General features: G+C 40.4%; 1 protein-coding gene, 1 long non-coding RNA gene and 1 pseudogene across 3 annotated transcripts; all 3 read right to left on the bottom strand.

Moving 5' to 3' along the window:
• Positions 1 to 38,262: 38,262 nt before the first annotated feature.
• Positions 38,263 to 49,050, bottom strand: LOC141292455 (olfactory receptor 8G17-like). 2 transcript variants are annotated; one of them, XM_073824471.1, is made up of 3 exons: positions 48,836 to 49,050; positions 40,487 to 41,204; positions 38,263 to 38,280 (listed from the first exon to the last, which is right to left on the bottom strand). In XM_073824471.1, exons 1-3 carry the CDS (start codon positions 49,048 to 49,050, stop codon positions 38,263 to 38,265), a joined length of 951 nt encoding a protein of 316 aa, XP_073680572.1. The 2 variants fall into 2 exon arrangements, with proteins under 2 accessions (XP_073680572.1, XP_073680573.1); XM_073824472.1 differs by lacking the exon at positions 38,263 to 38,280 and having other exon boundaries at positions 40,472 to 41,204.
• A 38,901-nt stretch (positions 49,051 to 87,951) lies between these two features.
• LOC141292307 (olfactory receptor 8G17-like) lies at positions 87,952 to 247,159 on the bottom strand (annotated as a pseudogene).
• Positions 168,609 to 170,168, bottom strand: LOC141292308 (uncharacterized). Its single transcript, XR_012340487.1, has 3 exons — positions 169,183 to 170,168; positions 169,056 to 169,099; positions 168,609 to 168,838 (listed from the first exon to the last, which is right to left on the bottom strand). It is a non-coding gene; the product is annotated as an uncharacterized lncRNA (long non-coding RNA).
• Positions 247,160 to 250,609: the final 3,450 nt, after the last annotated feature.

The raw sequence follows: 250,609 nt of genomic DNA, 5'->3' as shown, positions 1-250,609 counted from the left end.
ATGAATACTTTTTTTAGCTTAATATTAATTAACATTAATAAATACTATTTAATTATTGTTCATGTTAACTAATATAGTTAATGTTAACAAATGAAACTGGTTGGCAATTTTATATATTGTGTGTATGTGTCTGTGTGTTGATTTTAAAGTCTAATCCTTTCATTTCAGTAAACTTTAAATCCAAACTGGCTGAGGGTTACTGTGAATGCATGTGCCAACTGGGCACCGTTTTCCTAATTGATTCTTAGTTATGTAGCGCTTAAAAGTGATGTCTTATAGCAGGAGTCACCAGCAAAGCAATATCCAAACACAAATTGTACAGATAGGTAACGATAACATTTAAGCAGAAATGGTGGACGTAATGCAAGCAATAATAACATTTTGTTATCATCATGAATTACATGTTCTTATCATCATCAGAATATAGGGAAAATGTAGCATATTGGTTCACAGTTGGCATTATCTGAAGTCCTTTCAGGGGGTTAGGTTTATAGCAAACTCCTCCTAGAGATTTAATGATATCAACATTATATTTGGTCAGTCTGATCCAGAGGCCTTAGAGATGTTAAATTGCGAAGATCTTGAGTTTTCGTTAAAGGGCGTGTTACACTTTAAAATTAACACACAGACACACACACACACACACACACACACAATATACACACAATATATAAAATGTTGCCATCCAGTTTCATTTGTTAAAGGTTGTATCAGCGATTTCTAGCCTGAAACATAAAGTGTCAATTTCAGCTGACCTTTCATCACGATCCGCTCGCTGCCTGCCCCATAACTTGTCTGTGAAAAAACCGCGTCTCTCTGGTCAGCCTAGGGTCCGAGATATGCCAAAAAAACAATCGGCACTACCAACCTTTCCACACATAGACAAACAGTGTTCCAACCAATCAGCGTCAGGGGTTTGGTGTTGTGGACTTTCGCTCCGCCTCCCTCACATCCCAGCACCAGTAGGAAAGTCCACAACACCAAACCCCTGACGCTGATTGGTTGGAACACTGTTTGTTTATCTGTGGAATAGTTAACAGCGTTGATTGTTTTTTTTTGGCATATCTCGGACCCTAGGCTGACCAGAAAGACGCGGTTTTTTCACAGACAATTTATGGGGCAGGCAGCGAGCGGATCGTGAAGAAAGGTTAGCTGAAATTGACACTTTATGTTTTAGGCAAGAAATCGCTGATACAACCTTTAATATTAACTATATTAGTTAACACATTTTATGGCTGAGTTATAACAACTTCTATGTCAATGGCGAAACAACAAACTTTGTCACACTGCCACAGACACGCCCTATGTTTCGTATGAAACCCTAGTTCCTCTAGGGAACGAGACGTCACTAAGCTTTGGGAACCCCCCAGCGTGCCCACGCTCTGAATCATGTGTGTAATCAGTCCAATAGAGAAGCGCGTGTGACGTCACGGACGGGGTGACGTCAGGAACCAGGAAGCTATAAAGCACATGCGGTGAATGCAGCCGGCAGCTTCTGCCACCAGGAGCGCTGCACGGATGCCAGAATTGTGGTAGGCGATGCAGCGTCTCGTTCCCTAGAGGAACTAGGGTTTCATACGAAACCCGAGGCGTTCCCCTTCGGGAACGTCGAGCTGCGTCACTACGCTTTGGGAACGAAATGCCCACGCCGCCAGAATTCCAAGCCCTGCTGTGTGTGGAGCAGGCGGAAAGAAATGGGCGAAAGTAGCCCGAGTGAAACGAGCGGCCTCAGCCCACTCGTAGACGGGTGAAAGTAGCCCGGAGTAATTGCTGCTGTAAAGCATGAAAGTGCGGCCTCAGCCATCTTAAAAGTTGGGCGAAAGTAGCCCGAGTGAAATGAGCGGCCTCAGCCCACTCGTAAAAGGGCGAAAGTAGCCCGGAATAATTGCTGCTATTAAGCATGAAGGTGCGGCCTCAGCCATCTTATAGAAAGGCGAAAGTAGCCCATGGTGATTGCTCCAGCCGTCTTAAGAGAAGGGCGAAAGTAGCCCGAGTGAAACGAGCGGCCTCAGCCTTACTCGTGAAAGGGCGAAAGTAGCCCAGAGTAATTACTGCTATTAAGCATGAGAATGCGGCCTCGGCCGTCTTATAAGCAGGGCGAAAGTAGCCCTAGTAAAACGAGCGGCCTCAGCCCACTCGTGAAAGGGTGAAAGTAGCCCAGGGTAATTGCTGCTATTAAGCATGACAGTGCAGTCTCAACCGTCTTAAAATCAGGGCGAAAGTAGCCCGAGTGAAACGAGCGGCCTCAGCCCACTCGTAGAAGGGCGAAAGTAGCCTGGAGTAATTGCTGCTGTAAAGCATGAAAGTGCGGCCTCAGCTGTCTTAAAAGTAGGGCGAAAGTATCCCGAGTGAAACGAGCGGCCTCAGCCCACTCGTGAAAGGGCGAAAGTAGCCCAGAGTGATTGCTGCTATTAAAGCAGGAAAACACGGCCTCAGCCGTTACATAGAAAGGGCGAACGTAGCCCAACATCAGTTGTAAGGCGAAAGTAGCCTCAAACAAAGGGCCTTGGCCCAGTCATAAAGCAGACAACAGAAGTCTGAGTCATCAAAAAGCTGGAGCAACAAAGGAGCAACCTTAGTTGACTCATAAAGGCGACAGTACCCTGGGTAAAGGAGCGGCCTCACCGCCCAAGTTAGGTAGCCCTACTAGTGGTAGGAGCATCTGAGAGAAAGGCAAAGGAGCCCGGAGTATTGGGGAGATCAAACTCATAAAATCTGACAAATGTGAGCGGCGTAGACCATCCCGCAGCATTACAGAAATCTTGCAGGGAAACCCCTGAAATAAAAGCTTTAGACGCCGCAACTTTGCGGGTCGAATGCGCCTTGGTTTCCATCGGAGAGGGAAGACAAGAGGACTTATAGGAAATGGAAATGGCATCCGAAATCCACCGACTTAACGTTAGCTTAGAAGCTGGAAGACCTCTATTACGAGGACCAAAACACACAAATAACTGGTCCGTCTTCCTCCACAGGGCAACTCTGTGGACGTATGTGTCCAGTGCTCGCACTGGACACATACACTTAAGCTTCTGCTGTTCTGGTCCCGAAAAGGGGGGAGGACAGAAGGCCTGGAGCACTACAGGCCGTGGTACTACTGACGGCACCTTGGGTAAGTAACCCGGTTTCGGGTGCAAAAATGCTTTGACCATCCCAGGGGCAAAGTCCAGATATGAAGGGGCCACTGAGAGGGCCTGTAAATCACCAACTCTCTTGAGAGAGGAAACAGCCAGCAGAAAGGCAGTCTTAAAGGACAAAAGTCTGTCCGAGATCTCGTCAATAGGCTCAAACGGGGGATTACATAGAGCCTCTAATACCATGGCCAGGTCCCACGTGGGGACGCGTGAGCGCACCGGGGGCCTCAGCCTCAGTGCACCGCGGAGAAAACGTGACACCAGGGGAAGTCTCCCAAGGGAGATAGTATCGAAGGGAGCATGGAAAGCATCTATGGCCACCACGTAGCCCTTCAGTGTAGAGTGTGCGTTACCGGCTGTAAGGCGGGCTTGCAAAAAGTCCAGCACTGAACCTACTGGGCAGTGAACTGGGTCAATTTGGTGCTGATTGCACCATAGGAAAAACATATTCCACTTCCCGGTGTACATTTTTCTCGTGGAGGGAGCTCTGGATTGCAGAATGGTCTCAACAACCTCGGTTGAGAGACCGGAAGCTAGGAGTTGTGCCCCCTCAGGGGCCACACCCATAACTTCCACAACTCCGGGCGGGGGTGCAGGATCGCACCTCCTGCCTGTGAGAGGAGGTCTCTCCTGACCGGAATTTCCCATGGAGGGCCGTCTAGGAGAGAAGTCAGGTCTGAGAACCACACTCGACCCGGCCAGAACGGAGCCACTAAGAGGAGGCGAATACCGTCCTGGCGCACTCTTTCAAGAACTCCAGGGAGCAGAGCGATCGGGGGAAAGGCGTACAGACGAAGCCTCGGCCACGTCTGTACCATAGCATCCAGTCCCAGGGGAGCTGGATGACTCAGAGAGAACCAAAGGGGACAATGTGTTGTCTCCTGGTTCACAAAAAGATCCACTTGGGCCTTCCCAAACTTGTTCCAGATGACTTCCACCACATCTGGGTGGAGTCTCCATTCCCCGGGCCTCAGCCCCTGCCTCGACAGGAAGTCTGCTCCCACACTGAGATGTCCAGGAATGTAAACTGCTCTCAGCGAGAGGAGTTTTCCCTGGGACCACAGGAGGATCTGGTGCGCCAGCTTGTTCAAGGGGCACGAACACAGACCCCCTTGATGGTTGATGTAAGCAACTACGGATGTGTTGTCGGTGCGAACCAACACATGGTGATCCTTCAGGTCTGGTAGAAAGTGTTTTAGGGCTAAAAACACAGCACGCATTTCCAGGCAATTGATGTGCCAATTGAGATGGTGCCCGGTCCACAGACCTTGGGCTGAGCGGCCACTCATGACCGCTCCCCATCCGGTGAGGGAAGCGTCTGTCGTTAGTGTCACACGACGACATGGAGCTCCCAATACCGGGCCTTGGGACAGAAACCAAGATTTCTTCCAAATGTCCAGGGCACGAAGGCAGCGCCGCGTGACCCTGATCAAACGGAATGGAGCGCCTACGGGACCCCTGATGTTGTCTCTGGGGAGGGGTCCGCGTAGCAACGCTCCGTTTCTGCTCGTCGCGGTATGAGGAGCGGGTACTCGGGTGGGGCTGCTCCCGTCCAGCAGCCCCAGAGCTAGAACGGCGAGGAAGAAACCTCTGGAATGCCGCCACTTGTTGACGCGCCTGCTGAAACCTGTCGACGACGGAGGGAACCGCGTCGCCCATGGGCTCGGGCCCTAATAAACAGAGCAATTCCAATAGGGTCCTCGCACTGCAGTGCTCGGGCCCTAATTAAAACTGCAAGCAACGATGAACGGGCCCTTGCCATCTGCACAGTCGCCATCGCGGTAGCATCAGGAAAACGGTGGCCAGTGGGCACATGCATTCACAGTAACCTTTAAACCACTCTCCCCTTTCCCTCCTTCTCACTCTCTCTGTCTCTCCCTCTCATCCCCTCCCCCTCCCCCTGCACTCACTCTAACACACACACACACACACACACATGCACACATGTTGGGTTTACACACACACACACACACACACACACACACATAAAAATAAAGGCAGAGTGAAAAAAGATGTCTGATAGTTTTTAAATTTTCTTTTATTCAGAGAGTTATGAAAATGAACTGTTTCCTTGACTAGTTCTCTGTATGAAACAAGTTTTAAAGGGTTTGGATGCTGCACTTTAAATATATAAAATTACTGAAAATGGAAAATGAAATTCAAAGTATGTTATCTGCCTCAAAAACACAGAAACAAATATTTTAATGTATATTTTTTAAATGTGCCATGGCAATAGTATTTGATGCATCAGGGACACCTTTACAGACTCTCATCGGCCGGGTTTTGACATTATTCTGATGAAGTTTGAAGAAAACCGAGTAAAAATATATTGTTTATTGTTCGTTCATGTTTGTTAATGCATTAACTAATGTTAACAAAAGAGATCCTATTTTAAATAGTTACCAACATGTTTTATGATCTACAACCATTTTTAAATATTATTTTAATGATCTATAAGCATCTGTGAAATAATTATAAACAAATATATAAAAAATAAATACATATTAACTTACATTTACATTTACATTTACATTTATTCATTTAGCCGACGCTTTTATCCAAAGCGACTTACAATTGGGAATACAACAAGTGATTCATCCTAAGGAGGCAGATCAACATAGGAAGTGTTCAAAAATACCATATATCAGGCGTTGTTAGAAGAGTGCAGGCTAGAAGGAGAAGATCAAGAAAGAGAGGAAAAACAGGCTAGAAGGGAGGATTTTTTTTTTTTTTTTTTTTATTGAGTCAGATAGTGTCGAAAAAGATGGGTTTTCAGCAGTCGTTTGAAAGCTGTTAAGGAGTCTGCATTCCGGATAGGGGTGGGAAGATCATTCCACCAGGCAGGGACATTGAACGAGAATGTTCTGGACAGTGATTTAATACCTCTCTGTGGTGGTACAATGAGGCGTCTTTCACTAGAGGATCTCAGTCTTCTGGAAGGAGTGTAGATGTGTAGTAGTGAATGGAGGTAGGCAGGTGATGATCCGGTGGCTGTCCTATATGCCAGCATCAGTGTCTTGAATTTGATGCGTGCTGTAACCGGTAGCCAGTGCAGAGATATGAAGAGAGGTGTGACATGGGCCTTTTTGGGCTCGTTGAAGACCAGGCGTGCTGCTGCATTCTGAATCATTTGTAGAGGCTTGATTGTACATGCTGGAAGACCAGCTAAAAGAGCATTGCAGTAGTCCAGCCTGGAAATGACCAGGGCCTGGACGAGGAGTTGTGTAGCATGCTCTGTTAGGAAGGGCCTGAACTTAATTGATGTATTTGTTTCTCGTTCTAATTAAGTGAACTGAGCAGTATAGTGTCATACAATTTTTTTATCCTATCAGTGAGAGTGTATATATGTATATAAATCAAATAATTTTTCCTTTAAAGATTAAAAAAGATTTTATGCTCTTTAAGCATTTATACAAAATAATTATGTAAAAGTACACTGACCGTACAGTACATATCAACTGATTCTATGCATCATTGTCATTCTTATACACTGAGAATGAGCTAAATAGCATTAGAGGTCAAACGATTCCTTATCTTATGAGGACCTCTAGTGTTCATCCCTGGTATTAGAGCTTTAATCTGACAAACATATATGACACTTTTAATGTTTTTGGGGCCTCTGAGCATGATAACATTTTGAAACTACACGTATTTCCTAAGAATTTCTTGTTCTTTATATGTAAAAAGTTTTGATGAGTTAGAATAATGCAATTTAAAGATATATGGAAATAACTCTTCATCTTTTTTACTGTTACTTTCATAAATCACCACATCAACACCGTTCAAGATATCCCAAAGCCATTCACAATTTAGCATCTTCAGTATCTTGGCATTACGTTGGCAAAGTTTGGTGTGAACTGTCTGATTCTGCTATGAGTGATATGAATTTATTCACAGCTATATTTTTTTTTAAATCCACATTCAAATCTAAATAGCCGATTTCCTATTGGTTGTAGCTAATGGGTGTAAATTAGAAAGTTGTCCAGCTTGATGAGACCAATATACCGACCGAGTTTGATGTCTGTAGCTACAACTAACCCTCCAACTTTTGTCAAAAGGTGGCGCTATAGAGTGCTTCCTCCACACCCATTTATGAGCTTTTGCCAGTGTCTAACTATCATTAATATTGATGTGTGTGTTGAGTTTCATGAAATTCTAAGCATGTTATCTGCCTCAAAAACACAGGAAACAAATGTTAAAGTTTGACATGTTGCTACGGCATCAGCATTCGATCTATCAAGGACCCCTTAACAGATTCCCATCGGCCGTGTTTTGATATTATTCTAATGAAGTTTGAAGCAAATTGATTAAAATTAAGAGGCTGATTTAAAAGCGTTTTGCAAACAACACACTTCCTGCTGCCAGTTGGTGGCACTATAACTTTGACTCATAATAGTCACATCTCTGTGATCCGCATCAGACGACGAACAAACTGCTGAAGTTTGGTCAAAATCAGACAAAGTATGTCAAAGTTATTAGACACTTCCTGTTTCTCATTTCTTCCCATAACTTTGTCGCCTTGCCACGGCCAAACCGTTCGAGATATCAAAAATCTGCTTGCAATTTTGCATCCCCAATGTCTTGAGATCATGCTGACCGAGTTTGGTGACAATCCCATGGAAATCCTGGGAGGAGTATTTCAAATTCCAGAGCATACACTTTTTAGACTACCCTAAATATCTCACTTCCTGTTGGGTGGAGCCCATGACATAGAGTACAAAAGTTGTTTGGCTCAGTGAGATCTATATGTGTACTGAGTTTCATATGAATACGTGCAAGTATGTGTGCGCATTACATCAAGATTTCTGACTGTGTTCCATGGAGCGCTGTAGAGGCTCTCAACCACGCCCAGGTCCCAGCCTCTGTGGCGTCCGGATGACGGCAGATTCCAACGTGTGTGCAATTTTTCAAGAGTTTTTGAATATGTCAAGGCCCCCATAAGTGCCCGGAAGGTTGAAAAAAATAAGAAGAACCCTTATAAGAACAATAGTCAACAATAACAATAATAAACGGAGCAGATCCAAGAGGGTCCTTGCACCATCGGTAGTCAACAATAACAATAATAAACGGAGCAGATCCAAGAGGGTCCTTGCACCATCGGTGCTCAGGCCCTAATAATAATAAACGGAGCAGATCCAAGAGGGTCCTCGCACCATCTGTGCTCGGGCCCTAATAATAAATGGAGCAGATCCAAGAGGGTCCTCGCACCATCGGTGCTCGGGCCCTAATAAACGGAGCAGAAACAAGAGGGTCCTTGCACCATCGGTGCTTGGGCCCTAATAATCATTAGAAGAACAATAGGGCCTTCGCCCATTCTGGGCTTGGGCCCTAAAAAACATGACTTTACCCTATATGACCAAGTTGTCAAAGCTGGTAAGTGTGCTTGCCACAAAAACAGACTTGGGATCAACGAGCAGGTAACATTTCATAATGCAGCGTTTATGGAAAGCTGGTTCAAAGAAGCAGCGCTGCAAGCAGGAAAGTAAAATAATGCCATATACTTTTTGCCCAGGGCTTACGAATTCTGCAGCAGACTCAAGCCTTAAAGGATTAGTTCACTTCCAGAAAAAAATAAAAAATTACAGATAATATACTAACCCCCTTGTGATCCAACATGATCACGTCTTTCTTTCTTCAGTCGTAAAGAAATTATGTTTTATGAGGAAAACATTTCAGGATTTCTATTCATATAATGGATATGTATGGTGCCCCCGAGTTTGAACTTCCAAAATGCAGTTTAAAGTGCTCCTATTATGCTAGTTTAAAGATTGTTAATATTGTTCCCCAGCGGGAACTCAAGCTTCGTCTGAAAACGCTATGGGAACGTCTTTAGCGTGACACGCTCTGCAACACGTGTGTAATCCAACCAATGGGAAAGCAGAATGTCACAGGCGGGTGATGTCAGACCAGGAAGCTTATAAAAGCACATGGGCACAAGTGATCTGCAGCTTATGTCTTTCAGCAGCGCTATATGTGTGTCTTTGTCTCTCTGTTTTTTGGTGCTAGTTCGCACAACTTTATTTTGAGAGAGACATGTCTTCCAAGGGGGAAAAAAGTTTGAGCTGCGATAAGCAGCAGTACATGTTGTGTGTGCCTCCCTGCCTTTGTATCATCATGGGTGGGGACTGCGGTTTCTTCCCCCCGGGGAGAAGGCTCTGCGCTTCATCTCTCTCCCCCCCCCCCCCCCCCCCCACAGAGCCCGCAACCCCTAAGAGGGTCCTTCTAAAGGCTGGTACGGTCCGCCCCTGCCGGTCATCCGCTTCAGGGCACCGTTCCAGCCACTCCAGTAACACCGGAGGTCAGTCTCGAGAGACTGATTCCCTTAGTAGACTATCTAGCAGCGTGTCAGCTTCTGCCAGGGGTCTCAAAGTGGGTTCTGCGTACTGTAGAAAAAGGCTAGAACATCCAGTTTGGTGCTGTACCACCCCAATTTTGTGGGGTCCTTCCCACCGTGGTGGGGACCGAGCAGGCTCCGGTACTAGAACAAGAAGTAAAAGCTCTCTTGAGGAAGGAGGCCATCATGGTGGTCCCTCCTCTCGACAGGAAGTCAGGGTTCTACAGCCGGGACTTCATTGTTCCCAAAATAGATGGAGGGTTGCGTCCCATTTTAGATCTAAGAATATTGAACCACCCTGTCATGCGCCTAGGGTTCAAAATGTTGACCCTAAAACAGGTCACACAACAAATCAGGTCCTTAGGACTGGTTTGTCGCCATAGATCTGAAAGATGGATACTTTCACATCTCCATCCTTCCACAGCACAGCAAGTTCCTGAGGTTCACTTTCGGGGGCGAAGCTTACCAATATCGGGTTCTTCCTTTCGGTCTGGCTCTCTTACCTCGCACTTTCACCAAGTGTATGGATGCCGCTCTTTCGAAGCTGAGGCTTCACGACATACGCATACTCAACTACATTGTCGATTGATTGATTTTGGCTCAATCCGAGCTGGTGGCTGATCGAGATGCTGTGCTAGCTCACATGAAAGAGTTGGGGTTACGGCTGAACACCAAGAAGAGTGTGCTGTCTCAAGTTCAGAGAACCACCTATCTAGGCGTAGTTTGGGATTCGACCACGATGCAGGCACGTATGTCTCGTGCTCGTATTGAGTCGATCCTCACAGTCAGGAGAGTCAGAGAAGGCAGGACACTCACTGTCAAGCAGTTTCAAATACTGTTGGGTCTGATGCCAGCTGCATCCAATGTAATACCTCTTGGCCTGCTGTACATGAGACCCTTGCAGTGGTGGCTCAAGACCAAGGGGTTCTACCTGAGGGGAAATCCGTTCCGCATGATCAAGGTCACATGGCGATGCCTTCGTGCCTTAGACATGTGGAGGAAACCTTTCCTGTCTCAAGGCCCAGTGCTGGGTGCTCCTTGTCGCCGCATAACGCTAGTGACGGATGCATCCCTCACAGGGTGGGGGGCGGTCATGAGTGGCTGCTCAGCCGGCGGGCTGTGGAGTGGTCACTATCTCACATGGCACATCAATTGCCTGGAGATGATGGCCATGTTTCAGACTCTGAAGCACTTTCTCCCAGATGTGAGAGATCGCCATGTGCTAGTGCACCGACAGTACAGCGGTGGTTTCTTACATCAACCACCAGGGAGGTCTGCGTTCACGCCCCTTATACAAGCTGGCACGCCTGATACTTGTGTGGTCCCAGGGGAAACTTCTCTCGCTGAGAGCAGTTCATATTCCTGGGTATCTCAATGTGGGAGCAGACGTCCTGTCGAAGCAGGGGCTGAGGTGCGGGGAATGGAGACTCCACCCAGTGGTGGTGGAGCTCATATGGACCAAGTTTGGGCAAGCCCAAGTGGATCTTTTTGCGATGCAGGAGACGACGCAATGTCCCCTTTGGTTCTCTCTGAGTCATCCAGCTCCCCTGGGGCTGGATGCCATGGTACAGACTTGGCCAAGGCTTCGTCTGTACGCATTTCCCCTGATTGCTCTGCTCCCTGGAGTTCTGGAAACAGTACGCTGGGATGAGATGCGCCTCTTATTGGTAGCCCCATTCTGGCCGGCCCGAACATGGTTCTTGGACCTGCTCACTCTCCTAGACAGCTCTCCATGGGAGATTCCAGTCAGGAGGGACCTTCTCTCTCAAGCGGGAGGTACAATCCTTTACCCCCGTCTGGAGTTGTGAAGGCTGCGGGTGTGGCCTGAGGGGGCACAACTCATAGCTTCAGGTCTCTCAAGTGAGGTTGTGGAGACCATCCTCCAAACCAGAGCTCCTTCTACGAGGAAACTCTATGCCTTGAAGTGGAGACTTTTCTCTTCTTGGTGCAGTAAATAACAGCTCGACCCAGTTCACTGCCCAGTTGGTCCAGTGCTGGGGTTTTTACAGGAGCGGTTGACAGCCAATCAGAAGCTGCCCATGTGCTTTTATAAGCTTCCTGGTCTGACGTCACCCGCCTGTGAACTTCTGCTTTCCCGTTGGTTGGATTACACATGTGTTCCAGAGCGTGTCATGCTAAAGACATTCCCATAGCTTTTTCGGATGCAGCTCTCATTCCCTAGGGGAACTAGGGTTACATTAATCTCCTAAAACGGGTTTACATGTATGCAAGGTCAAAAACAATTTAATATTTTCTATCATTAATTTAGTATTTACCTAATTTCTAAATGATTCGTAAATGACTTGTGCGAAGCAGTTCGAAGAATCAGTCTCTCTAAACCCCTCCTTGCCGCGAGCCCTCACTGCTGCGATTGGTCAGACGGCGCAGTCCTTTATGATTGGTTGACAATACATATAAAAGATGGTATCGATTGTACCTTACCGATTCGAGCCGGAGTCTGATGATGAAATGGTTTAAATTGCTGTTCAACAAGAACTGACACTACACTGACACTAGACTGGACACGAGCGGCGTGGCGCGACAAAATACAATAAAACCTATGATGCTGTCTACACTGGATGCGGCGCAGCACAACACTGCAAATCCTTGACAGTAAACTGCTGCCGCGTTCTATTTATAACGTGCTCACACAACGTTCAAATGATTTGCAACGGTTGCTTTGTTGCAAATCTTCAGTAAAATAACGGGAAAACAAGACTGTAATTGTACTGCTGAGGTGTTGTTAAAAAAATGTGTTGTTAACCACTGAATCTTTGTAGATTCATCTTTTGGAAGTGATTATAAAACAACTTTACGCTCACAGCATAGAATACAGTGTCTTATCAACATGATGTTTACCACATGGAAGTGTTACTGTGTATGGGCAGGCATGTTGTCATTACTTCTTGACGTGCAGCCATAACCGAAAAATATTTGAATTCCTGACGACTCATTTAAGCAATAGTGAACCGACTCTTTTTTTTTTTTTTTGATAGACAATAACTTCATTTATCCTACACTTTCAGCTTCACAACTTTGCAGGTAGTTTATGTTCACTTAGAGCTACATGACACACTGCACTTTAAATGCAGCTTCATGGGGTCTTGGAGACTTCTTTTGTTGGTGGGTTTTAACTCCCTTGTATGTGGCACCTTGTACTGTTGTTCGCTTGTTTGTTGTTTCATTGTTATTGAGTTACCTTTTAATTAACCTACGCTTGAGCAAACCCAGAGGGAAGTGAAATTGTTTGTTTCATTTATGCCGAAGACTTCTATTTTATTTTATTTTATTTTATTTAGTTTTCAGTTAGTTTAGAGGGTTGGGTTCAGTTAGCGTGTGTTTGGTTTTGTTATTTTCTTTGGTTTTGCACCGCTTGTGTTCCTTCCCTTCTGTGGTTTGTTTCATTTCATTATTTTATATACATTGTGTATGTATATCATAGACTGTAAAAAAGATGGACAACGCGTTTCCGCTTCTTTCCACTATAGAAAAGTGAAGCCAAAACAGCTCAATATGGCCGCTACCATCTTGGGGGAAGTTACGTCATTTGGAGCCAGAGCATGCGCAGTAGAGGTTCGTTTGGAGCCAGAGCATGCGCAGTAGTGTCGTGAGGCGGAGCCGCGGTGTCAAAGTCCCGCCCAAACTCCCGCAGACCCAATCGCACGATCACAATCATGACACCACACCCCGTTTTTATAGCATCAAATAACTACTTAAAAGCAAACTTATTAGAAAAACGAACACCTGAGCATGAATCAGCATTATAAGAACTACCTCACACGATGGAAATCACCTTTGGGAAAAAATTATTTGCCGTGTAATTCGATTATTTAGTTTGGCTCACGTCCCATTAGATTACATGGAGAGGGCGGGGTTCATGACCTATACTGCAGCCAGCCACCGGGGGGCGATCAAAAACTTTTGGCTTCACTTTTCAGGACACCTACGGCACGCTTGATGTATATATATATATATATATATATATATATATATATTCTTTTGGTGATTGGTTGTTTTCATTTACCCCCAACTGCAATTAAAGCGAACCACGTTTGCAACTTCAGTCATTGTCCCTGTGTTGTCCCAGCAATTGGTCCCAGGGAATTAAATCACTTAAGTTATTAAGTTATGTTATTTTAGTATTTTTGCTCCTTTTCATACTCTGAACCACTAGGGGGCTTAACATGATGGGGGCTCATCCGGGATCTTTCTTAGCATTCAGCTTGAGGAAGTTCCAATTGTGAGGATAGTTCTTTTCTTATCCCTGAGCCGACACAGGTGAGTTTAAATTGATATTCTGCGAGGTTTAAAGTATGTTTGTGTCACACCCTCTGCATGTTCCCTCAGCCCCAATCACCACGATCCTCCACCAACCAGCCAATCACCACCACAGCACACCCGTGAACCATCACCAGAATTCTAATCACCGTCACCTGCACCAGCAATCACCACACCCTTTATATACTTACCTCTGTCACTTACTCACCGGCTGGTATCGAAGTTGCATGGATGTCTCTCTGTGGATCTTCTCCCCTTCCTGTTGTCTCTCCTGTGCTCCTCGTGGATTGCTCCGATGTTCTCCTGTGAAACACGTTAAGTGCTCCTCGTGGATTGCTCCGACGTTCTCCTGTGAAACACGTTAAACGTGTTAGAGGGAAGTGACTGTTGCTCACGCTACGATGCTTATGAACTTGAACTTACCTGTTGTGTTGTGTTTGAAGATTTGACCACTGAGACCCTTATTCACCTGTTTGCACGTGTGTTGAACTGTGCACGTTTGTTAATAAATATCTTGAAAGATACTCACCTTCCTCCTTTGTGTGTGGTCGTGACAGGATACCAGCCCGAAAGTAATATCTCACCACATCACTCATGGAGGCGAGCGCCGCTATCACCGAAGACACCCCCGATCCATTTTCGGATATGGTAAACGTCCTTCGTCAATCTCTACCTGCTACTCCAACGACGATTTCCAACACGCCCCTCTCTCGCCCCATGAGTTATTCCGGAGACCCGGGTGGTTGTAATGGTTTCCTCCTGCAAAGCTCCCTCTATATCGAAGCCAACGCACACCATTTTCCAAATGAAATTTCTAAAATATCCTTTATGATTTCCCTCCTCACTGGGCAGGCACTTCAATGGGCGGACGCACTCTGGAATTCACGGAGCGATGCATTAATCTCCTATAATGCTTTCGTTACCCACTTCAAGGACGTGTTTGGAGCTGCTCTCACTCCCCTTTCCGTGCATGATGAACTGATTACTCTGAGTCAAGGTACGTCCAATATTCATGAGTACACCTTGCGCTTCCGCTCCCTAGCGGCCACCAGTGGTTGGAACCAAGTCGCTCTCCTGGCAGCCTACCGTAAGGGGCTTAAACCCCAGATCCGCAAGCATATGGTCATCTACGATGACAATGTACCGCTGGAGACTTTTATTAAGAAAGCAGTAGGCATTTCACAACATCTCTCAGCATGTCCCTCTACAAAGTCTGTACCCAGTTTCCCTCCACTCCGAACACCGTCACCCCAACGAGATGCGGAAGAGCCCATGATTACCGACTCCTATCGCCTGGACCCTGCGGAGAGGAAACGACAAATTAATAATCGCCTGTGCCTGTATTGTGGAGAAGCCTCACACTTCATCAGTGCCTGTCCTGTCCGCCCGCCTCGTCCAATGGTGAGTACCGTATCTATTACTCCAGCCATGTCTCTCTTACCCCATATTACCGCTGAACTAATAGTAAACTCTCGTACTCTCCCCATCTATGTGCTCGTGGATTCCGGAGCGGCTGGCAATTTTATCTCATCACATTTCATTGCTAAACATCGAATTCCCACCGTTCTAAATGAGGTTACATACCAAATCACCACTATCCAAAACTCACCATTGGGCGATGGTAAGATATCTCGCCGGACCAAGAAAGTGACCCTCGTCTCCCAACACAACCACCGTGAACATCTGACCCTCCTAGTACTCCCTCGAGCCAACGTGGATGTTATCTTGGGCAGACCATGGCTCATTAAACACCAACCCCGCGTTGATTGGAGCACAGGAGAGGTCCTGGAGTGGGGAAAAATATGTGAGGACCACGGCTACCATCCTCCCTTGTCGGATCCAGAGCCTCCATACCGTCCTATCCCTCTTCACGCCACCACCATAGAGAGTCCTACCACTCAATCCTCCATCGCCATTCCCCCCGTCTATCAGTCTTTCGCCGATGTCTTCAGTAAGGAACGGGCCACACAACTACCACCGCACCGGCCCTGGGATTGTAGTATCGACCTGCTGCCAGGCGCCAAACTACCTCACGGGAAGATCTACCCCCTCTCACGTCCTGAGCAGGAGGCCATGGAGAATTACATCCAGGAGGCTCTCCAACAGGGGTTCATCAGACCTTCCACGTCCCCAGCAGCATCCAGTTTCTTCTTCGTCCCCAAGAAGGATGGTGGACTCAGACCCTGCATTGATTACCGGGTACTTAACGACGCCACGGTGAAATTCGCCTATCCACTTCCTCTAGTGCCAGCTGCCTTGGAGGAACTACGGGAAGCCCGCATGTTCACCAAACTCGACCTCCGCAGTGCTTACAACCTGATCCGTATCCGAGAAGGAGATGAGTGGAAAACCGCCTTCATCACCCCGACCGGTCACTACGAATATCAGGTGATGCCCTATGGCCTGGCCAACAGTCCGTCCATATTTCAGAATTTCATAAAACGAAATCTTCCGCGACTACCTCCATCGTTTCGTAATCATCTACATTGATGATATCCTCATCTATTCACGTAATCTAAGGGAACATCAAGACCACGTCCGCCAGGTTCTCCAACGCCTCCGTGAGTACCAACTCTATCTGAAGTTAGAAAAATGTGAATTCCATCAACCCTCCATCTCCTTCCTCGGATACGTGATCACTGCGGAGGGAGTTCGCATGGAAACCGGAAAGGTGGACGCAGTGGCCAAGTGGGCGGAACCAAGGACGGTGAAGGAACTTCAGCGTTTCTTAGGGTTCGCTAACTTCTACCGACGTTTTATAAAAAACTATAGCCTCCTATCGGCTCCACTCACTTCCCTCTTAAAGGGAGGACGCCGGGTACTACAGTGGACTCCAGAAGCCCAGCAAGCCTTCGACCGTCTCAAGCTGATGTTCACCACCGCTCCCATCCTCAAGCATCCCGACCCTTCAAGGCCCTTCGTGGTGGAAGTGGACGCGGCGGACGTAGGCGTAGGAGCTGTGCTGTCCCAATGGTCTGGTGAACCCCGATCCCTCCATCCGTGTGCGTACTATTCCAAGAAACTCACCCCAGCTGAGCAGAACTATGGGATTGGAGACCGCGAACTACTGGCAATGAAGCTCGCCCTCGAAGAGTGGCGGCACTGGTTGGAAGGAGCCCAGTTCCCCTTCACCGTAATAACCGACCACAAAAACCTCCAGTACATTCAACACGCCAAGAGATTAAATGCCCGCCAAGCTCGCTGGTCACTATTCTTTGCCCGATTCAATTTCAACATTACTTACCAACCCGGCCACAAAAACACCAAAGCAGACGCCCTATCTCGTATGTACTCACCCGAACCTACCACTGACGTTCCTGATCCTATTCTACCTCCATCTGTCTTCCTCGCACCCATACTGTGGCAACTCGACGAGGATATACGGGCCGCCACCTTCGAGGAACCTGCACCACCGGAGCTTCCCCCGGGTCGTGTCTATGTCCCAAGCCGTCTTCGACCCCTTCTGCTGGATAGTACGCACACGTCCCCCGGCTCAGGACATCCTGGCAGTAGGCGAACCCTCTTGCTCCTCCAACAGAAATATTGGTGGCCCAACATGAGCAGGGAAGTGGAACGGTACGTCCAAGGATGTTCGGTCTGCGCCGTCAACACAACCCCACGCCGCTTACCCGAAGGTAAACTACAACCATTACCTATCCCCCGCCGACCCTGGACACACTTAGGTATAGACTTCGCCACAGACCTACCTCCCTCTCAGGGCTACACCACAATTTTAGTGGTAGTTGACCGATTCTCAAAAGCTTGCAAACTAATACCTCTCAAAGGTCTCCCCACAGCGCTAGAAACCGCAGAGGCACTGTTCCACAATGTATTCCGGAACTTCGGACTTCCAGAAGATATCGTGTCCGATCGAGGACCTCAATTCGTTTCCAGGGTCTGGCGGGCCTTCTTCAAACTCCTGGGTACCACAGTCAGCCTGTCATCCGGATATCACCCTCAAACTAACGGGCAGACCGAACGGAAAATACAGGAAATCTCCCGCTACCTTCGGACGTACTGTTCCCAACATCAGAACACCTGGAGCCAGTATCTACCGTGGGCTGAGTATGCGCAGAATTCCCTCCGTCAAACCTCTACTGGTCTAACCCCCTTCCAATGTATTCTAGGCTATCAACCAGCTCTGTTTCCATGGACAGGAGAGTCCTCCGAGGTGCCCGCGGTAGATCACTGGTTCCGAGAGAGCGAGAGGGTGTGGGACTCAGCGCACGTCCATCTCCAACGGGCAGTACGGAGGCATACGGAGCACGCCAACCGCCGTAGGTTACCCAACCCAGTTTACCTCCCCGGAGACCAGGTATGGCTTTCCACCCGAGACATACGCCTCCGGCTGCCCAGTAAGAAGCTGAGTCCCCGCTACATAGGGCCCTTCACCATTCACTCACAAATCAACCCCGTCACCTACCGTCTTAACCTACCTCCACATTACAGGATCGCTCCCTCGTTTCACGTTTCCCTGCTCAAACGCCACACTGAACCCCTATTCCCTTCCTCCACAGAGTCGGAGCCACCTCCTCCTCCCGACCCGCCAGAGATCCTTGGAGATAACATCTACCAAGTCCAAGAAATCCTAGACTCCCGGCGGCGGAACGGCCAGCTCCAGTACCTCGTGGACTGGGAGGGGTTTGGACCCTAGGAGAGATCGTGGATACCCCGTGACGACATCCTGGATCCGACTCTCCTCGAGGAATTCCACCGCCAACATCCCGAACGCCCAGCTCCCAGAGGTCGTGGTCGTCCCCGTCGCCGCTCTTGGGTGCCAGGAGTCACCCGTGGAGGAGGGGGTGATGTCACACCCTCTGCATGTTCCCTCAGCCCCAATCACCACCACAGCACACCCGTGAACCATCACCAGAATTCTAATCACCGTCACCTGCACCAGCAATCACCACACCCTTTATATACTTACCTCTGTCACTTACTCACCGGCTGGTATCGAAGTTGCATGGATGTCTCTCTGTGGATCTTCTCCCCTTCCTGTTGTCTCTCCTGTGCTCCTCGTGGATTGCTCCGATGTTCTCCTGTGAAACACGTTAAGTGCTCCTCGTGGATTGCTCCGACGTTCTCCTGTGAAACACGTTAAACGTGTTAGAGGGAAGTGACTGTTGCTCACGCTACGATGCTTATGAACTTGAACTTACCTGTTGTGTTGTGTTTGAAGATTTGACCACTGAGACCCTTATTCACCTGTTTGCACGTGTGTTGAACTGTGCACGTTTGTTAATAAATATCTTGAAAGATACTCACCTTCCTCCTTTGTGTGTGGTCGTGACAGTTTGGCCTTTGAATGTGCTTAAGTTTATTGAAAATCCATCATTGTACCTTAGTGAGAAATGTCTTAGAGACAACCCTGTAGTAATAGCGGATCACTTTCAAATCTCTGTTAAGCAACAATTATTTAAAAAGTGAAATTAAAACTGTTGCTTTAAATGGGCTTGTGGAACAGAAAGTTTTAAGTTTGGCTGTTTTAGATAGAGAAGCAGATCAAAGCAGTGAGGACACAATCAGTAAAAGTGCGGTGCGAAGGCCGATGATGAGGTAAAGGCTTGTGGAAGCGGACACAGAGGCTGAAGTTAAAACAGGCCTGCCCCCATTTGAGCCCTTTTTCCGGCAACACCAGGTATTAAAGAGGACAAGCATTTAAAGCTTTGCCTTTGTAGCTAATTAGCTCAAAAGGGAAATGTATATAAATAATTACAATTAATTATGATTATTTATATCAGCCGCCACTATTAACTGTAGCTATAATTTGTAACTGTAATTTATATTTTGTTGGCCACAGAAAATAGCTTTCTTAAAGCACTATTGCATTAGAGCATGTAGCTTGAATCAGAAATCATAAAGGGACATTAATTTGCAAGGCAGAATCAGAAACTCACAAGAGTTTTATTAACCAAAGACTAACACGTAACTAATCTAAACATACAAACATACAGTCATTCATACATGGGAAAAGGGCAAGTGAGAAGCCATTAGAGAAACAGGAAAAATGAGGCTATGAAAAGAGTCAGTTAACCACCTGAATGATGCAGTTTTGGATAAAAGTCTTGATGGTTTCAAGGTTTTGGACTTTGAGCTTTGGGGAATGAAAAGACAAGGCCGCAAGGCCTTAACTCTCCTGGGAGTACACACACTCAAAAGTGTGAAAGTGTTAAAATCAGAGTGTTAAATTAACACTGAAGTAAAGTTAAATTTAATGAGTGAGGATTGACCATTATTGAAGACACCTGATGTTAACGAGCAAAATCGCCAAATACGAAAATCAAAATTTTATAACATTATAACATTATAGTGGTCAGCATTTGAGTTATAACTTAGTTATAACAGGCAGACAAGCAAAGGTGAAAAAAATGGATCATGTAGTATTGGTTTTGTTTTTTTACGAAATGATCATTAGACCTGTATCACTGAACTCAATTAGAGCCTAAACCTAAAATAGTTCGATTTTCCTTGTTGATTATAACAGCCCTGTGATTCTAAAGTATTCACTAATTAAAATAATTTCTTGAAATGAGTTTTTTTTAATTCTTCTTTGAGGCACACACATTCATCAAGAATCAGTGTAGGAATCTTAACAACTGTGACAAACAATGCAAACATTTGCACCACAGGTCATTGCTTCCTGTGGCTTTTCTCACAGTGTGTGTTTGGACAATGGGGACATGCTTGAGCCAGATGAAGACATTTTAAGGGACACTTTTGACTTCCAAAGTCCTTGTGACCTGAGGCACGTGAAACCATTCCACCGCTTTCTTTTGCAAGATCAGGAGGTCCTTGCGCCCGCTTCTGAAGCACCCCCCGGCACTTCTTGAGAACGGGCGGAGGGCACTTTATCTCTTGCCTCTGCAGTGATCGAGAGCGCCGCCTCAGAGTGCTCCTCTTGCAATGATAAAGCGCATGAGGACTTACTCAAGGTAGGTTCCTCCCGAAGTTCACTATCATCTGTACAGTTTTTAGCGACATTAGTGCCACAGGTGAACGTGGAACGGGGATGATAGTGGAGCGTTTGAAGCAGGCAGGGACTCCTGCAACTTTCCAAAACTCCAGAGACCTGTTGAAGATCTGTAAAAAAGATGAGGGCCAGCTCGTCAGTGCAGGTTTTCAGACACGATGGTGTCATATCGTCTGGCCTGATGCTTTTCGTCTTCAGTTCTTTCTGAAGACCTGGCGCACATAATCTTCATTGATTTGAAATGCAGGAGAGGGGGAGAGGGGGATTGCTGGAGGTGTTAATGGTTGTAAAAAGAGATTGAAACTCATTTTAGCAATCTTCAGCAAGTCGTTGATTCACCTCAGTGCTTGGGGATAGCGTCTTGTAGTTTGTGATGGCTTTCAGACCATTGCACACTGAAGTTGGATCATTCGAAGTGAACTGATCTTCTAACCTTTTTTGCATAGGTCCTTTTAGCCACTTTCTTTATTCAGTGTGTTCCTGGTTTGATTGTACAAGACTTTATCCCCTTTTCTGTAGGCATCCTCTTGGCCTGATGAAAGTTTTGCTGTAAACCATGGCTTATCATTGGTGTATGTTAAATAAGTTCTGGTGGGAATGCATATATTCTCACAGAAACAGATATATGAAGTTACAGTCTCTGTGAGCTCGTCCAGATCAGTGGCAACAGCTTTAAAAACACTCCAATCAATCAAATAGAAACAGGCTTGTAAGTAGGGATGTCCCGATCAGGTTTTTTTGCCCTCGAGTCCGAGTCCGAGTCATTTGATTTTGAGTATCTGCCGATACCGAGTCCCGATCCGATACTTCTATAATACATAAAAAAAGAATAAAGAAGAACGAAGAAACAGATCCAGGATGTTCCTTATTTTTTATTTAATTCACCTAATTTTAACATTCAACATCTCTGTTAACAAACAGAGCACTTCTTTGAGGTAGCTTGAATCAAGTAATAAATTGCATAAATTCTTCACTACTGGACTTTAGTGCAACAGTAAATATAAAAAAAGTCTAATATAAAAACAAATAGCACCTGAACTTAAAATACCCAGCAGGCATGTAAACAAATAAAAAATAAAAGTGCCACAGTGTTTCTGTGTGGAGTCAAGAGGTCTAACTCTGTGCCACCGCATAACGTCTAGGTTACGTAGGTAACCCTCGTTCCCTGAAGGAGGGAACGGAGACGTTACATGGGAACTCGCCTGAGAGTCCAATCACCTCTGAGCCTTATACAACAGGCCAATGAAAATTGGCGAGTGGAATTTGCATGCCAAGCCACTCCCCCGTACATACGGGTATATAAGATGGCGGCTGCAACACACTCATCAGGTTTTTGTTGAAGAGCCGGATCGAGCCTGCGTCAGCGCGACGCCGGGGCTATGGCAGGGGATGTAACGTCTCCGTTCCCTCCTTCAGGGAACGAGGGTTACCTACGTAACCTAGACTTTCCCCCTCAGTCGAGTCACTCTGACGTTACATGGGAACAGACCCTCTGGAACAGGCCACGGCCCTGACAGCATTCCCTTTCTGCTGACCTCCGAAGCAGACAAAGAGTTGCTCAGTGCGTCTGAAGTGCCGAGTGCGGTCTACGTAGATATGCAAGGCATGGACTGGACACAGCAGAGCAGAAGCTGGGTCTGCCTCCTCCACAGGCAGAGCTCGCAGGTTCACCACCTGATCGCGGAAAGGCGTGGTGGGAATCTCGGCGGGATGGTAGACTCGCGGCGGGGCAGGATGTGCTTAATCGCCTCCGTCTGCTTCTGGACTGCCGAGAACTGCTGGGCAAAATCCTCGACAGTGTCACCAGATGGGAGCGTCGAGAAAGCGAGCTTTGTCGGCGTCTGCCATCTGGGCCAGAGTAAGCCACAGGTGTCGCTCCTGGCCCACAGCCGTGGACATCACCCGCCCAAGGGAATGCGCCGTGACCTTCGTGGCCCGGAGGGCGAAGTCAGTGGCGGCGCGGAGTTCTTCCATAACCCCCTGGTCAGAACCACCCTCGTGCAGTTGTTTTAGCACCTGGGCCTGGTAAATTTGAAGGGTGGCCATGGCGTGCAAGGCGGTAGCAGCCTGTCCAGCAGCGTCATAAACGCGGCCCGCAAGCGCGGACGAGCGTTCACACGCCCTGGACGGGAGATGCGGACGATCCCGCCAGGTCGCAGCGCCGCGTGGGCAAAGATGCACCGCCACAGCGCTCAACCTGGGGAATCGCCACATACCCCCTGCCTGCCCCGCCATCGAGGGTGGCGAGGGGAGAGGAGCTGGGGCGGGTCCGAGATGAAAAAGGGGCCCGCCAGGTTTTAGTCAGCTCCTCGTGCACCTCCGGGAAAAAGGGCACCGGGGGGGGGGACCGCGGCGGGGCCGCGGGAGCCCTCCCCTGGAACCAATCATCAAGCCTAGAAGGATCGGCCGAAGGTGCGGGAGGCACCTCCAGACCGATCCCCCTGGCGACCCGGAGGAGCATAGCCGAGAGCTCAACGTCCGCGTCAGACGGAGCGACCACCTCGAGAGGGGGTCGCGCCGCCGAGGCGTCCGCCTCGCCCTCCGACTCTCCCTCTGATGCTGTGGTCGACATCTCATCGTCTGCAGGAGCACCGAAGGAGACGTTCAGCCTGCTAGGCGGGGAAGCGTACTGCTGCGGGAACTCGACGGGGTCACGCTGTGATGCAGAAGACCGCAGGGCTTTCTCAGGCGGTGGTGCGTTCTGCACGGTAACTCTCACTCATCTCACCGCAGTGGCCGAAAAGCATTGGCGGCTTAACGACTCACCGCGGGAGGAAGGCGGGGGGAGCCGGCTCGCGAACGAGCGGCGGGACCTCAGCGTGGCCATGGTCATGCGCTCGCAGTGCGGGCATGAACCATCCATGAGCGCTGCCTCAGCATGCTCAAACCCTAGACACGTGAGGCAGAGCTCATGTCGGTCCGCAGAGGAGAGGAAACTACTGCATCCTGAAGCGCACGGCCGAAAAGGCATTCTGAAAAGAACGTCTGAATCGGCCGTGAGAAATTGACTCTTTTAGCTCCCGGTCTGCCCAGGGAGAAGCCGCGGGTGGCTGTGCACTCGACGGGGCTCACTCGCTGGATTGCAGGCGGCTTGATGCCGTTAGAACGGCAGCCCGTGGGAGGATCGCTGGTGGCTGCCAAACAGTCTCTTATAGTGCTCTTTTAGTGATTTGGCAGCGCACCAGCAGAGAGAGAGTGAACTCAGAAGAACTTTTCTTCCTATTTCTGTGTAAAACAACAGAGAGCGGCTCGATGTGAGAGGCTCTAAAGCATAAAATCTGATGAGTGTGTTGCAGCCGCCATCTTATATACCCGTATGTACGGGGGAGTGGCTTGGCATGCAAATTCCACTCGCCAATTTTCATTGGCCTGTTGTATAAGGCTCAGAGGTGATCGGACTCAGGCGAGTTCCCATGTAACGTCGGAGTGACTCGACTGAGGGGGAACTATAGTGGTGTTAAAAAAATTATGAGAATATATATACCAGAGGTTGCGTTAGACTGTTACATTGCTCATCATTTTGACTGACAGGGTCATAAAAATTCTGTTATAATTCATTATTACCCGTCATTTTAATTTTCATATTTGAATTATAACACATTTAATTGTATTTATTTTTGTTTTCACATTTTAATTTTTAATATGTTGAAGAGAACAGATGAGACTGCTTTACTTTTCATGTTCAACACCACAGCCCTGCCGTGACATCGATTTTAATATATTCTCATTTTAATGAGCAATATTGATCAGTAAATCCCAGTCGATCTTTTGGTCTATGCTGTTTTCAGTCAATGACTAACAAGTCATTGTTAGTAGGGGTGTAACAGTACGCTAAAATCGTATTCGGTTCGGTACAGTGTCTTGGAGAGCTCGGTTCGGTTCATTTTCGGTACAAAAAAATAAGAACTTACAAAATCTTTATTTTGAAAAGCTGCCAATACACAAAAGAATTCTTGCATAAAATAAATAAAAGCGACACATTTGGGTGATATTTTACATATATTTTTTTTAAGGCTCTGAAATGAAGCGGTTGCAATAAATGTTGTTATTATTATACAAATTAGAGTGTTTATGAATGGTTATCGCGATTCATGTTACATTTGCATATTGTATTTTATGAATGAAAGTAAAACTGGCGAGGTGAATCTCTGTCTTGTTTTATTTAATGTTATCACAGGATAGTTAAATATAGGCTGTGTGTGGGGGAAAAAAGTGCGTGAAATAAGACCACAAAAATCTGTTAATGTGTTAACGGTCTAAACATATACATTTGGACTATATATTTTTTTATATACATACGTTTATATGTATTTTTTATGTATTTAAATTTGAAAGTAAAATAAATTACAATATTTATTTATGTTAAATCATAATCTGCGTGACCCTGACGTTAATTTGCTTTGATAACGTTCCAGGGCATTCCAAATGAGCGATTATTGTCAGCGAAGTCCACTTCAACGGATATACCGTGCTAAGGAAGTAGGAAGCAGTGAACACTGCGTAGGGACCCTGTCGATCGGAACGCACCTTAACCAAAGTCCTTTTAAGACATTTCTATAGTCTTTGCCTTAACCAAAGCCTTAACTGTGCGTGTGTTACTGTGCGTCACTCAATAGCGTCCATGCGGAAACTCGCCTAGGAACATTGTTCCGCTGCACTTAATATCACGCTAATAATAAAGTTATATTATTTAATGAAAAAAAAAATACCGAAACGGTACGCAAGTGGACCGAACCGAACAGGCCGTACCGAAACGGTTCAATACATCCCCGTGAACCGTTACACCCCTAATTGTTAGTCATTGACTGAAAATGACTCCCATCCAATAAATCGCAATGAAACAAAGTCTCAAATTTCAAATTCAATTTCATTACGGAATTCAAGCAATAAATACCGTTTTGGCGCTCTTTAATGTGGCATGATAGATCGTTGTTGCTTCTTAGTACTACTGCGCCTGTGCGTAATCTAACGCATAGCAAAAGATTAGTAACAGTTTCTTTTTAGTTCTGGAGCAAGTGCTCTGTTGCCACACTGGTGCGCACTCGCCACCAACTGGACAGGGGTGGGAATTACAGCTAATAATTACACTAGATCACCCTCTGTGTAATCTGTCAAAGTAACAGACGGCCTTCAGATTTTTCCGTCATTGCAACAAAAATTCCGTCAATGACGGACAATTTTCGGTTAAGGCGACCTATGATATATACATATATATCCAAGTCCTGATCGGGTGGTAGCGTCCGATTCCGATCAAGTCTGAAACCACGTGATCGGGCCCGATTTCCGATCACGTAATCGGATCGGGACATCCCTACTTGTAAGACCTGTTCTGTTTTGTTGGTTTCTGTTCTCTTTACAGTCTTAACTACAGGTTCATCAGATTTAAATTTTTGCCTGTAGGTTGGTATAAGATTAACCAGACAGTGATCAGAGAGCCCCAAAGCTGCCTGTGGGACAGAGTGATATGCTTCTTTAACCCTTGTATGGTGTTCGGGTCTGTGAGACCCGTTTTCAGTTTTTTTCAAAAGAAAAATTAAACAATTAATTATTTTTTCAACCTGAAATTCATTGGCTTTGGCTCATTTTCTGTGAAGAACATAAATCCGAACAAATTTTCAATGACCGCATACTGTACCTCTCCCCACGCATTTACATTGCATACAAGGTGTTCGGGTCCACTGGACCCAGGTCTAATAAAAGTGGTGAAAGTGTAGGTCCAGTGTTCCTACACTCTGTCTTTATCCTTTCTGGTGATGCTGTTTTCTTCCCCTCCCCTTCCTGCTCCCGCACAAAGTTGCAAAATTGGTGAAAATTCAACTATCAATACTGTCTGCTCTTACATTCCCGCACATTTTATCCTCTCTCTTGCGGGAACCAAGCTTTATTTTCTCATACCCTGTTCCACCTGCAAATTAGGGGCATAATACTATAAATAAGACTTTGCCAGTATGGTTCCTTATCACAACTGATCAAGATGGCCAAAAGATTATCTGCTGCGAGGGCCTTGCAATTGATTTTGGAAGAGAGAGGAGCTTCTGATGATGATGTCGAGGAAGAGGTTTCAGAATATGAGGATCACATTTCTGAAAATTCATAGTCTGACAGTGACTTTGAAGAAGAGGATGAGGTTGAGCACCATTTATTAACAAAACGAAGACGAGTACCCCACCAGCAGCCAGCTCCAGGACCAGAGCAAGCCCACCAGACAGCAAGTGAATAAATATGGATTTCAAAAAATGTAAAAAAAAAAAACGAGAAGCACATTAATTCATCAATGTGATCTAACAAAGGTAAAGGGGAAAAATTAACCATGTTTGCTGTTCATATGGCTTGTAATTGGGATGAAGTAAACATTTATTGAGTAATTTAACATAAAATTGTTTGATAGTGTTAATTTGGAAAGCCAAAACTCTAGCGGGTCCACCAGACCCATGAACACTGGCTGAGTAACAAAAATACAAACACCACACAAGGGTTAATTGTTGTGTAACAGTGATCCAATATATTACTGTTTCTGGTGGGACATGTAACATTCTGTCTGTATTTTGCCAGTTCACGTGAGAGATTTGCTTTATTAAGGTCCCCAAGAATGAATAAAACAGAGTTTGGGTGTTTTTGTTCAGTGTCTGGGATCTGATTAGCGAATTTTTGTAGCGCCAGGCTCATGAGCGATTGCGGTGGAATGTAGACGCTCATGAGAATGAATGAGCAAAACTCTCGTGGCGAACAGAATGGCTTACAGTTAATGAAAAGCGCTTCTAGATCAGAACAGCACATCTTCTTTAACCCTCTAGGGTCCGAGGGTGTTTTGGGGCCCTTAAGAAGTTTTGACATGCCCTGACATTTGTGTTTTTTTCAATATCTTAAAAACACATAAATGGCTGAAGTTTGATTACATTGGGCTACAATACTAAGCAACATGAATGTACATGTTTGTGTTTTTGAGAAAACAACATTTATGCGTGGTTAGTGAAAAACAAAATTTTTGAAGTCACATACAGAACATTTGTTCACAAGACTTTTGAAAATTGGATGTGGTAGGCTAGAATCTTTCAACCAAATGATGTGGAAATCAACTCGTTCACTTGTTCAGAGAAAAAGAAAAAGAAAAGTATAGTTAAACATCTGAAGTTTGTACAGTGCTCTCAGATGAAAAACAGTTTGAAGAGACTCAAGTGAAAGACAGCAGTATTCATCTGTTGAGCAGGATTCAGATCACTAAAAAAAAAACATAAGCAAAACATCTGTGAGCATGTTAATGTCAAGAGCATCTGTTTTATATATATATATATATATATATATATATATATATATACGTATTTGTACTAACGTAAAAAGGACATTTGGTAACACTTTCTATGAAGCCCGCATTTATAATACATTATGAGGGTATTCCTTAAGGCATTATAATGAATACATAATGCATTATAAAAAACCTTATAATATGTTATATCATCTCATTAGTATTCGTAAGAACAGTTTTAATGTATTATAATTTTTACTTATTTGTGGTTATAGCTTTTAAGAGTATGATTACCTTCTCATAGTTATAACGTATTATAAGTCTCATATCTTGCCATGTTACTCATGTCACTTTACTTAAAGCATACAAAGACCACTTATAAGTAATTATAATAATATTTCCCAAAGAACCCTAAGATCAGGCATCAGTTCAGATGAATGTGTAAGATGTATGCTAAATATATGTTAACACTAAATGTGTCAGGGGTGTGTGTAGGACTAGATGAGACGAAAGACAAGAGTAACAATTAACACAATATTTAATATAATAATTCAAGAGGATCAATGCAGGAACAGGCAGGACACACATCACATAACGTTAAAGACCGACAAAAGACTAAACTCTGAACTCTAAACTCTAAAGACAGACTTATAAAGGCAAACTAATTATCAAACACAGGTGACACAGATGACTAATAAGTACAAGGACAGGTGCTAGGAATAATGAGGGCTAAACCAAATGATAACAAAATGACAGGGGGAAGACAAATGGGAAAAACCAATGACAAAACAGACAGAACTGTGACAAAATGTTGACGTTTCCCCCAAAGACAAACTATTTTATTATATTATATTATAAGTAACTTTGCAAGTACGTGAACCTTCTACCTAGCCTAACCTTAACCTAAGTCTACTAATACTCTAAGGAGTGTTAGTTGACATGCAGTTGGAAAGTTTAAGCTTATAGTAAACAGACTAAGTGGACCATCAAAATGAAACGTAATATAATGTAAAAAAGTAAATGTAATATGATATAGTCCATTATAACTGAAGCAGATTTAATATGGCATCCATGGTGTGTTATAAATAATCTTAAAAGTTATAACCTCAAATACTCAAGTATTATAATATATTATAATTGTTGTTATGATTATTCATGAGATGATATAACATATTATAAGGTTTTTTATAATGCATTGTGCATTTATTATAATGCCTTAGAAATACCCTTATAATGTATTATAAATAGGGGCTTCATAGAAAGTGTTACCGGACATTTTATATCTGAGAAACTAATAACAATTGGTTATTATTCGAGACATACATTTATACATTTATTCGAGAACATAGTATTATTAATAAATATGGTCTAAACATACACTCAGTGTAAACACTCATATTGCATCCTATTGTTATAAGTGTAAGATTGTAATAGGGATTAATTACATAATAATTTATAATTTAGCTCAAAGGGAATCGAATATGATTCAATAGGGAATTTGAACAGAATCGCTGTTTTACGGCTGTTCAGAGTCGACGCGCGATTCATTCACAAGCCGTCTAACAGAAACTCTGCAATGGATATTACTATCCAGAATATAGTGAAAACACTATATATAAGCACAGTAGCAAAATCAGCAGTTTAAGACATTAACTTGTAAGCACAAAACACAAGATACTTATCTTTTCTAATACAAATATGATTTTAATGGATAAACCTAACACATACAAACTAAACTAACATAAACACACGCATTCACACAGGTTGCAGAAAGAGAAAGTGAGGAAAGAATGAGTTTAAAGGAATGAAAATATGAAGTCCCAAGTTATAGCAATGTGCATTTGCTTAGACCTGAACAACCATCAATCACTTAATTAACCCTCGTATTGAGTCTCTCAAAGAGGTTATTAAACTTTATATCAAAATGCACCAGTTCAGTAAGATTCTGGAGGTTACTTGCGCGTTGCCTTTGGGAATTCCTTTAGTTGCGTCGCTTCAGAAAGGGGGCTTTCCCGAGGTTGCTGATTGGTTGGTTCTGTGGTCCTTTGTGTGCTTGGGCGTTGGCTGGATATGAGAGTTGCGTGCTGTTGAAGTTGAGGTCAGCGAAGACGTTTAGGTCGGTCGCGGCTTGCACAAACTTAACTAGAAACGAAACTCTCAACGGAAAGAAATAAAAAGGATTAAAGAAAAAGATAGAGGTGTGGTGATCTCCTCATGTTTCCTTGAGGTGAGGAGGCTGGCATGCAGGCCAGGCGGCGTCGAGACGCGGCGGCGCGAAGCACGTGAAGAGCGTTGCAAGGAGTAAGAAAAGTTGCAAGAGATAAGAGAGAGATTTTAGGGCGTCCTGGGTATTTAAGCTCAGCTTTTGGACACATCCCAAAATGGTGTCTTGACCAATTAGAACAATGTCCGAAGTCCGGTGGACTGCTGGTTCCTCCTACCAACCATAAATCACAATGTTATCTTATTAGTCTCGTGATCCCAAATTCCCGCTCTTTGCAGAGATAAATTTGGACATGATTTCTATAACAAGACTATAATACATTTCGCAAAGAATTGAAATACAGGAACATTTTGAGAATGCGATTTCCAACTCAGACATATCAAACATCAATATAAACCATTAAACTATTCAATAGTTATCAAAAAGGACATACACAATGAGTGATTAAAACATAATAGGCAAATGTATGGGTTACATATATGATAGGAAGTTATACATAGAAATGAGGAGTTGCTCCTTAGTTCTTTAGCACATTTTAGGCGCATATGTACATCAATAGACAGTTTTCTGTGCCCTTCTGTGAGGGTCTGTTCTCTAAGCTGGGAGGTCAAAAGTTTAGGGAAGGAATTTCCGTTGTGTCCTGTGTGTGGGGGAAAACCAACCATATCGCTAATGACTTTAATCATGTGATGTTCAAAATGTGCATCTCTTTGACCATTAATCTTGGTTACTTGCTCCAAATTTGACAATCTCCTTATTCGAAGGATTTGATTATGAAGAAGTGTCTTTGTGTTAATTTTGCGAGTTCTTGGTTAGTTAGGTCTGCTTCAGGCTGGCGTTCTGGCGCCAGGCTATCAAACGTCAGATTTATGACGGGCCTCTTGTGGAATGTACGTCTGTAGAAGTGTTCTAACTTCTAATAGACTCTCTTAAATTGTCTGATTCGCGCTGAAATCCTACATAAGATACATTAATAACTAAATAAATAATATGATCTTATAGTCATAAATATAAGCATGCTTCGTATGTTATATAATACAAAGAAACTAGGCTATATTATTACTGTTAAGCGTAAATGTGAACACTATTACCTTTATATCGCATTGTTCTTTATTGTATAGACATCCTGGCATCATGAGGCATTTAGATGCAATAAAATGAATCGAACTTAATGTAACATAATGTTTCACTTGCTGTAGTCAGGAATTATAGTTTGCAAAAAGTCTTAACTGGTAAAAATGTGTACACTTTCTGTCACAGTAACAACTAACAAGTAGGCAAATGAAAGAAAGACTTACTCATGTAAATATCTCCTCTGCTGGATCGCGCTGCATCTCACATTATGTTCCTCCTCTGAAGTAAGTTATTCCTGACAGTGCATCTTCTTCCAGAAAGGACAAGTAGCCCAGATGAACTTGGAAGAAAAGTCTTGCTTCTTTGTTTACCATGATGTGGGCGTCTACATTTGGCGCACCTACAAGCAATTTCCCCGTTGATTCGGTGTAGTGTGCTGTCCGGTATAGCCTTGTTCACCCAGGTTTCTGTGAAAGACAGAGCAACAGAATGTGAGAAATCCTTATTTGTCTGGGAGAGCAGGAGGAGTTTGTCCATTTTGTTGGGTAGAGAGCGGAGATTTGCCAGATGTATGCTAGGCAGCGGCGTTCTGAATCCACGCTGATGAAGCTTCACAAGAGCACCAGCTCGCTTTCCCCACCTGCACATCCTCAACTACATGTGTACATCATGTTCAGCCAAACATCTGAATAATCAAAAACCGGAAGGCAATTTTGTGGTGTGTTCTGTCGAATGTTCAGCAGTTCATCCCTGAAAGACTCCAGTATGTGCCCTTCAGATTTATGTCTATCGCACAAGCCAGTGGCGTAAGTCGGAACAACTTTTCATATGCTATGGGGGCTGCTGCCACTAGAAAAAGTATGTCACACTGGGTGAGGGATGCTATTGCCCTAGCCTATGAGGTGAGCGGTCAAGCTTCACCTCTAGGAGTTAGAGCCCATTTAACCAGAGGGGTTGTATCCTTCATGGCCATAGCAAGAAGTGTGTTGCAGCAGGTGTGTGATGCAGCAGGGTGGTCCTCTTCGCACACATTTGTCAGATTCTATATGGATGTCCATGCTACTCTGGGCTTAAAATACTGCTTTTTGTACATATGGTTTGTCTAATGTAATTGTGATGTCCATGACATGGACATCATGGACATCACTTAAAAGGGCAAAAACGGCCTTTGTTTTGATTCTAGAGAAGGAGAATACTTTTATGTATATGCTAATAGGAACAAGAATACCAATACCACTGCACAAGTGTCTGAACCCCTCAAGGTTGTGTGTGTACAAACATTGGAGAGGTCTCAGACATGACCTTGGCATGTCGATTTAAAGACATGCGAGTCCAGAGTACCATGGATATTCAAACTATAAATCCTGATGACTATGTGCAGGGAGGACCAGCCTGCCACATCACACACTTGCTGCAAGGGGAAACCTTATGATGGGTGGAACCCCCTGGTTGAATAGGCCTTAGGCTCGCTGCCTGCCCCATAAATTGGCTGTAAAAAAAAAACGCGTCTCAGCCTAGGGTCCGAGATATGCCAAAAAAAACAATCGTTGCTACCAATGATTCCACAGCAAAACAAACAGTGTTCCAACCAATCACCGTCAGGGGGTTGGTGTTGTGGACTTTCGCTCTGCCTCCCTCACATCCCTGCACCAGTACGAAAGTCCACAACACCGACCCCCAACACTGATACCTGAAACACTTTCCATGGTTGGGGTGCGTTGGCTTCTTAAGTGGCTTCTTTCTTCCATGTGATAGTCATGTGTCTTTGCATTCATAATAATTAATCAACATTGAGGTCACAAAGACATGGGAAGAATATATCCTACTTCATGACTGAATTATTTTATCATGGAGATCAGCAAAGAAGGGGAGAGATTCTCACTGAGGTCTCTTCTCTTGGCCACCTGACAGGAACCTGTCATCTAGTTTAGAGCACTAGTTTAGGAGCGCTCAGAGGTGGTGCTCTTTATTTCTATTAAATCAAAAGCAAGAGATGAGGTGTCCTCTGAAGAAACGCCACTTCAGGAGCAGGCATTAGGACCTCCTGATCTGACAAGAGCATGAGAGAAAGGGAATGCACAAACCCTATAACCTTAATCCCAGATCCCCCACAATCTCTCCTCCTCAAAGAAAGCAAGATTGAAGTGGAGCATCAGTTTCATGTCTATTTGTAGCCTCTCACGAGCATGCATTTTAACAATGTCAGGTTCAAAGCCAGTGCCCGGTTGCATAAAGCCCCTTAAGTGTAATTTTCTCTTAAGATCACCCTTAAATTTCCCTTACACTTAAGGGTGTTGCATAAAATATCCCTTAAATGTTATTTGAGGGTTTCTTTAGGTGAAACGCCATAAACCCTTAGAGTTTCCCTTAAGTATCCCATAAAACACATTAAGTGTTGCATAAAACCCCTCATCTGTCATTTCCCTAAGTATAACATAAGGTATGGAAAATGTCACCTTAAGTCAGCGGTTCTCAATTCCAGTCCTCGCGCCCCACCGCTCTGCGTATTTTGCATGTCTCTCTTAGTTAACACACCTGATTCAAATAACCAGCTCGTTAGAAGTGAACTCTGTGCAGGAACTGTGTTCCGATTGACATGGTCCCTGCACAGTGTTCATTGCTCCCTACTCCCTGAGCGGGGTAAATCTGCTTACTACACTTCGAAACATTCATTCACATATTTGCGCTATGCCACCGCATGCAGTGTCTTCACACACAGATGAAACTTACTAGAGAAGTATGACATAAATGCATCTGTAAATAAATACATTTTAAATTTACGTCTCGAACGCTTTAATGACCTTCAAATGGAACATATACACTCGCTTCGAACTAATGAATAATGGCGGAATATCCTGTGATGTCCACTTCGAAGGGCAGTAACGATGGAATAGAACAAATGTCTGAAGCGATACGTGAAACACAAAATATGCAGAGTGGTGGGGCGCGAGGACTGGAATTGAGAACCGCTGCCTTAAGTGTTACACAGCAAGCAGATTCAATCCAAAAGTATTATATCAGACACGATCGGCAGCTTTATATGTTAAACAGATTTTAATTTAGGCATTTATTCACAAACTAATTCATCAAATTACATACATAGCTCAAATTTACAAATGTATATTCTTCTATAATATTTTATTCCTGTATTTCCGGTATATTACCTGGAGATTAGTGATGCGTGGGTCGTCTCATAATGGGTTGGGGCAGGTAAAGAAATTGTCACTTTATTTGCGGGGCGGGTTGGGGCAGGTCATTAAAAACAAAATAAAATAAAAAAATCTATGTATGTTGCGTGCAATTCCCTATAGCCTATATTTAATATTTGGGAATATCTATTTTCATATTTTATTAAGTTCTTTAATAAGGTTATCAACACGTCACGACACGCAAGTGCTAAGCAGCTCCCGCTGGCAGCCATGAGCGCTTCAAGCGAGCGCACATTCAGCTCTGCTGGCCTGGTGCTGGAGTCGAGGCGAAATAGATTAAACCCCGGTACAGTGGATGCCATTATTTTTTTGCGCAGCGAACGTAAAAACGCTAAATGAACGCTAAATGAATCTGTTAAATAAAACAAAAGTTTAGTGGTTATTTAGCGTAGGCTGTAAACCTATACACATTTGAAAAAAAAAAAAATGTTTAGCCTAGACGAATACAAACGCTGCTTTGTAAATGTTGAAAATGTTTATCGTAGTGGAGGGTATATGCAGGTATATGGCTTATACCCACTTTATCAGGCGGCTATGCGTATACCTATTTTTAAATCTTCTCTGATGGCTTGCTTTGAAATGTATTTGATGATTAAGCCTGATGCGCCTGCGCCCGAAACAGTACATAATAACGAAAACAATACCTTACAAATAAAAAGAAGCAAATTTTTACGATCAAAAATTCCTTAAACCAGCGAACCCCTGTAAACTTTTCAGTCCAAGGATCCAGTAAACGAATGCGTTCAAATAGAAAGTTCAAAACGAAATTCATAAATGAAGCATAGGATCACTACTGGAGATGACTTGAAAAACACACATAAACCATATATTGTCACAATCGTGTGTTTATTGTGTTTACGTTTCAGCTATGCTGCAGCGATTCATGCTATATTCCATCACAGATACTTCTATGAGTCCGGATTGGACTTTTAGCGCAAGAGCACCCTCCGACTTCGAGTATGAATGAAACATACAAATAACTAGGTGTTTAGCGATACATAAAACGTCATGTCATGCATACGAATATCTTGTCTCTTTGCATTTAAATATAGACGTATTAATATTAGTCCCTTAAAAACTCTACATGGACAGAAGTGATGAGAGATCTTTATTTGTTGTCCAAAAATGAATGAAAGTCTTATGAGTTTGGAAGGAAACAAGGGTGAGTGTAACGACAGGCCAGCAGAGGGAGCCCTTTCTCACACTGACTGTTGCTGCTCCCTCTGATGCCTCTATGGTTACTTCCTGTTTGGCAGCCATTTAAGGAGGGCCATGCCAAACAGGAGGCTGCAAAGTATTGTTTTGCTGTGCGGACTCTACTAAGCGTTTCTCCTGTTTCATTGCCTTGTTTTTGCCACGGTTTTGTTTCATTGTCATAGTCTGTTTTTGCCATTGCCATAGTTTTACCTTGTGTCATTGTTTATTTGTTACTTTTGGACTGCCCTCTCTGGTTTTTGGCCTGTTTTTGTGGATTATGCTATTGTTTGGCCTCTGTCATACTGTTTGCTGGTGTTTGACCCTGCCTGTCTTGACCACGATCTGTAATAAAGCTCGCATTTGGATTTTCCCACGCTGTCGTCGAGTCCTGTGTTACAGAAATACTTCGCCTACCAAAGATCCAGCGGCTTTTCCACTACAGATCGCCATGGATCAAGCAGCTTCTCGCCTCTTCAACCTATGCCAAGGTAACTGGGCTATAGAGGAATATGTGGAGGACTTCTGTAAACTGTGCCACTTGGAAGGGTTTAATGATGTTGCCCTCAAGGACATTTTTCGTTTTGGACTCACTGCAAAAATGTCATGTTTAATGCCGCACCATACTCCTCATTGGACTCTGGAGAAGTATATTGATTATGCACTCCGGTTGGCTGGTTCCCCTTTTACTGTGGGAGTTGTGGATGAGGAGCCCCACAATCCCATAGTACCAACACCACCAGAAAATGTTCACATTCCCACTGTCATGTCTGGTATTGTTCATGTCATGCCTGCCAAGCAACAGCCTACTCACGTCATGTCTGCCAAGCTAAAGCCTGCTCAAGTCACATTTACCAAGCCAAAGCTTTCTCACGTCACATCTGCTAAGCCTGCTACCAAGCCACAGCCTGCTTACGTCACATCTACCAAACCACAACCTACTCATCATGTCTGTCAAGCCACAGCCTCCTCACGCCATGCCTGCTGCTCCAGGGCCTGCTCACACCATGCCTAAGCCAGTTCACAAGATGGCCGCCCTTCCAGAGCCTCTGTACAAGATGGCCGCCTTTCCAGAACCAAGGCAAGGCAAGTTTATTTATATAGCACATTTCATACACAATGGTAATTCAAAGTGCTGTACATAAGAGGAGTTAAAATCACAATAGCATAAAAATCATAGTCATAAAAATTTAAAATAACTTAAAATAACCACTGCACAAGATGGCCGCCACGTCTGAGCCTGTCGCCAAGATTGCCGCCATCCCAAACCCTGTTCATCAGATGGCCGCCGTCCCAAAGTCTGTTCACAAGATGGCCACCATTCCACAGTCTGTTCACAAGATGGCCACCATGCCAGAGCCTGTCGCCAAGATGGCCGCCACCCCAAAGCCTTTTCACAAGATGGCCGCTGACCCAAAGCCTGTTCACCAGATGGCTGCCAGCCCAGAGCATGCACCCAAAACGGCCACTACATCAGCACTTCATCATGTCAACTCTGTTCCAAGGTGGTTGGTGTCTAGCGTGGAGGACCCATTGCTGCTATCGGCTCGAGCAGCTGGTCTCCCTAAACTCACGTCAGCCAAGCCAGCACCTGCTTATGCCACTTCAGTCAAGCTACAGCCTGTTCACGTCATGTCTCCTGCTTCAGAGTCTGCATCTAACATGTCTGCCCTTCCAGATGAGGTTCCTCAGTCAAGTCACGTTACAGCTACTGTTCCTGTCAAGTCAAGTCATGTTACAGCTGCTTTTCCTGCCAAGCCAAGTCACGTTACAGCTGCTGTCCCTGTCTGGTCAAGTCACGTTACAGCTACAGTTCCTGCCAAGTCAAGTCACGTTACAGCTGCTGTTCCTGCAAAGTCAAGCCAAGCTGCAGCTGCTCTAGCAAAGTCAAGCCAAGACGCAGTTGCTCAAGCAAAGTCAAGCCACGTCGCAGCTGTTCCCTCAAAGCCAAGTCCAGTCATAGCTGTTCCCTCAGAGTCAAGCAAAGTCACAGCTGTGCCCCACAAATCAAGCCAAGTCACAGCTGTGCCCCATGAGTCAAGCCAAGTCGCAGCTGTTGTTCCTGAATCAAGTCAAGTTACAGCTGGGTTGTCTATGTTAAGCCAAGCCACAGTTGATCTTCATGAGCCAAGCCAAGTTGCTGCTTCTTGTCCAGAGCCAAGTCACATCTCGCCCGAGTGTCCAGAGCCATGCCATGTCTCGTCTGATCTGCCAGAGCCACGCCCTCTCTTGATTGCCAGTGTAATGGACCCTCCTCTAATGTCAGTGCGGGCTGCAGACATACCAATAGAGCCGACGCTCCCAAGCCAAGCAAGCCACGCAGAGCCGACGCTCCCAAGCCAAGCAAGCCACACAGAGCTGACGCTCCCAAGCCTCACGCCTGCACACTGGGCTGCACACTGCATTCCTCGTCTGTCCATGAGTCTCTTCATGAGTCTCTTCATGAGTCTGCTCCAGAGGCCTTGTCTGTCCACGGGTCTGCTCTGGAGGCCTCATCTGTTCACGTGTCCGATGCGCCAATGCCTCTTATGGAGGCGGCGTCCACGGCGGAACCCCCTGAGGAGGCAGCTCCCACTGCAGATCCTCAAAAGGGGGTTCCATCCTCTTATGAACTCACTATCTGCTCAAACATTGTCAATGTTCCTGTTCTGCCTGCTCCGCCAAGGTCTCCCTGCTCTGCCTGCACCGCCAAGACTCACTGCTCTGCCTGCTCCGCCATGGCTTCCTGCTCTGCCTGCACCGCCAAGGATCCCTGCTCTGCCTGCACCGCCAAGGATCCCTGCTCTGCCTGTTCCGCCATGGCTTCCTGCTCTGCCTACACCGCATAGGCTTCCTGCTCTACCGGCCCCACCATGTACCTTCACGGTCCAGGCCCACCTTTGCTTCATGATCCAGTTCTGCTATTGCTCCATGGCCCAGGTCCTCCAGAGCTTCACTGTCTGCCATCACTCCACGGTCCAGGTCCTCCAGTGTTCCACTGTCTGCCACTGCTTCACGGACCAGGTCCTCCAAGTTTCCACTGTCTGCCACAGCTCCATGGTCCAGGCCCATCTCTGCTTCATGATCTAGGTCTGCCATTGCTCCATGGCCCAGGTCCTCCAGAGCTTCACTGTCTGCCATTGCTCCACGGTCCAGGACCTCCATTGTCTCACTGTCTGCCACTACTCAACGGCCCAGGACTTCCACTGTCTCACCATCTGCCACTGCTTGAATCTGTAACGCCAGGCCAGCAGAGGGAGCCCTTATTCACACTGACTGTTGCTGCTCCCTTTGCTACCTCCATGGTTACTTCCTGTTTGGCAGCCATGTAAGGAGGACCATGCCAAACAGGAGGTTGCGAAGTATTGTTTTGCTGTGCGGACTCTACTAAGCGTTTCTCCTGTTTCATTGCTTTGTTTTTGCCATGGTTTTGTTTTTATTGTCATAGTCTGTTTTTGCCATTGCCATAGTTTTACCTTGTGTCATTGTTTATTTGTTACTTTTGGACTGCCCTCCTGTTTTTGTGGATTACGCTATTGTTTTGCCTTCGTCATACTGTTTGCTGATGTTTGACCCTGCCTGTCTTGACCACGATCTGTAATAAAGCTCGCATTTGGATCTTCCCACGCTGTCATCGAGACCTGTGTTACAGAGAGTAAATAATCGATTTAAGTTTACGTCTCGTCTGGTCCTTCTCTTTCTTATTTGGCTTTCTTTTTAGTTTTCCTTATCCATGTTATTGTTTTCTGTGAAAACTTACACTGCTATCTGCATTAACAAATAATGTGTGCATGGCAACAGTAGATTTTTTTTATGGAAAACTTGCAAAAGCTTTGGTGGAAGAGTGGGGTAACATCTTACAACAACAACTGGCAAATCTGGTGTATTCTATGAGGATGAGATTCACTGTAGTACTTAAAAGCAGCTGGTGGCCACACTAGATACTGACTTCTACTTTTAAAATGGACCCCTTGACTTCCATTTCTGTTTGTGATATGTGAAAATGTTTCAGTTAATGTCTCCTTGTTTCTGAACAATTTATGTAAATATGCAAATATTTACACATCTAAAGAAACCACACACTGTTATTACTGTTCTCTAACTAATTATTTACAGACTCAACCCATTATTCACTTGCTGTATGAGTCTGCTTTAACTCAAGTTACATGATTATGCAGCAACATTTAAAATTTTACTATTATAATTTTTTTTTAAATAAATAATCATGCGGTACCAATGTACAATTAGAATGATGCAAAAGCTAAGCCAATAGAGATGTTCAGGGAAAACACAGTCCATGAAACAGTTTTAGAGGTGTTTAACAGCAGCAGATATTAATAACTTGCTGTGAGGAGAAAAACATGGGGATAACTGAAAAAAGAGACCTAGCATGATCTGGTTTTCTGTGTTTGGTGCAAGTGTAGTGTGTGAGGCTTTTCTTTTAGAACTAATAAGTGGGTAGATAAATATATAAACACATATATACTGATCTGCCAGGGGAATTATGTACCATTTGCTTTAAGCTAAATCATGGAATGTACAAATACAGTCAAAATAGACAATAATATATATTTGTATACATCATTTGAATTAAATGTACAAGTTTACATGTAGTACATCATTGGAATTCAATTGGCTAAATGTCAAAAGATATCAATATATTATAACTAAATTATGTGTAAATGTCATAACAGAAGATTATGATTATTTTGTCAAGAAACGTATGGACTAAATAATTCTCACAGTAGCACTATTGATATTTATATTTTTATAAAGAGAAAATATTAAAATTTATAATACCCTCCCCCATATTTTAGACATTCCTTATAATGAATTCACTTTAGATTAACTTTATTTCTGTACCAAAGTCTTATAAACTTTTGTCTTATTTCTTTGGTTTGTAAACCATACACTAAAGGATTTAGTCCTGGTGGTACTATATGAAACATAATACTAGCTAGTTTTCTGCTTTCAGAGTATTTAGGAAAACGATGGAGAAAAACCATGGTGGCACAGGAAACAAACATGATTATATAAACAGCTATATGGGTGCTACATGTTTTTATGGCTTTGCTGTTGAGTGCTTTGTTTTTGCTGGTTATGCATACACTAGCGATCTTGGTATATGTAATAAATACAGACCCAAGTGAGAAAGTAAAAACAATCACAGTATAAATAATTCCAAACACATTATTAATGACCACACTTTCACAAGAGAGTTTAAACAGTGAGGCATTGTCACAGAAAGGGTTTTCGATTTTAGATCTGCAGCGAGACAGTCGTATAGTGAGACCTAACATAATAGACACTATGAATGCTGACAGCCCCCAGGCTGTTACTGATAGTTTCACTACCATTTTATTGGTCATTATGGCTGTGTATCGCAGCGGATTACATATAGCCACATATCTGTCAAAGGCCATGATCATCAGCACATAGTGGCTTGCTGCTGCAAATATGTGTACAAAATATGCTTGAACAACACACTCCACATATGTCATGTAACGCTCTGAAGCTTCCCTTAAAATGTCTTGTAGTATATGTGGCAACATGACAGTTGTCCCTACACTGTAAACCCCGATAAGTTAAGATAACTCAAAAGTTTTGAGGTAATAAGTTTCCTCAAATTTTTTAAGTTGATAAAATTAATTGTTTTAAGTCAGTTACACTTAAATTCATAGAACAGATTAACTCAAAATTATTTATTTGAATACACTTTTTGTATGTATTTTATAACTCAAAACCTTTAAGTTGATATAATTAATTGTTTTAAGTCAGTTACACTTAAATTCATAGAACAGATTAACTCAAAATTATTTATTTGAATACACTTTTTGTATGTATTTTATAACTCAAAACTTTTAAGTTGGTAAAATTAATTGTTTTAAGTCAGTTACACTTAAATCCACAAAACAGATTAACTCAATTATTGATTTGAAACTTTTCTTCTCTTTTATAACTCAATTTTTATTGATCACAAATTAAAAATACTAAATTTTTGTTATACATTTAAAAATAAATAAAATACTTAATTTGCAATTTTCAAAGAAATTTGACCTCTAAATTAACATTAGCAAAATATTATTCCTTAAACATTAGAAAGGAAGACAATTTCAAACTCCATATATGAACGTTTTATTTTGCAAAAGGCATTTTTTGCAGCATTATAACAGACCTCTGTATACATTAGAATGTAACTGTATGAGACACAACAAATGTAAAGGACAGAGGTGTAGAAAACTAGTGCATCCAGAGATACAGGAAAAACTCTCTAACAAGTAATTTTTTTTTTAAAACTGCAATCTGGGTGCTAGTGGCATTCAGTAACGCAATCCCAGTATTTACTAAGTGAACACAAAATCTGTGTTCTGCAAAATTTCTAAATTTGAGATAATTATAACAACAGACTGTAACAATATTAAAGTCACAACAAGTGAAATAAAAGACAATAAACAGTCTCTTGTGCATCCAGAAAATTTAGACAGCAATCTGGGTGCTAGTGGCTTTCAGTAACGCAATCACAGTAAATACTAACTGAACACAAAATCTGTGTTCTGGAAAATTTCTAAATTTGAGATAAGTATAACAACAGACTGTAACAATATTAGTCACAACAAGTGAAATAAAAGACAATAAACAGTCTCTTGGTCATCCAGAACATTTAGACAGCAATCTGGGTGCTAGTGGCTTTCAGTAACGCAATCCAAGTAAATACTTCAATGAAAATGCAATTCCCCACTTCACTGGGAAATTTAAAATCTTGAGCTCAGTGTTTAATAGGGCAAATACAGTAGTCACAACAACTGAAAAGAACAGAAAATAAATTGTATCGCGCTCGTACATCCATTGCTCTTACTCCTTAATCAGTAGCTCATTTTTTAGACTCAGCAATCTGGGTGTTAGTGGCTTTGAGTCATCCAAACCCAGTAAGACTTTTTGGATGAAGTTAAAGGTGTGGGTCAGCTCTTTGGGGTAGTTGAGATGTAATGCATATATCAAACCAAAAATCAAAAGAAAAGCATCAGCCAACCTGGAAATGTCCCTTAGAACAATGTCACCTTCCAGCACAATAGCAATCCCAGCCGGGTCAAACTGAACAGTGGAACTCGAGTCTCCATTCACCATGCTGACAAGAGCTACAGCTGAATCTGCAATGTCTGGCTCATCCACCTTTTCAGTCTGAAAAGCATTAGAGAACTTCATAAGCATAATCAGATAAATAACATTAAAATTCAAATGATATGTATAACAACCTACATTCCACATCTTGAAAAACACAGAGTCATCTTCGCGCAAGTAGACAGGGAGGGCTCGAAGTGCAGCTGTACGTCTGTTGTTAATATCGCAGTGATCCTGAAAAAAAAAAAAACAGAACTGTCTTAGTGATGCAAGAGAAAAGAATAAAATAAAGATAAAAGTACCGATGAAAGAAGGGAAGAAATTTAAAGCAAAAAAAGTTCAAAGCCAGGTTTAAACAATTACCAGATAGCAGTAAAATACTTGTGCACATTAACCAATTAACTTGTACTATAAATGTAATTAACAAAATTCACCGTAAGATCATAGGCACTACAGATGCTTCTCAGTGCTTCTGCTGCCTTGCCTGTACGGGCAGCCTTCTGCCTGTAAACAGCAATCAGTCGAGGAGTATGGTTGTCCAGCTCTGCATAGAACTTGTTTTTCAAGCTGATATTAGTAATTCTGTGGAATTCTGCAGCAATCTGAAAGCAAGCATTCAAAAACTTAACTTAAAAAAAGTTAAATAAGAAAACAAAAGTAACAGACACACATAAACACACAAAAAATGGAATCTAATAGAACACAACTGAGAAAATTACCTGAGATTCCAAACGAAGTGCAGGCCACTTTTCCAAAAAGTCCTTCACTGGTTGTGATGGGTTATCTACAACGATCTGTTTGCGACGCAGAGCAAATGTACTTTGCATGAGTCTCTCTATCAGCCCAAGACTTCTTTCTGTCTTAGACACTTCCTCAACTATTTGCAATCTTTGTTGTTCCAAGCTTTCAGCACTCTCTCCTTTTGGAAAATTTGGTAGGTAGTTTACCTCAGCTCGACGAGCTCTTTTGATGTTGGAGTGGGGAGACTCACTCTCCGGATTATTTTGGCTTCTCTTCCCCGAGTTAACAGCCACCTCTTCACAGCCAGATCTGCTGAGTTTTGTGCGAAAGTTGCCCATTTTAAACTTTAAACTTGTCTTCCAGCCATACCATCCACATTGACTTCCTGGTTCTGTGAGGCAGGGGTGCTTCGAAATAAGAGCCTCAGCTGCTTTAGCTACTTCTTTGTCACTGGGGTAAGCCTTAAAGCTGTGCATTGCCTTGGCCATATTTTCTAGAATGTCGTGTTTTTGGCCTTTAGTTAATTTTAAGAACTTTCCACTGTTTTGATAGGCCATATTTCCACCATTTAGGCTGTGCTCGACATCATAAGAAAATTGAGGAACTGGGAAGACATCAGGCCAACTCTGCAAGCGTCCTGGGGCATAAGGGAGTATTTCTGTGTGTGAAGTTGCAGTTGACCCGGCATCAGTCTCAGATCTGTGTACTTTCAATACAGCCTTCTCTGGCAGTTCTGAAATGTCTGTTAGAAAGCAGAGTTGCCCCCCAAAGTCTGGGTCTTCATATTGGAGGTTGAAATCAAAATCAAGACGAGGTCTGAATTTCTCTTTAATCACTGTAGTCAACTCTTCTACTGTACTTGGGCGTGTAGAAAGGGTCATCTTGTGGGCGATGTCAGGAGCAATGTAAACTCTCAGTAAAAGTTTCTGGGATTCCGCCATCTAGGAGACAAAAACAACAAGGTAAAAAACAAGTTAAAAATATAGTTTCGAACAAGATGGACTGGACATGAATTTCCAAATAATGTAGAAATCTTACCTTATTGTAAAGGTAGAAATCGCTTTGGCGTCAACAGCAACTTGCCCTCTATGCTGTAGGCAGTAAGGGGGGATGTGTCACTCAAATCTGTTATTGTTTTAACAGATATTTCACCTAAACACAGATTAAAAGCTCTTAGGTGTTCAATATAATGGGACTTGTGCTCCCTGCATAGGAAGGCCACATGATCGTTCACAAGGAGGATTGACTCAGTTTTACAAAACTGAGGTAACCCTGCTTCAAAACCAGCAGGAAAATATTCCCCAGTAGAAATATTTGTCCCATCAATGGTGATTTGAGATGCACAGTATATAGTGTTACTATCAGTCTTCTGTTTAATATACTGTATTGCCACTTCAGGTAGTGTTGAAACTAAAACAGATGTCACAGTTGATGCCTGCAAATGTGGTTTGAAGAACGCTGGCGCACTTAGATGGTAAGCCATCATATGCTGGTGTCTGCTTGCCAGTGTCTTCAGCACATTTTTAAAGTTCTGTGTATCGTGCACAACCCGTTTGAAGAAGCGGTGTTTGCCTTCAAAACGCATGGTCCATAAATGAACAAGAGGTCCAAAACATCTGATCAGCTCTGGATAATGTTCGACGTAGTGATGCTTTGGCCTAAGCTTAAAATCTGGAAATACTTCAAGAAGAATTTGCCTGTGGTCCCTTATTTTACTCTGTAAATACTGAATCATCTCTTCAGTAAATGTTGGAGACAGCACTAACTCCACAATGTCTTTCAATTCCATTAACACTGCCCATGCACTATCTCCCTCTGGTACAACATTGCCAACCATGAATGGAAGTAGCCGAAGTAATGCAGCATTTTCATGACCATTACCACCTATTGTCATTTTTGTGGTATAAGTTTTGGAAATTGGCTTGGGTCTATCAACCTTATCTGTATGCTTATATGGGAATGATTCAATTTTACTGTTCAAATAATCAAGTGTGAAGTGTTTCAGACGAATCATTTTTTGAATGCATAAAGCCAACTCTACTGGCACAATACCTTCAAGGAGGTCATGGAGAATATCAGGGGGGAAACCAGTGATTGGATGAAAATACTGCAGCTTTTGTTTTAAGACACAGTCCCCTTTCACACCACAGTTACTTTCCCCATTTCTACTGGAGACATTCTGGACATGCAGATCATGAGTTACCTTAGTTCTCAGACTGAATTCACCCTCAGCAACGTCATGCGATTGAAACTGGTCTTGAGTTGCCAGACAGAATCTGCACACATACTCTGAACGGAATGACTGTACAAAGCCTGCCAATCCGTGAGCTGCAAGATTATCTGCTGCAACAAAAAGAACAGTGCCTTTAACAGATTGACCAAGAGACTCAATGAACACACCATCTTGTTCTAATGTACATATGTCTTGCATTAAAGGGCCAAGCACACTCTCATAGCCACATTTCTGGACATCAGGAACTTTACACAGCAAAGCTAGCTGTATCACATGCAGAGCTGATCGGTATTTGCTAGGTAAATCAGCAAGTACCCAGTACACCGAACAGAGTTTATGTATTTTCCTCGAAGTACCTAATGGATTTGCAACTTCTATCTCATCGATGTAAATCAGCAGTGGCAATTTAAACTCCTCTGATGCTGATAACAGCTCATTTTCTTGAAAATACAAACCATCTCGATGATTTGTGTATTGACCGGATTGTGAAGAATGTGATTCTTTAATTCTGTCAAGTACATCAGTATGTTTAAACAACAACTGAATCATAGGCAGTATAGGGACATAAACAGCCGTGCGCCCAGGGGCTACAACATACTGAAACGGCATAACCATTGGGTAATTTCTCTCAATAAAGGTTTTTCGTCGCTTATTTGAGGACAATTCTGCTCCTTTAGCAGTTGCACTGACAAAAACATTACTGTCTATAACAACACTAACAATTTCATCAAGAGCAGCTTCACTCACAGTATAGCAATGTCTCTGTAATACGTCATTAACTGCTTCTCTCAGCAGCGGCCTTGACAAAGAAAACAGCTGACACAAATGTTCTACTATTTCCTGTGCAGCTATATCTGACACATGAAGTATAGCCTGCATCTTCAAAAACAGAGAGGCTAAATTGAGTTGTAGTTGCGCTTGTAATTGGCCTGTGTCACACTGTATATCAACAATATCCAAAATGTCTGCATTCTCAGACTGAGTAGGATCCTCAAATGGAGGCTCCGCAGCTGCAGAACAGCCATCATCTTCAGCAACTACATCTTCAAAAAGGTCCAAGCAAGCTGAACTAACATCTACTCCATGGGCCCTGGTTTTGTGAGAATTAAATGAGGAGTAAACATTTGTGGTATACCTGCAGTTTTTATATGGACATGTTACCATTTCATGACTTCTCAAATGCCCTCTTAAATGACCAAAAATATTTTTTTCTGAAAAAGGTTGCTTGAACCCACATAAAGGACATGTGTACACCACCTGGATTTCTTGACATGCGTGCCTCTTATCCTTCTCATTGTGAAATCGTGATACATGAATTTTTAGTGCATTGAATGAAACAAATGTGCAAATGCACGAGTCATAGAGACACGGTAAAGGGCTAACCTTTGAAAAATGGCTATGTTGCAAACCATAATGCCCAAGTAACTGTGCTCGGGTAAGTGAGGAGGAATCACATAACCTGCATTTCCAATCCATCATGAAAAATCATGACAATGAGCCAACCCTGAGCTATGCCAACCTCTAAAATCAGTTGTTATCAGTTTTTAAATGCTGCATACTTTTAGTCTTTACATATGTATTTTCACCCCCAAATTCCAAATTGTTATTTTACTCACATATGCTCTGGTCTCAAAAGTTTTAACCTGTAGAGAAAATAAAAACACAAATTAATAGTGAGGCAGAGACATGTCAAAGTCATACAACAATTTCAGAATTAAAGAACATTGGGCTTCCATTGCAGCTAATTTACTTTTAAGCATTGGATAAAAAAACAAGTAAGATTGAATGAAAGTGGTTTTAATCTTTTTTTTTCTGTTTCAATTTAGGTTCTGTAACCGAAAAGCTTCAATACAAGCAACTGCGATAACCAGCAGTAGGCCTACCACAAATTAATATCCGTGCAATGCGATTGCGAGCATACATCAACTATGTCCTTAAATGGTTAAAATTTAGATCAATCACTCCACAAATAACATCAGGCATAAAGTGTGCCTGATCATTTTAGGTCGTCTATTAGCTTAACGCAAAAATAGTTTCAGTTTGATGACTATATTGTCACATTCTGATGCAGATTACTAGAATAACTTTTTAAAAAGTTTTAAGAAGTACTTACCAGATTATAGCCGCTAAACAAACCGCAGCAAACACAGAAACGATGACGATGATGAACGATATTTCTACAGAACCACGTTGAGGCAACGACTCCTGCATGACATGGCGGGCTTCCAAGTTCAAATCCGAGCGCTCAATTTCAAATGGGAATTATTTTTACTCCGTTGTTATTTTTTACAGTCGTTTGAGTAAAACATGAAATAAACGGACATGGAATGATATGTTGACTCTTTGTTGCGTTTTGTATAGTTTTACCTGGTATGTTATGTTTTTAAAAACAAGCAAATAAAGTGCACCGAGTAGACTCTTCTTTTTCGTTGGCAGATTGGAACGCGATAAAGCTCATTACTGCCACCAAGAGGCAAAAATGAGGCTTTGGTAATTCGTTTTACTTCGTTGTCATTTTTACAGTCATGAAATACATGATATGTCCGTATGTAAACATGAAATAAACGGACATATCATGATGGTCATGTTGACTAGTCTGTTTTGGAGAGTTTTACCTACTATGTTTTAAAAATAGCAAATAAATTGCACTGAGTACACTACAATTTAGATTTATGCATTTCAATTAATAGTAAAATTCCATCAAATTGAATTAAATAACCCATATTTTAATTGAATAACTAAACAATCCCTAATCAATTATTCAATTAAAACATGTAAAGGATCATTAAATTCAATTTGATAGAATTTTACTATTGAAATTTGTATATCTATTAAAAAGGCTTTAGAATGTTTTTGAGTGTAGAGACTCTTCTTTGTTGAATTGGCAGTTTGGAACGCAATAAAGCTTATTACCGCCACCAAGAGGCAAAAATAAGGCTATGGTAATAAGACGACGTCATGTTTTACTTATTTTATTTAAGTTCCTGGAAGTTAAAACGCCCAAATCGTTGAACAAACTTAAAAGTTTTAAGTTGAATGAACTGTTTCACAGTTTTAAGTACAGTTCACTTATTTTTTATAAGTAGGTTATACTGTTCGGGAATACAGTGGAATGTCATTCACTGGCAAGTTGCAAAACAGAAAATGCATAGGATGATGCAGATTTTTGTCTTTTGAGATCAGTATTATAAGTCCAATGTTACATCCCATTGCAAATACATAAACCAACAGAAGCAGAATGAAAATGGGATAAGCAGACTGAGGTGTAACTTTTAGTCCTTCCACGAGGAGAATGTTGTTTGTGAATGTCAGGTTGTCCATTAGTTGCTCTACACAAAACCTGTAAACAGTATCAAGTAGACTTGTCAAATTAATCAATAGCATAGCTTAATAATACATTATATTACTGTATATTAAAACTGTATAATATGATTATACAAAAAAAGTGAAACGTTGTAAGCAGAAAAATCTACAAAAAAAGTGAAACGTTGTAAGCAGAAAAATCTAACTATAACATCATATTTGATAGCATATTCTGTGCTTAATTTTCTTTTAAAGTCTTTAAAAGTGTAAGTAAACTGAAGTCTGTATTTTTTTTGTAAATTACAAGCATTGATTGTGTTCATTTTTCAGTCTGTATTAATTGTATTAAATGTATTATCCACAATGGGGATTTGTTTTCTTCTTTCTTTCTTTCCTGATGTATTTGGCAAAGGTGAGGAAGCTCCTGTGGTGCTGGCTGAAGTAGAAGTACTAGGCTCAGCAATCTACTAGGAGAACAAGGCAATTACAATCCAGAAATGGTTGATAAATTATGGATTACATGATAAGCATTATATTTAAAACATTACCATGAAGATTGCTGAAAAGCAGTGTAGAATAAAGCTAAAACAAGCATAACCAAGCCTTCGAAAATAGCCAGTAGACCACCCCTTCAACAAAACATTGTGTTTTGGTGGCAGGAAAATTTTAAAGGATGTTCAGACTGCAGGCAAATCAATTTTTTGCTCAAATCAGATCTTTTCAGACAGACTATTATTTCCGCACTATTATTTGAAAGTGATTAAATCCAATTTGTGCATCCAGACATAACCATTATCTGCATTGTTTGTTTTGGTAACAACATATGCATACCCACATATGAAACAAGGCTTTCAAAACCAATGGAACAAGAATACAAACACCACTGCACTGGAAAGTGTCTGAACCCCTCAAGGTTGTGTGTGCGCACAAACATTGAAGAGGTCTCAGACATGACCTTGGCATGTCGATTTAAGGATATGCAAGCCCAGAGTACCATGGACATTCAAACTATAATACCTGATTAATGTGTGTGGGGAGGACCAGCCTGCTGCATCACACACTTGCTGCAAGGGGACACCTTATGGTGAACCCCCCCTGGTTGAATAGGCCCTGACTCATAGAGGTGGACCCAGGGGAGTTGGAGGAGCTACTTGAAGAAGTATGCACCAGTTGTGAAGATGACCTCTCCAGATCCCTTGGGCTGGATGGCCATCTAAGACCGCACCCCAGCCCTGAGGGAAGTGTCAGTCGTTAGCATCTTGCAATGACAACAACGCATAGAGTGGGACCCAAGGTAAGAAACTGGAGTCTGAGCCACATAGAAAGAGTACAAAGGCCACCATGGTTGGGGTGCGTTAGCTTCTTAAGTGATGATGCACTTCCAGGAGAGAGATGGCCTTTGTGCGTCTCTTCCATCTGAGGCATCATTATAAAGCCATGTGTCTTTGCATTCATAACAATTGAATTAATCAACGTTGAGGTCACAAAGACATGGGAAGAATATATCCTACTTGGTCCAAGATGGCGCAGCGGATGGCAGCCTCTGTGCTTAGCTCTCCAGTTGTTTTAGTGTTTTTGTTCGTTTTTCCTGTTTTTTGTTTTGCAAACACGATCAGTTTTACAAGGGATGAACTGCTAAACATTAGGCAGAATATACCACAAAATCTCCTACCGGTTTTTGATTATTCGGACGTTTTGCTCAACATCATAGTTGGCGGAGCGGCGGCGCTTACCAAAGGCTTCAGGACGCGCTCGTGAAGCTTCGTCAGCGTGGATTCAGGATGACACTGCCAGGCATACATTTGGCGAATCTCCGGTCTCTACCAAACAAAACGGACGAACTCCTTCTGCTCTCCCGGACAAATAAGGACTTCTCACACTCTGCTGCTCTGTGTTTCACGGAAACCTGGCTGAACGCGGCTATACCGGACAGCGCGATTCATCTCCCGGGATATCAGCTGTTCAGAGGAGACCGCGAAGCAGAATCGACGGGGAAATTGCGCGGCGGCGGGACGTGCTTTTACATCAATGAGAGGTGGTGTACAGATGTAACAGTGTTAAAGAAAATATGCTGTTCTGATGTTGAAGCGCTTTTCATAAACTGTAAGCCGTTCTATTCGCCGCGAGAGTTTTGCTCTTTCATTCTCGTGAGTGTGTACATTCCACCGCAAGCGCACGTGAGCCTGGCGTTACAGAAACTCGCTGATCACATCACAGAGACAGAACAACAACACCCGGACTCTGTTTTAATCATTCTTGGGGATTTTAATAGAGCAAATCTCTCCCGTGAACTTCCAAAATACAGACAGCACGTCACATGTCCGACCAGAGATAGAAATATATTGGACCACTGTTACACCACAATATGGAATGCATATCACTCTGTCTCACGGGCAGCTTTGGGACTCTCTGATCACTGCCTGGTTCATCTTATACCAACCTACAGGCAACAACTTAAATCTGCTAAACCTGTAGCAAAGTCTGTAAAGAGATGGACCAACGAAACAGAGCGGGCTTTACAAGCCTGTTTCGAATGTACTGATTGGAGTGTTTTTGAAGCTGCTGCTACTGATCTGGACGAGCTTACAGAGACTGTTACTTCATATATCAGTTTCTGTGAGGATTTATGCATTCCTACCAGGACTCACTTAACTTACAACAACGACAAACCATGGTTCACTGCAAAACTCAGACAGCTTCGTCATGTCAAAGATGATGCTTATAGGAAAGGGGACAAAGTCTTGTATAAAGAGGCCAAATACACACTGGAAAAGGAGATCAAAGTGGCAAAGAGAAATTATTCCGAAAAGATAAGGAACCAATTTCATTCCAGTGACTCTTCATCAGTGTGGAAAGGTCTAAAACACATCACCAATTACAAGACATCATCCCCCAGCACTTTGCAGAATCAGCAACTGGCAGACGATCTGAACGAGTTCTATTGTCGGTTTGAAAAGACACCATTTACACCTCCAACATCACCCCTCTCCCCCACTCCTGCAACTCCCATTCAAATCAGTGAAGATGAGGTGCGCAAGGTCTTCAAAAAGAACAAAAGAAGAAAGGCACCAGGCCCTGACGGTGTGACACCAGCCTGTCTGAAAACCTGTGCTGACCAGCTGGCCCCCATTTTCTCACAGATCTTCAATAGGTCTTTGGAGTTGTGTGAAGTCCCCGCCTCTCTGAAACGCTCGGAAATCATCTCCATTCCAAAGAAACCCAAAATAACAGGACTTAACGACTACAGACCTGTGGCGCTAACATCTGTCGTCATGAAGTCGTTTGAAAAACTGGTTCTGGCTTATCTGAAGGACATCACCAGACCCTCACTGGACCCCCTGCAGTTTGCTTATCGAGCAAACAGGTCTGTAGATGATGCAGTGAACATGAGTCTACATTTCATACTGCAGCATCTGGACAAATCAGGGACTTACGTGAGGATCCTGTTTGTGGACTTCAGTTCAGCCTTCAACACTATCATCCCAAACCTCCTCCTTCCCAAACTATCTCAGCTCTCCGTGCCCACCGCTCTCTGTCAGTGGATCAACAGCTTCCTGACAGACAGGCAGCAGCTAGTGAGGCTGGGAAAATTCTCATCCAGCACCCGTACTATCAGCACTGGCGCCCCTCAGGGTTGTGTCCTCTCCCCACTGCTCTTCTCCCTGTATACTAATGACTGTACCTCCAAAGACCCCTCTGTCAAGCTCCTGAAGTTTGCAGACGACACCACACTTATCGGCCTCATTCAGGACGGTGACGAGTCTGCTTACAGAGAGGAGGTAAAAGAGCTGGCTGTCTGGTGCAGTCATAACAACCTGGAGCTCAACACGCTCAAAACTGTGGAGATGATCATAGACTTCAGGAAAACCCCCCCTGCTCTCCCCCCACTCACCATCATGAACAGCACTGTAAACACAGTGGAGTCATTCAGGTTCCTTGGAAATACCATCTCTCAGGACCTGAAGTGGGACATTCACATAGACTCCATTGTGAAAAAGGCCCTGCAGAGGCTGTACTTCCTCCGCCAGCTGAGGAAGCTCAACCTGCCACAGGAACTGCTGAAACAGTTTTACTCTGCCATCATTGAATCCGTCCTCTGCACTTCAATTACCATCTGGTTCAGCTCAGCTACCAATTCTGATCTCAGAAGACTACGTCGGATAGTCCGGACTGCTGAACGAATCATTGGTACAACCCTCCCTACCCTTCAAGATCTCTTCTTATCCAGAGTACGAAAAAGGGCTGCCAAAATTACTCTGGACCCCTCACATCCAGCACACTCACTTTTTGAACTGTTACCATCCGGTCGGCGCTACAGAGCACTGAGCACTAGAACGACCAGACACCGAAACAGTTTCTTTCCTCAGGCAATCCATCTCATGAACACTTGATCGTGGAACATACAACACTATACATTCTTTATTCATTTTTCCGTTATTTATTTAAAGCACATACTTACTTCCATTCAAATGTCTTTGCTATTTTTGCACATTGTCTGTCTTGTATACTTGTATATTGTTCTTTTTATAATATGTATCGTCTTGTCACTGTCATTCTGTAGCACTGTGGAGCTCTGTCACAAAAACAAATTCCTAGTATGTGCAAACATACCTGGCAATAAAGCTCATTCTGATTCTGATTCTGATTCTGATTCTACTTCATGACTGAGTTATCTTATCATGGAGATCAGAAAAGAAGGGGAGAGATTCTCACTGAGGTCTCCTCTCTTGGCCACCTGACAGAAACCATGTAGTTTAGAGCACTTGGGGGTCTTTATCATTGCTAGAGGAGTGCTCAGAGGTGGTGCTCTCTATTTCTATATTTCTATCTTATACTCTCTAAACCCTCAATACTACGACTGAGGTGAGTCCCTTGAGCAAGGCACCGATCCCCCAACTGCTCCCCGGGCGCTGCAGCAATGACTGCCCACTGCTCCTGGTGTGTGTTCACGGTGTGTGTGTGTTCACTACTGTGTGTGCACTTGGATGGGTTAAATGCAGAGCACAAATTCCTAGTATGGGTCACCATACTTGGCCTCACGTTACCTCCTTTCCTTTCCTTTCCTTTCCTTCCCTTTCCTTTCCTTTCCTTTCCTTTCCTTTCCTTTCCTTTCTATTACATCAGAAGCAAGTGATGAGGTGTCCTCTGAAGAAACGGAACTTCAGGAGCAGGCATGAGGACCTCCTGATCTGACAAGAACACGAGAGAAATGGAATGGTCCACCTATCGCCCCTCAGCCAGATCAATGCACAAATCCTACAGCCTTAATCCTAGATCCCCCATAATCACTCCTCCTCCTTAAAGAAAGCAAGATTGGAGTGGAGCACTTTAATGAAAAGCACATCAATCGTACTCAGTTACTAACGTAACTTCAGTTCCCTGAGATACAGGAACGAGTACTGCGTCTGTCTTTAAGACGCTATGGGGAAAAATGTCTCAGTTTCTGTATGTAGCCATGGTTCCCTTAAGGGAACGAGATGCTGCATCGAAATGCTAGGGGAACACCTTCAGCGTGAGCACGCTCTGAATCATGTGTGTAATCAGTCCAATGGAACGGCGAGGCGTCACAGGCATGGTGATGTCAGCGACCAGGAAGCTTCGGATTGAGGCAAGCGCTGCAGGGATGCCTGAAGTATGGCCTCGAGATGCAGCGTCTTGTTCCCTTTAGGGAACCATGGTTACCCGAGACGTTCCCTTCCAGGAACTTTGAGCTGCGTTGAAACGCTAGGGGAACGATAATGCCCATGCCACCATACTGACAAGTCCCTCGCACCGGACACATACAGTTAAGCTTCTTATGGTTAGGGAAAAGGATAGAAGGCCTGAAGTACGATGGGCCGTGGTACCATGGTGGGGACTTTGGGAAGGTATACCGCACAGGAATACAAGAAAGCTTCGGCCATACTAGGCGCAAAGTCAAGAAAAGAAGGGGCCACTGAGAGGGCCTGAGAGATATGTGATCACCAACAAAAAGGCTTTAACGGAGGCTTGCAGAGAGCCTCTAGCACCACAGCCAGAGCGAGGGACACGAGAGCACTGGAGGCCTCAGCCTCAGCGTATGTGTAACATGTAACAAGCGGGTGTCTGCCCACTGACTGGCCTCCGAGAGGGGTGTGGTAGGCCGCAATGGCCTCCACGTAAACCTTCAGGGTGGAGTGGGTCAACCCTATGGAGAGACGGGCCTGCTGGATCTCCAGCACTGTACCAACTGGGCAGTTAACTGGGTCAAGCTGGAGGTCTCCTCACCAAAAAGTGAACAGTCTCCAATTCAAGGTGTACAATTTCCTCGTGGAAGGAGCTCTGGATTGGAGGATGGATTCTGAGACCTGAAGCTATGAGCTTCCACAGCTCTGGGCGAAGAGGAAGGATGGAGCCCCCCACCTGTGAGAGGCTGATATAGCTGCTACATAGACCTTGAGCGAGTAGAGAGGGAGCGACTCTTCTCCAACAGCTCTTGCAGGAAGGACAATATCAAAAATGTGTCATAGGAAATCGGGTCTGCGCCACGGGCAGTACACCAGGCCTGAGAGGTAGTATTCAATACATTCTCGGGGAGGTTTACAGGCTCCCATCGAGAGGCCATAGGTGCAGAGCCCACAACTTGGGTTGGTGGTGCCATAACGCCCTGTTCGCCTGAGAAAGGAGGTCCTGTTTCAGGGGAATGGGCCATGGGACTGCTGAGAGCGGCCGCGACAGATCTGCAAACCAGTGCTGGTTCCTTCAGAACAGGGCCACTAGCATGACTTTGTGTTTCTGATCCCTGATTTGCCTGATTACCTCTGGGATCAGGGCGTTCGGGGGAAACCCCAGATAGCAAGGTGACATTGATTCAATGTTGAAATTCCATCAGAATCATCATTTTGGTTGAGGTTGAAAAATCAGTGCTAAATAATATTGGATCAATGTTGATAATTCAATGCTTTTCTGTGTTGAAATAAAAAATATTGAATCAATGTTGATTTTTGGTCAGCATTTCACTAGTGGAACTTAGACTGTCAATCCCTCATTCAACACTTAAATATGACACATTTTCATGAAAAGTAGTGAGCACATGCTCATCAAACAATAAATTCTGTTAATGAAATCAATACTAGCAGCACCAATAAGTAAACAAATTAAACTGTTTGCTGAGTGTGTAGATTAACAAAGAACTGTGACCATTAGATAGAACTCAGATAAACCATCAGGATATTATTAGCAGCAGTAATAGTAGTAGTAGTAACAAAAATATAAAAAACCTATAACAAAAAAAAAAAAAAAAAAAAACTTAAGCGGAGTATGTGAAATCCCAAAGGTTTTACAACACAAGAACGTATTGAATGAACAACACATTTTTAGTTTTAAATGCTAGAAAGAAATGTATGACATGCGAAACTAGAGCCATGCACAGACCTTTTGAGGGGCATGTGCTGAAACTGAAAAAAGCCACCCCCCCCCATGAACCCCTCCACCAACAAAAAAAAAACCCACACACAATAATACAATAAGATTCTTATGCCCCTGGTGAAAAAAACAGCTAAGACCAGCCTAGGCTGGTTGGCTGGTTTTAGCTGGTCAACCAGTCTGGTTTTAGCTGGTCATAGCTGGGTGGCAGGCTGGTTTTGGCCATTTTTCTTAGCTAAAACCAGCCTGACCAGCCTGGCCAGAATGGGAGACCATCTTAAACCAGCTACTTCCAGCTTAAACCAGCTAAGACCAGCCAACCAGCCTAGGCTGGTTTTTAGCTGGTTTTAATTAGTATTAATAATTTTTATACAGATAATATATACATGCATCAGCACATTCAGCAGTTAGTCATAAATCAAAATAAAATTTCTTATAATATATTTTACCTAGCTGACAAGGATCACTCAGTTGCTTCGTGTCAAACTCAAATGCAGTTACACCGCGGGTTTCTGACCAGCGAATGTGTGCATCATTAAAATGACGACATCACATTACGTCAACATCACACCGGTGTGGTGAAAGACAAACAGATGTAAAGGGTTACCAATAGCATTGATTTATAAAAAATAAAAAATAAAAAAGGGCACTTCTGAGTGTAATTACAAAAAGGGCATGTGCTCTGCACAGGTTGAGCCCTACCTGTGCATGTGCCTGTGCAAAAACATAAAGGTTCAACAAGCACAATGTGTTTTTCACACCCACAGTATAATTAAAATAATTTACACACATACCTTATTCTTGAACTGCATTTGTAAATGGTTATACACCGTTTTACAATGGGTACAGTAGTATTTTTGGCAGCACTATACATCTCTGGATAGACAGCAGGGATCCTGTCCTTGCAAAAGTATTGTCTGATGCATCTGTGCAAGTTAAACAAATACTGAAATTAAATAAATAAATAAACTATGACTAAATAAAAACACTACACATGCTAAAATGTACCATGGGGATGGGATAATGCTAGTAGGCTACTTATTAGCTATTGATAGTTACGCCAATAACTCCCGATTAATGTTTTAGGGGGTCAGAACATAACAATAACATTAATATTCATGTCGAGACAGTGATAAATGTAAGATTTAGATTTTACATACACATCTCAAAGTTCAGTTTATCTTTAAAGTACAGTTCAGATTTCTTACCGTGCATACAGGTTGTACATTAGTTCAAACTTTTTTTTTTTTTTTTTTTTAACTGTATAACAAGAACATTAATACAACATACATCCAAAGAGGATCACAATATTTTCAAATATTATCAAATACATTCCTAATAGCATTAAAGGAATAAACAAACAAACAAAACAAAAACACATAAAAAAGCAGCAACACAGGGGATAATTCACAATACATTTTTATAAGAAAAGGATTCAAAAATTCTATACAGCCTTCTTGCTTTTCTATTTTTAAGATCTTTTAAATCTTCAACGTGACGCTTTATTTCAATTTTGAATAATAAGATGTCAGGTTTGTTATTAGACCATTTTTGTTTATTTATATGATATTTTCCATACATAATTATTAAATTAATCACCAAATTTTGCTCCAGACTCATATTCTTATAAATCAAAAATATATCTCTATCAGAGAATCAAATCTTAAATTTAAAAATTTTCAATATTAGATATTCAATATCAATCCAAAACATCTTGGTATATATACAATCATAAAATATATGTTTAAAGGATTCTTCCTCTATGTTGCAAAAGATACATGTAGTATCCATATCTCTAAAGAATTTTGCTACTACTTGTTTCACTGGATAAATAAGATGAATAATTTTATATGTAACTTCTTTAATTTGATTAGTAATACAGTATTTATTAGGTAATTTCCAAACCTCCTTCCAATCAGTCTGACTATATAATGAATTCCAAAAACGTTTACATTTAGGCAATAATTTGGGCCTACATAATTTTTTAATATAAAAGTTATTAAATTTATTATCTATAATTTTAACATCATTAATGCTTAACTGGTTAGTATAAAATGGGACAGATTCTGAACATATATTGCCTTTAAAAAGTTGAATAAGGCCATTAGGAATGGCATCAAACACCACAGCTAATTCTTTAGCAGTTATAGGGATCCTATAGTAATTAAGGAATTCAACATAATTGAAAAGATGTCCATTATTCTTAAATAATTGTCTGACCAAGATTATACCATTATTGTACCAGTTTCTGTAAAATAAAGACTTTTTCTTAAATGTAATATATTTGTTGTTCAATATCACATAGGTATGGGGAGAAAAGTTATGTTTAAAGATGAGCATCCATGATAAACAAACCTGTTTATGAAAAGAAGAAAGCTTTACTGGAACCTTCACTGTAAAAAATTATGGTGTGTTCCAGGCAACCCGTAACCTGTGTTTTTCCAAAAAATATTCGGTATATATTACTGGTGTTCTAGCACCACAAAGTGCGCATGCGTCAACGTTCAGGAGGGAATCACAGGATTACTCGTATTCTGATAAGAATACAAATATTAAAAGATAAGATAAAATAAAGATAAGAGCAACAGAAATATTTTGTACTGGCTCGATTCTGTGTTATGTTGTCGTCGCCACAGCCGTCATGAAAGACTGACTGTTAGAATTTGTGGTTGGTCAATCTAGCTTTGAAAACTGAGAACATTGTCCAAAAATGGCACCTGTAAATGTGAGTAAAAATCTATATTTGTGATTCAAATATGTTACCTGTCATTATAGTTTTATATATATATTTGGCTAAAATGAGCAAACAGCTTTAATGAATCTGCTGCGCGCATGTGGTTAAGCGAGTGAGAGAGAATGGCGAATATATTCTTTGAGTATATTTGAGTACGTCTTCGTATGTCAGCGTGATGTGTTTCATTCATGATGCAAATCGAAGTTGTAAACAAAACCGTACTGTACACTAACTATACTGTCTCTCGGTGAATAATGTGTTATGTACACTTGGTGTTATAGCTCACGTTACAGGTAACGTTAAGTCCCCAAGCTAATGGTTAGCATGAAAGTGCGGTTAGCGTGTGCCGTTGTGAAACCGACAAAAACGAAAGATAGATTTATGTAGGCTTAATACATTTTATATTCCTTATGTGGTCTTATGTTCATCCTATGTTATCTTGAGTTTGATATATTTTGTGTCAATTCACTTTGAGTAATGTGTTAGAGTGATCTTGAGGTTGCAGATACATCTCTTTATAGTTCCAGAGTATTATGGAAAAAGGACAGTGTATGTTGCCTCGTTGAGTATCCTGGGGAAGACCAAGAAGAGCTCTTTCAAGATTGTCAGGTATGTTATTACATGATTAATCAACTCCAGGCATCCAAACAGATACACAAAATGTTGCCCAGATACCATTGTTTTATATCTAATATCAATATACAGCAGTACATTTTAGGGATAATTCACCCAAAAGTGAAAATTTACTTAATGTCATGTTGTTCCAAACCCGTTGTAATGAGGAGATAGGATCCAATTGCGAGAAAGATTGAGAGTTTATTGTGAGAGCAAAAATAAATAGGTCTCGTAAAACAGGAACACAGGTAGCTTGCAGGTTATGCGGAAAAATCCAATAAATAGTCTCGTAAAACAGGAACACAGGTAGCTTGCAGGTTATGCAGAAAAATCCTTAGATAGGAAAAACAGGATGAACTCAGAAGAAGCACCCCCCTTTAGCGGGTCAGCAGTTCTCTCGTAACTCTCGTTCGTGACTGGGGAGCAGCAGAAGATCCGGGAGACCGGCCAGTAGACTTCAGCGCTCTCGTCTCCACGTACAGAGCGGCAACAATGCGTAACACGGCTCCGGGCGTTCGAAGACAGCAGGAGGACTGGACACAGTGTAGGAGAGCAGATTAATAGACAGTGGAAAGTTATAGCTGACCTGACCCAGACGATTTGACAGGACTGGAACATGACAAGACAAGGTTGACAAAGCAGGGTTTGTAAATTACCACCAGCATCTGACTCTAACAAAATAATCCAGAAAATGGCAAGGAAACAGAGGACATTAAATAGCAAACGGGCTAGAGGAAGGAACAGGTGAAACGAATCAGCGAGATAACATCTAAAGAGAATCAGCTGAAGAGGGAAGGAGGGAAAGAGAGAGGTAGGCTGTGTCCAAATTCAGGGTCTGCATCCTCCTTAGGATCCTTCCTACCAGGTTGAAGGAGGAGGGGTCCTCCAAAGACCGCAAAACCTGGAAGTAGGTGTCAGTGAATTTGGACAGCCTACACTTCTTTCAGTTCCCTCCCTTCCCCTTTGTTCATATCGTGTCGCCTAGCAACCGTGACAGCGCTAAGCAAGAAGTAAGGTTATCTGTACTGCACAAAACAAAATAACTACTCTTTCATCCCTAAAAGCGTTAAAAACATCTTCAGTCACTAACAAGAAATTAGCTGTGTGTAAGGGGATATTCAGACAGGCAGTAAGAAAGAAGCTAGTTTATGAAAGTGATGTTTTTTTTTAACATATATACATACAAATGTAAAAAAAATAAGCTTAACGCTAAAACCAAAGGCCTAACTAGACAACCGCTGTAAAAAAAAATATTTTTTGAAACGCCAGTTTTTTTTAAACTTCCATCATTACTACCGCTTGCTTCGTCCGCCATTATTTGAAAATTCTGGAAGCGCTCTGCCGAAAGGAATTGTGGGATAGGTAGGACGGGAAAGGATCCACCAGACCCATCCTTCAAATTCGGGGAAAAGGAGGACGTATTTGTGGGCCGCATTTGAAGGATCCTATGAATTTGGACAGCCTTCGTCGCGGCGCTGTGACGTAACATCCTTCAAATGAGTCCTCCGAAGGATGTAGACCCTGAATTTGGACACAGCCGTAGTGACCAGCAGATGGGGGACAAGGAAAGGGAAAGCCTGAGAGAAGAATCAGAACCAGACTCATAACACCCGTAATATTTTAGTTAGTCTTTAATACACAAATAAATATATATTTTGTATGAATACTGATTCATTCCTGTCCATCAAATACTGATTCATTTCTGTCCATCAAATGAAAGTCTACTCATCCAAATCTCTTCATGCTTCAAGAAGTTCATGAAAAGATCATTAAAAAGAAATACTTTGATCAGATTAATCCAAGTCTTCTAAAGAGACACAATCATTTTAAGTGATGAACAAATTTAATTTAGGCTTTTATTTATACATTTAGATTCATCAGCCGACATAACAGAAGCTCAGCCCTACTTGCTTGATGCATGAGAACAAACCTCATTGGTTTTTGCAGAAGCTCGAACATGCTGTGTGATGTGAGAATGAACCTCAATGGTTCACATTTGTCAGGCAAACAAGTTTGAGCTGCCATTCACAATTAGATCATATCAATATATCAAGTTCATCATATAAATTCATCAGGTCTCTTTATGAGACTTGGATTAAACCACTCAATTCACAGATTTATTTTACAATCACTTTATGAACTTTTAAAGTCTCAGTTATGGGTGAATAGAATTTCAGTGGAGGGACAGAAATCTCTCAGATTTTATTTATTATATATAAATATAATAATATAGAAATATTATATGTAACTATTGCCATTTGTGTTTTGAAGATGAACAAAAGTCATAATTTGCAAAACAACATGGGTTAATGGTTGAGTAAAATTTTCTTTACGAATTACATGTGTGAGAATTAATTATCCTTGACATTAAATTTTGGGGTATTAATCCAGTTTTTTTATTTTTTTTTTATTGGAGCATATTATGGCCCACTTTTATGAAAAAGACACCTCAACAAAACTTTAGAATGGCATCATGCTAGCAATGCAGAATCACAAAGAAAACAACTTTACTGGAACATTTTAATATGCTTAAACTAACGTTAATAATAAATAAATTATATGCTTCTTGTTTTTCTTTCTAACAAGAGGATGAACTTGAGGGACACACAAATCAAATGATGAAGATGTTGGTGATGCATAATCCAGGAGGACCCAGCCTCTCATTTCAAGTGTTGTAGCCATTGTTTTCACAAATTACATCAAGTCAGTTTTTATATAGTTTGAAATGACAAAATGTGGGACAGCATTTAAGATTATTGTTTTTAGCACATATTCTGATTGTCAGGATTCTTGTGTAGTCTGTCATGTTTTCTCAGTGTTTTTCCCCCTCTGTTTCTAGTCCTTATGGTTTAGTCCTTGTCTCCCCCTTTGGGTTTAGTCTTAGTTGGTTTTGTCTTGCCCATATTTGTATTTCCCCCTCGTCATCTTGTTATCTCATTTGTTACCACACCCCCGTTTCTCTGTATTTAAGTCTGTGTCTCCTCACTCCTGTTTGTCCGTCGATAATGTTACATGTGCTCGTTTCTTGCTCCTGGTTTTTGTTTGTAATCATTTTCAGTGTTTTGTTTAATAAACTTTGTTTATTCATTTACTCCGGTTCTCCTCCATCTCCACTCCTCAACCTGCATATAGTGTGACAGATTGACAGACCAGAAAAAGATGAACCGGGCTGAGAACCAACTCTGGAACCTGCAGCAAGGAGAGTGTTCGCTGGAGGAGTATGTGGCGGAGTTTTTGAGCATTTACCATCTGGTGAGATGGAGCGACAAGACAATCAATGCATGTTTCCAGATGGGACTAAAGGATGATAGTTTGTTTAATTTGATTTCTCCTGGTGATTGCTACCGTCCCGTAGCAGATTTCGTAAATTTTGTTCTTGACTTATGTGGTTCCTCGTTCCAAGTCATGGTGGAGGATGGTAATTCTCCTCCCATCTGGAAAAATGCAGCAGTCACCCCATCTCACCAAAAGCCAAAACCCTCCGCATATCACTCCAGCGACCTCACTCCCTCCTTGCCTCCCACGTGTCCCCAAGTCCTCAAGCCCCACGATGGTCCTCAGTCCAGTACCTCAGGCTTCCTCTCCGCGTTCAAGCCCATCTGCCGCCAAGCCAGCGTCAGCTCACAAGATGGCCGCCACGGCTTCAAGCAAGATGGCTGCCATGCCAGAGTCTGCAAGCAAGATGGCTGCCATGCCAGAGTCTGCAAGCAAGATAGCTGCCATGCCAGAGTCTGCAAGCAAGATGGCTGCCATGCCAGAGTCTGCAAGATAGTTACCATGACAGAGGCTGCGTTCGAAACCGCATACTCAATGAGTAGGTACTTAATTTCAATAAGTACTTACTTAACGAGCGCTAAAAGAGTACGTACTCTACAGCCAAATCTCGTTGAGTATGGATGTGATCTGCACGTCTTCCGCCATGTTGACGTTATCATGTGACCAACGACGTTATAACAAGTGCAACAACTTAACATATAGCGACAGGTTTAATTCATCTTTCTATAAATATTTTGATATTGATGAAATTTGTTCATTTTGTGGTCATGTTGAAGAAACAGCTGTTCTTTTATTGTGATTGTAGTATAACAAACAGGTTCATTTAGGTTTTTGTATTTAATTCTTAAAGAAATATTTTTTTGTCAGGAAAACCCAAATTCTTTATTTTTTGAATAAGTTATTTCTTTTGTTTTGTATTCAAAATTGTTTATCCACACGCAAAGCTAGCTTAAATTCTTGTTGAATTTCTCTTTTCATCCCTGAGGCTTATCAATAACAAAAACAAATCCAATTTTTGATAAACGATGATGTGAATATTTTGATTATTCAGAGATATTTAATCATATTTCCCCGTGTATATAATTGCATACTATGATGTAAGCAAGCCTAATAGTTATGTTTTCAGTTTTTCTCATTATGATTGTTCATTGTTAAAGATAAATACCATCTTTCCCTGAGCCTGTAATTGTAAGTTAGGTAGTATTAGTAATAAAATGAAAATAAGCACAACAGGTGCTCAAACACCTCATAGCATCAGTAACACAACGACCCTACCTAGTACATCTTCCTCCATGTTTGCAATATCTGCACAAAGGAGATGTGGATCAGCTGCTTGAAGATCTTGTGTTTGGAGGTGTTTTTTGAGGATTTTACACTCAAAAAATGTAAGTATTACTACTTAGAAATTAAGATTGCCTCAGAATGCACTGATCAATAATAATGATAAATGCTGACCTATAATTAATTATATTTTTTAGTAAAACAAGCATGTTTTTTTATCAAGTAATTAATTAATGCATATGTTAATGAAACTTATATTTTATTTCCTGATAACAACATGAGTAAAATAATAAAGTAACCATGAACATTAATAAAGACACATGGAACAAAGCTTTATTCAGACATATTGGTATTTTAGTCTTTCTCTAGATGCTCTCACTCTTTGGTCTCTGAGGATGAAGAGGCCACAGCAACATCTGGTCCAGATGAGACAAAGGGCAGGTGGAGTGATGGAGGGTCTCATCCATGGCACTTGACCATTTCCAGGATGCTGCTGTGGATTTCTCTTTTCTCGATGCACACACCAGTCTGCAGACATTTCAGATCATACAAAGATGCGCAAATACAATACAAAAGTTGTCATTTTAACAGCACAATTACATTAGATCTCTGTATTAGAAGTAACAAAATTACCAAACTTTATATTAAGTTACAGATTTAACTTTTTTCCCCACAAATGCTGCTGTCACCTTTCCTTTCAGGTCCTGCTCCACCGCAAAATATCTGCAACAAAGGCACAGAAATCTAGAATCAGAAAAGTGCTTAAAGTTTTTTTTTTATTATTAATAAACTGCAACTTAAGGTTTAAATAGATGTCTGTAGTGTGCTCACTCAAAGCCTTTGATGGCAGCACTGCTTCATCAATCACTCTTCACCAGACAAGCATACTTGTCTCATCTGTCCCTGTAACATCCACACAAGATTCAGTTCCCTCTGATTCATGTGCTCAATACTACATTTATGGGGTAGCTGTTGTGTTAATTGGCTTTTTATCCAATACAAATGCTCTTGAATTTATCAACAGTACTATTAGACAAATGAAATAGATAACTCATGTTTAGTTACTATATGAACATTGTTTATTTACATTACATTAATCTAAAGCAGTGTTGACAACAGAGAATTCTACATAAACTGACATAACGTCCATCACTCGTTTAGATGTCTGTTTGGTGTTGTCATTTAATTCTCTCAGAACATGTTCCTGTCAGTTGTTAAACATTTAGTAATCATCTTTAAGATGCTATGGTCGCTATACGTAATAAAACGTGTTTTACAGCGAAATCACAAATATACTTTAACGTTACACGTATTGACACCTAATGCAAATCAGCAGTTTACTATACAGTAGCTCAACAAATACGATTTTAAGACAGGGAACCGTGTTTTGGTTTGTAATACTCACATTTGTAAACACTCTCGTTGCGGTTCCCAATCACGTTCGATGATGACGTTTTGGCCTCCTGTGGCCTCCTGGGATTGAACAGTGTGCATCGGATGAACACTTCAGAATCTGGGCTGAAGCAGTAGGACATCCGGGGATTTCTTGCCTACTCTTTTATGAATACTGAGGTTTCGAACGTACTTCTTTCTTCACGTACTCTTTTTTTCCTACTATATAGTAGGTAAGTAGGCATATTCGAACGCACTTTAAGTATACGTTCGTCCGAATCTCGTGAGAATTAGTGCACTCGCCTACTAATTCTCGCCTACTCTTTTATGAATACTGAACATTCAAACATACTTTTTTGCTCGCCTACTGCTTTTTGTCTACTATATAGTATGGAAGTATGCGGTTTCGAACGCAGCCAGAGTCTGTTTGCAAGATGGCTGCCACGCCAGAGTCTGCACACAAGATGGCCTCCGTTCCTGAGTTCCCGGTCAAGATGGCCGCCATTCCTGAGTTCCCGGCCAAGTTGGCCGCCAAGCCTGAATCCCTGGCCAAGATGGCCGCCGTTCCTGCGTTCCCGGCCAAGATGGCCGCCAAGCCTGAGTCCCCGGCCAAGAGGGCCAACGTTCCTGAGTTCCCGGCCAAGATGGCCACCAAGCCTGAATCCCTGGCCAAGATGGCCGCCGTTCCTGAGTTCCTGGCCAAGATGGCGCCGTTCCTGAGTTCCCGGCCAAGATGGCCGCCAAGCCTGAATCCCTGGCCAAGATGGCTGCCGTTCCTGAGTTCCCGGCCAAGATGGCCGCCAAGCCTGAATCCCTGGCCAAGATGGCCGCCGTTCCTGCGTTCCCGGCCAAGATGGCCGCCAAGCCTGAATCCCTGGCCAAGATGGCTGTTGTTCCTGAGTCCCTGGCCAAGATGGCCGCCAAGCCTGAATCCCTGGCCAAGATGGCCGTTGTTCCTGAGTTCCTGGCCAAGATGGCCGCCAAGCCTGAATCTGCACCCAAGATGGCTACTGCCAAGTCAGATAATAATGTCAGGATTCTTGTGTAGTCTGTCATGTTTTTTCCCCCTCTGTTCCTAGTCCTTATGGTTTAGTCCTCGTCTCCCCCTTTTGGTTTAGTCTTAGTTGGTTTTGTCTTGCCCATATTTGTATTTCCCCCTCGTCATCTTGTTATCTCGTTTGTTACCACGCCCCCGTTTCTCTGTATTTAAGTCTGTGTCTCCTCACTCCCGTTTGTCCGTCGATAATGTTACATGTGCTCGTTTCTTGCTCCCGGTTTTTGTTTGTAATCATTTTCAGTGTTTTGTTTAAACTTTATTTATTCATTTACTCCTGTTCTCCTCCATCTCCACTCCTCAACCTGCATATAGTGTGACACTGACATGCATGAAGACATTGATTTTTTTTTTAATAGGAAGCGTTTAAGAGATTTTATGTAACATCGGTGATATAAAGTTGTATTTCACTTAAATTGATTGTAAGAGGATTATTTGTACTTGCATTAATTTGTTTAAAGAAGAAATGTTTGTTATTTGGTTAATAAAAAGTAAAATGCAATATCATGTGTCTGACTTTTTTTTTTTTTTTTTTGGTAAACTCAACCTTTCCTGAATAAATGTGGTATTATTATTGGTTAATTAGTATAAATAATAATTTAGTAGATTAACTGTTGCCTACTAAAAGAGTTAATATTACTCAATTTTTATAGCTAATTAGTATTCAAAAATATTACTTAGACTTTACTACTTTGTTTTAGTGAGTCATAGCTGTTAAATGTAGGTATTTTTTACTCAAATATATAGGATAGAATCTACCCAATCAAACTGAGTGCAAATTGTTACCTCAATTTTATTGAGTAGATTCTATAGGTTATTTTTTACAGTGTTAATATCAAAATTACATTTAAAAAAAAAATTCTAACCCTCCCAATTTGTCAAATTAACTCCAATTTTTTTTTTTTAATATTCAGGTAATTCTTAATCCAGTTGTTCTTAAATACACAGAAGTATTAAAGTCTAACACATTAAGACCACCATCTTCAATCGGATTACACAAAACTATCTTTTTTAAATAATGCGGTCTGTTCTTCCATATAAAATTAAACAAAAAAGTATCCACCTCTTTTATGACTGATTGCGGAACATCTAGTACAAGAGCCGTATACACTAAACGTGACAACCCTTCAGTTTTGGATAATAATATTCTTCCTTTTAGTGACAGATCTCTCATTAACCATGAATTTAATTTTTGTAAAAAATTTTTTAACAATTGGTGTAAAATTCTAATTATTTATTTCCTTCTGATTTTTACATATCGTAATACCTAAATAATCTACAGTTTCTTTTATAGGAATACCAAGTATGTTTCTATAATTACATATTTTCAAAGGAAATAACACACATTTTTTTATATTTAAGCGCAATCCAGATAGAGATGAAAAAATATTAAGGCAATCAATAGCTTTTTTAATTTCAAATTCATTTTTTTTTTTAAATGGCTGTGTCGTCCGCTAATTGAGAGCATTTTAACTCTTTCCCTAAAATTGTAATACCACAGAAATTATCTCTTTTAATATGTATGGCCACCGTTTGTGTTACCAGTAAAAAAAGAAAAGGTGAAATGGGGCAACCCTGTCGTATACCTCTATTGATTTTAAACCTTGATGTTGTTCCATGTGATAATTTAACTGAGCTGTTACAATCACTGTACAGTGTCTTCATAGCTTTTTTAAAATATTCTCCAAAACCAAAAAAAATGTAAAGTATCCAACATAAATTTATGATCAACAGTGTCAAATGCCTTAAAAAGTCAACAAATAAAATAAAACTTTTATCTGTTATAAGTTCGTTATAGTCAATTAAGTCTAAGATGAGCCTAATTATTATTGGAAATATGTTGGCCTTTCATAAATCCCGATTGACACTCATCAATTACAGAATTAAGACACTTCTTCAATCTTTCTGCAAATACAGATGCAAAAATCTTTGCATCATTATTAATCAGTGTAATCAGATGCCTATTTTCTAAAAAAATATATATCCTTATTGGGCTTTGGTAGTAAAGTTATTAGACCTTGTCTGAGTGAATTGGGTAAATAACCTTGCTGTATAGCTTCTCTAAATACAGCCAGGGGCACCGCTTGCAATTTTGGGCCCTATGACAAAATATGAGGTTGGGCCCCCCCTACCACACAAAAGCAGATCTCTGGGGGCCCCTAAAGTGCGTGGGCACTTAGAATTGTCCTAAGTTTCCCCCCTTAGCGGCGCCCCTGAATACAGCTAACAGAAAAAAAAAAAAAATTCCTCTTGAAAAAATTTATAAAATTCACTAATTAAACCATCATTTCCAGGGGACTTATTGTCTTTGAGTTTGTTAATTGAATGAGATATTTCATGTACAGATATATCCTGGTCACACATTTTAATAGAGGATTCGTCTATCTTTTGAATATCGTCTTTAATAGAGTCTAAGAATGATTGCGCATTTATCACTTTGTTATTATCAGAATATAAATTCTCATAAAATTCTGCCACATATTTTGATATTTCTTTAATGTTTTCTGTTACCTGTCCATTAATATTCAGTTTGACCATAGATGTAAGTTCTACATTTCTTTTTTACATATTAAAAACATATTTAGTACTTTTTTCTCCTTCTTCTAGCCATTTCTTTCTTGATCTTATGAAAGCACCCTTTGCTTTATATTAATATATTCTATCTAATTCCAATTGTAATTCCAGTATTTTTTTTCTTCATTTATATTACAATCTCCAGAAAGACTTATAATTTCATGTATGATTTTTTTCTTCTTTTTCTCTTTTATATTTTGCTATTGCTTTTCTTCTATTTATGGCTAACATTCTAATTTTATACTTCATCAATTCCCAATTAACACCAAAAGTATTATTTACATTAGCCTCATTCCAGCAATCTGTAATAATCTTTTTTGCTTCATCTTTAAACTGCACATCTGTCAATATATGTTGGTTCATCTTCCAATATGTAATTTTTTTTCCATCTATGTCTACTGTTGAATGTAATGATAAAAAAATGGCTTTGTGGTCTTGCTCTATGGAGACTTTATTAACATAGTTCGATAAATTCCTTGAAATTAACCAATAGTCTATACGTGACTGTTGAGAAAGATTTTTTCTATACCATGTAAAATCAATTTTTTCTGTATTTCTTTCTATTACCAAAATCACCCAATGACCTGAATCATGAATTTTAGAGTGAATTATTTTCCCTTTAAATCTACCTTTCAAGATTGCAACACCGGCTGCATGATTACTCCCACATGACATCCATAAATCATTCCCCCATTGACTTTTCCAAAAATTATAATTATAATCTGACAAAGTTGCGTGCGTTTCTTGGATGTAATAAAAGTCACATTTAAATTTCTTCAAAAAAAAAAAAAAAAAAAGCTTTCCCTTTCAACATATCGCGGATTCCCCTGACATTTAAAGATAGAATTGACAACGATACCAATGTGCTATATTAACAATATAGACTTACCAAACTATACCGAACATGTTTCCAACACTTCAAGAATACAACAACAACCAAGATCGACCTTATTCATAGTGAACTTTTTCCTTATACTATATGCTACTTTGCAACATACTTATATTACATTTAACAAATGAATATCAATATTATCCATTAACTTTTTTCCTTATTAAATGTATATAAACCAAATGACGAAAACATTTGTCATATTCATAGAACACTGATTGTGTTCACACTCAGTTCTTCAATAAGATAAGGACGTATAGTATAATCATCATGTGTCTTTAAGGAGGTATTTCCTTTCCGTCCACAAAGGCTCGTACGCCGACAAAGTAAGTCTTCTTCCCTACCTGCCGAGCAGCCTCCACCTTTGGCCAAAGTTGCTTACGAATAGCTTTGTCCATAGATGTTAAATCCTCTCCAAATCGCAGCTCTCTTGACTTCAAGTATGCACTGGATTGTGCCACTTTCCAAAGCATATCTCTTAAGGATCTGGACACAAACTGGATGATGACGGTTCTCCCTCTTGTCGCATTTCCTTCAGTTTTCCTTCCAAGCAGTGTACGATATCTACCTCTTGTTGTATTTTGCTTGTGTACTCTGGAAGAGCTTTACAACAGATATCCACGATCTCTGCCTTTATGTCTTCACCTGCTCGTTCTGCCAACCCGTACAATCTCAAATTCCATCTTCTTTTGTATCTTTCTATCTCATTGAGCCTTAAATCGATCTCCGACACTTTCTTTCCATGTATGTCACTGATCTCATGGATCATCTTCAAGTCGTTTTTCACATTTTTCATGTCGTCTTTGACATCTTTTACTTCATTAAAGAGGAATTCTGTCGTTTTCTTCAACGATTCAATGCTCACAGTATTTGCTCTTAAGAGTTCTTCCAATCCGTTGACTCTTTCATTTATGCATCGTACAATGTTGTCTTGAATCTCAGAGAGAGACGGTTTCGCGTTAGCTTTTCTTTGGATCAGGAGTACTTGGGGTAGAATGCGGTAGAGGGATTAATTCACCTTGAACTACATATGAGTGCACTACTTGCATGTCAGTGCCGCTAATACTGTATGCAGTTCATCATCCTTGGTTTTCGTCTTTGATAGAGGTTTTGCCATTTTGTCTTTCAATTTAAATTCTCACTCTTTCCGTTTTCCCGCCATTCGGTGCTATCTCGCTGAAGTTCAAAGATACGGTCGAAGTTAATTATTAGATCAATAATAAAAGATCTCACATTTAAATGTCTGACTGATCAACTTTTTAAGACAAAAAGAACGAATGGAAGTGAAGGAAACTATTTTTCTCCTCAGCTTCTCACAACTCTACATTAGTTCGAACTGACGCTACCTGCATCTGGACCTATGACGTATCAAACCCCGCCCACTAGATCCAGGTCCACCTCGCTAGAGCTCTAGCTCCTCCTATTTGGCTCTGCAGCGAGCACCCTCTCCGCGGCATTACAGTTCCCATCCGAGGGAACTTTCACCGCGTCCCCTAGGGGTCGCTATTGGGGAAGGCCACAGCGTGACTCGTGTCTGAAAAATGCATATGTGACCCTGGACCACAAAACCAGTCATAAGGTTAAATTTTACAAAACTGAGATGTATACATCATATGAAAGCTCAATAAATAAGCTTTCTATTGATGTATGGTTTGTTAGGATAGGATAATATTTAGCCGAGATACGTCTATTTGAAAATCTGGAATCTGAGGGTGCAAAAAAATCAAAATACTGAGAAAATCACCTTTAAAGTTCTCCAAATTGAGTTCTTAACAATGCATTTTACTAATCAAAAATTACATTTTGATATATTTACAGTAGGAATTTTACAAAAAATCTTCATGGAACATGATCTTTACTTAATTTCCTAATGATTTTTGGCATAAAAGAAAAATCAAAAATTTTGAACCATGCAATGTATTTTTGGCTATTGCTACAAATATACCCCAGCGACTTAAGACTGGTTTTGTGGTCCAAGGTCACATATAGAAAAACTACATGAAATGGCCGGCGACAGCGTATGACGTCACCGCGGCGCGCTCGTCGCCGCTGGTGCGTCACTACCGGGCGACACAGTATAAAGAGCCACCGGTGTAAACACATAACCTCTTCGCCGTCTTCAGCTTCTCTTTGTCTGAACGTGCATTCAGGCAAGATTTGTTTTATCTTTCCTATACTATGGCGAGCACTAGCAAGACGTTTAAGAGGTGTGCTGATCCTTGTCCGCGTTATTTAACGCCTGACGACACACACAATCTTTGCGTCTTCTGTTTGGGTGAAGAGCACGCACGCGATGTCCTCAAGGGGGCAACGTGTGTACATTGTGAGCGTTTTTCGATGAAAAAGCTCCGTTCTCGTCTGTCTCTCTTTTCGAGAAAAGATGAGCGTCCAGCTGTTCCCCACGGCTCAGGGCCTGCTGCTGCCGAGGCACGGAGGAGACTGATTTCGTGGGGTTCCTAGCTGGATCTGGCCGTTGAGCTACAAAAAGGGCTTTCTTTTTCACGCTCATCAGCCAGAGATGCGAACAAGCTCCTTGATCTTGATGACGCTATTTCTTTGACGTCGTCAGATCCAGGAGCTAGTGCTCTTTTGGGTTCCACCCAAGATGAGCAGGAAATGCTTTTTGAAGACGAAGAAGCTGAGGCTGAGTCTTCCTCTATTTCCTGCCCTGCGTATGAAGAGCTTTTGGAGGTCATGGATCGGGCCACGGCAAGACTTGACTTGCCTTGGAAGCGTACCAGAAAGGAGGCCCCGCGGGGCCGACTGGATGAACGCTACCTGTCTGACCATCGCCTCCAGGCTCCGGTAAGCCTTCCATTCCTTCCCGACCTCCATTCAGAGATCGAAAAGGTATGGAAAAAGCCGTTTTTCTTCCCGCATTTTTAGATTCCCTCTTGCTAATTATGCAAATATTGAAGGAATGCGGGAACACGGCTATGAGAAGATGCCCCCTGTTGATGAGACGTTAGCCAACTATCTCTCAACAGGCGAGACATCTTCTCTTAAGGCTCCCTCTTTGCCATCAGCTCCCCTTCAGGTTACATCTAGCTTGAATGGCAAAGCATACGCAGCAGCAGGTCAGGCGGTGGGTGCGTTGCACACGATGGCGGTGCTTCAAGCCTACCAGGCTGACCTGCTGAAGGACCTGGATAAAGGTCAGGGACTTTCCCCTGATGAGGTGGCAGAGTTGCGCCGCACCACAGATCTTGCTCTCCGTGCCACCAAGCAAGCCATCACCCACATGGGTAGAGACATCTGTGGATAAACCTGGCCGACGTCGGGAGGAAAGAAAGGGGCTTTCTCCTCAACGCGCCGGTTTCGCCCTCTGAGCTTTTCGGTGCCTCCGTTGAGACGGTGGTCGAAAAGTTTAGAGAGGCCAGGGCGCACTCAGCCGCCTTTAAAACCTTCATTCCTCGAAGGTCCAGGTCCGAACCCGAACAGACCAGGGGTCCTGATCCGTCTTGTTCCGTGGAGCACAGACGGACACAGAGGGCTAGTGTTGCAACCCGCGCCCCTCCACCACCTGCGGGTGGCTCTAGGAGACGGCGCGGACCGAGGGGAGGCAGACAGGATCTGAGGGAAGTGATTCAGACGAGACAACAGTCTCGGATGAATCAGAGCAAAAAATAAGATCTTTTTGCTCCCTTCCTCGATCCCTCTGCCCCTCACTCGGTAATTCCCCTGTAAAAAATTTTTTTACGTCAGCTGGGAAGCTGCCCGGGCCTATGATGTTTTCGGCTGGTTTCTGAGTTTTCAGAACCACCATTACTGATGGTCTGGAACTAAAAACAGTGCCTTTGAGTACTGTCTTAATATAAATAAGTGCTTTTGCACTTATGGGTGAGTACGATTGAGTTTCTTTAAATAAGGAAACTTTATACTGTCTCAATCTGTTGTGTTTGTACTTTCAGGGAAAGTATCAAGAGTCTGCGGCGGATGCTCCCCTCTGATCCTATGGGTTATGGTCATGGCAGTGTTCGTCTCCTCCACACCACAGGTCGTGCGGTAAAACCACCCTCACAGACATATGTTAGACACAGGACCTTTTGTCATCATCAAGGTAAGCTCTCTGAGTTGCTTTGCAAAACCTGGAATGTTTAACTATGTCCCTTTCAGGCCATTAAAAAAAAAAAAAAAAAAAAAAAAACAGAGCCGAAAGGGCGGGCTTATCAGCTAAAGTGATCAGCACCGCATGAGTTCTTGTCTCCGTGGAGCAATTTCTCAAGTATTATGTCCTGTTGAGACAGGAACATATTTTCTGTGGTGCTCTATCAATCCGATTCAATAAATAGTACTCCCTTTCCCGTGGGAAAGGTTATATTCAGAGTACCGCTCTCGCTGACATAGAAGCCTGTCCTCTTTGTTCAGGTTGATTCTCACTCTTCAGGCCTCACGCACGAGCCAGGCTCTCCCCTTTCCGAGGAAAGGGTTCGTAATGAGCGCCCCTCGTCTGGATGGGCGTTCCTCCCTGGCCTTCAGGGTTAGGAGTCTGTCCTCATGACTAGCCAGAAGCTAAGCTCCTCTCAGGACCTTTGGATAACTTTAGTAGCTCCCCTTTCCGCGGGAAGGGTCCTCTTAGAGCTCTTCAACGACAGCTACTCACCTTTAATCAAGGCTCGTCAGTAGCACCACTGTCATAGGGACAGATTCCCCTATGGTTGGGTAGAATCTGTCATCAGGTTTCCTGAGTCAAGTATGATGGCTCCCCTTTGAGAAGGGTTCCACCTGAGAGCGCTGCCCCTGACAGGAGGAGTAAGCCCCCCTTCTAAGAAGGGTGAAATCTGAGCGCTGCCTCCAGGCAGGCGGGTTTTCCTCTCTGTTATCAGGGTTAGGAGCCGGTCTGCGTCCTGACTTCCGGGTCGAGTGTCACCTCCCCTTCAGGCTTTCATGACTAACTAGGAGCTCTCCCTTTTCAGGACCTTGAATGACTTTGGTTGCTCCCCTTTCTGCGGAAAGGGTCCTACTAGAGCACCGCCTTCTGGCGGGTGTAGGCATTTCTCCCTGTTCTCAGGGTTTTGTGTAGCCTACCCTTAACACTATCTTTCTCAAGGTCCTGATTTGAGCACGTTCGCTCCCCTTCGCGAAGGGTCCCGTTTTAGAGCACGGCTCCTAATGGGATGAGTATGCTCCCCCTTCTATGAAGGGTAATTCCTGAGTACCACCTTCTCCTAGTAAGCATCCATGTGGACTGGCTTTAGTATGCTCCCCTTCACACTAAGGGTCCCTTCAGAGTATAGCCTTTTCAAGGACGGATGTTCTTCCCTGCAAGTCAGGGTTAGGGGTCTGTCCGCTGTCTGCATCCACTATCATGATGGTCAGTAGCTCCATGATTTCATCAGTTGACTAACAGTTCGAGGACTGTCTGTCCTGAATAGGGTGTAGCATTGCTCCCCTCTCTAATACAGGGAGGGTCCTCCCCTATTTTAATTCTTGTCATCTTATGACAAATCTGGAGCTTTAACAATGAAACCCCCAAAATGGGGGAAAACACAGTCTCCAAATCCCATTTTACTAGGGTAGTGTCCCACGCTAAACCCTGGGTACTTTCTGAAATCCACAATAGTGGTAAGTGCGCACAGAATCCTTGTGCACTTCCTAAAATCCACGTAAGTGGTAAGTTCCCACCAAGCTTTTGGGTTCTTTTCTAAAATCCTATACGGTATGGGTTACGCGATCCTCGTTCCCATTTTTTGAGTTGGTTTAAAACCCCGGTCTCCCTGGGCCCAACTTCACTCGATATCACCTTAGATATCTCCTGACCCTTATCCAGGGTGCGTTATCTGATGATAACCCCTGCTAGAACGGTCTCTGTCTTGGGACAGGCCTGTTAGTCGCTATTTCTGAGTCAGTTCACTGAGGGAACTAGACTCAGTAGTACTGGCAGTTCCTGTTCTAGTTAAGTCTAAGTATAAACTTAGCCGTTCCTCCGAAGGAATCTCCTATTCCAACCTGAGCTGTGCTCTGGGTCCTTTGACCCATTCAGGTAAGTGAGTAACAGTTCAGGCTTTGGCCGGGGAGGTTACGTTTTGACAGCTGTCACCTCGTCCTATAGGGATAATTCTTCATAGAATTTTCACTTAGTGCTCGCTTCGATGCACTCCCTCAGCATGCAGACGTGGGTATAACCGTTCCCCAATAGCGACCCCTAGGGGACGCGGTGAGAGTTCCCTCGGAAGGGAACGTCTCTAGGTTACGTATGTAACCATGGTTCCCTGAGAAGGGAATGAGACACAGCGTCCCCTACGCTTTTTTTCCATGCTTCGGACGAGAAGCTTCAGACGATGAAGCGGTTATGTGTTTACACCGGTGGCTCTTTATACTGTGTCGCCCGGTAGTGACGCACCAGCGGCGACGTCATACGCTGTCGCCGGCCATTTCATGTAGTTTTTCTATATGCATTCTTCAGACACGAGTCACGCTGCGGCGTTCCCCAATAGCGACCCCTAGGGGACGCGGTGTCTCGTTCCCTTCTCAGGGAACCATGGTTACATACGTAACCTAGAGACGATTTCAAATGCGAAACGGATGCAGACGAGGCTAAAGGACAACATCAAAGTGATGTATTAGAGGTAAGTAATAAAAGATTACTAAAATTTACATAAAATATAACGCCTAGAAATAATAATAAAATAATCTGTGTAACTTAATTTACTTCCGTTACAGAGAGTTCCCTTTATTTGACGACAGGTCACAGATGTTTATTGATTCACGTCAGAAAAAAGAAGTAAGTTAGCGTTACATGGACTTTATTTCATTTCGCATGTATTTCACTATTCATCTTCCTTACAACTTGTGTGTTTTTATCTGGACAAGTCCGAGTGATCTGCGAGTCTTCAGTGAGTCACATGAACGCGCGCCGTCCAGACCAACGAACGGCCAGGTAAGGTCGGATTTTCGTTATAACGTTATAACGGCCTCCTCCCCGCGCTCTAATCTACCGGCCTCCGCCCAGCGCTCTAGTCTGCCGGCCACCGCCCAGCGCTCAAGCCCGCCGGCTTCCTCTTTGCGCTCAAGCCCGCCGGCTTCCTCTCCGCACTCGAGCCCGTCAACCGCCAGGCCAGCGCCAGCTCACAAGATGGCTGCCACGCCAGCTCACAAGATGGCTGCAACGCCCAAATCTGCACGCAAGATGGCTGCAATGCCCGAGTCTGCACGTAAAATGGCTGCACCGCCCAAATCTGCACGCAAGATGGCCGCCGATCCTGATTTCCCGGCCGAGATGGCCTTTGTTCCTGAATTCCCGGCCAAGATGGTCGCTGTTCCTGAATTCCCGGCCAAGATGGCCGCTGTTCCTGATTTCCCGGCCAGGATGGCCGCTGTTCCAGATTTCCCGGCCAAGATGGCCGCTGTTCCTGATAACCTGGCCGAGATGGCCTTAATTCCTGAGTTCCCAGCCAAAATGATCGCCAAACCTGTGTCTCCGGGCAAGATGGAGATTATCAACATTATGGACATGGCACTCCCAATGGAGTTTACGGCCCCAATCCTCTCTACTGAACCTCCGCTGGTCCCGTCCAGCCTTCCAGAGTCTCCGCTGGTTCCGCCCAGCCTTCCAGAGTCTCCGCTGGTTCCGCCCAGCCTTCCAGAGTCTCCGCTGGTTCCGCCCAGCCCTCCAGTGACTGCGCCGCCAGAGCGCCCTCCAGTGACCGCTTGCCCAGAGCTAGCTCCCTCAGTGTCTCCGCTGGAGACGCCCAGCCCTCCTGAATCTCCGCTGGGGTCGTCCAGCCGTCCAGAGCCCGCTCCTCCAGAGCGCCGTCCAGAGCCCGCTCCTCCAGAGCGCCGTCCAAAGCCTCAGCTGGTCCTGTCCTGCCGTCCAGAGCCTCAGCTGATCCCGGCCAGCCTTCCAGAGCCTCCCCCCTATGAACTGCTGAATTTCCCAAAGAAAATTTTTGGGGGGGGGGGGGGGGGGGCTATATACCCCGAGTCCACGTGGCCTGGCCGAGGACTGAGGCCAAGGCCACGGGGGCTGCCCAGCCATGGTTCATTGAACTGTCTGCATGGCCATGGCTTCCCGACCCGCCATGGCATTATGAACTGTCTGTCCAGCCATGGCCCCCTGACCCACCTTGGCCACCTGGACTATCTGCCCGGTTGTGGCCTCCTGATCCGCCATGGCTCCCTGTTCCGCCCTCCCTCCCCGGTGTTTCCGTCACGGCGCGAGACGCGCCTACCGGGAGGGGGAGGTAATGTCATATGTAGCCTTGTTTGTGTTCTCCTTTGTGTTTGCACTATTCTGATTTGGTTTCTCCCTTTGTCTTCCCCCGTCTGTTTGTAACCATTTGGTTTAGTCCTTGTTTAGTCATTATCTGTATCACCTGTGTTTTATAATTAGTTGGACTTTATAAGTCTGTCTCAGTTTTCAGTCCTTTGTTCGGTCATTGAGTTTATTGATGTTAATGTGGATTTAGTCTCTGTGTTTGGAAGTTTTCTGTTATATGTCCGGAAGAATTATATTAAATAGCACTTTTGTTTGGAATCCCGTCTCCCGTCTCATCAACCAGCACTACAATCGTGACAATAGGGAGCTATTTTGCGGAATATTCTCATGATTGCAAATGTTACATTGATTTTAGTTCAATAAACATGTAGTTAGTCAAGTAGTTCTTAAGTTACTCACATTTTAGACACAATATATTTACTGTTTTGTCCTGTTTCACCAACGAAAATAGTTCCAAACAAGGATCACAGTAGAAGTATAGCACATTCTCCAAGCAACACTGACGAATGTTACTGAATGATTCAACATTTTTTGAAGGAATTTGTATGAAACACTTAATGCTCACTCGATTGGTGACTTACCGCCACCTACTGGTAGTTTAGTATGTTTAAAAGTATGCTTCCCCCCCAACATGTCTTATTTGTATATTCATGAATGTATTTAAAACATTAATCTCATATTTATTGCAGTTGTAGTTTTGTAGTGTAATTTGTTTATTTTAATGGTAACCGCTATATAGAATTTATCGATAAATTGTAATCAGTTGACATGAAAAGTGAAGCATATATTTAAAAAGTAAAATAAAATAGGTCCTTATAAATGTAAAAAAAAAAAAAATCAGATTTATGTAAAAGCTGATAGAACACTAAAAATATTGCTTCAGAATAAATTGTTTACACCACTAAAATCTCAGTGATGTGGTACTTTTGTGAGGATATTTTGTGTGGAATATTGTCTCCTGATATGAAAAGTTGACTGTATATTGTAGTAATAAATATCATTCATGACAGCGAGGAAATGTAGTTTTCTTTTTACATTAAACACATTAAATATTACATATATATGTTATATAATGTGTATTTACATTACAGGTTTAGGTCTTAAATTTCGTATAAGGTGGTATTAAAAAGGTCTTAAAAAGTCTTAAGTTCTTCAAATCTGCAGGAACCCTGCATTAAGTCACATTTCCAAATATTTAGGACCCACCTTCTTTCAGTTACACAAATGTTTTACAACATTGTGCTGTTTTAACATCCTGTTTGTTTTTATACTTTAGATGCAACAAGCAACAAGTGAAAGCTGAGAAAAAGGAGGCCTCAGAGATCATCTTTGCTGTGACAGTGCAACATTGGCTCCAATGTGGCCCTGTATGGCTTGGGGACATTGCCTTATGGTGGAAAGCCCTGAGTTTATCAGACTATCTGTTTAATGAGGAGACAGGACATCTTTTTTAAATAAGAAAACTAGCTTCAATCCATGAAAAACTTCAAGACCTGAACAGCAAACTGGTAATGTCTCAGTCTGTGGCATTTTAGTGTTTCTAGCTTTGATGGTGAGTTTTAATTTCCATTTACGTGCATTTGTTATATGTTGTCAGTTTTACAGGCTCTTCTCAGAATTAACTGTTCCATGTATTAAGGCCACTTTGTCATTCATGTTATCATATCCTGTATGTACATTGTATTTTAAGCTCTGTCCCCATTTCACAAGGCTAGTCACAAACTAAACTCATGTTTAAGCTCTCTTAACTGAAAATAACTTACTCTGGCAGATCTTAAAATGTCATTGCCATTGCTTTGTCTCAGATGCACACCAATAATGTGTTTTTTCCCTTGCATTTTATAAAAGCTGTTATAATAGCCTAATTTAACTAAGGTCTAGTCCTGATTTAAGCTAAGCCCTGTCTGCGAATCAGGGCCTATATTTTTTAAAGTTACCACAAAGTTTTTTGTTGTTGTTGGATTTTTTTAAATAATAATTTGTTTTACCTGAATTCAATGTTATTTTCTTGTTCAAATAGTGTGGGGCAAAAATAAACACATTTGCATGTAAACTAAAGGATGTTGTTTACTTTGAGTGACTTATTGTTTCAAAACCATATTAATTACAGTCATGCATGTTCTCTGATGGAAAAAAGTAAAAAGCATGATTGATTTGATAATGTTTCTATGTTAATTCAATGTTAAATAAGTGATTTAATTTAAGTTTAAGAAATGTTGATTTAATGACCATCTTGATCGACAACATTATTTCAGGGTGCAAAACTGACGAAAAAAAACAATGTTAAATTTCAACATTGATTCAATTATAATATGATTGATGCGCATTAGCATTGATTCAATGTTGATTCAGTGTTGGTCTGTTATCTGGGACGCGTAGAGGAAGAGGTCGGGCCAGTCATGGGCCAATGCATCCTGGTCTTTCGAGAAGTAAATTGGGCAGGGAGAGTTGTCTTCGGAGGCAAAGAGGTCAACCCTTGCCCTGCCGAAGATCTCCCATATTCTCTGAACTGTTTGAGGGTGGAGCATGCACTCCTCTGAGTAGAGAGCTCTCTGAAATCACATTAATCAACAATCAATTAATAGCAGTTTATATAGGACACCACTGTCATGCTGTCTGAGAGGACTAAGACGTGGTGACCCTTCAGGTCTGGCAAAAGGGTGTAAAGGCCCAAACATACTGCCAGCATTTCCAGGCAGTTGATGTGAAGGCGACGTTCTGCTTTTGACCAGTGGCCGAAAGCCGGTTTGCCGTCACACAGTGCTCCCCAACCTGAGTTAGAAGCATCTGTCGAGACCACCTTCCTTCTGCAGACCATGTCCAGGGGTACACCCTGTTCCATCCACTAAAGGTCCTTCCAAGGGGCAAGGGCTGCATGCAGGCCCAGTTCACCTTGATAAGAAGGGGTCCTTGACAACCGGCACGAAGGACGGAACTTTTGGCTTCAGCCAATATTGAAGGGGCAGCATGCGAAGCAGGCCCAACTAAAGTACTGGTGACATGGAGGCCATAAGGCCCAGCATCTTTTGGAAAGCCTTGAGAGGGTGAGAGTTTCCGACTTTGAATGAGGCTGCGAGCTGCTGAATGGCCAGTGCTCATTCTGGCACGACTACCGCCCTCAGTTAGGCAGAGTCAAGAACTGTTCCCAGGAAAGATATCCGCTGATGAAAGACAGCGCGCTCTTGGCAAAATTGAAGTGGCTGAGGAAGAAGGATCTGTGTGATATTAGCTCGTCCTCAGACTGGGCCAGAATGAGCCAGTCGTCGAGGTACAGTAGCTCAGGATGCGGATTCCTATCTATCTCAGGGGGAAAAGAGCTGCGTCCATGTGTAGCGTACAACGTGGTTTGCGTGTCACACTAGCTTAATGTTCAGTATGGGCCAATGACCAGAAGCAAGGACCGTCTACTAGACTCTAGAGAGATGGTATGATGCTACTCGTGAGTGAATAATCAACACAGTTTAAACTGATTTATATAGGAATTTATATTGATAGAGGTTTTTTCCGTTTTCTTTGTAGTTTCAAGTAGAGAAATGGTTCAAAGGTCCGTGGGCAGCGCGCCATTTGTGCACATGTAATTGCGTACAACACAGATGATTCCTCAGTTTCAGAAGCAAAAATCTAAACAGTTCGAAGTATCAGGATCTTTTGTGTCCAAAAGAACAAGAAAAAATTACATTTTTCTACCAGTCGATAGGATCTGCTCCAATCATACTCCTCCAATTTTCACGTCACTCTTCTCTCTTTCTTTTCGACGATAACACTACAGGCTGATGCATCGATTCTGTAAGTTCCGCTTTTAAAGTGCATTCAATCACATTTCTCGTTAGAATAATATTTAATGCAGGAAATTTCTGGAGAAACACTCCGTGCTGCAGTCTCTCATCTATCTGTCCCTGTTTGTACTGACAGCAGCGCCGTAGCAGCGCCGGCGTGACTTATGGGTGGAGCTTAATCTTTTGTCTTTCTGGAACTTTCTCTTTTTTCTCTTTTCTCAGCTTCCTTCAACTTTTCTTACATTTTGAAATATTCTTAATCTCTTTGCTAGTAGCCTGGATTACCCTAGTTACACATGCACTTCATAATGCGGGAAGCCAGGGATAGTCCAAAAGTAAGGACTGTGTACTGATATGCCACTCCACCCAAGGGAGCGGGGTTGTGAGACGAGCCCAACAGCTCTTCCGCGTCTGAAGCCACCAATGACATGCTGTCGTCTATGATGGTGCACTCACTCCCACCAAAAAAGACCAGATCACTCGCAGCCACAGAGGGACGCTGACCTGAGTGGTTGAAAAGCATGGGAGAAGCCTCTCTAGGCGGCGAGAGTGAGGCACGCGGGGGCTCAGCCGGCGTGGGCTCACTTGTCCCCGAGGGGAGAAGTCGCTTTCTGAAAAGAAAGCTATCCGAGGGCGCAGAGAGGAGAAACTCGTATCCTCGTAATAAGGACATTCTGTCTCGGTGAGTGTAGCTTCAGCGTGGGCAGCGGCCAAACATGAAACGCACTCGCCGTGACTGTCAGCGGCGTGCAGGGCAGTCCTGCACGAGCGACAGAAATGGCGCGGCATTTGAAACAAAGCCAGAAATGTGGAACAACTGGCGAATCTGGTGTATTCTATAAGAATGAGATGCACTTTAGTACTAAAAAACAGCTAGTGGCCACACTAGATACTGACTTCTACTTTTAAAATGGACCCCTGAATTTTCATTTCTCTTTGTGATATGTGAAATTTTTTCAGTTAATGTCTCCTTGTTCCTGACCAATTTATGTTCATGCAAATATTTACACATGTAAAGAAACTTGCTGGAAATGAAAGCATTTAAATGTGAAAATGTGTTTTGTTTGAAGAGTTTACATATATGCATTATATGGACATTAATTACTGAATTCTGAATTACCTAGACATGCAGACAGCATTTACTAACATTTTGAGAAAAATGTGTTGTTCTGAAGGGTTCAATAAATTCAAGAGTGGTACTGTAATAGGATGTCTCCTTTGCAATAAATCATCTTAGTTAAATTTCAATCCTGTTATATATTTCATGGTCAACCATAAATAGTATTATTGGAAAGTAGGAACAGCAGCAACCACGAAAAGTCACAGAGTAGGCCCATTACATCCAGTGTAGGAAAACTGTACACTGTTATTACTGTTCCCCACCTAACCAGGTTTACAAACTCAACCCTTTATTCACTTGCTTTATGAGTCTGCTTTAACACTCAAGTTACATGATTATGTAGAAACATTTCAAATTTTATTATTATTATTATTATTATTATTATTATTTAAATAAATAATCATGCGGTGGCAATGTACAATTAGACTTATGCAAAAGCTAAGCCAATAGAGATGTTTAGGGGAAACACAGTCTATTAAACAGTTCTAGAGGTGTCTAGAGGTGCTTAACAGCAGCAGATGTTTACAGATAACTTGCTGTGAGGAGAAAAACATGGGGATAACAAGAAAAAAAGAGACCTAAAATGATCTGGTTTTCTGTGTTTTGTGCAACACACATAGTGTAGTGAGGTTCTTCTTGTAGAACTAATAAGTGGGTAGATAAATATATAAACACATGGATACTGATCTGCAAGGGGACATATGTACCATCTGCTTTAAGCTAAATCATGGAATGTACAAATATAGTCAATATAGACAACTAGATAAAAAGTTTGTTAGCAAACTTTAAGTTGGCTTGAGAAAGCCTAGCCAGTAAGTTTTAAGTAGTTTTAAAAGCTTTTAGTTTAAATAAAGTTTAAAGGTTTTCAGTTTGAAATAGTTTTAGTTTGATTAATAAAGTTTGAAGATAGATAGGCTAGATATAAATAGGCTAGATATAAATAGTTTGAAAATAGATTGATTTATAGATATAAATAGTTAGAATATATAAATAGTTTGAATGTGAATAGATGCTAAGGTGTTGCTATGCGGTTGCTAAGGTACCCACGGTGGTTGCTAAGGTGTTGCTATGCGGTTGCTATGCGGTTGCTAGCATTATTTAAGCAAGACTAGCAAGTCGTTAACATGATTTTTAGCATGACTAGCAAGTCACTAGCATGATTCTAGCATGACTAGCAAGTCGCTAGCATGATTTTAGCAAGACTAGCAAGTCGCTAGCATTATTTAAGCAAGACTAGCAGGTCGCTAACATGATTTTTAGCATGACTAGCAAGTCGCTAGCATGATTTTACCATGACTAACAAGTCGCTAGCATGATTTTAGCATGACTAGCAAGTCGCTAGCATGATTTTAGCATGACTAGCAAGTCGCTAGCATGATTTTAGCACGACTAGCAAGTCGCTAGCATGATTTTAGCATTATTTTAACATGACTAGCAAAGTCGCTAGCATGATTATAGCATGACTAGCAAGTCGCTAGCATGATTTTAGCAAGACTAGCAAGTTGCTAGCATGATTTTAAACATGACTAGCAAGTCGCTAGCCTGATTTTAGCATGACTAGCAAGTCGCTAGCATGATTTTAGCATGACTAGCAAGTCGCTAGCATGATTTTAGCACGACTAGCAAGTCGCTAGCATGATTTTAGCATGACTAGCAAGTCGCTAGCATGATTTTAGCATTATTTTAGCATGACTAGCAAGTCGCTAACATGATTCTAGCATGACTAGCAAGTCGCTAGCATGATTTTAGCATGACTAGCAAGTCGCTAGCATGATTATAGCATGACTAGCAAGTCGCTAGCATGATTTTAGCAAGACTAGCAAGTCGCTAGCATGATTTTAAACATGACTAGCAAATCGCTAGCCTGATTTTAGCATGACTAGCAAGTCGCTAGCATGATTTTAGCATGACTAGCAAGTCGCTAGCATGATTTTACCACGACTAGCAAGTCGCTAGCATGATTTTAGCATGACTAGCAAGTCGCTAGCATGATTTTAGCATTATTTTAGCATGACTAGCAAAAGTCGCTAGCATGATTCTAGCATGACTAGCAAGTCGCTAGCATGATTTTAGCATGACTAGCAAGTCGCTAGCATGATTTTAGCAAGACTAGCAAGTCGCTAGCATGATTTTAAACATGACTAGCAAGTCGCTAGCATGATTTTAGCATGACTAGCAAGTCGCTAGCATGATTTTAACATTATTTTAACATGACTAGCAAGTCGCTAGCATGATTTTAGCACGACTAGCAAGTCTCTAGCATGATTTTAGCACGACTAGCAAGTCGCTAGCATGATTTTAGCATGACTAGCAAGTCGCTAGCATTATTTTAGCATGACCAGCAAGTCGCTAGCATTATTCTAGCATGACTAGCAAGTCGCTAGCATGATTTTAGCAAGACTAGCAAGTCGCTAGCATGATTTTAAACATGACTAGCAAGTCGCTAGCCTGATTTTAGCATGACTAGCAAGTCGTTAGCATGATTTTAACATGACTAGCAAGTCGCTAGCATGATTTTAGCATGACTAGCAAGTCGCTAGCATGATTTTAGCACGACTAGCAAGTCGCTAGCATGATTTTAGCATGACTAGCAAGTCGCTAGCATGATTTTAGCATTATTTGAGCATGACTAGCAAAGTCGCTAGCATGATTCTAGCATGACTAGCAAGTCGCTAGCATGATTGTAGCATGACTAGCAAGTCGCTAGCATGATTTTAGCAAGACTAGCAAGTCGCTAGCATAATTTTAAACATGACTAGCAAGTCGCTAGCCTGATTTTAGCATGACTAGCAAGTCGCTAGCATGATTTTAACATGACTAGCAAGTCGCTAGCATGATTTTATCATTATTTTAGCATGACTAGCAAGTCGCTAGCATGATTTTATCATTATTTTAGCATGACTAGCAAGTCGCTAGCATGATTTTAGCATTACTAGCAAGTCGCTAGCATGATTTTAGCACGACTAGCAAGTCACTAGCATGATTTTAGCATGACTAGCAAGTCGCTAGCATTATTTTAGCATGACTAGCAAGTCGCTAGCATGATTCTAGCATGACTAGCAAGTCGCTAGCATGATTTTAGCATGACTAACAAGTCGCTAGCTTGATTTTAACAAGACTAGCAAGTCGTTAGCATGATTTCAGAACGACTAGCAAGGCGCTAGCATTATTTTAGCATGACTAGCAAGTCGCTAGCATGATTTTAGCTAGACTAGCAAGTCGCTAGCATGATTTTTAACATGACTAGCAAGTCGCTAGCATGATTTTAGCATGACTAGTAAGATAGATAGATAGATAGATGAGGTTTGAAGATAGATAGATAGATAGATAGATAGATAGATAGATAGATAGATAGATAGATAGATAGATAGATAGATAGATAGATAGATAGATAGATAAGGTTTGAAGATAGATAGATAGATAGATAGATAGATAGATAGATAGATAGATAGATAGATAGATAGATAGATAGATAGATAGATAGATAGATAGATAGATAGATAGATAGTTAGATAGATAGATAAGATTTGAAGATAGATAGATAGATAGATAGATAGATAGATAGATAGATAGATAGATAGATAGATAGATAGATAGATAAGGTTTGAAGATAGATAGATAGATAGATAGATAGATAGATAGATAGATAGATAGATAGATAGATAGATAGATAGATAGATAGATAGATAGATAGATAGATAGATAGATAGTTAGATAGATAGATAAGATTTGAAGATAGATAGATAGATAGATAGATAGATAGATAGATAGATAGATAGATAGATAAAGTTTGAAGATAGATGATAGATAGATAGATAGATAGATAGATAGATAGATAGATAGATAGATAGATAGATAGATAGATAGATAGATAGATAGATAGATAGATAGATAGATAGATAGATAGTTTAAAGCTTAATTGAGTATCAATGGCTTCTAGCAGTTTACATTAAACATAGTTCAAACAGACATGGACTTTTGGTCAATGAAAGTCTATGGGACCTTTTTATGATTTTTAATATTAATTTTTAAGAAAACCATAACTCAAAACAGTCTGAAAAGATATAGCACACTAAGTCTGAACAGTATGAAGATCTGACCCGAGTTTGGAGTATGTAGCTTGAACGGTCTAGGAGGAGTAGGAGTCCAAAAATTTTCCGCTCAGAAAAAGAAGAAGAAGAAGAAGAAGAAGAAGAAGAAGAAGAAGAAGAAGAAGAAGAAGAAGAAGAAAAAGAAGAAGAAGAAGAAGAAGAAGAAGAAGAAGTTTAAATAGGATTTCAGTAAGTTGGCTTTCCCAAGCCAACTTAATAAAAGAATATATATATTTTTTGCTTATACATCTTTTGAATTAAATGTTCTTAAACAATTTTATATGTAGTACATAATTGGAATTAAATTGGCTAAATGTTGAAACATAATGTGTTGTGACTAAATTATGTATACATTTCAAAAATGTATATATAAAAAAAAAAGATTATGATTATTTTGTCAAGTATGGAATAAATCATTCCCACAGTAGCACTATTGATATTTATATTTTTATAAAGAGAAAAGATTACATTTTATAATAGTTTTCTTCCCCATTTCAGACATTCCTTATAATGAATTCACTTTAGATTAACTTTATTTCTGTACCAAAGTTTTATAAACTTTTGTCTTATTTCTTTGGTTTGTAAACCATACACTAAAGGATTTTGTCCTGGTGGTACTATATGAAACATTATACTAGCGAGTTTTCTGCTTTCAGAGTATTCAGGAAAACGATGGAGAAAAACCATGGTGGCACAGGAAACAAACATGATTATATAAACAGCTATGTGCTACATGTCTTTATGGCTTTGCTGTTTAGTGCTTTGTTTTTGCTTGTTATGCATACTCTAGCAATCTTGGCATATGTTATAAATACAGACCCAACTGAGAGAGTATAAACAATCACACTATAAACTAGATAAAAAGTTTGTTATCAAACTTTAAGTTGGCTTGAGAAAGCCTAGCCAGTAAGTTTTAAGTAGTTTTAAAAGCTTTTAGTTTAAAGAAAGTTTAAAGGTTTTCAGTTTGAAATAGTTTTAGTTTGATTAATAAAGTTTGAAGATAGATAGGCTAGATAGATATAAATAGTTTGAAAATAGATAGATAGATTTATAGAAATAAATAGTTAGAAGATATAAATAGTTTGAATGTGAATAGATGCTAAGGTGTTGCTATGCGGTTGCTAAGGTACCCAGGGTGGTTGCTAAGGTGTTGCTATGCGGTTGCTAGCATTATTTAAGCAAGACTAGCAAGTTGTTAACATGATTTTTAACATGACTAGCAAGTCGCTAGCATGATTTTAGCACCACTAGCAAGTCGCTAGCATGATTTTAGCACGACTAGCAAGTCGCTAGCAGGATTTTAGCACGACTAGCAAGTCGCTAGCATGATTTTAGCATAATTTTAGCATGACTAGCAAGTCGCTAGCATGATTTTACCATGATTAACAAGTCGCTAGCATGATTTTAGCATGACTAGCAAGTCGCTAGCATGATTTTAGCATGACTACCAATTCGCTAGCATGATTTTAGCATGACTAGCAAGTCGCTAGCATGATTTTAGCATTATTTCAGCATGACTAGCAAAGTCGCTAGCATTATTCTAGCATGACTAGCAAGTCGTTAGCATGATATTAGCATGACTAGCAAGTCACTAGCATTATTTTAGCAAGACTAGCAAGTCGCTAGCATTATTTAAGCAAGACTAGCAAGTCGCTAACATGATTTTTAGCATGACTAGCAAGTCGCTAGCATGATTTTACCATGACTAACAAGTCGCTAGCATGATTTTAGCACGACTAGCAAGTCGCTAGCATGATTTTAGCATTATTTTAGCATGACTAGCAAGTCGCTAGCATGATTTTAGCATGACTAGCAAGTCGCTAGCATGATTTTACCATTATTTTAGCACGACTAGCAAGTCGCTAGCATTATTCTAGCATGACTAGCAAGTCGCTAGCATGATTTTAGCACGACTAGCAAGTCGCTAGCATGATTTTAGCATGACTAGCAAGTCGCTAGCATGATTTTAGCATGACTAGCAAAGTCGCTAGCATGATTCTAGCATGACTAGCCAGTTGTTAGCATGATATTAGCATGACTAGCAAGTCACTAGCATTATTTTAGCAAGACTAGCAAGTCGCTAGCATTATTTAAGCAAGACTAGCAAGTCGCTAACATGATTTTTAACATGACTAGCAAGTCGCTAGCATGATTTTACCATGACTAACAAGTCGCTAGCATGATTTTAGCATGACTAGCAAGTCGCTAGCATGATTTTAGCACGACTAGCAAAGTCGCTAGCATGATTTTAACACGACTAGCAAGTCGCTAGCATGATTTTAGCACAACTAGCAAGTCGCTAGCATGATTTTAGCATTATTTTAGCATGACTAGCAAGTCGCTAACATGATTTTAGCAAGACTAGCAAGTCGCTAACATGATTTTAGCAAGACTAGCAAGTCGCTAGCATGATTTTAGCATTATTTTAGCATGACTAGCAAGTCGCTAGCATGATTTTAGCATTATTTTAACATGACTAGCAAGTCGCTAGCATGATTTTAGCATGACTAGCAAGTCGCTAACATGATTTTAGCAAGACTAGCAAGTCGCTAGCATGATTTTAGCATGACTAGCAAGTCGCTAGCATGATTTTAGCATGACTAGCAAGTCGCTAGCATGATTTTAGCACAACTAGCAAGTCGCTAGCATGATTTTAGCATTATTTTAGCATGACTAGCAAGTCGCTAGCATGATTTTAGCATTATTTTAACATGACTAGCAAGTCGCTAGCATGATTTTAGCATGACTAGCAAGTCGCTAACATGATTTTAGCAAGACTAGCAAGTCGCTAGCATGATTTTAGCATTATTTTAGCATGACTAGCAAGTCGCTAGCATGATTTTAGCATTATTTTAGCACGACTAGCAAGTCGCTAGCATTATTCTAGCATGACTAGCAAGTCGCTAGCATTATTTTAGCACGACTAGCAAGTCGCTAGCATGATTTTAGCATGACTAGCAAGTCGCTAGCATGATTTTAGCATGACTAGCAAAGTCGCTAGCATGATTCTAGCATGACTAGCAAGTTGTTAGCATGATATTAGCATGACTAGCAAGTCACTAGCATGATTTTAGCAAGACTAGCAAGTCGGTAGCATTATTTAAGCAAGACTAGCAAGTCGCTAACATGATTTTTAACATGACTAGCAAGTCGCTAGCATTATTTTACCATGACTAACAAGTCGCTAGCATGATTTTAGCATGACTAGCAAGTCGCTAGCATGATTTTAGCACGACTAGCAAGTCGCTAGCATGATTTTAACACGACTAGCAAGTCGCTAGCATGATTTTAGCACAACTAGCAAGTCGCTAGCATGATTTTAGCATTATTTTAGCATGACTAGCAAGTCGCTAACATGATTTTAGCAAGACTAGCAAGTCACTAACATGATTTTAGCAAGACTAGCAAGTCGCTAGCATGATTTTAGCATTATTTTAACATGACTAGCAAGTCGATAGCATGATTTTAGCATGACTAGCAAGTCGCTAACATGATTTTAGCAAGACTAGCAAGTCGCTAGCATGATTTTAGCATTATTTTAGCATGACTAGCAAAGTCACTAGCATGATTCTAGCATGACTAGCAAGTCGCTAGCATGATTTTAGCATGACTAGCAAGTCACTAGCATAATTTTAGCAAGACTAGCAAGTCGCTAGCATGATTTTAGCATGACTAGCAAGTCACTAGCATAATTTTAGCAAGACTAGCAAGTCGCTAGCATGATTTTAGCTAGACTAGCAAGTCGCTAGCATGATTTTTAACATGACTAGCAAGTCGCTAGCATGATTTTAGCATGACTAGTAAGATAGATAGATAGATAGATGAGGTTTGAAGATAGATAGATAGATAGATAGATAGATAGATAGATAGATAGATAGATAGATAGATAGATAGATAGATAGATAGATAGATAGATAGATAAGGTTTGAAGATAGATAGATAGATAGATAGATAGATAGATAGATAGATAGATAGATAGATAGATAGATAGATAGATAGATAGATAGATAGATAGATAGATAGATAGTTAGATAGATAGATAAGATTTGAAGATAGATAGATAGATAGATAGATAGATAGATAGATAGATAGATAGATAGATAGATAGATAGATAGATAAGGTTTGAAGATAGATAGATAGATAGATAGATAGATAGATAGATAGATAGATAGATAGATAGATAGATAGATAGATAGATAGATAGATAGATAGATAGATAGATAGTTAGATAGATAGATAAGATTTGAAGATAGATAGATAGATAGATAGATAGATAGATAGATAGATAGATAGATAGATAAAGTTTGAAGATAGATGATAGATAGATAGATAGATAGATAGATAGATAGATAGATAGATAGATAGATAGATAGATAGATAGATAGATAGATAGATAGATAGATAGATAGATAGTTTAAAGCTTAATTGAGTATCAATGGCTTCTAGCAGTTTACATTAAACATAGTTCAAACAGACATGGACTTTTGGTCAATGAAAGTCTATGGGACCTTTTTATGATTTTTAATATTAATTTTTAAGAAAACCATAACTCAAAACAGTCTGAAAAGATATAGCACACTAAGTCTGAACAGTATGAAGATCTGACCCGAGTTTGGAGTATGTAGCTTGAACGGTCTAGGAGGAGTAGGAGTCCAAAAATTTTCCGCTCAGAAAAAGAAGAAGAAGAAGAAGAAGAAGAAGAAGAAGAAGAAGAAGAAGAAGAAGAAGAAGAAGAAAAAGAAGAAGAAGAAGAAGAAGAAGAAGAAGAAGTTTAAATAGGATTTCAGTAAGTTGGCTTTCCCAAGCCAACTTAATAAAAGAATATATATATTTTTTGCTTATACATCTTTTGAATTAAATGTTCTTAAACAATTTTATATGTAGTACATAATTGGAATTAAATTGGCTAAATGTTGAAACATAATGTGTTGTGACTAAATTATGTATACATTTCAAAAATGTATATATAAAAAAAAAAGATTATGATTATTTTGTCAAGTATGGAATAAATCATTCCCACAGTAGCACTATTGATATTTATATTTTTATAAAGAGAAAAGATTACATTTTATAATAGTTTTCTTCCCCATTTCAGACATTCCTTATAATGAATTCACTTTAGATTAACTTTATTTCTGTACCAAAGTTTTATAAACTTTTGTCTTATTTCTTTGGTTTGTAAACCATACACTAAAGGATTTTGTCCTGGTGGTACTATATGAAACATTATACTAGCGAGTTTTCTGCTTTCAGAGTATTCAGGAAAACGATGGAGAAAAACCATGGTGGCACAGGAAACAAACATGATTATATAAACAGCTATGTGCTACATGTCTTTATGGCTTTGCTGTTTAGTGCTTTGTTTTTGCTTGTTATGCATACTCTAGCAATCTTGGCATATGTTATAAATACAGACCCAACTGAGAGAGTATAAACAATCACACTATAAACTAGATAAAAAGTTTGTTATCAAACTTTAAGTTGGCTTGAGAAAGCCTAGCCAGTAAGTTTTAAGTAGTTTTAAAAGCTTTTAGTTTAAAGAAAGTTTAAAGGTTTTCAGTTTGAAATAGTTTTAGTTTGATTAATAAAGTTTGAAGATAGATAGGCTAGATAGATATAAATAGTTTGAAAATAGATAGATAGATTTATAGAAATAAATAGTTAGAAGATATAAATAGTTTGAATGTGAATAGATGCTAAGGTGTTGCTATGCGGTTGCTAAGGTACCCAGGGTGGTTGCTAAGGTGTTGCTATGCGGTTGCTAGCATTATTTAAGCAAGACTAGCAAGTTGTTAACATGATTTTTAACATGACTAGCAAGTCGCTAGCATGATTTTAGCACCACTAGCAAGTCGCTAGCATGATTTTAGCACGACTAGCAAGTCGCTAGCAGGATTTTAGCACGACTAGCAAGTCGCTAGCATGATTTTAGCATAATTTTAGCATGACTAGCAAGTCGCTAGCATGATTTTACCATGATTAACAAGTCGCTAGCATGATTTTAGCATGACTAGCAAGTCGCTAGCATGATTTTAGCATGACTACCAATTCGCTAGCATGATTTTAGCATGACTAGCAAGTCGCTAGCATGATTTTAGCATTATTTCAGCATGACTAGCAAAGTCGCTAGCATTATTCTAGCATGACTAGCAAGTCGTTAGCATGATATTAGCATGACTAGCAAGTCACTAGCATTATTTTAGCAAGACTAGCAAGTCGCTAGCATTATTTAAGCAAGACTAGCAAGTCGCTAACATGATTTTTAGCATGACTAGCAAGTCGCTAGCATGATTTTACCATGACTAACAAGTCGCTAGCATGATTTTAGCACGACTAGCAAGTCGCTAGCATGATTTTAGCATTATTTTAGCATGACTAGCAAGTCGCTAGCATGATTTTAGCATGACTAGCAAGTCGCTAGCATGATTTTACCATTATTTTAGCACGACTAGCAAGTCGCTAGCATTATTCTAGCATGACTAGCAAGTCGCTAGCATGATTTTAGCACGACTAGCAAGTCGCTAGCATGATTTTAGCATGACTAGCAAGTCGCTAGCATGATTTTAGCATGACTAGCAAAGTCGCTAGCATGATTCTAGCATGACTAGCCAGTTGTTAGCATGATATTAGCATGACTAGCAAGTCACTAGCATTATTTTAGCAAGACTAGCAAGTCGCTAGCATTATTTAAGCAAGACTAGCAAGTCGCTAACATGATTTTTAACATGACTAGCAAGTCGCTAGCATGATTTTACCATGACTAACAAGTCGCTAGCATGATTTTAGCATGACTAGCAAGTCGCTAGCATGATTTTAGCACGACTAGCAAAGTCGCTAGCATGATTTTAACACGACTAGCAAGTCGCTAGCATGATTTTAGCACAACTAGCAAGTCGCTAGCATGATTTTAGCATTATTTTAGCATGACTAGCAAGTCGCTAACATGATTTTAGCAAGACTAGCAAGTCGCTAACATGATTTTAGCAAGACTAGCAAGTCGCTAGCATGATTTTAGCATTATTTTAGCATGACTAGCAAGTCGCTAGCATGATTTTAGCATTATTTTAACATGACTAGCAAGTCGCTAGCATGATTTTAGCATGACTAGCAAGTCGCTAACATGATTTTAGCAAGACTAGCAAGTCGCTAGCATGATTTTAGCATGACTAGCAAGTCGCTAGCATGATTTTAGCATGACTAGCAAGTCGCTAGCATGATTTTAGCACAACTAGCAAGTCGCTAGCATGATTTTAGCATTATTTTAGCATGACTAGCAAGTCGCTAGCATGATTTTAGCATTATTTTAACATGACTAGCAAGTCGCTAGCATGATTTTAGCATGACTAGCAAGTCGCTAACATGATTTTAGCAAGACTAGCAAGTCGCTAGCATGATTTTAGCATTATTTTAGCATGACTAGCAAGTCGCTAGCATGATTTTAGCATTATTTTAGCACGACTAGCAAGTCGCTAGCATTATTCTAGCATGACTAGCAAGTCGCTAGCATTATTTTAGCACGACTAGCAAGTCGCTAGCATGATTTTAGCATGACTAGCAAGTCGCTAGCATGATTTTAGCATGACTAGCAAAGTCGCTAGCATGATTCTAGCATGACTAGCAAGTTGTTAGCATGATATTAGCATGACTAGCAAGTCACTAGCATGATTTTAGCAAGACTAGCAAGTCGGTAGCATTATTTAAGCAAGACTAGCAAGTCGCTAACATGATTTTTAACATGACTAGCAAGTCGCTAGCATTATTTTACCATGACTAACAAGTCGCTAGCATGATTTTAGCATGACTAGCAAGTCGCTAGCATGATTTTAGCACGACTAGCAAGTCGCTAGCATGATTTTAACACGACTAGCAAGTCGCTAGCATGATTTTAGCACAACTAGCAAGTCGCTAGCATGATTTTAGCATTATTTTAGCATGACTAGCAAGTCGCTAACATGATTTTAGCAAGACTAGCAAGTCACTAACATGATTTTAGCAAGACTAGCAAGTCGCTAGCATGATTTTAGCATTATTTTAACATGACTAGCAAGTCGATAGCATGATTTTAGCATGACTAGCAAGTCGCTAACATGATTTTAGCAAGACTAGCAAGTCGCTAGCATGATTTTAGCATTATTTTAGCATGACTAGCAAAGTCACTAGCATGATTCTAGCATGACTAGCAAGTCGCTAGCATGATTTTAGCATGACTAGCAAGTCACTAGCATAATTTTAGCAAGACTAGCAAGTCGCTAGCATGATTTTAAACATGACTAGCAAGTCGCTAGCCTGATTTTAGCATGACTAGCAAGTCGCTAGCATGATTTTAGCATTACTAGCAAGTCGCTAGCATCATTTTATCATTATTTTAGCATGACTAGCAAGTCGCTAGCATGATTTTAGCATTATTTTAGCATGACTAGCAAGTCGCTAGCATGATTTTAGCATTATTTTAGCATGACTAGCAAGTCGCTAGCATGATTTTATCACGACTAGCAAGTCGCTAGCATGATTTTAGCATGACTAGCAAGTCGCTAGCATGATTTTAGCAAGACTAGCAAGTCGCTAGCATGATTTTAGCATGACTAGCAAGTCGCTAGCCTGATTTTAGCATGACTAGCAAGTCGCTAGCATGATTTTAGCATGACTAGCAAGTTGCTAGCATGATTTTAGCATTATTTTAGCATGACTAGCAAGTCGCTAGCATGATTTTAGCATGACTAGCAAGTTGCTAGCATGATTTTAGCACGACTATCAAGTCGCTAGCATGATTCTAGCATGACTAGCAAGTCGCTAGCATTACTTTAGCATGACTAGTAAGTCGCTAGCATGATTTTAGCAAGACTAGCAAGTCGCTAACATGATTTTAGCAAGACTAGCAAGTCGCTAGCATGATTTTAGCATTATTTTAGCATGACTAGCAAGTCGCTAGCATGATTTTAGCATTATTTTAACATGACTAGCAAGTCGCTAGCATGATTTTAGCATGACTAGCAAGTCGCTAACATGATTTTAGCAAGACTAGCAAGTCGCTAGCATGATTTTAGCATGACTAGCAAGTCGCTAGCATGATTTTAGCATGACTAGCAAGTCGCTAGCATGATTTTAACACGACTAGCAAGTCGCTAGCATGATTTTAACACAACTAGCAAGTCGCTAGCATGATTTTAGCATTATTTTAGCATGACTAGCAAGTCGCTAACATGATTTTAGCAAGACTAGCAAGTCGCTAACTTGATTTTAGCATTATTTTAACATGACTAGCAAGTCGCTAGCATGATTTTAGCATGACTAGCAAGTCGCTAACATGATTTTAGCAAGACTAGCAAGTCGCTAGCATGATTTTAGCATTATTTTAGCATGACTAGCAAAGTCACTAGCATGATTCTAGCATGACTAGCAAGTCGCTAGCCTGATTTTAGCATGACTAGCAAGTCGCTAGCATGATTTTAGCATTACTAGCAAGTCGCTAGCATCATTTTATCATTATTTTAGCATGACTAGCAAGTCGCTAGCATGATTTTAGCATTATTTTAGCATGACTAGCAAGTCGCTAGCATGATTTTAGCATTATTTTAGCATGACTAGCAAGTCGCTAGCATGATTTTAGCATGACTAGCAAGTCGCTAGCATGATTTTAGCATTATTTTAGCATGACTAGCAAAGTCACTAGCATGATTCTAGCATGACTAGCAAGTCGCTAGCATGATTTTAGCATGACTAGCAAGTCGCTAGCAAAATTTTAGCAAGACTAGCAAGTCGCTAGCATGATTTTAAACATGACTAGCAAGTCGCTAGCCTGATTTTAGCATGACTAGCAAGTCGCTAGCATGATTTTAGCATTACTAGCAAGTCGCTAGCATCATTTTATCATTATTTTAGCATGACTAGCAAGTCGCTAGCATGATTTTAGCATTATTTTAGCATGACTAGCAAGTCGCTAGCATGATTTTAGCATTATTTTAGCATGACTAGCAAGTCGCTAGCATGATTTTATCACGACTAGCAAGTCGCTAGCATGATTTTAGCATGACTAGCAAGTCGCTAGCATGATTTTAGCAAGACTAGCAAGTCGCTAGCATGATTTTAGCATGACTAGCAAGTCGCTAGCCTGATTTTAGCATGACTAGCAAGTCGCTAGCATGATTTTAGCATGACTAGCAAGTTGCTAGCATGATTTTAGCATTATTTTAGCATGACTAGCAAGTCGCTAGCATGATTTTAGCATGACTAGCAAGTTGCTAGCATGATTTTAGCACGACTATCAAGTCGCTAGCATGATTCTAGCATGACTAGCAAGTCGCTAGCATTACTTTACCATGACTAGTAAGTCGCTAGCATGATTTTAGCAAGACTAGCAAGTCGCTAACATGATTTTAGCGAGACTAGCAAGTCGCTAGAATGATTTTAGCATTATTTTAGCATGACTAGCAAGTCGCTAGCATGATTTTAGCATTATTTTAACATGACTAGCAAGTCGCTAGCATGATTTTAGCATGACTAGCAAGTCGCTAACATGATTTTAGCAAGACTAGCAAGTCGCTAGCATGATTTTAGCATGACTAGCAAGTCGCTAGCATGATTTTAGCATGACTAGCAAAGTCGCTAGCATGATTCTAGCATGACTAGCAAGTTGTTAGCATGATATTAGCATGACTAGCAAGTCACTAGCATTATTTTAGCAAGACTAGCAAGTCGCTAGCATTATTTAAGCAAGACTAGCAAGTCGCTAACATGATTTTTAACATGACTAGCAAGTCGCTAGCATGATTTTACCATGACTAACAAGTCGCTAGCATGATTTTAGCATGACTAGCAAAGTCGCTAGCATGATTTTAGCACGACTAGCAAAGTCGCTAGCATGATTTTAACACGACTAGCAAGTCGCTAGCATGATTTTAGCACAACTAGCAAGTCGCTAGTATGATTTTAGCATTATTTTAGCATGACTAGCAAGTCGCTAACATGATTTTAGCAAGACTAGCAAGTCGCTAACATGATTTTAGCAAGACTAGCAAGTCGCTAGCATGATTTTAGCATTATTTTAGCATGACTAGCAAGTCGCTAGCATGATTTTAGCATTATTTTAACATGACTAGCAAGTCGCTAGCATGATTTTAGCATGACTAGCAAGTCGCTAACATGATTTTAGCAAGACTAGCAAGTCGCTGGCATGATTTTAGCATGACTAGCAAGTCGCTAGCATGATTTTAGCACGACTAGCAAGTCGCTAGCATGATTTTAACATTTTTTTAGCATGACTAGCAAAGTCACTAGCATGATTCTAGCATGACTATCAAGTCGCAAGCATGATTTTAGCATGACTAGCAAGTCGCTAGCATAATTTTAGCAAGACTAGCAAGTCGCTAGCATGATTTTAGCATGACTAGCAAGTCACTAGCATGATTTTAGCATGACTACCAATTCGCTAGCATGATTTTAGCATTATTTCAGCATGACTAGCAAGTCGCTAGCATGATTTTAGCATTATTTTAACATGACTAGCAAGTCGCTAGCATGATTTTAGCATGACTAGCAAGTCGCTAACATGATTTTAGCAAGACTAGCAAGTCGCTAGCATGATTTTAGCATGACTAGCAAGTCGCTAGCATGATTTTAGCATGACTAGCAAGTCGCTAGCATGATTTTAGCACAACTAGCAAGTCGGTAGCATGATTTTAGCATTATTTTAGCATGACTAGCAAGTCGCTAACATGATTTTAGCAAGACTAGCAAGTCGCTAACATGATTTTAGCAAGACTAGCAAGTCGCTAGCATGATTTTAGCATTATTTTAGCATGACTAGCAAGTCGCTAGCATGATTTTAGCATTATTTTAACATGACTAGCAAGTCGCTAGCATGATTTTAGCATGACTAGCAAGTCGCTAACATGATTTTAGCAAGACTAGCAAGTCGCTAGCATGATTTTAGCATGACTAGCAAGTCGCTAGCATGATTTTAGCATGACTAGCAAGTCGCTAGCATGATTTTAGCATTACTAGCAAAGTCGCTAGCATGATTCTAGCATGACTAGCAAGTTGTTAGCATGATATTAGCATGACTAGCAAGTCACTAGCATTATTTTAGCAAGACTAGCAAGTCGCTAGCATTATTTAAGCAAGACTAGCAAGTCGCTAACATGATTTTAGCAAGACTAGCAAGTCGCTAGCATGATTTTAGCATTATTTTAGCATGACTAGCAAGTCGCTAGCATGATTTTAGCATTATTTTAACATGACTAGCAAGTCGCTAGCATGATTTTAGCATGACTAGCAAGTCGCTAACATGATTTTAGCAAGACTAGCAAGTCGCTAGCATGATTTTAGCATGACTAGCAAGTCGCTAGCATGATTTTAGCACGACTAGCAAGTCGCTAGCATGATTTTAACATTATTTTAGCATGACTAGCAAAGTCACTAGCATGATTCTAGCATGACTAGCAAGTCGAAAGCATGATTTTAGCATGACTAGCAAGTCGCTAGCATAATTTTAGCAAGACTAGCAAGTCGCTAGCATGATTTTAGCATGACTAGCAAGTCACTAGCATGATTTTAGCATTACTACCAATTCGCTAGCATGATTTTAGCATTATTTCAGCATGACTAGCAAAGTCGCTAGCATTATTCTAGCATGACTAGCAAGTCGTTAGCATGATATTAGCATGACTAGCAAGTCACTAGCATTATTTTAGCAAGACTAGCAAGTCGCTAGCATTATTTAAGCAAGACTAGCAAGTCGCTAACATGATTTTTTGCATGACTAGCAAGTCGCTAGCATGATTTTACCATGACTAACAAGTCGCTAGCATGATTTTAGCACGACTAGCAAGTCGCTAGTATGATTTTAGCACAACTAGCAAGTCGCTAGCATGATTTTAGCATTATTTTAGCATGACTACCAAGTCGCTAGCATGATTTTAGCATGACTAGCAAGTCGCTAGCATGATTTTACCATTATTTTAGCACGACTAGCAAGTCGCTAGCATTATTCTAGCATGACTAGCAAGTCGCTAGCATTATTTTAGCACGACTAGCAAGTCGCTAGCATGATTTTAGCATGACTAGCAAGTCGCTAGCATGATTTTAGCATGACTAGCAAAGTCGCTAGCATGATTCTAGCATGACTAGCAAGTTGTTAGCATGATATTAGCATGACTAGCAAGTCACTAGCATGATTTTAGCAAGACTAGCAAGTCGCTAGCATTATTTAAGCAAGACTATCAAGTCGCTAACATGATTTTTAACATGACTAGCAAGTCGCTAGCATGATTTTACCATGACTAACAAGTCGCTAGCATGATTTTAGCATGACTAGCAAGTCGCTAGCATGATTTTAACACGACTAGCAAGTCGCTAGCATGATTTTAGCACAACTAGCAAGTCGCTAGCATGATTTTAGCATTATTTTAGCATGACTAGCAAGTCGCTAACATGATTTTAGCAAGACTAGCAAGTCGCTAACATGATTTTAGCAAGACTAGCAAGTCGCTAGCATGATTTTAGCATTATTTTAGCATGACTAGCAAGTCGCTAGCATGATTTTAGCATTATTTTAACATGACTAGCAAGTCGCTAGCATGATTTTAGCATGACTAGCAAGTCGCTAACATGATTTTAGCAAGACTAGCAAGTCGCTAGCATGATTTTAGCATTATTTTAGCATGACTAGCAAAGTCACTAGCATGATTCTAGCATGACTAGCAAGTCGCTAGCATGATTTTAGCATGACTAGCAAGTCGCTAGCATAATTTTAGTAAGACTAGCAAGTCGCTAGCATGATTTTAAACATGACTAGCAAGTCGCTAGCCTGATTTTAGCATGACTAGCAAGTCGCTAGCATGATTTTAGCATTACTAGCAAGTCGCTAGCATCATTTTATCATTATTTTAGCATGACTAGCAAGTCGCTAGCATGATTTTAGCATTATTTTAGCATGACTAGCAAGTCGCTAGCATGATTTTAGCATTATTTTAGCATGACTAGCAAGTCGCTAGCATGATTTTATCACGACTAGCAAGTCGCTAGCATGATTTTAGCATGACTATCAAGTCGCTAGCATGATTTTAGCAAGACTAGCAAGTCGCTAGCATGATTTTAGCATGACTAGCAAGTCGCTAGCCTGATTTTAGCATGACTAGCAAGTCGCTAGCATGATTTTAGCATGACTAGCAAGTTGCTAGCATGATTTTAGCATTATTTTAGCATGACTAGCAAGTCGCTAGCATGATTTTAGCATGACTAGCAAGTCGCTAGCATGATTTTATCACGACTAGCAAGTCGCTAGCATGATTTTAGCATGACTAGCAAGTCGCTAGCATGATTTTAGCAAGACTAGCAAGTCGCTAGCATGATTTTAGCATGACTAGCAAGTCGCTAGCCTGATTTTAGCATGACTAGCAAGTCGCTAGCATGATTTTAGCATGACTAGCAAGTTGCTAGCATGATTTTAGCATTATTTTAGCATGACTAGCAAGTCGCTAGCATGATTTTAGCATGACTAGCAAGTTGCTAGCATGATTTTAGCACGACTATCAAGTCGCTAGCATGATTGTAGCATGACTAGCAAGTTCGCTAGCATTACTTTACCATGACTAGTAAGTCGCTAGCATGATTTTAGCAAGACTAGCAAGTCGCTAACATGATTTTAGCAAGACTAACAAGTCGCTAGCATGATTTTAGCATTATTTTAGCATGACTAGCAAGTCGCTAGCATGATTTTAGCATTATTTTAACATGACTAGCAAGTCGCTAGCATGATTTTAGCATGACTAGCAAGTCGCTAACATGATTTTAGCAAGACTAGCAAGTCGCTAGCATGATTTTAGCATGACTAGCAAGTCGCTAGCATGATTTTAGCATGACTAGCAAGTCGCTAGCATGATTCTAGCATGACTAGCAAGTCGCTAGCATGATTTTAGCATGACTAGCAAGTCGCTAGCATAATTTTAGCAAGACTAGCAAGTCGCTAGCATGATTTTAAACATGACTAGCAAGTCGCTAGCCTGATTTTAGCATGACTAGCAAGTCGCTAGCATGATTTTAGCATTACTAGCAAGTCGCTAGCATCATTTTATCATTATTTTAGCATGACTAGCAAGTCGCTAGCATGATTTTATCATTATTTTAGCATGACTAGCAAGTCGCTAGCATGATTTTAGCATTATTTTAGCATGACTAGCAAGTCGCTAGCATGATTTTATCACGACTAGCAAGTCGCTAGCATGATTTTAGCATGACTAGCAAGTCGCTAGCATGATTTTAGCAAGACTAGCAAGTCGCTAGCATGATTTTAGCATGACTAGCAAGTCGCTAGCCTGATTTTAGCATGACTAACAAGTCGCTAGCATGATTTTAGCATGACTAGCAAGTTGCTAGCATGATTTTAGCATTATTTTAGCATGACTAGCAAGTCGCTAGCATGATTTTAGCATGACTAGCAAGTTCGCTAGCATTACTTTACCATGACTAGTAAGTCGCTAGCATGATTTTAGCAAGACTAGCAAGTCGCTAACATGATTTTAGCAAGACTAACAAGTCGCTAGCATGATTTTAGCATTATTTTAGCATGACTAGCAAGTCGCTAGCATGATTTTAGCATTATTTTAACATGACTAGCAAGTCGCTAGCATGATTTTAGCATGACTAGCAAGTCGCTAACATGATTTTAGCAAGACTAGCAAGTCGCTAGCATGATTTTAGCATGACTAGCAAGTCGCTAGCATGATTTTAGCATGACTAGCAAGTCGCTAGCATGATTTTAGCATGACTAGCAAAGTCGCTAGCATGATTCTAGCATGACTAGCAAGTTGTTAGCATGATATTAGCATGACTAGCAAGTCACTAGCATTATTTTAGCAAGACTAGCAAGTCGCTAGCATTATTTAAGCAAGACTAGCAAGTCGCTAACATGATTTTTAACATGACTAGCAAGTCGCTAGCATGATTTTACCATGACTAACAAGTCGCTAGCATGATTTTAGCATGACTAGCAAAGTCGCTAGCATGATTTTAGCACGACTAGCAAAGTCGCTAGCATGATTTTAACACGACTAGCAAGTCGCTAGCATGATTTTAGCACAACTAGCAAGTCGCTAGCATGATTTTAGCATTATTTTAGCATGACTAGCAAGTCGCTAACATGATTTTAGCAAGACTAGCAAGTCGCTAACATGATTTTAGCAAGACTAGCAAGTCGCTAGCATGATTTTAGCATTATTTTAGCATGACTAGCAAGTCGCTAGCATGATTTTAGCATTATTTTAACATGACTAGCAAGTCGCTAGCATGATTTTAGCATGACTAGCAAGTCGCTAACATGATTTTAGCAAGACTAGCAAGTCGCTAGCATGATTTTAGCATGACTAGCAAGTCGCTAGCATGATTTTAACATTATTTTAGCATGACTAGCAAAGTCACTAGCATGATTCTAGCATGACTAGCAAGTCGCTAGCATGATTTTAGCATGACTAGCAAGTCGCTAGCATAATTTTAGCAAGACTAGCAAGTCGCTAGCATGATTTTAGCATGACTAGCAAGTCACTAGCATGATTTTAGCATGACTACCAATTCGCTAGCATGATTTTAGCATTATTTCAGCATGACTAGCAAAGTCGCTAGCATTATTCTAGCATGACTAGCAAGTCGTTAGCATGATATTAGCATGACTAGCAAGTCACTAGCATTATTTTAGCAAGACTAGCAAGTCGCTAGCATTATTTAAGCAAGACTAGCAAGTCGCTAACATGATTTTTAGCATGACTAGCAAGTCGCTAGCATGATTTTACCATGACTAACAAGTCGCTAGCATGATTTTAGCACGACTAGCAAGTCGCTAGCATGATTTTAGCACAACTAGCAAGTCGCTAGCATGATTTTAGCATTATTTTAACATGACTACCAAGTCGCTAGCATGATTTTAGCATGACTAGCAAGTCGCTAGCATGATTTTACCATTATTTTAGCACGACTAGCAAGTCGCTAGCATTATTCTAGCATGACTAGCAAGTCGCTAGCATTATTTTAGCACGACTAGCAAGTCGCTAGCATGATTTTAGCATGACTAGCAAGTCGCTAGCATGATTTTAGCATGACTAGCAAGTCGCTAGCATGATTTTAACACGACTAGCAAGTCGCTAGCATGATTTTAGCACAACTAGCAAGTCGCTAGCATGATTTTAGCATTATTTTAGCATGACTAGCAAGTCGCTAACATGATTTTAGCAAGACTAGCAAGTCGCTAACATGATTTTAGCAAGACTAGCAAGTCGCTAGCATGATTTTAGCATTATTTTAGCATGACTAGCAAGTCGCTAGCATGATTTTAGCATTATTTTAACATGACTAGCAAGTCGCTAGCATGATTTTAGCATGACTAGCAAGTCGCTAACATGATTTTAGCAAGACTAGCAAGTCGCTAGCATGATTTTAGCATTATTTTAGCATGACTAGCAAAGTCACTAGCATGATTCTAGCATGACTAGCAAGTCGCTAGCATGATTTTAGCATGACTAGCAAGTCGCTAGCATAATTTTAGCAAGACTAGCAAGTCGCTAGCATGATTTTAAACATGACTAGCAAGTCGCTAGCCTGATTTTAGCATGACTAGCAAGTCGCTAACATGATTTTAGCATGACTAGCAAGTCGCTAACATGATTTTAGCAAGACTAGCAAGTCGCTAGCATGATTTTAGCATTATTTTAGCATGACTAGCAAAGTCACTAGCATGATTCTAGCATGACTAGCAAGTCGCTAGCATGATTTTAGCATGACTAGCAAGTCGCTAGCATAATTTTAGCAAGACTAGCAAGTCGCTAGCATGATTTTAAACATGACTAGCAAGTCGCTAGCCTGATTTTAGCATGACTAGCAAGTCGCTAGCATGATTTTAGCATTACTAGCAAGTCGCTAGCATCATTTTATCATTATTTTAGCATGACTAGCAAGTCGCTAGCATGATTTTAGCATTATTTTAGCATGACTAGCAAGTCGCTAGCATGATTTTAGCATTATTTTAACATGACTAGCAAGTCGCTAACATGATTTTAGCAAGACTAGCAAGTCGGTTACATGATTTTAGCAAGACTAGCAAGTCGCTAGCATGATTTTAGCATTATTTTAGCATGACTAGCAAAGTCACTAGCATGATTCTAGCATGACTAGCAAGTCGCTAGCATTACTTTACCATGACTAGTAAGTCGCTAGCATGATTTTAGCAAGACTAGCAAGTCGCTAACATGATTTTAGCAAGACTAGCAAGTCGCTAGCATGATTTTAGCATTATTTTAGCATGACTAGCAAGTCGCTAGCATGATTTTAGCATTATTTTAACATGACTAGCAAGTCGCTAGCATGATTTTAGCATGACTAGCAAGTCGCTAACATGATTTTAGCAAGACTAGCAAGTCGCTAGCATGATTTTAGCATGACTAGCAAGTCGCTAGCATGATTTTAGCATGACTAGCAAGTCGCTAGCATGATTTTAGCATGACTAGCAAAGTCGCTAGCATGATTCTAGCATGACTAGCAAATTGTTAGCATGATATTAGCATGACTAGCAAGTCACTAGCATTATTTTAGCAAGACTAGCAAGTCGCTAGCATTATTTAAGCAAGACTAGCAAGTCGCTAACATGATTTTTAACATGACTAGCAAGTCGCTAGCATGATTTTACCTTGACTAACAAGTCGCTAGCATGATTTTAGCATGACTAGCAAGTCGCTAGCATGATTTTAGCACGACTAGCAAAGTCGCTAGCATGATTTTAACACGACTAGCAAGTCGCTAGCATGATTTTAGCACAACTAGCAAGTCGCTAGCATGATTTTAGCAAGACTAGCAAGTCGCTAACATGATTTTAGCAAGACTAGCAAGTCGCTAGCATGATTTTAGCATTATTTTAGCATGACTAGCAAGTCGCTAGCATGATTTTAGCATTATTTTAACATGACTAGCAAGTCGCTAGCATGATTTTAGCATGACTAGCAAGTCGCTAACATGATTTTAGCAAGACTAGCAAGTCGCTAGCATGATTTTAGCATGACTAGCAAGTCGCTGGCATGATTTTAGCACGACTAGCAAGTCGCTAGCATGATTTTAACATTATTTTAGCATGACTAGCAAAGTCACTAGCATGATTCTAGCATGACTAGCAAGTCGCTAGCATGATTTTAGCATGACTAGCAAGTTGCTAGCATAATTTTAGCAAGACTAGCAAGTCGCTAGCATGATTTTAGCATGACTAGCAAGTCACTAGCATGATTTTAGCATGACTACCAATTCGCTAGCATGATTTTAGCATTATTTCAGCATGACTAGCAAAGTCGCTAGCATTATTCTAGCATGACTAGCAAGTCGTTAGCATGATATTAGCATGACTAGCAAGTCACTAGCATTATTTTAGCAAGACTAGCAAGTCGCTAGCATTATTTAAGCAAGACTAGCTAGTCGCTAACATGATTTTTAGCATGACTAGCAAGTCGCTAGCATGATTTTACCATGACTAACAAGTCGCTAGCATGATTTTAGCACGACTAGCAAGTCGCTAGCATGATTTTAGCACAACTAGCAAGTCGCTAGCATGATTTTAGCATTATTTTAACATGACTACCAAGTCGCTAGCATGATTTTAGCATGACTAGCAAGTCGCTAGCATGATTTTACCATTATTTTAGCACGACTAGCAAGTCGCTAGCATTATTCTAGCATGACTAGCAAGTCGCTAGCATTATTTTAGCACGACTAGCAAGTCGCTAGCATGATTTTAGCATGACTAGCAAGTCGCTAGCATGATTTTAGCATGACTAGCAAAGTCGCTAGCATGATTCTAGCATGACTAGCAAGTTGTTAGCATGATATTAGCATGACTAGCAAGTCGCTAACATGATTTTTAACATGACTAGCAAGTCGCTAGCATGATTTTACCATGACTAGCAAGTCGCTAGCATGATTTTAGCACGACTAGCAAGTCGCTAACATGATTTTAACAAGACTAGCAAGTCGCTAACATGATTTTAGCAAGACTAGCAAGTCGCTAGCATGATTTTAGCATTATTTTAGCATGACTAGCAAGTCGCTAGCATGATTTTAGCATTATTTTAACATGACTAGCAAGTCGCTAGCATGATTTTAGCATGACTAGCAAGTCGCTAACATGATTTTAGCAAGACTAGCAAGTCGCTAACATGATTTTTAACATGACTAGCAAGTCGCTAGCATGATTTTACCATGACTAGCAAGTCGCTAGCATGATTTTAGCACGACTAGCAAGTCGCTAACATGATTTTAACAAGACTAGCAAGTCGCTAACATGATTTTAGCAAGACTAGCAAGTCGCTAGCATGATTTTAGCATTATTTTAGCATGACTAGCAAGTCGCTAGCATGATTTTAGCATTATTTTAACATGACTAGCAAGTCGCTAGCATGATTTTAGCATGACTAGCAAGTCGCTAACATGATTTTAGCAAGACTAGCAAGTCGCTAGCATGATTTTAGCATTATTTTAGCATGACTAGCAAAGTCACTAGCATGATTCTAGCATGACTAGCAAGTCGCTAGCATGATTTTAGCATGACTAGCAAGTCGCTAGCATAATTTTAGCAAGACTAGCAAGTCGCTAGCATGATTTTAAACATGACTAGCAAGTCGCTAGCCTGATTTTAGCATGACTAGCAAGTCGCTAGCATGATTTTAGCATTACTAGCAAGTCGCTAGCATCATTTTATCATTATTTTAGCATGACTAGCAAGTCGCTAGCATGATTTTAGCATGACTAGCAAGTCGCTAGCATGATTTTAGCATTATTTTAGCATGACTAGCAAGTCGCTAGCATGATTTTATCACGACTAGCAAGTCGCTAGCATGATTTTAGCATGACTAGCAAGTCGCTACCATGATTTTAGCAAGACTAGCAAGTCGCTAGCATGATTTTAGCATGACTAGCAAGTCGCTAGCCTGATTTTAGCATGACTAGCAAGTCGCTAGCATGATTTTAGCATGACTAGCAAGTTGCTAGCATGATTTTAGCATTATTTTAGCATGACTAGCAAGTCACTAGCATGATTTTAGCATGACTAGCAAGTTGCTAGCATGATTTTAGCACGACTATCAAGTCGCTAGCATGATTCTAGCATGACTAGCAAGTCGCTAGCATTACTTTACCATGACTAGTAAGTCGCTAGCATGATTTCAGAACGACTAGCAAGGCGCTAGCATTATTTTAGCATTATTTTAGCATGACTAGCAAGTCGCTAGCATGATTTTAGCTAGACTAGCAAGTCGCTAGCATGATTTTTAACATGACTAGCAAGTCGCTAGCATGATTTTAGCATTACTAGCAAGTCGCTAGCATCATTTTATCATTATTTTAGCATGACTAGCAAGTCGCTAGCATGATTTTAGCATTATTTTAGCATGACTAGCAAGTCGCTAGCATGATTTTAGCATTATTTTAGCATGACTAGCAAGTCGCTAGCATGATTTTATCACGACTAGCAAGTCGCTAGCATGATTTTAGCATGACTAGCAAGTCGCTACCATGATTTTAGCAAGACTAGCAAGTCGCTAGCATGATTTTAGCATGACTAGCAAGTCGCTAGCCTGATTTTAGCATGACTAGCAAGTCGCTAGCATGATTTTAGCATTATTTTAGCATGACTAGCAAGTCGCTAGCATGATTTTAGCATGACTAGCAAGTTGCTAGCATGATTTTAGCACGACTATCAAGTCGCTAGCATGATTCTAGCATTATTTTAGCATGACTAGCAAGTCGCTAGCATGATTTTAGCATGACTAGCAAGTTGCTAGCATGATTTTAGCACGACTATCAAGTCGCTAGCATGATTCTAGCATGACTAGCAAGTCGCTAGCATTACTTTACCATGACTAGTAAGTCGCTAGCATGATTTCAGAACGACTAGCAAGGCGCTAGCATTATTTTAGCATTATTTTAGCATGACTAGCAAGTCGCTAGCATGATTTTAGCATTATTTTAGCATGACTAGCAAGTCGCATTATTTTAGCACGACTATCAAGTCGCTAGCATGATTCTAGCATGACTAACAAGTCGCTAGCATTACTTTACCATGACTAGTAAGTCGCTAGCATGATTTCAGAACGACTAGCAAGGCGCTAGCATTATTTTAGCATTATTTTAGCATGACTAGCAAGTTGCTAGCATGATTTTAGCATTATTTTAGCATGACTAGCAAGTCGCTAGCATGATTTTAGCATGACTAGCAAGTTGCTAGCATGATTTTAGCACGACTATCAAGTCGCTAGCATGATTCTAGCATGACTAGCAAGTCGCTAGCATTGCTTTACCATGACTAGTAAGTCGCTAGCATGATTTCAGAACGACTAGCAAGGCGCTAGCATTATTTTAGCATTATTTTAGCATGACTAGCAAGTCGCTAGCATGATTTTAGCTAGACTAGCAAGTCGCTAGCATGATTTTTAACATGACTAGCAAGTCGCTATTATGATTTTAGCACGACTAGCAAGTCGCTAGCATGATTCTGGCATGACTAGATAGATAGATAGATAGATAGATAGATAGATAGATAGATAGATAGATAGATAGATAGATAGATAGATAGATAGATAGATAGATAGATAGATAGATAGATAGATAAAGTTTGAAGATAGATAGATAGATAGATAGATAAGGTTTGAAGATAGATAGATAGATAGATAGATAGATAGATAGATAGATAGATAGATAGATAGATAGATAGATAAGGTTTGAAGATAGATAGATAGATAGATAGATAGATAGATAGATAGATAGATAGATAGATAGATAGATAGATAGATAGATAGATAGATAAGGTTTGAAGATAGATAGATAGATAGATAGATAGATAGATAGATAGATATATAGATAGATAGATAGATAGATAGATAGATAGATAGATAGATAGATAGATAGATAGATAGATAGATAAGGTTTGAAGATAGATAGATAGATAGATAGATAGATAGATAGATAGATAGATAGATAGATAGATAGATAGATAGATAGATAAGGTTTGAAGATAGATAGATAGATAGATAGATAGATAGATAGATAGATAGATAGATAGATAGATAGATAGATAGATAGATAGATAGATAGATAGATAGATAGATAGCTTAAAGCTTAATTGAGTATCAATGGCTTCTAGCAGTTTACATTAAACATAGTTCAAACAGACATGGACTTTTGGTCAATGAAAGTCTATGGGACCTTTTTATGATTTTTAATATTAATTTTTAAGAAAACCATAACTCAAACCAGTCTGAAAAGATATAGCACACTAAGTCTGAACAGTATGAAGATCTGACCCGAGTTTGGAGTATGTAGCTTGAACGGTCTAGGAGGAGTAGGAGTCCAAAATTTTTTCGGCCAGAAAAATAAGAAGAAGAAGAAGAAGAAGAAGAAGAAGAAGAACTAGATAAAAAAGTTCGTCAAGACAAACTTTGAAGTTGGCTTGAGAAAGTCTGACCAGATAGTTTAAAATAGTTTTTAAAGTTTGTAAAAGTTTTAAAAGTTTGACTTTCAGTCTGAAATAGTTTGAAGTTTTCAGCAGTTTTAAAGCTTGAAGATTGAACAGATAGATAGATAGATAGATAGATAGATAGATAGATAGATAGATAGATAGATAGATAGATAGATAGATAGATAGATAGATAGATAGATAGATAGATAAAAAAAGTTTGAAAAGTTTAATAAAGTTTAAAGAAGTAAAAAAAAGGTTTAAAGTAGTTTAAAAAGTTTAAAGAAGTTTAAAGAAGTTTAAAGTTTAAAAAGTTTAAAGAAGTTTTAAAAGTTTAAAAAGTTTAAAGAAGTTTAAAACGTTTAAAAGTATAAAGTTTTGAAAGTTTAAAAGCAAGTCGCTAGTATGCTTCTAACATGTATCTAGCATGACTAGCATGTTTGCTAGAATGACTAACCAGTTGCTAAGGTACCCAGGGTGGTTGCTAGGGTGTTGCTATGCGGTTGCTAATGTACCCGGGGTTGTTGCTAGGGTGTTGCTATGCGGTTGCTAGGGTACCCATGGTGGTTGCTGAGGTGTTGCTATGCGGTTGCTAGGGTACCCATGGTGGTTGCTAAGGTGTTGCTATGCAGTTTCCATGGTAACTGGGGTGGTTGCTAAGGTGTTGCTATGTGGTTGCTAAGGTACCTAGGGTGGTTGCTAAGGTGTTGCTATGCGGTTGCTAGGGTACCTGGGGTGGTTGCTAAGGTGTTGCTATGTGGTTGCTAGGGTACCCGGAGTGGTTGCTAAGGTGTTGCTATGCAGTTGCTATGGTACCCGGGGTGGTTGCTAAGGTGTTGCTATGTGGTTGCTAAGGTACCTAGGGTGGTTGCTAAGGTGTTGCTATGTGGTTGCTAAGGTACCTAGGGTGGTTGCTAGGGTGTTGCTAAGGTACCCATGGTGGTTGCTAAGGTGTTGCTACACGGTTGCTAGGGTACCTGGGGTGGTTGCTAAGATGTTGCTATGCGGTTGCTAAGGTACCCGAGGTGGTTGCTAAGGTGTTGCTATGCGGTTGCTAGGGCACCCGGGGTGGTTGCTAAGGTGTTGCTATGCGGTTGCTAGGGTACCCAGGGTGGATGCTAAGGTGTTGCTATGCGGTTGCTAAGGTATCTGGGGTGGTTGCTAAGATGTTGCTATGCGGTTGCTAAGGTACCCGAGGTGGTTGCTAAGGTGTTGCTATGCGGTTGCTAGGGCACCCGGTTTGGTTGCTAAGGTGTTGCTATGCGGTTGCTAGGGTACCTGGGGTGGTTGCTAAGGTGTTGCTATGCGGTTGCTAAGGTATCTGGGGTGGTTGCTAAGGTGTTGCTATGCGGTTGCTAAGGTACCCGGGGTGGTTGCTAAGGTGTTGCTATGTGGTTGCTAATGTACCTAGGGTGGTTGCTAAGGTGTTGCCATGCGGTTGCTAAGGTACCCGGGGTGGTTGCTAGGGTGTTGCTATGTGGTTGCTAAGGTACCCATGGTGGTTGCTAAGGTGTTGCTATGCGGTTACTAGGGTACCCGGAGTGGTTGCTAAGGTGTCGCTATGTGGTTACTAGGGTACCCAGGGTGGTTACTAGCATGTTTCTAGCATTTTGCTGGCATGATTAGCTAGTTGCTAGCATGATTTTAGCATGACTAGCAAGTCACTAGCATGATTCTAGCATGACTAGCAAGTTACTAGCATGATTCTAGCATGACTAGCAAGTTACTAGCATGATTATAGCATGACTAGCAAGTCACTAGCATGATTATAGCATGGCTAGCAAGTTACTAGCATGATCCTAGCATGAATAGCAAGTTACTAGCATGATTTTAGCATGACCAGCAAGTCACTAGCATGATTTTAGCATGACTAGCAAGTCACTAGTATGATTTTAGCATCACTAGCAAGTCACTAGCATGATTCTAGCATGACTAGCAAGTTACTAGCATGATTTTAGGATGACTAGCATGTCACTAGCATGATTCTAGCATGACTAGCAAGTCACTAGCATGATTTTAGCATGACTAGCAAGTCACTAGTATGATTTTAGCATCACTAGCAAGTTACTAGCATGATTCTAGCATGATTCTAGTATGACTAACAAGTTACTAGCATGATTTTAGGATGACTAGCATGATTCTAGCATGACTAGCAAGTTACTAGCATGATTCTAGCATGATTCTAGCATGACTAGCAAGTTACTAGCATGATTTTAGGATGACTAGCATGATTCTAGCATGACTAGCAAGTCGCTAGCATGATTTTAGCATTACTAGCAAGTCACTAGCATGATTTTAGCATGATTAGCATACTGTTAGCATGACTTAGATAGATAGAAAGATAGATGAGTTTGAATGAGTTTGAATGAATTAGAAATATAGTTCATAGAAGGGAAGCTTGATTGAGTCTCAAAGGATTCTGGCAGTTTAAATTTGAATTTTGACAGTTGGAGTTTCCGGCAATGTAAGTCAATGGGATTTTTCCCAGTTTTCGGCATTTTTAGGAAAACCGTAAGTCGGATCAGTTAGAAAAGATATAGCACACCCGGTGAGATCAGTCTGAACATCTGGGCTGAGTTTGGAGTTTGTAGAGTTAAAGCTCTAGGAGGAGTAGCAGTCAGAAATTTAGTCTCAGAAGAAGAAGAATAATAACTAGATATGTACATTTCCTGAAGAAAATGTGAGTGGTGCTTGCAGTGGCAAAACTCGGCCCTCGGTTGCTAGGGTGATGTAATTGGTTGCTAGGGTGTGGCTATGAAGATCATAGGTCCCTACTTATAGGCCGAGTCCAAACCCACAAACCTCTATGACTTTCAGATCCAAAGATATGATCTCACAAATTGTATGGCAATATTAGTCTATCTGAGATTTTGCCCAAATTTCTCGTCTGCTTTACGATAATCGTACGCTCGATCGCTTCAAAAATTCATAGCACACCTCTCTTCAATAAGCCGGTCGATTTGAGACGTCATTCATGGGTCTATGACAAACGGTGTGGGACTAGTTACACGCCGAAGTTCATAATGGCCTGCATGAACATTCTGCCAATGAAAGTCTATGGGATATTTTTGCCTGCTTTTTCGTGCGCTTTTTGAACATCGTACCTCCAATCCCTCCGAAAAGTCATAGCACACCTCTCCTCAATAAGCCGCAACATTTGACACCTCATTCATGGGTCTACGGCAAATGGTGCCGGACAAATTACGCACCGAAGTTCCAATAGGCCTGTGTGTGTGTGTGAGAAAAGTGACAGTTGAGATTCAAATTCACAGATATTCTGCCATTGTAAATCAATGGGATTTTTTAGCCCGCTCTTTCCTCCGCTGTGTGAACACCGTAGGTCCGATCGCTTAGAAAAGTCATAGCACACCTCTCCTCAATGAGCCGGTCGATTTGACACCTCATTCATGGATCTACGACAAACGGTGCGGGAGGAGTAGCGCGCCGAAGCTTTGTCAGGGCGAACAGTAATAGTAATACTAGATATGTACATTTCCTGAAGAAAATGTGAGTGGTGCTTGCAGTGGCAAAACTCGGCCCACGGTTGCTAGGGTGATGTAATTGGTTGCTAGGGTGTGGCTATGAAGGTCACTACTTATATACTGAGTCAAAAGAGCCCACCCACAAGCCTCTATGACATTTTGATCCAAAGATTTGATATCATAAATTGTATGGCAATGTTAGTCTATTGGAGATTCTGCCAAATTTTCTCGCCCGCTTTACGATAATCGTACGCCCGATCGCTTCAAAAATTCATAGCACACCTCTCCTCAATAAGCCCGTCGATTTGAGACATCATTCATGGGTTTATGACAAACGGTTCCGGACGAGTTAGACTGCGAAGTTCCTTTGGGCCTGTTTGAACATTCTGCCAATGAAAGTCTATGGGATATTTTTGCCCGCTTTTTCGTGCGCTTTCTGAACATCGTACCTCCAATCTCTCCGAAAACTTATAGCACACTTCTCCTCAATAAGCCGCAACATTTGACACCTCATTCATGGGTCTACGGCAAACGGTGCAGGACAAATTATGCAGCGAAAGTTCCTATGGGCCTGTGTGTGTGTGAGAAAGTGACAGTTGAGATTCAAATTCACAGACATTCTGCCATTGTAAATCAATGGGATTTTTTAGCCCGCTTTTTCGTGCGCTGTTTGAACATCGTAGGACCGATTGTTAAGAAAAGTCATAGCACACCTCTCCACAATGAGCCGGTCGATTTGAGACCTCATTCATGGTTCTACGCCAAACGGGGCGGGACGAGTTACGTGCCGAAGTTTTGTCAGGGCGAACAGTAATAGTAATACTAGATATGTACATTTCCTGAAGAAAATGTGAGTGGTGCTTGCAGTGGCAAAACTCGGCCCTCGGTTGCTAGGGTGATGTAATTAGTCGCTAGGGTGTGGCTATGAAGATCATAGGTCACTACTTATAGGCCGAGTCAAAACCCACAAACCTCTATGACTTTCTTTTTTCTCTATGATCCAAAGATATGATCTCACAAATTGTATGGCAATGTTAGTCTATCAGAGATTTTGCCCAAATTTCTCGCCTGCTTTATGATAATCGTACATCCGATTTCTTCAAAAATTCAGAGCACACATCTCCTCAATAAGCCGGTCGATTTGAGACCTTATTCATGGGTCTATGACAAACGGTGTGGGACGAGTTACACGTCGAAGTACCTTTGGGCCTGAATGAACATTCTGCCAATGAAAGTCTATGGGATATTTTTGCCCACTTTTTCGTGCGCTGTTTAAACATCGTAGCTCCAATCGCTCCGAAAAGTCATAGCACACCTCTCCTCAATAAGCCGCAACATTTGACACCTCATTCATGGGTCTACGGCAAACGGTGCCGGACAAATTACGCAGCAAAGTTCCTATGGGCCTGTGTGTGTGTGTGTGAGAAAGTGACAGTTGAGATTCAAATTCACAGACATTCTGCCATTGTAAATCAATGGGATTTTTTAGCCCGCTCTTTCCTCCACTGTGTGAACACCGTAGGTCCGATCGCTTAGAAAAGTCATAGCACACCTCTCCACAATGAGCCGGTTGATTTGACACCTCATTCATGGATCTACGACAAACGGTGTGGGAGGAGTAGCACGCCGAAGCTTTGTCAGGGCGAACAGTAATAGTAATACTAGATATGTACATTTCCTGAAGAAAATGTGAGTGGTGCTTGCGGTGGCAAAACTCGGCCCTCGGTTGCTATGGTGATGTAATTGGTTGCTAGGGTGTGGCTATGAAGATCATAGATCACTACTTATAGGCCGAGTCCAAACCCACAAACCTCTATGACTTTCTGATCCAAAGATATGATATCACAAATTGTATGGCAATGTTTGTCTATCTGAGATTTTGCCCAAATTTCTCGCCCGCTTTACGTATAATCGTACGCCCGATCGCTTCAAAAATTCAAAGCACACCTCTCCTCAATAAGCCGGTCGATTTGAGATGTCATTCATGGGTCTATGACAAACGGTGCCGGACGAGTTACACGCCGAAGTTCCTATGGGCCTGCATGATCATTCTTCCAATGAAAGTCTATGGGATATTTTTGGCCACTTTTTTGTGTGCTGTTTGAATATCGTACTTTCAATCGCTCCGAAAAGTCATAGCACACCTCTCCTCAATAAGCCGCAACATTTGACACCTCATTCATGTGTCTACGGCAAACGGTGCTGGAAAAAATACGCACCGAAGGTCCTATGGGCCTGTGTGTGTGTGTGAGAAAGTGACAGTTGAGATTCAAATTCACAGACAGTCTGCCATTGTAAATCAATGGGAGTTTTTGGTCCGCTTTTTCCTCCGCTGTGTGAACATCGTAGGTCCGATCGCTTAGAAAAGTGAAAGCACACCTCTCCTCAATGAGCTGGTCGATTTGACACCTCATTCATGGGTCTATGACAAAAGGTGAGGGACGAGTTACGCTTCGAAGTTCCTATGGGCCTGCATGAACATTCTGCCAATGAAAGTCTATGGGATATTTTTGCCCACTTTTTTGTGGGCTGTTTGAACATCGTACCTCCAATTGCTCCGAAAAGTCATAGCACACCTCTCCTCAATAAGCCGCAACATTTGACACCTCATTCATGGGTCTACGGCAAACGGTTCCGGACAAATTACCCATCGAAGTTCCTATGGGCCTGTGTGTGTGTGTGTGTGTGTGAGAAAGTGACAGTTGAGATTCAAATTGACAGACATTCTGCCATTGTAAATCAATGGGATTTTTTGGCCCGCTTTTTCCTCCGCTGTATGAACATCGTAGGTCCGATCGCTTAGAAAAGTCATAGCACACCTCTCCTTAGTGAGCCGGTCGATTTGAGACCTCATTCATGGGTCTATGACAAACGGTGTGGGACGAGTTACACGTCGAAGTACCTTTGGGCCTGAATGAACATTCTGCCAATGAAAGTCAATGGGATATTTTTGCCCACTTTTTCGTGCGCTGTTTGAACATCGTAGCTCCAATCGCTCCGAAATGTCATAGCACACCTCTCCTCAATAAGCCGCAACATTTGACACCTCATTCATGGGTCTACGGCAAACGGTGCCGGACAAATTGTGCACTGAAGTTCCTATGGGCCTGTGTGTGTGAGAGAGAAAGTGACAGTTGAGATTCAAATTCACAGACATTCTGCCATTGTAAATTAATGGGATTTTTTAGCCCGCTTTTACCTCCGCTGTGTGAACATCGTAAGTCCGATCGCTTAGAAAAGTCATAGCACACCTCTCCTCAATAAGCCGGTCGATTTGAGATGTCATTCATGGGTCTACGACAAACGATGTGGGACGAGTTACACGTCGAAGTACCTTTGGGCCTGAATGAACATTCTGCCAATGAAAGTCAATGGGATATTTTTGCCCACTTTTTCGTGCGCTGTTTGAACATCGTAGCTCCAATCGCTCCGAAAAGTCATAGCACACCTCTCCTCAATAAGCCGCAACATTTGACACCTCATTCATGGGTCTACGGCAAACGGTGCCGGACAAATTGTGCACTGAAGTTGAAGGTTGGTTGCTAGGGTGTTGCTATGCAGTTGCTAGGGTACACGGGGTGGTTGCTAGGGTGCTGCTATGCGGTTGCTAGGGTACCCTGGGTGGTTGCTAAGGTGTTGCTATGCAGTTTATAAGGTACCTGGGGTGGTTGCTATGGCCATTGCTAGGGTATCTGGGGTGGTTGCTATGGTACCCGGGTGGTTGCTAGGGCCGTTGCTAGGCTACCCAGAGTGGTTGCTAAGGTGTTGCTATGCGGTTGCTAGGGTACCCGGGGTGGTTGCTAGGGTGTTGCTATGCGGTTGCTAGGGTACCTGGGGTGGTTGCTTGGGTGTTGCTATGCGGTTGCTAGGGTACCCGGGGAGGTTGCTAGGGTGTTGCTATGCGGTTGCTATGGTACCCGGGGTGGTTGCTAGGACCGTTGCTAGGGTACTCGGGGTGGTTCCTAGGGTGTTGTTATGTGGTTGCTAGGATACCTGGGGCGGTTGCTAGGGCCGTTGCTAGGGTACCCAGGGTGGTTGCTAAGGTGTTGCTATGCGGTTGCTATGGTACCCGGGGTGGTTGCTAGGGTGTTGCTATGTGGTTGCTAGGGAACCTGGGGTGGTTGCTAGGGTGTTGCTATGCGGTTGCTAGGGTACCCGGGGTGGTTGCTAGGGCCGTTGCTAGGGTACCCAGTGTGGTTGCTAAGGTGTTGCTATGTGGTTGCTAGGGTACCTGGGATGGTTGCTAGGGTGTTGCTATGTGGTTGCTAGGGTACTTGGAGTGGTTGCTGGGGCAGTTGCTAGGGTACCCAGGGTGGTTGCTAGGGTACTCGGGTGGTTACTAGGGCCGTTGCTATGCGGTTGCTAGGGTACTTGGGTGGTTGCTAGGGCCGTTGCTAAGGTAACCAGACTAGTTGCTATGGCGTTGGTATGCAGTTGCTACTTGTCAAAGATCATTACTATGGAGTGTTATAGAGGTCTTTGCCTGATTAGCCCTTAGCTAATTGCTATTAGCATGAATCCATTGAGTGCTAGCATGTGTAGCATGTTGAGAGTTTGCTAGCATGAGTCAAAAGTAGCAACTCCCATGTCTATGCGACATTTTGATACAAAAATATAGGTCTTGCTAATTGGTCGCTAGGGTACTCTGTTTGGTTGCTAGGGAGTGGCCAATAACGACACTGTAAAGTGTAGTTGCCAGTATGAGTGATTTAAACCAACCCCCATGTCTCTGTGACATTCAGGTCTGAAGATATGCCTGTGTGGCTTTGGGTTGCTAGGGTACTCTGTTTGGTTGCTAGGGAGTGTCAATGTTGATTGGTGATTGGGCGTTTGCTGCCCCGACTCAAAGAAGTCCGCCCCCATGTCTCTATGATACTCTGATCCAGAGATATGCATCTGTCCCCTTATAATGGAAGTCTATGGGATCAGTTGCTAGGGTGCCCTAAATGGTTGCTAGGGCGTGGCTTGACATCTTCATGATGATCCGTAGAGTCTGATTGGCCATCTGAGTAAAATGAGCCCGCCTCCATGTCTCTAGGCCAATGTGATGCTGAGTTATGCCCAATGCAAAATCCCTATGTAAATTACAATGGGTTTTCATGGGACGTCCCTTACCATAGAAAGTCAATGGGGCAAATTTGGAGAGCTCTTGCACCCCAGGGGTACAACTTTTACCCCATTGCGAGGAGTCTTCTCGCACAGCTTGATAGCCTCCCCAGATGTGGCGAATCACGTGTTTCTACGAAATTCTTGCTTGGCGCTACGTCCCGTCAAAATTCACCCCAGTGCGATGTCTATGGGATTTTGGGGCCGAATTATTACCCCAGGTGACATCATCGTACCCCTGATCGCTTATAAAAGTCGGGGATCTACATTCCTGTATTGTCCACACAATTTGACACCCATTTCGAGGTTCTACGACAAAAATTGCGGGACGAGGGGCGCGCCAAAATTTGAATGAAAGAGGGGCATTTGCGCCCCAGGGGTACAACTTATACCCCATTGCGAGATGTGTTCTTGCACAGCTTGACAGCCTCTCCAGTTGTAGTGAATCACGTGTTTCTACGAAATTCTGGGTCTGCGCTATGTCCCGTTAAAGTTGGCCGTAATGCATTGTCGTTGTAAATTTTGGGGTGGTTTTTTGCCCCGTATGACATCATCGTACCCCCGATCCCTTATAAAAGTCATAGCACACCGAGTCTATATAGGACGCACGATTTGACGCCCGTTTCGAGGGTCTACGACAAAAACTGCGGGACTAGTTACGCGCCGAAAAACGTACGGAAGAAGTAAGAAGAAGAAGAAGAAGAAGAAGAAGAAGAATAATAAGTATGTGAGATAGTAATAGTGATGCTTTGCCTATGGCAAGCACCACTAACTAGATATGTACATTTCCTGAAGAAAATGTGAGTGGTGCTTGCTGTGGCAAAACTCGGCACTCGGTTGCTAGGGTGATGTAATTGGTTGCTAGGGTGTGGCTATGAGGATCATAGGTCACTACTTATAGGCCGAGTCCAAACCCACAAACCTCTATGACTTTCTGATCCAAAGATATGATCTCACAAATTGTATGGCAATGTTAGTCTATTGGAGATTTTGCCCAAATTTCTCACCTGCTTTACGATAATCGTACACCCGATCGCTTCAAAAATTCATAGCACACCTCTCCTCAATAAGCCGGTCGATTTGAGACGTCATTCATGGGTCTATGACAAACGGTGCCGGACGAGTTACACGCCGAAGTTCCTATGGGCCTGGGTGAACATTCTGCCAATGAAAGTCTATGGCATATTTTTGCCCGCTTTTTCGTGCGCTGTTTGAACATCGTAGCTTTTATCGATCCGAAAAGTCATAGCACACCTCTCCTCAATAAGCCGCAACATTTGACACCTCATTCATGGGTCTACGGCAAACGGTGCCGGACAAATTACGCACTGAAGTTCCTATGGGCCTGTGTGTGTGTGTGAGAAAGTGACAGTTGAGATTCAAATTCACAGACATTCTGCCATTGTAAATCAATGAGATTTTTTGGCCCGCTTTATCGTCCGCTGTGTGAACATCGTAAGTCCGATCGCTTAGAAAAGTCATAGCACACCTCTCCTCAATGAGCCGGTCGATTTGACACATTATTCATGGGTCTGCGGCAAACGGTACGGGACGAGTTACGCGCCGAAGTTTTGTCAGGGCGAACAGTAATAGTAATACTAGATATGTACATTTCCTGAAGAAAATGTGAGTGGTGCTTGCAGTGGCAAAACTCGGCCCTCGGTTGCTAGGGTGATGTAATTGGTTGCTAGGGTGTGGCTATGAAGATCATAGGTCACTACTTATAGGCCGAGTCCCAACCCACTAACCTCTATGACTTTCTGATCCAAAGATATATCACAAATTGTATGGCAATGTTAGTCTATTGGAGACTTTGCCCAAATTTCTCGCCCGCTTTACGACAATCGTACGCCCGATCGCTTCAGAAATTCATAGCACACCTCTCCTCAATAAGCCGGTCGATTTAAGACGTCATTCATGGGTCTACGACAAACGGTGTGGGACGAGTTACACGCCAAAGTTCCTATGGGCCTGAATGAACATTCTGCCAATGAAAGTCTATGGGATATTTTTACCCGCTTTTTCGTGCGCTGTTTGAACATCGAAGCTCCAATCGCTCCGAAAAGTCAAAGCACACTTCTCCTCAATAAGCCGCAACATTTGACACCTCATTCATGGGTCTACGGCAAATGGTGCCGGACAAATTACGCACCGAAGTTCCAATAGGCCTGTGTGTGTGTGTGTGAGAAAAGTGACAGTTGAGATTCAAATTCACAGACATTCTGCCATTGTAAATCAATGGGATTTTTTAGCCCGCTCTTTCCTCCGCTGTGAGAATACCGTAGGTCCGATCGCTTAGAAAAGTCATAGCACACCTCTCCTCAATGAGCCAGTCGATTTGACACCTCATTCATGGATCTACGACAAACGGTGCGGGAGGAGTAGTGCGCCGAAGCTTTGTCAGGGCGAACAGTAATAGTAATACTAGATATGTACATTTCCTGAAGAAAATGTGAGTGGTGCTTGCAGTGGCAAAACTCGGCCCTCGGTTGCTAGGGTGTTGATGTGCAGTTGCTATGGCACCCATGATGGTTGCTAGGGCTGTTGCTATGGTACCCGGGGTGGTTGCTAGGGTGTTGCTATGCAGTTGCTAGGGTACACGGGGTGGTTGCTAGGGTGTTGCTATGCGGTTTCTAGGGTATCCGGGGTGGTTGCTAGGGCAGTTGCTAGGGTACTCAGGATGGTTGCTAGGGTGTTGCTATGCGGTTGCTAGGGTACCCGGGTGGTTGCTAGGCCCGTTGCTAAGGTGTTGCTATGCGGTTGCTAGGGTACCTGGGTGGTTGCTAGGGCCGTTGCTAGGGTACCCAGGGTGGTTGCTAAGGTGTTGCTATGCGGTTTCTATGGTACTCGGGTAGTTACTAGGGCCGTTGCTATGCGGTTGCTAGGGTACTTGGGTGGTTGCTAGGGCCGTTGCTAAGGTAACCGGGCTAGTTGCTATGGCATTGGTATGCAGTTGCTACTTGTCAAAGATCATTACTATGGAGTGTTATAGAGGTCTTTTCCTGATTAGCCCTTAGCTAATTGCTATTAGCATGAAGCTATTGAGTGCTAGCATGTGTAGCTTGTTGAGAGTTTGCTAGCATGAGTCAAAAGTAGCAACTCCCATGTCTATGCGACATTCTGATACAAAAATATAGGTCTTGCTAATTGGTTGCTAGGGTACTCTGTTTGGTTGCTAGGGAGTGGCCAATGACGACACTGTAAAGTGTAGTTGCCTGTATGAGTGATATAAACCAACCCCCATGTGTCTGTGACATTCAGGTCAGAAGATATGCCTGTGTGGCTTTAGGTTGCTAGGGTACTCTGTTTGGTTGCTAGGGAGTGGCCAATAACGACAATGTAAAGTGTAGTTGCCAGTATGAGTGATTTAAACCAACCCCCATGTCTCTGTGACATTCAGGTGTGAAGATATGCCTGTGTGGCTTTGGGTTGCTAGGGTACTCTGTTTGGTTGCTAGGGAGTGGCCAATGACGACACTGTAAAGTGTAGTTGCCAGTATGAGTGATATAAACCAACCCCATGTCTCTGTGACATTCAGGTCAGAAGATATGCCTGTGTGGCTTTAGGTTGCTAGGGTAGTCTGTCTGGTTGCTAGGGAGTGGCCAATAATGACAATGTAAAGTGTAGTTGCCAGTATGAGTGATTTAAACCAACCCCCATGTCTCTGTGACATTCAGGTGTGAAGATATGCCTGTGTGGCTTTGGGTTGCTAGGGTACTCTGTTTGGTTGCTAGGGAGTGGCCAATGACGACACTGTAAAGTGTAGTTGCCAGCATGAGTGATATAAACCAACCCCCATGTCTCTGTGACATTCAGGTCCGAAGATATGCCTGTGTGGCTTTGGGTTGCTAGGGTACTCTGTTTGGTTGCTAGGGAGTGTCAATGTTGATTGGTGATTGGGCGTTTGCTGCCCCGACTCAAAGGAGTCCGCCCCCATGTCTCTATGACACTCTGATCCAGAGATATGCATCTGGGCCCTTATAATGGAAGTCTATGGGATCAGTTGCTAAGGTGCCCTAAATGGTTGCTAGGGCGTGGCTTGACATCTTCATGATGATCCGTAGAGTCTGATTGGCCATTTGAGTAAAATGGGCCCACCTCCATGTCTCTAGGCCAATGTGATGCTGAGTTATGCCCAATGCAAAATCCCTAAGTAAATTACCATGGGTTTTCATGGGACGTCCCTTCACCATTATAAGTCAATGGGGAAAATTTGGAGAGCTCTTGCACCCCAGGGGTACAACTTTTACCCCATTGCGAGGAGTCTTCTCACACAGCTTGATAGCCTCTCCAGATGTGGCGAATCAGGTGTTTCTACGAAAATCACTCTCGGCGCTACGTCCCGTCAAAGTTGGCCGCAATGCATTGTCTATGGGATTTTGGGGGCGAATAAAAATGGGCTGTGACATCATCGTACCCCCAATGGTTTTAAAAAGTTCTCAGAATTTTTTGCTCAATGGGCCGCACAATTTGACGCCAGTTTCGAGGGTCTACGACAAAAACTGTGGGAAGTAATTTTTTTGCATAAAGGGGGCGTTTGCGCCCCAGGGGTACAACTTTTACCCCATTGCGAGGTGTCTTCTCGTACAGCTTACCAGCCTCCCCAAATGTGGAGAATCGCGTTTTTCTACAAAATTCTTGCTCGGTGCTACGTCCCGTCAAAGTTGGCCGTAATGCATTGTCGTTGTAAATTTTGGTGTGGTTCTTTGCCCCGTGTGACATCATCGTACCCCCGATCGCTTATAAAAGTCATAGCACACCGAATGTATATAGGCCGCACGATTTGACGCCTGTTTCGAGGGTCTACGACAAAAACTGCGGGACTAGTTACGCGCCGAAATGTGTACGGAAGAAGTGGAATAATAATAATAAGTATGTCGAATAGTAATAGTGATGCTTTGCCTATGGCAAGCACCACTAACTAGATATGTACATTTCCTGAAGAAAATGTGAGTGGTGCTTGCAGTGGCAAAACTCGGCCCTCGGTTGCTAGGGTGATGTAATTGGTTGCTAAGGTGTGGCTATGAAGGTCACTACTTATATGCCAAGTCAAAAGAGCCCACCCACAAGCCTCTATGACTTTTTGATCCAAAGATATGATCTCACAAATTGTATGGCAATGTTTGTCTATCAGAGATTTTGGCCAAATTTCTCACCCGCTTTACGATAATCGTATGCCCGATCGCTTCAAAAATTCATAGCACACCTCTCCTCAATAAGCCGGTCGTTTTGAGACGTCATTCATGGGTCTATGACAAACGGTGCCGGACGAGTTACACGCCGAAGTTCCTATGGGCCTGCATGATCATTCTTCCAATGAAAGTCTATGGGATATTTTTGGCCACTTTTTTGTGTGCTGTTTGGATATCGTAGGTCCAATAACTCCGAAAAGTCATGGCACACCTCTCCTCAATAAGCCGCAACATTTGACACCTCATTCATGTGTCTACGGCAAACGGTGCCAGAAAAAATACGCACCGAAGTTCCTATGGGCCTGTGTGTCTGTGTGAGAAAGTGACAGTTGAGATTCAAATTCACAGACATTCTGCCATTTTAAATCAATGGGATTTTTTGGCCCGCTTTTTCGTGCGCTGTGTGAACATCGTAGGTCCGATCGCTTAGAAAAGTCATAGCACACCTCTCCTCAATGAGCCGGTCGATTTGACACCTCATTCATGGGTCTACGCCAAACGGTGCGGGACAAGTTACGCACCAAAGTTTTGTCAGGGCGAACAGTAATAGTAATACTAGATATGTACATTTCCTGAAGAAAATGTGAGTGGTGCTTGCGGTGGCAAAACTCGGCCCTCGGTTGCTAGGGTGATGTAAATGGTTGCTAAGGTGTGGCTATGAAGATCATAGGTCACTACTTATAGGCCGAGTCAAAACCCACAAACCTCTATGACTTTCTGATCCAAAGATGTGATCTCACAAATTTTATGGCAAGTCTATAGGAGATTTTGCCAAAATTTCTCAGCCGCTATACGATAATCGTACGCTCGATCGCTTCAAAAATTCATAGCACACCTCTCCTCAATAAGCCGGTCGATTTGAGACGTCATTCATGGGTCTATGACAAACGGTGTGGGACGAGATACACGCCAAAGTTCCTATGGGCCTGCATGAACATTCTGCCAATGAAAGTCTATGGGATACTTTTGCCCGCTTTTTCGTGGGCTGTTTGAACATCGTACCTCCGATCGCTCCGAAAAGTCATAGCACACCTCTCCTCAATAAGCCGCAACATTTGATACCTCATTCATGGGTCTACGGCAAACGGTGCCGGACAAATTACGCACCGAAGTTCCTATGGGCCTGTGTGTGTGTGTGTGTGTGTGTGTGTGTGTGTGTGTGTGTGTGTGTGTGTGTGTGTGTGTGTGTGTGTGTGAGAAAGTGACAGTTGAGATTCAAATTCACAGACATTCTGCCATTGTAAATCAATGGGATTATTTAGCCCGCTTTTTCCTCCGCTGTGTGAACATCTTAGGTCCGATCACTTAGAAAATTCATAGCACACCTCTCCTCAATAAGCCGGTCGATTTGAGACGTCATTCATAGGTCTATGACAAACGGTCTGGGACGAGTTACACGCCGAAGTTCCTATGGGCCTGCATGAACTTTCTGCCAATGAAAGTCTATGGGATATTTTTGCCTGCTTTTTCGTGCCCTTTCTCGTTTGCTAGGGCCATTGCTAGGGTACCCAGGATGCTCGATAGGCCATTGCTATGGTACCCAGGGTGGTTGCTAGGGTGTTGCTATGCGGTTGCTAGGGTACCTGGGGTGGTTGCTAGGGTGTTGCTATGCGGTTGCTAGGGTACCCGCGGTGGTTGCTAGGGTGTTGCTATGTGGTTGCTAGGGTACCTGGGGTGGTTGCTAGGGCCGTTGCTAGGGTATACAGGGTGGTTGCTAGGGTGTTGCTATGCGGTTGCTAGGGTACCTGGGGTGGTTGCTAGGGTGTTGCTATGCGGTTGCTAGGGTACCCGGGGTGGTTGCTAGGGCCGTTACTAGGGTACCCAGGTAGGTTGCTATGCGGTTGCTAGGGTACCCAGGGTGGTTGCTAGGGTGTTGCTATGCGGTTGCTAGGGTACCCAGGGTGGTTGCTAGGGTGTTGCTATGCGGTTGCTAGGGTACCCAGGGTGGTTGCTAGGGTGTTGCTATGCGGTTGCTAGGGTACCCGGGGTGGTTGCTAGGGCCGTTGCTAGGGTACCCAGGGTGGTTGCTAGGGTGTTGCTATGCGATTGCTAGGGTACCCGGGGTGGTTGCTAGGGCCGTTGCTAGGGTACCCAGGGTGGTTGCTAAGGTGTTGCTATGCGGTTGCTAGGGTACCCAGGGTGGTTGCTAGGGTGTTGCTATGCAGTTGCTAGGGTAACCAGGGTGGTTGCTAGGGTGTTGCTATGCAGTTGCTAGGGTAACCAGGCTGGTTGCTAGGGTGTTGCTATGCAGTTGCTAGGGTAACCAGGGTGGTTGCTAGGGTGTTGCTATGTGGTTGCTAGGGTAACCAGGGTGGTTGCTAAGGTGTTGCTATGCGGTTGCTATGGTACTTGGGTGGTTGCTAGGGCTGTTGCTAAGGTACCCGGGGTAGTTGCTAGGGCATTGGTAGGCAGTTGCTATATGTCAAAGATCATTACTATGGAGAGTTATAGAGGTCTTTGATTGATTAACGCTTAGCTAATTGCTATTAGCATGCAGCCATTGAGTGCTAGCATGTGTAGCATGTTGAGAGTTTGCTAGCATGAGTCAAAAGTAGCAACTCCCATGTCAATGCGACATTCTAATACAAAGATATAGGTCTTGCTAATTGGTTGCTAGGGTACCCTGTTTGGTTGCTAGGGAGTGGCCAATGACAGCACTGTAAATTGTAGTTGCCAGTATGAGTGATATAAACCAACCCCCATGTCTCTGTGACATTCAGGTCTGAAGATATGCCTGTGTGGATTCGGGTTGCTAGGGTACTCTGTTTGGTTGCTAGGGAGTGGCCAATGACAACACTGTAAATTGTAGTTGCCAGTATGAGTGATATAAACCAACCCCCATGTCTCTGTGACATTCAGATCTAAAGATATGCCTGTGTGGGTTTTGGTTGCTAGGGTACTCTGTTTGGTTGCTAGGGAGTGTCAATAGTGATTGGTGATTGGCCGTTTGCTGCCCCGACTCAAAGGAGTCCGCCCCCATGTCTCTATGACACTCTGATCCAGAGATATACATATGGGTAATTATAATGGCAGTCTATGGGATCAGTTGCTAGGGTGCTCTAAATGGTTGCTAGGGCGTGGCTTGACTGCTTCACAGTGATCCAGAGAGTCTGATTGGTTGTCTGAGTAAAATGAGCCCGCCCCCATGTCTCTAGGCCAATGTGATGCTGAGTTATGCCCAATGCAAAATCCCTATGTAAATTACAATGGGTTTTCATGGGACGTCCCTTACCATAGAAAGTCAATGGGGCAAATTTGGAGAGCTCTTGCACCCCAGGGGTACAACTTTTACCCCATTGCGAGGAGTGTTCTCGCACAGCTTGATAGCCTCTCCAGATGTGGCGAATCACGTGTTTCTACGAAATTCTTGCTTGGCGCTACGTCCCATCAAAATTCGTCCCAATGCCTTGTCTATGGGATTTTGGGGCCGAATTATTACCCCAGGTGACATCATCGTACCCCTGATCGCTTATAAAAGTCGGGGATCTACATTCCCGTATTGTCCACACAATTTGACGCCCTTTTCGAGGGTCTACGACAAAAATTGCGGGACGAGGGGCGCGCCAAAATTTGAACGAAAGAGGGGCATTTGCGCCCCAGGGGTACAACTTATACCCCATTGCGAGATGTGTTTTTGCACAGCTTGACAGCCTCTCCAGTTGTGGTGAATCACGTGTTTCTACGAAATTCTGGGTCTGCGCTACGTCCCGTTAAAGTTGGCCGTAATGCATTGTCGTTGTAAATTTTGGGGTGGTTTTTTGCCCCGTGTGACATCATCGTACCCCCGATCCCTTATAAAAGTCATAGCACACCGAGTCTATATAGGACGCACGATTTGACGCCCGTTTCGAGGGTCTACGACAAAAACTGCGGGACTAGTTACGCGCCGAAAAACGTACGGAAGAAGTAAGAAGAAGAAGAAGAAGAAGAAGAAGAAGAAGAAGAATAATAAGTATGAACAATAGTAATAGTGATGCTTTGCCTATGGCAAGCACCACTAACTAGATATGTACATTTCCTGAAGAAAATGTGAGTGGTGCTTGCAGTGGCAAAACTCGGCCCTCGGTTGCTAGGGTGAGGTAATTGGTTGCTAGGGTGTGGCTGTGAAGGTCATAGGTCACTACTTATAGGCCGAGTCAAAACCCACAAACCTCTATGACTTTCTGATCCAAAGATATGATCTCACACATTTATGGCAATGTTAAGTCTATAGGAGATTTTGCCCAAATTTCTCACCCGCTTTACGATAATCGTAGACCCGATCGCTTCAAAAATTCATAGCACACCTCTCCTCAATAAGCCGGTCGATTTGAGACGTCATTCATGGGTCTATGACAAACAGTGCGGGACGAGTTACCTGCCGAAGTTCCTATGGGCCTGCATGAACATTCTGCCAATGAAAGTCTATGGGATATTTTTGCCAGCTTTTACGTGTGCTGTTTGAACATCGTAGCTCCAATCGCTCCGAAAAGTCATAGCACACCTCTCCTCAATAAGCCGCAACGTTTGACACCTCATTCATGGGTCTACGGCAAATGGTGCCGGACAAATTACGCACCAAAGTTCCTATGGGCCTGTGTGTGTGTGTGTGTGTGTGAGAAAGTGACAGTTGAGATTCAAATTCACAGACATTTTGCCATTGTAAATCAATGGGATTTTGTAGCCCGCTTTTTCTTCCGCTGTGTGAACATCGTAGGTCCGATTGCTTAGAAAAGTCATAGCACACCTCTCCTCAATGAGCCGGTCGATTTGACACCTCATTCATGGGTCTACGCCAAACGGTGCGGGACGAGTTACGCGCCGAAGCTTTGTCAGGGCGAACAGTAATAGTAATACTAGATATGTACATTTCCTGAAGAAAATGTGAGTGGTGCTTGCGGTGGCAAAACTCGGCCCTCGGTTGCTAGGGTGATGTAATTGGTTGTTATGGTGTGGCTATGAAGATCATAGGTCACTACTTATAGGCCGAGTCCAAACCCACAAACCTCTATGACTTTCTGATCCAAAGATATGATCTCACAAATTGTATGGTAATGTTAGTCTAAAGGAGATTTTGCCCAAATTTCTCACCCGCTTTACAATAATCGTACGCCCGATCGCTTCAAAAATTCATAGCTCTCCTCTCCTCAATAAGCCGGTCGATTTGAGACATCTTTCATGGGTCTACGACAAACGGTGCGGAACGAGTTACACGCCGAAGTTCCTATGGGCCTGCATTAACATTCTGCCAATGAAAGTCAATGGGATATTTTTGCCCGCTTTTTCGTGCGCTGTTTGAACATCGTAGCTCCAATCGCTCCGAAAAGTCATAGCACACCTCTCCTCAATAAGCCGCAACATTTGACACCTCATTCATGGGTCTACGGCAAACGGTGCCGGACAAATTACGCACTGAAGTTCCTATGGGCCTGTGTGTGTGTGTGTGTGTGTGTGAGAAAGTGACAGTTGAGATTCAAATTCACAGACATTCTGCCATTGTAAATCAATGAGATTTTTTGGCCCGCTTTATCGTCCGCTGTGTGAACATCGTAAGTCCGATCGCTTACAAAAGTCATAGCACACCTCTCCTCAATGAGCCGGTCGATTTGACACATCATTAATGGGTCTACGGCAAATGGTACGGGACGAGTTACGCGCCGAAGTTTTGTCAGGGCGAACAGTAATAGTAATACTGATTGTAAATCAATGGGATTTTTAAGCCCACATTTTACTCTGCTGTGTGAACATCGTAAGTCCGATCGCTTAGAAAAGTTATAGCACACCTCTCTTCAATGAGCCGGTCAATTTGACACCTCATTGGTGGATCTACGACAAACGGTGTGGGAGGAGTAGCGCGTCGAAGTTTTGTGAGGGCGAACAGTAATAGTAATACTGATTGTAAATCAATGGGATTTTTTTGCCCGCTTTTTCGTGCGCTGTGTGAACATCGTAAGTCCGATCGCTTAGAAAATTCATAGCACACCTCTCCTCAATAAGCCGGTCGATTTGAGACATCTTTCATGGGTCTACGACAAACGGTGCGGAACGAGTTACACGCCGAAGTTCCTATGGGCCTGCATTAACATTCTGCCAATGAAAGTCAATGGGATATTTTTGCCCGCTTTTTCGTGCGCTGTTTGAACATCGTAGCTCCAATCGCTCCGAAAAGTCATAGCACACCTCTCCTCAATAAGCCGCAACATTTGACACCTCATTCATGGGTCTACGGCAAACGGTGCCGGACAAATTACGCACTGAAGTTCCTATGGGCCTGTGTGTGTGTGTGTGTGTGTGTGAGAAAGTGACAGTTGAGATTCAAATTCACAGACATTCTGCCATTGTAAATCAATGAGATTTTTTGGCCCGCTTTATCGTCCGCTGTGTGAACATCGTAAGTCCGATCGCTTACAAAAGTCATAGCACACCTCTCCTCAATGAGCCGGTCGATTTGACACATCATTAATGGGTCTACGGCAAACGGTACGGGACGAGTTACGCGCCGAAGTTTTGTCAGGGCGAACAGTAATAGTAATACTGATTGTAAATCAATGGGATTTTTAAGCCCACATTTTACTCTGCTGTGTGAACATCGTAAGTCCGATCGCTTAGAAAAGTTATAGCACACCTCTCTTCAATGAGCCGGTCAATTTGACACCTCATTGGTGGATCTACGACAAACGGTGTGGGAGGAGTAGCGCGTCGAAGTTTTGTGAGGGCGAACAGTAATAGTAATACTGATTGTAAATCAATGGGATTTTTTTGCCCGCTTTTTCGTGCGCTGTGTGAACATCGTAAGTCCGATCGCTTAGAAAATTCATAGCACACCTCTCCTCAATAAGCCGGTCGATTTGAGACATCATTCATGGGTCTATGACAAACGGTGTGGGACGAATTACATGTCGAAGTACCTTTGGGCCTGAATGAACATTCTGCCAATGAAAGTCTATGGGATATTTTTGCCCACTTTTTCGTGTGCTGTTTGAACATCGTAGCTCCAATCGCTCCGAAAAGTCAAAGCACACCTCTCCTCAATAAGCCGCAACATTTGACACCTCATTCATGGGTCTACGGCAAACGGTGCCGGACAAATTACGCACCGATGTTCCTATGGGCCTGTGTGTGTGTGTGTGTCTGTGAGAAAGTGACAGTTGAGATTCAAATTCACAGACATTCTGCCATTGTAAATCAATGGGATTTTGTAGCCTGCTTTTTCCTCCGCTGTGTGAACATCGTAGGTCCGATTGGTTAGAAAAGTCATAGCACACCTCTCCTCAATGAGCCGGTCGATTTGACACCTCATTCATGGATCTACGACAAACGCTGCGGGAGGAGTAGCGCGTCGAAGTTTTGTCAGGGCGAACAGTAATAGTAATACTAGATATGTACATTTCCTGAAGAAAATGTGAGTGGTGCTTGCGGTGGCAAAACTCGGCCCTCGGTTGCTAGGGTGATGTAATTGGTCGCTAGGGTGTGGCTATGAAGATCATAGGTCACTACTTATAGGCCGAGTCCAATCCCAAAAACCTAAAACAAAGATATGATCTCACAAATTGTATGGCAATGTTAGTCTATCAGAGATTTTGCCCAAATTTCTCACCCACTTTACGATAATCGTACACCTGATCGCTTCAAAAATTCATAGCACACCTCTTCTAAATAAGCCGGTCGATTTGAGACGTCATTAATGGGTCTATGACAAACGGTTCGGGATGAGTTCCACCCCGAAGTTCCTATGGGCCTGCATGAACATTCTGCCAATGAAAGCCTATGGGATATTTTTGCCCGCTTTTTCATGCGCTGTTTGAACATCGTAGCTCCGATCGCTCCGAAAAGTCATAGATCACCTCTCCTCAATAAGCCGCAACGTTTGACACCTCATTCATGGGTCTACGGCAAACGGTGCCGGACAAATTACGCACCAAAGTTCCTATGGGCCTTTGTGTGTGTGTGAGAAAGTGACAGTTGAGATTCAAATTCACAGACATTCTGCCATTGTAAATCAATGGGATTTTTTAGCCCGCTTTTTCCTCCGCTGTGTGAACATCATAGGTCCGATCGCTTAGAAAAGTCATAGCACACCTCTCCTCAATGAGCCGGTCGATTTTTCACCTCATTCATGGGTCTACGCAAAACGGTGCGGGACGAGTTACGCGCCGAAGTTTTGTCAGGGTGAACAGTAATAGTAATACTAGATATGTACATTTCCTGAAGAAAATGTGAGTGGTGCTTGCAGTGGCAAAACTCGGCCCTCGGTTGCTAGGGTGTTGATGTGCAGTTGCTATGGCACCCATGATGGTTGCTAGGGCCGTTGCTATGGTACCCGGGGTGGTTGCTAAGGTGTTGCTATGCAGTTGCTAGGGTACACGGGGTGGTTGCTAGGGTGTTGCTATGCGGTTGCTAGGGTATCCGGGGTGGTTGCTAGGGCCGTTGCTAGGGTACCCAGGGTGGTTGCTAGGGTGTTGCTATGCGGTTGCTAGGGTACCCGGGTGGTTGCTAGGCCCGTTGCTAAGGTGTTGCTATGCGGTTGCTAGGGTACCTGGGTGGTTGCTAGGGCCGTTGCTAGGGTACCCAGGGTGGTTGCTAAGGTGTTGCTATGCGGTTACTATGGTACTCTGGTAGTTACTAGGGCAGTTGCTATGCGGTTGCTAGGGTACTTGGGTGGTTGCTAGGGCCGTTGCTAAGGTAACCGGGCTAGTTGCTATGGCTTTGGTATGCAGTTGCTACTTGTCAAAGATCATTACTATGGAGTGTTATAGAGGTCTTTGCCTGATTAGCCCTTAGCTAATTGCTATTAGCATGAAGCTATTGAGTGCTAGCATGTGTAGCATGTTGAGAGTTTGCTAGCATGAGTCAAAAGTAGCAACTCCCATGTCTATGCGACATTCTGATACAAAAATATAGGTCTTGCTAATTGGTTGCTAGGGTACTCTGTTTGGTTGCTAGGGAGTGGCCAATGACGACACTGCAAAGTGTAGTTGCCAGTATGAGTGATATAAACCAACCCCCATGTCTCTGTGACATTCAGGTCAGAAGATATGCCTGTGTGGCTTTAGGTTGCTAGGGTACTCTGTTTGGTTGCTAGGGAGTGACCAATAACGACAATGTAAAGTGTAGTTGCCAGTATGAGTGATTTAAACCAACCCCCATGTCTCTGTGACATTCAGGTCTGAAGATATGCCTGTGTGGCTTTGGGTTGCTAGGGTACTCTGTTTGGTTGCTAGGGAGTGGCCAATGACGACACTGTAAAGTGTAGTTGCCAGTATGAGTGATATAAACCAACCCCCATGTCTCTGTGACATTCAGGTCTGAAGATATGCCTGTGTGGCTTGGGGTTGCTAGGGTACTCTGTTTGGTTGCTAGGGAGTTTCAATGTTGATTGGTGATTGGGCGTTTGCTGCCCCGACTCAAAGGAGTCCGCCCCCATGTCTCTATGACACTCTGATCCAGAGATATGCATCTTGGCCCTTATAATGAAAGTCTATGGGATCAGTTGCTAGGGTGCCCTAAATAGTTGCTAGGGCGTGGCTTGACACCTTCATGATGATCCGGAGAGTCTGATTGGCCATCTGAGGAAAATGAGCCCGCCTCCATGTCTCTAGGCCAATGTGATGCTGAGTTATGCCCAATGCAAAATCCCTATGTAAATTACCATGGGTTTTCATGGGACGTCCCTTTACCATTATAAGTCAATGGGGCAAATTTTGGGGGACTCTTGCACCCCTGGGGTACACCTTATACCCCATTGCGAGGTGTCTTCTCGCACAGCTTGATAGCCTCTCCAGATGTGGCGAATCAGGTGTTTCTACGAAATTCACTCTCGGCGCTACGTCCCGTCAAAGTTGGCCGCAATGCATTGTCTATGGGATTTTGGGGGCGAATAAAAATGGGCTGTGACATCATCGTACCCCCAATGGTTTTAAAAAGTTCTCAGAATTTTTTGGTCAATGGGCCGCACAATTTGACGCCCATTTCGAGGGTCTACGACAAAAACTGCGGGAAGTAATTTTTTTGCATAAAGGGGGCGTTTGCGCCCCAGGGGTACAACTTTTACCCCATTGCGAGGTGTCTTCTCGCACAGCTTACCAGCCTCCCCAAATGTGGCGAATCGCGTTTTTCTACAAAATTCTTGCTCGGTGCTACGTCCCGTCAAAGTTGGCCGTAATGCATTGTCGTTGTAAATTTTGGGGTGGTTCTTTGCCCCGTGTGACATCATCGTACCCCCGATCCCTTATAAAAGTCATAGCACACCGAATCTATATAGGACGCACGATTTGACGCCTGTTTCGAGGGTCTATGACAAAAACTGCGGGACTAGTTACGCGCCGAAATGTGTACGGAAGAAGTGGAATAATAATAATAAGTATGTCGAATAGTAATAGTGATGCTTTGCCTATGGCAAGCACCACTAACTAGATATGTACATTTCCTGAAGAAAATGTGAGTGGTGCTTGTGGTGGCAAAACTCGGCCCTCGGTTGCTAGGGTGATGTAATTGGTCGCTAGGGTATGGCTATGAAGATCATAGGTCACTACTTATAGGCCGAGTCCAAACCCACAAACCTCTATGACTTTCTAATCCAAAGATAAGATCTCACAAATTGTATGGCAATGTTAGTCTATTTGAGATTTTGAAGAAATCTCTCACCTGCTTTGCGATAATCGTACGCCCGATCGCTTCAAAAATTCAGAGCACACCTCTCCTGAATAAGCCGGTCGATTTGAGATGTCATTCATGGGTCTATGACAAACGGTGTGGGACGAGTTACACGCCGAAGTTCCTATGGGCCTGCATTAACATTCTGCCAATGAAAGTCTATGGGATATTTTTGCCCGCTTTTTCGTCCGCTGTTTGAACATCGTAGCTCCAATCTCTCCGAAAAGTCATAGCACACCTCTCCTCAATGAGCCGGTCAATTTGACACCTAATTCATGGGTCTACGACAAACGGTGCGGGACGAGTTACGCGCCAAAGTTTTGTCAAGGCGAACAGTAATAGTAATACTAGATATGTACATTTCCTGAAGAAAATGTGAGTGGTGCTTGCAGTGGCAAAACTCGGCCCTCGGTTGCTAGGGTGTTGATATGCAGTTGCTATGGCACCCATGATGGTTGCTAGGGCCGTTGCTAGGGTACCCGGGGTGGTTGCTAGGGTGTTGCTATGCGGTTGCTAGGGTACCCGGGGTGGTTGCTAGGGTGTTGCTATGCGGTTGCTATGGTACCCGGAGTGGTTGCTAGGGCCGTTGCTAGGGTACCCGTGGTGGTTGCTAGGACCGTTGCTAGGGTACCCAGGGTGGTTGCTAAGGTGTTGCTATGCGGTTGCTAGGGTAACCAGGGTGGTTGCTAGGGTGTTGCTATGCGGTTGCTAGGGTATCCGGGGTGGTTGCTAGGGCCGTTGCTAGCGTACCCGGGTGGTTGCTATGCAGTTGCTATGGTACCCGGGGTGGTTGCTAGGGCCGTTGCTAGGGTACCCAGGGTGGTTGCTAAGGTGTTTCTATGCGGTTGCTATGGTACTCGGGTGGTTACTAGGGCCGTTGCTATGCGGTTGCTAGGGTACTTGGGTGGTTGCTAGGGCCGTTGCTAAGGTAATCGGGCTAGTTGCTATAGCGTTGGTTTGCAGTTGCTACTTGTCAAAGATCATTACTATGGAGCGTTATAGAGGTCTTTGCCTGATTAGCCCTTAGCTAATTGCTATTAGCATGAAGCTATTGAGTGCTACCATGTGTAGCATGTTGAGAGTTTGCTAGCATGAGTCAAAAGTAGCAACCCCCATGTATATGCGACATTCTGATACAAAAATATAGGTCTTGCTAATTGGTTGCTAGGGTACTCTGTTTGGTTGCTAGGGAGTGGCCAATGACGACACTGTAAAGTGTAGTTGCCAGTATGAGTGATATAAACCAACCCCCATGTCTCTGTGACATTCAGGTCTGAAGATATGCCTGTGTGGATTCGGGTTGCTAGGGTACTCTGTTTGGTTGCTAGGGAGTGGCCAATGACAACATTGTAAATTGTAGTTGCCAGTATGAGTGATATAAACCAACCCCCATGTCTCTGTGACATTCAGATCTAAAGATATGCCTGTGTGGGTTTTGGTTGCTAGGGTACACTGTTTGGTTGCTAGGGAGTGGCCAATGATGATACTTTAAAGTCACCTTGCCAGTATGAATGATATAAACCAACCCCCATGTCTCTATTTCATTCAGATGTAAAGATATGCCTGTGTGGGTTTGGGTTGCTAGGGTGCTTGATAATGGTTGCTAGGGCGTGGCTAGAATGTGTCATTGGTGAGCCATGATTGGCCCGAATCAAACGAGCCCACCCCCAAGTCTCTATGACACTGTTATCCAAAGATATCCATATGGGTAATTACAATAGCAGTCTATGGGATCAGTTGCTAGGGTGCTGTAAATGGTTGTTAGGGCGTGGCTTGACTGCTTCACAGTGATCTGGAGAGTCTGATTGGTTGTCTGAGTAAAATGAGCCCGCCCCCATGTCTCTATGACACTGTGATGCAGAGTTATGTTCAATGCAAAATCCCTATGTAAATTACCATAGAAGGGAAAACGCATGTGTTTCATGGGCCGCCCCTCACCATGGTAAGTCAATGGGGCAAATTTGGATGGCTCTAACACCCCTGGGGTACAACTTATACCCCATTGAGAGGTGTGTTCTCGCACAGCTTGATAGCCTCTCCAAATGTGGCGAATCACGTGTTTCTGTGAAATTCTCGCTCTGCGCTACGTCCCGTCAAAGTTTGCCGCAATGCATTGTCAATACAATTTTAAGGGCCGCTTTTGCCCCCCGTGTGATGTCATCGTACCCCCGATCGCTTATAAAAGTCATAGCACACCGAGTCTATATAGGACGCACGATTTGACGCCCGTTTGGAGGGGCTGTGACAAAAACTGCGGGACGAGTTACGAGACAAAATTTGTACGGAATCTATAAAAAGAAGAAGAATAATAATAAGTATGTGAGATAGTAATAGTGATGCTTTGCCTATGGCAAGCACCACTAACTAGATATGTACATTTCCTGAAGAAAATGTGAGTGGTGCTTGCAGTGGCAAAACTCGGCCCTCGGTTGCTAGGGTGATGTAATTGGTTGCTAGGGTGTGGCTATGAAGGTCACTACTTATATGCCAAGTCAAAAGAGCCCACCCACAAGCCTCTATGACTTTTTGATCCAAACATATATCACAAATTGTATGGCAATGTTAGTCTATCTGAGATTTTGCCCAAATTTCTCGCCCGCTTTACGATAATCGTACGCCCGATCGCTTCAAAAATTCATAGCACACCTCTCCTCAATAAGCCGGTCGATTTGAGATGTCGTTCATGGGTCTATGACAAACGGTGCCGGACGAGTTACACGCCGAAATTCCTATGGGCCTGCATGATCATTCTTCCAATGAAAGTCTATGGGATATTTTTGGCCACTTTTTTGTGTGCTGTTTGAATATCGTACCTTCAATCGCTCCAAAAAGTCATAGCACACCTCTCGTCAATAAGCCGCAACATTTGACACCTCATTCATGTGTCTACGGCAAACGGTCCGAAAAAATACGCACCGAAGATCCTATGGGCCTGTGTGTGTGTGTGAGAAAGTGACAGTTGAGATTCAAATTCACAGACATTCTGCCATTGTAAATCAATGGGATTTTTTGGCCCGCTTTATCGTCCGCTGTGTGAACATTGTAAGTCCGATCGCTTAGAAAAGTCATAGCACACCTCTCCTCAATGAGCAGGTCGATTTGACACCTCATTCATGGGTGTACGACAAACGGTGCGGGAGGAGTAGCGCGCCGAAGTTTTGTCAGGGCGAACAGTAATAGTAATACTAGATATGTACATTTCCTGAAGAAAATGTGAGTGGTGCTTGCAGTGGCAAAACTCGGCCCTCGGTTGCTAGGGTGTTGATATGCAGTTGCTATGGCACCCATGATGGTTGCTAGGGCCGTTGCTATGGTACCTGGGCTGGTTGCTAGGGTGTTGCTATGCGGTTGCTAGGGTACACGGGGTGGTTGCTAGGGCCGTTGCTAGGGTAACCGGGGTGGTTGCTATGCAGTTGCTAGGGTACCCGGGGTGGTTTCTAGGGCCGTTGCTAGGGTACCCAGGGTGGTTGCTAAGGTGTTGCTATGCGGTTGCTAGGGTACCCGGGGTGGTTGCTAGGGTGTTGATATGCGGTTGCTAGGGTATCTGGGGTGGTTGCTAGGGTGTTGCTATGCGGTTGCTATGGTACCCGGGGTGGTTGCTAGGGCCGTTGCTATGGTACCCGGGGTGGTTGCTAGGGTGTTGCTATGCGGTTTCTAGAGTACCCGGGGTGGTTGCTAGGGCCGTTGCTAGGGTACCCAGGGTGGTTGCTAAGGTGTTGCTATGTGGTTGCTATGGTACTCGGGTGGTTACTAGGGCAGTTGCTATGCGGTTGCTAGGGTACTTGGGTGGTTGCTAGGGCCGTTGCTAAGGTAACCGGGCTAGTTGCTATGGCATTGGTATGCAGTTGCTACTTGTCAAAGATCATTACTATGGAGTGTTATAGAGGTCTTTGCCTGATTAGCCCTTAGCTAATTGCTATTAGCATGAAGCCATTGAGTGCTAGCATGTGTACCATGTTGAGAGTTTGCTAGCATGAGTCAAAAGTAGCAACTCCCATGTCTATGCGACATTCTGATACAAAAATATAGGTCTTGCTAATTGGTTGCTAGGGTACTCTGTTTGGTTGCTAGGGAGTGGCCAATAACGACAATGTAAAGTGTAGTTGCCAGTATGAGTGATTTAAACCAACCCCCATGTCTCTGTGACATTCAGGTGTGAAGATATGCCTGTGTGGCTTTGGGTTGCTAGGGTACTCTGTTTGGTTGCTAGGGAGTGGCCAATGACGACACTGTAAAGTGTAGTTGCCAGTATGAGTGATATAAACCAACCCCCATGTCTCTGTGACATTCAGGTCTGAAGATATGCCTGTGTGGCTTTGGGTTGCTAGGGTACTCTGTTTGGTTGCTAGGGAGTGGCTAATGACGACACTGTAAAGTGTAGTTGCCAGTATGAGTGATATAAACCAACCCCCATGTCTCTGTGACATTCAGGTCTGAAGATATGCCTGTGTGGCTTTGGGTTGCTAGGGTACTCTGTTTGGTTGCTAGGGAGTGTCAATGTTGATTGGTGATTGGGCGTTTGCTGCCCCGACTCAAAGGAGTCCGCCCCCATGTCTCTATGATACTCTGATCCAGAGATATGCATCTGTGCCCTTATAATGGAAGTCTAGGGGATCAGTTGCTAGGGTGCCCTAAATGGTTGCTAGGGCGTGGCTTGACACCTTCATGATGATCTGTAGAGTCTGATTGGCCATCTGAGTAAAATGAGCCCGCCTCAATGTCTCTAGGCCAATGTGATGCTGAGTTATGCCCAATGCAAAATCCCTATGTAAATTACAATGGGTTTTCATGGGACGTCCCTTACCATAGAAAGTCAATGGGGCAAATTTGGAGAGCTCTTGCACCCCAGGGGTACAACTGTTACCCCATTGCGAGGAGTCTTCTCGCACAGCTTGATAGCCTCTCCAGATGTGGCGAATCACGTGTTTCTACGAAATTCTTGCTTGGCACTACGTCCCTTCAAAACTCGTCCCAATGCGTTGTCTATGGGATTTTGGGGCCAAATTATTACCCCAGGTGACATCATCGTACCCCTGATCGCTTATAAAAGTCGGGGATCTACATTCCCGTATTGGCCGCACAATTTGACGCACATTTCGAGGGTCTACGAAAAAAATTGCGGGACGAGGGGCGCGCCAAAATTTGAACGAAAGAGGGGCATTTGCGCCCCAGGGGTACAACTTACACCCCATTGCGAAATGTGTTCTCGCACAGCTTGACAGCCTCTCCAGTTGTGGTGAATCACGTGTTTCTACGAAATTCTGGGTCTGCGCTACGTCCCGTTAAAGTTGGCCGTAATGCATTGTCGTTGTAAATTTTGGGGTGTTTTTTTGCCCCGTGTGACATCATCGTACCCCCGATCCCTTATAAAAGTCATAGCACACCGAGTCTATATAGGACGCACGATTTGACGCCCGTTTCGAGGGTCTACGACAAAAACTGCGGGACTAGTTAAGCGCCGAAATGTGTACGGAAGAATAAAAAGAAGAAGAATAATAATAAGCACGCACAACAGTAATAGTGATGCTTTGCCTATGGCAAGCACCACTAACTAGATATGTACATTTCCTGAAGAAAATGTGAGTGGTGCTTGCGGTGGCAAAACTCGGCCCTCGGTTGCTAGGGTGATGTAATTGGTTGCTAGGGTGTGGCTATGAAGATCATAGGTACTTATAGGCCAAGTCCAAACCCACAAACCTCTATGACTTTCTGATCCAAAGATATATCACAAATTGTATGGCAATGTTAGTCTATAGGAGATTTTGCCCAAATTTCTCGCCCGCTTTACGGTAATCGTACACCCGATCGCTTCAAAAATTCATAGCACACCTCTCCTCAATAAGCCGGTCGATTTGAGACGTCATTCATGGGTCTACGACAAACGGTGTGGGACTAGTTACACGCCGAAGTTCATAATGGCCTGCATGAACATTCTGCCAATGAAAGTCTATGGGATATTTTTGCCTGCTTTTTCGTGCGCTTTTTGAACATCGTTCGTCCAATCCCTCCGTAAAGTCATAGCACACCTCTCCTTAACAAGCCGCAACATTTGACACCTCATTCATGGTTCTACGGCAAACGGTGCCGGACAAATTAGGCACCGAAGTTCTTATGGGCCTGTGTGTGTGAGTGAGAAAGTGACAGTTGAGATTCAAATTCACAGACATTCTGCCATTGTAAATCAATGGGATTTTTTGGCCCGCTTTTTCGTGCGCTGTGTAAACATCGTAGGTCCGATCGCTTAGAAAAGTCATAGCACACCTCTCCTCAGTGAGCCGGTCGATTTGACACCTCATTCATGGATCTACGACAAACGTTGTGGGAGGAGTAGCGTGCCGAAGTTTTGTCAGGGCGAACAGTAATAGTAATACTAGATATGTACATTTCCTGAAGAAAATGTGAGTGGTGCTTGCAGTGGCAAAACTCGGCCCTCGGTTGCTAGGGTATTGATATGCAGTTGCTATGGCACCCATGATGGTTGCTAGAGCCGTTGCTATGGCACCTGAGCTGGTTGCTAAGGTGTTGCTATGCGGTTGCTAGGGTACACAGGGTGGTTGCTGGGGCCGTTGCTAAGGCGTTGCTATGGCACCTGAGCTGGTTGCTAGGGTGTTGCTATGCAGTTGCAAGGGTACCCAGGGTGGTTGCTAGGGCCGTTGCTAGGGTACCCAGGCTGGTTGATAAGGTGTTGCTATGTGGTTGCTAGGGTACCCGGGGTGGTTGCTAGGGTGTTGTTTATGCGGTTGCTAGGGTATCCGGGGCGGTTGCTAGGGCCGTTGCTAGGGTACCCGGGGTGGTTGCTAGGGTGTTGCTATGCGGTTGCTATGGTACCCGGGGTGGTTGCTAGGGCCGTTGCTATGGTACCCGTTGTGGTTGCTAGGGTGTTGCTATGCGGTTTCTAGGGTACCCGGGGTGGTTGTTAGGGCCGTTGCTAGGGTACCCAGGGTGGTTGCTAAGGTGTTGCTATGTGGTTGCTATGCTACTCGGGTGGTTACTAGGGCCGTTGCTATGCGGTTGCTAGGGTACTTGGGTGGTTGCTAGGGCCGTTGCTAAGGTAACCGGGCTAGTTGCTATGGCATTGGTATGCAGTTGCTACTTGTCAAAGATCATTACTATGGAGTGTTATAGAGGTCTTTGCCTGATTAGCCCTTAGCTAATTGCTATTAGCATGAAGCTATTGAGTGCTAGCATGTGTAGCATGTTGAGAGTTTGCTAGCATGAGTTAAAAGTAGCAACTCCCATGTCTATGCGACATTCTGATACAAAAATATAGGTCTTGCTAATTGGTTGCTAGGGTACTCTGTTTGGTTGCTAGGGAGTGGCCAATGACGACACTGTAAAGTGTAGTTGCCAGTATGAGTGATATAAACCAACCCCCATGTCTCTGTGACATTCAGGTCAGAAGATATGCCTGTGTGGCTTTAGGTTGCTAGGGTACTCTGTTTGGTTGCTAGGGAGTGTCCAAAAACGACAATGTAAATTCTAGTTGCCAGTATGAGTGATTTAAACCAACCCCCATGTCTCTGTGACATTCAGGTGTGAAGATATGCCTGTGTGGCTTTGGGTTGCTAGGGTACTCTGTTTGGTTGCTAGGGAGTGGCCAATGACGACACTGTAAAGTGTAGTTGCCAGTATGAGTGATTTAAACCAACCCCCATGTCTCTGTGACATTCAGGTCTGAAGATATGCCTGTGTGGCTTTGGGTTGCTAGGGTACTCTGTTTGGTTGCTAGGGAGTGGCCAATGACGACACTGTAAAGTGTAGTTGCCAGTATGAGTGATATAAACCAACCCCCATGTCTCTGTGACATTCAGGTCTGAAGATATGCCTGTGTGGCTTTGGGTTGCTAGGGTACTCTGTTTGGTTGCTAGGGAGTGGCCAATGACGACACTGTAAAGTGTAGTTGCCAGTATGAGTGATATAAACCAACCCCCATGTCTCTGTGACATTCAGGTCAGAAGATATGCCTGTGTGGCTTTAGGTTGCTAGGGTACTCTGTTTGGTTGCTAGGGAGTGTCAATGTTGTTTGGTGATTGGGCGTTTGCTGCCCCGACTCAAAGGAGTCCGCCCCCATGTCTCTATGACACTCTGATCCAGAGATATGCATCTGGGCCCTTATAATGGAAGTCTATGGGATCAGTTGCTAGGGTGCCCTAAATGGTTGCTAGGGCGTGGCTTGACACCTTCATGATGATCCGGAGAGTCTGATTGGCCATCTGAGTAAAATGAGCCCGCCTCCATGTCTCTAGGCCAATGTGATGCTGAGTTATGGCCAATGCAAAATGTCTATGGACCTCACCATAGTAAAGAAAAAACCCTCGCCATGTATTTGAATAGGGCAAATTTGGGGGGCTGTAGCGCCCCAGGGGTACAACATATACCCCATTGCGAAATGATCCTGAGAGTCTGATTGGTTGTCTGAGTAAAATGAGCCCACCCCCATGTCTCTAGGCCAATGTGATGCAGAGTTACGCTCAATAGAAATGTCTATGGAAACTACCATAGTAGGAAAAAAAATCCCTCGCCATGTATTTGAATGGGGCCACTTTGGGGGACTGTAGCCCCCCAGGGGTACAACTTATACCCCTTTGCGAGGTGGGGTCTCGCACAGCTTGATAGCGTCTCCAAATGTGGCAAATTTTGTGTTTGTACGAAATTCGCACCCGGAGCCACGTCCAGTCAAAGTTGGCCGCAATGCATTGTCAATACGATTTTTAGGGCCGCTTTTGCCCCCCGTGTGATGTCATCGTACCCCCGATCGGTTATAAAAGTCATAGCACACCGAGTCTATATAGGATGCACGATTTGACGCCCGTTTCGAGGGTCTATGACAAAAACTGCGGGACTAGTTACGCGCCGAAAAACGTACGGAAGAAAAATAATAATAATAAGTATGTCGAATAGTAATAGTGATGCTTTGCCTATGGCAAGCACCACTAACTAGATAAAAAAGTTCGTCAAGACAAACTTTGAAGTTGGCTTGAGAAAGTCTGACCAGATAGTTTAAAATAGTTTTTAAAGTTTGTAAAAGTTTTAAAAGTTTGACTGTTTTCAGTCTGAAATAGTTTGAAGTTTTCAGCAGTTTTAAAGCTTGAAGATTGAACAGATAGATAGTTGGTAGGGTACTCTGGGTGGTTGCTAAGGCGTTGCTACGCGGTTGCTAGGGTTCCTGGGGCGGTTGCTAAGGTGTTGCTATGCGGTTGCTAAGGTACCCGGGGTGGTTGCTAGGGTGTTGCTATGCGGTTGCTAAGGTACCCGGGGTGGTTGCTAAGGTGTTGCTATGTGGTTGCTAAGGTACCCTGGGTGGTTGCTAGGGTGTTGCTATGCGGTTGCTAAGGTACCCGAGGTGGTTGCTAGGGTGTTGCTATGCGGTTGCTAAGGTACCCGGGGTGGTTGCTAGGGTGTTGCTATGTGGTTGCTAAGGTACCCATGGTGGTTGCTAAGGTGTTGCTATGTGGTTGCTAAGGTACCTAGGGTGGTTGCTAAGGTGTTGCTATGTGGTTGCTAAGGTACCCGGGGTGGTTGCTAGGGTGTTGCTATGTGGTTGCTAAGGTACCCGAGGTGGTTGCTAGGGTGTTGCTATGCGGTTGCTAAGGTACCCGGGGTGGTTGCTAGGGTGTTGCTATGTGGTTGCTAAGGTACCTAGGGTGGTTGCTAAGGTGTTGCTATGTGGTTGCTAAGGTACCTAGGGTGGTTGCTAAGGTGTTGCTATGCGGTTGCTAAGGTACCCGGGGTGGTTGCTAGGGTGTTGCTATGTGGTTGCTAAGGTACCCATGGTGGTTGCTAAGGTGTTGCTATGCGCTTGCTAGGGTACCCGGGGTGGTTTCTAAGGTGTTGCTATGCGGTTGCTAAGGTACCTAGGGTGGTTGCTAAGGTGTTGCTATGCGGTTACTAGGGTACCCAGGGTGGTTACTAGCATGTTTCTAGCATGTTGCTGGCATGATTAGCTAGTTGCTAGCATGATTTTAGCATGACTAGCAAGTCGCTTGCATGATTTTAACATGATTAGCAAGTCGCTAGCATGATTTTAGCATGACTAGCAAGTCGCTACCATGATTTTAGCAAGACTAGCAAGTCGCTAGCATGATTTTAGCATGACTAGCAAGTCGCTAGCCTGATTTTAGCATGACTAGCAAGTCGCTAGCATGATTTTAGCATGACTAGCAAGTTGCTAGCATGATTTTAGCATTATTTTAGCATGACTAGCAAGTCGCTAGCATGATTTTAGCATGACTAGCAAGTTGCTAGCATGATTTTAGCACGACTATCAAGTCGCTAGCATGATTCTAGCATGACTAGCAAGTCGCTAGCATTACTTTACCATGACTAGTAAGTCGCTAGCATGATTTCAGAACGACTAGCAAGGCGCTAGCATTATTTTAGCATTATTTTAGCATGACTAGCAAGTCGCTAGCATGATTTTAGCTAGACTAGCAAGTCGCTAGCATGATTTTTAACATGACTAGCAAGTCGCTAGCATGATTTTAGCACGACTAGCAAGTCGCTAGCATGATTCTGGAATGACTAGATAGATAGATAGATAGATAGATAGATAGATAGATAGATAGATAGATAGATAGATAGATAGATAGATAGATAGATAGATAGATAGATAGATAGATAAGGTTTGAAGATAGATAGATAGATAGATAGATAGATAAGGTTTGAAGATAGATAGATAGATAGATAGATAGATAGATAGATAGATAGATAGATAGATAGATAGATAAGGTTTGAAGATAGATAGATAGATAGATAGATAGATAGATAGATAGATAGATAGATAGATAGATAGATAGATAGATAAGGTTTGAAGATAGATAGATAGATAGATAGATAGATAGATAGATAAGGTTTGAAGATAGATAGATAGATAGATAGATAGATAGATAGATAGATAGATAGATAGATAGATAGATAGATAGATAGATAGATAGATAGATAGATAGATAGATAGATAGATAGATAAGGTTTGAAGATAGATAGATAGATAGATAGATAGATAGATAGATAGATAGATAGATAGATAGATAAGGTTTGAAGATAGATAGATAGATAGATAGATAGATAGATAGATAGATAGATAGATAGATAGATAGATAGATAGATAGATAGATAGATAGATAGATAGATAGATAGATAGATAGATAGATAGATAGCTTAAAGCTTAATTGAGTATCAATGGCTTCTAGCAGTTTACATTAAACATAGTTCAAACAGACATGGACTTTTGGTCAATGAAAGTCTATGGGACCTTTTTATGATTTTTAATATTAATTTTTAAGAAAACCATAACTCAAACCAGTCTGAAAAGATATAGCACACTAAGTCTGAACAGTATGAAGATCTGACCCGAGTTTGGAGTATGTAGCTTGAACGGTCTAGGAGGAGTAGGAGTCCAAAATTTTTTCGGCCAGAAAAATAAGAAGAAGAAGAAGAAGAAGAAGAAGAAGAAGAACTAGATAAAAAAGTTCGTCAAGACAAACTTTGAAGTTGGCTTGAGAAAGTCTGACCAGATAGTTTAAAATAGTTTTTAAAGTTTGTAAAAGTTTTAAAAGTTTGACTTTCAGTCTGAAATAGTTTGAAGTTTTCAGCAGTTTTAAAGCTTGAAGATTGAACAGATAGATAGATAGATAGATAGATAGATAGATAGATAGATAGATAGATAGATAGATAGATAGATAGATAGATAGATAGATAGATAGATAGATAAAAAAAAGTTTGAAAAGTTTAATAAAGTTTAAAGAAGTAAAAAAAAGGTTTAAAGTAGTTTAAAAAGTTTAAAGAAGTTTAAAGAAGTTTAAAGTTTAAAAAGTTTAAAGAAGTTTTAAAAGTTTAAAAAGTTTAAAGAAGTTTAAAACGTTTAAAAGTATAAAGTTTTGAAAGTTTAAAAGCAAGTCGCTAGTATGCTTCTAACATGTATCTAGCATGACTAGCATGTTTGCTAGAATGACTAACCAGTTGCTAAGGTACCCAGGGTGGTTGCTAGGGTGTTGCTATGCGGTTGCTAATGTACCCGGGGTTGTTGCTAGGGTGTTGCTATGCGGTTGCTAGGGTACCCATGGTGGTTGCTGAGGTGTTGCTATGCGGTTGCTAGGGTACCCATGGTGGTTGCTAAGGTGTTGCTATGCAGTTTCCATGGTAACTGGGGTGGTTGCTAAGGTGTTGCTATGTGGTTGCTAAGGTACCTAGGGTGGTTGCTAAGGTGTTGCTATGCGGTTGCTAGGGTACCTGGGGTGGTTGCTAAGGTGTTGCTATGTGGTTGCTAGGGTACCCGGAGTGGTTGCTAAGGTGTTGCTATGCAGTTGCTATGGTACCCGGGGTGGTTGCTAAGGTGTTGCTATGTGGTTGCTAAGGTACCTAGGGTGGTTGCTAAGGTGTTGCTATGTGGTTGCTAAGGTACCTAGGGTGGTTGCTAGGGTGTTGCTAAGGTACCCATGGTGGTTGCTAAGGTGTTGCTACACGGTTGCTAGGGTACCTGGGGTGGTTGCTAAGATGTTGCTATGCGGTTGCTAAGGTACCCGAGGTGGTTGCTAAGGTGTTGCTATGCGGTTGCTAGGGCACCCGGGGTGGTTGCTAAGGTGTTGCTATGCGGTTGCTAGGGTACCTGGGGTGGTTGCTAAGGTGTTGCTATGCGGTTGCTAAGGTATCTGGGGTGGTTGCTAAGGTGTTGCTATGTGGTTGCTAAGGTACCCGGGGTGGTTGCTAAGGTGTTGCTATGTGGTTGCTAATGTACCTAGGGTGGTTGCTAAGGTGTTGCCATGCGGTTGCTAAGGTACCCGGGGTGGTTGCTAGGGTGTTGCTATGTGGTTGCTAAGGTACCCATGGTGGTTGCTAAGGTGTTGCTATGCGGTTACTAGGGTACCCGGAGTGGTTGCTAAGGTGTCGCTATGTGGTTACTAGGGTACCCAGGGTGGTTACTAGCATGTTTCTAGCATTTTGCTGGCATGATTAGCTAGTTGCTAGCATGATTTTAGCATGACTAGCAAGTCACTAGCATGATTCTAGCATGACTAGCAAGTTACTAGCATGATTCTAGCATGACTAGCAAGTTACTAGCATGATTATAGCATGACTAGCAAGTCACTAGCATGATTATAGCATGGCTAGCAAGTTACTAGCATGATCCTAGCATGAATAGCAAGTTACTAGCATGATTTTAGCATGACCAGCAAGTCACTAGCATGATTTTAGCATGACTAGCAAGTCACTAGTATGATTTTAGCATCACTAGCAAGTCACTAGCATGATTCTAGCATGACTAGCAAGTTACTAGCATGATTTTAGGATGACTAGCATGTCACTAGCATGATTCTAGCATGACTAGCAAGTCACTAGCATGATTTTAGCATGACTAGCAAGTCACTAGTATGATTTTAGCATCACTAGCAAGTTACTAGCATGATTCTAGCATGATTCTAGTATGACTAACAAGTTACTAGCATGATTTTAGGATGACTAGCATGATTCTAGCATGACTAGCAAGTTACTAGCATGATTCTAGCATGATTCTAGCATGACTAGCAAGTTACTAGCATGATTTTAGGATGACTAGCATGATTCTAGCATGACTAGCAAGTCGCTAGCATGATTTTAGCATTACTAGCAAGTCACTAGCATGATTTTAGCATGATTAGCATACTGTTAGCATGACTTAGATAGATAGAAAGATAGATGAGTTTGAATGAGTTTGAATGAATTAGAAATATAGTTCATAGAAGGGAAGCTTGATTGAGTCTCAAAGGATTCTGGCAGTTTAAATTTGAATTTTGACAGTTGGAGTTTCCGGCAATGTAAGTCAATGGGATTTTTCCCAGTTTTCGGCATTTTTAGGAAAACCGTAAGTCGGATCAGTTAGAAAAGATATAGCACACCCGGTGAGATCAGTCTGAACATCTGGGCTGAGTTTGGAGTTTGTAGAGTTAAAGCTCTAGGAGGAGTAGCAGTCAGAAATTTAGTCTCAGAAGAAGAAGAATAATAACTAGATAAAAAAGTTCGTCAAGACAAACTTTGAAGTTGGCTTGAGAAAGTCTGACCAGATAGTTTAAAATAGTTTTTAAAGTTTGTAAAAGTTTTAAAAGTTTGACTGTTTTCAGTCTGAAATAGTTTGAAGTTTTCAGCAGTTTTAAAGCTTGAAGATTGAACAGATAGATAGTTGGTAGGGTACTCTGGGTGGTTGCTAAGGCGTTGCTACGCGGTTGCTAGGGTTCCTGGGGCGGTTGCTAAGGTGTTGCTATGCGGTTGCTAAGGTACCCGGGGTGGTTGCTAGGGTGTTGCTATGCGGTTGCTAAGGTACCCGGGGTGGTTGCTAGGGTGTTGCTATGCGGTTGCTAAGGTACCCGGGGTGGTTGCTAAGGTGTTGCTATGTGGTTGCTAAGGTACCCTGGGTGGTTGCTAGGGTGTTGCTATGCGGTTGCTAAGGTACCCGAGGTGGTTGCTAGGGTGTTGCTATGCGGTTGCTAAGGTACCCGGGGTGGTTGCTAGGGTGTTGCTATGTGGTTGCTAAGGTACCCATGGTGGTTGCTAAGGTGTTGCTATGTGGTTGCTAAGGTACCTAGGGTGGTTGCTAAGGTGTTGCTATGTGGTTGCTAAGGTACCTAGGGTGGTTGCTAAGGTGTTGCTATGTGGTTGCTAAGGTACCTAGGGTGGTTGCTAAGGTGTTGCTATGCGGTTGCTAAGGTACCCGGGGTGGTTGCTAGGGTGTTGCTATGTGGTTGCTAAGGTACCCATGGTGGTTGCTAAGGTGTTGCTATGCGGTTGCTAGGGTACCCGGGGTGGTTTCTAAGGTGTTGCTATGCGGTTGCTAAGGTACCTAGGGTGGTTGCTAAGGTGTTGCTATGCGGTTACTAGGGTACCCAGGGTGGTTACTAGCATGTTTCTAGCATGTTGCTGGCATGATTAGCTAGTTGCTAGCATGATTTTAGCATGACTAGCAAGTCGCTAGCATGATTTTAACATGATTAGCAAGTCGCTAACATGATTTTAGCATGACTAGCAAGTCGCTAGCAAGATTTTAGCATGACTAGCAAGTCGCTAGCATGATTTTAGCATGACTAGCAAGTCGCTAGCAAGATTTCAGCATGACTAGCAAGTCGTTAGCATGATTTTAGCATGACTAGCAAGTTACAAGCATGATCCTAGCATGACTAGCAAGTCACTAGCATTATTCTAGCATGACTAGCAAGTTACTAGCATGATTTTAGCATGACTAGCATGTCACTAGCATGATTTTAACATGACTAGCAAGTCACTAGCATGATTTTAACATGACTAGCAAGTCGCTAGCATGTCATTAACATGATTTTAGCATGACTAGCAAGTCACTAGCATGATTTTAGCAAGACTAGCAAGTCACTAGCATGATTCTAGTATGACTAGCAAGTCTCTAGCATGATTTTAGCATGACTAGCAAGTCATTAGCATGATTCTAGCATGACTAGCAAGTTACTAGCATGATTTTAGGATGACTAGCAAGTCACTAACATGATTTTAGCATGATTAGCATATTGTTTGCATGACTTAGAAAGATAGATGAGTTTGAATGAGTTTGAATGGATTAGAAATATAGTACATAGAAGGGAAGCTTGATTGAGTCTCAAAGGATTCTGGCAGTTTAAATTTGAATTTTGACAGTTGGAGTTGAACATTCCATCAATGTAAGTCAATGAGATTTTTTTCCCATTTTTAGTCGGGAATTTTAGGAAAACCGTAAGTCCGATCATTTAGAAAAGATATAGCATATCGAGTCTGACCAGTCTGAAGATCTGGGCAGAGTTTGGAGTTTGTAGAGTTAAAGCTCTAGGAGGAGTAGCAGTCAGAAATTTTATATAGGAAGAAGAAGAATAATAACTAGATAAAAAAGTTCGTCGAGACAAACTTTAAGTTGGCTTGAGAAAGCTTTGCCTTAAAGTTTAAAGAAGTTTTGAAAGCTTTAAGCAGTTTGATTAGTTTTTAAAGTTTAAAGATAGAAAAAGTTTGAAAAGATTTAAGTTTGAAGGTTTTCAGTCTGAAATAGTTTTAAGTTTAAAGTAGTTTTAAAGCTTAAACGGATAGACAGATTTATAGATGGATAGATTTATAGACAGATAGATTTATAGACAGATTAATAGACAGATTTATAGATAGATAGATTTATAGACAGATTTATAGATAGATTTATAGACAGATAGATTTATAGACAGATTAATAGACAGATTTATAGATAGATTAATAGATATATAGATTTATAGACAGATAGATTTATAGACAGATTTATAGACAGATTTATAGATAGATAGATTAATAGATATAGATTTATAGATAGACAGATTTATAGATAGATAGATTAATAGATATAGATTTATAGATAGACAGATTAATAGATAGATAGATTAATAGATATAGATTTATAGATAGACAGATTAATAGATGGATAGATTTATAGATAGACAAGCATGACTAACAAGTTACTAGCATGATCCTAGCATGACTAGCAAGTCACTAGCATGATTTTAGCATGACTAGCAAGTCGCTAGCATGATTTTAGCATGACTAGCAAGTCGCTAGCATGATTTTAGCATGACTAGCAAGTTGCTAGCATGATTTTAGCATGATTAGCAAGTCGGTAGCATGATTTTAGCATGACAAGCAAATCGCTAGCATGATTTTAACATGATTAGCAAGTCGGTAGCATGATTTTAGCATGACAAGCAAGTCGCTAGCATGATTTTAACATGATTAGCAAGTCGCTAGCATGATTTTAGCATGACTAGCAAGTCACTAGCATGATTTTAACAAATCGCTAGCATGATTTTAGCATGACAAGCAAGTCGCTAGCATGATTTTAGCATGATTAGCAAGTCACTAGCATGATTTTAGCATTACTAGAAAGTCGCTAGCATGATTTTAGCATGTCGCTATCATGATTTTAGCATGAAAAGCAAGTCGCTAGCATGATTTTAGTATGATTAGCAAAGTCACTAGCATGATTTTAGCATGACTAGCAAGTCCCTAGCATGATTTTAGCCTGACTAGCAAAGTCGCTAGCATGATTTTATCATTACTAGCAAGTCACTAGCATGATTTTAGCATTACTAGCAAGTCGCTAACATGATTTTAGCAAGACTAGCAAGTCGCTAGCATGATTTTAACATGATTAGCAAGTCACTACCATGATTTTAGCATGACTAGCAAGTCACTAGCATGATTTTAGCATGACTAGCAAGACGCTAGCACGAATTAAGCATGATTAGCAAGTTGCTAGCATGATTTTAGCATGACTAGCAAGTCGCTAGCAAGGTTTTAGCAAGTCGCTAGCATGATTTTAGCATGACTAGCAAGTCGCTAACATGAATTTAGCATGACTAGCAAGTCGCTAACATGAATTTAGCATGACTAGCAAGTCACTAGCATGATTTTAGCATGATTAGCATATTGTTAGCATGATTAAGATGGAGAGATAGAAAGATAGATAGATAGATTAATAGATGGATAGATTTATAGATAGACAGATTTATAGATAGATAGATTTATAGATAGATTAATAGATAGATTAATAGATAGACAGATTTATAGATGGATAGATTTATAGATAGATAGATTAATAGATAGATTTATAGATAGATAGATTAATGGATAGACAGATTAATAGATAGACAGATTTATAGATAGATAGATTAATGGATAGACAGATTAATAGATAGATAGATTAATAGATAGACAGATTTATAGATAGACAGATTGATAGATAGACAGATTGATAGATAGACAGATTAATAGATAGATAGATAGATAGATAGATAGATAGATAGATAGATAGATAGATAGATAGATAGATAGATAGATAGATAGATAGATAGATAGATAGATAGATAGATGAGTTTAAATGAGTTTGATCGGATTAGAAATAGTAGATAGAAGGGAAGCCTGATTTGAGTCTCAAAGGATTCTGGCAGTTTAAATTTGAATTTTGACAGTTGGAGTTTGAACATTCCGTCAATGTAAGTCAATGAGATTTTATTCCCAGTTTTAATCGGGATTTTTAGGAAAACCGTAAGTCCGATTAGTTAGAAAAGATATAGCAACTCGAGTTAGACCAGTATGAAGATCTGGGCTGAGTTTGGAGTTTGTAGAGTTAAAGCTCTAGGAGGAGTAGCAGTCAGAAAATTTTGGTCTCAGAAGAAGAATAATAACTAGATAAAAAAGTTCGTCAAGACAAACTTTGAAGTTGGCTTGAGAAAGTCTGACCAGATAGTTTAAAATAGTTTTTAAAGTTTGTAAAAGTTTTAAAAGTTTGACTTTCAGTCTGAAATAGTTTGAAGTTTTCAGCAGTTTTAAAGCTTGAAGATTGAACAGATAGATAGATAGATAGATAAAAAAAAGTTTGAAAAGTTTAATAAAGTTTAAAGTAAAAAAAAAGTTTAAAGTAGTTTAAAAAGTTTAAAGAAGTTTTAAAGAATTTAAAAGTTTAAAAAGTTTAAAGAAGTTTTAAAAGTTTAAAAAGTTTAAAGAAGTTTAAAAAGTTTAAAAGTATAAAGTTTTGAAAGTTTAAAAGCAAATCGCTAGTATGCTTCTAACATGTATCTAGCATGACTAGCATGTTTGCTAGAATGAACCAGTTGCTAAGGTACCCAGGGTGGTTGCTAGGGTGTTGCTATGCGGTTGCTAATGTACCTGGGGTTGTTGCTAGGGTGTTGCTATGCGGTTGCTAGGGAACCCATGGTGGTTGCTGAGGTGTTGCTATGCGGTTGCTAGGGTACCCATGGTGGTTGCTAAGGTGTTGCTATGCAGTTTCCATGGTAACTGGGGTGGTTGCTAAGGTGTTGCTATGCGGTTGCTAAGGTACCTAGGGTGGTTGCTAAGGTGTTGCTATGCGGTTGCTAGGGTACCCGGGGTGGTTGCTAAGGTGTTGCTATGCGGTTGCTAGGGTACCCGGAGTGGTTGCTAAGGTGTTGCTATGCAGTTGCTATGGTACCCGGGGTGGTTGCTAAGGTGTTGCTATGTGGTTGCTAAGGTACCTAGGGTGGTTGCTAAGGTGTTCCTATGTGGTTGCTAAGGTACCTAGGGTGGTTGCTAAGGTGTTGCTATGTGGTTGCTAAGGCACCATGGGTGGTTGCTAAGGTGTTGCTATGCGGTTGCTAAGGTACCCGGGTTGTTGCTAGGGTGTTTCTATGCGGTTGCTAGGGTACCCGGGGTGGTTTCTAAGGTGTTGCTATGTGGTTGCTATGGTACCTAGGGTGGTTGCTAAGGTGTTACTATGCGGTTGCTAGGGTACCCAGGGTGGTTACTAGCATGTTTCTAGCATGTTGCTGGCATGATTAGCTAGTTACTAGCATGAATTTAGCATGACTAGCAAGTCGCTAGCATGATTTTAACATGATTAGCAAGTCGCTAGCATGATTTTAGCATGACTAGCAAGTCGTTAGCATGATTTTAGCATGACTAGCAAGTTACAAGCATGATTTTAGCATGACTAGCAAGTCGCTAGCATGATTTTAACATGATTAGCTAGTTACTAGCATGAATTTAGCATGATTAGCAAGTCGCTAGCATGATTTTAGCATGACTAGCAAGTTACAAGCATGATCCTAGCATGACTAGCAAGTCACTAGCATGATTCTAGCATGACTAGCAAGTTACTAGCATGATTTTAGCATGACTAGCATGTCACTAGCATTATTTTAACATGACTAGCAAGTCACTAGCATGATTTTAACATGACTAGCAAGTCGCTAGCATGTCACTAACATGATTTTAGCATGACTAGCAAGTCACTAGCATGATTTTAGCAAGACTAGCAAGTCACTAGCATGATTCCAGTATGACTAGGAAGTCTCTAGCATGATTTTAGCATGACTAGCAAGTCACTAGCATGATTCTAGCATGACTAGCAAGTTACTAGCATGATTTTAGGATGATTAGCATATTGTTAGCATGACTTAGAAAGATAGATGAGTTTGAATGAGTTTGAATGGATTAGAAATATAGTACATAGAAGGGAAGCTTGATTGAGTCTCAAAGGATTCTGGCAGTTTAAATTTGAATTTTGACAGTTGGAGTTGAACATTCCATCAATGTAAGTCAATGAGATTTTTTTCCCAGGTTTAATCGGGATTTTTAGGAAAACCGTAAGTCCGATCAGTTAGAAAAGATATAGCATATCGAGTCTGACCAGTCTGAACATCTGGGCTGAGTTTGGAGTTTGTAGAGTTAAAGCTCTAGGAGGAGTAGCAGTCAGAAATTTTATATAGGAAGAAGAAGAATAATAAAAACTAGATAAAAAAGTTCGTCAAGACAAACTTTGAAGTTGGCTTGAGAAAGTCTGACCAGATAGTTTAAAATAGTTTTTAAAGTTTGTAAAAGTTTTAAAAGTTTGACTTTCAGTCTGAAATAGTTTGAAGTTTTCAGCAGTTTTAAAGCTTGAAGATTGAACAGATAGATAGATAGATAGATAAAAAAAAGTTTGAAAAGTTTAATAAAGTTTAAAGAAGTAAAAAAAAAGTTTAAAGTAGTTTAAAAAGTTTAAAGAAGTTTTAAAGAATTTAAAAGTTTAAAAAGTTTAAAGAAGTTTTAAAAGTTTAAAAAGTTTAAAGAAGTTTAAAAAGTTTAAAAGTATAAAGTTTTGAAAGTTTAAAAGCAAATCGCTAGTATGCTTCTAACATGTATCTAGCATGACTAGCATGTTTGCTAGAATGAACCAGTTGCTAAGGTACCCAGGGTGGTTGCTAGGGTGTTGCTATGCGGTTGCTAATGTACCTGGGGTTGTTGCTAGGGTGTTGCTATGCGGTTGCTAGGGAACCCATGGTGGTTGCTGAGGTGTTGCTATGCGGTTGCTAGGGTACCCATGGTGGTTGCTAAGGTGTTGCTATGCAGTTTCCATGGTAACTGGGGTGGTTGCTAAGGTGTTGCTATGCGGTTGCTAAGGTACCTAGGGTGGTTGCTAAGGTGTTGCTATGCGGTTGCTAGGGTACCCGGGGTGGTTGCTAAGGTGTTGCTATGCGGTTGCTAGGGTACCCGGAGTGGTTGCTAAGGTGTTGCTATGCAGTTGCTATGGTACCCGGGGTGGTTGCTAAGGTGTTGCTATGTGGTTGCTAAGGTACCTAGGGTGGTTGCTAAGGTGTTCCTATGTGGTTGCTAAGGTACCTAGGGTGGTTGCTAAGGTGTTGCTATGTGGTTGCTAAGGCACCATGGGTGGTTGCTAAGGTGTTGCTATGCGGTTGCTAAGGTACCCGGGTTGTTGCTAGGGTGTTTCTATGCGGTTGCTAGGGTACCCGGGGTGGTTTCTAAGGTGTTGCTATGTGGTTGCTATGGTACCTAGGGTGGTTGCTAAGGTGTTACTATGCGGTTGCTAGGGTACCCAGGGTGGTTACTAGCATGTTTCTAGCATGTTGCTGGCATGATTAGCTAGTTACTAGCATGAATTTAGCATGACTAGCAAGTCGCTAGCATGATTTTAACATGATTAGCAAGTCGCTAGCATGATTTTAGCATGACTAGCAAGTCGTTAGCATGATTTTAGCATGACTAGCAAGTTACAAGCATGATTTTAGCATGACTAGCAAGTCACTAGCATGATTTTAACATGATTAGCTAGTTACTAGCATGAATTTAGCATGATTAGCAAGTCGCTAGCATGATTTTAGCATGACTAGCAAGTTACAAGCATGATCCTAGCATGACTAGCAAGTCACTAGCATGATTCTAGCATGACTAGCAAGTTACTAGCATGATTTTAGCATGACTAGCATGTCACTAGCATTATTTTAACATGACTAGCAAGTCACTAGCATGATTTTAACATGACTAGCAAGTCGCTAGCATGTCACTAACATGATTTTAGCATGACTAGCAAGTCACTAGCATGATTTTAGCAAGACTAGCAAGTCACTAGCATGATTCCAGTATGACTAGCAAGTCTCTAGCATGATTTTAGCATGACTAGCAAGTCACTAGCATGATTCTAGCATGACTAGCAAGTTACTAGCATGATTTTAGGATGATTAGCATATTGTTAGCATGACTTAGAAAGATAGATGAGTTTGAATGAGTTTGAATGGATTAGAAATATAGTACATAGAAGGGAAGCTTGATTGAGTCTCAAAGGATTCTGGCAGTTTAAATTTGAATTTTGACAGTTGGAGTTGAACATTCCATCAATGTAAGTCAATGAGATTTTTTTCCCAGGTTTAATCGGGATTTTTAGGAAAACCGTAAGTCCGATCAGTTAGAAAAGATATAGCATATCGAGTCTGACCAGTCTGAACATCTGGGCTGAGTTTGGAGTTTGTAGAGTTAAAGCTCTAGGAGGAGTAGCAGTCAGAAATTTTATATAGGAAGAAGAAGAATAATAAAAATAATAATAATAATAATAAGAATAAGTTTAAATAGAATATCAGTAAGTTGGCTCTCTCAAGCCAACTTAATAACTAGAAGCTAAAGTTCGATGACAAACTTTAAATGTTGGCTTGGAGAAGCAAACCGGGCAGCCTTCGGGCAAAAGGGCCAGCCCAGAACACTTAGAGCTCTGTAATTGAATTGTTGCTAGTAAAAATGCGATTATGATAAGTAATGCCTAGTATATTTTAGGCTAAAACAGCTTGCCATAGTGGATTAATTTATTTTAGGTTAAAACGGCTTGCCATACAAGATTCGTGCAGCGCCTGTTTCAAAGCCACGACGCGTTGCTGTGCGGTTGAGGCGAAAAGCAGAAATAAGCAAGCATTTAACCTTTTCATTATATGACTGTACTATTATTGTGTTGAATCGCTGGAGTGTTTGTATTAAAATACCTTTAAAAGACGTGCAAATGATGTCTTTGTTAACAGACACATTTAAATGCAGCCGTGCATCTCATGTTAGTTAAGCCTATGAAAAACGTCATTTGCACCCAATGTAGGTCTTTAAAATATTCTTCTATATTTATTGTGTGCAATCGCTGGAGTGTTTTTATTTAAATGCCTTTAAAAGACGTGCAAATGATGTATTTGTTGACAGACTGATAATGCAGCCATACATCTGATGTTCGTTAGTGAAACGTTTGAAATAGCTCATTTACACCCAATGCAGCTCTTTAAAATATTATTCTATATTTATTGTGTTGGATCGCTGGAGTGTTTGTATTTAAATGCCTTTAAAAGACGTGCAGTCATGTATAATTGTCAGTCGGACATCTCGGAGCTCATGTCTACACTGCTGAACACAGCGCTCTCTGTATGAAAACAAAATACTCACAAACAACTGCATTTAGCTGTTCATATTTTCTAATGGGTGGACTGAATTAAATCGCTGCAATATTGTAATTTTAAAGGCGGTCAAATCCGTGCAAATTATGTCTTTCGTCTCCATGTATACTCGTTGAAGGCAACCTGTATGCGGTGAAGGAAATGCTTAGGGTTTTGAATAAATTCGCTCAAACAGCTGAATTCAGGTCTTGATGTGTTCTAATGGGTATTTACAATTAAATGGCTGGAATATTGTAATTTTAAAGGCGTTATTTATATGCATTTTCCACCGAAGTCAAAGTGAAAGTCACAGCTCGGTAACATGTTCGTTAGTGAAACCTATTGAACAGCTCATTTGCAGCTAATGTAGTTCTTTAAAATATTATTCTATATTTATTGTGTACAATCGCTGGAGTGTTTTTATTTAAATGCTTTTAAAAGACGTTCAGTCATGTATAATTCTCAGACGGAGAAGTGAAGCTCATCTGCAACACACTCTCTGAAGACAGCGGTTTAACTTTTACACAAAACAGCTCACAGCTGAATGTAGCTGTTGATGTGTTCTAATGGGTGTTTACAATTAAATCGCTGTAATATTACAATTTTAAAGGCGGTATTTATTTGTATTTCCACCGATTTCAGAGTGACTGTAAGTAAGAGGTTTGAGTCCCGCCTCTTCAGTGGAGAGGTATTGCGCCTCTAGATGGCGCATTTTTTCTCAGCCCATTGAAATCCTATAGAAATTTTTCATGTAAAAAAATTAATATTAAATCAACTGTAAGTCTGATCATTCCAAAAAGATATAGCAACACTTTCGTGACCAGGGCCCAGGGCTCCGCCGAGTTTGGGGCTTGTAGCCTTAAAGCCCTAGGAGGAGTAGCGTATAGAAAATTAGTCTCAGAAGAAGGTTGAATAATAATAAGTTTAAATAGCATAACAATATGTTGGCTTCTCCAAGCCAACATAATAATAATAATAATAATAAGAATAAGTTTAAATAGAATATCAGTAAGTTGGCTCTCTCAAGCCAACTTAACTAGAAGCTAAAGTTTGATGACAAACTTTAAATGTTGGCTTGGAGAGCCAAATTGGGCAGCCTTCAGGCAAAAGGGCCAGCCCAGAACACCATAGTGGATTAATATGTGTATTTTAGGTTAAAATGGCTTGCCATACTGGAATAAGTGATGAGCGCCTGCTTCAAAGCCGCGTCGCGTTGCCATGCGGTTGAGCCGAAAAGCAGAAATAAGCAAGCATTTAAACTTTTTATTATATGACTGAACTATTATTGTGTTGAATCGCTGGAGTGTTTGTATTAAAATACCTTTAAAAGACGTGCAAATGATGTCTTTGTTAACAGACACATAAATGCAGCAGTGCATCTCATGTTAGTTAGTTAAGCCTATAAAAAACGTCATTTGCACCCAATGCAGGTCTTTAAAATATTCTTCTATATTTATTGTGTTGAATCGCTGGAGTGTTTGTATTTACATGCCTTTAAAAGACGTGCAGTCATGTATAATTCTCAGACGGACATCTCGGAGCTCATGTCTAACACACTGCTGAATGCAGCGCTCTCTGTATGAAAACAAAATGCTCACAAACAACTGCATTTAGCTGTTGATATTTTCTAATGGGTGGACTGAATTAAATCGCTGCAATATTGTAATTTTAAAGGCGTTCTAATTCGTGCAAATTATGTCGTTCGTCTCCGTATACTCGTTGAAGGCAACCTGTATGCGGTGAAGGAAATGCCTAGGGGTTTCAATAAATTCGCTCAAACAGCTGAATTCAGGTCTTGATGTGTTCTAATGGGTATTTACAATTAAATGGCTGGAATATTGTAATTTTAAAGGCATTATTTATATGCATTTTCCACCAAATTCAAAGTGAAAGTAAGTCACAGCTCGGTACATGTTCGTTAGTGAAACTTATTGAAAAGCTAATTTGCAGCTAATGTAGTTCTTTAAAATATTCTTGTATATTGATTGTGTTGGATCGCTGGAGTGTTTTTATTTAAATGCTTTTAAAAGACGTGCAGTCATGTATAATTCTCAGTCGAGTAAGTTAGCTCCGATCCGTGAAAGCTCGCCTGTATAACACATTTGCTGAAGACAGTGCTTTAACTTTGAAATAAAACAGATCACAAAAGGCTGATTTGTTGATGTGTTCTAATGGGTATTTACAAATAAATCGCTGAAATATATTAATTTTAAAGGCGTTCTAATTCGTGCAAATTATGTTGTTTATGAGCACATACAGAGAGAGTACATGCCGACGGCTTGTATAAGCGCTGACGGGTGCGAGCTTTTCTTTTACAAGAAATACTCACAAACCACTGAATTTAGCTGTTGATATGTTCTAATGGGTATTTAGAGTTAAATCGCTGTAATATTTACATTTTTAAGGCGGTATTTATTTCTATTTCCACCGTTTTCAGAGTGACTGTAAGTAAGAGGTTTGAATCCCGCCTCTTCAGTCGAGAGGTATTACTGTTAGAGGGCGCATTTTTTCTCAGCCCATGTAATTCATTGGGAAATTTGTCATATTCAAAAATTAATAATAAATCAACTGTACATCTGATCAGTCCAAATAGATATAGCATATCTTTCGGGACAAGGGCCCAGGTCTCTGCCAAGTTTGGGCCTTGTGGCTTCAAAGGCCTCGGAGGAGTAGCTGTCAGAAATTTTCTTAGGTCATAAGAATAATAACTATAATAATAACTAGAAGCTAAAGTTCGATGACAAACTTTAAATGTTGGCTTGGAGAAGCAAACCGGGCAGCCTTCGGGCAAAAGGGCCAGCCCAGAACACTTAGAGCTCTCTGATTGAATTGTTGCTAGTAAAAATGCTATTACGATAAGTAATGCTTAGTATATTTTAGGCTAAACAGCTTGCCATAGAGGATTTATGTGTATTTTAGGTTAAAACGGCTTGCCATACAACAAGTGTGCAGCGCGTGCTTGAAAGCGTTGCTGTGCGGTTGAGCCTAAAAGCAGAAATAAGCAAGCATTTAAGCTGTGTAATATATTACTTTACTATTATTGTGTTTAATCGCTGGAGTGTTTGTATTTAAATACCTTTAAAAGACGTGCAAATTATGTCTTTGATGCAGATGAAGACTGAGCAGTGCATTCAATGTTAGTTAGTTAAGCCAGTGAAAAAAGTCATTTGCACTCAATGTAGGTCTTTAAAATATTCTTCTATATTTATTGTGTGCAATCGCTGGAGTGTTTTTATTTAAATGCATTTAAAAGACGTGCAGTCATGTATAATTGTCAGTCGGACATCTCGGAGCTCATGTCTTAACACACTGCTGAACACATCACTCTCTGTATGAAAAAAAAAGCTCACAAACAACTGCATTTAGCTGTTGATATTTTCTAATGGGTGGACTGAATTAAATCGCTGCAATATTGTAATTTTAAAGGCGGTCAAATTCGTGCAAATTATGTCGTTCATCTCCATGTATACTGGTTGAAAGCAATCTGTATGCGGTGAAGGAAATGCTTAGGGGTTTCAATAAATTCGCTCAAACAGCTGAATTCAGGTCTTGATGTGTTTCTAATGGGTATTTACAATTAAATGGCTGGAATATTGTAATTTTAAAGGCGTTATTTATATGCATTTTCCACCGAAGTCAAAGTGAAAGTATAGGTCACAGCTCGGTAACATGTTCGTTAGTGAAACCTACTGAATAGCTCATTTGCAGCTAATGTTGTTCTTTAAAATATTCTTCTATATTTATTGTGTTGGATCGCTGGAGTGTTTTTATTTAAATGCTTTTAAAAGACGTGCAGTCATAATTCTCAGTCGAGTAAGTTAGCTCCGACCCGTGAAAGCTCGTCTGTATAACACATTTGCTGAAGACAGTGCTTTAACTTTGAAATAAAACAGATCACAAAAGGCTGATTTGTTGATGTGTTCTAATGGGTATTTACAAACAAATCGCTGAAATATATTAATTTTAAAGGCGTTCTAATTCGTGCAAATTATGTTGTTTATGAGCACATACAGAGAGAGTACATGCCGACGGCTTGTATAAGCGCTGACGGGTGCGAGCTTTTCTTTTACAAGAAATACTCACAAACCACTGAATTTAGCTGTTGATATGTTCTAATGGGTATTTAGAGTTAAATCGCTGTAATATTTACATTTTTAAGGCGGTATTTATTTCTATTTCCACGGATTTCAGAGTGACTGTAAGTAAGAGGTTTGAGTCCCGCCTCTTCAGTCGAGAGGTATTACTGTTAGAGGGCGCATTTTTTCTCAGCCCATGTAATTCATTGGGAAATTTGTCATATTCAAAAATTTATAACAAATCAACTGTACATCTGATCAGTCCAAATAGATATAGCAACTCTTTCGGGACAAGGGCCCAGGTCTCTGCCAAGTTTGGGCCTTGTGGCTTCAAAGGCCTCGGAGGAGTAGCTGTCAGAAATTTCTTTAGGTCATAAGAATAATAAAATATAACTAGAAGCTAAAGTTCGATGACAAACTTTAAATGTTGGCTTGGAGAGCCAAATTGGGCAGCCTTCGGGCAAAAGGGCCAGCCCAGAACACCATAGTGGATTAATATGTGTATTTTAGGTTAAAACGGCTTGCCATACTGGAATAAGTGATGAGCGCCTGCTTCAAAGCCGCGTCGCGTTGCCGTGCGGTTGAGCCGAAAAGCAGAAATAAGCAAGCATTTAAACTTTTTATTATATGACTGAACTATTATTGTGTTGAATCGCTGGAGTGTTTGTATTAAAATACCTTTAAAAGACGTGCAAATGATGTCTTTGTTAACAGACACATAAATGCAGCCTTGCATCTCATGTTAAAGTTAAGCCTATGAAAAACGTAATTTGCACCCAATGCAGGTCTTTAAAAATATTCTTCTATATTTATTGTGTTGAATCGCTGGAGTGTTTTTATTTAAATGCCTTTAAAAGACGTGCAGTCATGTATAATTCTCAGACGGACATCTCGGAGCTCATGTCTAACACACTGCTGAACGCAGCGCTCTCTGAAAACAAAATGCTCACAAACAACTGCATTTAGCTGTTGATATTTTCTAATGGGTGGACTGAATTAAATCGCTGCAATATTGTAATTTTAAAGGCGTTCTAATTCGTGCAAATTATGTCGTTCGTCTCCATGTATACTCGTTGAAAGCAATCTGTATGCGGTGAAGGAAATGCTTAGGGTTTTCAATAAATTCGCTCAAACAGCTGAATTCAGGTCTTGATGTGTTCTAATGGGTATTTACAATTAAATGGCTGGAATATTGTAATTTTAAAGGCATTATTTATATGCATTTTCCACCAAATTCAAAGTGAAAGTAAGTCACAGCTCGGTAACATGTTCGTTAGTGAAACGTATTGAAAAGCTCATTTGCAGCTAATGTAGTTCTTTAAAATATTCTTGTATATTGATTGTGTTGGATCGCTGGAGTGTTTTTATTTAAATGCTTTTAAAAGACGTGCAGTCATGTTTAATTCTCAGTCGGGTAAGTTAGCTCCGATCCGTGAAAGCTCGTCTGTATATCACATTTGCTGAAGACAGTGCTTTAACTTTGAAATAAAACAGATCACAAAAGGCTGATTTGTTGATGTGTTCTAATGGGTATTTACAAATAAATCGCTGAAATATATTAATTTTAAAGGCGTTCTAATTCGTGCAAGTTATGTTGTTTATGAGCACATACGGAGAGAGTTCGTGCTGACGGCTTGTATACTCGCTGAAGGGTGCGAGCTTTTCTTTTACAAGAACTACTCACAAACCACTGAACTTAGCTGTTGATATGTTCTAATGGGTTTTTAGAGTTAAATCGCTGTAATATTTACATTTTTAAGGCGGTATTTATTTGTATTTCCACCGATTTCAGAGTGACTGTAAGTAAGAGGTTTGAGTCCCGCCTCTTTAGTCGAGAGGTATTACTGTTAGAGGGCGCATTTTTTCTCAGCCCATGTAATTCATTGGGAAATTTGTCATATTCAAAAATTAATAATAAATCAACTGTACATCTGATCAGTCCAAATAGATATAGCAACTCTTTCGGGACAAGGGCCCAGGTCTCTGCCAAGTTTGGGCCTTGTGGCTTTAAAGGCCTCGGAGGAGTAGCTGTCAGAAATTTCTGTAGCTCATAAGAATAATAACTAGAAGCTAAAGTTCGATGACAAACTTTAAATGTTGGCTTGGAGAGCCAAATTGGGCAGCCTTCGGGCAAAAGGGCCAGCCCAGAACACTTAGAGCTCTGTAATTGAATTGTTGCTAGTAAAAATGCTATAAGTAATGCTTAGTATATTTTAGGCTAAAACAGCTTGCCATAGTGGATTAATGTGTATTTTAGGTTAAAACGGCTTGCCATACTGGAATATGTGATGAGCGCCTGCTTCAAAGCCGCGTCGCGTTGCCGTGCGGTTGCAATAAGCAAGCATTTAACCTTTTTATTATATGACTGTACTATTATTGTGTTGAATCGCTGGAGTGTTTGTATTAAAATACCTTTAAAAGACGTGCAAATGATGTCTTTGTTAACAGACACATAAATGCAGCCGTGCATCTCATGTTAGTTAGTTAAGCCTATGAAAAAAGTCATTTGCACCCAATGTAGGTCTTTAAAATATTCTTCTATATTTATTGTGTTGAATCGCTGGAGTGTTTTTATTTAAATGCCTTTAAAAGACGTGCAGTCATGTATAATTCTCAGTCGGACATCTCGGAGCTCATGTCTAACACACTGCTGTACGCAGCGATCTCTGTATGAAAACAAAATGCTCACAAACAACTGCATTTAGCTGTTGATATTTTCTAATGGGTGGAATGAATTAAATCGCTGCAATATTGTAATTTTAAAGGCGTTCTAATTCGTGCAAATTATGTCGTTCGTCTCCATGTAAACTCTTTGAAAGCAATCTGTACGCGGTGAAGGAAATGCTTAGGGGTTTCAATAAATTCGCTCAAACAGCTGAATTCAGGTCTTGATGTGTTCTAATGGGTATTTACAATTAAATGGCTGGAGTATTGTAATTTTAAAGGCGTTATTTATATGCATTTTCCACCGAAATCAAAGTGAAAGTAAGTCACAGCTCGGTAACATGTTCGTTAGTGAAACCTATTGAACAGCTCATTTGCAGCTAATGTAGTTCTTTAAAATATTCTTTTATATTTATTGTGTTGGATCGCTGGAGTGTTTTTATTTAAATGCTTTTAAAAGACGTGCAGTCATGTTTAATTCTCAGTCGGGTAAGTTAGCTCCGATCCATGAAAGCTCGTCTGTATAAATTTGCTGAAGACAGTGCTTTAACTTTGAAATAAAACAGATCACAAAAGGCTGATTTGTTGATGTGTTCTAATGGGTATTTAGAGTTAAATCGCTGTAATAATGACATTTTTAAGGCGATATTTATTTGTATTTCCACGGATTTCAGAGTGACTGTAAGTAAGAGGTTTGAGTCCCGCCTCTTCAGTCGAGAGGTATTACTGTTAGAGGGCGCATTTTTTCTCAGCCCATGTAATTCATTGGGAAGTTTGTCATATTCAAAAATTAATAATAAATCAACTGTACATCTGATCAGTCCAAATAGATATAGCAACTCTTTCGGGACAAGGGCCCAGGTCTCTGCCAAGTTTGGGCCTTGTGGCTTCAAAGGCCTCGGAGGAGTAGCTGTCAGAAATTTCTGTAGGTCATAAGAATAATAAAATATAATAATAATAATAAGTTTAAATAGCATAACAGTATGTTGGCTCTCCAAGCCAACATAATAACTAGAAGCTAAAGTTCGATGACAAACTTTAAATGTTGGCTTGGAGAAGCAAACCGGGCAGCCTTCGGGCAAAAGGGCCAGCCCAGAACCCTTAGAGCTCTCTGATTGAATTGTTGCTAGTAAAAATGCTATCATGAAAAGTAATACTTAGTATATTTTAGGCTAAAACAGCTTGCCATAGAGGATTTATGTGTATTTTAGGTTAAAACGGCTTGCCATACAACAAGTGTACAGCGCGTGCTTGAAAGCCACGACGCGTTGCTGTGCGGTTGAGCCTAAAAGCAGAAATAAGCAAGCATTTAAGCTGTGTAATATATTACTCTACTATTATTGTGTTTAATCGCTGGAGTGTTTGTATTTAAATACATTTAAAAGACGTGCAAATGATGTCTTTGATGCAGACGAAGACTGAGCAGTGCATTCAATGTTAGTTAGTTAAGCCTGTGAAAAAAGTCATTTGAACTCAATGTAGGTCTTTAAAATATTCTTCTATATTTATTGTGTGGAATCGCTGGAGTGTTTGTATTAAAATACCTTTAAAAGACGTGCAAATGATGTCTTTGTTAACAGACACATAAATGCAGCCGTGCATCTCCTGTTAGTTAAGCCTATGAAAAAAGTCATTTGCACCCAATGCAGGTCTTTAAAATATTCTTCTATATTTATTGTGTGCAATCGCTGGAGTGTTTGCATTTACATGCCTTTAAAAGAAGTGCAGTCATGTATAATTCTCAGACGGACATCTCGGAGCTCATGTCTACACTGCTGAACACAGCGCTCTCTGTATGAAAAAAAAAAAAAAAACTCACAAACAACTGCATTTAGCTGTTGATATTTTCTAATGGGTTGAATGAATTAAATCGCTGCAATATTGTAATTTTAAAGGCGTTCTAATTCGTGCAAATTATGTCGTTCGTCTCCATGTATACTCGTTGAAAGCAATCTGTGCTTAGGGTTTTGAATAAATTCGCTCAAACAGCTGAATTCAGGTCTTGATGTGTTCTAATGGGTATTTAAAATTAAATGGCTGGAATATTGTAATTTTAAAGGTGTTATTTATATGCATTTTCCACCGAAGTCAAAGTGAAAGTGTGGGTCACAGCTTGGTAACATGTTCGTTGAAACCTATTGAATAGCTCATTTGCAGCTAATGTAGTTCTTTAAAATATTCTTTTATATTTATTGTGTTGGATCGCTGGAGTGTTTTTATTTAAATGCTTTTAAAAGACGTGCAGTCTAATTCTCAGTCGGGTAACGTTAAAGCACTGTCTTCAGCAAATGTGTGTTATACAGACGAGCTTCACGGCTCGGAGCTAAGTTAACTTTGAAATAAAACAGATCACAAAAGGCTGATTTGTTGATGTGTTCTAATGGGTATTTACAAATAAATCGCTGAAATATATTAATTTTAAAGGCGTTCTAATTCGTGCAAATTATTTTGTTTATGAGCACATACAGAGAGAGTTCGTGCTGACGGCTTGTATACTCGCTGAAGGGTGCAAGCTTTCCTTTTACAAGAACTGCTCTCAAACCACTGAATTTAGCTGTTGATGTGTTCTAATGGGTATTTAGAGTTAAATCGCTGTAATATTTAAATTTTAACCTCTTAACCAGCGCCCCTATTTTTGATCATTTTCTGAAAAACGACTTACCCAAATAAAAATGTCTGTAGCTCTTGAACCCTAAGGTCTATATTTATAAATCTGGTATTGATTGAAAGTAGACACCTTAATCTTTGTTACTCTGGAGTTAAAATAACTCAAAATTAGTATAGCAACAGAGTAAAACAAGGTAAAACATACATGAAAGTGACTCGCGATATCTTTGAATAAAATATAATTAGGGAAAAAAGGATGAGGATTGGATGATAGGGCTTTGAAAACACCAATAGGATCAAGCTGAATGTCTGTTCATGCTTTGATTCAAATTTGAGGATGATACTCCCAAAAATGTAGTTTCTGTAAGCTTTTATGTAAAAAAAGTCTAGGCGTCCTTTCAAAAAAGCCATTTGGAGACCCCAAGTGGACACTTGGTAACCAACTGACCAAATGAGTCAAAACAACACATTACATTTATGTATATCAATTCAGAACTGCTCTGCCCACCAAAACACTGAAGAAAAAAATATTTATGAACAGCATTTGTAGTTTTTTTGGTTACCAAGTCTCCAAATGGTATTTTTTGAAAGGACGCCTAAACTATTCCTGAAATAATTAGTAATATGTATTGATTTTTTTTTTATTTTTATTATTATTATTATTTATTTTATTTTTATTTATTTTATTTTTTTTCACGTTTCACTTACAGAAACTATATGTATTTTATTTCAAGAAAAGTTTGGGAAATGTCATTTAGAGCTTTTATTTCAAGAAAAGTCAAGGAATCCATTTGTTTACATTTGTAAATGTCTTTCTCTGCTTATTACAAATACCCAACTACTGTAAAACTAAATACATTATTTATAGTATTTTCAGTGTAGGAAGACTCAAGGCAGTCACTAAAAATGTTTGTTCTCTGACCAACTGGATGCCAGTCACTGAAAATGTTTGTTCTCTGACCAACTGGATGCCAGTCACTGAAAGACAGGAAAGAGAGAGAAAGAAAGAAAGAAAGAAAGTGTGTAAACAAAACAAATCAAATCCGCAACACTGTGTTTACATATTTGTATTATCTCTATCTCTCTCTCTCACACACTCACACACACACACACACACACACACAAACACAAACAAACGCGCGCACACTCAAAACTCATACATACACATGGCACGCACAAACAAACACATCCATACCTCATGAAGTCCTCTCACTTCCTCCCCGTTGTCATGTTTACAATCTAGAACAGCACATGAACAAAACACATCAGACATATCATAATACATAACATATAAACATTCGGAGAACGCTGTTGACACTTACGTGCTAATGCTATCCATGGCTAGGGTGCATCTCAGTGCGTCTTTCTGCTGTTCTTCGCCACGAATTCGAAAAACCACACACAATAGCACTAAAAACGCCACAAAACTCTTATAAAGTCGACGTTCTATGATGGAGAGACTCAGATGTAAGCTTTTGCAGAAAATCCGTTCTCTGACACACACTCAATGTAGCGTAGAGACGCCGTACATATGTACGCGGCGTGCGTAAACTAAAGCGCACGAATGCAACCTAACTTTGCGCTTGGGTATTCCTGAATCCTGCTTACGCAAACTACGCAAAATTTCACTCGTTGTAAACGTCCTCGTGGTTGGCTAACACTTCCATCCATCAAAACTTTGCTGGCTATGCATTGGCTTGCTTGAAACAGCCAAACCTTATGACCGCAAGAGTGACACCCCGGTGAGCCAGTCAGTACCTCTCCGGAGACTTTGCGTCATGGACTGGGCTCTGATTGACTGAGAGAGACGGGGGAGGACTCATTTTACTCGGAAGAGTCTATTCTATGGGAAATGTATGGCATTTCAACGCTGGAACACGAATTAGAATCGATATTTCTTTGAAAATGGACGTTATCGATAACTATAACTCGAATCGCTCATGTAAACAAAGGATGATCTTTCGGTTTTTACCCCATTTACTCTTTGTTTTGGATTAAAAACTGGGATGCATTTTGAACAGTGAACTCTTACCTTGAAATGTGTGCTGTTGTTTCTAAGATAAGTCGGAGCTGATCGGAGCTATATGCAATGAAACGGAAGTAGTGCCGTTTGCTTTTACGGTTTACATGGCTGTGACTCTTCAGCATTTATGTTAACCCTTTCCTCTCTGGTGTTTTGATTCCGAAAAAAAGCTCAGAACATGAATCTTGAGTGTTTTAGCTTTCAACTGATATATAGTTTTTGATAGTTGATTGAATATATTTCTAAAACAAAGGTAATTAAAAACGTAGAGACGCCTAAACACGCCCTTCCGGCCCGCCCGCGGGCCGATGCGGGTTAAAAAGCGGTATTTATTTGTATTTCCACCGATTTCAGAGTGACTGTAAGTAAGAGGTTGAGTCCCGCCTCTTCAGTGGAGAGGTATTGCGCCTTTAGATGGCGCATTTTTTCTCAGCCCATTGAAATCCCATAGAAATTTTTAATGTAAAAAAATTAATATTAAATCAACTGTAAGTCTGATCATTCCAAAAAGATATAGCAACACTTTGGTGACCAGGGCCCAGGGCTCCGCCGAATTTGGGGCTTGTAGCCTTAAAGCTCTAGGAGGAGTAGCGTATAGAATTTTAGTCTCAGAAGAAGTTTAATAATAACTAGAAGCTAAAGTTCGATGACAAACTTTAAATGTTGGCTTGGAGAGCCAAATTGGGCAGCCTTCGGGCAAAAGGGCCAGCCCAGAACACCATAGTGGATTAATATGTGTATTTTAGGTTAAAACGGCTTGCCATACTGGAATAAGTGATGAGCGCCTGCTTCAAAGCCGCGTCGCGTTGCCGTGCGGTTGAGCCGAAAAGCAGAAATAAGCAAGCATTTAAACTTTTTATTATATGACTGAACTATTATTGTGTTGAATCGCTGGAGTGTTTGTATTAAAATACCTTTAAAAGACGTGCAAATGATGTCTTTGTTAACAGACACATAAATGCAGCCGTGCATCTCATGTTAGTTAGTTAAGCCTATGAAAAACGTAATTTGCACCCAATGCAGGTCTTTAAAATATTCTTCTATATTTATTGTGTTGAATCGCTAGAGTGTTTTTATTTAAATGCCTTTAAAAGACGCGCAGTCATGTATAATTGTCAGTCGGACATCTCGGAGCTCATGTCTAACACACTGCTGAACGCAGCGCTCTCTGTATGAAAACAAAATGCTCACAAACAACTGCATTTAGCTGTTGATATTTTCTAATGGGTGGACTGAATTAAATCGCTGCAATATTGTAATTTTAAAGGCGTTCTAATTCGTGCAAATTATGTCGTTCGTCTCCATGTATACTCGTTGAAAGCAATCTGTACGCGGTGAAGGAAATGCTTAGGGGTTTCAATAAATTCGCTCAAACAGCTGAATTCAGGTCTTTATGTGTTCTAATGGGTATTTACAATTAAATGGCTGGAATATTGTAATTTTAAAGGCATTATTTATATGCATTTTCCACCAAATTCAAAGTGAAAGTAAGTCACAGCTCGGTAACATGTTCGTTAGTGAAACGTATTGAAAAGCTCATTTGCAGCTAATGTAGTTCTTTAAAATATTCTTGTATATTTATTGTGTTGGATCGCTGGAGTGTTTTTATTTAAATGCTTTTAAAAGACGTTCAGTCATGTATTATTCTCAGTCGGGTAAGTTAGCTCCGAGCCTGAAAGCTCGTCTGTATAACACATTTGCTGAAGACAGCTTTAACTTTGAAATAAAACAGATCACAAAAGGCTGATTTGTTGATGTGTTCTAATGAGTATTTACAAACAAATCGTTGAAATATATTTATTTTAAAGGCGTTCTAATTCGTGCAATTTATGTTGTTTGTGAGCACATGCACAGAGAGAGTAGCCTAGTGCTGACGGCTTGTATAAGCGCTGAAGGTGAGCTTTTCTTTTACAAGAACTACTCACAAACCACTGAATTTAACTGTTGATATGTTCTAATGGGTATTTAGAGTTAAATCGCTGTAATAATTAAATTTTTAAGGCGATATTTATTTGTATTTCCACCGATTTCAGAGTGACTGTAAGTGAGAGGTTTGAGTCCCGCCTCTTCAGTCGAGAGGTATTACTGTTAGAGGGCGCATTTTTTCTCAGCCCATGTAATTCATTGGGAAATGTGTCATATTCAAAAATTAATAATAAATCAACTGTAAGTCTGATCACTCTAAAAAGATATAGCAACTAACTTCAGAGCAGGACCCAGGTATCTGCCAAGTTTGGGGCTTGTGGCATTCAAGCCCTAGGAGGAGTAGCGTTTGTAAATTCGTGTACCATAAGAATAATAACATATAATAATAATAATAATAATAAGTTTAAATAGCATAACAGTATGTTGGCTCTCCAAGCCAACATAATAATAATAATAATAATAATAAGTTTAAATAGCATAACAATATGTTGGCTTCTCCAAGCCAACATAATAATAAGTTTAAATAGCATAACAGTATGTTGGCTCTCCAAGCCAACATAATAATAATAATAATAATAATAATAATAAGTTTAAATAGCATAACAATATGTTGGCTTCTCCAAGCCAACATAATAAGTTTAAATAGCATAACAGTATGTTGGCTCTCCAAGCCAACATAACTAGATAAAAAAGTTCGTCAAGACAAACTTTGAAGTTGGCTTGAGAAAGTCTGACCAGATAGTTTAAAATAGTTTTTAAAGTTTGTAAAAGTTTTAAAAGTTTGACTTTCAGTCTGAAATAGTTTGAAGTTTTCAGCAGTTTTAAAGCTTGAAGATTGAACAGATAGATAGATAGATAGATAGATAGATAGATAGATAGATAGATAGATAGATAGATAGATAGATAGATAGATAGATAGATAGATAGATAGAAAAAGTTTGAAAAGTTTAATAAAGTTTAAAGAAGTAAAAAAAAAAGGTTTAAAGTAGTTTAAAAAGTTTAAAGAAGTTTAAAGAAGTTTAAAGTTTAAAAAGTTTAAAGAAGTTTAAAGAAGTTTAAAAAGTTTAAAAGTATAAAGTTTTGAAAGTTTAAAAGCAAGTCGCTAGTATGCTTCTAACATGTATCTAGCATGACTAGCATGTTTGCTAGAATGACTAACCAGTTGCTAAGGTACCCAGGGTGGTTGCTAGGGTGTTGCTATGCGGTTGCTAATGTACCCGGGGTTGTTGCTAGGGTGTTGCTATGTGGTTGCTAGGGTACCCATGGTGGTTGCTGAGGTGTTGCTATGCGGTTGCTAGGGTACCCATGGTGGTTGCTAAGGTGTTGCTATGCAGTTTCCATGGTAACTGGGGTGGTTGCTAAGGTGTTGCTATGCGGTTGCTAAGGTACCTAGGGTGGTTGCTAAGGTGTTGCTATGCGGTTGCTAGGGTACCTGGGGTGGTTGCTAAGGTGTTGCTATGTGGTTGCTAGGGTACCCGGAGTGGTTGCTAAGGTGTTGCTATGCAGTTGCTATGGTACCCGGGGTGGTTGCTAAGGTGTTGCTATGTGGTTGCTAAGGTACCTAGGGTGGTTGCTAAGGTGTTGCTATGTGGTTGCTAAGGTACCTAGGGTGGTTGCTAAGGTGTTGCTATGTGGTTGCTAAGGTACCTAGGGTGGTTGCTAAGGTGTTGCTATGCGGTTGCTAAGGTACCCGGGGTGGTTGCTAGGGTGTTGCTATGTGGTTGCTAAGGTACCCATGGTGGTTGCTAAGGTGTTGCTATGCGGTTGCTAGGGTACCCGGGGTGGTTTCTAAGGTGTTGCTATGCGGTTGCTAAGGTACCTAGGGTGGTTGCTAAGGTGTTGCTATGCGGTTGCTAGGGTACCCAGGGTGGTTACTAGCATGTTTCTAGCATGTTGCTGGCATGATTAGCTAGTTGCTAGCATGAATTTAGCATGACTAGCAAGTCGCTAGCATGATTTTAACATGATTAGCAAGTCGCTAGCATGATTTTAGCATGACTAGCAAGTCGCTAGCATGATTTTAGCATGACTAGCAAGTCGCTAGCATGATTTTAGCATGACTAGCAAGTCGCTAGCAAGATTTCAGCATGACTAGCAAGTCGTTAGCATGATTTTAGCATGACTAGCAAGTTACAAGCATGATCCTAGCATGACTAGCAAGTCACTAGCATGATTCTAGCATGACTAGCAAGTTACTAGCATGATTTTAGCATGACTAGCATGTCACTAGCATGATTTTAACATGACTAGCAAGTCACTAGCATGATTTTAACATGACTAGCAAGTCGCTAGCATGTCACTAACATGATTTTAGCATGACTAGCAAGTCTCTAGCATGATTTTAGCATGACTAGCAAGTCACTAGCATGATTCTAGCATGACTAGCAAGTTACTAGCATGATTTTAGGATGACTAGCAAGTCACTAACATGATTTTAGCATGATTAGCATATTGTTAGCATGACTTAGAAAGATAGATGAGTTTGAATGAGTTTGAATGGATTAGAAATATAGTACATAGAAGGGAAGCTTGATTGAGTCTCAAAGGATTCTGGCAGTTTAAATTTGAATTTTGACAGTTGGAGTTGAACATTCCATCAATGTAAGTCAATGAGATTTTTTTCCCAGGTTTAATCGGGATTTTTAGGAAAACCGTAAGTCCGATCAGTTAGAAAAGATATAGCATATCGAGTCTGACCAGTCTGAAGATCTGGGCTGAGTTTGGAGTTTGTAGAGTTAAAGCTCTAGGAGGAGTAGCAGTCAGAAATTTTATATAGGAAGAAGAAGAATAATAAAAACTAGATAAAAAAGTTCGTCGAGACAAACTTTAAGTTGGCTTGAGAAAGCTTTGCCTTAAAGTTTAAAGAAGTTTTGAAAGCTTTAAGCAGTTTGATTAGTTTTTAAAGTTTAAAGATAGAAAAAGTTTGAAAAGATTTAAGTTTGAAGGTTTTCAGTCTGAAATAGTTTTAAGTTTAAAGTAGTTTTAAAGCTTAAACGGATAGACAGATTTATAGATGGATAGATTTATAGACGGATAGATTTATAGACAGATTAATAGACAGATTTATAGATAGATAGATTTATAGACAGATGTATAGATAGATTTATAGATAGATAGATTTATAGACAGATAGATTTATAGACAGATTAATAGACAGATTTATAGATAGATTAATAGATATATAGATTTATAGACAGATAGATTTATAGACAGATAGATTTATAGACAGATTAATAGACAGATTTATAGATAGATAGATTTATAGACAGATTTATAGATAGATTTATAGATAGATAGATTTATAGACAGATAGATTTATAGACAGATTAATAGACAGATTTATAGATAGATTAATAGATATATAGATTTATAGACAGATAGATTTATAGACAGATTTATAGACAGATTTATAGATAGATAGATTAATATATATAGATTTATAGATAGATTTATAGATAGATAGATTAATAGATATAGATTTATAGATAGACAGATTAATAGATAGATAGATAGATAGATAGATAGATAGATAGATAGATAGATAGATAGATAGATAGACAGATAGATGAGTTTAAATGAGTTTGATTGGATTAGAAATAGTAGATAGAAGGGAAGCCTGATTTGAGTCTCAAAGGATTCTGGCAGTTTAAATTTGAATTTTGACAGTTGGAGTTTGAACATTCCGTCAATGTAAGTCAATGAGATTTTATTCCCAGTTTTAATCGGGATTTTTAGGAAAACCGTAAGTCCGATCAGTTAGAAAAGATATAGCAACTCGAGTTAGACCAGTATGAAGATCTGGGCTGAGTTTGGAGTTTGTAGAGTTAAAGCTCTAGGAGGAGTAGCAGTCAGAAAATCTTTGTCTCAGAAGAAGAATAATAATAATAACTAGAAGCTAAAGTTTGATGACAAACTTTAAATGTTGGCTTGGAGAGCCAAATTGGGCAGCCTTCGGGCAAAAGGGCCAGCCCAGAACACCATAGTGGATTAATATGTGTATTTTAGGTTAAAACGGCTTGCCATACTGGAATAAGTGATGAGCGCCTGCTTCAAAGCCGCGTCGCGTTGCCGTGCGGTTGAGCCGAAAAGCAGAAATAAGCAAGCATTTAAACTTTTTATTATATGACTGAACTATTATTGTGTTGAATCGCTGGAGTGTTTGTATTAAAATACCTTTAAAAGACGTGCAAATGATGTCTTTGTTAACAGACACATAAATGCAGCAGTGCATCTCATGTTAGTTAGTTAAGCCTATGAAAAACGTCATTTGCACCCAATGCAGGTCTTTAAAATATTCTTCTATATTTATTGTGTTGAATCGCTGGAGTGTTTTTATTTAAATGCCTTTAAAAGACGTGCAGTCATGTATAATTCTCAGACGGACATCTCGGAGCTCATGTCTAACACACTGCTGAATGCAGCGCTCTCTGTATGAAAACAAAATGCTCACAAACAACTGCATTTAGCTGTTGATATTTTCTAATGGGTGGACTGAATTAAATCGCTGCAATATTGTAATTTTAAAGGCGTTCTAATTCGTGCAAATTATGTCGTTCGTCTCCATGTATACTCGTTGAAAGCAATCTGTACGCGGTGAAGGAAATGCTTAGGGGTTTCAATAAATTCGCTCAAACAGCTGAATTCAGGTCTTGATGTGTTCTAATGGGTATTTACAATTAAATGGCTGGAATATTGTAATTTTAAAGGCATTATTTATATGCATTTTCCACCAAATTCAAAGTGAAAGTAAGTCACAGCTCGGTAACATGTTCGTTAGTGAAACTGAACAGCTTATTTGCAGCTAATGTAGTTCTTTAAAATATTCTTGTATATTGATTGTGTTGGATCGCTGGAGTGTTTTTATTTAAATGCTTTTAAAAGACGTGCAGTCATGTATAATTCTCAGTCGGGTAAGTTAGCTCCGATCCGTGAAAGCTCGTCTGTATAACACATTTGCTGAAGACAGTGCTTTAACTTTGAAATAAAACAGATCACAAAAGGCTGATTTGTTGATGTGTTCTAATGGGTATTTACAAACAAATCGCTGAAATATATTTATTTTAAAGGCGTTCTAATTCGTGCAATTCATGTTGTTTGTGAGCACATGTAGAGAGAGAGTAGCCTAGTGCTGACGGCTTGTATAAGCGCTGAAGGGTGCGAGCTTTTCTTTTACAATAACTACTCACAAACCACTGAATTTAGCTGTTGATATGTTCTAATGGGTATTTAGAGTTAAATCGCTGTAATAATTAAATTTTTAAGGCGATATTTATTTGTATTTCCACCGATTTCAGAGTGACTGTAAGTGAGAGGTTTGAGTCCCGCCTCTTCAGTCGAGAGGTATTACTGTTAGAGGGCGCATTTTTTCTCAGCCCATGTAATTCATTGGGAAATTTGTCATATTAAAAAATTAATAATAAATCAACTGTACATCTGATCAGTCCAAATAGATATAGCAACTCTTTCGGGACAAGGGCCCAGGTCTCTGCCAAGTTTGGGCCTTGTGGCTTCAAAGGCCTCGGAGGAGTAGCTGTCAGAAATTTCTTTAGGTCATAAGAATAATAAAATATAATAATAATAATAAGTTTAAATAGCATAACAGTATGTTGGCTCTCCAAGCCAACATAACTAGAAGCTAAAGTTCGATGACAAACTTTAAATGTTGGCTTGGAGAAGCAAACCGGGCAGCCTTCGGGCAAAAGGGCCAGCCCAGAACACTTAGAGCTCTCTGATTGAATTGTTGCTAGTAAAAATGCTATTAGGATAAGTAATGCTTAGTATATTTTAGGCTAAAACAGCTTGCCATAGAGGATTTATGTGTATTTTAGGTTAAAACGGCTTGCCATACAACAAGTGTGCAGCGCGTGCTTGAAAACGTTGCTGTGCGGTTGAGCCTAAAAGCATTAATAAGCAAGCATTTAAGCTGTGTAATATATTACTCTACTATTATTGTGTTTAATCGCTGGAGTGTTTGTATTTAAATACCTTTAAAAGACGTGCAAATTATGTCTTTGATGATGCAGATGAAGACTGAGCAGTGCATTCAATGTTAGTTAGTTAAGCCTGTGAAAAAAAAGTCATTTGCACTCAATGTAGGTCTTTAAAATATTCTTCTATATTTATTGTGTGCAATCGCTGGAGTGTTTGCATTTAAATGCCTTTAAAAGACGTGCAGTCATGTATAATTGTCAGTCGGACATCTCGGAGCTCATGTCTAACACACTGCTAAACACATCGCTCTCTGTATGAAAAAAAAAGCTCACAAACAACTGCATTTAGCTGTTGATATTTTCTAATGGGTGGACTGAATTAAATCGCTGCAATATTGTAATTTTAAAGGCGGTCAAATTCGTGCAAATTATGTCGTTCGTCTCCATGTATACTCGTTGAAGGCAACCTGTATGCGGTGAAGGAAATGCTTAGGGTTTTCAATAAATTCGCTCAAACAGCTGAATTCAGGTCTTGATGTGTTCTAATGGGTATTTATAATTAAATGGGTGGAATATTGTAATTTTAAAGGCGTTATTTATATGCATTTTCCACCGAAGTCAAAGTGAAAGTATAGGTCACAGCTCGGTAACATGATCGTTAGTGAAACCTATTGAATAGCTCATTTGCAGCTAATGTAGTTCTTTAAAATATTCTTGTATATTTATTGTGTTGGATCGCTGGAGTGTTTTTATTTAAATGCTTTTAAAAGACGTTCAGTCATGTATTATTCTCAGTCGGGTAAGTTAGCTCCGAGCCGTGAAAGCTCGTCTGTGTAACACATTTGCTGAAGACAGTGCTTTAACTTTGAAATAAAACAGATCACAAAAGGCTGATTTGTTGATGTGTTCTAATGAGTATTTACAAACAAATCGCTGAAATATATTTATTTTAAAGGCGTTCTAATTCGAGCAATTTATGTTGTTTGTGAGCACATGCACAGAGAGAGTAGCCTAGTGCTGACGGCTTGTATAAGCGCTGAAGGGTGCGAGCTTTTCTTTTACAAGAACTATAAAACCACTGAATTTAACTGTTGATATGTTCTAATGGGTATTTAGAGTTAAATCGCTGTAATAATTAAATTTTTAAGGCGATATTTATTTGTATTTCCACCGATTTCAGAGTGACTGTAAGTGAGAGGTTTGAGTCCCGCCTCTTCAGTCGAGAGGTATTACTGTTAGAGGGCGCATTTTTTCTCAGCCCATGTAATTCATTGGGAAATGTGTCATATTCAAAAATTAATAATAAATCAACTGTAAGTCTGATCAGTCTAAAAAGATATAGCAACTAACTTCAGAGCAGGACCCAGGTATCTGCCAAGTTTGGGGCTTGTGGCATTCAAGCCCTAGGAGGAGTAGCGTTTGTAAATTCGTGTACCATAAGAATAATAACATATAATAACTAGAAGCTAAAGTTCGATGACAAACTTTAAATGTTGGCTTGGAGAGCCAAACCGGGCAGCCTTGGGGCAAAAGGGCCAGCCCAGAACACTTAGAGCTCTCTAATTGAATTGTTGCTAGTAAAAATGGCAGTACGACAAGAAATGCTTAGTATATTTTAGGCTAAAACAGCTTGCCATAGAGGATCATGTGTGGATTTTAGGTTAAAACGGCTTGCCATACTGGAATATTGCTCCATTAGAGGGCGAAATTTTAGGAATTTTTAATGTAAAAAAATTAATATTAAATCAACTGTAAGTCTGATCATTCCAAAAAGATATAGCAACACTTTCGTGACCAGGGCCCAGGGCTCTGCCGAGTTTGGGGCTTGTAGCCTTAAAGCTCTAGGAGGAGTAGCGTATAGAATTTTAGTCTCAGAAGAAGTTTAATAATAACTAGAAGCTAAAGTTCGATGACAAACTTTAAATGTTGGCTTGGAGAAGCAAACCGGGCAGCCTTCGGGTAAAAGGGCCAGCCCAGAACACCATAGTGGATTAATATGTGTATTTTAGGTTAAAACGGCTTGCCATACTGGAATAAGTGATGAGCGCCTGCTTCAAAGCCGCGTCGCGTTGCCGTGCGGTTGAGCCGAAAAGCAGAAATAAGCAAGCATTTAAACTTTTTATTATATGACTGAACTATTATTGTGTTGAATCGCTGGAGTGTTTGTATTAAAATACCTTTAAAAGACGTGCAAATGATGTCTTTGTTAACAGACACATAAATGCAGCCGTGCATCTCATGTTAGTTAAGCCTATGAAAAACGTCATTTTCACCCAATGCAGGTCTTTAAAATATTCTTCTATATTTATTGTGTTGAATCGCTGGAGTGTTTTTATTTAAATGCCTTTAAAAGACGTGCAGTCATTTATAATTCTCAGTCGGACATCTCGGAGCTCATGTCTAACACACTGCTGAATGCAGCGCTTTCTGTATGAAAAAAAAAAATAGTCACAAACAACTGCATTTAGCTATTGATATTTTGTAATGGGTGGACTGAATTAAATCGCTGCAATATTATAATTTTAAAGGCGGTCAAATTTGTGCAAATTATGTCATTCGTCTCCATGTAAACTCGTTGAAAGCAATCTGTACGCGGTGAAGGAAATGCTTAGGGGTTTCAATAAATTCGCTCAAACAGCTGAATTCAGGTCTTGATGTGTTTCTAATGGGTATTTACAATTAAATGGCTGGAGTATTGTAATTTTAAAGGCGTTATTTATATGCATTTTCCACCGAAATCAAAGTGAAAGTAAGTCTCAGCTCGGTAACATGTTCGTTAGTGAAACCTATTAAACAGCTCATTTGCAGCTAATGTAGTTCTTTAAAATATTCTTGTATATTTATTGTGTTGGATCGCTGGAGTGTTTTTATTTAAATGCTTTTAAAAGACGTGCAGTCATGTATAATTCTCAGTCGGGTAAGTTAGCTCCGATCCGTGAAAGCTTGTCTGTAGGCTATAACACATTTGCTGAAGACAGTGCTTTAACTTTGAAATAAAACAGATCACAAAAGGCTGATTTGTTGATGTGTTCTAATGGGTATTTACAAACAAATCGCTGAAATATATTTATTTTAAAGGCGTTCTAATTCGTGCAATTTATGTTGTTTGTGAGCACATGTCGAGAGAGAGAAGCCTAGTGCTTACGGCTTGTATAAGTGCTGAAGGGTGCGATCTTTTCTTTTACAAGAACTACTCACAAACCACTGAATTTAGCTGTTGATATGTTCTAATGGGTATTTAGAGTTAAATCGCTGTAATATTTACATTTTTAAGGCGGTATTTATTTGTATTTCCACCGTTTTCAGAGTGTAAGTAAGAGGTTTGAGTCCCGCCTCTTCAGTCGAGAGGTATTACTGTTAGAGGGCGCATTTTTTCTCAGCCCATGTAATTCATTGGGAAATTTGTCATATTCAAAAATTAATAATAAATCAACTGTAAGTCTGATCAGTCTAAAAAGATATAGCAACTAACTTCAGAGCAGGACCCAGGTATCTGCCAAGTTTGGGGCTTGTGGCATTCAAGCCCTAGGAGGAGTAGCGTTTGTAAATTCGTGTACCATAAGAATAATAACATATAATAATAATAATAAGTTTAAATAGCATAACAGTATGTTGGCTCTCCAAGCCAACATAACTAGAAGCTAAAGTTCGATGACAAACTTTAAATGTTGGCTTGGAGAGCCAAATTGGGCAGCCTTGGGGCAAAAGGGCCAGCCCAGAACACTTAGAGCTCTCTGATTGAATTGTTGCTAGTAAAAATGGCAGTACGACAAGAAATGCTTAGTATATTTTAGGCTAAAACATAGAGGATCGTGTGTGGATTTTACGTTAAAACGGCTTGCCATACAACAAGTTTGCAGCGCATGCTTGAAACCCACGACGCGTTGCTGTGCGGTTGAGCCTAAAAGCAGAAATAAGCAAGCATTTAAGCTGTGTATTATATTACTCTACTATTATTGTGTTTAATCGCTGGAGTGTTTGTATTTAAATACCTTTAAAAGACGTGCAAATGATGTGTTTGATGATGCAGACGAAGACATAGCAGTGCATCCAATGTTAGTTAAGCCTATGAAAAAAGTCATTTGCACCCAATGTAGGTCTTTAAAATATTCTTCTATATTTATTGTGTGCAATCGCTGGAGTGTTTGTATTTAAATGCCTTTAAAAGACGTGCAGTCATGTATAATTGTCAGTCGGACATCTCGGAGCTCATGTCTAACATACAGCTGAACGCAGCGCTCTCTGTATGAAAACAAAATGCTCACAAACAACTGCATTTAGCTGTTGATATTTTCTAATGGGTGGACTGAATTAAATCGCTGCAATATTGTAATTTTAAAGGCGTTCTAATTCGTGCAAATTATGTCGTTCGTCTCCATGTATACTCGTTGAAAGCAATCTGTACGCGGTGAAGGAAATGCTTAGGGGTTTCAATAAATTCACTCAAACAGCTGAATTCAGGTCTTGATGTGTTCTAATGGGTATTTACAATTAAATGGCTGGAATATTGTAATTTTAAAGGTGTTATTTATATGCATTTTCCCAGTGTTGGGTAAGTTACTTTAAAAAAGTAATTAATTACTAATTACTAATTACTTCATCAATGTTGTATTTAAAATACTTATCTAATTACTGTGTCTAAAAAGTAACTTAAATACTCAATAAGTAATTTAACTAAATACTTCTTAAAATCCCTATAAACCCTGAGTGGACAAAAAATAGAAATTAAACTCTTTAAATAATAGATAATTAAATAAAACATGAGTCAAACATTAAATAGTTTAGCATTTTAGCTTTTTTAATAATCTATATTACATTCTATGAAAACATTCTATAATAATAAACTTTTTTGTAAGAAATGTAACCTTCTTTCGGTAAGAAACACAATTCCAGAATAACAAAAAATATATATTATTCTTAAGAAACTTAAGAAAAGTTAAACATGACATGTATCAACCTGTAAACGTGAAACTTAATTTAAAACAATGAGTTCAATAAATGTTTTACTTTATTTAAACAAATCTAAAATGTTATTTAGAATTTCAAGGAGCTTTTATAATACTATCCAATATTTTAATATTTAAAACATTTGACCATTTTTGTAATCATGTCATGTGTTTCCACAAAGTGAACTGTAACCTTTCTCATTCAGACACTTTTCTGCGCTACCGAAGTAAAATCAAGTTTTGCCTGTTTAGCAGGAGTTGCCGCAGTTTTATCCGTCGAATATGAAGGATCACACAGAAGTGTTCGTCTATGCTGCCGTGTCAGGTGCTTGAGTACTCGTGCTATTGACAGCGCAGCGGCCGATAGTTTTTTCTCCCCAGGACATAGCTTACATATTACTGTAATGTTCTTGTCTGCTTGTTTCAGAAAACTGAAGTAATGGGCATATTTCCATTTCGCAAAACAGCCACTCGCTTCAGCCGAGTCCAACATCCCCTTTAAGAATACCATAGGAGTATGCAGCAAACTTGCGCGAAATCACGTGCACCTGCACTTCAACGATTTTAAAGCGGCAGAGTTTACTTTCACATTTAGAAGATTAATTAATCAAATTAAATAATGATATTCAGCGAGTTTAATTATTTTTCAGTGTAACGCAAGTACATTAAACGTAACTGTAATTAAAATACTTAAAAATGAACAGTAATCAGTTACTCTACTTTTTCAGTGGAAAAGTATTTTAATTACAGTAACGCGTTACTTAGTAACGCGTTACACCCAACACTGCATTTTCCACCGAAGTCAAAGTGAAAGTATAGGTCACAGCTCGGTAACATGATCGTTAGTGAAACCTATTGAATAGCTCATTTGCAGCTAATGTAGTTCTTTAAAATATTCTTGTATATTTATTGTGTTGGATCGCTGGAGTGTTTTTATTTAAATGCTTTTAAAAGACGTTCAGTCATGTATTATTCTCAGTCGGGTAAGTTAGCTCCGAGCCGTGAAAGCTCGTCTGTGTAACACATTTGCTGAAGACAGTGCTTTAACTTTGAAATAAAACAGATCACAAAAGGCTGATTTGTTGATGTGTTCTAATGAGTATTTACAAACAAATCGCTGAAATATATTTATTTTAAAGGCGTTCTAATTCGTGCAATTTATGTTGTTTGTGAGCACATGCACAGAGAGAGTAGCCTAGTGCTGACGGCTTGTATAAGCGCTGAAGGGTGCGAGCTTTTCTTTTACAAGAACTATAAAACCACTGAATTTAACTGTTGATATGTTCTAATGGGTATTTAGAGTTAAATCGCTGTAATAATTAAATTTTTAAGGCGATATTTATTTGTATTTCCACCGATTTCAGAGTGACTGTAAGTGAGAGGTTTGAGTCCCGCCTCTTCAGTCGAGAGGTATTACTGTTAGAGGGCGCATTTTTTCTCAGCCCATGTAATTCATTGGGAAATGTGTCATATTCAAAAATTAATAATAAATCAACTGTAAGTCTGATCAGTCTAAAAAGATATAGCAACTAACTTTAGAGCAGGACCCAGGTATCTGCCAAGTTTGGGGCTTGTGGCATTCAAGCCCTAGGAGGAGTAGCGTTTGTAAATTCGTGTACCATAAGAATAATAACATATAATAACTAGAAGCTAAAGTTCGATGACAAACTTTAAATGTTGGCTTGGAGAGCCAAATTGGGCAGCCTTCGGGCAAAAGGGCCAGCCCAGAACACTTAGAGCTCTGTAATTGAATTGTTGCTAGTAAAAATGCTATAAGTAATGCTTAGTATATTTTAGGCTAAAACAGCTTGCCATAGTGGATTAATGTGTATTTTAGGTTAAAACGGCTTGCCATACTGGAATATGTGATGAGCGCCTGCTTCAAAGCCGCGTCGCGTTGCCGTGCGGTTGAGCCGAAAAGCAGAAATAAGCAAGCATTTAAACTTTTTATTATATGATTGTACTATTATTGTGTTGAATCGCTGGAGTGTTTGTATTAAAATACCTTTAAAAGACGTGCAAATGATGTCTTTGTTAACAGACACATAAATGCAGCCGTGCATCTCATGTTAGTTAGTTAAGCCTATGAAAAAAGTAATTTGCACCCAATGCAGGTCTTTAAAATATTCTTCTATATTTATTGTGTTGAATCGCTGGAGTGTTTTTATTTAAATGCCTTTAAAAGACGTGCAGTCATGTATAATTCTCAGTCGGACATCTCGGAGCTCATGTCTAACACACTGCTGTACGCAGCCATCTCTGTATGAAAACAAAATGCTGACAAACAACTGCATTTAGCTGTTGATATTTTCTAATGGGTGGACTGAATTAAATCGCTGCAATATTGTAATTTTAAAGGCGTTCTAATTCGTGCAAATTATGTCGTTCGTCTCCATGTAAACTCTTTGAAAGCAATCTGTACGCGGTGAAGGAAATGCTTAGGGGTTTCAATAAATTCGCTCAAACAGCTGAATTCAGGTCTTGATGTGTTCTAATGGGTATTTACAATTAAATGTCTGGAGTATTGTAATTTTAAAGGCGTTATTTATATGCATTTTCCACCGAAATCAAAGTGAAAGTAAGTCACAGCTCGGTAACATGTTCGTTAGTGAAACGTATTGAAAAGCTCATTTGCAGCTAATGTAGTTCTTTAAAATATTCTTGTATATTTATTGTGTTGGATCGCTGGAGTGTTTTTATTTAAATGCTTTTAAAAGACGTGCAGTCATAATTCTCAGTCGGGTAAGTTAGCTCCGATCCGTGAAAGCTCGTCTGTAGCCTATAACACATTTGCTGAAGACAGTGCTTTAACTTTGAAATAAAACAGATCACAAAAGGCTGATTTGTTGATGTGTTCTAATGGGTATTTACAAACAAATCGCTGAAATATATTTATTTTAAAGGCGTTCTAATTCGTGCAATTTATGTTGTTTGTGAGCACATGTAGAGAGAGAGTAGCCTAGTGCTGACGGCTTGTATAAGCGCTGAAGGGTGCGAGCTTTTCTTTTACAAGAACTACTCACAAACCACTGAATTTAGCTGTTGATATGTTCTAATGGGTATTTAGAGTTAAATCGCTGTAATAATGACATTTTTAAGGCGATATTTATTTGTATTTCCACGGATTTCAGAGTGACTGTAAGTAAGAGGTTTGAGTCCCGCCTCTTCAGTCGAGAGGTATTACTGTTAGAGGGCGCATTTTTTCTCAGCCCATGTAATTCATTGGGAAATTTGTCATATTCAAAAATTAATAATAAATCAACTGTACATCTGATCAGTCCAAATAGATATAGCAACTCTTTCGGGACAAGGGCCCAGGTCTCTGCCAAGTTTGGGCCTTGTGGCTTCAAAGGCCTCGGAGGAGTAGCTGTCAGAAATTTCTGTAGGTCATAAGAATAATAAAATATAACTAGAAGCTAAAGTTCGATGACAAACTTTAAATGTTGGCTTGGAGAGCCAAATTGGGCAGCCTTCGGGCAAAAGGGCCAGCCCAGAACACCATAGTGGATTAATATGTGTATTTTAGGTTAAAACGGCTTGCCATACTGGAATAAGTGATGAGCGCCTGCTTCAAAGCCGCGTCGCGTTGCCGTGCGGTTGAGCCGAAAAGCAGAAATAAGCAAGCATTTAAACTTTTTATTATATGACTGAACTATTATTGTGTTGGATCGCTGGAGTGTTTGTATTAAAATACCTTTAAAAGACGTGCAAATGATGTCTTTGTTAACAGACATAAATGCAGCCGTGCATCTCATGTTAGTTAGTTAAGCCTATGAAAAACGTCATTTGCACCCAATGCAGGTCTTTAAAATATTCTTCTATATTTATTGTGTTGAATCGCTGGAGTGTTTTTATTTAAATGCCTTTAAAAGACGTGCAGTCATGTATAATTCTCAGTCGGACATCTCGGAGCTCATGTCTAACACACTGCTGAATGCAGCGCTCTCTGTATGAAAAAACAAAATGCTCACAAACAACTGCATTTAGCTGTTGATATTTTCTAATGAGTGGACTGAATTAAATCGCTGCAATATTGTAATTTTAAAGGCATTCTAATTCGTGCAAATTATGTCGTTCGTCTCCATGTATACTCGTTGAAAGCTGTACGCGGTGAAGGAATTGCTTAGGGTTTTCAATAAATTCGCTCAAACAGCTGAATTCAGGTCTTGATGTGTTCTAATGGGTATTTACAATTAAATGGCTGGAATATTGTAATTTTAAAGGCATTATTTATATGCATTTTCCACCAAATTCAAAGTGAAAGTAAGTCACAGCTCGGTAACATGTTCGTTAGTGAAACTGAAAAGCTCATTTGCAGCTAATGTAGTTCTTTAAAATATTCTTGTATATTGATTGTGTTGGATCGCTGGAGTGTTTTTATTTAAATGCTTTTAAAAGACGTGCAGTCATGTATAATTCTCAGACGGGTAAGTTAGCTCCGAGCCTGAAAGCTCGTCTGTATAACACATTTGCTGAAGACAGTGCTTTAAGTTTTAAATAAAACAGATCACAAAAGGCTGATTTGTTGATGTGTTCTAATGGGTATTTACAAATAAATCGCTGAATATATTAATTTTAAAGGCGTTCTAATTCGTGCAAGTTATGTTGTTTATGAGCACATACAGAGAGAGTTCGTGCTGACGGCTTGTATACTCGCTGAAGGGTGCGAGCTTTTCTTTTACTAGAACTACTCACAAACCACTGAATTTAGCTGTTGATATGTTCTAATGGGTTTTTAGAGTTAAATCGCTGTAATATTTAAATTTTTAAGGCGGTATTTATTTGTATTTCCACCGATTTCAGAGTGACTGTAAGTAAGAGGTTTGAGTCCCGCCTCTTCAGTCGAGAGGTATTACTGTTAGAGGGCGCATTTTTTCTCAGCCCATGTAATTCATTGGGAAATTTGTCATATTCAAAAATTAATAATAAATCAACTGTACATCTGATCAGTCCAAATAGATATAGCAACTCTTTCGGGACAAGGGCCCAGGTCTCTGCCAAGTTTGGGCCTTGTGGCTTCAAAGGCCTCGGAGGAGTAGCTGTCAGAAATTTCTTTAGGTCATAAGAATAATAATAATAACTAGAAGCTAAAGTTCGATGACAAACTTTAAATGTTGGCTTGGAGAAGCAAACCGGGCAGCCTTCGGGCAAAAGGGCCAGCCCAGAACACTTAGAGCTCTCTGATTGAATTGTTGCTAGTAAAAATGCTATTACGATAAGTAATGCTTAGTATATTTTAGGCTAAACAGCTTGCCATAGAGGATTTATGTGTATTTTAGGTTAAAACGGCTTGCCATACAACAAGTATGCAGCGCGTGCTTGAAAGCGTTGCTGTGCGGCTGAGCCTAAAAGCAGAAATAAGCAAGCATTTAAGCTGTGTAATATATTACTTTACTATTATTGTGTTTAATCGCTGGAGTGTTTGTATTTAAATACCTTTAAAAGACGTGCAAATTATGTCTTTGATGCAGATGAAGACTGAGCAGTGCATTCAATGTTAGTTAGTTAAGCCAGTGAAAAAAGTCATTTGCACTCAATGTAGGTCTTTAAAATATTCTTCTATATTTATTGTCTGCAATCGCTGGAGTGTTTGTATTTAAATGCCTTTAAAAGACGTGCAGTCATGTATAATTGTCAGTCGGACATCTCGGAGCTCATGTCTTAACACACTGCTGAACACATCGCTCTCTGTATGAAAAAAAAAAAAGCTCACAAACAACTGCATTTTGCTGTTGATATTTTGTAATGGGTGGACTGAATTAAATCGCTGCAATATTGTAATTTTAAAGGCGGTCAAATTCGTGCAAATTATGTCGTTCGTCTCCATGTATACTCGTTGAAGGCAACCTGTATGCGGTGAAGGAAATGCTTAGGGGTTTCAATAAATTCGCTCAAACAGCTGAATTCAGGTCTTGATGTGTTCTAATGGGTATTTACAATTAAATGGCTGGAATATTGTAATTTTAAAGGCGTTATTTATTTGCATTTTCCACCGAAGTCAAAGTGAAAGTATAGGTCACAGCTCGGTAACATGTTCGTTAGTGAAACCTACTGAATAGCTCTTTTGCAGCTAATGTTGTTCTTTAAAATATTCTTCTATATTTATTGTGTTGGATCGCTAGAGTGTTTTTATTTAAATGCTTTTAAAAGACGTGCAGTCATAATTCTCAGTCGAGTAAATTAGCTCCGACCCGTGAAAGCTCGTCTGTATAACACATTTGCTGAAGACAGTGCTTTAACTTTGAAATAAAACAGATCACAAAAGGCTGATTTGTTGATGTGTTCTAATGGGTATTTACAAATAAATCGCTGAAATATATTAATTTTAAAGGCGTTCTAATTCGTGCAAATTATGTTGTTTATGAGCACATACAGAGAGAGTACATGCCGACGGCTTGTATAAGCGCTGAAGGGTGCGAACTTTTCTTTTACAAGAACTACTCACAAACCACTGAATTTAGCTGTTGATATGTTCTAATGGGTATTTAGAGTTAAATCGCTGTAATATTTAAATTTTTAAGGCGGTATTTATTTGTATTTCCACCGTTTTCAGAGTGACTGTAAGTAAGAGGTTTGAATCCCGCCTCTTCAGTCGAGAGGTATTACTGTTAGAGGGCGCATTTTTTCTCAGCCCATGTAATTCATTGGGAAATTTGTCATATTCAAAAATTAATAATAAATCAACTGTACATCTGATCAGTCCAAATAGATATAGCAACTCTTTCGGGACAAGGGCCCAGGTCTCTGCCAAGTTTGGGCCTTGTGGCTTCAAAGGCCTCGGAGGAGTAGCTGTCAGAAATTTCTTTAGGTCATAAGAATAATAAAATATAATAATAATAATAATAATAATAATAATAAGTTTAAATAGCATAACAATATGTTGGCTTCTCCAAGCCAACATAATAATAAGTTTAAATAGCATAACAGTATGTTGGCTCTCCAAGCCAACATAATAATAATAATAATAAGTTTAAATAGCATAACAGTATGTTGGCTCTCCAAGCCAACATAACTAGAAGCTAAAGTTCGATGACAAACTTTAAATGTTGGCTTGGAGAGCCAAATTGGGCAGCCTTGGGGCAAAAGGGCCAGCCCAGAACACTTAGAGCTCTCTGATTGAATTGTTGCTAGTAAAAATGGCAGTACGACAAGAAATGCTTAGTATATTTTAGGCTAAAACATAGAGGATCGTGTGTGGATTTTACGTTAAAACGGCTTGCCATACAACAAGTTTGCAGCGCATGCTTGAAACCCACGACGCGTTGCTGTGCGGTTGAGCCTAAAAGCAGAAATAAGCAAGCATTTAAGCTGTGTATTATATTACTCTACTATTATTGTGTTTAATCGCTGGAGTGTTTGTATTTAAATACCTTTAAAAGACGTGCAAATGATGTGTTTGATGATGCAGACGAAGACTGAGCAGTGCATCCAATGTTAGTTAAGCCTATGAAAAAAGTCATTTGCACCCAATGTAGGTCTTTAAAATATTCTTCTATATTTATTGTGTGCAATCGCTGGAGTGTTTGTATTTAAATGCCTTTAAAAGACGTGCAGTCATGTATAATTGTCAGTCGGACATCTCGGAGCTCATGTCTAACACACAGCTGAACGCAGCGCTCTCTGTATGAAAACAAAATGCTCACAAACAACTGCATTTAGCTGTTAATATTTTCTAATGGGTGGACTGAATTAAATCGCTGCAATATTGTAATTTTAAAGGCGTTCTAATTCGTGCAAATTATGTCGTTCGTCTCCATGTAAACTCGTTGAAAGCAATCTGTACGCGGTGAAGGAAATGCTTAGGGGTTTCAATAAATTCACTCAAACAGCTGAATTCAGGTCTTGATGTGTTCTAATGGGTATTTAAAATTAAATGGCTGGAATATTGTAATTTTAAAGGCGTTATTTATATGCATTTTCCACCGAAGTCAAAGTGAAAGTATAGGTCACAGCTCGGTAACATGATCGTTAGTGAAACCTATTGAATAGCTCATTTGCAGCTAATGTAGTTCTTTAAAATATTCTTGTATATTTATTGTGTTGGATCGCTGGAGTGTTTTTATTTAAATGCTTTTAAAAGACGTTCAGTCATGTATTATTCTCAGTCGGGTAAGCTCCGAGCCGTGAAAGCTCGTCTGTGTAACACATTTGCTGAAGACAGTGCTTTAACTTTGAAATAAAACAGATCACAAAAGGCTGATTTGTTGATGTATTCTAATGAGTATTTACAAACAAATCGCTGAAATATATTTATTTTAAAGGCGTTCTAATTCGTGCAATTTATGTTGTTTGTGAGCACATGCACAGAGAGAGTAGCCTAGTGCTGACGGCTTGTATAAGTGCTGAAGGGTGCGAGCTTTTCTTTTACAAGAACTATAAAACCACTGAATTTAACTGTTCTAATGGGTATTTAGAGTTAAATCGCTGTAATAATTAAATTTTTAAGGCGATATTTATTTGTATTTCCACCGATTTCAGAGTGACTGTAAGTGAGAGGTTTGAGTCCCGCCTCTTCAGTCGAGAGGTATTACTGTTAGAGGGCGCATTTTTTCTCAGCCCATGTAATTCATTGGGAAATGTGTCATATTCAAAAATTAATAATAAATCAACTGTAAGTCTGATCAGTCTAAAAAGATATAGCAACTAACTTTAGAGCAGGACCCAGGTATCTGCCAAGTTTGGGGCTTGTGGCATTCAAGCCCTAGGAGGAGTAGCGTTTGTAAATTCGTGTACCATAAGAATAATAACATATAATAATAATAATAATAATAAGTTTAAATAGCATAACAGTATGTTGGCTCTCCAAGCCAACATAACTAGAAGCTAAAGTTCGATGACAAACTTTAAATGTTGGCTTGGAGAGCCAAATTGGGCAGCCTTGGGGCAAAAGGGCCAGCCCAGAACACTTAGAGCTCTCTGATTGAATTGTTGCTAGTAAAAATGGCAGTACGACAAGAAATGCTTAGTATATTTTAGGCTAAAACATAGAGGATCGTGTGTGGATTTTACGTTAAAACGGCTTGCCATACAACAAGTTTGCAGCGCGTGCTTGAAACCCACGACGCGTTGCTGTGCGGTTGAGCCTAAAAGCAGAAATAAGCAAGCATTTAAGCTGTGTATTATATTACTCTACTATTATTGTGTTTAATCGCTGGAGTGTTTGTATTTAAATACCTTTAAAAGACGTGCAAATGATGTGTTTGATGATGCAGACGAAGACTGAGCAGTGCATCCAATGTTAGTTAGTTACAGGGGCGTAGCAGCCAATTTAAAAGTGGGGGGGACAGTATGGTGATGTGACCCAAGGGTGTTCATACAGTATAATAAATTCTAAATAGAAGAACAATGGGCATTTTACAGCACCAAAGTGGCAATTTGAGGAACATGCCAGGATAACTTACATACCTATTTCTGTGAAATCATACTCATAAAAATACATAAATAAATGAATAAAATACTGCAGGATTTGGACTTTAAGACCACTGTGGAAATCTATACTTTAATTTTTATGAAGTAGAAAATTATATGAAAAATACATTTTATGATATTTACAATATTTAATTTATACTACAATTGAACAATGTTTATCATACTACTTAACAGTTGGAAAGAAAAGTGTTAAATGAGTATACAAATTGTACAAATACAACAATTCTTTGAAAGTATCAATAAAACCTAAATCAATGTATTTACAAGGTTTTAACATTTTCAAAACTGAAGTGAGATTTTTAATCAAAACTTCCAAACTGCATTTTTCGGCTTTCCTTGCAGGCCACAAATTGCTGAGCAATATTTTTTCTCTCCAGTTGATCAAGTTTTTCCTTGTGTATATGACATACAGCAACACTATTCAGTCGTGTTTGTGTCATGGTACTACGAAGCCATGTTTTTAGTCTTCTGAGACCACTGAAACTCCTCTCAGCTTCTGCTGAGGACACAGGAGTGACGAGAAGCAGTCTGACAAGTGTTTCCACCTGATCAAAAAGACCACGGACTTCTGGACACATCCCCTGAAGGATGCTTGCTGCTTCACTGCTGGACTGCATATTATACTTTGATCTGAACATCGCCAATTGTGTGTTAAGGGATATTTTGTCCAGTTCTGGGTACATTTGAACCACATTATCGACCACCCCTGTTAAAAGGATGTTTTCTAGATTCCTTAGCATCAGCAACCCTTCCTGCTCAAAACGTTCTCTGAACTGCATATCCACAACATCAAGCACTTTGTAGAACTCAATTTTGTAATATTCAGATGGAGCTGAATGCACAAGTGCACAAGCCTGACCAGTTAGACGTTTAGGAGGATTATGAGTACGGGGCAGTGCAATCGGAGAGAGATCAAACATTTGGCACATTTCTGATGCTCTGGTGTAGACAATTTGAAACCTCTCTGAATTTCTTTTATTTGCAACAGCATCCCTCACATAGGCAACAGCAGAAAGCATACCATCAATGGTCTGTGTTCGACTTTGGAGAGATGTGTTGAGATTCTCCAATTCTTCTATAGCCTCTAAGGCAAGCAAAAGACCAAGAACTACATTTCCCTGCTGAAATCTGTCATGTAGTCCATTTGCCCTGTTAGCTGTCTCTGAGCTGCCAGCTGCCATTTCATTCAGAGCAAGCATTACAGACTCATACTGATTCAGCACAGCATGGATAGCACTGGAGCGAACTGTCCATCTTGTGGGACAAAGGGGCCTTATAGTTTGAAAGGATCCTTGAACAGATTTGGCAACTTCCTTGAACAAAGTTTTAAATTTACCTGACTGCCCAAACAAAATGCCTAGCTCATGAACCCACTGTAAAGCACTGTGGACAACGCGTGAGGCAGTACAAGCATGCTGCGTAATGAGATTTACGCAATGGGCAGCACAGTGGATGTATGGGGCAAGAGGTTGTTCCTTTTTAATGATGGCCTGTGCTCCAGAATACCTGCCAGCCATATTTGCTGCACCATCATATGCCTGTCCTCGTAATCCAGAAATGGGCAAATTTAAACGAACCAACACATCTTTCAGAACCTTTGCAAGATTCTCTCCTGTAGCCACAGATACTTCATAAAGGCCAATAAACTCTTCATGAATCATCAAATCATTATCTACATATCGGAGACAAACTGCCTCTTGTTCTTTTCCTGAAACATCTTGTGTTCCGTCCATCAGTACAGAAAACTGCAACTGGGGGAGTGATCTTATTTTGTCTGCGATATCTCTGATGATAGAATTGCTCAACAAACTAAGCAGCTCATTCTGAATTTGAGCAGAAGTGTAGTCCTTTCTACCTGACAACCACTTACTGAGACACAGATCTTCTTCTGCTTTGTATTTCAGCACCTGATGAAGATTTCCCTCACTATCATCATGCCCTCTTAGGGCCAAGCCCTGCCTTGCCAACAGCTGCACAGCACCAATGATTTTAAACAGATTTGCTCTTGCTTCCTCTTGTTGTGATGCCTGAACACTACACAGCTGTGCCTTAACTGATCTGTCTTCATATACCCATGTTGCTACTGCTGTCTTGTGACAATCAGATTTTTCATGTGAACGGAATCGTTCAAGAGCTTTCTTCCAATTCTTGAAACCAGTTGAAATAAATGCTGGTTCTGTATTTTTTGCAAGGGAAGATACTTGTGTTTTAAAAGCTTTACTACAGTAAAAACACAAAACACCTTCAACATTTGGATCACAATGAAGCCATTTAAATTTACTGTACCACTGTGTCTGAAATGAAAGGGTACGGTCTGACAGTGTCTGCTTTATGATAAATTTAGGATCATGGTGGTTTGGTTTTGTTGCCAAGAAATGTTGATCAGAGTCTGCAGAATCTTCCCTGTTCATCAAATCAGCTCTTTCTTCTCTTTGGTTCTCACATGCTTCCTCACTTTTCCTGTCATCTCCCTCTCTCTCTTCCTCTTTTTCCCTCCCTTCCTCACACATGACTGACACTTCCTCACAAACTTCCTAAAAACAACAGATATAAACAGGATATAGGGGCCAGGGATCACTCATTTATTGACTCATCTGCCATTTAGTTAAACAAATTCACAAGTTAGCTACCCATAGAACTACAATACAGTAGTTAACATTAGTGGAGCACAATTCCTTTATTTAATTTTATTTAACTTTTTAAACATAAAATAGAAAATGTTACCTTTTGTTTAATGGAATTCAACTGATTAAAGTAAATAAATTGATGTATATTTCCTTAAAAATATTGGCAATTATTTTCAATTAAGAAAACACTGCCTTAAAATAGCCAGTCCTCTTTCTTATAAAATCTCACCTGTACACACTCTGGAGAGGTCGAGCAATTGTCCTCCCCTCTCTCTGTCAGTGACACCACAGCCTGTCTTTCCTACAGACCAGTTAGGACATGGCAGCAATGAATTAAAAGAGTAAAATTTTATCAAGTATGACATAAAGCTAATTTTATTTTAAAACTTGAACATAAAATAATTTTTTTAAATTATTTAAATGTTTAAGGAAATAAATTAATGCAGAATTCCTTAAACTATTGGCAATTATTTCCATTTAAGAAAACACTGCCTTAAAATAGTCAGTCCTCTTTTTTTTTTTTATAAAATCTCACCTGTACACATTCTGGAGAGGTCGAGCAATTGTCCTCCCCTCTCTCTGTCAGTGACTTTGCAGCCTGTCTTTCCTACAGACCAATTAAGACATGGCAGCAATGAATTAAAAGACTAATTTGATCAAGTATGACATAAAGCTAATCTTATTTAAAAACTGGAATATAAAATGGAAGATGCTGAATTATTTAAATGTTTAAGGAAAAAAAATAATGTATATTTCTTTAAAAATTTAGCAATTTGTTCCACAGTAGTAATGAATTAAAAGACTAAAGTATGATAAGATATTCATTGCAAAACAAATTTGATTTGAAAGGACAATTCTACTCTGGACACGAGCAGCACGTGGGCAACAAAAGACAGCAGAACCCGACAATCTGTTATGTCTCATTTACCAGGCGCTTTTACCCAAAGCAACAAGTAGAAAAACATTGAACACGCACTGAATTAGGCGCAACGTGACGAGGTGCACAGAACAGGTTCTGTTGTCCTTCGACGTTAAATCATAACATGGAAACGTGTGATTTGTGTCATCGGGACATTCTGTAACACATACTTACATTGTGTGTTTGAAAAAATGATGTAATCGTCCTCTGCTTTTTTCTAGGGTGCATTTTACCCCAGACAGCCGAGTGGGTGAACGAACGAAAATTCACAAGAGCAACAAGATTTGAAGCTCGTGGCAGACGCCCAAGAGATTCGCGCTGTGATTGGCTAAATGTTAGTTCACTCAAATCTATTTAACAAATCAGAGAACACGGGCGGAAATATTGCCACTAGGTCAAAAAAAGTGCGGGGGACAGAATCACCGGTTTCTAAAAGTGAGGGGGACGTGTCCCCCCGTCCCCCCCGGTTGCTACGCCCCTGGTTAGTTAAGCCTATGAAAAAAGTCATTTGCACCCAATGTAGGTCTTTAAAATATTCTTCTATATTTATTGTGTGCAATCGCTGGAGTGTTTGTATTTAAATGCCTTTAAAAGACGTGCAGTCATGTATAATTGTCAGTCGGACATCTCGGAGCTCATGTCTAACACACAGCTGAACGCAGCGCTCTCTGTATGAAAACAAAATGCTCACAAACAACTGCATTTAGCTGTTGATATTTTCTAATGGGTGGACTGAATTAAATCGCTGCAATATTGTAATTTTAAAGGCGTTCTAATTCGTGCAAATTATGTCGTTCGTCTCCATGTATACTCGTTGAAAGCAATCTGTACGCGGTGAAGGAAATGCTTAGGGGTTTCAATAAATTCACTCAAACAGCTGAATTCAGGTCTTGATGTGTTCTAATGGGTATTTACAATTAAATGGCTGGAATATTGTAATTTTAAAGGCGTTATTTATATGCATTTTCCACCGAAGTCAAAGTGAAAGTATAGGTCACAGCTCGGTAACATGATCGTTAGTGAAACCTATTGAATAGCTCATTTGCAGCTAATGTAGTTCTTTAAAATATTCTTGTATATTTATTGTGTTGGATCGCTGGAGTGTTTTTATTTAAATGCTTTTAAAAGACGTTCATTCATGTATTATTCTCAGTCGGGTAAGTTAGCTCCGAGCCGTGAAAGCTCGTCTGTGTAACACATTTGCTGAAGACAGTGCTTTAACTTTGAAATAAAACAGATCACAAAAGGCTGATTTGTTGATGTGTTCTAATGAGTATTTACAAACAAATCGCTGAAATATATTTATTTTAAAGGCGTTCTAATTCGTGCAATTTATGTTGTTTGTGAGCACATGCACAGAGAGAGTAGCCTAGTGCTGACGGCTTGTATAAGCGCTGAAGGGTGCGAGCTTTTCTTTTACAAGAACTATAAAACCACTGAATTTAACTGTTGATATGTTCTAATGGGTATTTAGAGTTAAATCGCTGTAATAATTAAATTTTAAGGCGATATTTATTTGTATTTCCACCGATTTCAGAGTGACTGTAAGTGAGAGGTTTGAGTCCCGCCTCTTCAGTCGAGGTATTACTGTTAGAGGGCGCATTTTTTCTCAGCCCATGTAATTCATTGGGAAATGTGTCATATTCAAAAATTAATAATAAATCAACTGTAAGTCTGATCAGTCTAAAAAGATATAGCAACTAACTTCAGAGCAGGACCCAGGTATCTGCCAAGTTTGGGGCTTGTGGCATTCAAGCCCTAGGAGGAGTAGCGTTTGTAAATTCGTGTACCATAAGAATAATAACATATAACTAGAAGCTAAAGTTCGATGACAAACTTTAAATGTTGGCTTGGAGAAGCAAACCGGGCAGCCTTCGGGCAAAAGGGCCAGCCCAGAACACTTAGAGCTCTGTAATTGAATTGTTGCTAGTAAAAATGCGATTATGATAAGTAATGCTTAGTATATTTTAGGCTAAAACAGCTTGCCATAGTGGATTAATGTATTTTAGGTTAAAACGGCTTGCCATACAAGATTCGTGCAGCGCCTGCTTCAAAGCCACGACGCGTTGCTGTGCGGTTGAGGCGAAAAGCAGAAATAAGCAAGCATTTAACCTTTTTATTATATGACTGTACTATTATTGTGTTGAATCGCTGGAGTGTTTGTATTAAAATACCTTTAAAAGACGTGCAAATGATGTCTTTGTTAACAGACACATAAATGCAGCCGTGCATCTCATGTTAGTTAAGCCTATGAAAAACGTCATTTGCACCCAATGTAGGTCTTTAAAATATTCTTCTATATTTATTGTGTGCAATCGCTGGAGTGTTTTTATTTAAATGCCTTTAAAAGACGTGCAAATGATGTAGCCTATTTGTTGACAGACTGATAATGCAGCCATATATCTGATGTTCGTTAGTGAAACGTTTGAAATAGCTCATTTACACCCAATGCAGCTCTTTAAAATATTATTCTATATTTATTGTGTGCAATCGCTGGAGTGTTTGTATTTAAATGCCTTTAAAAGACGTGCAGTCATGTATAATTGTCAGTCGGACATCTCGGAGCTCATGTCTACACTGCTCAACACAGCGCTCTCTGTATGAAAACAAAATACTCACAAACAACTGCATTTAGCTGTTCATATTTTCTAATGGGTGGACTGAATTAAATCGCTGCAATATTGTAATTTTAAAGGCGGTCAAATCCGTGCAAATTATGTCTTTCGTCTCCATGTATACTCGTTGAAGGCAACCTGTATGCGGTGAAGGAAATGCTTAGGGTTTTGAATAAATTCGCTCAAACAGCTGAATTCAGGTCTTGATGTGTTCTAATGGGTATTTACAATTAAATGGCTGGAATATTGTAATTTTAAAGGCGTTATTTATATGCATTTTCCACCGAAGTCAAAGTGAAAGTAAGTCACAGCTCGGTAACATGTTCGTTAGTGAAACCTATTGAACAGCTCATTTGCAGCTAATGTAGTTCTTTAAAATATTATTCTATATTTATTGTGTACAATCGCTGGAGTGTTTTTATTTAAATGCTTTTAAAAGACGTTCAGTCATGTATAATTCTCAGACGGAGATGTGAAGCTCATCTGTAACACACTCTCTAAAGACAGCGGTTTAACTTTTACACAAAACAGCTCACAGCTGAATGTAGCTGTTGATGTGTTCTAATGGGTATTTACAATTAAATCGCTGTAATATTTAAATTTTAAAGGCGGTATTTATTTGTATTTCCACCGATTTCAGAGTGACTGTAAGTAAGAGGTTTGAGTCCCGCCTCTTCAGTGGAGAGGTATTGCACCTCTAGATGGCGCATTTTTTCTCAGCCCATTGAAATCCTATAGAAATTTTTCATGTAAAAAAATTAATATTAAATCAACTGTAAGTCTGATCATTCCAAAAAGATATAGCAACACTTTCGTGACCAGGGCCCAGGGCTCCGCCGAGTTTGGGGCTTGTAGCCTTAAAGCCCTAGGAGGAGTAGCGTATAGAAAATTAGTCTCAGAAGAAGGTTGAATAATAATAAGTTTAAATAGCATAACAATATGTTGGCTTCTCCAAGCCAACATAACTAGAAGCTAAAGTTCGATGACAAACTTTAAATGTTGGCTTGGAGAGCCAAATTGGGCAGCCTTCGGGCAAAATGGTCAGCCCAGAACACTTAGAGCTCTGTAATTGAATTGTTGCTAGTAAAAATGCTATTACGATAAGTAATGCTTAGTATATTTTAGGCTAAAACAGCTTGCCATAGAGGATTTATGTGTATTTTAGGTTAAAACGGCTTGCCATACAACAAGTGTGCAGCGCGTGCTTGAAAGCGTTGCTGTGCGGTTGAGCCTAAAAGCAGAAATAAGCAAGCATTTAACCTTTTTATTATATGATTGTACTATTATTGTGTTGAATCGCTGGAGTGTTTGTATTAAAATACATTTAAAAGACGTGCAAGTTTGATGTCTTTGTTAACAGACACATAAATGCAGCCGTGCATCTCATGTTAGTTAGTTAAGCCTATGAAAAACGTAATTTGCACCCAATGTAGGTCTTTAAAATATTCTTCTATATTTATTGTGTGCAATCGCTGGAGTGTTTTTATTTAAATGCCTTTAAAAGACGTGCAAATGATGTATTTGTTGACGGACTGATAATAAAGCCATACATCTGATGTTCGTTAGTGAAACGTTTGAAATAGCTCATATACACCCAATGTAGCTCTTTAAAATATTCTATATTTATTGTGTTTAATCGCTGGAGTGTTTGTAATTAAATACCTTTAAAAGACGTGCACATGATGTCTTTGATGCAGACGAAGAACTGAGCAGTGCATCCAATGTTAGTTAGTTAAATCTATGAAACAGCTCATTTGCACTCAATGCAGCTCTTTAAAATATTCTTCTATATTTATTGTGTGCAATCGCTGGAATTTTTTTATTTGATTACCTTTAAAAGACGTGCAAATGAATCATTTGTTGACACAGACGGATATGCAGCCGTACATCTCATGTTCGTTATTAAAAACCTTTGAACAGGTCATTTGCATTCAATGCGGCTCTTTAAAATATTCTTCTATATTTATTGTGTACAATCGCTGGAGTGTTTTTATTTAAATGCTTTTAAAAGACGTGCAGTCATGTATAATTCTTAGTCGGGTAAGTTAGCTCCGAACCGTGAAGCTCGTCTGTGTAATTTGCTGAAGACAGTGCTTCAACTTTGAAATAAAACAGATCACAAGCTGATTTAGCTGTTGATGTGTTGTAATCGGTATTTAGAGTTAAATCGCTGTAATAATTACATTTTTTAAGGCGTTATTTATATGCATTTTCCACCGAAGTCAAAGTGAAAGTATAGGTCACAGCTCGGTAACATGTTTGTTAGTGAAACCTATTGAATAGCTCATTTGCAGCTAATGTAGTTCTTTAAAATATTCTTGTATATTTATTGTGTTGGATCGCTGTAGTGTTTTTATTTAAATGCTTTTAAAAGACGTTCAGTCATGTATTATTCTCAGTCGGGTAAGTTAGCTCCGAGCCGTGAAAGCTCGTCTGTATAACACATTTGCTGAAGACAGTGCTTTAACTTTGAAATAAAACAGATCACAAAAGGCTGATTTGTTGATGTGTTCTAATGGGTATTTACAAACAAATCGCTGAAATATATTTATTTTAAAGGCGTTCTAATTCGTGCAATTTATGTTGTTTGTGAGCACATGCACAGAGAGAGTAGCCTAGTGCTGACGGCTTGTATAAGCGCTGAAGGGTGCGAGCTTTTCTTTTACAAGAACTACTCACAAACCACTGAATTTAACTGTTGATATGTTCTAATGGGTATTTAGAGTTAAATCGCTGTAATAATTAAATTTTTAAGGCGATATTTATTTGCATTTCCACCGATTTCAGAGTGACTGTAAGTGAGAGGTTTGAGTCCCGCCTCTTCAGTCGAGAGGTATTACTGTTAGAGGGCGCATTTTTTCTCAGCCCATGTAATTCATTGGGAAATGTGTCATATTCAAAAATTAATAATAAATCAACTGTAAGTCTGATCAGTCTAAAAAGATATAGCAACTAACTTCAGAGCAGGACCCAGGTATCTGCCGAGTTTGGGGCTTGTGGCATTCAAGCCCTAGGAGGAGTAGCGTTTGTAAATTCGTGTACCATAAGAATAATAACATATAATAACTAGAAGCTAAAGTTCGATGACAAACTTTAAATGTTGGCTTGGAGAAGCAAACCGGGCAGCCTTCGGGCAAAAGGGCCAGCCCAGAACACTTAGAGCTCTCTGATTGAATTGTTGCTAGTAAAAATGCTATTACGATAAGTAATGCTTAGTATATTTTAGGCTAAAACAGCTTGCCATAGAGGATTTATGTGTATTTTAGGTTAAAACGGCTTGCCATACAACAAGTGTGCAGCGGGTGCTTGAAAGCCACGACGCATTGCTGTGCGGTTGAGCCTAAAAGCAGAAATAAGCAAGCATTTAAGCTGTGTAATATATTACTCTACTATTATTGTGTTTAATCGCTGGAGTGTTTGTATTTAAATACATTTAAAAGACGTGCAAATGATGTCTTTGATGCAGACGAAGACTGAGCAGTGCATTCAATGTTAGTTAAGCCTGTGAAAAAAGTCATTTGCACTCAATGTAGGTCTTTAAAATATTCTTCTATATTTATTGTGTGGAATCGCTGGAGTGTTTGTATTAAAATACCTTTAAAAGACGTGCAAATGATGTCTTTGATAACAGACACATAAATGCAGCCGTGCATCTCCTGTTAGTTAGTTAAGCCTATGAAAAAAGTCATTTGCACCCAATGCAGGTCTTTAAAATATTCTTCTATATTTATTGTGTGCAATCGCTGGAGTGTTTGTATTTACATGCCTTTAAAAGACGTGCAGTCATGTATAATTCTCAGACGGACATCTCGGAGCTCATGTCTAACACACTGCTGAACACATCGCTCTCTGTATGAAAACAAAATGCTCACAAACAACTGCATTTAGCTGTTGATATTTTCTAATGGGTGGAATGAATTAAATCGCTGAAATATTGTAATTTTAAAGGCGTTCTAATTCGTGCAAATTATGTCGTTCGTCTCCATGTATACTCGTTGAAAGCAATCTGTACGCGGTGAAGGAAATGCTTAGGGTTTTCAATAAATTCGCTCAAACAGCTGAATTCAGGTCTTGATGTGTTCTAATGGGTATTTACAATTAAATGGCTGGAATATTGTAATTTTAAAGGCATTATTTATATGCATTTTCCACCGAGTTCAAAGTGAAAGTAAGCCACAGCTCGGTAACATGGTCGTTAGTGAAACTGAAAAGCTCATTTGCAGCTAATGTAGTTCTTTAAAATATTCTTGTATATTTATTGTGTTGGATCGCTGGAGTGTTTTTATTTAAATGCTTTTAAAAGACGTGCTGTCATAATTCTCAGTCGGGTAAATTAGCTCCGATCCGTGAAAGCTTGTCTGTATAACACATTTGCTGAAGACAGTGCTTTAACTTTGAAATAAAACAGATCACAAAAGGCTGATTTGTTGATGTGTTCTAATGGGTATTTACAAATAAATCGCTGAAATATATTAATTTTAAAGGCGTTCTAATTCGTGCAAATTATGTTGTTTATGAGCACATACAGAGAGAGAGAGTTCGTGCTGACGGCTTGTATACTCGCTGAAGGGTGCGAGCTTTTCTTTTACAAGAACTACTCACAAACCACTGAATTTAGCTGTTGATGTGTTCTAATGGGTCTTTAGAGTTAAATCGCTGTAATATTTAAATTTTTAAAGCGGTATTTATTTGTATTTCCACTGATTTCAGAGTGACTGTAAGTAAGAGGTTTGAGTCCCGCCTCTTCAGTCGAGAGGTATTGCGCCTCTAGATGGCGCATTTTTTCTCAGCCCATTGAAATCCTATAGAAATTTTTCATGTAAAAAAATTAATATTAAATCAACTGTAAGTCTGATCATTCCAAAAAGATATAGCAACACTTTCGTGACCAGGGCCCAGGGCTCCGCCGAGTTTGGGGCTTGTAGCCTTAAAGCTCTAGGAGGAGTAGCGTATAGAATTTTAGTCTCAGAAGAAGTTTAATAATAATAATAAGTTTAAATAGCATAACAATATGTTGGCTTCTCCAAGCCAACATAACTAGAAGCTAAAGTTCGATGACAAACTTTAAATGTTGGCTTGGAGAAGCAAACCGGGCAGCCTTCGGGCAAAAGGGCCAGCCCAGAACACTTAGAGCTCTCTGATTGAATTGTTGCTAGTAAAAATGCTATTACGATAAGTAATGCTTAGTATATTTTAGGCTAAACAGCTTGCCATAGAGGATTTATGTGTATTTTAGGTTAAAACGGCTTGCCATACAACAAGTATGCAGCGCGTGCTTGAAAGCGTTGCTGTGCGGCTGAGCCTAAAAGCAGAAATAAGCAAGCATTTAAGCTGTGTAATATATTACTTTACTATTATTGTGTTTAATCGCTGGAGTGTTTGTATTTAAATACCTTTAAAAGACGTGCAAATTATGTCTTTGATGCAGATGAAGACTGAGCAGTGCATTCAATGTTAGTTAGTTAAGCCAGTGAAAAAAGTCATTTGCACTCAATGTAGGTCTTTAAAATATTCTTCTATATTTATTGTCTGCAATCGCTGGAGTGTTTGTATTTAAATGCCTTTAAAAGACGTGCAGTCATGTATAATTGTCAGTCGGACATCTCGGAGCTCATGTCTTAACACACTGCTGAACACATCGCTCTCTGTATGAAAAAAAAAAAAGCTCACAAACAACTGCATTTAGCTGTTGATATTTTCTAATGGGTGGACTGAATTAAATCGCTGCAATATTGTAATTTTAAAGGCGGTCAAATTCGTGCAAATTATGTCGTTCGTCTCCATGTATACTCGTTGAAGGCAACCTGTATGCGGTGAAGGAAATGCTTAGGGGTTTCAATAAATTCGCTCAAACAGCTGAATTCAGGTCTTGATGTGTTCTAATGGGTATTTACAATTAAATGGCTGGAATATTGTAATTTTAAAGGCGTTATTTATTTGCATTTTCCACCGAAGTCAAAGTGAAAGTATAGGTCACAGCTCGGTAACATGTTCGTTAGTGAAACCTACTGAATAGCTCATTTGCAGCTAATGTTGTTCTTTAAAATATTCTTCTATATTTATTGTGTTGGATCGCTAGAGTGTTTTTATTTAAATGCTTTTAAAAGACGTGCAGTCATAATTCTCAGTCGAGTAAATTAGCTCCGACCCGTGAAAGCTCGTCTGTATAACACATTTGCTGAAGACAGTGCTTTAACTTTGAAATAAAACAGATCACAAAAGGCTGATTTGTTGATGTGTTCTAATGGGTATTTACAAATAAATCGCTGAAATATATTAATTTTAAAGGCGTTCTAATTCGTGCAAATTATGTTGTTTATGAGCACATACAGAGAGAGTACATGCCGACGGCTTGTATAAGCGCTGAAGGGTGCGAACTTTTCAAATTACAAGAACTACTCACAAACAGTGTTGGGTGTAACGCGTTACTAAGTAACGCGTTACTGTAATTAAAATACTTTTCCACTGAAAAAGTAGAGTAACTGATTACTGTTCATTTTTAAGTATTTTAATTACAGTTACGTTTAATGTACTTGCGTTACACTGTAAAATAATTAAACTCGCTGAATATCATTATTTAATTTGATTAATTAATCTTCTAAATGTGAAAGTAAACTCTGCCGCTTTAAAATCGTTGAAGTGCAGGTGCACGTGATTTCGCGCAAGTTTGCTGCATACTCCTATGGTATTCTTAAAGGGGATGTTGGACTCGGCTGAAGCGAGTGGCTGTTTTGCGAAATGGAAATATGCCCATTACTTCAGTTTTCTGAAACAAGCAGACAAGAACATTACAGTAATATGTAAGCTATGTCCTGGGGAGAAAAAAACTATCGGCCGCTGCGCTGTCAATAGCACGAGTACTCAAGCACCTGACACGGCAGCATAGACGAACACTTCTGTGTGATCCTTCATATTCAACGGATAAAACTGCGGCAACTCCTGCTAAACAGGCAAAACTTGATTTTACTTCGGTAGCGCAGAAAAGTGTCTGAATGAGCAAGGTTACAGTTCACTTTGTGGAAACACATGACATGATTACAAAAATGGTCATTAAAATGTTTTAAATATTAAAATAGTGGATAGTATTATAAAAGCTCCTTGAAATTCTAAATAACATTTTAGATTTGTTTAAATAAAGTAAAACTTTTATTAAACTCATTGTTTTAAATTAAGTTTCACGTTTACAGGTTGATACATGTCATGTTTAACTTTTCTTAAGTTTCTTAAGAATAATATATATTTTTTGTTATTCTGGAATTGTGTTTCTTACCGAAAGAAGGTTACATTTCTTACAAAAAAGTTTATTATTATAGAATGTTTTCATAGAATGTAATATAGATTATTAAAAAAGCTAAAATGCTAAACTATTTAATGTTTGACTCATGTTTTATTTAATTATCTATTATTTAAAGAGTTTAATTTCTATTTTTTGTCCACTCAAGGTTTATAGGGATTTTAAAAAGTATTTAGTTAAATTACTTATTGAGTATTTAAGTTACTTTTTAGACACAGTAATTAGATAAGTATTTTAAATACAACATTGATGAAGTAATTAGTAATTAGTAATTAATTACTTTTTTAAAGTAACTTACCCAACACTGCTCACAAACCACTGAATTTAGCTGTTGATATGTTCTAATGGGTATTTAGAGTTAAATCGCTGTAATATTTAAATTTTTAAGGCGGTATTTATTTGTATTTCCACCGTTTTCAGAGTGACTGTAAGTAAGAGGTTTGAATCCCGCCTCTTCAGTCGAGAGGTATTACTGTTAGAGGGCGCATTTTTTCTCAGCCCATGTAATTCATTGGGAAATTTGTCATATTCAAAAATTAATAATAAATCAACTGTACATCTGATCAGTCCAAATAGATATAGCAACTCTTTCGGGACAAGGGCCCAGGTCTCTGCCAAGTTTGGGCCTTGTGGCTTCAAAGGCCTCGGAGGAGTAGCTGTCAGAAATTTCTTTAGGTCATAAGAATAATAAAATATAATAATAATAATAATAATAATAACTAGAAGCTAAAGTTCGATGACAAACTTTAAATGTTGGCTTGGAGAAGCAAACCGGGCAGCCTTCGGGCAAAAGGGCCAGCCCAGAACACTTAGAGCTCTCTGATTGAATTGTTGCTAGTAAAAATGCTATTACGACAAGTAATGCTTAGTATATTTTAGGCTAAACAGCTTGCCATAAAGGATTTATGTGTATTTTAGGTTAAAACGGCTTGCCATACAACAAGTGTGCAGCGCGTGCTTGAAAGCGTTGCTGTGCGGTTGAGCCTAAAAGCAGAAATAAGCAAGCATTTAAGCTGTGTAATATATTACTTTACTATTATTGTGTTTAATCGCTGGAGTGTTTGTATTTAAATACCTTTAAAAGACGTGCAAATTATGTCTTTGATGCAGATGAAGACTGAGCAGTGCATTCAATGTTAGTTAGTTAAGTCAGTGAAAAAAGTCATTTGCACTCAATGTAGGTCTTTAAAACATTCTTCTATATTTATTGTGTGCAACCGCTGGAGTGTTTGTATTTAAATGCCTTTAAAAGACGTGCAGTCATGTATAATTGTCAGTCGGACATCTCGGAGCTCATGTCTTAACACACTGCTGAACACATCACTCTCTGTATGAAAAAAAAAAGCTCACAAACAACTGCATTTAGCTGTTGATATTTTCTAATGGGTGGACTGAATTAAATCGCTGCAATATTGTAATTTTAAAGGCGGTCAAATTCGTGCAAATTATGTCGTTCATCTCCATGTATACTCGTTTAAGGCAACCTGTATGCGGTGAAGGAAATGCTTAGGGGTTTCAATAAATTCGCTCAAACAGCTGAATTCAGTTCTTGATGTGTTCTAATGGGTATTTACAATTAAATGGCTGGAATATTGTAAATTTAAAGGCGTTATTTATATGCATTTTCCACCGAAGTCAAAGTGAAAGTATAGGTCACAGCTCGGTAACATGTTCGTTAGTGAAACCTACTGAATAGCTCATTTGCAGCTAATGTTGTTCTTTAAAATATTCTTCTATATTTATTGTGTTGGATCGCTGGAGTGTTTTTATTTAAATGCTTTTAAAAGACGTGCAGTCATGTATAATTCTCAGTCGAGTAAGTTAGCTCCGAGCCTGAAAGCTCGTCTGTATAACACATTTGCTGAAGACAGTGCTTTAACTTTGAAATAAAACAGATCACAAAAGGCTGATTTGTTGATGTGTTCTAATGGGTATTTACAAACAAATCGCTGAAATATATTAATTTTAAAGGCGTTCTAATTCGTGCAATTTATGTTGTTTGTGAGCACATGTAGAGAGAGAGTTCGTGCTGACGGCTTGTATACTCGCTGAAGGGTGCGAGCTTTTCTTTTACAAGAACTACTCACAAACCACTGAATTTAGCTGTTGATATGTTCTAATGGGTATTTAGAGTTAAATCGCTGTAATATTTACATTTTTAAGGCGGTATTTATTTCTATTTCCACCGTTTTCAGAGTGACTGTAAGTAAGAGGTTTGAATCCCGCCTCTTCAGTCGAGAGGTATTACTGTTAGAGGGCGCATTTTTTCTCAGCCCATGTACTTCATTGGGAAATTTGTCATATTCAAAAATTAATAATAAATCAACTGTACATCTGATCAGTCCAAATAGATATAGCAACTCTTTCGGGACAAGGGCCCAGGTCTCTGCCAAGTTTGGGCCTTGTGGCTTCAAAGGCCTCGGAGGAGTAGCTGTCAGAAATTTCTTTAGGTCATAAGAATAATAATAATAACTAGAAGCTAAAGTTCGATGACAAACTTTAAATGTTGGCATGGAGAAGCAAACCGGGCAGCCTTCGGGCAAAAGGGCCAGCCCAGAACACCATAGTGGATTAATATGTGTATTTTAGGTTAAAACGGCTTGCCATACTGGAATAAGTGATGAGCGCCTGCTTCAAAGCCGCGTTGCGTTGCCGTGCGGTTTAGCCGAAAAGCAGAAATAAGCAAGCATTTAAACTTTTTATTATATGACTGAACTATTATTGTGTTGAATCGCCGGAGTGTTTGTATTAAAATACCTTTAAAAGACGTGCAAATGATGTCTTTGTTAACAGACACATAAATGCAGCCGTGCATCTCATGTTAGTTAAGCCTATGAAAAACGTCATTTGCACCCAATGCAGGTCTTTAAAATATTCTTCTATATTTATTGTGTTGAATCGCTGGAGTGTTTTTATTTAAATGCTTTTAAAAGACGTGCAGTCATGTATAATTCTCAGTCAGGTTAGCTCCGATCCGTGAAAGCTCGTCTGTATAACACATTTGCTGAAGACAGTGCTTTAACTTTGAAATAAAACAGATCACAAAAGGCTGATTTGTTGATGTGTTCTAATGGGTATTTACAAACAAATCGCTGAAATATATTTATTTTAAAGGCGTTCTAATTCGTGCAATTTATGTTGTTTGTGAGCACATGTCGAGAGAGAGAGAAGCCTAGTGCTGACGGCTTGTATAAGCGCTGAAGGGTGCGAGCTTTTCTCTTACAAGAACTACTCACAAACCACTGAATTTAGCTGTTGATATGTTCTAATGGGTATTTAGAGTTAAATCGCTGTAATATTTAAATTTTAAAAAGCGGTATTTATTTGTATTTCCACCGATTTCAGAGTGACTGTAAGCAAGAGGTTTGAGTCCCGCCTCTTCAGTGGAGAGGTATTGCGCCTCTAGATGGCGCATTTTTTCTCAGCCCATTGAAATCCTATAGAAATTTTTCATGTAAAAAAATTAATATTAAATCAACTGTAAGTCTGATCATTCCAAAAAGATATAGCAACACTTTCGTGACCAGGGCCCAGGGCTCCGCCGAGTTTGGGGCTTGTAGCCTTAAAGCTCTAGGAGGAGTAGCGTATAGAATTTTAGTCTCAGAAGAAGTTTAATAATAATAATAATAATAATAATAATAATAAGTTTAAATAGCATAACAATATGTTGGCTTCTCCAAGCCAACATAATAAGTTTAAATAGCATAACAATATGTTGGCTTCTCCAAGCCAACATAATAATAAGTTTAAATAGCATAACAATATGTTGGCTTCTCCAAGCCAACATAATAATAATAAGTTTAAATAGCATAACAGTATGTTGGCTCTCCAAGCCAACATAATAATAATAATAAGTTTAAATAGCATAACAGTATGTTGGCTCTCCAAGCCAACATAATAATAATAACTAGAAGCTAAAGTTCGATGACAAACTTTAAATGTTGGCTTGGAGAGCCAAATTGGGCAGCCTTCGGGCAAAAGGGCCAGCCCAGAACACTTAGAGCTCTGTAATTCAATTGTTGCTAGTAAAAATGCTATTACGATAAGTAATGCTTAGTATATTTTAGGCTAAAACAGCTTGCCATAGTTGATTAATATGTGTATTTTAGGTTAAAACGGCTTGCCATATCTTAAAATTCGTGCAGCGCCTGCTTCAAAGCCACGACGCGTTGCTGTGCGGTTGAGGCGAAAAGCAGAAATAAGCAATCATTTAACCTTTTTATTATATGACTGTACTATTATTGTGTTTAATCGCTGGAGTGTTTGTATTGAAATACCTTTAAAAGACGTGCAAATGATGTCTTTGTTAACAGACACATAAATGCAGCCGTGCATCTCATGTTAGTTAGTTAAGCCTATGAAAAACGTAATTTGCACCAAATGCAGTTCTTTAAAATATTCTTCTATATTTATTGTGTTGAATCGCTGGAGTGTTTTTATTTAAATGCCTTTAAAAGACGTGCAGTCATGTATAATTGTCAGTCGGACATCTCGGAGCTCATGTCTACACTGCTGAACGCAGCGCTCTCTGTATGAAAACAAAATGCTCACAAACAACTGCATTTAGCTGTTGATATTTTATGGGTGGACTGAATTAAATCGCTGCAATATTGTAATTTTAAAGGCGTTCTAATTCGTGCAAATTATGTCGTTCGTCTCCATGTATACTCGTTGAAAGCAATCTGTACGCGGTGAAGGAAATTAGGGGTTTCAATAAATTCACTCAAACAGCTGAATTCAGGTCTTGATGTGTTCTAATGGGTATTTACAATTAAATGGCTGGAATATTGTAATTTTAAAGGCGTTATTTATATGCATTTTCCACCTAAGTCAAAGTGAAAGTATAGGTCACAGCTCGGTAACATGATCGTTAGTGAAACCTATTGAATAGCTCATTTGCAGCTAATGTAGTTCTTTAAAATATTCTTGTATATTTATTGTGTTGGATCGCTGGAGTGTTTTTATTTAAATGCTTTTAAAAGACGTTCAGTCATGTATTATTCTCAGTCGGGTAAGTTAGCTCCGAGCCGTGAAAGCTCGTCTGTGTAACACATTTGCTGAAGACAGTGCTTTAACTTTGAAATAAAACAGATCACAAAAGGCTGATTTGTTGATGTGTTCTAATGAGTATTTACAAACAAATCGCTGAAATATATTTATTTTAAAGGCGTTCTAATTCGTGCAATTTATGTTGTTTGTGAGCACATGTAGAGAGAGAGTAGCCTAGTGCTGACGGCTTGTACAAGCGCTGAAGGGTGCGAGCTTTTCTTTTACAAGAACTATAAAACCACTGAATTTAACTGTTGATATGTTCTAATGGGTATTTAGAGTTAAATCGCTGTAATAATTACATTTTTAAGGCGATATTTATTTGTATTTCCACCGATTTCAGAGTGACTGTAAGTGAGAGGTTTGAGTCCCGCCTCTTCAGTCGAGAGGTATTACTGTTAGAGGGCGCATTTTTTCTCAGCCCATGTAATTCATTGGGAAATGTGTCATATTCAAAAATTAATAATAAATCAACTGTAAGTCTGATCAGTCTAAAAAGATATAGCAACTAACTTCAGAGCAGGACCCAGGTATCTGCCAAGTTTGGGGCTTGTGGCTTTCAAGCCCTAGGAGGAGTAGCGTTTGTAAATTCGTGTACCATAAGAATAATAACATATAACTAGAAGCTAAAGTTCGATGACAAACTTTAAATGTTGGCTTGGAGAGCCAAATTGGGCAGCCTTGGGGCAAAAGGGCCAGCCCAGAACACTTAGAGCTCTGTAATTGAATTGTTGCTAGTAAAAATGCTATTACGATAAGTAATGCTTAGTATATTTTAGGCTAAAACAGCTTGCCATAGTGGATTAATATGTGTATTTTAGGTTAAAACGGCTTGCCATACGAGATTCGTGCAGCGCTTGCTTCAAAGCCACGACGCGTTGCTGTGCGGTTGAGGCGAAAAGCAGAAATAAGCAAGCATTTAACCTTTTTATTATATGACTGTACTATTATTGTGTTGAATCGCTGGAGTGTTTGTATTAAAATACCTTTAAAAGTCGTGCAAATGATGTCTTTGTTAACAGACACATAAATGCAGCCGTGCATCTCATGTTCGTTAGTGAAACGTTTGAAATAGCTCATTTACACTCAATGCAGCTCTTTAAAATATTCTTTTATATTTATTGTGTGCAATCGCTGGAATGTTTTTATTTGATTACCTTTAAAAGACGTGCAAATGAATTCTTTGTTGACACAGACGGATGCAGCCGTGCATCTCATGTTCGTTAGTAAAAACCTTTGAAACAGGTCATTTGCATTCAATGCGGCTCTTTAAAATATTGTTCTATATTTATTGTGTGCAATCGCTGGAGTGTTTTTATTTAAATGCCTTTAAAAGACGTGCAAATTATGTATTTGTTGACAGACTGATAATGCAGCCGTACATCTCATGTTCGTTAGTAAAACGTTTGAAATAGCTCATTTACACCCAATGTAGCTCTTTAAAATATTCTTCTATATTTATTGTGTACAATCGCTGGAGTGTTTTTATTTAAATGCTTTTAAAAGACGTGCAGTCATGTATAATTCTCAGTCAGGTAACGTAAGTTAGCTCCGAGCCGTGAAGCTCGTCTGTGTAATACATTTGCTGAAGACACTGCTTCAACTTTGAAATAAAACAGATCACAAACTGATTTAGCTGTTGATGTGTTGTAATGGGTATTTAGAGTTAAATCGCTGTAATATTTTAATTTTAAAGGCGTTCTAATTCGAGCAAATTAGGTCGTTTGTGAGCAGATATACAGAGAGAGTACGCGCTGAAGCTGTACACGGTGAAGGAAATGCTTAGAGTTTTGAATAAATTAGCTCAAATAGCTGAATTCAGGTCTTGGTGTGTTCTAATGGGTATTTACAATTAAATCGCTGGAATATTTTAATTTTAAAGGCGTTATTTATTTGCATTTTCCACCTAAGTCAAAGTGAAAGTAGGTCAGAGCTCAGCGATCTCCTGTTGAGTAGAGAGGATTTACTCCTTTAGAGGGCGCCTTTTTCTCAGCCCATTCAATTCTATGGGACATATTTCCATTCAGTGGAGAGGTATTGCTCCATTAGAGGGCGAAATTTTAGGAATTTTTAATATAAAAAAATTAATATTAAATCAACTGTAAGTCTGATCATTCCAAAAAGATATAGCAACACTTTCGTGACCAGGGCCCAGGGCTCCGCCGAGTTTGGGGCTTGTAGGCTTAACCCTCTGGGGCCTGAGGTGTTTTGGGGCCCTGAAGAAGTTTTGACATGCCCTGACATTTGTGCTTTTTTCAGTATCTTAAAAACATATGAATGGTTAAAGTCAGATTACATTGTAATCAGCACATATTGGGCTACAATAATATGCAAGCAACATTAATGTGCATGTTTGTGTTTTTGAGAAAACTATGTTTATGCGTGGTTATTGAAAATCTAAAGTTTTGAAGTCACTGAAATAAGGCCATGAAGCACATACAGGACATTTCTTTACAAGACTTTAGATAATTGGATGTCGTAGGCTAGAATTTTTTCAACCAAATGATGTGAAAATCATCTCGTTCACTCGTTCAGAGAAAACAATATATTGATTTAAATTTTATAAAACATGTTTTGTGATCGAAAGGGATTATTCATAGGTGTGGCAATGGCCCATGAATATTTAGCAATTCACACCTGAAAGACAAAAGGGCCCTCCCTAATGGCCCCATCAATGTCTGACTTGACTATAGCAGGTAAGGAAACAATGTGAGAAGATTCAGAGAATGTTTTAGAGTTTTAGATTATTTTTATTTTATTTACTATCACTGTATAAACAAAACATACATAATGAAGGTCAAAGACACATTATTGAGCTCCCTCATCTTACCACACAGATGTGCACAGACTTTGTGGCATTTCTGAAAACTTCTTCTGAATTCTGTTCAACAAATGAAACAAATCTTACCTGCTATTTTGTGTGCCCTTAAAAAAATACAAAAAAAGTCAAAAACTTGTTTTACACTAGAATATCAGTGTAGTTGAACATCTCAAGTTTCTAGTGCTCTCAGAGGAAAACAGTTTGAAGGGACTCATGGGAAAGAGGGCAGGATTCATCTTTTGAGCAGGTTTGAGATCACTACAAAAACAAAACAAAACAAAAATCATATCAGGATCATCTGTCAGAATACAGTCTATACTCTAGAATTTGTACTAATGTAAAAAAAAAAAAGGACATGTAATATCTAAGAAACTAATAATTATCGTTTAGCACTATATTACTAATAAACGTGATGTAAACACACATTCAGTGTAAGCACTCATATTACTTTTACACTGTTATACAATAAAATAAATAAATAAAGTATGATTCTACAGTCATAAAGATATCGTCATAAATGCACCTCACAGTCATAATCACATCGTTTTTCTAGAACATTATAAATATCCTGCCATTGTAAGAGATGCAATGCAATCAAAGGTACTTCATAATGTTTCATTTGATAAAGTCAGGAATTTTAGTTTGGAATAAGTCTAACTAGTAAAATGTGTACATGTTTTGTCAAAGTAAATAACAGCGAAAGCTAGTAGGAAAATGAAAGTAAGACTTACTCATGCAAATGTCTCCTCCTGCTGGGTTTTCGTCGCATCGCGTCCTTCTTAGGATTGAGGTACATATAAGTCTAATTACTCACAGCATATCTTCATTCAGTAACAAACTGTAACCAAGATGAACTTGAAGTCATGTTGCTTTGTTGCGGTGATGTGGGAGTTTCCTCGCGTACAGATACTCCGGTCCTTGCCTCGCTAGTAGCACATGGCTAATTTGCATGGCAAAAGATTTTGCGATAGTGGGCGCGGTCACATTAGAGATAATTAGTTGGAACTGGATAGACTAGACATCTCCTTGGTTTCATATAGATTAATTTATCACAGATTATTTGTTTTTGATAAAACTTACTTTGTTTAAAAGCATAAATCTCAAGCTTTCAGTAGATACCACTTTTATGTTTGTGTGCTAAATATTCACCGTGTTTGAATGATATAAGTGACGCATTTCTAAAAGCAGTTCACGGAGACAGAGAAAACAGAAATCACCCTGTTTGTTTTCTTTATTCTAAATAAAAAAACACAACTTTCTGCTGTTCTTTTGAGTGTGCCCAAATAAAAGTACACGCTTTACAGTTTCCATTGATGTATATCTCTAATGTGTATGACTTAAACCGACAGAGCATTTTTAGTGTCTTTTGCGCTGATCTTAAAAAAAGTAGGTTGGTCACGCCGGCGTGACCGTCGGCCCCAGGGGGTTAAAGCTCTAGGAGGAGTAGCGTATAGAATTTTAGTCTCAGAAGAATTTTAATAATAACTAGAAGCTAAAGTTCGATGACAAACTTTAAATGTTGGCTTGGAGAGCCAAATTGGGCAGCCTTCGGGCAAAAGGGCCAGCCCAGAACACTTAGAGCTCTGTAATTGAATTGTTGCTAGTAAAAATGCTATTACGATAAGTAATGCTTAGTATATTTTAGGCTAAAACAGCTTGCCATAGTTGATAAAGATGTGTATTTTAGGTTAAAACGGCTTGCCATATCTTAAGATTCGTGCAGCGCCTGCTTCAAAGCCACGACGCGTTGCTGTGCGGTTGAGGCGAAAAGCAGAAATAAGCAATCATTTAACCTTTTTATTATATGACTGTACTATTATTGTGTTTAATCGCTGGAGTGTTTGTATTAAAATACCTTTAAAAGACGTGCAAATGATGTCTTTGTTAACAGACACATAAATGCAGCCGTGCATCTCATGTTAGTTAGTTAAGCCTATGAAAAACGTAATTTGCACCCAATGCAGGTCTTTAAAATATTCTTCTATATTTATTGTGTTGGATCGCTGGAGTGTTTTTATTTAAATGCCTTTAAAAGACGTGCAGTCATGTATAATTCTCAGACGGACATCTCGGAGCTCATGTCTAACACACTGAACGCAGCGCTCTCTGTATGAAAACAAAATGCTCACAAACAACTGCATTTAGCTGTTGATATTTTCTAATGGGTGGACTAAATTAAATCGCTGCAATATTGTAATTTTAAAGGCGTTCTAATTCGTGCAAATTATGTCGTTCGTCTCCATGTATACTCGTTGAAAGCAATCTGTACGCGGTGAAGGAAATGCTTAGGGTTTTCAATAAATTCGCTCAAACAGCTGAATTCAGGTCTTGATGTGTTCTAATGGGTATTTACAATTAAATGGCTGGAATATTGTAATTTTAAAGGCATTATTTAATATGCATTTTCCACCGAGTTCAAAGTGAAAGTAAGTCACAGCTCCGTAACATGATCGTTAGTGAAACGTATTGAAAAGCTCATTTGCAGCTAATGTAGTTCTTTAAAATATTCTTGTATATTTATTGTGTTGGATCGCTGGAGTGTTTTTATGTAAATGCTTTTAAAAGACGTGCAGTCATAATTCTCAGTCGGGTAAATTAGCTCCGAGCCGAGAAAGCTCGTCTGTATAACACATTTGCTGAAGACAGTGCTTTAACTTTGAAATAAAACAGATCACAAAAGGCTGATTTGTTGATGTGTTCTAATGGGTATTTACAAATAAATCGCTGAAATATATTAATTTTAAAGGCGTTCTAATTCGTGCAAATTATGTTGTTTATGAGCACATACAGAGAGAGTACATGCTGACGGCTTGTATAAGCGCTGAAGGGTGCGAGCTTTTCTTTTACAAGAACTACTCACAAACCACTGAATTTTGCTGTTGATATGTTCTAATGGGTATTTAGAGTTAAATGGCTGTAATAATTAAATTTTTAAGGCGATATTTATTTGTATTTCCACCGATTTCAGAGTGACTGTAAGTAAGAGTTTTGAATCCCGCCTCTTCAGTCGAGAGGTATTACTGTTAGAGGGCGCATTTTTTCTCAGCCCATGTAATTCATTGTGAAATTTGTCATATTCAAAAATTAATAATAAATCAACTGTACATCTGATCAGTCCAAATAGATATAGCAACTCTTTCGGGACAAGGGCCCAGGTCTCTGCCAAGTTTGGGCCTTGTGGCTTCAAAGGCCTCGGAGGAGTAGCTGTCAGAAATTTTCTTAGGTCATAAGAATAATAAAATATAATAATAATAATAATAACTAGAAGCTAAAGTTCGATGACAAACTTTAAATGTTGGCTTGGAGAGCCAAACCGGGCAGCCTTGGGGCAAAAGGGCCAGCCCAGAACACTTAGAGCTCTCTAATTGAATTGTTGCTAGTAAAAATGGCAGTACAACAAGAAATGCTTAGTATATTTTAGGCTAAAACAGTTTGCCATAGAGGATCGTGTGTGGATTTTAGGTTAAAACGGCTTGCCATACTGGAATATGTGATGAGCGCCTGCTTCAAAGCTGCGTCGCGTTGCCGTGCGGTTGAGCCGAAAAGCAGAAATAAGCAAGCATTTAACCTTTTTATTATATGACTGTGCTATTATTGTGTTGAATCGCTGGAGTGTTTGTATTAAAATACCTTTAAAAGACGTGCAAATGATGTCTTTGTTAACAGACACATAAATGCAGCCGTGCATCTCATGTTAGTTAGTTAAGCCTATGAAAAAAGTCATTTGCACCCAATGTAGGTCTTTAAAATATTCTTCTATATTTATTGTGTTGAATCGCTGGAGTGTTTTTATGTAAATGCCTTTAAAAGACGTGCAGTCATGTATAATTCTCAGACGGACATCTCGGAGCTCGTGTCTAACACACTGCTGAACACATCGCTCTCTGTATGAAAACAAAATGCTCACAAAAAACTGCATTTAGCTGTTGATATTTTCTAATGGGTGGAATGAATTAAATCGCTGCAATATTGTAATTTTAAAGACGTTCTAATTCGTGCAAATTATGTCGTTCGTCTCCATGTATACTCGTTGAAAGCAATCTGTACGCGGTGAAGGAAATGCTTAGGGTTTTCAATAAATTCGCTCAAACAGCTGAATTCAGGTCTTGATGTGTTATAATGGGTATTTATAATTAAATGGGTGGAATATTGTAATTTTAAAGGCGTTATTTATATGCATTTTCCACCGAAGTCAAAGTGAAAGTATAGGTCAAAGCTCGGTAACATGTTCATTAGTGAAACTGAAAAGCTCATTTGCAGCTAATGTAGTTATTTAAAATATTCTTGTATATTTATTGTGTTGGATCGCTGGAGTGTTTTTATTTAAATGCTTTTAAAAGACGTGCAGTCAAAATTCTCAGTCGGGTAAGTTAGCTCCGAGCCGTGAAAGCTCGTCTGTATAACACATTTGCTGAAGATAGTGCTTTAACTTTGAAATAAAACAGATCACAAAAGGCTGATTTGTTGATGTGTTCTAATGGGTACTTACAAATAAATCGCTGAAATATATTTATTTTAAAGGCGTTCTAATTCGTGCAATTTATGTTGTTTGTGAGCACATGTAGAGAGAGAGTAGCCTAGTGCTGACGGCTTGTATAAGCGCTGAAGAGTGCGAGCATTTCTTTTACAAGAACTACTCACAAACCACTGAATTTAGCTGTTGATATGTTCTAATGGGTATTTATAGTTAAATCGCTGTAATAATTAATTTTTTAAGGCGATATTTATTTGTATTTCCACCGATTTCAGAGTGACTGTAAGTGAGAGGTTTGAGAGTCCCGCCTCTTCAGTCGAGAGGTATTACTGTTAGAGGGCGCATTTTTTCTCAGCCCATGTAATTCATTGGGAAATTTGTCATATTCAAAAATTAATAATAAATCAACTGTACATCTGATCAGTCCAAATAGATATAGCAACTCTTTCGGGGCAAGGGCCCAGGTCTCTGCCAAGTTTGGGCCTTGTGGCTTCAAAGGCCTCGGAGGAGTAGCTGTCAGAAATTTCTGTAGCTCATAAGAATAATAATAATAACTAGAAGCTAAAGTTCGATGACAAACTTTAAATGTTGGCTTGGAGAGCCAAATTGGGCAGCCTTCGGGCAAAAGGGCCAGCCCAGAACACTTAGAGCTCTGTAATTGAATTGTTGCTAGTAAAAATGCTATAAGTAATGCTTAGTATATTTTAGGCTAAAACAGCTTTCCATAGTGGATTAATGTGTATTTTAGGTTAAAACGGCTTGCCATACTGGAATATGTGATGAGCGCCTGCTTCAAAGCCGCGTCGCGTTGCCGTGCGGTTGAGCCGAAAAGCAGAAATAAGCAAGCATTTAAACTTTTTATTATATGACTGTACTATTATTGTGTTTAATCGCTGGAGTGTTTGTAATTAAATACCTTTAAAAGACGTGCACATGATGTCTTTGATGATGCAGACGAAGAACTGAGCAGTGCATCCAATGTTAGTTAGTTAAATCTATGAAACAGCTCATTTGCACTCAATGCAGCTCTTTAAAATATTCTTCTATATTTATTGTGTGCAATCGCTGGAATTTTTTTATTTGATTACCTTTAAAAGACGTGCAAATGAATCATTTGTTGACACAGACGGATATGCAGCCGTACATCTCATGTTCGTTATTAAAAACCTTTGAAACAGGTCATTTGCATTCAATGCGGCTCTTTAAAATATTCTTCTATATTTATTGTGTACAATCGCTGGAGTGTTTTTATTTAAATGCTTTTAAAAGACGTTCAGTCATGTATAATTCTTAGTCGGGTAAGTTAGCTCCGAACCGTGAAGCTCGTCTGTGAAACACATTTGCTGAAGACAGTGCTTCAACTTTGAAATAAAACAGATCACAAACTGATTTAGCTGTTGATGTGTTGTAATGGGTATTTAGAGTTAAATCGCTGTAATAATTAAGTTTTTAAGGTGATATTTATTTGTATTTCCACCGATTTCAGAGTGACTGTAAGTAAGAGGTTTGAGTCCCGCCTCTTCAGTCGAGAGGTATTACTGCTAGAGGGCGCATTTTTTCTCAGCCCATGTAATTCATTGGGAAATATGTCATTTTCAAAAATTAATAATAAATCAACTGTACATCTGATCAGTCCAAATAGATATAGCAACTCTTTCGGGACAAGGGCCCAGGTCTCTGCCAAGTTTGGGCCTTGTGGCTTCAAAGGCCTCGGAGGAGTAGCTGTCAGAAATTTTCTTAGGTCATAAGAATAATAACATATAATAACTAGAAGCTAAAGTTCGATGACAAACTTTAAATGTTGGCTTGGAGAAGCAAACCGGGCAGCCTTCGGGCAAAAGGGCCAGCCCAGAACACTTAGAGCTCTCTGATTGAATTGTTGCTAGTAAAAATGCTATTACGATAAGTAATGCTTAGTATATTTTAGGCTAAACAGCTTGCCATAGAGGATTTATGTGTATTTTAGGTTAAAACGGCTTGCCATACAACAAGGTGCTTGAAAGCGTTGCTGTGCGGCTGAGCCTAAAAGCAGAAATAAGCAAGCATTTAAGCTGTGTAATATATTACTTTACTATTATTGTGTTTAATCGCTGGAGTGTTTGTATTTAAATACCTTTAAAAGACGTGCAAATTATGTCTTTGATGCAGATGAAGACTGAGCAGTGCATTCAATGTTAGTTAGTTAAGCCAGTGAAAAAAGTCATTTGCACTCAATGTAGGTCTTTAAAATATTCTTCTATATTTATTGTCTGCAATCGCTGGAGTGTTTGTATTTAAATGCCTTTAAAAGACGTGCAGTCATGTATAATTGTCAGTCGGACATCTCGGAGCTCATGTCTTAACACACTGCTGAACACATCGCTCTCTGTATGAAAAAAAAAAAAGCTCACAAACAACTGCATTTAGCTGTTGATATTTTCTAATGGGTGGACTGAATTAAATCGCTGCAATATTGTAATTTTAAAGGCGGTCAAATTCGTGCAAATTATGTCGTTCGTCTCCATGTATAAGGATCGCTCATGTGTCGTCATCATGACGTATTCTCCGTGGGGAACGCAAAGCATTTTGGGAATCCGCGGCACAAACATTAGGCGCCAGACTTGATTGCATGGAGGGAGAGTTCAAGATGCCGTCTACCTGCTGTGTTATATACTGCAATAGTCTTTCTCACGATAGAAGTGGCTTAAAGCTTAAGAACGGAATATCCTTTTATCGTTTTCCAGCGTGGAAAAAATAATTGTACAAGCCATGTTTTAGAGGTGACAAAAAGGCGACGAATGGCATGGATAGCCGCAGTAAGGAGACCCAATTTGTTTCTGTGATCAAAGCTGAATTTTCAGCATCATTACTCCAGTCTTCAGTGTCACATGATCCTTCAGAAATCACTCTAATATGACGATCTGATGATCAAGAAAAATTTATGATTATCAGTGTTGAAATGAACATCTTTGATGAATAGAAAGTTCAAAAGAACATCATTTAGTTTAAATCTAAAGCTTTGTAACATTAAACACTACTGGTCAAAAGTTTGGGGTCAGTAAGAATTGTATTTTTGGGGGAAAGAAATAAAATAAATCAATACTTTTATTCATCAAGTTAAACTGGTTAAAAGTTACAGTAAAGACATTTATAATGTTAGAAAATATTCTATTTTAAATAAATGCTGTTCTTTTGAACTTTCTATTCATCAAAGAATTTTAATAAAATTTTGTACACAACAGTTTTCAACATTTATAATAATCATAAATGTTTCTTGAGCATCAAATCGTCATATTAAACTGATTTCTGAAGATCATGTGACACTGAAGACTGGAGTAATGATGCTGAAAATTCAGCTTTGATCACAGAAATAAATTAAACTTTACTATATATTCACATAGAAAACAGCCGTTTTAAATTGGAATAATATTTCACAATATTACTGTTTTTTTATTGTTTTTATCAAATAAATGCAGCCTTGGTGAGCAGAAGATACTTCTTTTAAAAACATTAAAGACTTTGCTGGATAAAATTGTGGTTGTGTGCTGTGCTTTGACCAATATGTGTCCAAGTATTGTTGTGAAGCCATCGTGTTAGAATTATACACCATGCTCACATCTAATATGTAAATCTTTTTTTTTTTTCCAAAAGATTTTGTAATGTCTCTTCTCACATGTAACGTTAATGATTTTTAGCCATCTCTGTAAATAAAATACACAAAGACTGAATGAAATTCTGTCTCAATTACAAACTCAATTACATAACTTGAATAGTAGTAACAACCAACTTAATTTCAGTTTCTTTACATATTTAACATGTTAATACATTTAGATCAAAACATTTACATTATAAAGAATCCATAGAAAAGAACTAGAAATGTATGAGGGTAGGTTGTGGGTGATAAGTTACAGACATGTGCAAGCATCGCACTGCCATGACTCTTCTCTGGCTGGTGCGCTGCTGAGTCCCACGCAACCTAAATGGATCCACTGTATAGGACAGTTCTGATTATCGCAACTTCGTGTGTGTATGCACTAACACTTAATATCATATAGTTGTATATATATGGGTGCTGGAAGTTGGGCAACAGTTTGACGTCCCTTGACCAGTCGCTCTGCTCGTAAGGATCCAGTCCTTTGATTCCCTTTATTTTCTCGTCATATCTCGTTTTTGCATAAGGATTTAATTTTAGGCGGTATGGTCCGACAATGTTTTCTTTAGCCCGCTGCATTTTGTAGGATTATATTCTGTTTTTCACGTTAATTTTTCATTATTTTCATGCCAGATTACTAGCCTGCTATTGCTGCTATGCCAGCAGGGCCAAACATACCCATAATTCTTTGCGTTCTGAAGAGGTTGCCGCCCATTTGGTCACATGTCTGAGCGATCTCTATACTCGTTGAAGGCAACCTGTATGCGGTGAAGGAAATGCTTAGGGGTTTCAATAAATTCGCTCAAACAGCTGAATTCAGGTCTTGATGTGTTCTAATGGGTATTTACAATTAAATGGCTGGAATATTGTAATTTTAAAGGCGTTATTTATTTGCATTTTCCACCGAAGTCAAAGTGAAAGTATAGGTCACAGCTCGGTAACATGTTCGTTAGTGAAACCTACTGAATAGCTCATTTGCAGCTAATGTTGTTCTTTAAAATATTCTTCTATATTTATTGTGTTGGATCGCTGGAGTGTTTTTATTTAAATGCTTTTAAAAGACGTGCAGTCATAATTCTCAGTCGAGTAAATTAGCTCCGACCCGTGAAAGCTCGTCTGTATAACACATTTGCTGAAGACAGTGCTTTAACTTTGAAATAAAACAGATCACAAAAGGCTGATTTGTTGATGTGTTCTAATGGGTATTTACAAATAAATCGCTGAAATATATTAATTTTAAAGGCGTTCTAATTCGTGCAAATTATGTTGTTTATGAGCACATACAGAGAGAGTACATGCCGACGGCTTGTATAAGCGCTGAAGGGTGCGAACTTTTCTTTTACAAGAACTACTCACAAACCACTGAATTTAGCTGTTGATATGTTCTAATGGGTATTTAGAGTTAAATCGCTGTAATATTTACATTTTTAAGGCGGTATTTATTTCTATTTCCACCGTTTTCAGAGTGACTGTAAGTAAGAGGTTTGAATCCCGCCTCTTCAGTCGAGAGGTATTACTGTTAGAGGGCGCATTTTTTCTCAGCCCATGTATTTCATTGGGAAATTTGTCATATTCAAAAATTAATAATAAATCAACTGTACATCTGATCAGTCCAAATAGATATAGCAACTCTTTCGGGACAAGGGCCCAGGTCTCTGCCAAGTTTGGGCCTTGTGGCTTCAAAGGCCTCGGAGGAGTAGCTGTCAGAAATTTCTGTAGGTCATAAGAATAATAATAACTAGAAGCTAAAGTTCGATGACAAACTTTAAATGTTGGCTTGGAGAGCCAAATTGGGCAGCCTTCGGGCAAAAGGGCCAGCCCAGAACACTTAGAGCTCTGTAATTGAATTGTTGCTAGTAAAAATGCTATTAAGATAAGTAATGCTTAGTATATTTTAGGCTAAAACAGCTTGCCATAGTGGATTAATATGTGTATTTTAGTTTAAAACTGCTTGCCATACAAGATTCGTGCAGCGCCTGCTTCAAAGCCACGACGCGTTGCCGTGCGGTTGAGGCGAAAAGCAGAAATAAGCAAGCATTTAACCTTTTTATTATATTATTGTACTATTATTAAGTTGATTCGCTGGAGTGTTTGTATTAAAATACCTTTAAAAGACGTGCAAATGATGTCTTTGTTAACAGACACATAAATGCAGCCGTGCATCTCATGTTAGTTAAGCCTATGAAAAACGTCATTTGCACCCAATGTAGGTCTTTAAAACATTCTTCTATATTTATTGTGTGCAATCGCTGGAGTGTTTTTATTTAAATGCCTTTAAAAGACGTGCAAATGATGTATTTGTTGACGGACTGATAATAAAGCCATACATCTGATGTTCGTTAGTGAAACGTTTGAAATAGCTCATTTACACCCAATGTAGCTCTTTAAAATATTCTTCTATATTTATTGTGTTTAATCGCTGGAATGTTTGTAATTAAATACCTTTAAAAGACGTGCACATGATGTCTTTGATGATGCAGACGAAGAACTGAGCAATGCATCCAATGTTAGTAAGTTAAATCTATGAAACAGCTCATTTGCACTCAATGCAGCTCTTTAAAATATTGTTCTATATTTATTGTGTGCAATCGCTGGAATTTTTTTATTTGATTACCTTTAAAAGACGTGCAAATGAATTATTTGTTGACACAGACGGATATGCAGCCGTAGGCTACATCTCATGTTCGTTATTAAAAACCTTTGAAACAGGTCATTTGCATTCAATGTAGGTCTTTAAAATATTCTTCTATATTTATTGTGTGCATTCGCTGGAGTGTTTTTATTTAAATGCCTTCAAAAGACGTGCAGTCATGTATAATTCTCAGACGGACATCTCGGAGCTCATGTCTACTGCTGAACACAGCTAGCGCTCTCTGTATGAAAAAAATGCTCACAAACAACTTTATTTAGCTGTTGATATTCTCTAATGGGTGGACTGAATTAAATCGCTGCAATATTGTAATTTTAAAGGCGGTCAAATTCGTACAAATTATGTCGTTCGTCTCCATGTATACTCGTTGAAGGCAACCTGTATACGGTGAAGGAAATGCTTAGGGTTTTGAATAAATTCGCTCAAACAGCTGAATTCAGGTCTTGATGTGTTCAAATGGGTATTTACAATTAAATGGCTGGAATATTGTAATTTTAAAGGCGTTATTTATATGCATTTTCCACCGAAGTCAAAGTGAAAGTAAGTCAGCGTGAAAGCTCGTCTGTATAACACATTTGCTGAAGACAGTGCTTTAACTTTGAAATAAAACAGATCAGAAAAGGCTGATTTGTTGATGTGTTCTAATGGGTATTTACAAACAAATCGCTGAAATATATTTATTTTAAAGGCGTTCTAATTCGTGCAATTTATGTTGTTTGTGAGCACATGTAGAGAGAGAGTAGCCTAGTGCTGACGGCTTGTATAAGCGCTGAAGGGTGCGAGCTTTTCTTTTACAAGAACTACTCACAAACCACTGAATTTAGCTGTTGATATGTTCTAATGGGTATTTAGAGTTAAATCGCTGTAATAATGAAAATTTTAAGGCAATATTTATTTGTATTTCCACCGATTTCAGAGTGACTGTAAGTAAGAGGTTTGAGTCCCGCCTCTTCAGTCGAGAGGTATTACTGTTAGAGGGCGCATTTTTTCTCAGCCCATGTAATTCATTGGGAAATTTGTCATATTCAAAAATTAATAATAAATCAACTGTACATCTGATCAGTCCAAATAGATATAGCAACTCTTTCGGGACAAGGGCCCAGGTCTCTGCCAAGTTTGGGCCTTGTGGCTTCAAAGGCCTCGGAGGAGTAGCTGTCAGAAATTTCTTTAGGTCATAAGAATAATAACATATAATAATAATAATAAGTTTAAATAGCATAACAGTATGTTGGCTCTCCAAGCCAACATAATAATAAGTTTAAATAGCATAACAATATGTTGGCTTCTCCAAGCCAACATAATAATAATAATAAGTTTAAATAGCATAACAGTATGTTGGCTCTCCAAGCCAACATAACTAGATAAAAAAGTTCGTCAAGACAAACTTTGAAGTTGGCTTGAGAAAGTCTGACCAGATAGTTTAAAATAGTTTTTAAAGTTTGTAAAAGTTTTAAAAGTTTGACTTTCAGTCTGAAATAGTTTGAAGTTTTCAGCAGTTTTAAAGCTTGAAGATTGAACAGATAGATAGATAGATAGATAGATAGATAGATAGATAGATAGATAGATAGATAGATAGATAAAAAAAGTTTGAAAAGTTTAATAAAGTTTAAAGAAGTAAAAAAAAAGGTTTAAAGTAGTTTAAAAAGTTTAAAGAAGTTTAAAGAAGTTTAAAGTTTAAAAAGTTTAAAGAAGTTTTAAAAGTTTAAAAAGTTTAAAGAAGTTTTAAAAGTTTAAAAAGTTTAAAGAAGTTTAAAAAGTTTAAAAGTATAAAGTTTTGAAAGTTTAAAAGCAAGTCGCTAGTATGCTTCTAACATGTATCTAGCATGACTAGCATGTTTGCTAGAATGACTAACCAGTTGCTAAGGTACCCAGGGTGGTTGCTAGGGTGCTGCTATGCGGTTGCTAATGTACCCGGGGTTGTTGCTAGGGTGTTGCTATGCGGTTGCTAGGGTACCCATGGTGGTTGCTGAGGTGTTGCTATGCGGTTGCTAGGGTACCCATGGTGGTTGCGAAGGTGTTGCTATGCAGTTTCCATGGTAACTGGGGTGGTTGCTAAGGTGTTGCTATGTGGTTGCTAAGGTACCTAGGGTGGTTGCTAAGGTGTTGCTATGCGGTTGCTAGGGTACCTGGGGTGGTTGCTAAGGTGTTGCTATGCGGTTGCTAGGGTACCCGGAGTGGTTGCTAAGGTGTTGCTATGCAGTTGCTATGGTACCCGGGGTGGTTGCTAAGGTGTTGCTATGTGGTTGCTAAGGTACCTAGGGTGGTTGCTAAGGTGTTGCTATGTGGTTGCTAAAGTACCTAGGGTGGTTGCTAAGGTGTTGCTATGCGGTTGCTAAGGTACCCGGGGTGGTTGCTAGGGTGTTGCTATGTGGTTGCTAAGGTACCCATGGTGGTTGCATAGGTGTTGCTATGCGGTTGCTAGGGTACCCGGGGTGGTTTCTAAGGTGTTGCTATGCGGTTGCTAAGGTACCTAGGGTGGTTGCTAAGGTGTTGCTATGCGGTTGCTAAGGTACCTAGGGTGGTTGCTAAGGTGTTGCTATGCGGTTGCTAGGGTACCCAGGGTGGTTACTAGCATGTTTCTAGCATGTTGCTGGCATGATTAGCTAGTTACTAGCATGAATTTAGCATGACTAGCAAGTCGCTAGCATGATTTTAACATGATTAGCAAGTCGCTAGCATGATTTTAGCATGACTAGCAAGTCGCTAGCAAGATTTTAGCATGACTAGCAAGTCGCTAGCATGATTTTAGCATGACTAGCAAGTCGCTAGCAAGATTTCAACATGACTAGCAAGTCGTTAGCATGATTTTAGCATGACTAGCAAGTCACTAGCATGGTTTTAGCAAGACTAGCAAGTCACTAGCATGATTCTAGTATGACTAGCATGTCACTAACATGATTACTAGCATGACTAGCATGTCACTAGCATGATTTTAGCATGACTAGCAAGTCACTAGCATGATTTTAACATATATAGCAAGTCGCTAGCATGATTTTAGCATGACTAGCAAGTCGCTAGCATGAATTTAGGATGATACTAGCATGACTAGCAAGTTACTAGCATGATCCTAGCACGACTAGCAAGTTACTAACATGATTTTAGCATGACTAGCAAGTCGCTAGCATGATTTTAGCATGACTAGCAAGTCGCTAGCATGATTTTAGGATGATACTAGCATGACTAGCAAGTTACTAGCATGATCCTAGCACGACTAGCAAGTTACTAGCATGATTTTAGCATGACTAGCAAGTCGCTAGCATGATTTTAGCATGACTAGCAAGTCGCTAGCAAGATTTCAGCATGACTAGCAAGTCGTTAGCATGATTTTAGCATGACTAGCAAGTCACTAGCATGGTTTTAGCAAGACTAGCAAGTCACTAGCATGATTCTAGTATGACTAGCATGTCACTAACATGATTACTAGCATGACTAGCATGTCACTAGCATGATTTTAGCATGACTAGCAAGTCACTAGCATGATTTTAACATATATAGCAAGTCGCTAGCATGATTTTAGCATGACTAGCAAGTCGCTAGCATGAATTTAGGATGATACTAGCATGACTAGCAAGTTACTAGCATGATCCTAGCACGACTAGCAAGTTACTAACATGATTTTAGCATGACTAGCAAGTCGCTAGCATGATTTTAGCATGACTAGCAAGTCGCTAGCATGATTTTAGGATGATACTAGCATGACTAGCAAGTTACTAGCATGATCCTAGCACGACTAGCAAGTTACTAGCATGATTTTAGCAGGACTAGCAAGTCGCTAGCATGATTTTAGCATGACTAGCAAGTCACTAGCATGATTCTAGCATGACTAGCAAGTCGCTAGCAAGATTTCAACATGACTAGCAAGTCGTTAGCATGATTTTAGCATGACTAGCAAGTCACTAGCATGGTTTTAGCAAGACTAGCAAGTCGCTAGCATGATTTTAGGATGATACTAGCATGACTAGCAAGTTACTAGCATGATCCTAGCACGACTAGCAAGTTACTAGCATGATTTTAGCATGACTAGCAAGTCGCTAGCATGATTTTAGCATGACTAGCAAGTCACTAGCATGATTCTAGCATGACTAGCAAGTCGCTAGCAAGATTTCAACATGACTAGCAAGTCGCTAGCATGATTTTAGCATGACTAGCAAGTCGCTAGCAAGATTTCAGCATGACTAGCAAGTCGTTAGCATGGTTTTAGCAAGACTAGCAAGTCACTAGCATGATTCTAGTATGACTAGCAAGTCTCTAGTATGATTTTAGCATGACTAGCAAGTCACTAGCATGATTCTAGCATGACTAGCAAGTTACTAGCATGATTTTAGGATGACTAGCAAGTCACTAACATGATTTTAGCATGATTAGCATATTGTTAGCATGACTTAGAAAGATAGATGAGTTTGAAAGAGTTTGAATGGATTAGAAATATAGTACATAGAAGGGAAGCTTGATTGAGTCTCAAAGGATTCTGGCAGTTTAAATTTGAATTTTGACAGTTGGAGTTGAACATTCCATCAATGTAAGTCAATGAGATTTTTTTCCCAGGTTTAATCGGGATTTTTAGGAAAACCGTAAGTCCGATCAGTTAGAAAAGATATAGCATATCGAGTCTGACCAGTCTGAAGATCTGGGCTGAGTTTGGAGTTTGTAGAGTTAAAGCTCTAGGAGGAGTAGCAGTCAGAAATTTTATATAGGAAGAAGAAGAATAATAAAAATAACTAGATAAAAAAGTTCGTCGAGACAAACTTTAAGTTGGCTTGAGAAAGCTTTGCCTTAAAGTTTAAAGAAGTTTTGAAAGCTTTAAGCAGTTTGATTAGTTTTTAAAGTTTAAAGATAGAAAAAGTTTGAAAATATTTAAGTTTGAAGGTTTTCAGTCTGAAATAGTTTTAAGTTTAAAGTAGTTTTAAAGCTTAAACGGATAGACAGATTTATAGATGGATAGATTTATAGACAGATAGATTTATAGACAGATTAATAGACAGATTTATTGATAGATAGATTTATAGACAGATTTATAGATAGATTTATAGATAGATAGATTTATAGACAGATAGATTTATAGACAGATTAATAGACAGATTTATAGATAGATTAATAGATATATAGATTTATAGACAGATAGATTTATAGACAGACTTATAGACAGATTTATAGATAGATAGATTAATAGATATAGATTTATAGATAGACAGATTTATAGATAGATAGATTAATAGATATAGATTTATAGATAGACAGATTAATAGATAGATAGATTAATAGATATAGATTTATAGATAGACAGATTAATAGATAGACAGATTTATAGATAGATAGATTAATAGATAGATTTATAGATAGACAGATTAATAGATGGATAGATTTATAGATAGACAAGCATGACTAACAAGTTACTAGCATGATCCTAGCATGACTAGCAAGTCACTAGCATGATTTTAGCATGACTAGCAAGTCGTTAGCATGATTTTAGCATGACAAGCAAGTCGCTAGCATGATTTTAGCATGACTAGCAAGTTGCTAGCATGATTTTAGCATGATTAGCAAGTCGGTAGCATGATTTTAGCATGACAAGCAAATCGCTAGCATGATTTTAGGATGATACTAGCATGACTAACAAGTTACTAGCATGATCCTAGCACGACTAGCAAGTCACTAGCATGATTTTAGCATGACTAGCAAGTCGCTAGCATGATTTTAGCATGACAAGCAAATCGCTAGCATGATTTTAACATGATTAGCAAGTCGGTAGCATGATTTTAGCATTACAAGCAAGTCGCTAGCATGATTTTAACATGATTAGCAAGTCGCTAGCATGATTTTAACATGATTAGCAAGTGACTACCATGATTTTAGCATGACTAGCAAGTCACTAGCATGATTTTAGCATGACTAGCAAGACGCTAGCACGAATTAAGCATGATTAGCAAGTTGCTAGCATGATTTTAGCATGACTAGCAAGTCGCTAGCAAGATTTTAGCAAGTCGTTAGCATGATTTTAGCATGACTAGCAAGTCGCTAACATGAATTTAGCATGACTAGCAAGTCGCTAACATGAATTTAGCATGACTAGCAAGTCACTAGCATGATTTTAGCATGATTAGCATATTGTTAGCATGATTAAGATGGAGAGATAGAAAGATAGATAGATTAATAGATTAATAGATAGGCAGATTAATAGAAGGATAGATTTATAGATAGACAGATTTATAGATGGATAGATTTATAGATGGATAGATTTATAGATAGACAGATTGATAGATAGATAGATTAATAGATAGACAGATTAATAGATGGATAGATGGGTAGATGGATAGATAGATAGATAGATAGATAGATAGATAGATAGATAGATAGATAGATAGATAGATAGATAGATAGATAGATAGATAGATAGATAGATGAGTTTAAATGAGTTTGATCGGATTAGAAATAGTAGATAGAAGGGAAGCCTGATTGAGTCTCAAAGGATTCTGGCAGTTTAAATTTGAATTTTGACAGTTGGAGTTTGAACATTCCGTCAATGTAAGTCAATGAGATTTTATTCCCAGTTTTAATCGGGATTTTTAGGAAAACCGTAAGTCCGATTAGTTAGAAAAGATATAGCAACTCGAGTTAGACCAGTATGAAGATCTGGGCTGAGTTTGGAGTTTGTAGAGTTAAAGCTCTAGGAGGAGTAGCAGTCAGAAAATTTTTGTCTCAGAAGAAGAATAATAATAATAACTAGAAGCTAAAGTTCGATGACAAACTTTAAATGTTGGCTTGGAGAGCCAAATTGGGCAGCCTTCGGGCAAAAGGGCCAGCCCAGAACACCATAGTGGATTAATAATTGTATTTTAGGTTAAAACGGCTTGCCATACTGGAATAAGTGATGAGCGCCTGCTTCAAAGCCGCGTCGCGTTGCCGTGCGGTTGAGCCGAAAAGCAGAAATAAGCAAGCATTTAAACTTTTTATTATATGACTGAACTATTATTGTGTTGGATCGCTGGAGTGTTTGTATTAAAATACCTTTAAAAGACGTGCAAATGATGTCTTTGTTAACAGACACATAAATGCAGCCGTGCATCTCATGTTAGTTAGTTAAGCCTATGAAAAACGTCATTTGCACCCAATGCAGGTCTTTAAAATATTCTTCTATATTTATTGTGTTGAATCGCTGGAGTGTTTTTATTTAAATGCCTTTAAAAGACGTGCAGTCATGTATAATTCTCAGTCGGACATCTCGGAGCTCATGTCTAACACACTGCTGAATGCAGCGCTCTCTGTATGAAAAAACAAAATGCTCACAAACAACTGCATTTAGCTGTTGATATTTTCTAATGGGTGGACTGAATTAAATCGCTGCAATATTGTAATTTTAAAGGCGTTCTAATTCGTGCAAATTATGTCGTTCGTCTCCATGTATACTCGTTGAAAGCAATCTGTACACGGTGAAGGAATTGCTTAGGGTTTTCAATAAATTCGCTCAAACAGCTGAATTCAGGTCTTGATGTGTTCTAATGGGTATTTACAATTAAATGGCTGGAATATTGTAATTTTAAAGGCATTATTTATATGCATTTTCCACCGAGTTCAAAGTGAAAGTAAGTCACAGCTCGGTAACATGGTCGTTAGTGAAACGTATTGAAAAGCTCATTTGCAGCTAATGTTGTTCTTTAAAATATTCTTGTATATTTATTGTGTTGGATCGCTGGAGTGTTTTTATGTAAATGCTTTTAAAAGACGTGCAGTCATAATTCTCAGTCGGGTAAGTTAGCTCCGATCCGTGAAAGCTCGTCTGTATAACACATTTGCTGAAGACAGTGCTTTAACTTTGAAATAAAACAGATCACAAAAGGCTGATTTGTTGATGTGTTCTAATGGGTATTTACAAATAAATCGCTGAAATATATTTATTTTAAAGGCGTTCTAATTCGTGCAATTTATGTTGTTTGTGAGCACATGTAGAGAGAGAGTAGCCTAGTGCTGACGGCTTGTATAAGCGCTGAAGGGTGCGAGCTTTTCTTTTACAAGAACTACTCACAAACCACTGAATTTAGCTGTTGATATGTTCTAATGGGTATTTAGAGTTAAATCGCTGTAATAATGACATTTTTAAGGCGATATTTATTTGTATTTCCACGGATTTCAGAGTGACTGTAAGTAAGAAGTTTGAGTCCCGCCTCTTCAGTCGAGAGGTATTACTGTTAGAGGGCGCATTTTTTCTCAGCCCATGTAATTCATTGGGAAATTTGTCATATTCAAAAATTAATAATAAATCAACTGTACATCTGATCAGTCCAAATAGATATAGCAACTCTTTCGGGACAAGGGCCCAGGTCTCTGCCAAGTTTGGGCCTTGTGGCTTCAAAGGCCTCGGAGGAGTAGCTGTCAGAAATTTCTGTAGGTCATAAGAATAATAATAATAATAATAAGTTTAAATAGCATAACAGTATGTTGGCTCTCCAAGCCAACATAATAAGTTTAAATAGAATATCAGTAAGTTGGCTCTCTCAAGCCAACTTAACTAGAAGCTAAAGTTCGATGACAAACTTTAAATGTTGGCTTGGAGAGCCAAATTGGGCAGCCTTCGGGCAAAAGGGCCAGCCCAGAACACCTTAGTGGATTAATATGTGTATTTTAGGTTAAAACGGCTTGCCATACTGTAATAAGTGATGAGCGCCTGCTTCAAAGCCGCGTCGCGTTGCCGTGCGGTTGAGCCGAAAAGCAGAAATAAGCAAGCATTTAAACTTTTTATTATATGACTAAACTATTATTGTGTTGAATCGCTGGAGTGTTTGTATTAAAATACCTTTAAAAGACGTGCAAATTATGTCTTTGTTAACAGACACATAAATCCAGCCGTGCATCTCATGTTAGTTAGTTAAGCCTATGAAAAACGTAATTTGCACCCAATGCAGGTCTTTAAAAATATTCTTCTATATTTATTGTGTTGAATCGCTGGAGTGTTTTTATTTAAATGCCTTTAAAAGACGTGCAGTCATGTATAATTCTCAGTCGGACATCTCGGAGCTCATGTCTAACACACTGCTGAACGCAGCGCTCTCTGTATGAAAACAAAATGCTCACAAACAACTGCATTTAGCTGTTGATATTTTTTAATGTGTGGACTGAATTAAATCGCTGCAATATTGTGATTTTAAAGGCGTTCTAATTCGTGCAAATTATGTTGTTCGTCTCCATTTATACTCGTTGAAAGCAATCTGTGGGCGGTGAAGGAAATGCTTAGGGTTTTCAATAAATTTGCTCAAACAGCTGAATTCAGGTCTTGATGTGTTCTAATGGGTATTTACAATTAAATGGCTGGAATATTGTAATTTTAAAGGCATTATTTATATACATTTCCACCAAATTCAAAGTGAAAGTAAGTCACAGCTCGGTAACATGTTCGTTAGTGAAACTGAAAAGCTCATTTGCAGCTAATGTAGTTCTATAAAATATTCTTGTATATTGATTGTGTTGGATTGCTGGAGTGTTTTTATTTAAATGCTTTTAAAAGACGTGCAGTCATGTATAATTCTCAGTCGGGTAAGTTAGCTCCGATCCGTGAAAGCTCGTCTGTATAACACATTTGCTGAAGACAGTGCTTTAACTTTGAAATAAAACAGATCACAAAAGGCTGATTTGTTGATGTGTTCTAATGGGTATTTACAAATAAATCGCTGAAATATATTAATTTTAAAGGCGTTCTAATTCGTGCAAATTATGTTGTTTATGAGCACATACAGAGAGAGTACATGCCGACGGCTTGTATAAGCGCTGAGGTGTGCGAGCTTTTCTTTTACAAGAAATACTCACAAACCACTGAATTTAGCTGTTGATATGTTCTAATGGGTATTTAGAGTTAAATCGCTGTAATATTTACATTTTTAAGGCGGTATTTATTTCTATTTCCACCGTTTTCAGAGTGACTGTAAGTAAGAGGTTTGAATCCCGCCTCTTCAGTCGAGAGGTATTACTGTTAGAGGGCGCATTTTTTCTCAGCCCATGTAATTCATTGTGAAATTTGTCATATTCAAAAATTAATAATAAATCAACTGTACATCTGATCAGTCCAAATAGATATAGCATATCTTTCGGGACAAGGGCCCAGGTCTCTGCCAAGTTTGGGCCTTGTGGCTTCAAAGGCCTCGGAGGAGTAGCTGTCAGAAATTTTCTTAGGTCATAAGAATAATAACTATAATAATAACTAGAAGCTAAAGTTCGATGACAAACTTTAAATGTTGGCTTGGAGAGCCAAACCGGGCAGCCTTGGGGCAAAAGGGCCAGCCCAGAACACTTAGAGCTCTCTAATTGAATTGTTGCTAGTAAAAATGGCAGTACGACAAGAAATGCTTAGTATATTTTAGGCTAAACCAGCTTGCCATAGAGGATCGTGTGTGGATTTTAGGTTAAAACGGCTTGCCATACTGGAATATGTGATGAGCGCCTGCTTCAAAGCCGCGTCGCGTTGCCGTGCGGTTGAGCCGAAAAGCAGAAATAAGCAAGCATTTAACCTTTTTATTATATGACTGTACAATTATTGTGTTGAATCGCTGGAGTGTTTGTATTAAAATACCTTTAAAAGACGTGCAAATGATGTCTTTGTTAACAGGCACATAAATGCAGCCGTGCATCTCATGTTAGTTAGTTAAGCCTATGAAAAAAGTCATTTGCACCCAATGCAGGTCTTTAAAATATTCTTCTATATTTATTGTGTTGAATCGCTGGAGTGTTTTTATTTAAATGCCTTTAAAAGACGTGCAGTCATGTATAATTCTCAGACGGACATCTCGGAGCTCATGTCTAAAACACTGCTGAACGCAGCGCTCTCTGTATGAAAACAAAATGCTCACAAACAACTTTATTTAGCTGTTGATATTTTCTAATGGGTGGACTGAATTAAATCGCTGCAATATTGTAATTTTAAAGGCGGTCAAATTCGTGCAAATTATGTCGTTCGTCTCCATGTAACGTTAAACTCGTTGAAAGCAATCTGTACGCGGTGAAGGAAATGCTTAGGGTTTTCAATAAATTCGCTCAAACAGCTGAATTCAGGTCTCTATGTGTTCTAATGGGTATTTACAATTAAATGGCTGGAATATTGTAATTTTAAAGGCGTTATTTATATGCATTTTCCACCGAAGTCAAAGTGAAAGTATAGGTCACAGCTCGGTAACATGTTCGTTAGTGAAACGTATTGAAAAGCTCATTTGCAGCTAATGTAGTTCTTTAAAATATTCTTGTATATTTATTGTGTTGGATCGCTGGAGTGTTTTTATTTAAATGCTTTTAAAAGACGTGCAGTCATAATTCTCAGTCGGGTAAGTTAGCTCCGAGCCGTGAAAGCTCGTCTGTATAACACATTTGCTGAAGACACTGCTTTAACTTTGAAATAAAACAGATCACAAAAGGCTGATTTGTTGATGTGTTCTAATGGGTATTTACAAATAAATCGCTGAAATATATTTATTTTAAAGAAGTTCTAATTCGTGCAATTTATGTTGTTTATGAGCACATACAGAGAGAGTTCGTGCTGACGGCTTGTATAAGCGCTGAAGGGTGCGAGCTTTTCTTTTACAAGAACTACTCACAAACCACTGAATTTAGCTGTTGATATGTTCTAATGGGTATTTAGAGTTAAATCGCTGTAATAATTAAATTTTTAAGGCGATATTTATTTGTATTTCCACCGATTTCAGAGTGACTGTAAGTAAGAGTTTTGAGTCCCGCCTCTTCAGTGGAGAGGTATTACTATTAGAGGGCGCATTTTTTCTCAGCCCATGTAATTCATTGGGAAATTTGTCATATTCAAAAATTAATAATAAATCAACTGTACATCTGATCAGTCCAAATAGATATAGCAACTCTTTCGGGACAAGGGCCCAGGTCTCTGCCAAGTTTGGGCCTTGTGGCTTCAAAGGCCTCGGAGGAGTAGCTGTCAGAAATTTCTTTAGGTCATAAGAATAATAAAATATAATAATAATAATAACTAGAAGCTAAAGTTCGATAACAAACTTTAAATGTTGGCTTGGAGAGCCAAATTGGGCACCCTTCGGGCAAAAGGGCCAGCCCAGAACACTTAGAGCTCTGTAATTGAATTGTTGCTAGTAAAAATGCTATTACGATAAGTAATGCTTAGTATATTTTAGGCTAAAACAGCTTGCCATAGTTGATTAATATGTGTATTTTAGGTTAAAACGGCTTGCCATATCTTAAGATTCGTGCAGCGCCTGCTTCAAAGCCACGACACGTTGCTGTGCGGTTGAGGCGAAAAGCAGAAATAAGCAAGCATTTAACCTTTTTATTATATGATTGTACTATTATTGTGTTGAGTCGCTGGAGTGTTTGTATTAAAATACCTTTAAAAGACGTGCAAATGATGTCTTTGTTAACAGACACATAAATGCAGCCGTGCATCTCATGTTAGTTAAGCCTATGAAAAACGTCATTTGCACCCAATGTAGGTCTTTAAAATATTCTTCTATATTTATTGTGTGCAATCGCTGGAGTGTTTTTATTTAAATGCCTTTAAAAGACGTGCAAATGATGTATTTGCTGACAGACTGATAATAAAGCCATACATCTGATGTTCGTTAGTGAAACGTTTGAAATAGCTCATTTACACCCAATGTAGCTCTTTAAAATATTCTTCTATATTTATTGTGTTTAATCGCTGGAGTGTTTGTAATTAAATACCTTTAAAAGACGTGCACATGATGTCTTTGATGATGCAGACGAAGAACTGAGCAGTGCATCCAATGTTAGTTAGTTAAATCTATGAAACAGCTCATTTGCACTCAATGCAGCTCTTTAAAATATTCTTCTATATTTATTGTGTGCAATCGCTGGAATTTTTTTATTTGATTACCTTTAAAAGACGTGCAAATGAATTATTTGTTGACACAGACGGATATGCAGCCGTACATCTCATGTTCGTTATTAAAAACCTTTGAAACAGGTCATTTGCATTCAATGCGGCTCTTTAAAATACTCTTCTATATTTATTGTGTTGGATCGCTGGAGTGTTTTTATTTAAATGCTTTTAAAAGACGTTCAGTCATGTATAATTGTAAGTCGGGTAAGTTAGCTCCGAGCCGTGAATTCGCTCGTCTTTATAACACATTTGCTGAAGACAGTGCTTTAACTTTGAAATAAAGCAGATCACAAAAGGCTGATTTGTTGATGTGTTCTAATGGGTATTTACAAATAAATCGCTGAAATATATTTATTTTAAAGGCGTTCTAATTCGTGCAATTTATGTTGTTTATGAGCACATGCAGAGAGAGTTCGTGCTGACGGCTTGTATAAGCGCTGAAGAGTGCGAGCTTTTCTTTTACAAGAACTACTCACAAACCACTGAATTTAGCTGTTGATATGTTCTAATGGGTATTTAGAGTTAAATCGCTGTAATATTTAAATTTTTAAGGCGATATTTATTTGTATTTCCACCGATTTCAGAGTGACTGTAAGTAAGAGGTTTGAGTCCCGCCTCTTCAGTCGAGAGGTATTACTGTTAGAGGGCGCATTTTTTCTCAGCCCATGTAATTCATTGGGAAATTTGTCATATTCAAAAATTAATAATAAATCAACTGTACATCTGATCAGTCCAAATAGATATAGCAACTCTTTCGGGACAAGGGCCCAGGTCTCTGCCAAGTTTGGGCCTTGTGGCTTCAAAGGCCTCGGAGGAGTAGCTGTCAGAAATTTCTTTAGGTCATAAGAATAATAAAATATAATAATAATAATAATAATAATAATAAGTTTAAATAGCATAACAGTATGTTGGCTCTCCAAGCCAACATAATAAGTTTAAATAGCATAACAGTATGTTGGCTCTCCAAGCCAACATAATAAGTTTAAATAGCATAACAATATGTTGGCTTCTCCAAGCCAACATAATAAGTTTAAATAGCATAACAGTATGTTGGCTCTCCAAGCCAACATAATAAGTTTAAATAGCATAACAGTATGTTGGCTCTCCAAGCCAACATAATAATAAGTTTAAATAGCATAACAATATGTTGGCTCTCCAAGCCAACATAATAATAATAATAATAAGTTTAAATAGCATAACAGTATGTTGGCTCTCCAAGCCAACATAATAAGTTTAAATAGCATAACAGTATGTTGGCTCTCCAAGCCAACATAATAATAATAAGTTTAAATAGCATAACAGTATGTTGGCTCTCCAAGCCAACATAATAATAATAATAAGTTTAAATAGCATAACAGTATGTTGGCTCTCCAAGCCAACATAATAATAATAATAAGAATAAGTTTAAATAGAATATCAGTAAGTTGGCTCTCTCAAGCCAACTTAATAATAATAATAATAAGAATAAGTTTAAATAGAATATCAGTAAGTTGGCTTTCTCAAGCCAACTTAATAATAATAAGTTTAAATAGAATATCAATAAGTTGGCTCTCTCAAGCCAACTTAATAATAAGTTTAAATAGGATTTCAGTAAGTTGGCTTTCCCAAGCCAACTTAATAATTCCAAACACATTATTAACAACCATACTTTCACAAGAGAGTTTAAACAGTGAGGCATTGTCATAGTAAGGGTTTTCGATTATAGATCTGCAGCGAGACAGTTGTATAGTGAGACTTAACATAATAGTCACTATAAATACTGCCAGCCCCCAGGCTGTTACTGATAGTTTTACGGCCATTTTATTGGTCATTATGGCTGTGTATCGCAGCGGATTACATATAGCCACATATCTGCCGAAGGCCTTGATCATCAGCACATAGTGGCTTGCTTCTTGAAATATGTGTACAAAATATCCTTGAACAACACACACCACATATGTCATGTAGCGCTCTGAAGCTTCCCTTAAAATGTCTTGTAGTAAGCGTAGCAACATGAGAGTGGTTCCTAGAATGTCATTCAATGGCAAGTTGCAAAACAGAAAATGCATAGGGTGATGCAGATTTTTATCTGTTGAGATCAGTATTATAAGTCCAATGTTAGATCCCATTGCAAATACATAAACCAACAGAAGCAGAATGAAAATGGGATAAGCGGACTGAGGTGTAACTTTTAGTCCTTCCACAAGGAGAATGTTGTTTGTGAATGTCAGGTTGTCCATTAGTTGCTCTACACAAAACCTGTAAACAGTATCAAGTAGACTTGTCAACATCATCAATAGCTTAGCTTAATAATACATTATATTAAAAACTGTATAATATGATTATACAAAAAATATGTAAAATGTTGTAAGCAGTAAAATCTAACTATAACATCATATTTGATAGCATATTCTGTGCTTGATTTAAAAGTGTAGGTAAACTGAAGTATTTTTTTGTATATCACAAACATTGATTGTCTGTTCATTTTTCAGTCTATATTAATTGGTACATGTTTAAAATAACAGTCAGTTATATTAACACAATCACTTAATATCACAGTAAAAAGGACTCTGTTGTAGTTATATAATAAAGTAATACCTTGTAGAAGTATTGTTTTGTTTTATCTAGATGGTTGACAGATTGCTTCAAGTTGTCAAGTTATGTGATTGATTATAGCAGCCTATTCTGCCAGTATTCCGGATTGCTTAACCTTAATAAGCTTAAACATATTTTTCTCTGATGAATCATTACATGATTTTGCCTTTAAATATGTGGTTCAAAGATGTTTCTATGCCGCCCTTAGTCACAACGCGAAGTCTGAGGGTTCCTTTTACAGATGTTTAATGCACTCATCGACACCAACACCAACACCGTAGAACTAAATAAACAGGACAAGTATATAACAAACATCAGTCACACATTCAATTAGACCTCATGGAAGTGTTTTATGAGTAGATGAGATACATGATGACATTTAGGAAGAATGGCTGGATGTTTGACATGAGGGTGAAGCTCAGCCTGTGTCAGTCTTCCTCCTACCCGTAAGATGTCATGACAATCAATAAACGGACTTAACTTGTACAACTTATTGGACTGACTTGAATTAACTTCCTTCCCTTGTCTTAAAGATTTCATTTCATCGCTGAACACTTCTTCTTGTACTATACGAATTATAAATTGCTCAGCATCCTTTCTTTCTTCAAGTGTTGTGGCTTTGTTGGATTTTTCTACTAAACCCTTCACTCTCCTTGCACAACGTTTGAGTCTAGCTATGGCTTTTACTGCCCTCTTCCAATCCGAAAACCTTTGCAGGCGATCCAACAGAGGAGTCTCTTCCTTTGCCTTGGTTGTAAGAACCTGTGCCCCTTTGAGTTCTGGGTCTCCTTCATCAACCTCTCCCACCTTAATGTCTTCCTTAGGGAGTTCTCTTTGCCATAGGAAACTTGGACCAGTAAACCAGTTAGATCCCATGAGTTCCTTTACAGTCAGCCCACGAGAAGCATGGTCAGCTGGGTTTTGATCTGAAACAACATCAACAACAAGATGGCGGCGCGTGCACACGCAGCGGCTTCTCTCTCTCCCGACCAAACAGTGTTTTCGTGTTTTTCGTCCTGTAAGTCGCAGTGTTTTTGTACGTCTCCGTCGCATTTATCTGCCCTTAAGCGCATTTATAGCCAAACATTTTTGCTCGACATCGGCAGAAACAAAGTTTTTAAGTTGAACTCTGTGGACACTGAAGAGCTGAATGATCTGGGTCTGCTCCGGAGGCCTACTCAATCACCGACCCCCACTCCTGCACCTTGCCCACAATGGAGGTGCCTCAAGCGGTGTGAGAGGAAGCAGAAGAGGGGTAAGCGCAGAGGTATCCGAGCTAGGCTAGCGGCTAGCCCACACAAACCCGCTATCCCTTCCATTGTTCTGGCCAACGTACGCTCATTAGACAACAAACTGGACTACATCCGACTACTACGTTCATCTCAAAGGAATGTAAAGGACTGTTGTGTTTTTGTGTTCACGGAAACATGGCTCAGCGACAGTGTCCCGGACCGCGCCATTCAGCTCGACCAGCTGACATGCTATCATGCTGACAGGGTTGTCGTCACGGGGGGTAAGACCCGCGGTGGCGGACTTTGTGTTTATATCAATGACGCTTGGTGCCGCGATGCTGTTGTAGTCTGCAAATACTGCTCACCAGTGTTGGAATTTATGGTTATTAAGTGCCGGCTGTTCTATCTACCGAGGGAATATACAGCTATACTGCTGTGTGCTGTGTACATCCCTCCCACCTCCAACAACAACAGGAGCGAGGCACTAAATGAACTGTATCAGCACATCAGTGAGCAGCAGACAGCTCACCCTGATGCTTTTCTCATCGTGGCTGGGGATTTCAATCATGCAGACTTAAAGAGTGTGTTTCCAAAAATACAGCAACACATTGACTTTCCAACATGGGGAAATAACACACTGGACCTTGTTTACACCACCCAGAGAGGAGCTTACAAAGCTTTCCCCCTCCCCCACCTCGGCGCCTCTGATCACATCTCTGTTATGCTAATGCCCTCTTACAGACCGCTAGTTAAAGTCACCAAACCGGTTTGTAAGCAGATACAAGTGTGGCCAGAGGGGTCTTCAGAGGCTTTACAGGACTGCTTTGACACCACAGACTGGAATATGTTTAAGCAGGCTGCCACTTACAACAACACCACTGACCTCCAGGAGTACACAGAGACTGTTACAGCCTACATTAACAAATGCTCTGAGGATGTAACAGTCACCAAAACCATCACTGTCCGTGCCAACCAAAAGCCATGGATGACAGGGGAGGTCTACAGGCTGCTGAAAGCTCAGAACGCTGCCTTCAGAGCTGGAGACGAGGCGAGCCTGAAGACAGCTAGGGCCAACCTTTCCCGTGGCATCAGCGAGGCTAAGAGACAGTACTCTAGAGGAATATCTTGTCGCTTCAATGACAGCAGAGACACACGGAGCCTGTGGCGGGTCATACAGACCATCACAGATTACAAGCCCCCTCCACAGACCTGTGACAGCACCATCTCCCTGCTGAACGAGCTGAACACCTTCTTCGCACGCTTTGAAGTGCAAAACAGCACCACTGCACAAAAGACCCCACCCGCTCCTGATGACCAGGTGATGACTCTGTCCCCGGACAGTGTGAGGAGATCCCTCAGCAGGATCAACGCTCGCAAAGCTCCGGGTCCTGACAACATTCCTGGTCGTGTACTGAGAGACTGTGCAGTGGAACTCACTGATGTCTTCACAGACATCTTTAACATCTCACTCTCCCAGGCTGTCGTCCCCACCTGTTTCAAAGCAACCACGATCATTCCGGTACCAAAAAAGTCATCTCCTTCCTGCTTTAATGACTACCGTCCAGTTGCACTTACCCCCATCCTCATGAAGTGCTTTGAACGGCTAGTCATGCAGCACATTAAATCTGTCCTTCCCCCCTCACTGGACCCCTTCCAGTTTGCATATCGGTCCAACCGCTCGACCGATGATGCCATCTCCACTGCACTCCACTCAGCACTCACACATCTGGACAAAAAAGACACATATGTCCAAATGCTGTTCATAGACTTCAGTTCAGCATTTAACACTATAATCCTCCAACAGCTCACACAAAAACTGATCCAGCTGGGGCTCAACACCTCACTGTGTAACTGGCTGTTGGATTTCCTCACAGGAAGACAACAAGCAGTACGGGTCGGCAGTAACACATCCAGCACTATCATTCTAAACACGGGGGCACCTCAGGGATGTGTGAGCCCCCTCCTCTTCAATCTGCTGACCCACGACTGCACTCCATCACACAGCTCAAACCTCTTCATCAAGTTTGCGGATGACACGACTGTGGTGGGTCTCATTAGCAACAGGGATGAGACAAACTACAGAAGCGAGGTGAGCCGCCTGGCCACGTGGTGCGGAGACAACAATCTCTCTCTGAATGTGGAGAAGACGAAGGAGATTGTTGTTGACTTCAGGAGAGTGCACACTCAGCATGCTCCTCTGACCATCAACGGTGCGTCTGTGGAGAGAGTTAGCAGCACCAAGGTCCTGGGTGTGCACATCACTAAGGGTGTACTCACACTAGGCACGGTTGCCGTGAACCGGGCCCGAGTACGATTGTCCCCCCTCCCCACTCCCCCTCTGGCCTGCACTCACATAGGGTTTCAGCATTCGTGCCGGAGCACACTTACGTCATTATGGTTTGACGGTTTCGGAATAAACAGGAAGAGCGCGCTCTCGCTGAACGCAGTTTAGTCGATCGCTCTTTTTACTTTGTGGATAGTAATTTTGAGTCGTTTGTTCCGCGGTTGTCCACAGCCTATTGTTAAACATGTCTATCGCATTTGTGGCACGAAAATTTTCGCGCAATCGTGCTGCTTGTATGAGGAGGTTTGCAAGGTACCAGCTGAAGTGCAGCAAGGACTTTGCAGCTTTGATTATGGACTATAAAAACGCTGATTACCTCGCAAAAACGCCACATCACACGTCCTGTTCCGTGCTCAAGCAAGGTTAGCGCTCACACTGCATGCGAACCGCGCCCGAGTCCAACTGAACCGTGCTCTGGCCCACCTCTTCCAAGCGGGCCAGGGCCGGCTAAACGAGCCGCGCCCGGGCACGGTTCGGAGCACTCACACTAGTCAAACGAACCGCGCTTTGGTGGTCAAACGCACTCGGGCACGGTTCAAACTGCCTAGTGTGAGTACACCCTAAGGATCTCTCCAGGACAAACAACACCACTGCACTGGCCAAGAAAGCACAGCAGCGTCTCTACTTCCTCCGCAAACTAAGAAGAGCAAGAGCACCAGCTCCCATCATGTACACATTCTACCGAGGAACCATCGAAAGCATCCTGTCTAGCTGCATCACTGTGTGGTTTGGAGCCTGCAATGCGTCCTGCCAAAAAACTCTCCAACGCATAGTCAGAGCAGCTGAGAGGATCATTGGTGTCCCTCTCCCCTCCCTCCAAGACATCTACAGCACACGTCTCACCAAAAAAGCCCTCTGCATAGCAGCCGATACCACCCACCCAATGTAAAGCTTCTTCAGCCTGCTGCCATCAGGGAGGAGACTGCGGAGTCTCCAGGCCAGGACCAGCAGACTGAAGGACAGCTTCACCCATCAGGCTGTCAGGAAGCTCAACTCTCTCCCTACTCTGCACCCACTCCCCTCACTCCCACTCTGACACACACACACACACACACACACACACACACACACACACACACACACACACACACACACACACACACACACACTCAGTTGTCACATTCAGTTTCATATTATTTAACAACATGTCATTTTATGTTGTATGATTTGTATTTATTCATATTTTTTTTAAATTCTACCTTTGTATCTAATGTTACTGTTTGTATTTAATGTTGCTGTTTGCATTTAATGTTACTTGTATGCACCATGGGTCTGAGAGTAACGCAATTTCAATTCTCTGTATGTCCTGTACATGTGGCAGAATTGACAATAAAGTTGACTTTGACTTGACTGAACATGTCTCCACTGACTAGACTCAGTACTTGTCCTGATCTGCTGAATTCGGTTGGCTACAAACACGTGGGACCGCCTTGCATCGTTAATATAACCAAGAACAACCTTGGAATCGGTCCAGTAGTATTCACAGACACCATGTAATTCTAGCTCTCTTTTGAGCAGATCACCAATTCTTGTGGCTACAACTGCAGCTGAGAGCTCCAATCTTGGAATCATTGTTACCTTTGTTGGGGCAACTCTTGCTTTAGCCATAACGAGAGTGCAGTGGACTTCATCAGACTTGGTCACAGTTCTGAGGTATGAACATGCCCCATATCCCGACATGCTGGCATCAGCAAAATGGTGTAACTCATATTGCTGGACATCTTTAAATGTTGATGGCACATAACAACGAGGTATCTTTACCAAGGCCAAGTTATGGAGGTCTTGCAGCCAAGCTTCCCAATGCGGCCTGAGGTTATCAGGAAGTGGTTCGTCCCAGCCTATCTTATCAGTACACATACTTTGTAAGATTCTCTTCCCAACCAAAATGAAGGGAGCAACGAATCCAAGAGGATCAAAAATGGAAGCAACTGTAGACAGCACTCCTCTTCTCGTGAAAGGATTTTCCTTTACTAGTACTCTGAAATGGAACTTGTCGGAAGCTACGCACCAATGAACTCCTAATGCCCTTTCTATTTTAGGTTATCCTAGGGCTAAATCAAAGTCAGTTGCACCTTCAGTGCATTCCTCCTTTGGGATTGTGGTAATAATCCTCTTGCTGTGATGAATTTGTGCAAGTGGAGCTTCCAGATATTGCAGAGACCTCTGGCTTTCTTCACCAGCTGGATGGCCTCTGCTTCTGTGTCCACACTTGCCAAGCCATCATCAACATAAAAATTACGCTGAATAAACCTCACTATGTCTTGATTAAATTTGCCTTCACCTTGTGCAGCAAGGTACTTAAGCCCAAAGTTTGCACATCCAGGCAAGGAGGCAGCTCCAAACAAGTGGACCTTCATGCGAAAAACTGATGGTGGAGCTTCCATGTTGCCCTCTTCCCACCACAAGAACCTGAGGTAGTCACGATCCTTTGGGGCAACAAAAAACTGATGGAACATATGCTCCACATCACACATGATGGCAACCTTCCCTTTCCGGAAGCGACACAAGACTCCAACAAGGTTATTTGTGAGATCGGGCCCAGTCAGCAGATTCTCATTCAGAGAAGTATTCTGAAACCTTGCAGAACAATCAACGACAATGCGGATTTTGCCTGGCTTTTGTGGGTTATAAACCCCATGGTGAGGGATATACCATGCTGGTTGATTGTTTAACTCTATCTCAGGGACCTTTTCAGCATCACCTCTTGATATTATGTCTTTCATGAAAGCTAGGTAATCCTTGAAGTATTGTTCATCCCTCTTCAAACGCTTCTCCAAGGACTTGAGTCGATGCTCTGCACACACTTTATTGTTCGGCAAGTCCGTCTCTCACCCTTAAAAGGCAATGGTATCTCATAGTGCCCATCTTGCAGTTGCTTAATGCCCTTATTTAAACCGTAGGTCTTCTTGTGATGTAGAAACTTCTTCATTATTCCTCTCTGCAAAGTCTGACTCAAAAACCTTCAATATCTCTGCTGGAGTGATCATCTCCTTAACCCTGTTCCTATGTATGAAGCAGACTTTAGACTTGAACTTGTGAGAAGGTTCGCCAGCTGGTACAACTTGCTTCATAATAATCCTATGACTTACGCCTATTTCATCTTCATAGTCACCACCATAGTGGTTACATCCAATGATACTCCAGCCTTATAGAGATCTTTGTGCAAAAGGCTGATCTTCGCTACCTCTGAACATCTCTGGGGAGTAAGGCTTGAGGACAGTTATAGCCTATTAACAATCCTATTTCACAATCAAGTGCAGGAGCCATTTCATCTACCAGATGTTCCAAGTGAGGCCAGTTCTTAGCAGTTTCACAAGTGGGTATATGAGATCTATTTGCAGGTATATAGTCTCTAGAATGGGTCGTTGGAAGTTTAATTTTCACTTTGGACTTAATGCCTCTTACTTGTAGTCCATTCAATTTGTGACTGGACACGACCTTCGTCTTAGAAGTTATTGTAGAAATCTTGAGTTTGACTGGTTCCTTTTCAGCATCCAGTGTCTCAGCGGTGTCCTTCAAAATGAAAGTGGTGTCACTTTGGGTATCGAGCAAGGCGTACACTAAAATCTCCTTCCCTGGTTCTGCTATAGTTGAAACATATACTGGAACGATAGATGAAGTATAAGTGCCATTCCTCTCTCGAATCACTCTGTTTGAATTCACAGGCATAGGCTCTTGTATCCTCTGTGATTCAGTTGTTCTGTCTGCAGAGCCTTGATTAGTCCTTGACTGATCTTGATTGACTCTATCTCTTTGTCTTGGACCTTTATTTACCCTATCCTGGTGTAAGCACGTTGGATGATACTTGTCGCATTTTTCACACACACTCCTAGAGGTGCAGCCTCTAGAGTTATGACCAGCCTTAAGACAGCCAAAGCACAATTTCTCAGACTGTACAAACTTCAATCTTTCTTCATCTGTTTTTTCTATAATCTTGCGACACATATGAAGAGTGTGGCCATGTCTCTTACAAAAGACACACGTGATGCTAGTCCTTTCACTGGAACTAGTGGTAAATGTCTCCTTTCACTGGAACTAGTGGTAAATGTCTTAGCACTTGAGTTGCGATTCCATTGAAACTTAGAATGATCCTGATCAGTTTGCTTGAATCTCTCTTGTTCAACTGGTTTTATTGCTTGCAGTGAGGTGATAGGATTGCATGCAATTCTGGCTTCCTTATTGAGAAATTCAACAAAGTACTTGAAATCAGGAAATCCTTTGTATTCATCTTGGAACTTAGTGACTGATTTGGCTGATATCCTTTGATTTTCAACACAGTCATTCAGAGCTTGTAAACCTTGAACATAAGGCATGGCTGGTTCAACGCTGTTTAGGAAATCTACAAATTCCCGGAGATCTTTGGTATCTTTGGTAGCAATCTTGTGCCATGATTGTATTTTGTCACGGTACGACTTGCCAACTACAAATAGATTACCAAACCTGTCTTCAGGTATGTTCCAGGCAGCCATGTAAGCCGCTTCAGTTCCAACAAGGAAGTGCCCTTCAATAGCTTTCTTGGCTGGGCCACTCACATACTTGCGTAGAAAGAAGAGCTTTTCTTGGGCTGGCAAGTTCTTGCAAACAATTAAAGTCTGAAAGGAGAGTTTCCAATCATTATACTTTAGAGGTTCTCCTGAGAAAACAACAGGTTCTGGAATTGGAATCCTATTGGCTGTAACAGCTTCAGCGAGTGCCCTCACAGGATCATTAGAGGCTTCATTGGAAGCAGTTAATGCATCTGACTGAGATATGAGCTTGAGTTAGTGGTACCCTTTGATGACAATAAGAAGGTTGATTTAAAGGAGCAATGACTTGAGTAAGCATGACTGGCTGCGAGAGAGAAATAGCAATGCTTGGTTGAGAGAGGTAGTCTTCTTGTTTTTGTTGTAGAGTTGGAGCAGAATGCATTTTTCCCTCATCATCTTCTATGTTTTCAGCATAAATTTGTAGCCTTGCTTGAGCTGCATTATATATTTTTAGTTCTTCCAGTCATTCTACTTCCTTTTTCTTCTTTTCCAACCTTATTTTCCTGACATTACTTTCTGAGATAAATTGGGCTCTTTTTCTTGCATTCTCGGCGTCAATTTCCCTTTCTTGAGCTTCTCTCTCAGCCGTTAACCTTTTATCCTCTGCCTCAAGTTTCCTGATTTCTTCTTCATATTGATGTTGTGTCTTCATTATTTTAATCACCTCCTGTGTAGCTGCTACTTCGGCCGCTGCTTCTTGTCTTTTCTGTAAAGAATCATGGGAAGTTTGACTGGACATCTTAGAAACATACTTCGACTTACTGGAGGTTGCTGAGATAATGCTGGACACAGTGGCTTCAAACACAGAATCTGAATCAGGCCAGGGTATATTCTCAGGATTTCCATTGAGAAAGAGTTGAGCCTTTTTATTTGCAGTGCTTGTAATGGCAAGACAACCCAGCAGGCACAGGACGTCAACATGACGTCAGATTGACGTTGTACTCCAACGTCGTAGGGACGTTGCATTTTGGTTGGAAATGAAAATCGGGCTGACGTCAGAACCCAACGTCAGACCGACGTCAATGTCCAACGTTGGTCAGACGTTGCATTTTGGTTGGAAATGAAAATCGGGCTGACGTCAGAACCCAACGTCAGGCCGACGTCAATGTCCAACGTTGGTCAGACGTTGCATTTTGGTTGGAAATGAAAATCGGGCTGACGTCAGAACCCAACGTCAGGTCGACGTCAATGTCCAACGTTGGTCAGACGTTGCATTTTGGTTGGAAATGAAAATCGGGCTGACGTCAGAACCCAACGTCAGGCCGACGTCAATGTCCAACGTTGGTCAGACGTTGCATTTTGGTTGGAAATGAAAATCGGGCTGACGTCAGAATCCAACGTCAGGCCGACGTCAATGTCCAACGTTGGTCAGACGTTGCATTTTGGTTGGAAATGAAAATCGGGCTGACGTCAGAATCCAACGTCAGACCGACGTCAATGTCCAACGTTGGTCAGACGTTGCATTTTGGTTGGAAATGAAAATCGGGCTGACGTCAGAACCCAACGTCAGGCCGACGTCAATGTCCAACGTTGGTCAGACGTTGCATTTTGATTGGAAATGAAAATCGGGCTGACGTCAGAATCCAACGTCAGACCGACGTCAATGTCCAACGTAAGTCAGACGTTGCATTTTGGTTGGAAATGAAAATCGGGCTTTAAGACAAAAATTTTTAAGACATTAGTAAAAAGAATTTAACTTAATCTGAAAGTGGAATCCACAAATGTGGGGTGGTTATTTCAGAAAAATGACAAAAGAGATGACTGGATTATATATTAAAATATTTGTTTTATTATATTAGCATTATTGAAATAGAACATTTTCAAAATAACATTTTTAAAAATCAACCTTTTTCCAATTGTAATTCCAACATTTTTCAAAACATTAACATCCAATTGTTAAGCTGTCAAATTCCAACTTTAAAGAAAAATGTGGTTAAAGGGATAGTTCACCCAAAAATGAAAATTTGATGTTTATCTGCTTACCTCCAGGATATCCAAGATGTAGGTGACTTTGTTTCTTCAGCAGAACACAAATGAAGATTTTTAAAGAAAACTGCTGCAGTCTGTTAGTCATTTAATGGCAGTGGATGGGCACCAATCCTTTGAAAGTAAAAAAAAAAAAAAAAAAAACACACAAACAAATCCAAATGACACCCTGCGGCTCGTGGGGATACATTGATGTCCTAAGACATGAAACGATCTGTTTTTGTGAGAAACTGAACAGTATTTATATAATTTATATAATTTTTTACCTTTGATATACAATGTCCAACTCAGCTCATCATCCGGCGCATTACCTGTGTACACGCTCTGACGTAGTATACACAAACACCATAAGGAAAAATCAGTGAAATGTCAACAGACCCGGATGAGTTTGTGCAAGTAAACTTAATCTTTTAGCTTTAAATCGGTTTGAACAGTCAGGATAAGCGCAAGTAATTACCATTTTGAATAGCCGTTATACCCACAATCTCTGTGCTCTGTGTAAACAATGAAGGTCTTACACACGCGACAGATCGCTTACAGAGTTTGCGTATACTACGCCAGAGCGCGTACACGTGTAACAAGCCAGATGCTAAGCACGCGCTCGGGACAGTTGTTGGACATGGCTGTATATCAAAGGTAAAAAAATTATATAAATACTTTTCAGTTTCACACGAAAACTGATCGTTTCGTGTCTTAGGACATCAGTGTATCTTCACGAGCCGCAGCGAGTAATTTGGATTTGTCTGTGCATGTTTTTTTGTTTTTTTTCTTTCAAAGGTTTGGTGATCATCCAATACCATTAAATCACTAACAGATGGCAGCGGTTTGAGTTAAAAATCTGTTTGTGTTCTGCTGAAGAAACAAAGTCACCTACATCTTGGATGCCCTGGGGGTAAGCAG

The sequence above is a fragment of the Garra rufa genome, chromosome 19 (assembly GCF_049309525.1).
Source record: "Garra rufa chromosome 19, GarRuf1.0, whole genome shotgun sequence".
NCBI lineage: Eukaryota > Metazoa > Chordata > Actinopteri > Cypriniformes > Cyprinidae > Garra > Garra rufa.
The sequence above is the reverse complement of the archived record's forward strand: the minus strand, read 5'-3'. Positions and strand labels throughout refer to the sequence as shown.

Coding starts and splice junctions, on each gene's coding strand:
- LOC141292455 (XM_073824471.1), bottom strand. CDS start 49,050: ATGGACAACCTGACATTCACAAACAACATTCTCCTCGTGGAAGGACTA. Junction 41,205..48,835: donor CCAGTGAATGACATTCCACT/GTATTCCCGAAC, acceptor CGGGGTTTACAG/TGTAGGGACAACTGTCATGT.